The sequence below is a fragment of the Schistocerca serialis genome, chromosome 7 (genome assembly GCF_023864345.2).
Source record: "Schistocerca serialis cubense isolate TAMUIC-IGC-003099 chromosome 7, iqSchSeri2.2, whole genome shotgun sequence".
Taxonomy (NCBI): Eukaryota; Metazoa; Arthropoda; class Insecta; order Orthoptera; family Acrididae; genus Schistocerca; species Schistocerca serialis.
Genome location: NC_064644.1, coordinates 93,547,251 through 93,799,574, shown reverse-complemented (window position 1 = coordinate 93,799,574; position 252,324 = coordinate 93,547,251). Strand labels below are relative to the sequence as shown.

The 252,324-nt window shown below is 40.6% G+C and overlaps 1 protein-coding gene across 1 annotated transcript; it reads left to right on the top strand.

Moving 5' to 3' along the window:
- Window positions 1–38,577: 38,577 nt before the first annotated feature.
- Window positions 38,578–232,036, top strand: LOC126412907 (uncharacterized). Its single transcript, XM_050082797.1, has 4 exons — window positions 38,578–38,625; window positions 104,930–105,106; window positions 105,182–105,286; window positions 231,883–232,036. Exons 1-4 carry the CDS (start codon window positions 38,578–38,580, stop codon window positions 231,928–231,930), a joined length of 378 nt encoding a protein of 125 aa, XP_049938754.1. The 3' UTR covers window positions 231,931–232,036.
- Window positions 232,037–252,324: the final 20,288 nt, after the last annotated feature.

Sequence of the window (252,324 nt, the reverse complement as noted above, 5' to 3'; positions counted from 1 at the left end):
TAAACTGCCTGTAACATTTTTTAGTTTTGCAGCTAAACTGTGTCTTACATTTTTCTGAACTTCTTTAAAGTGTGCATTTCGTTCATGAACAGAGCGATGTAAACCTTGCATCTGTTCTCTGAAAAATGTGAACAGCTCAGCAAAATTAGGAGGTACTGATCCACTCTGGGTGGGTTCGTCAGTATGTTCGGTCGTAGGTGCATTTTCACCCACCGATAATTCATAATTTTTAGTTTCCTGACTCACCAATCTTACTCGTCACTGTCTGTGTCTGACTCTACTACTACTGGCGTAGCCATTTTAATGTTTCTACCAACTTCGCCCATGAATTAAAAAAAATTGAATTAAATAAAATTGACCATTAATTCTACTCAACTTACATGCGGCAAATTTTATTTAATAATAGTTATTGTTGATGGATAGCAATGTCCTTACCGTCTTTCTTACTGCACTTCAGCAATGTCTCGTCGAGTCGTGATTCTTGCTTTTAAGGACTGTACTTCACATCTCGTAATACCCAGCTAGTTGTAATTGTTTCGTATCTCTTTACAGTGGTTTTTCATGTAACAGAAATAAACAAATTTTTTAGATATCGAAATTACAATGATACATATACATACATATGTACATACATAAATAGGTCCTGTACTAAGGGAGCCATTTTAATGGGGGCTTTTTTATTATTATTGTTTATTATTATTGGGTTTTGATATTAGTATTTAATTTTATATTATTCTGACTTTTAAAATATTTGAACTCAAATGCAAAACTGAGCCAAATTAAAATTATCTTTGGCTAAATGAGTCGTCAGTTAAAGCAAGAAAATTACATACTTGAAAAATCATGGAAAAATATTTTTAAATATTGAAATCTGAACGCAATTACCACCACAATAATTAATGATTGATATATTTTTATCTACACTCCTCTACCGAGATTGTCTGTTGGCGAGTATAATTTTGGGACGTGATTGACGCCTAAAAGTTATCGGACTTCGTTTTGTGAAAAGTGCAATTTTAGATGCAGGCTCTATTCTGAAAGCAAATCAAACGTATTACATTGATTGGTGCCGTTTTTATCTATTTACTCGTGTCCAGAACATAACATACATCAAATGTAGTGTTCTGGCGGTGGAAAGATTTGCCGCTGGAATATCTTCCAACATTGCACAGGGTACGCCCGATCGTTTGGTTTTTCATGACATTAACTGAACGATCTGCGCGGAGGCTCTTTCTGTGTACCCCTTTGGTGCCGTTAATATGCGATCACTCACTAACAGACATCCGCACACAAAGTAAGCCACATTTAATTATCAAATTCATAAAAATGCTAAGGGAAAAAGGTATGATTAGTCGTAATAACAAACACAATGGAATTAAATAGTTATTATTATGCAAATTGAGCACAAATAACAAAATCTCTACATAACATAGACCGAGCAATATATCTTATGACCATACCACACAATGGCTGAAAAGAAAGAGAAAGAAAAAAAAGGTTGCACTTCCTTTTTTGCTTAAATTACATAGATAATCCAATTACAGAGATATTAATTTCATTGTAGTCGCAGTGTCTATTGTCAGCGATAAATAGTCTCAGTGCTACTGCGCGAAAAAACAGTCACGAAATTCGCTAACACTTGGGGAAACATTGCAACTTGCTCTCAGTGTGTATGACTAGGGGCCTCATTCAGCCTGTTGAAGAGACTATGCCGGCAGACGTGAGGGAATTGGATGCATCCAGCTGCAGATTGTGGCGTATGTAGGAACAAATGATGCCTGTCATCTGGGATCTGAGGCCATTCTTGGGTCATTCCAGCGACTAGCAGAGAAGGTTGAGAACATCCGCCTTGTGCTTGGAGGTTCAACGAAGCACACAATTTGCAGCAATGTCCCGAGGACTGATAGTCTCCCTTTGGTTCAGTGGCAAGTGGTAGGACTGCACTAGAGATTTCGAAGATTCTGTGACAAGCTAGGCTGCGACTTTCTGGACTTGCGCCATAGGGTTGAGAACTGTAGGATCTCCCTGAATAGGTGAGGTGTGCACTACACATTAGAGGCTGCTTCTCAGGCAGCTGGCTGTGTTTGGCGTGCACACAAGGGTTTTTGGGTTAGGCAACTCCCCATCCAATCCAGATAACAATAGCTGTAGGAAATCCAGAAGTATCAGTGTATCAGATCGAAAGAAATGCCTCCCACACGTGAGAGTAATAAGATCCTAATGGTAAACTGCTGAAGCATTTGCAAAATAGTAGTAGACTATGAAGCGCTCATGAAAATCAGTGAAGCTCACATAATAGAAAACTGACTGAAGCCTTAAACTGATTGCAAAAAAATTGATGGCAGTGAGAGTTTTGGGGAAAATTTTAATGTATATCGAAAGCATAGTTAAATGGGAAATGAAGTCGGGAAACATTACAACTTGCTCTCAGTGTGTATGGCTATGGGCCTCATTCAGCCTGTTGAAGAGACTATGCCAGCAGACGTGAGGGAATTGGATGCATCCAGCTGCAGATTGTGGCGTATGTAGGAACAAATTTTAATGTATGTAGGAACAAATTTTAATGTATTTCGAAAGGATAGTTAAATGGGAAATGAAGTGGTGTATTTGTCGCAGTAGGCAAGAAACTCAAATCAACCGAGATAGAACTTAAAGCTGCATGTGAGATTGTTTGGGCAAGACCCAGTATCAGTTGTGGACATAAAATGGTAATTGGATCCTTCTATTGCCCACCGATTCATCCGCTAATGTAACCAAAAACTTGAGAGAAAACCTCAGTTTACTTGTACATAAGTTCTCCAATCATACTGTAACCATCTGTGGAGACTTTAAGCATCAAACAATTAAATGGAAAAATTAAAGTTTTGTTAGTGGTGGGCATAATAAGGCATCCTGTGGAACTTTATTAAATGCCTCCTCTGAAAACTACCTAGAACAGATAGTTAGGAACCCCATTGTAAGAGGGGATTGGTCACGCGCTGTCTGCGATATGTAAGCTACAATAGAATTGCAGACCAGAGAGCAGTGTCAGCAGCAGCAGTAGTAGTAGCTCACAGTCAGGCAAGGCCAGTCGTGGAGAAATATGGTGATGCCTGAGCGAAGTAGTAGAAGGTAAAAGCAAATTATTATTGTTTAGCTATGGTCGCAGGTTCGAATCCTGCCTTGGGCATGGATGTATATGATGTCCTTAGGTTAGTTAGATTTAAGTAGTTCTAAGTTCTAGGGGACTGATGACCACAGATGTTAAGTCCCATAGTGCTCAGAGCCATTTGAACCATTATTGTTTAGTGCCACGTGCATATGTTAATTGTTACGATTGATTTTGTCACATGCAAATATTTTTTAATAATTTTTCAATAATAATCTTTCTTATAAAGATAACTTTTGACAGTCATTCATCTGAATTTAAAGTTTTTACTAATTTATCCTATCCATAGTCATGCCAATTATCTTAAAAAAAATATTTGATTTCATACATAACCAAATCTAGTAGGCAGCATTGCACTGCGCTGTGCCAGAAATGTTTTTTATAGGAGCAGATATATACGCGTTATCCGGCGATATCATTGAGGTAAGAATTTTCAGTTTATTCAGAGTGATTTTCAGGGCCATGTCGCAGCACTGCTGACATCCAGATTTACCAATTTAGATTCATAGTCAGTTAATTATTGAAAGGTTACATTACGAGATTTTTGTTGAAACGTTATATATGAGTCACATTTTTGTTGACAGATTAGTCACATTTTTATTGGGAGGTTACGGACCATATTTATCTGTTGGGAGGTTACAGTTGGCGACAGCCAGCCAGGATCGAATTTTTTTTTGTGAATTTCTGAGAAGTAGTCAGTTATATATCTGCTCTTATTTACCTAATGTTAAATGTAGTTTGCATCTGGCGCAATGCATTTACTAATTTGTCACTCCTTCTTTCACAAATCATTGTAAATTTATTGCACCTTGTTATCATTGTATTTGTTCCATTTTTGCTTTCTCTTTGTTTGATTTTGTGCCTTCCTCTGACTTGTGAAAATGCCGCGAAAAACTGCTCACAGTACTTCGCGATACATAATGAGTGAAAAAGCCGACTTGAATAATTTGACTGATAATACTAACGACACTCAGTGTCATAATGATAATCCGCCAATTACAGATGATCAGTGTGTGCCGACACCCAGTAATGATTCTAATCTAAATGATGAGCAAACAAATTCAATTATGCCCACAATAACTTTAACAATTGATGACGTGGCACGTTCCGCTACAATGAACGCTGCCCAGTTTGACACACCTGATTTGCAAAATTTACACAGTGAACAGATAAATGTTTCTAACGAAGATGAACATTGTACTCAAAATACGTCTGACTTATTTGATTCTGATGTAGTGACCAACAGTGCATATCCAATTAGTGAACCTTTTCATGAATCAATGACCAAATGGTTACAAAAAACGTGACAAGTGTAGATACACCATCACACAGCACAGAGAATAGAGTATCTAATTTTGGCATGCATCAAGTTGTGGCATTATTGTTAAAACTTAATGACAAACGCGACAACCTTAATTAATCGAACAAAGAAGTTAATGAAAATCTCAAACAGTCGAATGAAAAACAATACAACAATTAAAAGCAAGACAACAATCACAGGACAAGACAACAATTACAAGCAACTTAATGAATCGAACAAACAACTTAATGAAAATTTCAAACATTTGAATGTAAAACACGACAACAATTACAAACAACTTAGTGAACAGATTACAGCCGTTGCTGTGCAATGTGATGATACCAAAGAACAGTTACGAGAGGAAATTAAGGCTTGTACTAGGAATAGTAGTGAAGAAATTAGATCTGTTGCTCAAGAAATAAGTAATAAACATGCAGCCACAACAAAATTACTTGGAGATGAAATGAGTGCAGTTGCTAAACAATGTTCAGAAACCGCAACACAGTTACACGACGAATTTAATGTCAGCAGAACTTTCACGCACGCTGGATGCGGAAGTTGGCAAGAAATTTTAACAACGGAACAGCCAAACTGATGAACGTTTTAATCACCACCTACAAAACAGCGAAACGCGTTACCTTAAATACACTCCTGGAAATTGAAATAAGAACACCGTGAATTCATTGTCCCAGGAAGGGAAAACTTTATTGACACATTCCTGGGGTCAGATACATCACATGATCACACTGACAGAACCACAGGCACATAGACACAGGTAACAGAGCATGCACAATGTCGGCACTAGTACAGTGTATATCCACCTTTCGCAGCAATGCAGGCTTCTATTCTCCCATGGAGACGATCGTAGAGATGCTGGATGTAGTCCTGTGGAACGGCTTGCCATGCCATTTCCACCTGGCACCTCAGTTGGACCAGCGTTCGTGCTGGACATGCAGACCGCGTGAGACGACGCTTCATCCAGTCCCAAACATGCTCAATGGGGGACAGATCCGGAGATCTTGCTGGCCAGGGTAGTTGACTTACACCTTCTAGAGCACGTTGGGTGGCACGGGATACATGCGGACGTGCATTGTCCTGTTGGAACAGCAAGTTCCCTTGCCGGTCTAGGAATGGTAGAACGATGGGTTCGATGACGGTTTGGATGTACCGTGCACTATTCAGTGTCCGCTCGACGATCACCAGTGGTGTACGGCCAGTGTAGGAGATCGCTCCCCACACCATGATGCCGGGTGTTGGCCCTGTGTGCCTCGGTCGTATGCAGTCCTGATTGTGGCGCTCACCTGCACGGCGCCAAACACGCATACGACCATCATTGGCACCAAGGCAGAAGCGACTCTCATCGCTGAAGACGACACGTCTCCATTCGTCCCTCCATTCACGCCTGTCGCGACGCCACTGGAGGCGGGCTGCACGATGTTGGGGCGTGAGCGGAAGACGGCCTAACGGTGTGCGGGACCGTAGCCCAGCTTCATGGAGACGGTTGCGAATGGTCCTCGCCGATACCCCAGGAGCAACAGTGTCCCTAATTTGCTGGGAAGTGGCGGTGCGGTCCCCTACGGCACTGCGTAGGATCCTACGGTCTTGGCGTGCATCCGTGCGTCGCTGCGGTCCGGTCCCAGTTCGACGGGCACGTGCACCTTCCGCCGACCACTGGCGACAACATCGATGTACTGTGGAGACCTCACGCCCCACGTGTTGAGCAATTCGGCGGTACGTCCACCCGGCCTCCCGCATGCCCACTATACGCCCTCGCTCAAAGTCCGTCAACTGCACATACGGTTCACGTCCACGCTGTCGCGGCATGCTACCAGTGTTAAAGACTGCGATGGAGCTCCGTATGCCACGGCAAACTGGCTGACACTGACGGCGGCGGTGCACAAATGCTGCGCAGCTAGCGCCATTCGACGGCCAACACCGCGGTTCCTGGTGTGTCCGCTGTGCCGTGCGTGTGATCATTGCTTGTACAGCCCTCTCGCAGTGTCCGGAGCAAGTATGGTGGGTCTGACACACCGGTGTCAATGTGTTCTTTTTTCCATTTCCAGGAGTGTACATACAGGAACAGGACAAGGTAAAGAAACAAGTCATGGAAACAATTACTACACAGAGACAGGAAGACTAGCGTAAGTTGTTTATGAAAGCAAAAACATATCGTCGATGAAGAAACAATACCTCGTAACTGACAAATTTCAGATTTTTCGTTTTTCAGTCAGATGACGTCGTTGACCGTATGGGCATCTGCTCTTAACGCCATAATGCCGAATTTTTAATTATTTACCATGAAAAAAATTATCTAAAACAATACCGCGTATGTGACAAAGCAGATAAATAGATGGCAATACCGCGGAACTGTAGAGAATTAAATACCATGTATCTACAATCTCAGGATACTGTAAACAATACCGCGTAAATACAGAAGCGCGCGCGGCCACAGCACATTGTTACTGCCTTATTACGAGGGTTATTCCAAAAGTAAGGTCCGATTCGCCGTAACTATTGAAATTTGGCGCCAATGACAAAACACGCATGCGCGCCGACTCCCGGCAAGCCTTGCGCGTCAAACGCCGCCATTCGCTTTGTTACTGTTGCTGAGTGTAGTTCACAGTGTCACTTTACAATGTTTAAGACAATTGATCAGCCCGCCGATTGTGAAGTAAGGGCAGTGATACGGTTTTTGTCTGCAAGAAACAATTCAGCGGCGGAAATCCATCGGCAGATTACTGAAGTGTACGGTCCTAACATAATGAGCGACAGTAAAGTGCGCAAGTGGGTGCGAGCTTTTAATGAAGGACGGGATAATGTGCACGATGAACCACGGTGTGGCCGACCATCAGTGATTTCAGACGATTTGGTCAATGCGGTTGACAAAAAAATTCGTGAACATCGCCGATTCACTATTACAGACGTAGACATGCATTTTCCGAATGTGAGTAGAACAACTTTGTACAGAATTGTGTCTGAACATTTGAAGTTTCACAAATTGTGTGCCCGTTGGGTTCCCAGGCTGCTTACTGAGCCCCAACGAATGAAAAGAATGGCTTTTGCTCTTGATTTTTTGGAGCGATATCATAAGGAAGGTGACAGTCTTTTAGTCAATGTTGTCACAGGGGATGGGACATGGGTTTCTCACATCACTCCAGAGTCTAAACGTCAGTCAATGCAATGGCGTCACACGTCATCGCCAGTCAAGGTCAAGGCAAAGCAGACAATCTCAACACGTAAGGTTATGGCGACTGTGTTCTGGGATAGACGTGGAGTATTGTTAGTCGACTTTATGGAGAGAGGAACAACGATTAATAAAGCCGCCTACTGCGCTACCCTGACTAAACTTCGACGTGCAATCCAGAATAAGCGACGTGGTCTTTTGTCGTCTGGAATCTTGTTGTTGCATGACAATGCCAGACCCCACACTGCAAATGAAACGCAAGCTCTGATCAAGAAATTTGGATGGGAACAGATGGACCATCCTCCTTACAGTCCGGACCTGGCGCCAAGTGATTTCCACCTGTTCCGTTACTTAAAGGAGTTTCTCGGCGGCAAGCGCTTCGACACAGATGATGAAGTGAAAGAAGCAGTTAAGGACTGGTTATCGTCACAGGCGGCCGATTTCTATAACATGGGCAAAAAGCTTGTTGAACGATGTGACAAATGTTTAAATAAGTATGGAAGTTATGTAGAAAAATAGATAAAGATGTAAGGAATGTAAATAAAACAATTGTTTTGAAAAAACATTTTAGTTTTGATTTTTTTTTTTTTTATAACCGGACCTTACTTTTGGAATAACCCTCGTATGTATTTAACAGTGCTCGAAAGTGGTTCCATGTTAGTAGCTTCATTCGTGATAATGGACAGCGATATAGATGTGATCTTTTTACTGAAGAAGAAATTGTTTCTCAGCTGAAATCAGCTTATGAAAGCGGAGAATCGTTCCTAAGAGTGGCTGACAGCGGTACGAAAATTGTTTTATTATTCATCTTTGAGTGTTAGTAGCACCGCAAGTGTCTCATTGTGATATAAATCAGAACGCCCCCACTTCACCCGCTCTGTGCTTTTTTCATTTCTACCAAATATTTCTAGACTGTTCACGTTCTTGTCTGATCTCCCGTAAATGCAGAACAAACAACAGGCGAGAAAAGTCGTAACGCTGAAGTTACATTTCCCGAAGGAGAATTAATTTTGTATATGGGGTTCTCAGTTACTGTTCTTGCAACATCTAATGACGCAGGTAAATTTTCTTGTAATTATTGTTAATAGTATTACTGATGCCGTCGTTCTCATAAATACATGAATTTGAACTTCATCTTTGTCTGCTCAAATTAATTTATAAATATTTTTCCATCTAGAAACTTCAATGGCTGTATCCAACAATGCTCAAAATGAAACCACAGTCACAGTTTCCACTAGTTTCATTACACTTCGATAAATATGTGCCGTAGCGCGCACTGGGCCCTGAGCCGTAGTAGTGCTATTTCTTGTTTAGTTTTCTACGCTGCTTCCTACTCTTTTACTATCCTTTTGTCTATCAAAACAACTCTTCAACTATCGATCTATCTAGGGTTAGGAATGAGTAAAGAAAACTTGACAAGTTTTACATGAAAGTGACAGTTTTCATTAGACGTTCCAGAAATGACAACTACCAGAACTTTAACACCACACAAAATTTAATTATCAGTATCGTCAAAATTATCAGCAACAGCAAACACATATTGGCAACAATAGAGGTCATTTCTACACCGCGTAACATAGACAGTCATTCCATATTGTTCACAGATACGTATGTACACAACTACAATACACCAGACGAAGCCGACTATGACGTTATGCAAATGATTTCTGAGAGGGTAAAACAGAGCAGTGCAAATACAGATGACGAACGTACTCAACTACGCAATATTCTTTTACAGCAAGCTCCAGTTTTTGACAACAGCCCTGGTTCTATGTCCGGTTTTATGTATGAATTTAAAGTTAAACAGCATGACACAGTTAAAGCCAAACATTATCCCATTCCATATATCCACAGAGAACAAGTCAAAAAAGAATTGCAAGCTATGCTTGACCAAGGTATTATTGAACCAGCAATTAGTCTGTTCATAATCCCGCTCCATATTGTTAAGAAAAAGGACGGCTCACTTCGCATCGCATTTGATTCGCGTCATGTCAACGACATTATTATTAATGAAACAGATCGCCCACAGACAATAGAAGAACTACAGAAATTTCATGGCAGGGCTACTGATATTAATTCCATATTACATTTAAAATCGGGATTTTGGCAAATTCAGCTCCATCCGAACTGCAGAAAGTACACAGCATTTCACTGTTTTGGTGATTGTTATCAATTTTCCATATTACCGTTCGGTCTAACAATTTCTTCAGCAGCATTTATTCGAGGTTGAATACTAAACTTCCGACAGAACTTAAAGACAGAATCACAATGTATGTAGACGACATCCTTGTCGCAGAAGCTAACTGGTCTGAACACAATTTGATTCTTGACCAACTGTTGCAGACTTTTAATGCACAAGGACTCACAGTTAATCTTAGCAAATAGTACTTCGGCAAAACTTCCATAAAATTTCTTGGACATGTAATTTCAGCAGAAGGCATTGCACCTGACCCTGAAAAACTTCAAGCTTTACGTGACATTACTGAACCAACGACCAAGAAACAGCTAGGCAGCTTTCTGGGATTAATTAACTTTTTCCGTAAATTTATTCATTACTCTGCTTTAGACATCCCTAGATTATGTCAGTTGACGGGTAAAAACTCGTATTTGGACCTGGGATAGCCAAGCAGTTCGAATTTGTTAATCTGAAACATGCCTTGTTGAACACACCACTTTTATCACACCCAGATCCTACCAGAAATTTTTCCATTGCCACCGACAGTTCTAACACCGCTCTAGGCGTACACATTTTTCAGGAAATTGAAGAAGACGTTACTACAGTAATTAAAAACATCGCCTTTGCAAGTCGCATTCTGTCACCTGCTGAACGCAATTATTCTGTTACAAAGCTTGAAATATTATGTGTTGTATGGGCATTTACCAAATGGTTCAGAGCACTATGGGACTTAACATCTGAGGTCATCAGTCCCCTAGAACTTAGAACTACTTAAACCTAACTAACCTAAGGACATCACACACATCCATGCCTGAGGCAGGATTCGAACCTGAGACCGTAGCGGTCACGTGGTTCCGAACTGAAACGCCTAGAACCGCTCGGCCACACCGGCCGGCGGCATTTACCAGATTTAGGCATTTTCTTTATGGAAGACATACTATGGTTTGTACAGATCATAGAGCTATACAGTTTTTACTTTCCGTTAAATTTACAAATGACAGGTTAAGCAGATGGAAGCTTTATTTACAGGGATTTAATTTTACAATTGTTCACATTCCCGGTACACAAAATATTGTAGCAGACGCACAATCCCGTTCTCTCAGCAACGATCAGCAAGACACCGCCACCGACTTCTGCCAAGCAAATTTTAGCCTCATGTATATTCAACAAGTTGCATTTGAAAATATCATTTCGTCGTCATTATGAGACATAGCACAAGAGCAGAGCAAGGGCAACGCATGGAAAGAAATTAAGCACCTTTGGCAAGATAGGAATAACGTTACCATTAAAAACAATTATACTGTACGCAACAACGACGTTCTATTTCGCCGCTTTCACCCTGACAGCAACAACTGCTTGTTATGCATTCCTGACGAGCTTGTTAACAGATTAATTTGGTATACTCATTTAAGTTACGCACATTATGGAGCCAGAAAATGTTTTCTTATACTGAGACAGAACTGTTATTTTGCCAATATGGAGAAACGTATTCAACGATTTTTAGTGTCATGTAAGATCTGCCAGAAAGTTAAATCAGACACGACTTCACATATTCCACCGTTGTATCCAATTCTACCCATTAAATTGAGACATATGGCCGCTGTAGACATTTTTGGACCGATTCCCAGATCTAATAGAGGTTTTTGTTACATCTTTGTCGCTGTTGAACTCACTTCGAAATTTGTTACCTTCGCTCCGTTACGCAAAGCTACTACTAAATCTATTTCGAATGCATTTGTAAAACATTTTCTACTTCATGTCGGGCATGTATTGAAAGTAATTTTGGACCACAATTTCGATCTGCGATATGGACACGCACGTTACGAGCTAGAAACATTTCTCCAATCTATATATCCAGATATCACGCTTCTTCGAACCCTTCTAACGATTGATAAAAGAAATTGGTAAACTATGTAGAATATACAGCCATAAAAGACATATTGATTGGGACACGCACATACTCTCATTCCAGGATATAATTAACTCCATACCAAATGAATCTACATCTACATGTACATGATTACTCTGCAATTCACATTTAAGTGCTTGGCAAAAGGTTCATCAAATACCTAATTGGTATACAATCTGGGCCTGAAGACGTGCCCGTATCAAGTGATTTGAGTTGCTTCGCAACCCCTAAGGTCTCTACTTCTAAGAAACTCATGCTAGCAGCTCTTCGTGTTTCAAATTCTGGAATATTCCATTCGTCTTCCCTGGTGAAGGAATTTCGGAAAACTGCGTTCAATAACTCCGCTTTAGCGGCACAGTCGTCGGTAACAGTACCATCGGCACTGCGCAGCGAGGATCTTGACTGTGTCTTGCCGCTTGTGTACTTTACATATGACCAGAATTTCTTCGGATTTTCTACCAAATTTCGAGACAATGTTTCGTTGTGGAACCTATTAAAGGCATCTCACATTAAAGTCCTTGCCAAATTTCGCGCGTCTGTTAATTTTAGACAATCTTCGGGATTTCGCGTTCTTCTGAACTTCGCATGCTTTTTCCGTTACCTCTGCAACAGCGTTCGGATCTGTTTTGTGTACCATGGGGATCAGTTCCATCTCTTACCAATTTATGAGGTATGAATCTCTCAATTGCTGTTGCTACTATATCTTTGAATTTGAGCCACATCTCGTCTACATTTGCATAGTCGGTTCGGAAGGAATGGAGATTGTCTCTTAGGAAGGTTTCTAGTGACACTTTATCTGCTTTTGTAAATAAAATTATTTTGCGTTTGTTTCTGGTGGATTTGGAAGAAACAGTATTGAGCCTAGTTACAACGACCTTGTGATCACTAATCCCTGTATCAGTCATGATGCTCTCTATTAGCTCTGGATTGTTTGTGGCTAAGAGGTCAAGTGCGTTTTCGCAACCATTTACAATTCGCGTGGGTTCGTGGACTAACTGCTCGAAATAATTTTCGGAGAAAGCATTTAGGACAATCTCGGAAGATGTTTTCTGCCTAGCACCGGTTATGAACAAGTATTTTTGCCAACATATCGAGGGAAGGTGGAAGTTTCCTCCAGCTATAACCGTATGAGTGGGGTATTTATTTGTTACATAACTCAAATTTTCTCTGAACTGTTCAGCAACTATATAATCTGAGTCTGGGGGTCGGTCTACTATGCTATCTCCGACTGTTTTATTGAAAAATGTTGAACCACCCAACAAAGTGAAAGAATTAGTATCATTTCCTACATCTTGTCGACTATGCCACCATGAAATAATTGACATTGTGCTCAACAACATCAAAAGTGCCGCAGAAAACAACCATAACAGGTTTGTACACGCCGTGAATTTCACATAGGACAGAAGATATTAGTACCCACACACTATTTATCCAACAGAGGAAAGAGTAGATGCAATAAAATTGAGCTTCTATAAGCTGGTCCATATAGAATTCGCAGCATTCCTCGCCCCAATGTAGTACTTGTCGAAACTTTGAGAACCAGAAAAACCAAGGGCAATCACCATATTTCCAATATTAAACCGTTTATGGAATGAACATACTTTATGATTTATCACATCGTAATGCCATCTCCAGATATTTATAGGACCACTTATTGATGATGATCACATTTTTTCTTGGCAAGTGCCCGGCAAGGTAAGGTTCGCAGGTCGCTTTTCTTGTCGTTACATATCAGACTGTGCACATTTTCCATTTTTTAAAAAATGTGTATATGATGGTTCCCCCCCATGAACCATTGACCTTGCCATTGGTGGGGAGGCTTGCGTGCCTCAGCGATACAGATAGCCGTACCGTAGGTGCAACCACAACGGAGGGGTATATGTTGAGAGGCCAGACAAACGTGTGGTTCCTGAAGAGGGGCAGCAGCCTTTTCAGTAGTTGCAAGTGCAACAGTCAGGATGATTGACTGATCTGGCCTTGTAACACTAACTAAAACTGACTTGCTGTGCTGGTACTGCGAACGGCTTAAGGCAAGGGGAAACTACGGCCGTAATTTTTCCCGAGGGCTAGCAGCTTTACTGTATGGTTAAATGACGATGGTGTCCTCTTGGGTAAAATATTCCAGAGGTAAAATAGTCCCCCATTCGGATCTACGGGCGGGGACTACTCAAAAGGATGTCGTTATCAGGAGAAAGAAAACTGACGTTCTACGGATCAGAACATGGAAAGTCAGATCCCTTAATCGGGCAGGTATGTTAGAAAATTTAAAAAGGGAAATGGATAGGTTAAAGTTAGATATAGTGGGAATTACTGAAGTTCGGTGGCAGGAGGAACAAGACTTCTGGTCAGGTGACTACAGGGCAATAAACACAAAATCAAATAGGGGTAATGCAGGAGTAGGTTTAGTAATGAATAGGGAAATAGGAGTACGGGTAAGCTACTACAAACAGCATAGTGAACGCATTATTGTGGCCAAGGTAGATACAAAGCCCACGCCTACTACAGTAGTACAAGTTTATATGCCAACTAGCTCTGCAGATGACGAAGAAATTGAAGAAATGTATGATGAAATAAAAGAAATTATTCAGATACTGAAAGGTGATGAAAATTTAATAGTCATGGGTGACTGGAATTCAAGAGTAGGAAAAGGGAGAGAAGGAAACGTAGTAGGTGAATATGGATTGGGGCTAAGAAATGAAAGAGGAAGCCGCCTGATAGAATTTTGCACAGAGCACAACTTAATCATGGCTAATACTTGGTTCAAGAATCATAAAAGAAGGCTGTATACATGGAAGAAGCCTGGAGATACTGACATGTTACAGATAGATTATCTAATGGTAAGACAGAGATTTAGGAACCAGGTTTTAAATTGTAAGACATTTCCAGGGGCAGATGTGGACTCTGACCACAATCTATTGGTTGTGACCTGTAAATTAAAACTGAAGAAACTGCAAAAAGGTGGGAATTTAAGGAGATGGGACCTGGATGAACTGAAAGAATCAGAGGTTGTACAGAGTTTCAGGGAGAGCATAAGGGAACAATTGACAGGAATGGGGGAAAGAAATACAGTAGAAGAAGAATGGGTAGCTTTGAGGGATGAAGTAGTGAAGGCAGCAGAGGATCAAGTAGGTAAAAAGGCGAGGGTTCGTAGAAATCCTTGGGTAACAGAAGATATATTGAATTTAATTGATGAAAGGAGAAAATATAAAAATGCACTAAATGAAGCAGGCAAAAAGGAATACAAACGTCTCAAAAATGAGATCGACAGGAAGTGCAAAATGGCTAAGCAGGGATGGCTGGAGGACAAATGTAAGGATTTAGAGGCTTATCTCACTAGGGGTAAAATAGATATGCCTGCAGGAAAATTAAAGAGACCTTTGGAGATAAGAGAACCACTTGCATGAACATCAAGAGCTCAGATTGAAACCCAGTGCTAAGCAAAGAAGGGAAAGCAGTAAGGTGGAAGGAGTATATAGAAGGTCTATACAAGGGCGATGTACTTGAGGACAATATTATGGAAATGGAAGAGGATGTAGATGAAGATGAAATGGGAGATACGATACTGCGTGAAGAGTTTGACAGAACACTGAAAGACCTGAGTCGAAACAAGGCCCCAGAGTAGACAATATTCCATTGGAAGTACTGACGGCCTTGGGAGAGCCAGTCCTGACAAAACTCTACCATCTGGTGAGCAATATGTATGAAACAGGCGAAATACCCTCAGACTTCAAGAAGAATATAATAATTCCAATCCCAAAGAAAGCAGGTGTTGACAGATGTGAAAATTACCGAACTATCAGTTTAATAAATCACAGCTGCAAAAAACTAACGCGAATTCTATACAGAAGAATGGAAAAACTAGTAGAAGCCGACCTCGGGGAAGATCAGTTTGGATTCCGTGGAAATACTGGAACACGTGAGGCAATACTTACCCTACGACTCATCTTAGAAGCTAGATTACGGAAGGGCAAACCTACGTTTTAGCATTTGTAGACTTAGAGAAAGCTTTTGACAATGAAGCTGGAATACTCTCTTTCAAATTCTGAAGGTGGCAGGGGTAAAATACAGGGAGCGAAGGGCTATTTACAATTTGTACAGAAACCAGATGCCAGTTATAAGAATCGAGGGGCGTGATAGGGAAGCAGTGGTTGGGAAAGGAGTGAGACAGGGTTGTAGCCTCTCCCCGATGTTATTCAATCTGTATATTGAGCAAGCAGTGAAGGAAACAAAAAAAAAATTCGGAGTAGGTATTAAAATCCATGGAGAAGAAATAAAAACTTAGAGGTTCGCCGATGACATTGTAATTCTGTCAGAGACAGTAAAGGACTTGGAAGAGCAGTTGAACGGAATGGACAGTGTCTTGAAAGGAGGATATAAGATGAACATCAACAAAAGCAAAACGAGGATAGTGGAATGTAGTCGAATTAAGTCGGGTGATGCTGAGGGAATTAGATTAGGAAATGAGACACTTAAAGTAGTATAGGAGTTTTGCTATTTGGGGAACAAAATAACTGATGATGGTCGAAGTAGAGAGGACATAAAAAGTAGACTGGCAATGGCAAGAAAACGTTTCTGAAGAAGAGAAATTTGTTAACATCGAGTATAGATTTAAGTGTCAGGAAGTCGTTTCTGAAAGTATTTGTATGGAGTGTAGCCATGTATGGAAGTGAAACATGGGCGATAAATAGTTTGGACAAGAAGAGAATAGAAGCTTTTGAAATGTGGTGCTACAGAAGAATGCTGAAGATTAGATGGGTAGATCACATAACTAATGAGGAAGTGTTGAATAGGATTGAGGAGGAGTTTTTGGCACAACTTGACTAGAAGAAGGGATCGGTTGGTAGGACATGTGCTGAGGCATCAAGGGATCACCAATTTAGTACTGGAGGGCAGCTTGGAGGGTAAAAATCGTAGAGGGAGACCAAGAGATGAATACACTAAGCAGATTCAGAAGGATGTAGGTTGCAGTAGGTACTGGGAAATGAAGAGGCTTGTACAGGGTAGAGTAGCATGGAGAGCTGCATCAAACCAGTCTCAGGACTAAAGACCACAACAACAACAACAACATATGATGGTTTTCCTTTCGAAAGTAGAATTTTCTCTGTATGCACTATGAAATATTTAGGATATAACAAACCCCAGTTGACTTTGACAATTTGCTTATGTATCCCAATATCTTGACTATTGTACATTTATTTTGCTACTACATTATGATATTGTGTGAACATTTTTGCACTTGAAAATTGTCTGAGGTTTTAACCTAATACGTTTTCTGTCATGCTATGCTGTATGCTTAGTCATATCACTAGAAAAATTTTTCATTTAATAGGTATATGATTTAAATGCAAGATATTAATCCATATTCATCATTTTCAGAATGTAATAACGTATAAAGGAAATAAATTAAACAACCACAGTGGTTCACTATGAAATGGAAATTACACCATCGGAATGAACGAAAGAAAATGCAATACCTAGTGTAGTTCTAAATGATGACTTGCATAAGACTTAATGTATCGTTCACCTTCTGACCTAATTACCACCAGTTACAGCGATATCCATATGTCCTGTCCATACTCATGGTCATGGAGCGCTCCATTTGGTTTTTGCAGTAATGCTTCGATGATATAAGATTATGGATTCTACAAGTGTGTGGTGTGGACATATCAAGCTGTCCACCACTCTGACCGACGGAGATGCCATTATGGTCCTACTGTTTGGTGTACCTACTGTACTACCAAAAGGACAACATGCAGTCTTAATACTACATTTCAGTGTCTTGGCTACACTGATAAATATTTCAGGGAAAAGAACTTCAGCTTATCACACTTGATGTTGTGCTTCTGTGAAAAGATTTGGGCTTTTGTGCAGCGATGTGCAACCCACTGTGCTAAAACTATGATGCTATCCTTCCCATTCCTTTCCTAAGTCTTGTAAAATTTCATTTCTTAATATGTTCTGTACTTAGTGCGTGTGCACTTTATGTCTTTTCTTAAAATGATCTGTACTTATATTATTTATCAATAATGTTATATATATATATATATACTCTGTGACTGTACGCTCAGTAAACTAAATAGGTTATAGAAAAATTTGTTGCTCATGGCAAGTCCAATTGACTCACCATCGCTGCCAAATTTTTACTCCCCTCCCCCCCCCCCCCCCCCCCAACCCCCCAGTGGAGGGTTATGTAAGAGGTCCATGAATAAGGAATCTATTGCTAGCGCACTCGAACAGATGTAACTTCGATGGATTGCTCACTCGCTGCGATATGTAAGCTACAATCGAATCGCAGACTAGAGAGCAGTGTCAGCAGCAGCAGTAGTAGTAGTAGTAGCAGCTCGTAGTCAGGTGGTTGGGCAAGGCTGGTCGTGGAGAACGATGGCGGTGCCTGAGCGATGTAGTATAAGGTAAAAACAAAATGTTATTGTTTAGTGCTGCACACATATGTTAATTGCTACGACTGATTTTGTACTATTGTTATATCAAAGTCACATGTAAATATTTTTCAATAATTTTTCAAAAATAATCTTTCTTATAAAGATAACTTTTAATCGTCATTCATCTGAATTTAAAGTTTTTACTAATTTCTCCTGTCCATAGTCATGCCAATTATCATAAAAAATTATTTGTTTTCATTCGTAGCAAAATCTAATGGCCAGCATTGCACTGGGCTGTGCCAGAAAAATTTCTTATAGGAGCAGATACATCCGCGTTATCCGGTGATATTATTGAGGTAAGAATTTTCAGTTTATTCAGAATAATTTTTCAGGGCCATGACGCAGCACTGCTGACGTCCAGATTTACCAGTTTAGATTCATAGTCAGTTAATTATTGAAAGGTTACATTACGAGATTTCTGTTGAAAGGTTATATATGAGTCACATTTTTATTGAGAGGTTAGTCACATTTTTATTGGAAGATTATGGACCATATTTATCTGTTGGGAGGTTACACCATTCATGATGGAAATATATTAGACCTAATCGCAACAAACATATGTGGCCTCTTTGAGGATGTCCACAGTGAAACTGGTATGAGTGACCATGACACGGCCGGTCGAAGTGGCCGAGCCATTCTAGGCGCTACAGTCTGGAACCGCGCGACCGCGACGGTCGCAGGTTCGAATCCTGCCTTGGGCATGGATGTGTGTGATGTCCTTAGGTTAGGTTTAAGTAGTTCTGAGTTCTAGGGGACTGATGACCTCAGAAGTTAAGTCCCATAGTGCTCAGAGCCATTTGACCATGACACTGTTATGTCAATAATGATTATCAAAGTTAAAAAAACAACTAAATAGAGCAGAAATATATATATGTTCACTAAACTAGATAAATATTCAGTAGCGTCATATCTCAATAAGGAATTTGTAACTTTCAGCACATGGCAGGAGCATGTAACGAATCATTGTTCAGATTTAAAACAATAGTTGACCAGTTGCTGCATCGATATGTATCCAAAACAGTTTATAATGGGAGGGAACCTTCATGGTATACAGTCGCTGTAACGAAACTTCTAAAGAAGCAGTGATTACTGCGTAATGGGTGTTAAACAAATCTTAGGGCTAAGGATAGACAGATGCTGAATGAAACACAGTTGGCAGTCAAGACAGCAATGCGTGATGCCTTCAGTGACTATTGTAGCAAAATATTGTCAAGTTCTCTTTCATAGAACCCAAAGAAATTCTAGTGATATGTAAAGACTGTTAGTCCAATCCATATTGATTGAGGCACGAACTGAAACTCGGAGTAGCAAAGTAAAAGCTGAAATGCTTAACTCCGCTTCCAGGCCGGCCGTTGTGGCCGAGCGGTCCGAGGCGCTTCAGTTCGGAACCGCGCTACTGCTACGGTCGCAGGTTCGAATCCTGCCTCGGGCATGGATGTGTGTGATGTCCTTAGGTTTAAGTAGTTCTACGCTAGGGGACTGATGACCTCAGATTTCAAGTCCCATAGTGCTTAGAGCCAACTTCGTTTTCAAATGTCCCTTCACGAAGAAAAACCCAGGAAAACTGGCCCGATTTAATCCTTGTACCACTCGAAAGGTCAACGAAATAAGTATTAGTATCAGTGGTGTTGAGAAACAGCTGAAATAGTTAAAACTGAACAAAGCTTCAGGCCCCAATGGAATCCCTGTCAGACTCTATACTTAATTTGCGACTGAGTTAGCCTCTCTTCTAAATATAATCTGTCATAAATTCCTAGAAAAAAAGTGCCCAGTTCTTGGAAAAAGGCACAGATCACACCTGTCTGCAAGAAGGGTAGTAGTGATGATCCACAAAACTAACTTTCAGTATCCTTGAGATCGATTTGCTGTAGAATCTTATAAGATATTCTGAGCTCAAATATAACGAGGTATCTTGAACACAGTGACCTCCTGAATGCCAACCATCACGGATTTCCAAAACATCGATCATGTTACACCCAACTCGCACTTTTCTCACGCGACATACTGCAAGCTTTGGACCAGGTAGATTCTGTATTTCTTGATTTCCAAAAATCATTTGCCTCAGTACCACAGGCGCACTTATTGTAAAAAGTACGATCATATAGGATATCAAGTGAAATTTGTGACTGTGTTGGGGACATTTTGATAGGCAGGACACAGTAAGTTATCTTGGATGGAGAGTCTTCATCAGATGTAGAAATAGTTTCAGGTGTGTCCCAGGTAAGTGTGTTGGGATCCTTGCTGTTCATGTTGTACGTTAATGATCTTGCAGACAATATTATTAGTAAAATCAGGCTTTTTGCAGCTGATGGAGTTATTTATAATGAAGTACTATCTGAGAGAAGCTGCATAAATATTCAGTCAAATCTTGATAAAATTTCATGGTTCAGAGATTGGCAACTTGCTCTAAATGTTCAGAAATGTAGAATTTTGAACTTCACAAAAAGAAAAACCGTCCTACCCTATGACTATTAATATGAATGAGTCACTGTTGGAATTGGCCAACTCATACAAATGCCTGGGTGTAACACTACGCAGAGATACGAAACGAACACAAAGTTTCAGCCTTGGGTAAAGCAGGTGGTAGGCTTACAATCATTCTACAAAGTAGATTGCTTACAAATCACTTGTGCGACTAGTACTAGAGTATTGCTCAAGTGTGTGAGACCTTTACCAAATAGGGCTAACAGAGCATACTGAACATATACAGAGAAGGGTAGCATGAATGGTCACAGGTTTGTTTAATCCGTGGGAGAGTGTCACAGAGGTACCAAAGGAAATGAACTGTAAGACTCTTAGACTAAACAATCCCAGGAAAGTCTATTAACAAAATTTCAAGAGCTGGCTCTAAATGATTCATCCAGGAATGTACTACGGCCCTCTACGTATCGCTCGCACAGCAATAATTAGGATACAATTAGAATAATTACTGCACGCACAGAGTCATTCAGACAATCATTCTTCCCGCCCTCAATATGTGAATGGAACAGGAAGAAATCCTGATAACTGGTACAATGGGATATACCCTCTACCATGCACCTCACTGTGGTTTGTGGAGTACGGATATAGATGTAGATAATGAAATAATACAAGTTAAAGCACTGATTCGATTCTGAGGAATGACACTGGACAGCAAGCTTACATGTATGGCACATTTCAATGCCTTAATGGAAACTATATCCCAAGTCACATAGGACGGCGCTTCCGCGCATAGGGGCGGAGCGTAAATGAAGCGGTGGGAGGGGGGGGGGATGAGAACTGAGAACTGCGCATGCATGGTAGCAGAGAGCAGGCAAACAACAGTCCATGTTATCGAACACTGTTGCTGCGGACAACAGTCAGGCTCATTTGCTCACAGTACATCGTATTCTACTTTCAGATCTATGAGGGAAATAGTAAATATTAAAACCAGTTCCGATCAATAGTCGTGAGAGACATCTTAATTCATGTCTTGACGAAGTTGCGTCCACTGCTCCACAGGTTTACTCTGCATGACGTGGGGAGGCGAGAACAGCTGACACAGCTTTGAGAAGATGTGAAGTACAATTTTTCTCAAAATGACAATTGTCTAACGACAAGATCATTGAAACTGCTTGCAATAATTGTCATTTATTGCGATATGAACTGTGTTATAAGCAAAACTTTAATACACAACAAAATTAACTTCAGGTGCAAACCTAAATCATTATATTTGCTTGTCAACTGCTGCTACTCAATAGAAGTTTTAAAAATGTGTAAGGTGAGTTTGTGGATGTGTTTGACTATAATTGAGTGTAGTCACTGCGCATAAAAAAGAATTAGTGGTAGAAAAGACTAACCTAAAAAGACTATCGTAAAGATGGTCAGTAAGTTTGCATATTTTCCGCTATTAACAGACATTAGAGATGTAAACTAACTCGTTTGATATTACAGTGAGAGACCGAATTGATAATCCATTGACCATGCAAACACTTAACCCTCATCTGCGAAGAACTCCAGGGAATGCTGACCGATTACATCGAAAACCACCGATATCTCGACAAGTAACAGTTACTGTCATTTTAGAGCCTAATCCAGTTTGTGACTTGAAAATGGCAAAGGTTTACATGTGTAAATATCGCACTTCTGACGAATTTATCCAGCTGCATTCTTGTGCGTTATTAGAGCATACCTCATGGTGAGAGGGGCTTAACTTCTCGTTGAGCAAGATTTTGAGCATTATAGTGTGCATAATTCAAAGGATACAAAGTCCGAATCATAAAGGCTAAGAAGTTCTCATTACTATGTACGCAACTGATATGTTGACAAACACATTGTTTAAGCCACGAGTCCTTAAAACTAAGAAATAGTATTAGTTTGTTCCAAAGTCTACATCATAATACCATCGTCGCTTCTGTTTGAGTCCGTTTCCAAACAATGTGATGTAAATTTACAATGATAGGTCTAAGGCTTATATCCATCATGATTTCAAGGTTAAATTCTTCTTTCTGAAGCGTTTCAGTATGCTGCACAAACTGTGCCAACCCTACTGGAGGGATGTTGTCTATTGCCTTATGCACAAGTGATTCAATGTATGTTATCTTGAATGTTTTTTTTTTTCCCTCTCACATAGCTTTAACCTTTTGCCCAAATTAATTCCATGGGGCTACATTGACAGTGATACGTGTGTAAATGCAAAACTGTGTGGCCCCTTTCACGTGCAAAGAAGTCAAGTTTGTAAGTTCTGTCACATTACGTGCATAAATTAACGAGCTGCAGGAGATCAGCACGAGTCTGGTTTATACTATGCTTGATATTTTTATTTGCAAGCCAGGGAGAAATATCCGCTTTTCTTGTGTTTGTACTTGGTGTTTTCTCTGTAACAGTTGAATTATAACTGGCAATGACCGACTTCGAAGCAAGGTATGACAAGAATTGTGAATCACGTCACGAAAGTGCATTCGTTTCCGAATGGTAGTCACTGCAGTTTTTCTTACACGTAAATACAAGTTTACTCTCAGAAACAAAACCAGAGGAAGATTCAGCATACAGAATAATTATCCGAGAACCTATTCCTATGAGAACTTTAAAACCACCAGTACCATCACTCACTTTCCAGCAGATCTTCCTGGAGTGATTCTAATTGACCCATGTTTCATCAAGATAATACACTGTTGAACTATACCACCTCCTCTTGTATCGTGAATCTTTATATGGGATGTAGTTCGTGCTGCACCTGTGTCACTTCTTTGAACTAAAAACGCTTTTCTTAACATATGTGGAACCAACGCCTTTTAAAATTCTTTACATTGACTAAATGCTTACCATCGAAGCCAGTTTTCTCCTGCATGACTGTAACACGTTTTTGTGGTGTCGGGCATTCATCATTCACATGGAGCAGTTTCAAATACCGTTGTTAAAACCATCAATTTGTGTTACAGGTTCCTTGCGATTTCGATGCTTTCCAGGTGACACAAAACAATTTTTATATATGGTTCCTACAGCTCTGACACTTTCGTTTACAATTCTCTTTACAGTTCTCTTGCCGACACCACATGGTTCTGGAGTCAGTTCTTGTGTCTTCAGATGTCAACTGTAGGAGGTCTGCTTTAAAATGCATATTTTAAAAAGTTGTAAATGCGGCAAATAATTCCCTTCGTCTGCTCGTGAAGCACTTCACATTCATTCCCATCATCTGACATTTTTTAATCACACTTAAATATTTACAGATACACATTCACAGCGGTACTGCTGCAAGGAAAAAAAAAGACCTGAATTAATAATTCAGTTGTTGCCACGTATGGAGGGAGATTCTTGCTCTCTAGCTGTAACTTGCTGCTAGTCTCTCGGAAAGAGAATGAATATTATTGGCTGTCAGTGGCTAGTGGAAGGGGATGTGCAGAACTGCTGAAACCTGGACCACCTTCCTACATGATGTGAACTTTAGTGAGCAAATGCTTAATATTATTGAATCACTCACTACAACGTGGTGGGGCGCATCCTTTAGGCTGCTGCACCTATATTGCTCTCTCTTATAAAATCCAGATTGGATTACAGATGTATGTACTACAAATAAACGACTTACAAAATGTTAGAAAAGCTGAACAGATCACGGTACTGCTTTATACACACATACTTAGAAGTAATGAAATCCACACCAACATATGCACTCCTGGTGGAAGTGCGAGAGATGCCCCGCCATATAAGGAAGAAACGGATCAAGGAACCATGCATAGAAGAGAAATTATCATGCTCACAGAATCAGATTCATCATATTCTATGACTGTACCGTCCTTCTTCTAGAAATTGGGGCAGAAAGTCTTTTCTACATCTACATCTACATCTATACTCCGCGAGCCACCTTACGGTGTGTGGCGGAGGGTACTTATTGTACCACTATCTGATCCCCCCTTCCCTGTTCCATTCACGAATTGTGCGTGGAAAGAACGACTGCTTGTAAGTCTCCGTATTTGCTCTAATTTCTCGGATCTTTTCGTTGTGATCATTACGCGAGATATATGTGGGCGGTAGTAATATGTTGCCCATCTCTTCCCGGAATGTGCTCTCTCGTAATTTCGATAATAAACCTCTCCGTATTGCGTAACGCCTTTCTTGAAGTGTCCGCCACTGGAGCTTGTTCAGCATCTCCGTAACGCTCTCGCGCTGACTAAATGTCCCCATGACGAATCGCGCTGCTTTTCGCTGGATCATGTCTATCTCTTCTATTAATCCAACCTGGTAAGGGTCCCATACTGATGAGCAATACTCAAGAATCGGACGAACAAGCGTTTTGTAAGCTACTTCTTTCGTCGATGAGTCACATTTTCTTAGAATTCTTCCTATGAATCTCAACCTGGCGCCTGCTTTTCCCACTATTTGTTTTATGTGATCATTCCACTTCAGATCGCTCCGGATAGTAACTCCTAAGTATTTTACGGTCGTTACCGCTTCCAATGATTTACCACCTATGGCATAATCGTACTGGAATGGATTTCTGCCCCTATGTATGCGCATTATATTACATTTATCTACGTTTAGGGAAAGCTGCCAGCTGTCGCACCATGCATTAATCCTCTGCAGGTCCTCCTGGAGTACGTACGAGTCTTCTGATGTTGCTACTTTCTTGTAGACAACCGTGTCATCTGCAAATAGCCTCACGGAGCTACCGATGTTGTCAACTAAGTCATTTATGTATATTGTAAACAATAAAGGTCCTATCACGCTTCCCTGCGGTACTCCCGAAATTACCTCTACATCTGCAGATTTTGAACCGTTAAGAATGACATGTTGTGTTCTTTCTTCTAGGAAATCCTGAATCCAGTCACAAACCTGGTCCGATATTCCGTAAGCTCGTATTTTTTTCACTAAACGTAAGTGCGGAACCGTATCAAATGCCTTCCTGAAGTCCAGGAATACGGCATCAATCTGCTCTTTTGTCTTCATTTCGGCATATAATGATTTGACAGATGAGTGCAAAGATATTGCCACAAGTATACAGTGCCAATATGACTATTTCATCATCAGGGATTGCATCTCATTCCAAACAATAGAGGGAATGTTTCATTTCTTGGAGACAGCTACGGTACAGCACTGCAAAGAGAAATGGCGAAAACAAGACACTGGGTAATCCACATACATAGACAGATGGATCCAAGGTAGCAGGAGAGGACAACACATTATCTGTTGAATTTAGACCACAACTGAAGATAGCCCAGAAATATAAATTGTCGGCAACTACTTCTAACTATAACAATCACAGCATTAAAGATGATACAATGGTGTACGGATGAGAAATACATATCCCAATGCAATATCATCAGACTCAAAAAGATTAGTTCAAGCAATATCAGATATAAAAGTCTCAAAAATCACCAATGAGTACTTACTCCAAGTTCGTTATTGGTATTATGAATGTCTAAGAAGGCAGAAAAAAAAAATTGCCTTTACGTGGATTTAAGCCCATTGTGGAACCCGAGTCAGCAAAAAGGCAGATCAATTGGCAAAGCAGGCAACAAGCAATGGAACGCCAAAAGGGCATTCGAATCCTAGCAGGTAGAATGGATGCAGAGCTCACAACACAAAGTAGGCGACTGTACGCAAATACAATCAGTTGTTTCTGGGTGTGCATTGAAAATTTGCACATGCATACCTCTGGTACCTTCATTCTCGATTTGGGCCATTCAGAAAAGATAAAAGACCTCTAGCATTTCTTCCCACTAAATATCTTCTCTCACTATCCCCCATCAAGTTCCAATCGAAAAGGAAGAGCTACAGGGAAATTGTGGGAAAAAGACTTGCTGTGCAGAATAATAAAAGGTGTAGCATAAACTAAACTTAAAATTTATTTAATATGTTGCAGACAAATTATTATATAATCTTTATGATAGTAGTAGGTAAAATAGTGTCAGTCGATGTAGTAGTTTGTGATTCAGCTCCCAAAAACAACAGGTTCATCCATGATACTAAATGTGTAAAATGTAATAGAAACATAAGAAATGGTGTTTTGTGTGATTCATGCGATCGTTGAAATGATTTTGTGTGTGCAAACATTACCGAAAATGACCTACCTGAAGAAAGTGTCGAATGTGTCTGTCCAAAGTGTGCTGATGGCCACTCCAGTAAGATATGTAACATTGTAAAACCTAACACGGTATCTGATGATCATAAAAACTCTTTATTGTTAATTATTGCTGAGCTACAAGAGGACTTGAAAATTCTGATCAATGAAAACAGAAGACTCAAGCTTTACTTGGAAGAGAGTAATCAGCAGGTATGTGTTAATGTGTCTAAACCCATGTATGGACTGCCAGAAGGTGAGGTTAGGACTATAGTGGCTCATAATAACAGGTCACACAGTAGGCGGGTAACTGTAAAAACGAATGGGATTTCTTGCAAACCTGTTAATGATAAATATGGGCAGGACTTTGTTCTACCAATGAGTAACAAATATGAATCACTTCAAAACACAGATGATACAGAAATTGTATCAGCATGCTCATCATATAAGGTGGTACAAGAGACTTGGAACCTAGTAAATCTGTAAGAAAGAACGTAAAATCAAGATTTACGCAGACAGTTATGGACGAGAATTGTCAGGTATGATAATGGAAAGTAGGCCTTCCGTGAGTAACGAGTTTGTACTTGAAGCAATCGTTAAACAATGGGTTGGTTTATGAGAGGTTTCAACATCAATCAAGAAAGACAGCACAGCCCTCACGGGCTAAGACTTTGTAGTGTTAATGGACGGAGCAAACGACGTCATCAGAAACGAGAGGAAGATAGCGACATCGACACTGAAGAAGACTCTGGAAGTGTAAACCCACACCAATGTGATTATCATTAATGTGTCTCATCGACATGATTTGTTTCAGTGGTCATGTGCGAATAATGAAATGGAACAACCGAGGAAGGAGTATAAAGCTGTCTGCAAGCAGTTTAAAAATGTTACCATAATTAATACCAGAGTTGTAGCAGAGACTGGCATAACCAGGCATGGCCAGCACTTCAACAAACTAGGTAAACGTTTTTAAGTGATACTGTTCTCAGAGTAATATCGGATAAGCTTGGGAAGGAAGAGAGACCAGCACTCTGTTTGGATTATATCTCAACTGAAATGACAAAAAACTTATAGGAGCAAATCAGGGTGGATGTTCCAGTAGTGCAGGGAGACTACCTGGTCAAATTGGTCAAGTTTCATATGGTAACATTAGGTTGCATCAACTAAGTAAAGATGCAAATAAAGCAAAGCCACAAGTAGAGTTTAAATTAGGCTTCCGGCAGTTTAAAATATTACCATAATTAACACCAGTAGTTGTGGCAGGGATTGGCGTACCAAGCATGGCCAGCACTTCAACAAACTAGGTAAACGTTTTTAAGTGATACAGTTCTCAGAGTAATATTGGATAGGCTTGGGAAGGAAGAAAGACCAGCATTCTGTTTAGATTATGTCTCAACTGAAATGACAAAAAAACTTATAGGCACAAACCAGGGTGGATGTTCCAGTAGTAAAGGGACACTATCTGGTCAACTCTGGTATGGTAAAATTAGGTTGCATCAACTAAGTAAAGATGCAAATAAAGCAATGCCACAAGTATAATTTAAAGTAGGCTTCCTCAACATTCAGGGTATTGCAGCCAAAAATTTAATAGTTAATGAATTTTCCAGTGAAAACATGATGGATATTTTGTATTTAAGTGAACGTTGGTATAAAGTATTGGATGATTATTACTTAGGTGCTACAGTAGAGAACATCACTTACATGGAGGTGTAGCAATATATGCAAAAACATCTCTTGTACCAAACTGTGGTAGGATAGATCTCAACACCCTTTGTGCTGAACTACATTTTGAAGTATCAGGACTAGTAATTGAGAGTATTTAGCTAGTAGTAGTAGTAGTAGTAGCAGTGTACAGGCCACCTTGTGGTGACCCACATGTCTTCCTTGATAAATTTGAGGACCTCCTAATGTACTTCGATATACCAAAATGGGAGAAATATAATATTGTCATTGGAGGGGATGTAAATTCAAGCTTTAATGTTCTGCAGGGCAAAGAAACTGTGACAGAGCTCATAAATTTGCTTCAACAATGTAATCTATACTATGTCAACTGTAAACCTACAAGGGGCTCTGCCTGTCTAGACAATGTATTTACAAATATTAAGAGAACTTGTATGTATATTGATGTAATTAGTATTTCAAAAATCATGAAACTTTATGTATTAGTATTAGTAATGTAACTTACTACTAGACCAATGAATAGGGAGAGGATGGATAGGTTAGACATGAAACTTCCTGGCAGATTAAAACTGTGTGCTGAACTGAGACTCAAACTCGGGACCTTTGCCTTTCGCGGGTTAGTGCTTGCCCGCGAAAGCCAAATGTCTCCAGTTCGAGTCTCGGTCTGGCACACAGTTTTAATCTGCCAGGAAGTTTCATATCAGTGCACACTCCGCTGCAAAGTGAAAATCTCTTTCTGAAAACATCCGCAGGCTGTGGCTAAGCCATGTCTTCACAATATCCAGGAGTGCTAGTACTGCAAGGTTCACAGAAGAGCTTATTTGGAGTTTGGAACGTAGGAGATGAGGTACTGGCAGAATTGAAGCTGTGAGGAGTGGCTGTGTGTCGTCCTTGATAGCTCAGTTGGTAGAGGGCTTGCCCGTGATAGGCACAGGTCCTGAGCTCGAGGCTCAGTCCAGCAAACAGTTTTAATCTGCCAGGAAGTTTCATATCAGGGTACACTCGACTGTAGAGTGAAAATCTCTTTCAGGTTTAGACATGCCCTCAGTTGTTTCAGTTGGGACTCCCTTTTTAGTAGGCTTCAACAATGTTCCTCTGATATTGTTTTTACTGAGTTTTTCTCTGTATTTTTAAATATATTCGGAAATAACGTCCCTCTGAAAAATATTAGGAGTAATTACAAAAAAGGAAAAACAAATAATGGTATACTCCACAGTTAGGGCAACTGGAAAATACTGTTATGCTACATTCTGACCTGTACAAAAATGGTAAATGAGAAGTGTATAAAGAACTGTATACTAGAATTTAGCATAAGTATAGGCAGGCAATCAGTGAAGGAAAGAAACAACATAATGTAATAAACATTGAAAAGTCCCAAAGCAAATGCAAAAAAGCCTGAAGTGTAATTAATTCTGTTGCCCACAATAAGCAAAAAGATGATATTGCCGTAACCTCAGAACAACTTAAAAACATTTTTATCCACTCCGTTGAAGAAATTAGTAGTTCAATAAAGAAAACCTCCTGGAACTGCACTTAGTATCATGGGCAAATGCTTAGAAATGCCTTTCCTGAGCACTTTCACTTTCACAGAAGTTTATCCAAATACTATCCTGAATATAGTGAAAAATTTCAAACCTTCAGCTAATGTTGATTACTATGATTTGTCATGTAATTTCCTGAAAGATGTTATTGACTGTATAATTTATCCTTTAACTTACTGTGTTCAAAAAAATGGTTCAAATGGCTCTGAACAGTATGGGACTCAACTTCTGAGGTCATTAGTCCCCTAGAACTTAGAACTAGTTAAACCTAACTAACCTAAGGACATCACACACATCCATGCCTGAGGCAGTAACTTACTGTATAAATAAATGTCTTGTTGAAAGTAAGTTTCCTGATAAACAAAAACTTCTAGAGTTGTACCTACATATACAAAAAAAGGTGAAAAGAATTGTCCCACTAGCTATAGGCCCATATCCATCACTCCCATTTTTTCCAAAATGTTTGAAATGACAATTTCCAATCAAGTTAGTATTTACATGAGAAAATCAGATGTAATCAGTGATAAGCAATTTAGGAAATGTAAATCCAGAACTGACACAATGGATTCCTTAGTAAAATTTGTCCTAGATGTGTTTGAGGCCAGGGGCTACACCCAGGGTACATTTTGTGACCTGAGCAGAGCTTTTTATTGTGTGGAGCATAATACTTTTTTTGAATAAGCTACTCTGCTATGGTTTTGATAACAACAGTGTACATATGTTTAAATCTTTCCTGGAGAACCACCAACAAGTTGTGTGCATTGGTAGAGAGAAATCAAATTTGGTTTATGTTAGGTCTGGAGTGCCACAAGGGTCGGTGTTCGGACCTTTATTGTTTCTGTTAATGATTAATGGTCTGCCTTTATTCATAAATTCCCACACAATATTGTAAGCTGATGACACAACTTTCATAGATAGAAACTCAAATCTAGCCCCACTGATAACATTGACCGAAAATACCCTTGCTGAATCTTCATTATGGTTCAGAGCGAATGGTTTCTTGCTAAATGAAATAAAACACAGGAACTTTACTTTAGGTTGAAGAAGATATCTAACCACCATGAATTAGAAACCAATAAATTTTTAGGTGTTACTATTGAGAACGAATTGACCTGGGAATCACACATCAAAAATATATTGGGTAGACTTTCAAGAGTCATTTATCTAATCAGAAATTTAAAAATATATGTTCCAGATAATTATGTAAGATCAGCATATTTTGCTTTCTTCCGAAGCGTTTTATCACATGGAGTTTTATTGTGGGGTACTAGTTGTCACATAAATGCCATTCTGATTTTGCAGAAGAAAGTATTAAGAATAATTACTGATTCTGGTAAATCAGAGCACTGTAAACTTCTGTTCTTTAAACTGCAATGTCTGACAGTAGTAAACATTTTCATTTACGAGGGCCATTCAGAAAGTAACCTCCGGTTGATTTAAAAAAATACACCAAGTTAAATAAAAATATTTTAATATATACATCTTACAACTACATCTTTGCACTATTTTTCTACATAGTCTCCATAGCGACTGAGACACTTATCGTATCTCTTCACAAGCTTTGAAATTCCTTCTGCATAAAAATCACCCACTTGTGCCTGGAGCCAGCCTGTGACCGCATCTTTGAGCTCTTCGTCGTCATCAAACCGCTGTGACCCGAGCCATTTCTTCAAATGCATGAAGAGGTGATAATCACTTGGCGCCAGGTCTGGGCTGTAAGGTGGATGGTTGATAACGTCCCACTTGAAGGACTCAAGAAGGGCCGTTGTTCTGGGAGCAGAGTGAGGACGGGCGTTATCGTGCAAAAAAACTATACCGGAAGTCAGCATACCACGGCGTTTGTTCTGTATAGCCTGTCGTAACTTTTTTATTGTTTCACAGTACACGTCTTGATTAATGGTCGTACCACGTTCCATGAATTCAACCAACAACACCCCTTTGGCATCCCAAAACACCGTTGCCATCAGTTTTCTGGCAGAAATATCTTGCAGGGCTTTTCTTGGTTTGGTAGGCGAATTTGAATGTGCCCACATCTTTGATTGTTCTTTTGTCTCAGGGTTCACGTACTTAATCCAGGTTTCGTCACCGGTCACGATTCTGTTTAACAATGGTTCTACTTCGTCCTCATAACGTGACAGAAAGTCTAATGCAGAGGCCATTCTTTGAGTTTTGTGGTGGTCGGTAAGAATTTTGGGCACCCATCGTGCACAGAACTTACGGTAACCCAATCTTGCTGTCACTATCTCGTACAAGAGAGTCTTAGAAATCTGTGGAAAACCAGTAGACAACTCTGACATTGAGAAATGTCGATTTTCACGAACTTTTGCATCAACTGTCTGAACGAGTTCGTCAGTTACCAATGATGGTCTACCACTCCTCTCTTCATCATGAACGTTTTCTCGTCCACTTTTAAATAAACGTACCCATTCACGGACAACTCCTTCACTCATAACTCTTGGTCCGTACACGGCAGAAAGCTCACGATGAATAGCTGCTGCAGAATATCCTTTGGCTGTAAAAAACCTTATGACAGCACGCACTTCACATTTGGTGGGGTTTTCTATTGCAGCACACATTTCAAACTGCCACAAAAACTAAACTAGCGCAGGTACGACGTTCACTCGACCACGGCTTGATGCCGACTGACCTGTTGAGTGCGTGAACGCACAGATGGCGTCGCTACTCCCCCGACAACCCGCACTGTGACCAATCGGAGGTTACTTTCTGAACTGCCCTCGTATAATGTGCTGTTGTACATTAGAAATAATGTTTCCAAATTTGTATTCAGAATTGATATTCATAGCTATAATACTAGGAACAGAACATGTGTAGACATGCCACATCATAGACTATGTAAAACACAGATCTCCTACCTAGTTGTTGGACTAAGATTGTTTAACGGACTAAGCAAAAATTTTTAAAGAACTGCCTGTAAAAATTTTTAAAGCCAAATTGTATAAGCTACTAGTAAACAATCCATTTTACGCTGTTGACGAATTTTATGAAGATGAAACTACTGCTTTGTAACTTGTGATTTCTACTTTTACCCATTTCAAGCAAACTAAAGTACATTGAGAAATGTATGCTCTTGACTTTGTCTATTGCTGTAATGAGCTGAATGAAAATAAAATTTTATTATTATTATAATTATTATTTCTTTCCTTTCTCAGGCGTTATGTCTGGTTAATAATGGAAAATGGTGCGGACCTTGATCAAGCATGACTTCCTTTTAAATGTACGCTATATGTTACATTGCATTTAGGAACTTTCGGGTAATTGAGCATGTATCAATAATTACAGATTTGTGTAGTTGTACATATACATTTGGATGCAGCTGTATTGCGTTGATGGACTGGTGGATATTGTGTGGTATGACTCCTGTAGTTGATAGTATAATTGGTATAATGTCAACTTTATCCTGATGCCACATGTCCTTGACTTCCTCAGCCAGTTGGATGTATTTTTCAATTTTTTCTCCTCTTTTCTTCCGTAAATTTGTTGTATTGGGTATGGATATTTCGATTAGTTGTGTTAATTTCTTCTTTTTATTGGTGAATACGATGTCAGGTTTGTTATGTGGTGTTGTTTTATCTGTTATAATGGTTCTGTTCCAGTATAATTTGTATTCATCATTCTCGAGTACATTTTGTGGTGCATACTTGTGTGTGGGAACATGCTGTTTTGTTAGTTTATGTTGTATGGCAAGTTGTTTATGTATTATTTTTGCTACATTGTCATGTCTTCTGGTGTATTTGCTAGTATTGTACATCTGCTTGTGATGTGATCTACTGTTTCTATTTGTTGTTTGCAAAGTCTGCATTTATCTGTTGTGGTAGTGGGATCTTTAATAATATGCTTGCTGTAATCTATGGTGTTTATTGTTTGATTCTGTATTGCAATCATGAATCCTTCCATCTCACTGTATATATTGCCTTTTCTTAGCCATGTGTTGGATGTGTCTTGATCGATGTGTGGCTGTGTTAGATGATACGGGTGCTTGCCATGTAGTGTTTTCTTTTTCCAATTTATTTTCTTTGTATCTGTTGATGTTATGTGATCTAAAGGGTTTTAGAAGTGGTTATGAAATTGCAATGGTGTAGCCAATGTATTTATATGAGTGATTGCTTTGTGTATTTTGCTAGTTTCTGCTTGTTCTATGAAGAATTTTCTTAAATTGTCTACCTGTCCATAATGTAGGTTTTTTATGTCAATAAATCCCCTTCCTCCTTCCTTTCTGATAATTGTGAATCTTTCTGTTACTGAAAGTATGTGATGTATTCTATATTTGTGGCATTGTGATCGTGCTAGTGTATTGAGTGCTTCTTGTTCTGTGTTACTCCATTTCACTACTCCAAATGAATAGGTCAATATTGGTATAGCATAAGTATTTATAGCTTTCGTCTTGTTTCTTGCTGTCAATTCTGTTTTCAGTATTTTTTTTTAGTCTTTGTCTATGTTTTTCTTTTAGTTCTTCTTTAATATTTGTATTATCTATTCCTATTTGTTGCCTGTGTCCTAGATATATATAGGCATCTGTTTTTTCCATCGCTTCTATGCAGTCGCTGTGGTTATCCAATAAGTTATCTTCTTGTTTAGTGTGTTTCCCCTTGACTATGCTATTTTTCTTACATTTGTCTGTTGTGAAAACCATATTTATATCATTGCTAAATACTTCTGTTATCTTTAGTTATTGGTTGAGTTGTTGATTTGTTGCTGCCAGTAGTTTTACATCATCCATGTATAGAAAATGTGTGATTTTGTGTGGGTATGTTCCAGTAATATTATATCCATAATTTGTATTATTTAGCTTGTTGGATACTGTGTTCAGAGCAAGGAAAAATCAGAAAGGACGTAATAAGTCTCCTTGGTATATTCCACACTTAATCTGTATTGGCTGTGATGTGATGTTATTTGAATTTGTTTGGATATTAAGTGTGGTTTTCCAATTTTTCATTACTATGTTTAGGAACTGTATCAATTTAGGATCTACTTTGTATATTTCCAATATCTGTAGTAATCATGGGTGGGGTACACTATCATAAGCATTGGTAACCAATGCATGCGTAGTGTAGCGACCTTTGTTTAGTTTTAGCTTGATGTGTCACCTCGGCATCAGTTGCTCTTTACATCCTCGTGCTCCTTTGCAGCATCCTTTTTGTTCTTCATTTATAATTTTGTTCTGTGTTGTATGTCTCATTAATTTCTGTGTAATGACTGAAGTTAATATTTTGTATATTGTTGGTTAGACTTAGAGAAAGCTTTTGACAACGTTAACTGGAATACTCTCTTTCAAATTCTGAAGGTGGCAGGGGTAAAATACGGGGAGCGAAAAGCTATTTACAATTTGTACAGAAACCAGATGGCAGTTATAAGAGTCGAGGGGCATGAAAGGGAAGCAGTGGTTGGGAAAGGAGTGAGACAGGGTTGTAGCCTCTCCCCGATGTTATTCAATCTGTATATTGAGCAAGCAGTAAAGGAAGCAAAAGAAAAATTCGGAGTTGGTATTAAAATTCATGGAGAAGAAAAAAAAACTTTGAGGTTTGCCGATGATATTGTAATTCTGTCAGAGACAGCAAAGGACTTGGAAGAGCAGTTGAACGGAATGGACGGTGTCTTGAAAGGAGGATATAAGATGAACATCAACAAAAGCAAAACGAGGATAATGGAATGTAGTCGAATTAAGTCGGGTGATGCTGAGGGAATTAGATTAGGAAATGAGACGCTTAAAGTAGTAAAAGAGTTTTGCTATTTAGGGAGTAAAATAACTGATGATGGTCGAAGTAGAGAGGATATAAAATGTAGACTGGCAATGGCAAGGAAATCGTTTCTGAAGAAGAGAAATTTGTTAACATCGAGTATAGATTTAAGTGTCAGGAAGTCGTTTCTGAAAGTATTTGTATGGAGTGTAGCCATGTATGGAAGTGAAACATGGACGATAACCAGTTTGGACAAGAAGAGAATAGAAGCTTTCGAAATGTGGTGCTACAGAAGAATGCTGAAGATAAGGTGGGTAGATCACGTAACTAATGAGGAGGTATTGAATAGTATTGGGGAGAAGAGAAGTTTGTGGCACAACTCGACTAGAAGAAGGGATCGGTTGGTAGGACATGTTTTGAAGCATCAAGGGATCACAAATTTAGCATTGGAGGGCAGCGTGGAGGGTAAAAATCGTAGCGGGAGACCAAGAGATGAATACACTAAGCAGATTCAGAAGGAGCTAGGTTGCAGTAGGTACTGGGAAATGAAGAAGCTTGCACAGGATAGAGTAGCATGGAGAGCTGCATCAAACCAGTCTCAGGACTGAAGACCACAACAACAACAACATATTGTTGGTAGGCATGTTATGGGGCGATATTTTGCTGGGTTTGCTGTGTCTGCTGGATCTTTAGGTTTCAGATAAGTTATTCCACGTGTAAGTGTATCAGGGACTGTGTATGTGTCTGTAATGTAACAGTTAAGTAATTTAGTTAGGTGTGAATGTGTTGAGATGAACTTTTTTAGCCAGAAATTTGCTATTTTATCTTTTCCAGGGGCTTTCCAATTGTGCGTAGAATTAATTGCTCAGGTGACTTCACGTTGCAAAATTATCACTTCAGGCATTTGTGGTATCATCTTGTATGTGTCTGTTTCTGCTTGTATCCACCGTGCATGTCTGTTATGTTATACCGGGTTTGCTGCAGAAGTGTTCCATTTCTGTTATGTTTGGTGGATTGTCTATTTTAATGTGTGTGTTATCTATTGTCTGATAAAATTTCTTTTGGTTTGTGTTGAATGTTTGGTTTTGTTTCCTTCTATTTTCACTTTTTTTGTATCTTCTAAGTCGTTTGGCCAATGTTTGTAAATTCTGCTTCTTTTCATCTAATTGCTCTATTGCTTCTTGGTGTGAGATTTTACCTAACCTTTTTCGTGTTTTGTCTGATATTTCATTTCTTATAAGTTGTGCTAGCTGTCCGATATATTTTCTCAGTTTTTCTATTCTGATCTGTAGCCTGTGTTGCCATGCTGGTTTTGTGGGTCTCTTCTGTGTGTTGGTTGGTTCTGACTCTGCCTAGTGTGTATACTTAGTGTAGTGAGTGCTCCTATATAAACCAGTAGTTATAACTCTTCCATAGTTGTATTTTCATTTATTTTGTTGTGTATGATTGTGTTGATAGTTGTTATTGTTGTTTCGACTTTTGGGTTATATGGGGGTCTGTGCAAGAATGGTCTAATGTCTGTGTTTGTGTTTTTGTATTCTATATATGTTAGCTGAAATTTTTCTTCTATGTCTAACATGTGTGTCACTTCGTGTTCTATTTGTGCTTATTCTGGTGGCTGTCTTAAGATTTCGTTTCCCTCTGATTGTTTAATTGATGTGTGTTGTTCTTTGATTGTTTGCTCTGGAATGTTTGAGTCTATTACTGTATTTTCTCCTTCTTCTGATTGCACATTATTTTGTTCCAGTATTTGTTGTACTTTTTGTTTGATGTTTTCTAATTCTGACTGGGGTATCCTGTTATTTTTTATTATTACATGGATCTGATCAGCTAGTCGCTGTTCTGTTAAAAATTTTAATTCTGGGTATCTGGTAATAAATGTTGTGTATACTTGTGATCTGTATCCAGTTGTGTTGGTTCCTAGGTTTGTTGCTTGGTAATAACAGAACATGAGGTGTCGATTAACTTCATCTGACCATCTCATCCTCTGTCTTTGTTTTCCTTCTAGGGTGGTTGCAGGAAGCATATCCTGCAAAACACCTCTATTTGGATTTAAATCATTTTCCGTGTGGCTAGCAGTGTCGTTACCATTGTGGACATGCATAGGGTTCAAACGTCGTCCCCGACCATGACAGCGCTTGTCCAAGGCTTCATTAGTTCTCTCCTGAACCAACTAATCACACTAAAAGGGGGGTTAGCCCTATTAGTGGTTTGTTCTTTTCGTCACCTTTTACGACTGGCAGAACATACTGGAGGCCTATTCTTTTCCCAGTCCTCCGCGGGGTTTATTATTATTATCACGATTTCCGAAACGGCCTTGGTTTCAGTAATTTTGTGGACCTCGACAAGCAACATCCACATTAAGTGGAATCACGGGATATTTCCAGAGCACTTACTCCGGCTGCATATAAACCAAACACCAGCTTGTTCTTGTGACGATACTACTCAGGGAGGTACGGAAGTATATAATGTCAATACAGAAAATATAGTGAGACGAGGAACAAGTTTTTAGCATTTGCTATCGAGAATAAAATCCCACAACCAATGTCAGTGAAGTCCTTGCTATCTGAACCCAACATTAAAACCTACAACAATGTACTCTAATATTTATATGCAATGGACAGATAAAAATATAAAATTTAATAATAAACAGGAAAAGCGAAGCTACACTAAAAGAAGCGTATATTGAGTGCACAAAGATATTATTATTACGCAGCAGTGACTAAATGGTATCTAATGGAAGTCGAAGAAATCAATACAAACGAACAAACAATTCATGCATTCTGTCCTACCCTTCCACTTTTTTCCGTATCTGTATTGTTGCGTAGCAAACAAAAAATTTGTTGTCAAGATACTTTCACTGTGATCTGTCACTGCACTGAAGTGGTTTCATATGCAAAAAGTCTCTCTAAAACCTGAATAATCGTCATCATCTCTTTAAGAATCATAGTAGAAATAAAAAAAGGAGGTAAAATCCAAGTATTTATAATGTCGTCAAGAACCACCACAAGTGCGGCATCAGTAGAAGAGGTCACGGTAAGGCTTCGAAATACATTACTGGCGGATACGTAGGCGATTTTAAGACAAGTGGTTCTGTGCGTGCTCGTACACTACTTCGTAGTTTATGGTTGCTATGAAATTATGTATGTGCAGCTGTTTACTGACTTAATAATCATTTGTATAACCATCTGACGATGCCTATACAACACAACGGCTGTCTACAGGCAAATAAATATGAAATATATGTGAAATACATTGTTAGCCGCTCCAAGCGGAAGATTCGCTCTGTCGAGGCTCATCGTTCAGTTGACAATGTGTATACGATTAATCCTAGTGCGGGCGCACCTAGTATGTGTAGCACGCTAGCTACAAACAACATTGCCTTGTACCGTTGCATTGATGTTTTACAATTGCTATCCCATACCTCCTCATTCATTACTGCTTAAGCTGTCAGTGTGATAAGTTATGTTGTCTTTCATCCAAGTGAGCATCAGTAATATAAACTGGGAGCTACGTGATAACAAATTTACAGTTCGTTCAAGGAAATGACCCACGTTACGAGCAAGTGGCAGAATCCCACAATGAGGCAGTTGTCTACGGGATGATTAGTATTTGAATAAGTGGTTGGAGACCTGACGCAGTTGCGCTGTTTAATGTTTCGAGGGGTCACTACTGTGGGGTTAACACTTGCACACGGCAATAGAGTAATATAATGAAACTTTGTTTTATCATTGTTTTAATTGAAGAGTGTTTCAGCTCATGAATGTAGGGTTATGTTATCGTTGTTTGAGTAAAGTGTGCAATATAAAGACAGCTCTTATTTACATGTGTACAACTACGCCGCGCCCTCGCGCATGTAATGAAAAACGGCGTACCCGTCGAGGGTTAAAGGTGTATTTTTCATATTTGTCTGGAACCTAACGAACGTTCTGCGTAACATATTTCAGTATAAGTCAGTGACCATGAGCTACAGTTGTGTTCGGTATTCTGCAAATTTTGACAGCGATACCATGTTTGGTAAATAATGAGAAAAGTAAACGCAGACTTCCCATATTACAGGGTTACATACCGAATGGGATTATTGTGATACTTGAATTTTTTTTACCACTTTTGACCTGTTTGTTCTAAGTTAATTCTCACTGCGATGTAAACGTGGGTCATAAGAAGTCAGTTGCTGAGGTGTCAGATTGTGCTGTGTGCATATTATGTTCCACGTACTCTCTTGCGTAAGAGCTGATTTGTGTGTGTGTGATAATGGAGGAAGCACAATAGTTTCTCATTTCAAGAAGATGTAACAGAGGCAGACAAACACACATGCAAATATCAACAGACATATTAATGTAAATAAATAAACTTGTAAATGAGAACAAATTCTCGACACGTGTTGTGCTTATTGCAGAAACACAATGAAAGGTGGAGGATCATGTATTTATCTTAAGAACGGCATTGAATTTAAAGTCAGAAATGATATTATCATGCTAAGTGTAGACAAAGACTTTGAAGTGTCAGCAATAGAGATAGTTGCTATAAATATGCCCAAGAAATTAACTATATTATGTGTGTATCGTTCTCCCAGTGGTAATTTTGAGATATTCTTTTCAAAACTTATACAAAGCCTAGAACTAGCTCTGACTCTGAAACATAATATCCTTTTGTGTGGGGACATTAACATAAATGCAACTAAAACAGATGACACCAGTAACATATTTGTGAATATCCTACATAGTTTTGGTCTATCATCACTAGTCAACTGTGCAACAAGAATAACCACACATTCATCATTTACCATTGACCATGTAGCTACAGATGTAGGCAGAGAAAACTGTGATGTACTTGTGAAAACTCTGGGACTGTCTGACCATCTATGTCAGATTATAAAAGTAAAAGCTTGTGTAAAAAAGAATATAAAACTGCATGTATATAAAAGAGTCTACTCTCCATCAGCTTTGCAAGAGTTTTCCTTAAAGTTAGCACATGAAAGTTGGGAAGGAGTATACATAGAAACTAAAGTGAATAGCAAGTTCTCCAATTTTATGTCTGAGTTTAAATTAAAATTTGGAGAAACATTCCCCAAAGCATTAATTCCCATTGGAACACCCACCAACAATAAATGGATTACTAAAGGAATTAGAAAAAGCTCTCAAACTTGTAAATACCTAAACTCCATTAAAAAGGACAATAGTGATCCAGTTTTTTTGCACTACTACAAAAACTACAAAAGGATCTACAGGAAGCTACTCAACATTGCAAAAAAATCAGCCAACGATAAGTTCATAAATTTAGCCAATAATAAAAGTAAAGCTACATGGGCAGTAGTGAAACAAGAAACAGGAACTGTGAAGCAGAGAGTTACAAACACACAAATCAGGAACTAGGAAAATTTAGAAAGTGACCCGAAAGAATTAGCAAATTATGTGAATACCTACTTTAGCAGCATTGCAACTAACTTACAGGAAATTTTTCCAAAAGGTGCTAATCAACCAATACAGAAGCATATAGCAAACTCAATGGTATTGCTTCGAACTACTGAGGAGAAAGTATGCAATGTTGTAAGGCAATTAAAGAACAAAAACTCGGCAGGTTTAGATGAAATCCCAATGTATGTGCTGAAAAAATGCATAAATGGTATCAAAGCTCCACTAACAGAAATCATAAATGAATCCTTCAAAACTGGTTGCTTCCTTGACTATCTAAAGCATGCCAAAATTTTACCAGTTCACAAGAAAGGTGACGTAGAAAACATTGAAAACTACAGACCAATAGCCCTATTGTCTTGCTTTTCCCAAGTGAAAGAAACAATAATGAGAAACAGGCTTTTGAGCTATCTAAGTAAATTAAACCTCCTCTGCAATGACCAGCATGGTTTCAGGCCTGGTAGAGGTACAGAATCTGCAATAGCACAATTTGCAAAAACAGTTTTAGAAGCACTAGATGAGAACAGCTATGTAACTGACCTTTTCCTAGACCTGTCTAAAGCATTTGCTACAGTTGACCACCAGAAGCTGTCGCTGCAGCTAAAGAAGCAAACACCAAATGGAACCAGTTTTTTTCTTTATTCAATTGTTATTATGATGTTACATGTTCTGTTAGCAAAGGGCTTGTCAAAAAGCAACAAAAAAAGAAAAGATGGGTGACTGGAGAAGTAATCCATGCCAGAAATAATCTGAGAGTGTATTATGACCTCTCCAAACAAAAAAATACTGAGGCCTACAACACACTGTATAAAATAAAAAAGTAAGAGTACTGTAGTTTTATCAGAGAAACTAAAGCATCATTCATCAGGATGTCTATAGATAAGCAAAAGAACTACTCAAAAGGTTTATGATCTTTCATTAATGCAGAGAGAGGAAAAGTAACAAATCGGGCAGAGGACATCTGCCCACTGATGAGTGGGAAAAGCAATGCAAACCCTCTAGAAATACTTTTAACAGATATTATATTACTGTAGCAGGCGAATTAATAAGACAAAATAAAACAAATGCAGTAAGTAAATTGTTAACCCCCCCCACATACAAATCATAATATGGTTTTCGTACCTACAACAGATACAGAAGTGTCAAACCTAATACAACAACTTAAAATTAAACATTCATCTGGCTTGGATGGTGTCACACCACATCTCATAAAGGAATGAAGAGAATGTATATTAAAACCACTGACACACATGCTGAATGCTCTTATAGAAGAGGGTATATTTCCAGATTCACTGAAAGTAAGTAAAGTGAAGTCAGTATTTAAGAAAGGGAACAGGGATGAATTAGGAAATTACAGGCCAATATCATTGATCTCAACATTTGCTAAAATCTATGAAATGATAATAAACAGTAGAATTGTAAGTTTTATAACAAAGTACAGTATACTGCATTCACCACAACGTGGGTTCAGAGAAGGAAAGTCAACAAAAACAGCATCAACAGATGTAATTGAGCACATTCTTAATTTACTTGAGAGGGAACAAAAGACTTGTGGGATTTTTATGGACCTATCTAAGGCCTTTGATTGTGTTAACCACTTAAAATTAATGATGAAATTATATCAGTATGGAATTAGAGGAAAATGCTAGGACATACTTAAATCATACATTACAGATAGGAAACAATGCACAGAAATCAGACATACTAGTGGGGGAAGTATAACAAACTACAGATCAGAATTGCAAACAGTTAAACACGGTGTGCCACAAGGGTCGGTGCTTGGGCCAATACTATTTATACTCTACCTAAACGACTTCCTTTGCTATATAAATCAGAAACTTATAATGTATGATGATGACACAACAATCATTTTCACATCTGACACAAAGGTGGAGCATGAGAAGGAAGCACTCCTGAATATCGAAAATGCAAATAAATATTTAACACAAAACAACCTGTTTATGAATCAGTCTAAAACGATGAATGTAGTATTTCAGACCAAGCATAGTGAAAATTATAATATAAATGGAAAGACTATTAAAGAAGTAACCAGCACAAACTTTCTAGGAACTATAATAGACAAACATTTGGCACAGGGGGAGCACATAGATGCACTGTGTAAAAAGATAAACAAACAGATCTACAGCATGCATAAAACAGCTAAGACTGTGGATGATAAAGTCTTCAGATCAATGTATTATGGACTTGTCTTCCCACTTTTGTCTTAAGTGCACAAGCTGGGAAGTGCACAAGCTGGCTACTTAAAAAGAATATTCACAATTCAGAAAACGGCAGTGTGATGCATTGCAGAAATACCACCAAGACAGTCCTGTAGGCAAGCTTTTGTACACTATGACAGTATATTCACTGTACATATACCAAGGCATAATGGCAGTAAGGTCAAGCGATAAACACTTCCTAATTAAAGATGTACACAAACAAGGTAAAAGAGGAAATGAAAATTACTACATGATAAACATAAATCTAAAACTGTCTATGACTGCCCCTGAAGAAGCAGGCAAAAGGCTTTTTAATAAACTCCTCAAAATCATTAAAACAGAAACAGACCTAAAATGTTTTAAAAATCATTTGAAACTATATCTCACAGAGAAATGTATATACAGTTTGAGTGAATACTAAGATGGTTTTTAAATATGTTATATCATTCCTGAAATGCACCTTTAAAAATTATCATTTCTGTTTGTTTGGATTTGTATGTAATGTGAAACATGTAGTACCCTTGTATGCTTATAGACTATTTCTGTTTAATTATTTGTTTCATTTATATATAATGAAATCAAGTTTGATGTTAATAGCCTATTGTATGACACACCCAATACTCTCAGCTAGATTTCCAGCTGGAGTTCATGGGCAAAAAATTAATAAATAAATTAGAGGTACCAGGAGTAAGGGGAGTGGTTCTCAAATGGTTTCATTCATATCTAGAAAACAGAGTACAGTCATTAGAGATCACACATGTCTCCAGTGGATCAAAGTACATTGAGAAACATATATCTGATCCACAATATATCAATATTGGGGTCCCTCAAGGAAGTGTACTAGGCCCTGTATTATTTCTGGTATATATAAATGATTTCCCGCAACATATCAGCCATGGAGAGAAGATATTGTTTGCGGATGACAGCAACATAGTAATCATCAGTAAGACACCACCACAAATGTTGGAAAATTGTACTTAAGTGCTGAGGGATGTTCACAAATTGTCTCAGGAAAACAAAGTAACTTTCAACGTAAAGAAAACAAATACAGTACGCTTTAGAATGAACAGAAAACAGAGTCCCTTAAATTTAAAACTAGATAACATCTCCATAGATGATGTACCTACAACAAAATTCTAAGGGTTGCACATTGACAGCCAAATGAAGTGGAATGAACATGCAATGAAACTCTCGAAAAAGATATCCACAACATGTTATGCACTTAGAGTTCTTGTATCTGCATGCAGTAGTGAATGTTTGAGAACTGTATACTTTAGTTATGTTCATTCAGTAATCAGTTATGGTATTATTTTCTGGGGAAACAGCGCTCAGAATTTACAAACAGTATTTAAAATGCAAAAGAGAGCAGTAAGAATTATAAAAAAAGCTGTTAGTGGGCCCACTGCAGAGCACTTTTCAAAATGTTACAAATTCTAACTGTTCCTTGTGAATTTTTATTCCAAACCATAGTGTACATCAAGAAAAATATAGAAAATCATAGCACAAATAGCAGTTTTCATAACTATAGTACGAGAACAAGTCACTGTCTTCACCTAGACAGAAAGAATAAACGTAAGACTCAAAATAGCTTCTTGTATGAAGGTGTAAAACTGTATAATAAACTGCCCCAGAAAATAAAAGAAGCAGATAACGTACCACTTTAGGAGAAATCTTAAATTTAGGAGAAATCTTAAATTGTTTTTGCAGGAACACTGCTTTTACACCATAAGTGAATTGCTTAGTACAAAATGATTGTAAATAGTTTTTATTTCACAATATTTTGATAAGGAGCAAAAATGATTGTAAATAACTTACATGTCACAATGTTTAACTACATGTAACAACAAACTGTATAAATATATGAATGTATGCAACTGACAACATCCATACATTTTTAAAATGTTCACGGATGGCTAAATAAATAAAATAAAAAAAAAATTTTAAAAAAATGAGTAGGTTAACTGGTCCAGTGTTCATTATTTAAATCATGCTTATTTAAATCAGGCTTTCCCGAAACGTGTGGTATGATGAACAAAATTAAGTTCTACCGGGTTTTCCTTTGTAAAGGAACATTTGAAAATAGTTACGTATTTCAGCTTTTGCTTTGCAACCTTCAATTTCAGTTCCTGTCTCATTTCCTAAGTACTGGACACTAACTTTGGTGCCACTAACAGCCTTTACATATGGGTAGAATTTCTTTGGGTTTTGTGAAAGATCATTTGACAATATTCTGCTGTGGTAATTATTGAAGACTTAATGTATTGCCCTCTTGGCAGCCGAACATATTTCATTCAGCATCTCTCTGTCCATAGGTGTAGCTCTTTTTGACACCGATGAAGCAGTAGTCTTTGTTTCTTTAGAAGTTTCTTTGCAGTGACTACATATGGAGATTCCCTCCTCATTATGAACTGTTCCACTGGGTATATATCTATCCAATGCATGGTCATTTATTGTTTTAAACTTAAGCCAAAGTTCCCATACATGTTCTTGCCCTTTTCAGCCACCTTTATGTACCTATTATTATGTGTGCTTCACTATTTTTCAGGAGTGCTTCGAATTCTGACACTATGTTGCAAATGCTTTGGCAGTTAACCACTAGGTTTCTCATACTCTCACCTGTGGGAGGAATTTCTTTTGATCTTCTAGGCTTCCTACAAGCATTGTTATCTGGACTGGATGGATAATTGCCTATCTAAAAGACCCTCTGATGTGTAGTGCACACTTGAGCCACTTTTCACAGAACTTTTGATGTCTCTGGTTCAGTCCTTCCACTCGACTCAGAACCAAGGGCCACGATTAGTTCTGGGGACAGTGCTGCATACTATGAACTTCGTTGAAACTCCGTTACAAGGCTGGTCCTCTCACCCTTCTCTGCCAGTCACTGGAATAATCCAGTATGACCTCGGAGCTCAGACCACAGGCATCATTTGTTCCATTGTGCACCACAATCTGCAGTAGCTTGCAACCTGTTCCCTCAGTGGCTGCCAGAATAGCATCTTTAACATGTTGATTGAAGTCCCCAAACATACACACTGAGTGCACCTGGTGCCCTTTCCTGTCCCTTCATGATGATACTTGAAATGGATGATACGGAAATAAATTTTATTTTAGTGCTATTCACTTCAGTAGAGATGATTTGTTGAAATAAAATTAGTGAAGTTCTGGTGAGCAGAAGAGAACCAAGTTGCTGTATGTAACTCATTATGCACATGTGCTCAGGGGATACAATGGCGAAGAGTCAGTGTCATGATTTAAAATGCTTAAATCTCCTAGTAAAATGTTGAAATGCGCATTTTGGAATACAAATATCAAGCACAGCCTGTGAAGTGTAATATTGTACTTGTCATATTGCAACATGTGCAGTTCAATGCTTTATTGGGAAATTGAGCATTTAAATGGTGCCACAGACACATTTGTACCACATGTCATGTGAGGATGTTCATATGGAATGAAACCAACGGCGTAATAAATGCCCATAAAATAAAGATTGAGATGGTTTTCATAACATTCATATTAAGCACTTGTGGAAGCACATGATCAAATATTAACCTCCCTTCCATTTGTTTGAGTTGGGTGAAGCATATATGCCATTAGCCACTTTTTCTATGTAGCAAATAATGAGCTTGCAGCATAAAACAGGGGCTTGGCTAAAAGATTTTATAAAACCAGTTCAGTCACACGGACTCAGAAGTATCATGAATGTATTTCATTGAGCAAAGCTATAGCAAAATATAGTTCTGGTTTTAAGGAATTTGATGTTCATAAAATTCAGGTGAGTCCAGATGCTGCGGCATTCGAACAGACTACAGGACTTGTTGCTTGTGGCTGTGCCAACAAATGGTGGATGGCCTCTGTGCTATCAAGAGATTAAAGAGGAGAAATAATCCTGGTCATTAAGGAATAGAGAAACTGTAAATGTGAAAAAGACAAACTATAACCTTTTGACTAAATAAAAAACCCAGTGATACCATAATATAAGTAAATAATGATGTACTAGATTGTGTAACAGTTACCAGATTCTTGGAGATGAATGTAGATTGTCAGTTGAAATGGACAGAACATGTGAGAATTTTGGCAAAGAAGGTATCCTCAGCATGTTATGTCCTGCAGATCTTTGCACTGTGTGGAGCATTTCATGCCTCAAAGTAGCCTACTTTGGATACATGCATTCAATCCTCAGTTGTGGGATAATGTTTTGATGAATAAGTGCTGGGAAAATACAGACTATTTTCAAGATACAGAAAGTAACTGAATGAATAGTAACAAATAGCAGTAACAGGGCACTTGTAAAGATTTATTCAAAGAGGTAGATATTCTGACAGTTTGGCGTGTGAATACATCTATCAATACATGACCATGAACCGAATCCAGACAGTATTTACATCTAAACAGAAGAAACAAGTCAAAAGCTCAAAATAGTGTGTCATACTCTGGAACAGAATTGTACAACACTCTGCCACAAAGATGCAAATGGTCCCTACACCTTTCAACAAAGCCATAAAAGTCATTTACTAAATAATAGCTACTACACTGTGAATGGGTATTTAAAATAATTATAGATTGTAACTTAATGTTCGTAAACATTGCACTATGTAAAAGTTTTGTGATATGATTAGAAAAGTAGAACTAGGTAAAATACTGAGAGGAATGTTTATATTATTGAGAAATATATGTACAAACCCCCACCCCCCCCCCCCCACCCCACCCCAAGAACCATGGACCTTGCCGTTGGTGGGGAGGCTTGCGTGCCTCAACGATACAGATAGCCGTACCGTAGGTGCAACCACAACGGAGCGGTATCTGTTGAGAGGACAGACAGTCGTGGTTCCTGAAGAGGGGTAGCAGCCTTTTCAGTAGTTGCAGGGGCAACAATCAGGATGATTGACTGATTTGGCCTTGTAACACTAACCAAAACAGCCTTGCTGTGCTGGTACTGCAAACGGCTGAAAGCAGGGGGAAACTACGGCCGTAATTTTTCCCCGAGGACATGCAGCTTTACTGTATGGTTAAATGATGATGGCGTCCTCTTGGGTAAAATATTCCGGAGGTAAAATAGTCCCCCATTCGGATCTCCAGGCGGGGACTACTCAGGAGGACGTCATTATCAGGAGAAAGAAAACTGGCGTTCTACGGATCGGAGCGTGGAATGTCAGATCCCTTAATCGAGCATGTAGGTTAGAAAATTTAAAAAGGGAAATGGATAGGTTAGAGTTAGATATAGTAGGAATTAGTGAAGCCAGGAGGAACAAGACTTTCGGTCAGGCGAATACAGGGTTATAAATACAAAACCAAATAGGGGTAATGCAGGAGTCGGTTTAATAATGAATAAAAAAATAGGAGTGTGGGTAAGCTACTACAAACAGCATAGTGAACGCATTATTGAGGCCAAGATAGACACGAAGGCCACACCTACTACAGTAGTACAAGTTTATATGCCTACTGGCTCTGCAGATGAAGAAGAAATTGAAGAAATATGTGATGAAATAATAGAAATTATTCAGATAGTGAAGGGAGATGAAAATTTAATAGTCATGGGTGACTGGAATTCGGTAGAAGGAAAAGGGAGAGAAGGAAACGTAGTAGGTGAATATGGATTGGGGCTAAGAAATGAAAGAGGAAGCTGCCTGATAGAATTTTGCACAGAGCACAACTTAATCATAGCTAACACTTGGTTCAAGAATCATAAAAGAAGGTTGTGTACATGGAAGAAGCCTGGAGATACTGACATGTTACAGATAGATTACATAATGGTAAGACAGAGATTTAGGAACCAGGTTTTAATTTGTAAGACATTTCCGGTGGCAGAGGTGGACTCTGATCACAGTCTATTGGTTATGAACTGTAGATTAAAACTGAAGAAACTGCAAAAAGGTGGGAATTTAAAGAGATGGGACCTGGATAAACTGACTAAACCAGAGGTTGTACAGAGTTTCAGGGAGAGCATAAGGGAACAATTGACAGGAATGGGGGAAAGAAATACAGTAGAAGAAGAATGGGTAGCTCTGAGGCATGAAGTAGTGAAGGCAGCAGATGATCAAGTAGGTAAAAAGACGAGGGCTCGTAGAAATCCTTGGGTAACAGAAGAAATATTGAATTTAATTGATGAAAGGAGAAAATATAAAAATGCAGTAAATGAAGCAGGCAAAAAGGAATACAAACGTCTAAAAAATGAGATCGACAGGAAGTGCAAAATGGCTAAGCAGGGATGGCTAGAGAACAAATGTAAGGATGTAGAGGCTTATCTCACTAGGGGTAAGATAGATACTGCCTACAGGAAAATTAAAGAGACCCTTGGGGAAAAGAGAGCCACTTGTATGAATATCAAGAGCTCAGATGGAAGTTCTAAGCAAAGAAGGGAAAGCAGAAAGGTGGAAGGAGTATATAGAGGGTCTATACAAGGGCGATGTACTTGAGGACAATATTATGGAAATGGAAGAGGATGTAGATGAAGATGAAATGGGAGATACGATACTGCGTGAAGAGTTCGACAGAGCACTGAAAGACCTGAGCCGAAACAAGGCCCCGGGAGTAGACAACATTCCATTAGAACTACTGACGTCCTTGGGAGAGCCAGTCCTGACAAAACTCTACCATCTGGTGAGCAAGATCTATAAGACAGGGGAAATACCCTCAGACGTCAAGAAGAATATAATAATTCCAATCCCAAAAAAGGCAGGTGCTGACAGATGTGAAAATTACCAAACAATCAGTTTAATAAGTCACAGATGCAAAATACTAATGCGTATTCTCTACAGGCGAATGGAAAAACTGGTAGTAGCTGACCTCGGGGAAGATCAGTTTGGATTCCGTAGAAATATTGGAACACGTGAGGCAATACTGACCCTACGACTTATCTTAGAAGCTAGATTAAGGAAAGGCAAACCTACATTAGAAGCTACATTAAGGAAAGGCAAACCTACATTTCTAGCATTTGTAGACTTAGAGAAAGCTTTTGACAATGTTGACTGGAATACTCTCTTTCAAATTCTGAAGGTGGCAGGGGTAAAATAGAGGGAGGGAAAGACTATTTACAATTTGTACAGAAACCAGATGGCAGTTATAAGAGTCAAGGGGCATGAAAGAGAAGCAGTGGTTGAGAAGGGAGTGAGACAGGGTTGTAGCCTATCCCCGATGTTATTCAATCTGTATATTGAGCAAGCAGTGAAGGAAACAAAAGAAAAATTCGGAGTAGGTATTAAAATCCATGGAGAAGAAATAAAAACTTTGAGGTTCGCCGATGACATTGTAATTCTGTCAGAGACAGCAAAGGACTTGGAAGAGCAGTTGAACAGAATGGACAGTGTCATGAAAGGAGGGTATAAGATGAACATCAACAAAAGCAAAACGAGGATAATGGAATGTAGTCGAATTAAGTCGGGTAATGCTGAGGGAATTACATTAGGAAATGAGACACTTAAGGTAGTAAAGGAGTTTTGCTATTTGGGGAGCAAAATAACTGATTATGGTCAAAGTGGAGAGGATATGAAATGTAGACTGGCAATGGTAAGGAAAGCATTTCTGAAGAAGAGAAATTTGTTAACATCGAGTATAGATTTAAGTGTCAGGAAGTCGTTTCTGAAAGTAATTGTATGGAGCGTATACCATGTATGGAAGTGAAGCTTGTACGATAACTAGTTTGGACAAGCTTTCGAAATGTGGTGCTACAGAAGAATGCTGAAGATTAGATGGGTAGATCATATAACTGATGAGGAGGTATTGAATAGAATTGGGGAGAAGAGAAGTTTGTGGCACAACTTGACTAGAAGAAGGGATCGATTGGAAGGACATGTTCTGAGGCATCAAGTGATCACCAATTTAGTATTGGAGGGCAGGGTGGAGGGTAAAAATCGTAGAGGGAGACCAAGAGATGGATACACTATACAGATTCAGAAGGATGTGGATTGCAGTAGGTACTGGGAGATGAAGGAGCTTGCACAGGATAGAGTAGCATGGAGAGCTGCATAAAATCAGTCTCAGGACTGAAGACCACAACAACAACATATGTACAAACATTTGAAGTCATCCATACAATGTATATTATTTTATAGATTAATGATTAAATGAATAAACCAATTTATACATCCTTGTGGACCAACTTTTTCTTTTTCATAAGCAAGGAAACCAGATAAATTGAATGCAATAAAAAAGCACTGGAAGATCGTATACACTATCAGGTGAGGAGCTGCAAAAAGCCTCTCGTTATATTGGAAAAGAATGTTGTTACATCAACCATCAGTCATTATTGCCTGGGAGAACTCCATTATTGCTTGAAAAAAAACCTGCAATACATAATTTTAGACTCAAATACAATTCATAGTTGATAGCCATACAGTCTTTCTTGTTGAAGATGAGTAAAAAAAAATTATCTTTGCAAGACACTCAAATTTAGCACATTGTCAATTAATAACAGCTTCATCACTGTTTAATAATTTGTGAGTCTGTGTTGTTATGGCCTACCTAGACAGGTTGGTGCTTCTCCTAGGTCTTTAACTTCGAAATACTTAAATAACACTGCTACAGGTTTTCTTTCATCGCATTGTTATTACATAAGACATAAAAATCATCTACATACAGAGCAACAACTGTTCTTAATGAACACACAATGCTACTGAACCATCTGGTTGCTTCATGAGAATGGTTTCCTCCCAAATACACATTAGACAAGCAGTTTTAATATTAAAGTCATTAATCTTAAGATCAAGATTTACTGCAAAACTAATGACAATTGTAAGAATATTAAATCTCATAAGTGGTGAAACTTTTGAGTAAATCCATTAACAACGAGTCTAGCATTATAGTGTGCTGTATGATCTTCATTTGTTTTCAACTTAAATAATCACTCGAAACTCATTCTGTAAATAATCACTCGTTAGTCACAATACTTTTACTCTTGGTTGGTTAGTCACATTGCTTTTACTCTTGGGTTGGTCCACAAGTTCCCAAACACTATTGTTATGGAAACACTTTACTTCCTCTTTCATGGCCTTTATCCAGTCGTTTAACTCATTGACATGGCATCCTCCAGATTCACAGGATCTTCTCCCAAGCTGGAAAACTCACTCATCAGGTATGTGACATAATTTGGATACCCTTTGGGTCTGGGTACATGTCCTGCTCTTCTGACTGGCTGTTCAACTTCTGGAGGATCAGGGTCCATTGGCAGCATTTCAGTCTCCTCTATGTCTACCACTAACTGAGCATCCAGGATGTAGCCTGGGTCTTGATTAGCATCTGCTTTGTTGCTCTCAGCACTGCTGACTTCCACTATTTCTTCTGCCTCACAACATTCAACGCATACTGGTCACTTGGCCAGAACATCCAGTAATCTTCATTTTCTGATGGTGCCCTGGTACTGTCAGTCATGCACTCATTCTTCAGAAAAACAACACTCCTGTCTTGCATAATTTTCGTGGGATTCTGTCAATCAATTAGTCTGTGATCTGTAGTCATTTGACAATACTCAACAAAACCAAATTCCTTAGCTTTGGCATCCTACTTTCTTCTTTTTTGATGTGCTGTTTGAGAAGAGCTCAACAACCAAATAATTTCAAATGGTTCAAAGAAGACAACTTTTCCTTTCCATGATTCCTGTGGAGTCTTACCATTAAGTGTTATATGAGGAACACGGTTCTTTAAGAAAACGGCTGTGTTGCATGCCTCTGCCAGTACTGGTTAGGCGCACTATGCAATCTCACAAATTGATCTATTCACTACACCAATCTGTTCTGGACTATAGCACACACTAATCTGATGCTCTCTGAGAAATGAATAAAAATTAAGAGTTCACAAATTCACTGCTATTATCCAATCTAACAGCATTGATTTTTGGACCAACCACGTTTTCTATCCAAGTTTTGAGCACACAGAAAAAATAAAATATTTGGTCTTTACTCTTGAGAAAAAAACAATGTCTTTCTGGAATAATCACCCACTAGTACATAATGATGATGAAGTCCCATACTCATTGACAGAGTGTAGGGGAATGATGCGGGATACCCGCACCGCCGTACTAGGCAAGGTCCTAGTGGAGGTGGTTTGCCATTGCCTTCCTCTGACTGTAATGGGGATGAATGATGATGATGAAGACGACACAACAACACCCAGTCATCTCGAGGTAGGTGAAAATCCCTGATCCCACCAGGAATCGAACCTGGGACCCCGCGCTCAGGAAGCGAGAACGCTACTGCGAGACCACGAGCTGCGGCCTCTAGTACATAGATGTACTTGTTACATTAACTCATTTTAGCTTGAAAGATTTTACTAGTGCACCAAACATTTAGTTTATGTCACAATCTACAAAAACACACTTTGCTAAACAAAACAGTTACATTACTTGTTCCTCCAAAAACTCCATAGCAGAAGTGCTGCCAACCTCATTTGATAATTAAATACAGATATATATAACTGCAACACTACCCTTATTTAATGAAGAGAAAAAGGGGTAAAGAAGAAACAAATTGACAGAAAAGATCCTTTTTTTTGACATAAAACTAACAGTCTTGGTTTTTCCAGGGATTTAATCGGTATATCTGCTGGCTGATTCTCAGTTGAAATATGCTGAATGCCTAACTCTCAGATGAAAAAATTCTTAATGTGTTTTGTGCTATGGTGGATCTCAGGATTCTGTGCATTTTTCACTGTTGCCTGATTGTCAGTATTAAGGACTGGAACTTCCATCAACTTTCTCATTCCTCTAAAATGTCTGCATAGATAAATTACGTGCTTTCTGCATGGATAAATTATGTGCTTAACAGCTTCTGTTGCACTACTGGCTCTGCTTCTATTGTAGATGTGGCAATCATTGCCTATCTTTGACTGGGCCAGATGATAACTCCACTTGCATGTGTAATAACTACACCAGATGTTGACCACCCGGTTTTGTGGCACTGTCCAAAGTCCTCATCACTGTAGCAATGTAATATGCCACTGAATAAATTTGAACAATAGATTGTGCTTAGGTCACATATACCTGCTACATACTGGAGTACTCGCTTTAGTCTTACTACAGCTGTTGTTGATGAGTTTGAGACAGGAAGATCATACTGTAAACTAACTAGGGTGTCTTTCCAAGGATCACGTACATCAGTGCTCCCAACTGCTTGTCAAAGGGGAAAGTTGCACTCCTCTGCATTCTTTCTTTCTGCTTGTAGGTATCCACATTGTTTACCATTTGTGTTGGTACAGGTTTGCACTCTTGAAAATTGAAATGTTCCAGAGTCTCTTTGCATAGGCTTGCTGACTTGAGGCACCATCATCAAAGTGTTTTATCTTGAATCTGAGGGAATACGATGCTGGCTTCACAGCAATCTTGAACTGAACCTTCAACTCATCAACAAACTTTGTGGAAACCTACTGATAACTCACCATAACTAACTTGTTGTCTACATAAAGAATGACTAACAGTTTCTTGCCACCTTCTTCTCTGATATGTAAGCAAATATCTGCATCGCTTGCCTTGGAACCTGCTGTCGAAAGAAGTGCTCCGAAATTATGCCAACATCTCAATGTGCATATGAACTTTGCCTTAATGTGCAAACTCTCCCTGCACCATCATTGTAGTCTTCAGGCTGTTGCATAATACATTACTTTGTCTAGTTATCTGTACAATAATGCTGTGGACACATCAAACTGTGTGAGATGCATCTTCTCACCTGCAGCAACACTTAACATTGAACGAATTGCGCTTAGCTTAGCTACTGAACTGAAGATTTCACTGTAGCTTATGCCATAGCATTGATTAAACCTCTCGACAACAAGCCTTGCTTTACATTTCTCAGTACTTCATTGTGATTAGTCTTTACACGTAAAACCCACTTACAACATAACTCTTGCTCCTTTTTGTAGAGTAGTCAATTGCCATGTCTGAATCTCTAGTAGTGACTTCATTTCATTTTTCATAGCTTGCTTCCAGTGATTTCTTGTGTACCACTTACAGCTTCTTCATATGATTCTGGTCCTTTTTTTTTTTTTTTTTTTTTTTTTTCAGTGGGCATTCCAAAGTTATTTAGCCATGAATGTTTCATTAATGTTGATTGATTTTGGAGCTGTTTATGAGACTGGTTAAAGAGTTCCTCTTCTCTGGTATCAGCACCTCTTCTCTGGTGTCAGTACTGTCCTCTTCAGTCTCTTGATTCTTCAGACTCTTCTTTGTTGGAGTTTACCTTATCTTCTTCCTGAGCTGCTCACTTTCCCTGCTTATTTTGCTCAACATCCTGCAATGGTAATTTGACTTGTGCTTCACAACTTGCAACTCTTTCATGGAAGATTACATCTCTGCTAACAGTTTTCTTTTCTTCTTTCAACCAAATTCTGTAATGCTCACATCCATCTAACTTCACAAGATAGCTCTTGAGAGCTTTCTTCTCAATTTTCTATTTCGTTGAACTGGGATGTAGGCTTAGCATGTAGTGCCTATTATATGTAAACGTTTTATTCTCAGATTCTTACCTAACCTTAACTCAAAGGGACTAATACCTTCCACAGATAATTTTCCAGTTCGATTTAGAAAGGTACACTGATGCTCCAAACAATTCTGCCCACGTGGCTGCTGGGAAATTAACTTCTTTTTTTGCGTACTTGAAGGCTCTTGCCATTTCAATTACAGTTCATATCTTACTCTCACTTCCACCATTTGGCTGTGGTGTGTAGGGTACTGTCAGCCTATGAGTAACACCATGTGCATACAGTAAATTCTGAATTCCTTACTGTCAAATTCTTGACCATTGTCACTTAGTAGACCTTTGACTGTGTGACCCAGCATCTTCGAATGTTGAAGAACATATTTCAGAGCATCCTTAACTTCAGATTCTTGCCTGATGATGTAGCAATATTGAAATTTTGTGTAACTGTCTTTGAACACAACCATATATATCTTCTTCAAAGATTCATTAAAAGGTACACAGACATCAGCTTTTGTCAGTTCCTCTTTCTTGGTTGTCTTCTCTCTCAGTCCAAGCGGCAAGCAGTTTCCTTTGCCATAAATGCATGGCTCACAGAATGCCTTTTCCAAGGGAAAACTTATGCCTAATTCTCTTCCTAACATTCCTTTGACATGGTGTTTGTCCTGATGTCCTCATTTCTCATGGTACAGTGCAATAATGGAGTCTCTTTAATTTCTTTTACTGCAGCAATTTCTTTGAGCAAAGTTGGTTGAATTTCTGCATGTATGAGGGTTGGAACTTAAATAGTGGCAACTATTTATTCACAACTGATACAAAAAAGTTACATGTTTGCACCTGTTACTGTCCTTCAAAGTAGTCACCAGCATTGTGTAGAACCCGTTGTGAGCAGTCCGGAAGGCATAGTATACCGTTAGCAGAGCCTGTTCTGCTGATGGTGTGAATGGAGCGGTCTACTGCCTGTTGAATCTCTGGAACAGTTCTGAAGCGAATGCCACGAAGTCGTACCTTCATCTTCGGAATCAAATCAAAGTCACGAGGACTTATGTACAGGGAGTATGGTGAATGGTACAGCATGTCTCAGTCACATTAACGGAACAGAGCAGCCACAGCTTGCACTGTATGCGCCCGTACATTGTTGTGCAAAATGATGGGTGGGTTGCGCAGAAAGTATTGCCTCTTCTTTCACAAAGCTGGTCGTAGGTGATGCTCCAAAAGCGAACAGTAATACTGTGCATTGACGGTCTGTATGGAGGAATGTAATGCGTTAGGATAACACCATCACAGCTGTACTCGAGAATCACCATAACTTTAGACCACTCCATTTGCACCATTAACAGAACAGGCTATGCTAACGGTATACTATGCCTTCCACATCGCTGACAACAGTTTCTATACAATGCTGGTGACTACTTTGAAGGACAGAAACAGGTGCAAACATGTAACTCTTTTGTATCGGTTGTGAATAAATAGTTGCCACTATTTAAGTTCAAACCCTCGTACATGGCTCCAGAGGGCTTCCGGGTTCCATGCAGCCCTGCTTTGTCATCAATTTTAAGCCAACCCTCCCTTGTTGATGACTTAAATTCACTGATCCGCTCTTGAGTGGCTGACACTGAACAAGTTTCTAGATAGATGTGGAACATACCACGCATACAACAGCATCATATTGTGACCATCAGTTACAGATGATAACCAAATATTACCTTTATCCACTGCCATAAGGGTTTCTTTTCCAGCTGCCTTTACACAGCATGGACTGTCAAATTTTAGAAGGTCTGTAAAATACTCTGACCAGCTGGTCACATGCCTTGTAGATCAGCTTGTTACTTAATCTACTTCAACTGAATAGGCTTCTTCAGAGCAGACATCAGCACAGCCCTAACAGCTGCACAACTTTCCTGGCTGCTATTTTTGTTTTGTTTTCCATCAGAAATCCACTTTCTGCTGTTCTTTTTAGCCCTTTCATTTAGAATAATTGCAAATGTAATCTTGTCTTGATTCATTCTCAACACAGGTGTCTTTACCATCTGGTTTTTGTTTTCTTACATATACTGTTAATGCTTCCTTTTGCATTTTGTCACTTTTTGGATTCTTCATGAAATTCTTTTCTAACATACATAACTGTTCTATTAATTTACTTGTTCTCTTTTCATCCTGTGTTAGCAACATCCAGCTTTATTGAAAGGTTTCAAGTTCACTTGGTCAAATACGCAAGGTTTTGTAAACTAGCATAAGATCTGGTTAGCTTCAGGTCCATTGTTAAACTCATTTCACAAACTCCTCAGTTTTGCTGTACACACAAAAACATCTTCGTCTGGTATCCAGCTAAAGGAGAAAAAGTCTGTGCAGAGTCTGAATAACTGATTCGTGGATGAGGCTTCAAACTGCTGCTTTAATGCCTTCTGTGTGTCATTAGCTATTTCCTGTTCCATTACCTTTTGATTCATTCATCACTAATTGCACTAGTCATGGTACATTTTGGGTAACAGTTTGACTGTCGGTACAAGTCAAAACTGTTCTTTGTGCTTTTCGGCTCTTTTGTCTGTTGCGCTGTCTTACAGCGCTTTGAGCTTCACTAATCTCTTAACAGTGACATCCACTGCAACTTTATGGTAATCCAACAAGTCTCTCATTTTCCTTTTCCAAATTGGCCTATCCATGTCTCCAGTTAGTAGCTTAATATTCTTTTAACATACACATTTTTGCAGAACTCTGTCTCAGAATACAGTGTGTGGCCCAAAAGATACTTACTGAATACTAATCTTTTAACCTAAAACTTAGTTGTCAATGTTTCTGCCCTCAAAACGGTGATATATCCCATAAAGAGATCAGAATAAAGATGAAATGCTAGATTGCATTTTACGTCAGAATGCTAACTGTTTGGAGGTGGAATAACTCACAAAGGATATAGTGGGAGTAAAAATGATTATGTTAATTTCCAGTCAGGATTGGATTCAAATAAAACTCTACACTGAACTTGAAACTGCACTTTGTTGACCTGTTACGATGAAACCAGGCGCAGATATCGCTGTAGGAGAGAATAAGTTGTGTGATGGTGGACCTTGTTAATATGCTGTACAATGTCACAAAATATGTCACAGTGCACAGCAAAAATAATCTGACTTTGTATATAAAATTATAACAGCAGGTTCTAATAGAAAGAATGCAAATATGCATGTGATACCATGCTGATAGCGTGTAATTGTCGCATTACTAAACTGCTCAAACATAAAATAAATCTGTACAAATAATTATTGATGGGTAAGATACATGTCCAAATTTTAACAGAACAGTAATATTATTATACACAATTAACTTAGAGGTGAAAATGGTGTTCTTAATTTATAGAGAAAGAAGAAGAAGCAGATCAGAGAAATCCTCCTTTGTTTTTATGCAAAAGAATAATGTTGTGGGAACTGTGCTGTGGTTCCAAAGAACTACTCTGATCTCTCTAAATATGGCATGGGAATGGACATAGCGGAATGGCCTGGAACATAAGCTATGCACAACAACTGCATACGCATCACAAATAACATTTTTATTCAGTGAAAGAAGAGAAAACAATAAGCAGATTACAATTACGAAACAGTTGTGAGGATCTACAATCTGTGCTAAACAATAAAGAAAGAAAAAAGATGGTGGTGCATGGGAAGCAAACACCAGTGCACTGATATGCAATTTTAAATCTTATAAGTTCTGATTTCACAGCTAGTGCAATTAAACTAAGTCTAAAAAACACATAAATCGTTAATAATAATCTGGACCATGTATGTGGGACAAAAGTTCCTAACAACGTCTGGTAATAACGGATGATTATTGATCACGGTACTAATTTAACCTTAAATTTAAAATACTGGGCAGAACTCACCCATTCTGGTCATGCTATTTGCTCTACATATGTTCACATGTTGTAGCACTGTTCAGTGGGTGGTGTTCACAAAAAGACTCAATGATTACACTATGTCTGTATATACAGAAATTCAAGTTGAGTTTAGCAGGGGATAAGACTTAGTTCAGTCAGTCCGCATGTGTGGTGCTGTTTTATCTATTCCATGTATACAAATCATCTAGTTCCTAGCAGGCCTAACCAACCGTTTGCAATTACTCCTTGCCTTTTCTTTGTCTACCACCAGCTCTTCAAAGGCAATGCAGTGTGCTGCAGTGCTTCTGTACATTTAAAACAGACTCCTGCATCATCTTTTTGCTTGAATATAACTAATCATTTGGGAAGCTGTTAAATATTGATGGCGTTTCCTAACGAACTTCAGTTATGGTCAGTAGCAAAACACATGTGGACACATCCATTGAGTACCCTGCTCGGTGTCTCCATAGGAAGTGCAGTCTAGAAGAATGTTTCCAGCTGCATGGCTTTTCTGGGAAAACCCAGGCTTGGCAAAGAGATGTGTGTGAGGTATAACTACTCTTCATTGCTACACACGGTCTGTGTGACTGTGTGCACCGGCTGATGCATCATCTGCTTTGGTACTAGCCCGTCTGTTACAGCAGACAGGTGGTGCATGGTACTAGCCATAATTACTCTTCATTGCTACACACGGTCTGTGAGACTGTGTGCACCGTCTGATGCATCATTTTATTTTAAAAAGCGGATAAAGTGTCACTAGAAGCCTTCCTAAGAGACAATCTCCATTCCTTCCGAACTGACTATGCAAATGTAGATGAGATGTGGCTCAAACTCAAAGATATAGTAGCAACAGCAATTGAGAGATTCATACCTCATAAATTGGTAAGAGATGGAACTGATCCCCGTGGTACACAAAACAGGTCCGAACGCAGTTGCAGAGGCAACGGAAAAAGCATGCGAAGTTCAGAAGAACGCGAAATCCCGAAGATTGGCTAAAATTTACAGACGCGCAAAATTTGGCACGGACTTCAATGCGAGATGCCTTTAATAGGTTCCACAACGAAACATTGTCTTGAAATTTGGTAGAAAATCCGAAGAAATTCTGGTCATATGTAAAGTACACAAGCGGCAAGACACAGTCAATACCTTCGCTGTGCAGTGCCGATGATACTGTTACCGACGACTGTGCCGCTAAAGCGGAGTTATTGAACGCAGTTTTCCAAAATTCCTTCACCAGGGAAGATGAATGGAATATTCCAGAATTTGAAACACAAACAGCTGCTAGCATGAGTTTCTTAGAAGTAGATACCTTAGGGGTTGCGAAGCAACTCAAATCGCTTGATACGGGAAAGTCTTCAGGTCCAGATTGTATACCGATTAGGTTCCTTTCAGATTACACTGATACAATAGCTCCCTACTTAGCAATCATATACAACCGCTCGCTCACTGATAGATCTGTACCTACAGATTGGAAAATTGTGCAGGTCGCACCAGTGTTTAAGAAGGGTAGTAGAAGTAATCCATCTAACTACAGACCTATATCATTGACGTCGGTTTGCAGTAGGGTTTTGGAGCATATACTGTATTCAAACATTAGGAATCACCTTGAAAGGAACGATCTATTGATACATAATCAGCATGGTTTCAGAAAACATCGCACTTGTGCAACACAGCTAGCTCTTTATTCGCACGAAGTAATGGCCGCTATCGACAGGGGATCTTAAGTTGATTCTGTATTTCTAGATTTCTGGAAAGCTTTTGACACCGTTCCTCACAAGTGACTTCTAATCAAGCTGCGGGCCTATGGGGTATCGTCTCAGTTGTGCAACTGGATTCGTGATTTCCTGTCAGGAAGGTCACAGTTCGTAGTAATAGATGGCAAATCATCGAGTAAAACTGAAGTGATATCAGGTGTTTCCCAGGGAAGCGTCCTGGGACCTCTGCTGTTCCTGATCTATATAAATGACCTGGGTGACAATCTGAGCAGTTCTCTTAGGTTGTTCGCAGATAATGCTGTAATTTACTGTCTAGTAAGGTCATCTGAAGACCAGTATCAGTTGCAAAGCGATTTAGAAAAGATTGCTGTATGGTGTGGCAGGTGGCAGTTGACGCTAAATAACGAAAAGTGTGAGGTGATCCACATGAGTTCCAAAAGAAGTCCGATGGAATTCGATTACTCGATAAATAGTACAATTCTCAAGGCTGTCAATTCAACTAAGTACCTGGATGTTAAAATTACGAACAACTTCAGTTGGAAAGACCACATAGATAATATTGTGGGGAAGGTGAGCCAAAGGTTGTGTTTCATTGGCAGGACAATTAGAAGATGCAACAAGTCCACTAAAGAGACAGCTTACACTACACTCGTTCGTCCTCTGTTAGAATATTGCTGCGCAGTGTGGGATCTTTACCAGGTGGGATTGACGGAGGACATTGAAAGGGTGCAAAAAAGGGCAGCTTGTTTTTTATTATCACGTAATAGGGGAGAGAGTGTGGCAGATATGATACGCGAATTGGGATGGAAGTCATTACAGCAAAGACGTTTTTCGTCACGGCGAGATCTATTTACGAAATTTCAGTCACCAACTTTCACTTCCGAATGCGAAAATATTTTGTTGAGCCCAACCTACATAGGTAGGAATGATCATCAAAATAAAATAAGAGAAATCAGAGCTCGAACAGAAAGGTTTAGGTGTTCGTTTTTCCCGAGCGCTGTTCGGGAGTGGAGTGGTAGAGAGATAGTATGATTGTGGTTCGATGAACCCTTTGCCAAACACTTAAATGTGAATTGCAGAGTAGTCATGTAGATGTAGATGTAGGTGTAGATGCTTTGGTACTAGCCCGTCTGTTACAGCAGACAGGTGGTGCATGGTACTAGCCCATCTGTTACAGCAGACAGGTGGTCCACTGTGTAAGGAATTTGTGCATCACCACACAGTCCACCCCCCCCCCCCCTTCCTCCCCTTTTGTGAGAAGGGGATGGTCGGCTGATAGACACAGTAGCCCCATGTAGTGCGGCTCTCTGTGGTGGGTGACAGCTTGGTGGCAGCGGAGAGAGGCTGTTAGTGAAGGCGGGAGATCACTGCCAATCGTGGAGGGGGGCGTCGAAGTGTCACACACAGCCAGTGGGGTGTGGAGTTCGTGGTATCATCCCGGAGGCTGGGCAGGTTGTACAAGGCAGGTGAAGCTCTGTGCATCCTACGGTGGTGATATAGTGTGTACCATCAGGTACCAGTGCTCCAGGTCTTCACTTTTCTAACCTCTAGCCGTAAGTGCAGGTCACCCTTTGCTGCATGGGAGTGGGCTGGCATCACGGTGTCAGTGGGCCACTTTTCAGTGTCACGTGACTTGGGCAGGTAAAATGCAACACAGGTAGGATGGTGGTGTGCAGGTCTGGTGTTAGGAGCAAGGTGGCGGCAAGGGCCATGGACAGCTCTGCTGAGGTACATGGTGTTGGAAGGGACAGCACATCTGGCGGTTTCTGGCGACTGTAGGAAGTCGTGTGGTGCTGGTGTGCAAGACTCACACGTTCCCTTCATCATTGGACTTACTTGGAGGTGCTTTGCCGATCTTCTTTTCAGGATAGCCAGCTGCGTTGATCTCCCCAACTTCTTCTCTGAAGATATAATGCTGTTTGGAGGAATTTTCTCTACTCTCAAAATGATTCTGTACAATCAATCCCTTTATATTTTCACTTCCACAAACAGAACACCACATAATAATTTTCACATAAATAAACAATATTTTGTAAGCCCAATGACTCGCGGAATAGTTTTCACATAAATAAACAATATTTTGTAAGCCCAATGACTCGCAGAATGTCAGAAGTATTAAGTACTTTTACAATAAATTCAGTTCTAGACATCTTTCAAAGTTCTTGCAAGCCCACCATTAGACTCTCAAGAGAGTAAGTAAGTAAGTGTCTTTTTCTTTTCTTATAACATAATTTAACTGTTCACAATAAAGACTGACATAGCACCGTCATGGAGTACGGCACACATGTTCCTTGTGCTGGGCATGTAGCTTCTGTGGCGAGTGTGGCAACCACTTGCCTGCATCGATCAGCCATCCACATTGTAGCATTCTCTTGATACACGTCCACCCTGCACACACAGAAAACCGGCGCGAGGTAGACACTCTCCCGTCTCTCACTCTTGTACGTAAAATATCGGGTGTTCGAAATGGTGGCAAGCCGAGGGTCTCTAGAACTGGCACTGAAATTCTTGAGGCACTACACACAGTGCCTTTGACAGGCATCGTGGGTAGCTCTGCTGAGGTAAGTGGAGATGGGAGCGGCAGCATGGCCCCTGCGGCAGCTGTTAACAGGTGCCTGGGTGGCTCTGCCAAGGTAGGCAGTGGTGGGAGCAGCAGCATGGCCCTCAACCTGTGGTCCCACACCCTGAGTTGGTGGCAGTGGCTGGGGTTTTGCTTGCAGCACCTGATGGCAGCTCAGTCTCAGTGTTAGGTATTGTGCACAGGTTGAGCGTGTATGCCGGCTTTAGAGAGTTGATTGAGACTATAGTGAGGTTACTGTGGAGGAACACATAAAAAGTCTTCTTTCCTCTCTTGAGCACCAGGTGTGGACAGAAGAACTGTGGGTGAAGCAGTAGCTTGTTGGCGTCAATTTGAAGTATAATATGTGTACACGTACGCCCACGTGTGGGTGTCCTTGTGTACACAGGACTCACCCCTACTGTGGAGCCACAGTGGTGCCAGACGAAGGTGTGCCATACCGTTGTGGAGGTGTTGCACAAAGGCTGCGATGTGAGTGATGATTGGCAGGGGCTCGTGCTCGATGAATTCACCCACAATGACAAGTGGTTGCCCGTGGATGACTTTGGCAGCAAAAGCACCTGAGTTGACTTTGTGGGTGCGTTCAAACTTACGAGAACTAGCGGCAGGGCATTAGATGAAGCTGTGGTGTGGAGTGTGAGGGCAGCTTTTAATGTCCTGCGAAATCTTTCCACTGTCCCCTTAGTGGCAGGATGGTAACTGATCATGAAATGTATGAGCATGCCACATGTTGCTCCTAGTGTTTTAAATAGGCCTGATGTGAACTGCTATCCGCAGTCTGCCATTATCTGGAAGGGCTACCCAGACTGCAAGACCAAGTGTCCACAAGGGCCACGGCCAACATATCCGCTGTGATGTTGGGCTGTGGTACTTTCTTTGGCTGCTGGGTGAACCTGTCAATGACAGAGAGTATATATCTGTGGCTATTTGATGACGAGAGGGTTCCAACAAAGCCAGTACTTACATGGGAAAAATGGTGGATGGCAGGAGGGAAAGAAGTGATGGGAATTCAGATGTCATTACCTATTGTGGCACACTGGCAAGGGAGGCAAGAGCATGTCAAGATGGTGCAGTCGTGTTGTACACGGGGCCGTACAAAGAGTTTTTGTATGAGGACCGAGGATGCCTAAACACAGGGTGAGACAGGCTTTGGAGGTGTCCAAAAGCCTACTGGAAGAAGTCAGGAGGTAGATAGGGGCATATTAATACTGTGGGGCTGTCTGGGCGGTCAGAACTCCCCTGAAAGTTGCACCGAAGATACGATGCTGCACAAGGATCTGTATGTGATTGAAGGTAAATTTGGGGTCACAGCACAGCTTTTGAAGTTCAGGATTTGCTTCCGGGGCACCTGTTGTTATGATGTAGTCGAGGGGGGCGGTAATGGTGCTGTAGCAACTAAACAGTGACAATGTTGACAACACCTGTCACATGTCATATGTCGGTCATAAATTGTGCGATGTATTCCTGCTAGCAGAACTGTTGAGGGGAAATTTGGCTGCTGTCTTTTTGGCTGAAACCTATGGTGACAGGCAGTGGTTAGTGAAGCTGTAAAGGGGCATCCTTCAAAGGAGAAGCATAAATATCTTATTGCCTTATACATGCCAAGGAGCTTGCAGTCGTATGTGGCCCAGCTCTGCTGCTGCTCAACCAGCTTCGCAGAGAAAAACCTTTGACATGTTGCAGAACGTTAGCATCTGTGGTGGACTGGTTGGCATCCATGATGATTGCAAGAGCGGATAGATGGATGCAGGTGGGACAGAAGGACAACATTGGAAAGGTCTTATTTTGTTAACTCAGAGCTGTCTGTAATTTGCACTGTCCAGGGTATGGGTCTGTTGCCTCTAATGTGGTCGCTCTGGAGGGCAGTAGTGATCGATGCCGCACTCTTCAGGTGATGTTGGTGAAAGTTTTCCCCCTCTTTTGAATCTTTGGAGTTCTTTAAATGTTTTGGGGTGTGGGAATTTGACTATGGCACAGAATCTCTTGCGCAGTGGGCAGTAGCTGATAGGAAATATTCTAATCCCCTGGAAGTCCATCTCAGAAACACCGAAAATGCACTTTTCCAGGTTGATAATCAATCCTGCACAAGTGGATCAGGACATTGTCCAAGCATGCAAAGCAGCCCAAGGGGTTGTACAGAAAGGCATGATTATCGATGTCTTTTCCACGTCCTCTGAAGTGGCCTGAATTTGTGTGAATGCTTTAGTGCAGTCTAACTTGCTGAACAGGGTTGTGCCCGACAGGCTGTTACTTTAGCTGTGTAGTAGTGGAACGGGATAGCGGGCGGGAACTAGCCAGGCATTGAGGCCACAAAAGTCACCACATGAGCACCAAGCCCTAATGTTTTTGGGAATGAGGTGCAAGGTTGGGCCTGGTGGGTTCTTTGAGGAGCAAAACACCCTGGTAGTGATGGCTATCTCGTTTTTGGCTTGCGCGGACCATCGCTTGACCGGTGGGATGGGGTAGGGTCAGCAAAAAACAGCATGTGGTTTCCAGACTTGTAATGTGGTGCAGCATATTATGGCATGCAACTCTGGGGTCACTAGAAGGGCGGGTGAGGAGGGGAAATTCAGCAAGGAGGTAGGCAAAGAGGTTGCAATAGGAGAACTGCTTAATGGCGAAATTGGGGTGCAGGAAACACAAGGAACAAAGCAGTGGGAAGTAGCATTGACGATGCTGTGGTTTGGCTGGTCAAGGAGGAGGCCATAGTGGGCGATGAAGTCAGTGCCAAAGATAAGAGTCCATAATATTGGCCATAGCAAAGTCCATTGTGAAACCTCTGCTGAGGTCAACAACCGGTTGTAGGAATGATAGGTGGTGTGGTGGAAAAATTTGCCATGGTGAGGAGGGGGGAAGGGTAGAGGAAGATAGTAGCCAGAGGGGGTATACGGTGAGATAGGAGCCAGTGTCAAGCAGGTAAGCTGATGGGGGCAGGAGGAGAGTTGCCACAGTAGTGCACGTACAGGCACTGAGACACAGCAGAGCCATCGGGCATGCCTACTGGTGGCTGCCATCAGAGTTCGGGCACCATGTCCAGCTGTTAACAGTATCATTGCCGAAACACTCAAGGTACCGTCACAAGCTGTTTGTGCCCAGTCTTATTTGGTCGCTACCTGTTGGTAAGGTGTGTGTGTGTGTATGTGTGTGTGTGTGTGTGTGTGTGTGTGTGTGTGTGTGTGTGTGTGTGGGGCGGGGGGGGGGGGGGGGGGGGAACGGGTGCGCAGGTGGGCGTGCTGATGGCTGGGTGTGTGTTTCACATCCTGTAACGCCAGAAATGCATATCCTCCTATTTCCATCTATTTTACTATGAATTTTTTCCTTGTTTTGTTACCTGAAGATACGACATTTCTGTGTCTTTATATATTGTAATTGTTTTAGTATTTATGCATTTATGTCGATGTATAATTGGTTTGTTTTTTAAATATTATTTGTATTTTTACGCTGGGTCTGGCCTAGGGAAAACTATGCTATCGAACGACTACATCGATAGGTCTTGTGGAGAACCAAAGTGTTTAGGATCTTTGGTAGTGTTAACTCTGCCGCGTGGAGCGCGGGCAGAGCAGAGGGAGCCTGGCTGGAGTAGTGCAGTGGAGCAGGTGTGTTGTGTGATGCTCCCACGAGTTGCCGCACTTTCGGGGTTTGGCAGCATGTAATTGCTCTCGAATTGCTATGATAGTTTCTGACACGGTGTCACGGACGGGAAGCATTAACTGGCGCACATCAAGAGCCCATATCGCCTGGTGACCGTGTTGAGAAGAAGGCACGCCAACATCCAGCTTCTGTCGCCACCTCCTCGATCGACGACTTCAAACCTTTAATCAACCAACAAGGAAGACTGGAAGCACGTAAAGTTTTAGAACTGTATGGCAGACCTCAGCTCATTGTCCCAATTGCATTACCAAGCAGGGTCCCTTCCTTTTCCGGAATGAACCCGAGTGTCGTTGAAATTCATACACCAGCATTAAAGTAATATCATTCCATTTCACTGCTTTAATGTCACAGTTCAGTTAAAGTATTCATAGCTGGTTACAATATTTAGATTACACAAGCACAAATTAAGTGCGAGTTTTGTTACCATATTTTAGCTTACCTGTGACTGCAGCTCAGCTTGGTACGTACTAAATTTTACTATTGTTAATTCTTCAGAATCATTTAATTCAAGTTCAAAGTTAAATCTCCTATTTCTAAATTGCGTAGATTCAAGTAGTTTTTGAAATGATTGTTGAGGTAGCCCAAGACTAACCTTATTTTACTGAATTTCGTAGTGCTTCAGAAAAAAACTCACTATTAATTTCAGTCACTAAATTAACTTTCAATTTTCCGGTTTTATTAATTCTTTTGCTAAATTAAGTCAGAGTGTAGCGAAATTTATTACTTCTGACAAACATTCAGTTTTCACACAACACGTGTCAACCTTCAGTTGCCACGTTTTTAGTGCTCATTATATGTGCAATAACCTTTCTTTTTCAGTTACTATAGTAATTGTCCATAGGACTGGCAACCGTAATTTTCCCAAAATCTCAAATATCTAATTACTGCTAGTTAATTGTTAATGTAACGACCACACATTTACTTTCTTTATTAACTGTACCCTTTTTCAAAATTAATTTCCACCAGTTTCATTTGCATTTTCCTTTCATTAGGATGTAACCCTTTCCTCCCTCTTTACCAACAGATTAACTTCGGTGACGATTGCTTTTCCCAAATTTCCATTAGGTACACGCGGTTTAATTTTTCACTGTCATTAAGGTCGATAAGTGATGGGGAGGTTACACGTGGCGACCTGATGACAGGACAATCTTCAGATTTGAGGTTGTTCTGGATACAAATTTTGTATGGTGCAAATCTCGTAACAAAGTATTGGTTACGAACAGGTCGTTACGTCAGCGAGATTAAGTAGTGGGAGGAATCCTAATTATATTTGAGATTTGGCATTTATATTGAAAATTATTAAAATGAGTGAAGGCAACAGTTACCAAAATTTGGTAGACTTGGATACGGAACAATCGGTCGAGCAGTGGGAAACGCGCACCGGTGTACCCATTGTTCAGGGGCAGGCAGCTAGCATGAAAGACGAGACCGCCGAAATGCAACAAAGAGCAGAAATGGAATTCCAAACTTTAGAAAATGTTTCGGAATCGGAAGTGAAAATCAAATCTGAACCCCTTGATGACGAATATGGGGGGACAATTAAAGAGGAAGCCACTATGGAAGTAAAACTGGTAGTTTCCGGGAATTTAACTGATTTATTGAATGTTTTGATTAACAAAATCAAGAGTCAATCGGCAGAAATTAAAGCTCAGGCTGCCAAGCAAGAAGCTCAGTCTGCCAAGCAAGAAGCTCAGTCTGAAAAAATTGAACGGAAGCTAGACAATCAGATCAAAGCTATTAATGTTGTTAACACAAAAGTTGATAAAATCAAAGAAGATATTGTGATTAATACCGAAATCGGTAATCTTAAACAGGAAATGATAGGCGTTCGGGCAGAAATTGCGAGCATAAATACTCGTTTTTATTCCGAAATTAACAGAATTGAGAAAAATGTAGGAGAAGCAGTTGCTCCGATCATCGAGAATAAGGTGACGGAACAAATTCAATTAGTGAAAAAAGAGGATCAAAAGAAGGTGGAAACTTTAAAGGCTTTAGTATCCGAAGTAGATACCAAAGTGAGGAAGCAGGCTAATACCTGCGAAGAGAAAAAGAGGGAAGTGGAAACGCTTGCGACAACCACTTGTCAAGTAATTATGAGAGTTTTGGAATTAGAAAAGAAACTTGACGAAAAACAGAGCTATGTGCCAATCTGTGCACACAGTTTGGAATTGTTGACGAAAGAGGAGCGGTTCGACCCCTTGAAAAAAGGCGGTATACACGCGACGGATTTCATTAAAAATTGTGAAAGAGTTTTACCCAGATCATGGACTAATGAGAGAAAAATTAATGCAGTTATTGACGTGTTGGCTGGTGATGCCAAGTGTTGGGGCTTAAACCTCAACATTACGAACCTGACTTTTGACGAGTTTAAAAATTTGTTTCTGGCTGAATACTGGTCAGAGCAAAAACAACAAAGTGTCTGGCGCGAATTAGTCGTATCAAGGCCTTTCGCTGCGAATTTGCGCGGCTCGATGAAGGAGTTTTGTGAGGGCTGGATCCGCAAGTTGGAATATTTGCGTGATCGCCGCACGGAATCCGAAATAGTCTGGGAACTCTGTCAGAAGCTTCCAGATGATACAAAACGCTACGTAGGAAGCAATTACAGGACAATCAATGATTTCCTGGAAAGAGTTGAGGATGAGGACAATTGGCGCAATAATCGCGACAGTGGTAGAGGCTGTGGTAACAACAACGGGTACCACAGCAACCACAACAATGATAACTATGGGAATAATGCATACTACAATCTTGGCAGCAATAACAATAGTGGTTCAGGCCGTAATGACAATCGGTACAATGCAAATAATAACAGGAATGACGGAAGCCAGTATCATACTAGCGTGATACAGGCTTCGCAGAATAGTAACAACGCCAGAGGGTGTGATCAGCCGCCTCAGCAGCATCCGGGGAGCGTATCTGCTGGAACGATACAGGGAAACCATTAGCCGCGCCGGTGAGGGGCTGACCGGGCGTGGAGAAATTTTGGAGGCCCAATAACAGTAGAAAACCGAGGTGTCGGCGTTATGAAAATTCCGTATGGAATAATCAACGGCGGAAGAGTGTGCCAGTGTTAGGAGAAAGGAGTGCGCCCACAAGTAGTAGATCAGCTGTAGACACGGCAGCAGAAAATACATTCACTGTCAGTGAGAACAATTTAAGCAGTGTTCCGGAAATCGATTATAAAGTGGCAGCTGTAACACCCACAGCGGAACTGGAGATTGAGTTTAAGAATGATTGGCAATTGTTGAGAGAAGATCAGATGTCGGATAACACGTCTGTCATCGAACGAGGGGGTGCAGAGAGGGATGAGGTCTGGTTAAGGCAGTTCGGTCACTTATACGACGAACTAAGAGATTATAGGGGCCTGTACAGGAGAAGTGTTTATGGGGAGTGCGGGCAGGATTTGCCGCGTCTCGTCCCACAGGAAGATAGTGTTTGTGAAATGATAGAAAGTTCTGGCCCTAACCGGCAGACTTTACCAGAAATAGTTGATGTTAATGGGGAGCACGAGCAAGATTCGTCGTGTTTCATACCGCAAGAGTTGGATGTTGAAGTAGTAATGGAAAGTTCTGGCCCTGACCGGCAGACTTTACTGAAAGTTATAGTGTTAGAAGTGGCCGACCCATCCGACGCAAAACTCCAGTTTAAACATTGCGAAAGTATTGAGGAGAAAGATTACGAGAATTTTAGTGATAGCCGGACACGATTGGTAGAAAAGCACATAGATTACAGTGTGTATGAGGTTAGAGCTGACGTTATACGGTCAGACAGTAGCAGTGTGTGTTGCGCAGATCCAGAGGAAGTAATTGCAGATACTACTGGGCACATTCCTCCAGGTAGATTAGCAGATGAGATCAATCTGACCATAGAGGAATCAACGAGGTGACAATTAGTGAATTGATAGCAAAGCAACACTCACTAGTTGACAAGTTACAGGAAAAGGTTTCAGTGTTGGAGGCGAAGCTACAGACTAAGCCTCAGGACAAACGTGTTGAAATTAAAACTGTATGTGAACAGAGGCTGAAAAAGCCGCCAGATAAGCCGAATTTATGATCAAAGCCGGATGGTTTTTTCTGGAATGACCTGGATACAGAAGAGGATTTACTGTGGGAAAATAAAGAAACAGTCGAGGACAAGTGTAGATAGATAGTAGTGTCTGTTAATATGCACGACCTACAACTAAACGTGTTGATTGACACCGGTGCAGAATTGAGTGCTGTATCTGGGAAAATATTTGAGTTACTGAAAGACAGACCTGGAATCGTAGTTATGCCAGGAACAGGAGTGAAAATCATCGGTGCTACTGGGAAGGCCAGTAAACCAGTCACAAAACAGATTTTTGTCCGCTTCGAGATATGTGGGGCACGATTTGAACAAGAGTTTGTCGTCCTGCCCGACTTAACTACGGAAGTAATTATCGAGTTAGATTGGCTATTAAAGTACCGTGCAGTGATTAATTGCGAAAGCAAAACTTTGACATGTACGTCACAAGATAAAACAATAATAGTTAGTTTTGACAAGGCAGAAGATGGTGTGCATAGGCAATACCAGCCTATACACATTGTTAACTGGCCGGATGCCATTGATGTAGGTATGAATTTGAAATACTGTAACGTGAGGAATCCACTGATTGACATTAGTGTTGGTGTGAAAAAAGATCGTTTGCGAGAAATAATGAAGTTAAAACCGATGCTCGTATACGTCGTCATGACGCTAAAGCGCGTTTTGCTAAGTTTGCAATTGGAGACTTAGTACTTGTAAAAGCTCATGAGAAATCGAGCGAGATAGACAATGAAATCTCTAAATTTAAGTTTGTTTATAATGGACCATATAAAGTCATTGGTATACCTGACACAAATGCTTATAGCTTAGAGTATCCAAGCTCTGGAAAACTATTAGGTATACGGAACATTGTAGACTTGAAATTGTACCAACCAAGGATGGATTAATACCACAGAATGGGTAATTTGTACAGTATGTAAATATAGAGTGTAAGATTTAAGGTTTGCTAGATTGCCATGCTTTTGCCTGACCAAGAGGACATTAAAGAAGTTGTAATTAATAAGTAATTAATTTTGACTAAATGATTTAAGAGGAATTGATTAGTAATCAATTGAAAAATCCAAGCTGCTAGTTTAAGTTCTCAGCTGAGTCACAGTAGATTAAGGAGTGTAAATATGATTTTGAACTAGATGTAAGACTTCATAAAAATGTGATTTACTAGTCATTGCCGATGTACTTAGATGCTGTTTTAAGTTTCAGGCTAGTACATGCGTGTGATGATGGACAGTGTTGAGTTATCCACTGTGATAGTGTTAATGGACTCCTTGAGATTACTCGGGAGTGTGTTTTTCCGAAAGAATTCAGTGAAACGGATGTTCTGGAAATGCCGTTACACAGGCGAGTGAGATCAAGCGTGCCGCACAGGCAGGCGCAACAATACTGGCGAGGCAGAGCCCTGTCGGCTCTTGTGCCGGTCGGCATTCTTTGTACTTGCGGGTACGGAAGGAGGAATTGTTTTTCTCCCCGGACAGCTGATGTGAAAGAATTCATATGTATGTTTTTTTTCAATCTGCTGCATATTATTTTCTTGTTTAGCGTTAAGTGGACTCTCATGGCGAGAGTATTAATTATGAAAAGGTTATATAAAATGTGTATTCTATGTAATTAATTATTAATTTGCATATTTTGATATACCTGTTTTTTATGACCATGTACTCTGATTAATTTTGTAAATAGTATTCCATTTTTTGATACTGTTAGGAATTTTGATTTTTTGGATAGCTAAACCATTTTCTATGTTTTCTATGAATTTTAATATGTTGTCAACCTGTTTTCTTTTGTGTAAGATGACAGAGTGGAATAGGATTAGGAGTGTCTCCACTCAGTTATTATGGTCTAAAAATTGGTTTATGGTTAATTAGCCTAATACTAAATTTTCTTGATGTTTTGAGCATATGCATTTCTGCTGTTTTTTTTTCCTTTTTGGGACATTTTCTGAGTCTGTTAACGTTACACAAACGTCCTCGGACAATGTGGGGCCCGTGTAACGCCGGAAATGCATATCCTCCTATTTCGATCTACTTTACTATGAGTTTTTTCCTTATTTTGTTACCTGAAGATATGACATTTCTGTGTCTTTATATATTGTAATTGTTTTACTATTTATGCATTTATGTCGATGTATAATTGGTTTGTTTTGTAAATATTATTTGTATTTTTACGCTGGGTCTGGCCTAGGGAAAACTATGCTATCGAACGACTACATCGATAGGTCTTGTGGAGAACCAAAGTGTTTAGGATCTTTGGTAGTGTTAACTCTGCCGCGTGGAGCGCGGGCAGAGCAGAGGGAGTCTGGCTGGAGTAGTGCAGTGGAGCAGGTGTGTTGTGTGATGCTCCCGCGAGTTGCCGCACTTTCGGGGTTTGGCAGCATGTAATTGCTCTCGAATTGCTATGATAGTTTCTGACACGGTGTCACGGACGGGAAGCATTAACTGGCGCACATCAAGAGCCCATATCGCCTGGTGACCGTGTTGAGAAGAAGGCACGCCAACATCCAGCTTCTGTCGCCACCTCCTCGATCGACGACTTCAAACCTTTAATCAACCAACAAGGAAGACTGGAAGCACGTAAAGTTTTAGAACTGTATGGCAGACCTCAGCTCATTGTCCCAATTGCATTACCAAGCAGGGTCCCTTCCTTTTCCGGAATGAACCCGAGTGTCATTGAAATTCATACGCCAGCATTAAAGTAATATTCCATTTCACTGCTTTAATTTCACAGTTCAGTTAAAGTATTTATAGCTGGCTACAATATTTAGATTACACAAGCACAAATTAGGAGTGCGAGTTTTGTTACCATATTTTAGCTTACCTGTGACTGCAGCTCAGCTTGGTACGTACTAAATTTTACTATTGTTAATTCTTCAGAATCATTTAATTCAAGTTCAAAGTTAAATCTTCTATTTCTAAATTGTGTAGCTTCAAGTAGTTTTTGAAATGATTGTTGAGGTAGCCCAAGACTAACCTTATTTTACTGAATTTCGTAGTGCTTCAGAAAAAAAACTCGCTATTAATTTCAGTCACTAAATTAACTTTCAATTTTCCGGTTTTATTAATTCTTTTGCTAAATTAAGTCAGAGTGTAGCGAAATTTATTACTTCTGACAAACATTCAGTTTTCACACAACACGTGTCAACCTTCAGTTGTCACGTTTTTAGTGCTAATTATATGTGCAATAACCTTTCTTTTTCAGTTACTGTAGTAATTGTCCATAGGACTGGCAACCGTAATTTTCCCAAAATCTCAAATATCTAATTACTGCTAGTTAATTGTTAATGTAACGACCACATATTTACTTTCTTTATTAACTGTACCCTTTTTCAAAATTAATTTCCACCAGTTTCATTTGCATTTTCCTTTCATTAGGATGTAACCCTTTCCTCCTTCTTTACCAACAGATTAACTTCGGTGACGATTGCTTTTCCCAAATTTCCATTAGGTACACGCGGTTTAATTTTTCACTGTCATTAAGGTTGATAAGTGAGGGGGAGGTTACAATCCGACAGGCCTGTGTTGGTCATGAGTGTACCAAGCGGTGTTAAGAAAGGTGTGGGTTGGGTGGATGCAAGATCACCAGAATAGTGGTAAAGTTTACTTGTTTCCATGATCATGCGCTTCATGAGTTGTGTCATGTCTGTGATGGCCATCGAGTAGCATGGAGGGTGGGGACCTGACACAGTTCATGAGTTGTGCCATGTCCGTGGTGACCATCGAGGTGCATGGAGGTTGGGGACTTGACACAGTTGTGAGGAGGGATAGCTTTGTATAGGAGGGTTGTTGTGGCTATCATGTGAGTATTGAGTGACTCAAACATCCTTTCAGCAATGACAGCTGCCAAATTGATATTCATGTAGTCATGTGCGGCCAATGCCATATGGACTATGGCGGGTAGAGATGCGACCCAATTTGTGAGTAATAGATTATTCGGAATTACTGTGGGTTCAGCCAGAGCTCGAAGGTGTTGGAGGCACTGTGATGGTTGCATATCGGTGCATTCCTGTGATGAAAATAGCACACATGTGCGCTGCATTTCGATGAGGCCAGCTGTCCTACCTGTTGATCTTGGAGTGCATTGAATTTGCAGAACTTGGGTAGAACAGTGATGACATAAAATTTCCTAGCTGCTTAAAACTGTGTGCCAGACTGAGACTTGATCTCAGGATCTTTGCCTGTCATGGGCAAGTGCTCTACAATGTCCTTTCTCTCAGGAGTGCTAGTTCTGCAAGTTTCGCAGGAGTGCTTCTGTGAAGTTTGGAAAATAGGAGCCAAGTTACTGGTGGAAGTAAAGCTGTGAGGACTGGTCGTGAGTTGTGTTTGGGTAGTTCAACCAGTAGAGCACTTGTCTGCAAAAGGTGAAGATCCCGAGTTAAAGAGCCTAGGTCCGGCACACAGTTTTAATCTGCCAGGAAGTTCCATATCAGCACACATGCTGCTGTAAAGTGAAAATTTAGTATGGTGATGATGTTGCTTGCGTCCATAGCAACCGAAGGCTCAAATTGTGCGACTGTCAGAGCGAACTGTGTGGCATTGCTAGCTACCAAAGTCCCTGCAAATATTGCTTCCATGGAAATAAACTGCAGACGGAGTTGCGAGAGTTGAATGGTTGTACATGGACCTTGGGACAGTCTGGCTGGGGGTGAAAGGGGGAAGAGGGTGTGTTGAGGCATTTTGCGCAAACTGCACTACTGATATAGGAGCAGGTGCAAGCCAGCCATTGGCTCTGTTATCTTAGGAGGGTTGATGGGGGTACTGGGCATTGGCTGGGGGCCAAGCTCAAAGGAAGGGGTTGACCGAGGTGGAATCATTTCTGGTTTAGGTCACAATGGTATGCTTGCAGGGTGCTGGCCACCTGGAGCATAGAATTACATGGTGTGAATGGTGGAGAGGGCTGGGGGTAGCAAGGTGGGGAAGAGGTGATGTCAGTAGTCAGTCTCTGGAATTCATATGGGGTCACCAGTGTGAGAATGGTATTGTTGTCCCAAAGAACTGCTCTGATCTGTCTAAATGTGTCATGGGAATGAATGGTTTGGAATGGCCCAGGACTTACGCAATGCACAACTACTGAATGTGCAGCACAAATAACATTTTTATTCAATGAAAGAAGAGAAAATAATAAGCAGATTACAGTTATCAAACAGGTGTGGGCATCTACACTCTGTGCTAAATAAAGGAACAAAAAAGAAGGCACTGTGTAGGAAGTGAACACTGGTGCACTGATACACAGTTTTAAATTTTCCAAGTGGTGATCCCACAGCTAGTGCAGTTAAACTAACTCTGATACTAAAAGTAACATAATAATCTGGATCACTTGTGTGGGACAACAGTTCCTAACAATGTCTGGTAATAAAAGATCACACTACTGATGTAGCTAATTTAATCTTAAATTTGAGATAGTCTTGTGCAGAGCCCTCCCATTGTGCTTGCCCCAACTACTCTACAAATGCTTACATGAAGTAGCACTGTTTATTGGATGGTGTTCACAATAACAGCTCAACAATTACACTATGTCTGCTTATTGGCAAATTCATAACATTGACACAAGCAAGTTGAGTTTAACTAGAGGCAAGACTTAGTCCAGTCAGTCCATGTGTTTGGTACTGTGTCACCTCTTTACCAACTGATTAAAGAATTATGACTTATTTGATGCCATCACAGCAGTCTCCATGTACACACATCCTCTTGTTCCCAGTGGGCCTCATGACATGTTTGCAATTGCTCTGTGCTTTTTCTTGGTGTACCGCCAGCTCACCAAAGACATCCCAGTGCGCCACAGTGCTGCTATGCATTTCAAATCTAACTCAGCCACTATGTTGTCCTCTTGCTTGAACTAAACTGAACACTCAGCAAGCCGTTAACTCTTAACTGCGTGAATTTTTCAAAATTGGATATTTAAATTTATTTTCAATTTTTTGACTTCTTGTGCATCTAAGTAGTGCATATAAGCTATTATTTGACTCTTCTCTGTCTTAGTTTGTCTGTAACATAATGTGTCCATATGGACACGCTGGGCCCTCAGATGCATATCTGAAATATTTTCTGTGATATTGAAATACATTTGAAGATATGTTTTATTAATCAGATTTTTAATACAAGTAAGGCAAATTTGAACAAAATAATTCACAATCATTTGTTTTACTGACTTTCATGGTACACTTCAAAGCATTCTAAACACAGTCCTATATCACATTTTGAGTGAACAGCTGATGATTTCTGTTTGCAGTACAAACCTACACATCTTCTCTTTGTTGTGACTCACCGATCATTCAAAGTGCCGCCGCGCAATTACGTGCATCCTCTACATGCGGTGCTGTCTGCCAGCCATGCAGCAGCCACGCCACCTAAGCGGCCAGCCAGGCAGCGGCCGCTAGACTTGGACTCAGTGTTCATTCGAATGTTACCTTGTTCACATGTCTTGCTTTGTCAACTTGCTCAGTGACTTATATGTGTTGTGTCGTTTTGAAATATATGTGTTCAACTTGACGTTATAACAATTGGCGATGAGGTAGTGGATTTTTCCTTTTCATTGTTGACCCACAGGTTTCCATGGCTACTGTCGAGCAACTATTGCAGGGTCTCATTGAACAGCAAACGCTTCTAACAGTGACAATTCGTGATTTCGTCGTGGCATCAAATGCGGGGCGTTTCTTGTCGTTGTCTATACCTCCTTTTCCTCCTTACGATGAGACGGCGGAAGACTGGTCTGATTACGAAAAACGTCTTCGACAGCACTTCTTGGCTCCCAGGGTGGTGGCTGAGTTAAGGGAATATTTTAGACTGTTGCGGAGGGAGAAGATGTGAGAGAGGAAACACTGACATAATTCATGATCGGCATTGCCAACACAACTTGCAGCATATAGCTTCACCATTTGATTATGATACAACTACTGCTAGGTTGCAGGGGGAATGGAAAAACAAGACAGTGGATGCAAAGTTCTCCAGACCAAGACAATACATGACAAAGGGGCCCAGTCACCACCTTTTCTTGTGCCACATGTAACTCAGACTCATCTTTTTGCATGTAATTCTGATGTACTGTATTCAGCAGCAACATCACTCTTCAACCTTTTAAATCCAGACATTGAGTCTCAAAGAATATGCTCAGTCATAAGCAAGGAAACATTGCCCATTTTGGGCTGGTAAACTCTTATTGGCTTGTGACTTGTTAAGTCACCCAATAGCCAGCACAGCTAGCACCCCATAATCACATATGTGTAAAATGAGCTCACCTATGGGATGTGTGGAGAGGGGGAGTGACTCTTCAATGATGGGAGGGCAAGTAGGGGTGAAAGCATTTTGTGAAATACTGTAAATATACTTTTCATGCGGGTGATGTGCCATGTCAGAGATGTCACATGGAAATAGAACAAGGGTTCTACGATAGCACATTTTAAAAACTTTTGTGTTCAAATATGATATGATACAGTTGCAACAACTACATACACTACTCACATACATATATACTTTGCGCCATACTCACCACACACTGTAAATCATAAAAATTGGCAAGAGTGACAGAGGGCATAAAATGAAACTGTAGCACCTGAGCTTTCTTTCAAACTTACATTTTACACAGAGTACAGAAATTCACTGAGCCAACTTCTAATAAGGTTGTAATGTCAGCTGGTGAAGTAAACTCATTTTCTCACATATCTGTTTCTCTCATCAAACCTAAAATAACACTTTAACAGTTATGAGCATGTGAAATGTGGCCTGTAAGACAAGCACTAAACAGTAACAGCAATGGTGACATAGTTCGCCATTAAGCAGACATTCGCATTTTTGCTTACTGTTTAAACGCTTTGCAGCTGTGGTGTTTTTGGTTTAATTCAACATGCTCATCAATTTTTGCTTGTTTTTGGTTGAGGACAAAGGATGATATTTCAAAAACAAGTGTTTTGTACGTATAATTCATGATCATAGCATGTCAGAAAACAGCTTGATACAGATACCAATTTCAATCTTGTGATGGGTTTTTACTTGCTGTTACATGTGTGTGAGTTTTTAAGAACTGATGAAATTCATTACCACAATTACTGTATAAACATTGTATTGTACATTTAATTTCCTTCATGTAGACAGGTTTTATACAAACTGCTGCAGAGAATTGGGATTTTTAATCATATTTGTCAATTACGTGTGTTTTTACTCATATTTTGAGGGGTTTTAATATTTTCCTCGATTCAGCATTTTCCTCAAGTTTTCGTTTTTTAAGTGTAGACTGCATGAAACAATAAAATATGGGTTTCACTATATACACCTCAGAAGGACATCCAAAACTGTTATCAATCAGTGGCAAGCCAAATAACTGCATGCATAATGGCCAGAAGTGGACCAACACATTATTGACTCGCTCAATTTGTGAAGCTCTTTCTTATGAGTAAATCACCCAATTTTTCTGAAATTGTACTCATTTGTTTGTCTGTACATGTATGTCATATATAGGGATTTCCGTCCTATTCAGACAATTCCTTGGTGATGCTTCATTTTGTTGTCCAATCATTTTCATTGTGGTTATCTGTGACTCAACACCTCCCCTATGTGGTGAGTTACAATGAAAGTTAAAAAGACACCTTTCGATGTTTCTGAACCCCATTATATATTTCTCTATTTTTTGTATATGTAGAGTCAAGTATATTAGTAGTGGTAAGTACGAGGGCATACTGAAAAGTACTGCCTTTGAATTTTTTATGTGAAAACTTTTACTGCTTTTTAAACAAAACAGACGTTACTAACATTCTACATCTTTATCGTTCATATCTACATATTTATTTCTCAACGTAGCCACCCTGGTGATGAACACCTTCCTCCCAAGTAGAGCAGTTTCTCGATACCGTCACTGTCGAATGGTTGACTTTGTTGACAGAGCCACAACCTCACCTCTGCTTGCACCACTTCATCACTATTGAGGTCAAGTACTCGGAACTATTCTTTAAGGTTTGGAAACAGATGAAAATCAGATGGGGCCCAAGACGGGACTGTATGGAGAATGATTGATGACAGTGAACCCGAGGTGTCAGAATGTTGTATATGATGCAGCGCTTCTGGTGGCCTGGCATTGTAATGCTGAAGGAGAGGGTTCTCCATGTGTGGATGAACTCTTCAAATTCAAAACTCAACTACAGCATGCTGTTTCTCATGCACCGATGCACTTACAGTATACATGGTGTGGACAAGAGGAATGAGAATGAAACTTCCTGGCAGATTAAAACTGTGTGCTGGACTGAGACTCAAACTTGGGACCTTTGCCTTTTGCGGCCTGCAAGAGCAGCTTCTGTGAGGTTTGGAAGGTAGGAGATGAGGTATCAGTGCACACTCTACTGCAAAGTGAAAATTTCATTGTGAGTGAGAATAGTTTACAGCTACATGAATTTTGTGCCAAATACCAACCGTGCATCGCTGACATGTACTTTGAAGGCAAGATGATGCACCTTCACTCCAAACATTGCTATCAACAAGATCTTATCTTAACTAAGGGAAAATCCCTTCCCCATTTTTTCCACAAGTGCTCATTCCATAGTGGTGATTGTGACACTGATCAAATACTAGTAGTGACAAAAGTTAGCTTTGTGTTTAAAAATATTCACTCTGCTATGACACATAGCAAAACCAAAATGAATGTCTGCAAAATTAAGAACCTTGCAACAGTATAAATATTCAGTGATAGAGTTTGGAAAGAAGATAAGATAATTGTATTGCCATTAGGCCTTTACAGCAAGAGACAATTTATTATGTATATAACAAAATCATTACATTAGCAAATAGAAATGTTTGGCCATGTCAGTTGTTAACTTACTATTCCATGTTGCAGTCAAAAAATTCTTTTAATTTATGGGGTTGTCAAGAAGCCATTTATTTAATGTTTTCCTAAATTCACAATCTGGAAGGTCTTGTACCATCTGAGGAAGCTTATTAAATAGTTTTTGGCCTACTAGCTCATAGCTATTGACTGACTCTTATAATCTATGGTATGACGTGTATGTGGATTTATTATTTCTAGTATTGTGATAGGTTAACACTTGGTATACATACAGATTTATAACGGTCATTATTTTACATTCAGAGAACAAGGGCTTACAATGTGCTTTATGATGAGAACATGTAATGGGTCTGATTACTTTCCTCTGCAATAGTAATATGTTTTGAACATGGCTTAAGTTTCCCCAGGGAATAAGTCCATAGTAGACATAGTACTTTGAAAAAGTGCAAAATAAGGTGTCTTAACATATACATTTCTTCTGTTACACATTTCATAAAACATCTTAATAAGTAAATTACTCTGGATAATGTAACACTAATGTATTTTATTTGTTGCTCCCCGGACAATTTGTCATCTCAGTATACCCCCAAGAACTTTATATAACAGGGATCATTAAAAGGACTTTTGTCCTTTAGGCTAGGCTAAATACCATTTTTTGTGTTTTGTTCTTGATCAGGACAAACCCATTTGACCTGAACTAATATGATGCTTGGGCAAGTGTATTGTCAGCAGAATCATTTAACATATTTAGATCACTGTTGTAGTTTAGGATGATAGTCTCACCTGCAAAAAGCACTTTATGCAACTTATAAAGGAGGGTAGGCCATTGATTATTACCAAAAACAAAAATGGTCCCAACACAGATCCCTGCGGAACTACCACCTTAGTTTGTTTCTCAGTAGGCTTTTCTGTGCTAATATACACAACTTACATACGGTTTTGAAGACAAGATTTTAGTAGTTTTAGGCTGTTATCCCTGATGCCATAAAAATGGAGTTACTGTAGTAGTGTGTCATGTCCTACACAGTCAAATGCTATCCCCAGGTCACAAAAAGTGGCATGAGCAACTCTTTTCGCCTCAAACACTTTAAGAACATATTTAATTACGGAGTTTATTGCATCTACTGTTGACGATTTTTTTCTAAATCAGTATTGTGCTACATTAAATATTTCAAGTTTTTCAATATGAGCAGACAACTGATGGTAAATGATGTATTCTACTATTTTGACTGTGACTGGAACTATTGATATTGGTCTGAAACTTGCAGGGTTGTCTTTGTCACTCTTTTTATACACAGGAACCACTCTAGATAATTTCAGCTCCTATAGAAAGTATCCCTCTTATAAACATTTGTTTATGAAGTGGATTAACAGTGGTATGATTGACTTTCTTCAGTAAATTGCAAGTCATGTCAGAAATATCAGCACTAACTGATAACTTAAAGTTCCTTACGGTTTTTAATACACTACTAGGCATAACCTCCAGTCTTCCTTTTTGTATTCAATACCAAACTGATTCATCAGACCAGGAATGTCTGAGCAGTACACTAAATCACCTTCTTGTTGAAAAACCTTGGAAAATTGCTGCTCTCTCTTTCTATATGTGTATATGCTGGTTCCAACTGTCAATAAGTTCTTTTCTTTTAATGTAGAGCCAAGCAATTCAGCTTTTTCTTTCGTTAAGCCCAGATCCCTAACCAAATTTCATGCTCCGTCTGAGTAAACAATTTGGGTTCTAGACTTCCTGTATTACAATGGAATCCATCATCATTTGGTTCATGCAAATCAGATTGTACATCAGACAACACTTCTGTTGGAATAGAATTTAAATCATCTGATGGTTCAGGAACCGGCAAATCTACACCATTACCTACTGGTTGGATGGCGGATAGAAGGTTAGGGTAGCTTATTACCTTCTTGTTTTTCGAATTATGACCAGTAATATCGACACTGCAAAAGTAACAATGATTTCTTGGCTCCCTCCATATCATAGGAACAGCAAATCTAAAGGCTTTTTTCTCCTTTTTGGGCCATTTTCTCAGATCTTCAACACACACATAACATACCTTATGCGGCGCCCAAGATTTATCATCATCACCAAATTTAGATCCAAAGTATGATAGATAAATCTCTTTCACAAAGTCTGTAATGTTACTTTGGTTTTTTTTAGTCACAAATTCACCACAAATATAACAAAAACTGTCACCAGAGTTTTTACAACAACCACCATTAGACATTGTAATGAGCACATGTACAGGAAATGGGAAAGTGAGGTTAGGTTGACAGTAAACAAAAACAATCTGTTGACACAAAAACAGAATCGACCATTTTTTGGCATCAAATGTTTTTCAGCAGTGCTACCAACATCATCTACATTCATTACATTTCCTTTTTAAATTATTTTAACTATATAAACAGTTAAATTCTTAAAAAAATCGCTTTATTTAATAAATTTAAATGTAAAATGTTAAGAAATGGTGGGAGATACAGTTTTTTAAGTACCATATTTGGACTGCCCACCTTAAAAAACATAAGAATAAGGTATTTTCAGCAAAAAAGTTTTTCCACCGTTGGCCTGTGTTATCGAGCGATCTCATTGTTATCAATGTTTTCCAAAATAGCTGCATGCAACCAGATAGTTAACTACAATAATCTGCATAATATTATCCAGAACAATCAACATGGTTTCCAAAGAGGCCACTGCACTGTGCAAACCATTAATGAACTTATTACAAAAATTAGTAGTAGTCTAGATAAAAATATGAATGTATCGGGCATCTTTTATGACCTAAGTAAAGCCTTTGACACAGTAGATTACAAACTACTACTTCGCAAGCTACAAGCATGTGCTTTTAGTGAAAATTCACTGAGATGGACATCATCTTACCTATAAAACAGGAAACAAAGAACATTTAATAGAAAAAACTGATAAGAGAGGCTTCTCAAGTTGGGGAAAGGCAGAACAAAGTGTGCCACAAGGATCTATCCTTGGACAAATATTGTTCTTGTATTATATAAATGCACTGCCGACTTACATAAATTCAGACACTATTCTTTATGCAGATGACTCTGCAGCAATAGACTTGTGGGTTTTTATGGCTATAGTGATGGTCCACGCGCCAAAAATTCCAACTTATTACAATAAGGCACTTTTATTATGGTTCGTATATTTACAGAAACACAAGAAAAACAATGCACAATTTCACGACACGTGTATCACTAGTCAAGACGCAGACGGGACTGCCAAAGAAGCTCGAGTCCCCAAAGACCTTTTACTCTGCGCTTCGCTGGTGAAGTTACTGGCAGTCGACTGTCACCTCAGAGGCCGCCCCCCCCCCCCCCAGGAGTGCGGAGCACTGGGGGACGGATATGGGTGTCTTCCTGTGTAGTGGCATTGTGGGATGCTCACTGGTTGATAGCAGTGTGTGCTAAGTGTCCATACTGTCTGTGCAGGGTGGACTAGTGCTCGTATAGTCTGACATCGAGTGGGGGGGCGGACTGGTCGACCTACGCACGTGAACTGGATGGGCATAGGAGATGTTGTTGCAGTACCGGCGGAGAGGGGGATGCGAATCTTGAGCATCGCATCGGTGCTGAACGTTGCGGTTATGGCAGCCGTATCCACCCCATTTGGGATAGGGATTGTGCGCAGGATGGTGATGTGTGACGTGGGTGTGGACCCACGTGAAGTGTCCCCTATGCGGAGGACGAAGATCGATCCCTCGTGGAGCTGCAAGGAAAGCTCGTCGCGTTGGCACTCAGAGGCGTTGATTGCGATGCAAATTTCATCGACAGTGGATGTAGGGTGCACTAGGGGTGGTGGTTCAAATGGCTCTGAGCACTATGGGACTCAACTGCTGAGGTCATTAGTCCCCTAGAACTTAGAACTAGTTAAACCTAACTAACCTAAGGACATCACAAACATCCAAGCCCGAGGCAGGATTCGAACCTGCGACCTTAGCGGTCTTGCGGTTCCAGACTGCAGCGCCTTTAACCGCACGGCCACTTCGGCCGGCTACTAGGGGGGGTGGGGGCGAAAAGTAACGTAGTTCAGGAGAAACATTGGAACACTCTGTGGAGGTATTGGGTACCAACACTTGGGACGGTGTAATGTCACACGCAACATGAGGTTGAGCCTGAGGTTGTGGATTGTCACACGCAGTGCCTGTTTGGAACGAGGGTAGCATATCATCGTACGCAACCGCTGAGTTGCCCTCGGGTGTAGGCTTGGTGCACATACGATCATGGTGGGACGCAGGAGGGTGGGTGGTCTGTGTGGGATCGGGGTCGTCACCCTCTGATGGAAGAACACTCGACTCGGGGGGGGGTGTGTTACAGATTCTTCGATCGTCCAGGCTGGTTTCATGCATTGGAGGGAAACTGCCTGCCGGCGACCACTGACGAGAATGTCCATAGTATTGTCCCTGCAAGACACTACTCGATGTGGGCCAGAGTAGGGTGGTTGTAATGCCGGTTTGACCGTGTCATCCCGTAACATAACGAACTCACAAGAGTCCAGTGCCACATGCCTGAACACGCAAGGGCGGATATGTGGCCGTGGAGGGGGCGTGCGGATCGCGGTTGTGTGTGTCCGGACCCGTTCAACTAGCATGGGGAGGTCGGACAGGTCGGCGATTGCTTCGTCATTGGCAAACTCTGCGAGGAGGACTAGGGTTTCGCCATACAGGAGCTCTGCGAGTGAAGCCTGGAGGTCTGTCTTGTAAGCCGTGCGTATTCCTAGCATAACCCAGGGAAGGGCATCGCACCACTCACCACCGTGGCACATGAGTGCCGCTTTCAGCGTTCTGTGCCACCGCTCGACCAGTCCATTGCTCTGGGGGTGGTAAGCCGTAGTGCGGAATCTATCCACCCCACAGAGGACGCAGAGTTTGTTAAACAGCAGGGATTCAAACTGTCTTCCCTGGTCGGTGGTGATGGATGTAGGACAGCCAAATCGAGCTATCCAGGAGGATACAAATGCACGTGCTACGGAATCTGCTGTGATGTCCTGCAGGGGGATTGCCTCCACCCAACGTGTAATGCGATCAATGCCGGACAGGATATACCTGAAACCATCCGACACGGGTAATGGTCCTACGAGATCCACATGTACATGATGGAAGCGGCCTTTCGGGATGTCGAATTTACCTAGACTGGGTTGTGTGTGCCTGCCAACTTTGCTGCGCTGGCACTGTAAACAAGCACGAGCCCAAGTACGACAATCCCTCTTCAACACCTGGCCACACAAAGTGTTCTGTAACCAGGCGCGTAGTAGCCTTAGCACCAGGATGTGCCAGGTTATGTAAAGTGCTGAACACTTGGCGACGCAGCGCAGGGGGAACAATAGGCCGAGCGGTGCCTGTGGATGTATCACACCACAGTGGCTTGGCCGAGCCTGGTAGGTTGCACGAAATGATCTGAAGGGAAGTATCTGGGTCCTGTCAGAGGTTGTGCAATTTGGTGTCACTGTCCTGTAAGTGGGCCAATTCATCGAAATTAATGGGGGATGAAATTGCAGTGATATGTGATAGGTAGTCAGCCACCACATTTTCTGACCCTCGAATGTAACGGATGTCTGTTGTGTATTGGCAAATTAAGTCCATTTGCCAGAACCTACGTGGGGGAAGGTCAGTAGCGGGGTTACACGTAGCCTCCGCGAGGGGGCAGTGGTCCATGAAGATTGTTATATTCCTTCCTTTAATGTCTGTGCAGAAATATTTTACAGCTTCATAAACTGCAAGCAATTCTCTGTCGAATGCAGACCATTTACGTTGAGCTGTAGATAATTTTTTGGAAAAAAAACGGAGTGGTTGAGTCGTGTCATTGACATGCTGTTGTAGGACTGCACCGATTGCGAAATCACTTGCATCTGCTGTAATCGAGATGCAGGCATCTGGCAAAGGATGGGCGAGAGTGACACCACGTGCTAACCCTGATTTAAGGTCTTCAAAAGCTCTCACCATGCTGTCAGACCACGATACTCAGCGACTGCCTGAGGTTTGTTTTCCGGCCAATGCATCAGTCAAAGGGGCTTGAATTGCTGCCGCCATTGGCAGGTTACGACGGTAGAAATTGACAGTTCCTAAAAACCGGCGTAATTCGCGAAACGACACTGGGAGGGGTAGCTCACGAATGCAGTCAACCTGCTCCTGCGGGGGGCATATACCATCCGAGGAGACTGTGTACCCCAGAAAAGTGACAGCGGTGCAGCAGAGTTGTGACTTGTCATTATTGATCTCGACTCCGTTACGTGTCGAATAAGTCCTGTATCGTGGCCAGGTGGAGTTCATGTTCCCTGTCAGAGGGGGAGAAAATTAGTATGTCATCGAGGTATGCGTAGCAATATGTTACTAAAATGTAAACATTCACGGCCGGAAATATCATGTCCATTATAATTATCCGGGCCGTTATGCCGTGGTCGGTTGATGAATTCTGAGGTGATTCCCAACGTTTCGTCTCCGACTGCGGGAGACATCTTCAAGGGGGCCCGTAGCTTGATGGAAGGTCCAACACACACACTGGCTCCCTACTGACTGCCACTAAATTGCGTGTCCACGCGCCCCCGCGCCGCGATGTGACGTCACGTGTTTTGAAAACGTCAGTGCAATTGGCCGCTGTCCGTCGCCGTCGATCGCCGTTGCCATCACCCAGTAGTGGACGAGTGGTACACATCTTCTTTAACACGGGCATCCATATACTGTTTAATTTGACGCCCTCCTCCTTTCGGTTGAAGTTATTTGGGTGTTTAATGATTTCGATTGCCTCCCTGTAGAGCCTTTCGTAGTATCCGCTCGTGGCCGCAAGTACTTGCGTCTCCTCGAAACGAATATTGTGGTTCCCTGGCTGGAAAGCGTGCTCCGCAACAGCTGATCGTTCCGTTTCTCCTCTTCTACAATTTCCCTTGTGCTCTTCCAAACGTTTAGAAACAGTTCTTTTGGTGGTACCCACATAAACATCACCACAGCTGCATGGGATCCTATACACTCCAGATTTTTCCAATGGTTTGCGAGCGTCCTTGGCAGGCCTAAGGTATTCCTGTATCTTCCTGGTGGGCTTGTAAATTACGGTAATATTCCGCTTTGTCAAGATCCTCCCTATTCTTTCCGTTACATTTTTAACAAACGGCAGAAAAACCTTAGATTTTGCAGTAGCCTGTACATCAGTATGATTTCTGCGTGGCTGCCTGAACGCACGTTTTATTTCGGCGGACGAATATCTGTTCTTCGTTAGTGCATTGTGGAGATGTTCCATCTCAGTGTCGAGCAACTCAGGTTCACAAATATTTCTAGCTCTGTCCGCTAACGTCTTGATAACACCCCGCTTCTGTTGTGGGCGGTGGTTCGAATCCCGGTGCAAATAACGGTCCGTGTGCGTGGGTTTGCGGTACACTGAGTGGCCCAAACTACCATTTTCGTTTATAAACACAAGCACATCGAGGAAATGTAGTTTGCCGTCTACCACCTCCTCCATAGTAAACTGAATTCTTGAGTTCATACTGTTCAGAAGTTTGTGGAACCGGCTTAGTTCCTCCCTACGATGTCTCCACAACACAAACGTGTCCTCCACGTATCGGAACCATACATTTGGTTTCTTGCTGGCAGTACCTAAGGCCTGTTCTTCGAATTTCTCCATAAAGAAGTTTGCAATTACGGGACTTAGGTTGCTTCCCATAGCCACGCCATCCGTTTGCTCATAAAAATGTTCATTCCACTTGAAGTATGTGGTCGTCAAACAACACTTAATCAGCTCTAAAATATCGGCAGGAAAAATTTGATCCAGCTGTTCCAATACATCATTAAGTGGAACCATGGTAAACAGCGATACCACATCGAAGCTGACCAATATGTCCTCCGGCTGGACCACTATGCCATTCAATCTGCTGATGAAATGTATCGAATTCTTTATATACGAGTCCGAACGGCCCACATGTGGTTTTAACAGCGTAGTCAAAAACTTGGCTAACGAGTAGGTGGGCAAACCAATGGCACTTACTATCGGTCTTAACAGAACATTTTCTTTATGAATTTTGGGCAATCCATAAAGCCTCGGTGGTAGCGCAACCGAACTGCAGAGACCTTTCTGTACACTCTCTTCAATGGAGGACTTTTTTATTAACCGCGACACAGTTCTGAGAACGTTGTTAGTGGGGTCCTTATTCAGCTTCCTATATGCTTGCGGATCCAGTAGATCCGTAATTTTTCTCTGATAGTCGGCCACATCCATAACCACCGTTGCGCTTCCTTTGTCAGCTGGGAGAACCAAAATACTGTCGTCGTCATTCAGGAGTTTTAAAGCTCTTCTCTCACCCACAGTTATATTACTTTTCGGCGGTTTTGCATTGGCTAATATTCTCACTGTTTCTATACGGATTTCTTCAGCTGTTACAGAATCTACACTGTGAATTCCTGCTTCTACATTGGCTATAATTTCTTCCGTGGGTACAAAACGCGGACTAACAGCAAAATTTCCTCCCTTGGCAAGCACAGATGTCTCATCCTCAGATAACGAACGTTTGGACAAATTGATAACGGTCCGGGAAACGTCTAAATGCCGAACAGTCTGATTAGGAAGCAAATCATCAAACTTCTTCTTCTGTCTACTAGACGTCATCAACATACGCTTCCCCATGGTATCATGCAGTAGTCTTATCAATTTTATCCCAGTCACCGCTGCACAGTTTATTACTGATCGTAATATGAAGAGACATTAACTTGACAGTTTGTGCTTGCCAAGTCCCATCGGGTCTGCTGAATGCGCTCTCGTAGTAAGGCCTTCTCAATCCGTTTGAAAATGCGTTGTGCCTTTCCCGAATAGAACAGTCGCTTTATCTTCAGAAACTTCGGTATAACGCTGACGGCTCTGCAACGAGACAGGAATGTGAGGGAACACAAAAGCTGCACTCTCTTCTTCTGGAGTCCTTCCAGGCGTCGCACTTCTCTTGACATCTCCTCCCCGTAGAGGCATCTGATACTAAAATGTAAACTTTCACGGCCGGAAATATCATGTCCATTATAATTATCCGGGCTGTTATGCCGTGGTCGGTTGATGAATTCTGAGGTGATTCCCAACGTTTCTTCTCCGACTGCGGGAGACATCTTCAAGGGGGCCCGTAGCTTGATGGAAGGTCCAACACACACACTGGCTCGCTACTGACTGCCGCTAAATTCCGTGTCCATGCGCCCCTGCGCCGCGGCGTGACGTCACGTGTTTTGAAAACGTCAGTGCAATTGGCCGCTGTCCGTCGCCGTCAATCGCCGTTGCCATCACCCAGTAGTGGACGAGTGGTACACATCTTCTTTAACACCGGCACCCATATACCGTTTAATTTGACGCCCTCCTCCTTTCGGTTGAAATTATTTGGGTGTTTAGCGATTTCGATTGCCTCCCTGTAGAGCCTTTCGTAGTATCCACTCGTGACCGCTAGTACTTGCGTCTCCTCGAAACGAATATTGTGGTTCCCTGGCTGGAAAGCATGCTCCTCAACAGCTGATCGTTCTGTTTCTCCTCTTCTACAATTTCCCTTGTGCTCTTCCAAACGTTTAGAAACAGTTCTTTTGGTGGTACCCACATAAACATCACCACAGCTGCATGGGATCCTATACATTATAATGGACATGATATTTCTGGCCGTGAAAGTTTACATTTTAGTATCAGACGCCTCTATGGGGAGGAGATGTCAAGAGAAGTGCGACGCCTGGAAGGACTCCAGAAGAAGAGAGTGCAGCTTTTGTGTTCCCTCACATTCCTGTCTCGTTGCAGAGCCGTCGGCGTTATACCGAAGTTTCTGAAGATAAAGGACTGTTCTATTTGGGAAAGGCACAATGCATTTTCAAATGGACTGAGGAGGCCTTACTACGAGAGCGCATTCAGCAGACCCGACGGGACTTGGCAAGCACAAACTGTAAGTTAATGTCTCTTCATATTACGATCAGTAATAAACTGTGCAGCGGTGACTGGGATAAAATTGATAGACTACTGCATGATACCATGGGGAAGCGTATGTTGATGACGTCTAGTAGACAGAATTAGAAGTTTGATAATTTGCTACCTAATCAGACTGTTCGGCATTTAGACGTTTCCCGGACCGTTATCAATTTGTCCAAATGTTCGTTATCTGAGGATGAGACATCTGTGCTTGCCAAGGGAGGAAATTTTGCTGTTAGTCCGCGTTTTGTACCCACGGAAGAAATTATAGCCAATGTAGAAGCAGGAATTCGCAGTGTAGATCTGTAACAGCTGAAGAAATCCGTATAGAAACAGTGAGAATATTAGCCAATGCAAAACCGCCGAAAAGTAATATAACTGTGGGTGAGAGAAGAGCTTTAAAACTCCTGAATGACGACGACAGTATTTTGGTTCTCCCAGCTGACAAAGGAAGCGCAACGGTGGTTATGGATGTGGCCGACTATCAGAGAAAAATTACGGATCTACTGGATCCGCAAGCATATAGGAAGCTGAATAAGGACCCCACTAACAACGTTCTCAGAACTGTGTCGCGGTTAATAAAAAAGTCCTCCATTGAAGAGAGTGTACAGAAAGGTCTCTGCAGTTCGGTTGCGCTACCACCGAGGCTTTATGGATTGCCCAAAATTCATAAAGAAAATGTTCCGTTAAGACCGATACTAAGTGCCATTGGTTTGCCCACCTACTCGTTAGCCAAGTTTTTGACTACGCTGTTAAAACCACATGTGGGCCGTTCGGACTCGTATATAAAGAATTCGACACATTTCATCAGCAGATTGAATGGCATAGTGGTCCAGCCGGAGGACATATTGGTCAGCTTCGATGTGGTATCGCTGTTTACCATGGTTTCACTTAATGATGTATTGGAACAGCTGGATCGAATTTTTCCTGCCGATATTTTAGAGCTGTTTAAGTGTTGTTTGACGACCACATACTTCAAGTGGAATGAACATTTTTATGAGCAAACGGATGGCGTGGCTATGGGAAGCCCCCTAAGTCCCTTAATTGCAAACTTCTTTATGGAGAAATTCGAAGAACAGGCCTTAGGTACTGCCAGCAAGAAACCAAATGTATGGTTCCGATACGTGGATGACACGTTTGTGTTGTGGAGACATCGTAGGGAGGAACTAAGCCAGTTCCACGAACTTCTGAACAGTATGAACTCAAGAATTCAGTTTACTATGGAGGAGGAGGTAGACGGCAAACTACATTTCCTCGATGTGCTTGTGTTTATAAACGAAAATGGTAGTTTGGGCCACTCAGTGTACCGCAAACCCACGCACACGGACCGTTATTTGCACCAGGATTCAAACCACCACCCACAACAGAAGCGGGGTGTTATCAAGACATTAGCGGACAGAGCTAGAAATATTTGTGAACCTGAGTTGCTTGACGCTGAGATGGAACATCTCCACAATGCACTAACGAAGAACGGATATTCGTCCGCCGAAATAAAACGTGCGTTGAGGCAGCCATGCAGAAATCATACTGACGTACAGGCTACTGCAAAATCTAAGGTTTTCCTGCCGTTTGTTAAAAATGTAACGGAAAGAATAGGGAGGATCTTGATGAAGCGGAATATTACCGTAATTTACAAGCCCACCAGGAAGATACAGGAATACCTTAGGCCTGCCAAGGATGCTCGCAAACCATTGGAAAAATCTGGAGTGTATAGGATCCCATTCAGCTGTGGTGATGTTTATGTGGGTACCACCAAAAGAACTGTTTCTAAACGTTTGGAAGAGCACAAGGGAAATTGTAGAAGAGGAGAAACGGAACGATCAGCTGTTGCGGAGCATGCTTTCCAGCCAGGGAACCACAATATTCGTTTCGAGGAGACGCAAGTACTAGCGGCCACGAGCGGATACTACGAAAGGCTCTACAGGGAGGCAATCGAAATCGCTAAACACCCAAATAATTTCAACCGAAAGGAGGAGGGCGTCAAATTAAACGGTATATGGATGCCGGTGTTAAAGAAGATGTGTACCACTCGTCCACTACTGGGTGATGGCAACGGCGATCGGCGGCGACGGACAGCGGCCAATTGCACTGACGTTTTCAAAACACGTGACGTCACGCCGCGGCGCGGGGGCGCGTGGAAACGGAATTTAGCGGCAGTCAGTAGCGAGCCAGTGTGTGTGTTGGACCTTCCATCAAGCTACGGGCCCCCTTGAAGATGTCTCCTGCAGCCGGAGAAGAAACGTTGGGAATCACCTCAGAATTCATCAACCGAACACGGCATAACAGCCCGGATATTTATAATCGTAGCAATATGTGCAGTTAAAAAGAAGTGAGTCTATAAAACGCTGCCAAGTTTGGGCCGCGTTTTTGAGACCATAAGGCATGTAACAAAATTCGTACAGGCCAAAAGGTGTGATTACTGCTGTCTTTGGGATGTCACTCTGTTCCATTGGTATCTGTAAATATGCCTTGCGGCAGTCCAAGACACTGAAGATGCGTGCTCCGCTAAGTACTTGCGCAAAGTCTTGTATGTGAGGTATCGGGTAATTGTCTAATACCTTCCACGCGTTGAGGCGACGATAGTTGCCGCACAGGCGCACAGTGCCGTCCTTTTTGGGAACTAAATGTATGGGGGAGGACTAGTTACTGTCTGATGGGCGAACAATGCCTGTCCTTAGAAGATCCTCCACTGCGGCTTTAGCAGGGCGTAGTTTATGTGGTGGCAGTTGGCGCACTTTATGGCGCACTGGAGTCCCCTTCTGTCGTGACAATTTTGTGTGTCGTGCCATTCGTAATAGCGTTCAGCTTGGCTGGCGAACTCATTTGGGGCCCGTTGTGAACGGGGATCGGTAGCACACGAGAGTCACTAACCTGATGTGCCAGGGAAGCAGTCTGCTTCGGTGTCGACAAAGTTCCACGAGGTGCATCTCCGGTGTCAGGTGGTGGCGGCGTTGGCAGGCGTTGTACGAGGCGTCGTGCCTCGGTGAGGGCTTGCGTAGCCGATGATCTGGCATTGTTCCGTTCGACGTTGTGAGGACGGAAATCGTTGACTGCAGGGCGTTCAGGCTGGAGAAGGGCGGTGGAAATCGTGAGGCTGTCTGCCGATGAAGAGCACTTGATGGGAGCTGTGCCCAGGTCGCCGGGCAGCCGAGGGGGAGGGGGGACCGAAGAGGCGACTGAACATACAATGTGCGTGGATGAGGCGTGGTGCAATAATGCGGCTGACTGAAGATCTGGAGACAGTCTGAAGTGGAAAAGGAAGTCGATGCCTAATACTGGATCTTCGACCTCAGCCATGTAGAAGGACCAAGTGAACTGTTTACCAGGTATGAGTTCAATAGGTAACTTGGCCAAACCCTTGACACGAAGTGTCGACTTATTTGCTGCTTGAAGGGACAGTTTGGTTGATGTCATGTCCTTTACAGAAAATGTGGGAGGTATGACACTAACGTCTGCTCCAGTATCGACAAGAAAATACCGGCGTGAACCTACATCCAAGGCGTAGAGACGTCCTCGTGAGGTGGGGGATCTGACAGAATGCAATGTCTGTGGGCGCCCCTGCCTGTATCCGCGGGCCGTGGCGCCTACTGCGGCCCGCGTGCGGCGTTTGGGAACGCGCAGGGTGGACGGCAGTTGCGAGCGGCATCCCTGAAAGTGGTGTGAAACCAGCATATGTGTGAGTCGGCTGTACTCGTCCCGTTAGCCGAAGCATCAGGCGGGGGGAAGGCGGGGCGGGCAGGCGCTAACCCGGTTGGGGTGGGGAGCGGCTGTTGCCGACCCGCTGGCGGTTCCCGGTCTTGGCCGCTAGGTGGCTGCTGTTCCATGTGCTGTCTGCGATACGCACACACCCGGCCTCTACCGCCCGATGGTGGAAGTATACACACAGGGTTACCAACCTCGGCGGTGTTAGACACTGTGCTGTGTCGAATAATGGCGTATGCCTGATCCGCCAGCCGTAGTTTATCCTCGAGTGACGTTGCGGTATGTGGAAGCAAATGTAACTGTAGTTCTTGTGGTCGCTTCACCAACCACAATGCCGAGAGTGCTAAGTTTGGCAGGATCTCGGTACCGAACTGTGCACCCAAGCGTCGCCACAGCTGTGAGGGTGTTCTGTCGCCTAAAGTCTCGTCGTAAATTATGTTGTGAATAGTATCGGCCGGCGGACGAGAGAGGCGTTCGATAAGTAATGCGCGAGCAGAGGCATATTTGTTGCTCTTAGGAGGGTTCAGCAATAAGTCACTGATGAGATCAGGGTGGTCATGCAGGTGGTTCACTAAACACATGAAATGGGTGCTGTCGTCCACAATACCGTGTATGTCCAACATGTTGTTCACCAAAGTAAACCACGTCACTGGGTTGTCCGGTTGTAACGGCGGCAGCTTCGGAAAACGGCCGGGGGCCAGTGTTCGCGGGGCTGTAGGAGGGGCACGAAACACATGGGGATTCTGCACGGTGTTCACTGGTGTGAAATGTGCCTCAGTGGCAGGCGATGTGTTGCGTTGAACATCCGTTAGCTGTGTAGGCGAGACGTGGTATCCAGTCCATGTAGGCACGGAATCTGTGCGGCCACACGACAAGCACGGCGCGGCAGGCGCGGGCGGGGCAACTGCTGGTGCAGCCGGAATCTCGAGCAGAGGCGCGAGATCGCAATTGAGCACCGAGTGATGGGGCGGAACCATGGCAGGTGCGTCGCCCGAGGTGTGCGCGGGGCGGCAGGACGGGTAGGCATATAAATTGTCCGGCGCGGTTGGCGCGAGTGTCCCTTCGACTGGCGCGAAGGGGAGCACGTTAAACGGCAGCCATGCATGTGGACCCAGAAACCGGCCAGCCGCGTGGTCCATGCTGTGCGGTAGAAACTCAGGATTTCCGGGGTCCTGTGCTGAAGAGGCATTCTGTTGAGCGTAGAATGCCGTAGAAGGTGTCTGCGATGATGTGTACAGCACCCAGTGTGGTATGCCAGCAGAGGTTAGAGTCGTCCGGCCAGGCGAGGCAAACACGGGAGATACGAACATTCCCGATGTATTAGTGGCACACGGGGTGAAGCATTGCGCTTCACAGTCGAATGTCCATTCTGCGGTCGAGGTCTCGTGCACTGCCGCAAAAACTGGAGGCTGCGACATTGTCTATTGGCGCGAAACCGGTGATACACAGCGAGCGACTGCAACGTATTTTCGCGACTCGGGGTCACCAATGTGGGTTTTTATGGCTATAGTGACGGTCCACGCACCAAAAATTCCAACTTATTACGATAAGGCACTTTTATTACGGTTCATATATTTACAGAAACACAAGAAAAACAATGCACAATTTCACGACACGTGTATCACTAGTCAAGACGCAGATGGGACTGCCAAAGAAGCTCGACTCCCCAAAGACCTTTTACTCTGCGCTTCGCCGGTGAAGTTACTGGCAGTCGACTGTCGCCACAGACTGTTACAAGAAAAATGAAAATTTAATTAGTCTTCTTCAGCAGTCTCTGGCTGAAATTGAGGCCTGGGTGAGAAATAATGGTCTGAAATTAAATCTAATAAAGACACAAATCATTCGCTTTACCACAAAACAAGCTGTACAGGATATACTAGAAATAACATATGAGGACAATCACTTTGCCACCACGAACAGTACCAAAATTCTAGGTGTAATGCTGAACAAGAATTTATCATGGACAGACCACATAGATGACATGTGTCACCATCTAAATAGTCTAATATTTGCAATGAATGTTATAAGCAGTATAATAGAAACGCCAGTCATAAAAGTTGTACATCATGCATATTTTGTATCTGTGATTAGATATGGTATAATTTTTTGGGGATCTGAGAAAACAAACTTACAGAGAGTCTTTAGGCTACAGAAAAAACTCATTAGAGCCACGGCAGATGCAGAAAAAAGACAATCGTGCAGACCCCTGTTCAAGGCCCTTGATCTTATGACTGTTCCTGGCCTCTATATCTGTGCGACAATTAAGTTTTCTAAACAAAACCCACAACTTTTTGAGGATAACCTGTTTAAGCATGATTATGAAACAAGAAACAAATATCAATATAAGTTACCAATTCATAGGCTAAAACTGCTGCATAAGACACCTTACTGTATGGGTATGAGGCTGGAAAATAAGGTCTATGAAAAATTTAAAAATTATGGACAAGAAGAAGTTGGACATCATTTTAAAATATACCTAGGAAGTAAATATTATTACAGTGTAGAAGAATTTATGACACTGTCACAAATAACTGTGCCTGATGTTACATTTTATTCTGTCATGCTAAAAAAGTACTTTAAGTAAATGTTTATTCCTAATTTTACTTTATTTTCAACATGATAATTTTAAATCATTTTATGGTACTTAAAATTGCAAATTACCTGTAACTATTCTGTATACTTACAATTAGAAGTGGCTTTAAAATGACAAGTCACCTATGTCCCAATCAACTGATTGTATATGGCATGTTATGTGCGAATAAAGTTTCTGTTCTATTCTATTCTACCATCAATCTCCTTACGTGAGGCAGTCTTCTTAGAAGCGGGCCCAATAGCCCTTTTGATACCCAAATACACTACACCAATGTCTCCAACACCTAAATACTCCTGTATACTTGTACAAAGTTTCTCCCAGTATGTATGAATGCGGTTGCAAACTGTGCACTTAACAACTGCCTTTGCTTTGTTTAGATCATTGTGGGTAGTGTTGCAGTGGTTTCAGTTCTAGTTGATAGTTGCCTGACACTTAGAAACAGGGAGGGGTTTCAACACATCAATATTCTCAAGGACCCAATCCCAATGCAGGGATTTTGTACCAAATGTAGTTTATTGATTCATCCAAAACTAGTTTAAAGACTGCTTTATTACACGATGGTAACATGTATGCATCTATACCTGTTGGATATTCTGTACATATGAAGGAAAGCTATGAAAACCTAGAAATAGTGCTAAGTAAAATGGGCTATTCTGCTCATGGTTGGATGATGTATGGTGGTCTAAAAATAACATTCATGCTCCTTGATCAGCAAGGTGGCTTTGCCAAATTTCCATGATTCTTGTGTGAATGGGACAGTAGGGCTAGGGATCAACACTGGCGCAGAAAGAACTGGCCTGTGAGTGGGTCTTTAAAACCTGGTGAGAAAAACATTCTACGCAAAAACCTTGTAGATCCAAAACACATACTCCTTCCACCTCCGCATACAAAGTTAGGCCTAATGAAACAGTTTGTAAGGGCTTTGCCTAAAGATGGACCTTGTTTAAGTATCTCTGCCAAAAGTTTCCACACCTTTCAGAAGCTAAACTAAAAGAAGGTGTCTTTGTTGGACCTGACATTAGAAAATTGATGTTTGATGTTAACTTTGAATCCACAATGACCTTAAATGAGAAAGAAGCATGGGTATCATTCAGGCAAGTCATTACAAAGTTCTTAGCACATGAAAAAGACCCAGAATATGTTTCTGTTATAGCTACAATATTGTTGTTGTTGTTGTTGTTGTGGTCTTCAGTCCTGAGACTGGTTTGATGCAGCTCTCCATGCTACTCTATCCTGTGCAAGCTTCTTCATCTCCCAGTACCTAGTGCATCCTACATCCTTCTGAATCTGTTCAAGAATATGCCCTACCAACCGATCCCTTCTTCTAGTCAAGTTGTGCCACAAATTTCTCTTCTCTCTAATTCTATTCAATACCTCCTCATTAGTTATGTGATCTACCCATCTAATCTTCAGCATTCTTCTGTAGCACCAGATTTCAAAAGCTTCTATTCTCTTCTTGTCCAAACAATTTATCGTCCATGTTTCACTTCCATACATGGCTACACTCGATACAAATACTTTCAGAAACAACTTCGTGACACTTAAATCTGTACTCGATGTTAACAAATTTCTCTTCTTCAGAAACTTTCCTTGCCATTACCAGTCTACATTTTATATCCTCTCTACTTCGACCATCATCAGTTATTTTGCTCCCCAAATAGCAAAACTCCTTTACTACTTTAAGTGTCTCATTTCCTAATCTAATTCCCTCAGCATCACCCGACTTAATTCGACTACATTCTATTACCCTAGTTTTGCTTTTGTTGATGTTCATCTTATATCCTCCTTTCAAGACACTGTCCATTCCATTCAACTGCTCTTCCAAGCCCTTTGCTGTCTCTGACATAATTACAATGTCATCGGCGAACCTCAAAGTTTTTATTTCTTCTCCATGGATTTTAATACCTACTCCGAATTTTTCTTTTGTTTCCTTTACTGCTTGCTCAATATACAGATTGAATAGCATCAGGGAGAGGCTACAACCCTGTCTCACTCCCTTCCCAACCACTGCTTCCCTTTCATGTCTCTCGACTCTTATAACTGCCATCTGGTTTCTGTACAAATTGTAAATAGCCTTTCGCTCCCTGTATTTTACCCGTGCCGCCTTCAGAATTTGAAAGAGAGTATTCCAGTCAACATTGTCAAAAGCTTTCTCTAAGTCTACAAATGCTAGAAACATGGGTTTGCCTTTTGTTAATCTATCTTCTAACATAAGTGGTAGGGTTTATTACAATATTAAGAAGTTTGAAACTTTAAGATGTTTAATGAGCCTGAAAGTTCACTTTTTGAACAGTCACCTTCATTACTTCCTGGACAATATGGGACATGTTAGTGAGCAGCGAGGAGACCGTTTTCACCAGGACATTAATGTGATGGAAAAACACTACCAAGGCCACTGGAACACCAACATGATGGTGGACTACGGTTGGTCACTTCACCGAGAAGTTCAGCAAGCAACTCATTTTAGAAAACGTTACACAAGAAGCTTCAAAGAAAAAAGAGAAAAAAATACAAACCAATACTAGCTGACAAGTGAAACCTCTATTAACACATACCATTTTTAAGTAACTTATTGTAAATACAAACCATGCTTATGTTGTAACAAATCGTTTGATTAATTTCCCCATTTACTGTATAGCATAGGATTTTTATGCTATATAATAAAAAGCATATTGCTCGAAAACTATGGGTGATACAAAAAACTAAGGGTAGATTTGGATTCAGCTCATAAAAATCTGTAAAAATCAGCTATCAAAGTAAAAAAAGTTTTTTTAAAAAAATTTTTCGTTGTCCTGTGTAATTACTCACTTCATCGTGTCTGCCTTTTTTGTAAATGGGTCGTATTTCAGCATACTTCAGTCTATCAGGAAAACATCCTTCCTCCAAAGATTGATTCATTATAAGGGACAGAGGATGCGCAATACTATGGGTGGCTGCCTTTATAGTCATCACAGATTGTAGTCAATAAATGCAACAAAGGGTGGAACACTATTCCAGCCTCTACACACACACATCCGGTCAACACCAGCTCAAAAGAAATGGAAAAATTTCTCAGCTGTCAACTTGCCATGAGCTGGATGCTGTGCCTGAGGAGGATCTTCAGAAAACTGTAGTGTGGCTTAAATGCAGGAAACACCGTGGTAAAGACAGTATCCACACACAACTTATTAAACTGATTAAACTCCTCCCAGTGCTCTACTGCCTTTGTTTGAAGTGTTGGCCTGAGGATACTGTACTGCAGAAGATGTGTGTTGCCAACATTGTCACTCTATACGAAGGTAAAAGCAGTCATGGTGGTTGCAACTGCTACTGTAGAATTTCAGTTCTTAGTACCATCGGAAAAGCGTTTGCCCATGCGGTGCTGTGTAGACTGGAGAAGCTTGCCGTGCATGTATATCGTGACGTGGGTTTTGAGCTCAGTGATCTACTACCAAATGATCTTCACACTCTGACAAATTCAGGAAAAATGCTATGAGAAGAAGACCCCATTGTTGATTGCTTTAATTGACCTAAATAAGGCGTTTGACACAGTAAGCAGGGATGGACTCTATACTTTATTAGTGAAGATAAGGTTCCCTCAAAAAACTTTTGAAGATGATCAGGGCTCTTCATGATGATACGAAGGGTGCTGTGATATTTGGAGGAAGCACAGCAGGCCTTTTTCTTGCAAAAAAAAGGAGTTTGTCAAGGCTGTGTACTGGTCCCTACCTTGTTTGATATTCATCTTTTGGGTTTACAGCTCTTGTCTTTCTTCTGTGTTTGCAGTTAAATTATGGAATATAGGTTCCACCTTGTTACATCCTAAAATTATGTTCATTTTTATAGTAGTCCAATAAACAAAACCCAGTGATGATGGCACAGAGATGCTGAAACATGTTTGGGTAATGTGAAAAATCAGTGTTGAAAAAAAAAAAAGGCAGAACCTATATCCCTTGTATGCCATATTCTTCTCGTTAATTCTCAAAGTTACTTTTGGTGAAACATAACTTTGCATCCATCTGCATACCAGACCTGACAGGAAACTTTACAAAATCTTGTTACTCAGATCCAAGAACTACGAGCATTACTGTGAGAACTTATTTGTAAGTAACCTTTATTTGCTGACAATGCAGCATCATAATACGTACTCAAGACGACCTTCAAAGTCTTATGGTTCTGTTTGCTGCTACATGCAAGCTCTTCTCCATGTCTGTGATTGTAAAGAACACTGCAATTATAGTGAAAGAATACACAGATATGCCTGACGTAAGATTAGATGGCTCCTTGTTGAATGTAATCTACAAATTCTGCAACATCAGTTTGCTGATGTCAGAAGATCTTTCTCTACACAACGAAATTAATGCAAGAATTGGCAAAGTGGTGAATGCTTTTGGAGAGTTCTGCAGTAGAATGGGGATCAACAAACGCTTTATGGTGACTGCAAAAATGATTATCTATCAAACGCATCCTGAGCTCACCCTTGTATGGTGTTCAGACCTGGACATCAAATGCCAAACAAGAACATAAGCTCAGCACCTTTCATTTGCAGTGCTTATGAAATATTCTTGGCATAATGTGGAGGGTCTGTGTGACAAATGAAATGGTCCTGAATGCTGCAAGTCTACCAAGTGTCCCTGCCATCCTCAAGGGATATTGCCTGCCGTGGGACACTTAATCTTATGGACCGCTCCCGTCTTCCTTACCACAGTTTCGTTATTGAGATAGCACATGCCAAGAGACCCCCTGGAAGACCTGCTTTGCACTTTGCTGTGAGCATGATAGGAATGCATTTAATATTGACTGTGACAAACGGAAGGAGTTTTCTGAAAACTGTAGCAGATGGAGGAAATTCGTCAAGGATGGTAGCAAGTTCCATGGTGATGCCTCGCTCAACCATTTATCTGCAAAATGAGTATGTAGACAAGCATCTCTGATGAACCCTTCTTTTCTTTTGGTGTGGGATACACTCGACCCAACTGTGGGTACCTGGTGATATATTGCATTGGACCACTGAGTCACCAAAGAAAGTGCCTGTGTGATGCTACATAAATCTTTCATTAGGATATATATGTCATTGATGTGCTCATAAATCTTCCATTAGGATATATATGTCATTGATGTGCTCATAAATCTTCCATTAGGATATATATGTCATTGATATGCTCTTCAGGCCAAAGACTTGTTTGATGCAGCTCTCCATGCTAGTATATCTCATTTATATCTTTTCATACCTACAGCACACTGCATGTACTTGAACCTGCTTACTGTAGCGAAGCCTTGTTATTGCTCTACTATTTTTACCCCCCACACTTCCCTCCATTACCAAACTTATGATTCCATTATGACTCAGCATGTTTCCTTTCAACTGGCCCCTATTTTTACTGAAGTTGTTTTGTAAATTTGTTTTTTGTCAGTTTGATTCAGGACCTCTTAATTAGTTACTCAGTCTCCTCATTTACTCTCCAGCCATCTTCTGTGATACTTGATTTCAAAAGCTTCTATTCCCTTCTTGTCTGAACTATTGTTCATGTTTCAGTTTCATACAAGGCCGAACTCCAGACAAATAACTTCACAAATGGCTTCCTAACACTTATTTTCTTTTTCAGAAAAGATTTTCTTGCTATTTGCTAGTCTGCATTTTCTATCCCCTTTCGTTCTGCCATCACTGTTTGCTGCCAAGATGGAAAAACTTGTCTACTACTTGTAGTGCCCCATACCCTCAGTGTGATTAGATTTAATCAGACTAAATTCCATTACCACTGTTGATGTTTATCTTTGAAAGACATTATCAGTTCCATGTTCATCTGATCTTCCAAGTTCTTTACTGTCTTTGAAAGCATTATAATGTCATCAGCAAACTTAGCTTTAATGACAATACTGAAGACTGTAATACTGTTAGTCCAAATAAAGATTACTGTTACTGCTATGGCAACTACTACAATTACTAATAGTTCACCCCTCATGATCTCATTGTTAACAATATGGTTGTCTCTAAATTTCCTTACTGTCTTTATTCTTTTATAGTGGAATTGGCATCATGAAGCTACATAACTTGACGGTGTTATTGCATAGTAATGCTTACTGACGTCTAAAAATGTCTGACTCAGTTGTGATTCATTTTTAGATATTTATAGTCTTTGATATGAAATGTCCTGTGGGCTATATTATGTTGCAACTAGTTGACTGTGCGATTACTGCCATTTAAAGATGTGCTTTTGCATTGTTGCACTTGTGCTTCAGTCCTGTCATATTGTTGCAGTTTATGGAAGCAGTTCAGTTTAAGTCTAGATTGTAAATGCAATTATTACTGTACTGCATCTCTGTAGATGGATATTTTTTGATGCTCCTTTAATCTGCATACAATATACAGAAATCAACACAAACGGCTCTTGAACAAACTGGCCTCCTAAGAAGAGGGAAACATTACGTTATAAACTACTCCACTGTATCAAACTATAAAGAATATACAGTTATTTAAAGTAGTTCTCAAGACTACCTGTTATATAAATTGTACTATAGTATAAGCGAATACCTTATATCACAGATGAAAAAAAGTCTACCTAAATTTACTATCTACTAACATTTTCTTTTATATATAAAAACAAAGATGAGGTGACTTACCGAACGAAAGCGCTGGCAGGTCGATAGACACACAAACAAACACAAACATACACGCAAAATTCAAGCTTTCGCAACAAACTGTTGCCTCATCAGGAAAGAGGAAGGAGAGGGGAAGACGAAAGGAAGTGGGTTTTAAGGGAGAGGGTAAGGAGTCATTCCAATCCCGGGAGCGGAAAGACTAACCTTAGGGGGAAAAAAGGACAGGTATACACTCGCACACACGCACATATCCATCCACACATACAGACACAAGCAGACATATATTCTGAAAATATGTCTGCTCGTGTGTATGTGTGGATGAATATGTGCGTGTGTGCGAGTGTATACCTGTCCTTTTTTCCCCCTAAGGTTAGTCTTTCCGCTCCCGGGATTGGAATGACTCCTTACCCTCTCCCTTAAAACCCACTTCCTTTCGTCTTCCCCTCTCCTTCCCTCTTTCCTGATGAGGCAACAGTTTGTTGCGAAAGCTTGAATTTGGCATGTATGTTTGTGTTTGTTTGTGTGTCTATCGACCTGCCAGTGCTTTCGTTCGGTAAGTCACCTCATCTTTGTTTTTATATATAATTTTTCCCACGTGGAATGTTTCCTTCTATTATATTGATAACATTTTCTTTTATATTGAAATGCATATGTGATCACATTTGTCTACTGAAATATTCCTATTTTATTAAATATATCATGCTGTAATGTTATCATCACATTACATATCTTCCAGTTAATACATACTGTTCTCATTCTCATGGCATAATCTTCACTATATTTATATTAACATGTCCAACATCATACTGTGCATATTGTACAACAAATAATCAAAAGAATCAATAAGAATGAGAGGTATCTCTTACAAAGTTCATCTGTTTCAGGTGACAGGTGAACCAAAGCTAAGAGGTAAGCTACGATTCCGTGCACTTGTGAGGAAAGTGTTTGCCAACCTCTATTGGCTGACTGAAACTGAAGAAGAGGAAATAGATGAAACTGACCAACAGAAAATCTTGGCTCTGAAGCGGAAAAGGGGCAAAAAGGGCACACTTTCCCTGCAGGTAAACTTAATCTCAATTTGTTTCTCAAAGAAAATGCTTAATCTGCTCATAGTGATGTGATTATTTGTGTTCTAGGACAAAGCATCATTTATGAAACCAGCAGAATATCGCTCTGAGAAGGAAAGAGAAATCCTTAGTAGCATTATTTGTGGACTTCAGTGCTTCAAACGTTATCCTGAGGTGTATGTTCATAACTTCACATTATAAAATTTGTGTATTTGTATGTGTGTGTGTGCGTGTGTGTGTATGTGTGTGTGTGTGTGTGTGTGTGTGTGTGTGTGTGTGTGTGTTTTGTTGTTGTTGTTGTTGTACTGAATAATGAATTTGTTTTAAAGCTTAGCATGTTATGATCATTTTATATGTACTTGCTTATTGCTAAGTACTTCCTGATTCCTAATAATCTCTGCGGAGATGTAATACCACTCAGGTACACACACACACACACACACACACACACACACACAACACACACATACACACACGCATGCATGCACATGCACATTCACACACACAAAAGCTTGCTGTCACTTGTACTTCAACCATTGCTTATTAATGTGTAGGAGCTGAAATCTTCAGAATATAAATTACTGTGTCTGATACTTGACAGAGAGGGGGGTGGGGGTGGGGGTGGGGGGATGCCATCTGCTATTTGGGTGTGTTGCCTTTTCTTCATTGTAATTGGTTTCTACTCATTCCCTGCACCATAACTATCTGTTTGTCGTTGTTTGGTTTTTTCATTTCAGGACATACTTTTTTACCTGCATGTCAGTTTGTGATGAAGGAAGCTGGGTTATTTTTACTTCACCTCTTGTTTTGCCATCTGACTCCTTAAAAATAATTTTTTCACTTGTAACTAATTACCATTAACATACCCGAGTATAATCTGCCTTTCCATAAAAGAGAAAAATTGGCCCTCAGTTTTAAAGACTATAACAGCAGATCTAATTTTATGTTTATTTTTATGAATGTGATTGATTTTCTAATTTATTTTGACTATTACTAGTTAGTATATTTTCTGTTCATTGTAGTGATGGATGATATAATGAGCACAGTAGCACAAGTAATTGGTGAAAGGAAGATGAAAGCTATGGTGTTTGTAGATGATCTGATAATTTGGGGGAATAAGGAGGAGGAAGTACAAGAGCAGTTGGATGTTTGGGAATGAACAGTACAGGAATATGGGATGAAATGTAGTATAAGTAAGAGTGAGGTAATTATCACAGCAAGAAAGAAGGAGAGAGGAACAATGGGAATAACAATTGGTGGGGAACGATTGAGGAGAGTGGATAGTTTCAAGTACCTAGGAAGCCTGATGCAGGAAGACTGAAATAAACGAGCGGGGGAGAAAAGCAGAAGCATTTTGGAAGTGTGTCAGAAGCCTGATGTGGAGCAAAGATGCACCCCAAATCAGTAAAAAGGTTATATACCAGTCATATTATGTCCTAATCCTGACATATGCATCATAAACCTGGGTTATGAAACGAAGAGAGAAAAGTAAAGTACAAGCTAGTTAGATGAAATTCTAGAGAAACAGTATTGGAGTGACAACAATAGACAGGTTAAGAAATGAGAGGATCAGAGAGTTAATGAAGGTGGAACCATTAGAGGAGGAGATAGAGTAATCAAGGCTGAGATGGTATGGACATGTGAAGAGAATGGAGGAGAAGAGGATACCCAGGAGGATACACGAGATGAAACTCGAAGGAAAGAGACCAAGAGGGAGACTGAGAGACAGATGGCTGAAAAGAGTGGAGGACTGTGTCCAGAAGAAAGGAGACGACTGGACCAAGGTGAAGACGGAGGGATGGTGGCAAACCAGAAGATGATGTAGAGGCCTGTGTTCCATACAGACCTGGCCAGAGGCTGGAAACTGTCCAAGATGATGATGATGATCTTTGTTATAAGGTGAAATCAGTAATTGTTTCATAACATAAACTCTATTGTTGACTTGTAAACAAATATAAATTCTGTACTAATTATAAATATTTGGAGGAACAACTAATAGTATTTGTAAAGGATTTATTTGGCTCTATTCGAAAACATGTTAGCAAAGCCAGCCCTTAATTAATTCCAAAGTAATTAACAGTTTTGTCAACAGTATTGTTTGCGTAACTATGTATGTTAATTTCATGATTTAAACAAATAATTCATGTTAACCCTTGTAGTAGAAGAAACTGTTAAAAAGAACCAATTTTTCAATGTATTCAGTTAATTTAATGAGAAGTTTTAATTGTAATTTCTGTAAATTTAACTTTGAACAATGAGTAGTTTCAGTACCTATTATTGTGAGTATATATAAGGGCCAGATTTTTGGTCTCAAGACGGTCAGTCTGTGGCCGAGTTTCAGACAAGAAACCTGTGTTGGTTAGAACAACAACAATGCATCAACTTAACTGTTAAATAAGTGAAACCATTTAGGTGTGTGTTAAAACAGTGACAGAGTCTCTTTCCATATGTACCTTTTTATTCTTCAAGAAATGCGAACTATGCGGTTAGGCTTTTACTGCTCGTAGATGTTCAACAGTAAACTATTGTAGCAGTATGTGGATGTTCGCCTGCAACCTATTAATGAGGCTTATCGAAAGTTAAACAATAGTGAACTGGCCATATAACTGAGTATATTGGAGGGTTGTGAATGGTGAAAGTAAACAACTGTGAAACGCAGATGTGCACCTGTTGGCTACATCGTTTGAAGTAGTCTGTGTTAGACTTCCACCCTCCATTTTTAAGCTAGTATAGCAATGCAGTATGTCGACATCGAGGACAACAAATGAAGAAATAAAGCGGGCGAACTGTCACATGTTCATGTATGCTTTATCACTGTATTTTCCTTTCTTATTTTTGTTGTATGTATAAAGAGCCATACTTATTCCAGAAGTGAATCTTTCCTGGACTGTTTAGATATAAACCAATAATTGTTTATTCATTTCATTCAAGTTGTTCAATGCCAGGATTCACAGATAGTCTCTTCTTACACACCTTTGTAAAAGTACTGATTTTTTTCTCTCACAAAATGATTCACAGACCTGATTTTGCCATTTAGCTCTTGGGCACCATGCCTAAGAGATATTAGATGATTTGTTACATACATTTTGTGTGTTACTTTCAGTGTACATCCCAGAGAACCCTTCATGATCATTTTAAATTCTTCTAAAGGCTTCTCAGTGTCGTTTTAGCTACCAATATCTGTTAACAGTATATGGGAGCCTTTATATTTTATGAGGTAACAGCTTTTTCATGAGATGAGAAAACATTTTATTTTCTAAGCACAGATCAAAAACTAACAAGAATTAACAACTCGTAACCAAGCCGACTATGGCAAAGATAAAGATCTATCAGCTGCAGCTTTCACCCGCTGTTTTTGGCGCAGTGGATAAATGACGTCGCCACAAGTATATGGTTCACTGATTAGTTTGTAGTTTATTTGTTCATGTTTTATTATCAACTACAACTGACATGGACACATGAAAAGTAGCATATACAAGTTACTTTGAATCCATTGTTATGTATGGTATTGTTTTTGGGGTAATTCGACAAACATAGTGCAGATACTAAAAATACAGAAAAAAAATCTTTCTAAATATGTGCACTGCAAATCACAAAGATGTCAACCATTATTCAGAAAACTTAAAATATTAACTCTGCCATCCTTATACATATATGAGATCATTATATTTTTGTACACCACGCATGAATTATTTTAGGGAAACCATTTTGTCCATCCACATGATACTAGAAACAATGAAAATTTTATGCTCCCCACCCACTGCCCCGGCTGTATGCCAAAGGACCTCAATACATGGGAATGAAAATTTGTAATAAATTAAAAGGCAACAAGTTGATGCAGATGAATTTAGGTTCACTTAAAAGAAAGCTATGTGAGGTACGGACACTGAAGTGTTATTTCTCAGTGGATGAATTCATGAAGGGCAAACTGGAAATTTGAGCTGGATACAATGTGTTACATATTCCAAGAAATATCGTTATAGTGTTATTATTTATTGTAGTGCTATTATTTGTTAATATAAAAATCATTGTAACTGTATTATAAATTTTTGACATGTCTCCTGTACACAAACCAAATGGATTGCAAATGTACGTCATGAAATGAATAAAACACAATTCACTACATAATTGTGGATGGATGCAGTGGGTTTTATAATGCCTTGCACAGTGAAGTGATTACCCATCATGTCCTGGCAGTAATTTGCCAAAGTTTCTTCCTTGACTGTCATGTATGATAGGAACTTTGTCTTGCTCATTATTCACTGCCAATGCACTGCACTTTTGTTTTTTACCAATCTGTGAATAATTTAGTTCAGAATCATCACAAAATTATTCATCTCTGGAAGTTTATCGTGTATTACAACTTGTTTGTTAGTTTCTTTACTCGGAACTATTGTAGGCCTAACAGTTCACATATTTTCTCACTTGAATTTTCCATTACAGCTTATTAAAAGTGACTTGCTAGCGTTTGTGAGATCATAATTTTTTGTGACTCACATTTTGTTGCTTTAAACTTATATATATCCTTGTATAGTTCATTCATAATAAAATGCAGACTGAATACACATTCAGTTAGTTTCAGAGTTTCATCCTTATAATTTATACAAACTTTTTTTACCACCAATATTTACTTTCTTGAGGAAATCACAAAATACGTTTACCCTGTCTGCCATCTTACCAAATAACATGTAGATGGAAGACTCAGACTGTCAGCTGGTACTTTCTGTCAAATATTCACTGTGGTTTGTCAAGGTGGTAGTAGAGCCTTTGTCAGTAGAGACAGACTTACAGGTGTGTCTGTATGTGTGGATGGATATGTGTGTGTGTGCGAGTGTATACCTGTCCTTTTTTCTCCCTAAGGTAAGTCTTTCCGCTCCCGGGATTGGAATGACTCCTTACCCTCTCCCTTAAAACCCACTTCCTTTCGTCTTTCCCTCTCCTTCCCTCTTTCCTGATGAGGCAACAGTTTGTTGCGAAAGCTTGAATTTTGTGTGTATGTTTGTGTTTGTTTGCGTGTCTATCGACCTGCCAGCGCTTTCGTTCGGTAAGTCACCTCATCTTTGTTTTTATATATAATTTTTCCCACTTGGAATGTTTCCCTCTATTATATCAATTACATTCATTGTTAGACTCACACAACCCAGTGGCTGCACTGTAGGACTCACAATTTATTTTCTAGTGAGTTTCTTTGCATATTCTGTAAATGGTTAGGGTGGTGTAACGTGTGTGAGTTGATGGGTCTGAATGCTGCAACAAATAAATAAAACCAACTCCAGACTTGCATTTTTGTAATGAAACAATTCATTATATGCCTACAAATTGTGTAATCACAGCATAGTAACAGCCAGTAAGTTATCAAGCTTCCAGTTTGAAATAATATTGTAAATTGTACAACATCTTGGTGCTCTGTATGAAAATTCACTTTCAATCTCATGGAATAATAATTGCCACTTTTTAACAAAGTTAAGGCCACTCTGTTCATATGTATGTGTGAGATTGTAGAATCTCAGACTGTTGTAACTCTCTCATTGCCTTCCACATGTACCCTAAAACAATAACTGAAACAAAAAAGACACAGTTCTCTTTCCCAGTCCAAAAACAAAGCTACAGTCTCATTTCTTTATAAAACATAGTAATACTGGTAGTTAATTTTTGTGTTCTGCTACCTTCCTCTTCTCATTGTCAGTTTTTGCAGGTGCTTCTGATAACACAAATGCTGACACAAACATTCAGCTGTCACAGTCTCCTAACACTTCATTCTCATAAAACAAAACAGTGCATGAAACACAAAGTAAATTCTTATATCTAAAACCAAAGAAGATGAGACTTACCAAACAAAAGCTCTAGCAGGTCGATAGACACACAAACAAACACAAACAAACACAAACATACACACAAAATTCAAGCTTTCGCAACAAACGGTTGCTTCATCAGGAAAGAGGGAAGGAGAGGGAAAGACAAAAGGATGTGGGTTTTAAGGGAGAGGGTAAGGAGTCATTCCAATCCCGGGAGTGGAAAGACTTACCTTAGGGGGAAAAACGGACAGGTATACACCCGCACACACACACATATCCATCCGCACATACACAGACACAAGCAGACATTTGTAAAGGCAAAGAGTTTGGGCAGAGATGTCAGTCGAGGCGTAAGTAAAAAGGCAAAGATGTTGTTGAAAGACAGGTGAGGTATGAGTGGCGGCAACTTGAAATTAGCGGAGGTTGAGGCCTGGCGGATAATGAGAAGAGAGGATATACTGAAGGGCAAGTTCCCATCTCCGGAGTTCTGACAGGTTGGTGTTAGTGGGAAGTATCCAGATAACCTGGACGGTGTAACACTGTGCCAAGATGTGCTGGCCGTGCACCAAGGCATGTTTAGCCACAGGGTGATCCTCATTATCAACAAACACTGTCTGCCTGTGTCCATTCATGCGAATGGACAGTTTGTTGCTGGTCATTCCCACATAGAAAGCTTCACAGTGTAGGCAGGTCAGTTGGTAAATCACGTGGGTGCTTTCACACGTGGCTCTGCCTTTGATCGTGTACACCTTCCGGGTTACAGGACTGGAGTAGGTGGTGGTGGGAGGGTGCATGGGACAGGTTTTACACCGGGGACGGTTACAAGGGTGGGAGCCAGAGGGTAGGGAAGGTGGTTTGGGGATTTCATAGGGATGAACTAAGAGGTTACGAAGGTTAGGTGGACGGCGGAAGGACACTCTTGGTGGAGTGGGGAGGATTTCATGAAGGATGGATCTCATTTCAGGGCAGGATTTGAGCAAGTCGTATCCCTGCTGGAGAGCCACATTCAGAGTCTGATCCAGTCCCGGAAAGTATCCTGTCACAAGTGGGGCACGTTTGGGGTTCTTCTGTGGGAGGTTCCGGGTTTGAAGGGATGAGGAAGTGGCTCTGGTTATTTGCTTCTGTACCAGGTCGGGAGGGTAGTTGCGGGATGCGAAAGCTGTTTTCAGGTTGTTGGTGTAATGGTTCAGGGATTCCGGACTGGAGCAGATTCGTTTGCCATGAAGACCTAGGCTGTAGGGAAGGGACCGTTTGATGTGGAATGGGTGGCAGCTGTCATAATGGAGGTACTGTTGCTTGTTGGTGGGTTTGATGTGGACGGATGTGTGAAGCTGGCCATTGGACAGATGGAGGTCAACGTCAAGGAAAGTGGCATGGGATTTAGAGTAGGACCAGGTGAATCTGATGGAACCAAAGGAGTTGAGGTTGGAGAGGAAATTCTGGAGTTCTTCTTTACTGTGAGTACAGATCATGAAGATGTCATCAATAAATCTGTACCAAACTTCGGGTTTGCAGGCCTGGGTAACCAAGAAGGCTTCCTCTAAGTGCCCCATGAGTAGGTTCGCGTACGAGGGGGCCATCCTGGTACCCATGGCTGTTCCCTTTAGTTGTTGGTATGTCTGGCCTTCAAAAGTGAAGAAGTTGTGGGCCGGGATGAAGCTGGCTAAGGTAATGAGGAAAGAGGTTTTAGGTAGGGTGGCAGGTGATCGGCGTGAAAGGAAGTGCTCCATCGCAGCGAGGCCCTGAACGTGTGGAATATTTGTGTATAAGGAAGTGGCATCAATGGTTACAAGGATGGTTTCCGGGGGTAACAGACTGGGTAAGGATTCCAGGCGTTCGAGAAAGTGGTTGGTGTCTTTGATGAAGGATGGGAGACTGCATGTAATGGGTTGAAGGTGTTGATCTACGTAGGCAGAGATATGTTCTGTGGAGGCTTGGTAACCATCTACAATGGAGCGGCCGATATGATTGGGTTTGTGAATTTTAGGAAGGAGGTAGAAGGTAGGGGTGCAGGGTGTCGGTGGGGTCAGGAGGTTGATGGAGTCAGGTGAAAGGTTTTGTAGGGGGCCTAAGGTTCTGAGGATTCCTTGAAGCTCTGCCTGGACATCAGGAATGGGATTACCTTGGTAAACTTTGTATGTGGTGTTGTCTGAAAGCTGATGCAGTCCCTGAGCCACATACTCCCGACGATCAAGTACCACTGTCATGGAACCCTTGTCCGCCGGAAGAATGTCGATGGAACAGTCAGCCTTCAGATCACGGATAGCTTGGGCTTCAGCAGTGGTGATGGGAGTAGGATTAAGGTTTTTTATGAAGGATTGAGAGGCAAGGCTGGAAGTCAGAAAATCCTGGAAGGTTTGGAGGGGGTGATTTTGAGGAAGAGGAGGTGGGTCCCGCTGTGACGGAGGACAAAACTGTTCCAGGCAGGGTTCAATTTGGATAGTGTCTTGGGGAGTTGGATCATTAGGAGTAGGATTAGGATCATTTTTCTTCGTGGCAAAGTGATATTTCCAGCAGAGAGTACGAGTGTAGGACAGTAAATTTTTGACGAGGGCTGTTTGGTTGAATCTGGGAGTGGGGCTGAAGGTGAGGCCTTTGGATAGGACAGAGGTTTCGGATTGGGAGAGAGGTTTGGAGGAAAGGTTAACTACTGAATTACGGTGTTGTGGTTCCAGATTGTGTTGATTGGAATTTTGAGGTTTTGGAGGGAGTGGAGCTGGAAGTGGGAGATTGAGTAGATGGGAGAGACTGGGTTTGTGTGCAATGAGAGGAGGTTGAGGTTTGCTGGAAAGGTTGTGAAGGGTGAGTGAGTTGCCTTTCCGGAGGTGGGAAACCAGGAGATTGGATAGTTTTTTAAGGTGGAGGGTGGCATGCTGTTCTAATTTGCAGTTGGCCTGTAGGAGGATGCTCTGAACAGCCGGTGTGGATGTGGGAGAGGAAAGATTGAGGACTTTTACTAAGGATAGGAGTTGACGGGTGTGTTCATTGGCTGAGTTGATGTGTAGGTGAAGGATTAGGTGGGTGAGGGCAATGGATTGTTCAGTTTGGAATTGGTATAGGGACTGATGGAAAGAAGGGTTGCAGCGAGAGATGGGAACTTTAAGTGTGAGGCCTTTGGGGGTAATGCCAAATGTCAGACAAGCCTGAGAAAATAAAATATGGGAGTGTAATCTGGCTAGGGCGAAGGCATGTTTGCGGAGGGAATGTAAATAAAACTTAATGGGGTCGTTGTGGGGGTGTTGTGAGGGTGACATGGTATTAGAAGGTGAAAGTGTAACATGAGGCTGAAATGAAACTGAAAATAAAAATAAAAATATATGGGGAGAGATAAAGGTGAAAAAAAGCAACTGGAGATCTGGTGTGAAAAAAGGCGAAAAAGTGTTGGTTAGAGCTGGGCTATGTTGATCCTGTGGTGAACTTGTGTAGGTAGACAACGAAGTGCACAAAGGTTAGGTGGTTGTGTTGCCGCCAAAACACTTTAAAGGGTGGAGAATTTCGGGAAAATTTCGAAAAAACTTCGTGTAAATGTATTAAAAGGAGTGGTTTTGAGGTGGCAGATAATGAAAATGAGGCTAACAATTGTCTGACGAAGAAATAATGATGTTAAAACCTGTGGGAAGCAGCTAAAAATGATCAGTGATGTGAGAAAAACAGAAATGGAAATAAAGCAAAAGTTATTAGAACTAGCCGAAATGGTTGTTTAATAGGTGAAAGGAACTGTTTGTGAACTAGAAACGGTGGATTTTATAGCAGTGGTAGTGTTAAAGGGGAAAAAAGAAAAAAAAAATTTTTTTGTTATGGTTTGGAAGTTGGTTATGTATTACGTATTATTGAGTATATATCGGCGGGATAAAATTGTATAGTAGATTACGGTAGAAAGGAGAAGGTGAATACAAAGTGAAACTACTGGCAAAAACAGAAAGAGAAAATAAGACGACAGAAAAGATTTCGAAATGCAACAGTGACAATAACAAACGTAATTGTTGTGTTCAAATTAATGATATGAATATAATAGAGGGAAACATTACACGTGGGAAAAATATATCTAAAAACAAAGAAGATGAGACTTACCAAACAAAAGCTCTGGCAGGTCGATAGACACACAAACACAAACATACACACAAAATTCAAGCTTTCGCAACAAATGGATGCTTCATCAGGAAAGAGGGAAAGACGAAAGGATGTGGGTTTTAAGGGAGAGGGTAAGGAGTCATTCCAATCCAGGGAGTCGAAAGACTTACCTTAGGGGGAAAAAAGGACAGGTATACACCCGCACACACACACACACATATCCATCCACACATACACAGACACAAGCAGACATTTGTAAAGGCAAAGAGTTTGGGCAGAGATGTCAGTCGAGACGGAAGTAAAAAGGCAAAGATGTCGTTGAAAGACAGGTGAGGTATGAGTGGCGGCAACTTGAAATTAGCGGAGGTTGAGGCCTGGCGGATAATGAGAAGAGAGGATATACTGAAGGGCAAGTTCCCAACTCCGGAGTTCTGACAGGTTGGTGTTAGTGGGAAGTATCCAGATAACCCGGACGGTGTAACACTGTGCCAAGATGTGCTGGCCATGCACCAAGGCATGTTTAGCCACAGGGTGATCCTCATTATCAACAAACACTGTCTGCCTGTGTCCATTCATGCGAATGGACAGTTTGTTGCTGGTCATTCCCACGTAGAAAGCTTCACAGTGTAGGCATGTCAGTTGGTAAATCACGTGGGTGCTTTCACACGTGGCTCTGCCTTTGATCGTGTACACCTTCCGGGTTACAGGACTGGAGTAGGTGGTGGTGGGAGGGTGCATGGGACAGGTTTTACACCGGTGGCGGTAATACGTAACCCACTTCCAAACCATAACCAAAAAAAATTTTTTTTTTTTTCCGCTTTAACACTACCGCTGCTATAAAATCCACCGTTTCTAGTTCTCAAACATTTCCTTTCACCTATTAAACAACCATTTCAGCTAGTTCTAATAACTTTTGCTTTATATCCATTTCCGTTTTTCTCACATCACTGATCATTTTTAGCTGCTTCCCACAGGTTTTAACGTCATTATTTCTTCGTCAGACACTTGTTAGCCCCATTTTCATAATCTGCCACCACAAAACCACTCCTTTTAATACATTTACACGTAGTTTTTTCGAAATTTTCCCAAAATTCTCCACCCTTTAACGTGTTTTGGCGGCAACACAACCACCTAACCTTTGTGCACATTGTTGTCTACCTACACAAGTTCACCACAGGATCAACATAGTCCAGCTCTAACCAACACTTTTTCGCCTTTTTTCACACCAGATCTCCAGTTGCTTTCTAGTTCACCTTTATCTCTCCCCATTTATTTTTGTTTTTATTTTCAGTTTCATTTCAGCCTCATGTTACACTTTCCACCTTCTAATACCATGTCACCCTCACAACACCCCCACAACGACCCCATTAAGTTTTATTTACATTCCCTCCGCAAACATGCCTTCGCCCTAGCCAGATTACACTCCCATATTTTATTTTCTCAGGCTTGTCTGACATTTGGCATTACCCCCAAAGGCCTCACACTTAAAGTTCCCATCTCTCGCTGCAACCCTTCTTTCCATCAGTCCCTATACCAATTCCAAACTGAACAATCCATTGCCCTCACCCACCTAATCCTTCACCTACACATCAACTCAGCCAATGAACACACCCGTCAACTCCTATCCTTAGTAAAAGTCCTCAATCTTTCCTCTCCCACATCCACACCGGCTGTTCAGAGCATCCTCCTACAGGCCAACTGCAAATTAGAACAGCATGCCACCCTCCACCTTAAAAAACTATCCAATCTCCTGGTTTCCCACCTCCGGAAAGGCAACTCACTCACCCTTCACAACCTTTCCAGCAAACCTCAACCTCCTCTCATTGCACACAAACCTAGTCTCTCCCATCTACTCAATCTCCCACTTCCAGCTCCACTCCCTCCAAAACCCCAAAAATCCAATCAACACAATATGGAACCACAACACCGTAATTCAGTAGTTAACCTTTCCTCCAAACCTCTCTCCCAATCCGAAACCTCTGTCCTATCCAAAGGCCTCACCTTCAGCCCCACTCCCAGATTCAACCAAACAGCCCTCGTCAAAAATTTACTGTCCTACACTCGTACTCTCTGCTGGAAATATCACTTTGCCACGAAGAAAAATGATCCTAATCCTACTCCTAATGATCCAACTCCCCAAGACACTATCCAAATTGAACCCTGCCTGGAACAGTTTTGTCCTCCGTCACAGCGGGACCCACCTCCTCTTCCTCAAAATCACCCCCTCCAAACCTTCCAGGATTTTCTGACTTCCAGCCTTGCCTCTCAATCCTTCATAAAAAACCTTAATCCTACTCCCATCACCACTGCTGAAGCCCAAGCTATCCGTGATCTGAAGGCTGACTGTTCCATCGACATTCTTCCGGCGGACAAGGGTTCCATGACAGTGGTACTTGATCGTCGGGAGTATGTGGCTCAGGGACTGCATCAGCTTTCAGACAACACCACATACAAAGTTTACCAAGGTAATCCCATTCCTGATGTCCAGGCAGAGCTTCAAGGAATCCTCAGAACCTTAGGCCCCCTACAAAACCTTTCACCTGACTCCATCAACCTCCTGACCCCACCGACACCCTGCACCCCTGCCTTCTACCTCCTTCCTAAAATTCACAAACCCAATCATATCGGCCGCCCCATTGTAGATGGTTACCAAGCCTCCACAGAACATATCTCTGCCTACGTAGATCAACACCTTCAACCCATTACATGCAGTCTCCCATCCTTCATCAAAGACACCAACCACTTTCTCGAACGCCTGGAATCCTTACCCAGTCTGTTACCCCCGGAAACCATCCTTGTAACCATTGATGCCACTTCCTTATACACAAATATTCTGTCGTCCAGGGCCTTGCTGCGATGGAGCACTTCCTTTCACGCCGATCACCTGCCACCGTACCTAAAACCTCTTTCCTCATTACCTTAGCCAGCTTCATCCCGGCCCACAACTTCTTCACTTTTGAAGGCCAGACAAACCAACAATTAAAGGGAACAGCCATGGGTACCAGGATGGCCCCCTCGTACGCGAACCTATTCATGGGGCACTTAGAGGAAACCTTCTTGGTTACTCAGGCCTGCAAACCCAAAGTTTGGTACAGATTTATTGATCACATCTTCATGATCTGGACCCACAGTGAAGAAGAACTCCAGAATTTCCTCTCCAACCTCAACTCCTTTGGTTCCATCAGATTCACCTGGTCCTACTCTAAATCCCATGCCACATTCCTTGACGTTGACCTCCATCTGTCCAATGGCCAGCTTCACACGTCCGTCCACATCAAACCCACCAACAAGCAACAGTACCTCCATTATGACAGCTGCCACCCATTCCACATCAAACGGTCCCTTCCCTACAGCCTAGGTCTTCATGGCAAACGAATCTGCTCCAGTCCGGAATCCCTGAACCATTACACCAACAACCTGAAAACAGCTTTCGCATCCCGCAACTACCCTCCCGACCTGGTACAGAAGCAAATAACCAGAGCCACTTCCTCATCCCTTCAAACCCGGAACCTCCCACAGACGAACCCCAAACGTGCCCCACTTGTGACAGGATACTTTCCGGGACTGGATCAGACTCTGAATGTGGCTCTCCAGCAGGGATACGACTTGCTCAAATCCTGCCCTGAAATGAGATCCATCCTTCATGAAATCCTCCCCACTCCACCAAGAGTGTCCTTCCGCCGTCCACCTAACCTTCGTAACCTCTTAGTTCATCCCTATGAAATCCCCAAACCACCTTCCCTACCCTCTGGCTCCCACCCTTGTAACCGTCCCCGGTGTAAAACCTGTCCCATGCACCCTCCCACCACCACCTACTCCAGTCCTGTAACCCGGAAGGTGTACACGATCAAAGGCAGAGCCACGTGTGAAAGCACCCACGTGATTTACCAACTGACCTGCCTACACTGTGAAGCTTTCTATGTGGGAATGACCAGCAACAAACTGTCCATTCGCATGAATGGACACAGGCAGACAGTGTTTGTTGATAATGAGGATCACCCTGTGGCTAAACATGCCTTGGTGCACGGCCAGCACATCTTGGCACAGTGTTACACCGTCCAGGTTATCTGGATACTTCCCACTAACACCAACCTGTCAGAACTCCGGAGATGGGAACTTGCCCTTCAGTATATCCTCTCTTCTCATTATCCGCCAGGCCTCTACCTCTGCTAATTTCAAGTTGCCGCCACTCATACCTCACCTGTCTTTCAACAACATCTTTGCCTTTTTACTTACGCCTCGACTGACATCTCTGCCCAAACTCTTTGCCTTTACAAATGTCTGCTTGTGTCTGTGTATGTGCGGATGGATATGTGTGTGTGTGCGAGTGTATACCTGTCCGTTTTTCCCCCTAAGGTAAGTCTTTCCACTCCCTGGATTGGAATGACTCCTTACCCTCTCCCTTAAAACCCACATCCTTTCATCTTTCCCTCTTTCCTGATGAAGCATCCATTTGTTTTGAAAGCTTGAATTTTGTGTGTATGTTTGTGTTTGTTTGTGTGTCTATCGACCTGCCAGAGCTTTTGTTTGGTAAGTCTCATCTTCTTTGTTTTTAGATATATTTTTCCCATGTGGAATGTTTCCCTCTATTATATTCGTAAAGTAAATTCTTATTTAGATTAAATTTCTTCCTGGATGATACAATGTTTCTCATGCTCACATCACAGAGGAAATGCACAACTTCAATTTGTGTTGCTAACTTTTGTTTTCAGTAGAATGGTGCATTCATGGATGTGAAACCTTTTTGAGCCTTTATAATTTTTCAAGTTCATATTTTTAATTGGATGTTTCATTCTGCTGGCGTTCCTTCTAAGTTTGGAATGTGTAGTGACCTTTTTCATTTTTGATGACAGGATGTGCAGAAGAAACTAGCAGAAGTTACTTATCTCCATTGCTATGGGCCAGGCAGAGTTGTTGTCAAACAGGAAGGTCTTCCAACGGGCATTTATTTTATGTTGTCGGGTAAAGCTGGTATAACACAATCAGCTATAGACCCGGTGTCAAATGAACCTGTCATCATTCCAGCGGGTGATTTGGAGCCAGGAGATGTATTTGGAGAAATTTCTTTAATACATGATATTCCTAGAACGGCTACTGTAACAACTTACAGTAAGTTCACATATTATTTAGTGCCCAAATAAGTGGCTCTGATAATACGGCACTAGAGCATTTATTGAAGAGTACTCAAAATTATTTTCTTTTGTACCTCTTTTCTTTACCTGTTGAAGGCTTCTTTTAGAGACTACTTAATAAGCAACAAATGGTTCAGTATTGGAACAATTTCTGTTTATTGTAATAAATTAATTATCCACTGTTTTGTGCTCAAGAAGTTGGAAGTAAGTACTATAGGGAAATTAGTGAAAAAATTTCAGCTCTGAGAGAAGAAAATGAAATGTTTGTCAAAATTGATAGATAATTCTCTAAAGTTGAGGTGTTGGTAAATAAATAGTACATTTAGTTTCGTACTACACATGACATGACCTCTGCCTCAACAGCAGTTTGTGAGGAAGAAGTTGAAGAAATAGTCCGTGTAGGTATACAGAGATACACCATGTTGTCATAGTGTCACAACAGGACAAGTCATACATGTTGCTGAAAGCTCTGTCAAAATATTGTGGTACATCAAAACACTGGTAAGTCTGCCAATACTGGCACTTGTCTGAGATGTGCAATTGCCGCTTTCAAATTTCCACACATAGTACAAACAAAATGGTGTGTAGAAATCTTTGTGTATTTACACAAATCTGAAACTGTCACAAAGTATCCAGAATGAGATTTTTCACTCTGTAGTGGAGTGTGCACTGATATGAAAGTTCCTGGCAGATTAAAACTGTGTGCTGGACTGAGTCTTGGTCCAGCACACAGTTTTAATCTGCTAGGAAGTTTCATATCAGCACACACTCCACTGCAGAGTGAAAGTCTCATTCTGGAAACATCCCCCAGGCTGTGGCAAAGCCATGTCTCTTCAATATCCTTTCTTCCAGGAGTGCTAATTCTGCAAGTTTTGCAGGAGAGCTTCTGTGAAGTTTGGAAAGTAGAAGACAAGGTACTGGCGGGAGTGAAGCTGTGAGGGTAGGTTGTGAGTCATGCTTGGGTAGCTCAGTTGGTAGAGCACTTGCCCGCGGGAGGCAAAGGTCCCTAGTTCGAGTCTCGGTCTGGCATACAATTTTAATCTGCCAGGAAGTTTCAGTCACAAAGTAATATGTAGGGTTTGTCATCTTTGCACCCATCATCATTCCATCCAGTGTGATGAAGTTGACTTACTGTCTATATGCTGCTGTTTGAATATTTAATGCTATTATTTGTGCTGGAGTCTTTCCTATTATACATGGCAGTGACGAAGTTGGGAACACTGTGAAGGTAGAGGAGCTGCATATTTTAGTAATCACGAACCAGCAATGAATCTGAACATGTTTGTTTAGGAACACCGGAACTACACTGCCTGAAAAAAAAAGTGCTGCTGCACTCTGAAGGGTAGGAGGAAACAAAATTAAACTACACATGTTGAGAGGGTTTATGATGTTATTTCAGTGATTATAAAGTTGAGTCAGATTTATAAAGAACTTGTGCCATGTGTGGATGAGCACTGTCTTGTTGAAAAATGGCACCATGATACTGTCACATGATTGGTCGCACATGAGGACAGGATACCCATGACAAGCCATTGTACCACCAAAGTTCCCTCAATTGTTACCAACTGTGGTCTGAACTTGTGCCTGATGACACCCCACACCATGACACCGACAGTAACACTGATGAGCCTCTCCAAAACATTAGAAAAATGAGACCTGTCCCCAGGTCACAATCATACTCACCAATGATGGTCATTCGAGGTAGCACAGAACCATGATTCATTGCAACACCATTAATCAGCAGTCTGTGCTTCCTGGTCATGACATCACTACAAAAGTACCCATTTGTTTTGTGGCATTAATGGCAGCCTATGCACTGGATGGTAATTCTTATTCCAGCTTCTGCTAGCCTCTGATCAGTAGTGTGGGATGACACAGGGGTCCATTATTTTTTCTTGAACGGATAGTCACAGATGTGAAGGAGTTACAAATTGCTTAGTACACAGTACAGTGATCCTCCATTGCGGTGGTCAGAAGTGGTCAACTGTAACCTTGAGGATGGTTATGCCTGCCTTCATGTTCCCTTATAGTTCAGCATGGCCCACTGTCATATCTGAATGACCCACAAATTTGGATATTGCATGATTCAATCAGCTGGCATTCTGGCCCGAGATGCTGGAGTTGGGGGTCATGGGTGCTTGAGGTGTGCTTCCTTGTGTTTATAAATGGTGTGTTTCTCAGTGCTGATGAGGGCTGTGGCCGAAAGCTTTATGTAAATGTCTTTTAATTGTTCTTGTTTCCAACTTAATGTGTCGTCTTTACAGTAAGTAGCAATCTGTCTTTTTTCTACATTGTTGATATATCTATCTGGAGTATCCATTGTATGATTTTGTTAAAGTTGCATGCTATTTCTAGAGAATCTAGAACACTTTTGCCATATTTGAGTCGACAGATGTCCTCTGTCCGTTTTATTAGTTTTCCTCTTTCATCATTTATGAAAGACAATAAGTCTTTTGAGTGATTATGTCCTCTATCTTCAGCTATCTTAATGAATAATGCCTTTGTTTCTCTGTTGGAGCAGCAGTACTCATTCTTTTTTGTTTTGAACACTCCACTCTGCTTGTCCGTACTAAGACTGTGTGCTTGTCCCCCCCCCCCATAACCGCTAACTACACCTTGTAACCTCCCTGCCCAAAGACCTGTCAGAACTGAAAATCTATTTGTATGCTGTACAGTAATAAATTTGGAAAACTACAATATAGCATTGAGAACAGTTTATAGTGCCCAAGAGGAAATATTTTAAACTTTGTTAAGTAATTTGAAGGGGTACTGATAAGACTAAGCAGAAATAACTAGAAATTGATTATATGTGAGATTTTCAGTATAGAGTATGTTGTGTGGGCTCTGTGGCAATCAGCACTGTCACAAAAAAGGGAGGAGAGGAGTTGTGATGACCAGTAGGAGGAATCCAAAATAATCTGTACAAATCACATGAAGATTAAATGAACATTTTACTTCTAAAAAAAATAAATATAACTTAACTTCTCTTCATGAAGTGGCTGCCTGTGCCTCCTACTTGCAAGTACTCAAATAATCTATTACTACTGACAGAATGCAAGTTAAGTAACATCTTCCTATTAGTCTGTACTGATGCTCTTGAGGGCTGTGACTGAACTGGGGCTACCACTGATGGGATGCTAGTTAAATTAATGTTGACACTGGGTGCTGAACTCTGTCTTCTTGGAGGTGTGGTGTTGCCCGTTCTTTCCATTGGCATATGGGTCAGCATCTTCTTGATGCCATTTCGTGGCACTGTGCTGGTCAGTGTGCAGTCGATGCTTTAGGACTGCACAGATTTCATTTCAGATAATTTTGATCAAGGGATTGTAGAGTTATTGGTGTCCATTTTGATGGATTATTTTTTGTGTCTGTGTTTTCAGTTACTGTTACGATGAATTTATTAAATTTTAGTAGCTAGTGATTTAAATTTCATATCTTCTGTCTCACTGCCTTTGTCATCTGAGAATTCAATATCATTTGCCTTACTAAGTTTATTTGTTTCATACCTTAGTAATCCTGCAAATTGTCCTTGCCTTGTTTTTGAAATTTGATTATTTTTTATTTATTTACATTTTTAAATTGCATTAATCATTTTGCATGGATCCCATGGCGAGTTGATTGTGGCTTGTAAAAAGAAGTCAGTGATGTACATGTAATTTAAGTGCAACACAGTGAAATGATATTAGATTGCTGGTTCTAATTATGAACTAACTGGAAGCATTCAATTTGAGAGTATAAAAACACGCTTCAATGGAGCAGATGGTGATTACCAGCAGAAAGTTCTATAATTCAGTCTTAAACTCCACCATGTTATCTACGTTACATTTAAAGTGCTCTGGTTGGTTGTTGAATGCAACACCAACAACAATTCTGTACCAGTTTTGTACCCTTTGGAGTCTTTATAGAGGTTATTATTTTAGCCTGATGTTATGTTCATGGTTTTCACTCTTTTTTTGAGAAAAGAGTAATATTGGTAATAACATAGATAATTATGCATTTGTATGTTGTGAATTAGTTGTTAAAACACCTTGTTTTTTGAACAAGTCTTTACAGGATGCTCTAAAATTAACAACAGATACAATTCTTAAAAACTTTTTATGTTTTCAGGAAACATTGTCCCTGTACATTGAGTTCCCCACAAAATGATTCCATTACTCGGTAGTAAGTGTAAATATGCAGAAGAAACTAGTTCCTTAGTTTTTAAATTGCCTGTATCAGTAATTATGTGTATTGCAAACATGGGTGAACTAAGACACTTTATTAATGCTACACACATAAAAAAAAGTTTTGCATCATCCCAGTTCTCAGAACTCCTGAAGATAGATGTTCACTTTGGATATTGTATCACAGACACAGTCAGTTTGACTGTTCAGAGGTGTCACTAAACCCACCCAAAGATGTAAACAACCATGCATGAAGAGCACCTATTAGATGGAGGGTGTGCGGCAGCCAATCAGCTCCAGTCATTTCACCAGGAAGGAGGTACACGGCTTGTTTTGTCTGTAGTTCAACCATGCCTAGATGGTCAGTATCATGGTTCAATTGTGTCTGCATTTTTACTTTGTGCCAGGAAGGGCTCTCAACAAGGGAAGTGTCCGGGCATCTCGGAGTGAACCAAAACGATGTTATTCAGACATGGAGGAGATACAGAGAGACAGGAACTCAAGGGATATTACTGCAGTGGATGACTGCTATCTACAGATTATGGCTCAGAGGAGCTCGGACAGCAATGCCACCATGTTGAATAATGCTTTTCGTGCAGCCACAGGACATCGTGTTAAGACTCAAACCATGCGCAATTGGCCTAATGATGCGCAACTTCACTCCTGACTTCCATGGCGAGGTCCATCTATGCAACCATGACACCATGCAGCACGGTTACAGATGTGCCCACCAACATGCCAAATGGACTGCTCAGGGTTGGCATTACATTCTCTTCACTGATGAGTGTTGCATATTCCTTCAACCAGACAATCATCGGAGAAGTGTTTGGAGGCAACCCGATCAGGCTGAACGCCTTAGGCACACTGTCCAGCAAGTGCAACATGGTGGAGGTTCCCTGATGCAGCGCGGTACAGATGTGCCCAACATGCCGAATGGACCGCTCAGGATTGGCATCACATTCTCTCCACGGATAAGTGTTGTATATTCCTTCAACCAGACAATCATCAGAGAAGTGTTTGGAGGCAACTCGATCAGGCTGAATGCCTTAGACACACTCTCCAGCAAGTGCAACAAGGTGGAAGTTCCCTGATGTTTTTGGGTGGCATTATCTGGGGCCAACGTACACTGCGGGTGGTCATGGAAGGTGCTGTAGTGGGTGTTCGATGTGTGAATGCCATCCTCCGACTGATAGTGCAACCATAGTGGCAGCATATTGGCATGGACAACAATTTGCGGCCCCATCATGCACATCTTGTGATTGACTTCCTTCAGGATAACGACATCACTCAACTAGAGAGGCCAGCATGTTCTACAGACATGAACCCTATCAAACATGTCTGGGATAGATTGAAAAGGACTGTTTATGAACGACATGACCTACCAAACACTCTGAGGGATCTACACTGAATCGCCATTGAGGAGTGGGACAGTCTGGACCAACAGTGCCTTGATGAACTATGCCACGACGAATACAGGTATGCATCAGTGCAAGAGGACCAGCTACTGGGTATTAGAGGTACCGGTATGAACAGCAACTGGACCATAACATCTGAAGGTCTCGCTGTGTGGTGGCACAACATGCAATGTGTGGTTTTCATGAGCAATAAAAAGGGCAGAAATGATGTTTATGTTGATCTCTATTCCAATTTTCTGTACAGGTTCCGGAATTCTCAGAACCGAGCTGATGTAGAACTTTATTTCATGTGTGTGTATTTCATCAGCTACCTTTTCAGTAAGAGGCTGATACTATTTTTTATTTCTGTACTCATGTGTCCTGCAAAAAAGACAAAATTTGCATCTTCTGAAACAGTAAATGGAAGAATCATAAAACAGCAGAGGGTCCAAGAATGAACCTTGTGGTAAACAATGCATGATGCTCATGATGCTTCAAATTCTGAGTGCCTTTTGTTAAGTAATGAACATATAACTACCTCAGATTAGTTTCTGTCATTCAGGTAAGATAAAAAATATGAGCCTGCTGTGTCTTATTACTCCATAATATTGAAGAACGTAAAATCCAGGATGGAAAAGTGAGTCTGGTCTTGCAAGACAGAGCATGTGGTCATCTGTGTGTGTGTTTGTGGGGAGAGGGCGGGAGGGGGGGGGGGGGGGGTGGGGTGGGAAGGCGGCATGTGTTCGTGTGTGGGTGCATGTGGTCTATCGGATGAAGGCCTTTCCAGCTGAAAACTTAACTTGCTTGACTGTTTTTGTTCTGCCTACGTGTGACTCAACATCTCCACTATATGGTGAGTAGCAATCCTCCATAGTATTCTGAATTTTGCATTAGAATATCATGAGTCATGTAGACCAAAGCTTTAACCATGTCACAAAATATTCCCAGTGGTAGTAATTTCTGGTTTATTGAATCTATTTTCTCATCTGTCAAGATAAATGCAGCCTACTCAGTTGACAAACAATGGAAAATCCAGGATGGAATGTAATAATATTATGGAAGGAAAGTTGCTACTCACCATATAGCGGAGATGCTGAGTCACAGATAGGCACAACAAAAACGCTATCACATATAAGTTTTCGGCCAGCAAGGCTTTCATCAAAAATAGACTACACACACACACACACACACACACACACACACACACATGACTGCAGTCTCTGGATACTGAAGGCACATTGTGAGCAGCAGCACAAGTGTATGATGGGAGTGGCAACTGGGTGGGGTAAGGAGGAGGCTGGGGTGGGGAGGGGGAAGGATGTAGGGTAGGGGTGGAAGACAGTGAAGTGCTGCTGGGGAGCACACAGGGATGAGGTGGAGAGAGGGTACGGCAGCCATGTGCAATTTGGAGGTTAGACAGAAGACAGGGAGAGGTGGTGGGTGGGGGAGGTGTAGCAGAAAAGGAGGGCAGTAAAAAGCCCAGGTGTGATGGTGGAATGAGGGCTGTGTAATGCTGGAATGGGAACAGGCAAGGGGCTGGATGGGTGAGGACAATGACTAACAAAGGTTGAGGCCAGAAGGCAGGAACATAGGATGTATTGCAAGGAAAGTTCCCATCTGCACAGTTCAGAAAAGCTGGTGTTGGTGGGAAGGATCCATATGATACAGGCTGTGAAGCAGTCATTGAAATGAAGGATAGTGTGTTGGACAGCATGCTTTTCAACAGGGTGGTCCATTTGTTTCTTGGCCACAGTTTGTTGGTGGCCATTCATGTGGACAGTCAGCTTGTTGGTCATCATGCCCACATAGAATGCAGCACAGTGGTTGCTGCTTAGCTTGTAGATCACATGACTGGTTTTACAGATAGCCCTGCCTTTGATGGGATAGTTGATGTTTGTGATCAGACTGGAGTAAGTGGTGGTGAGAGGATGTATGGACAGGTCTTCCATCTAGGTCCATTACAGGGGTATGAGCCATGAGGTGAGGGGTTGGGAGCAGTGGTTGTGTAGGGATGGCCGAGTGTATTGTTCAGGTTTGTGGATGGCGGAACACCACTGTGGGTGGGGTGGGAAGGATAGTGGGCAGGACATTCTCATTTCAGGGCATGATGAGAGGTAGTAAAAACCCTGGCAGAGAATGTAATTCAGTTACTCCAGTCCTGAGTTACGAGGGGAATGCTCCTCTGTGGCTGGACAGTGAGACTTTGGGAGGTGGTGGGAGACTGGAAAGATACAGCATGGGAGATTTGTTTTTGTACATGTTTGGAGGATAATTACAGTCTGTTAAGGCTATAGTGAAATCCTTGATATATTTCGAGAGGGACCACTTGTCACTGCAGATGCGAAGACCACAGGTGGCTAGGCTGTATGGAAGGGACTTCTTGGTATGGAACGTTGGCAGCTGTTGACGTGGAGGTATTGCTGGTGGTTAGTTGGTTTGATATGGACAGAGGTACTGATGTAGCCATCTTTGAGGTGAAGGTCAACATCTAGGAAGATGGCTTATTAGGTTGAGTTGGACCAGGTGATGCAAATGGGGGAGAAGCTGTTGAGGTTCTGGAGGAATATGGATAGGGTGCCCTCACACTCTATCCAGATCGTAAAAACGTCATCAGTAAATCTGATCCAGGTGAGGGATTTAGGATTCTGGGTGCTTGAGAAGGATTACTCCAAATGGCCCATGAATAGGTTGGCATAGGATGGCACCATGTGGGTGCTGATAGCCGTACCTTGAATTTGTTTGTAGGTAATGCATTCGAAGGAGAAGTATTGTGGGTGTGGATTTAATTACCCAATAGAACAGTATAGGCCTGCTTTACAGGCAGACTACACATCAGAGACAAGGTAAGACATTTCAGCCCCTGCCATATAGGCTGCTCCATATGATAGGCATGTTTTGCGGGGATATAATGGGCCTATCTTACTGACCTGCGTTTTAGGGCAGCATATATTTCAGAGTCAAGGAAAGGTTTTCCAGCCCATGATATCCTTCCATACCGGGTGTGTTGTGTTTAAGTAGTTTTGGCTTGTTTTATTGACCTGCTTTGCATGTCAGCATATTAGTCAGTGGCAGAAAATTGATTTCTACTCCCTGACAGGGGAGTGGTATTGCTCTGCTTCACCAGCAGGCTGTGCAGGGGCTATACCTGCAGATCGTCATGGCTGAGGGGAGGATGAGAAGGATGGTGGAGGGAATGGACAGAGATAGGGTGTCAGGACAGGATGGATTGGGTAGAGGGGGCAGGAGAAAATGGACAGAGAGAGGGTTGCATCAGGGGATGGACAGAGAGAGGAGGAGGAATATGGATAGATTGGGGAGGAAGAGATGAGTTGCAAGAGGATGCAGAAACAGATGGATAGGGAGAGGAGGGCTGGAGAGGTGATGAACAGAGAGATTGGGGCACGAGGAGGAGTGAGGATGTGGTGGACAAATAGAGGGGGAGGATGAGATGGATAATGAGGGATGGTTCAGGTGGAGTAGATGGACAGAGAAGGGAGGGAAGAGGAGGTGGACAGAGAGGACTGGAGAAGAGAAGATGTTCAGAGAGGGGAGGGAAGAGGAGATGAACAGACAGAGAGGGACAGGAGGAGATGGACAGAGTGAAAGTGCAGGAGGGATAGGCACAGAGGATGACAGGAGGAGATGGGCAGAGTTGGGAGAAGCATATGGACAGAGAGATGGGGAATGGATGAGATGGTCATAGGCTGAGGAAGGAAGAGATGAATCTAGAGATGTGGGGAGGAGGAGATGTGTGTCACAATGTTTCAAACATGTGCATGGGCAAAGCTGCTGGAAAATGGCTAGTGCACATATAGAGCACTCTTGTCAGTAAGTTATATACTAGTGCTACACACTAATATCACATAGCAATGCTTAAAATCAAACACAGTTCACAAAGTACTACACATTTTCAAAAAATTACTGTAAAAATAGGAAGTGCTGTCACAAATATGAAGTTTTGACTGTTTTTTGAATTTTTCCAGATCCCTAATGACTGATTTGATGTGACTTGAAAGTTTGTTATATACTTTTATGCTTTAATAATGTACTCATTTCTGTATCATGCTGAGATATTTTTTGTCTTTGTGAAGATGATGTTAGTTCGTGTATCATGATCATGGCAGCCACTGTTTATTTTGTAAAATGTACAGTTATTATTGGCAAAGGACATAACCGACAAAATATTCAGGCATGGCATGGTGAGGATTCCCACTGTTTGAATAAATGTCCGCAAGGGCATCTGGGGTGAACTCTGCTCATAATTCTGACGAACCTATTCTGTCCAATAAAGATTTTATTTACAGGTGACTGATTTTCACAGAATATGGTCCCATGTGTCATAAATAAATGGAAATGTCTAAGCTATGGAACTTTGATGGTTTCCAAGTCACAAAGAGATGCAATCAAGCGAATGACAAATGCTGCCAAATTGAGGAGGTCAGAGATGTAAAGTAGCGGAATTAGGTTGTTATTAGTATGTAATCCCAGGAATTTGGAAGACTTGATTCTCACTACATCTCTGTCACCATATTTTATTTCAACATCATCTTGTTTTTTGTGAGGTGCGTGAAACTGAATGAACTGAGCTTGTCAACACTGAGAGACAGGCAATTTGAAGTGAATGAATCTAGAGCTTCTTTGAATGCAGTGGATGCAGTGTTCTCTAGATTCCAATTGGCTATTTTGCCAGTCATAATGGTTCTCTCGTCTGCAGACAGAGTGAAGTGTACTTTTTGGCTCATACACCATGGGAGGTCGTTTGATAAAGGTCAAGAACAGTAAGGGGCTAAGTGTTAAGCCTGCGATATATACATTTCTTAGTGCCACAGACAGAGCAGGCTGGTGCCATTGCAGAATTGTTCGACACTATGTTCTGCTTTCTGTCATCTAGATAAGACTCAGTGCACATCCCTACGTTAGCATTTAAGAATGGCACTCAGTCTTCCCAAGTGGAAGTTTTTTATGAACACTCTCAAATGCTTAGGCAAATCACAAAAGATTCCAACTGGTGACATTTTATTGTTCATGAATTTGAGAAGTTGGTTGGCTAGTGAGAAAAAGGACTGTTCAGTTGAAATACCCCTTTGGAATCGCAGCTGATTGTTATCAAGAATATTGTGTTTATTAAGATGGCTGATTGTTATCAAGAAAGCTGTGTTTATTAAGATGATTGGTAATCATCTTGTGAACGAGCTCTAGGATTTTAGGAAGACATCTTAGCAGTGAATTCGAGGAGGAAGTTCGGGTTGGTTACACCAAACAACACTCCCATTTTGCAGTAGTTCGTTTATTCACCTAAACACATCAAAGGCTTACAAAGAAATGACATGGTGGAACTGCACAAAGATAATCTTAGCGTAGTTCAAAGACAATACTCAGATCGATGCTGGTGTCGACCTCATCGGCGCCACATAGCACATAGTCCCCCCCCCCCCCCCCCCCCCCCAAACTCCTGCAGTACAGAGTACTCTTGAGAGGCTGGGAGGGGGGGGGGGGGGGCTGACTATGGCGTCGCAGGAGCCGGACCACCAACAGCTCGACAGTGTCGTTGGGGAGCTGTGTGGGTAGATGTCGTGAAGGAAGGTTCGGCCACCGAACCTGGAAGTCGTTGAACTGAGCCGGACATCATACTGGGCGTGCTGGTTGTGCGGCGACAGGTAGGCTGGGTGGAAAGGAGCGACGACGCCGATGTCTCTGATGGGTGTGATGAACACACGAACCATGTCCAGGTCGACGTCGGGTGAGAGGGGAACACATTTCACCAGGTGGCATGGAATGGCAGAGGTTGTGTCATGGATGAAGGGAAACACATGATGAACTGTGTATCATTGCGTGGATTATGTCAGGGGGGACAGGCAAAAACACCTCGCGCGAGGGCAAGTTCAAGATGGGGGGCAGCGTGAGAAACCTCGACAGGGTGAGGCAGGCGATAGTGGGGAGGTCGAACGGACCGGCAAAGGGCCCAGCGGCGAGGGCGTGATTGTAGGTAAGCTCGACGTGGGGATCATGTGGTCACTCAACGGAGTGCGTGAGACCGGAGTAGGGGGCGAGGTCAGAGGAGAGCTCGACAATTGGAGCTGGAAGTCACTCGATTGAGTGTGTAATTCTGATGTGGAGGGAGTGGTCGGAGTGTCGTGAGCCACGACAATGAGTGGCGTGGTCGTGGCCTGAAGGGGGGTAGAGGAAGGCTCAACATGAGCAGGCTTAAGTCTGTTGAGAGAGACTGTGACAGCTGAATCTTTCATCTGGATGTCATAGGTGTTGCCTGAGTGCCGGAGAACTCGGTACGGGCCAGTATGTGGAGGTTGGTGGGGAACACGGACAGTGTCATCTCGGAGCATGATGTACTCGCAATTGTCCAGAGATTTCGGGATGTGAACCTTAGGGCAGGAATGGATGGTGGGCGGACGGATGTGGAGGTTGATGAAGTGGTGTCTGACGTGGTCCATGAAGGAAGGTAAGTCAGACTGAGGGAGAGAAACAGAAGGGCTCACGAGTTCACCAGGGAGCACAATGTTCTGGCCGCATACGAACTCGGCTATTGTGCCTTTGAGGTCTTCCCTATAGATCGCACGAATGCCGAGTAGCACAAGGGGAAGGGCCTCCATCCATAGAGAGTCGTGGCATCAAAGAGCTGGGGTGGGCTAAATTATGCAATGCGTTGAAGACAGCTCGATGGAGCATAGTTCGGATGAGGGGGCGTAACGTGCCCGTACTGTCATCGCACCAGATCTCACCAGAAATGCCAGGGAAGGTGATACAGATAAAGTGTAGTGAAGAGGTAGAGTCTGAAATAAGGTTTTGTGTCTCCTCATTGGCAGGTTGGAGGTTAGCCAGTTCAGAGAGGTCTAACAGCGAATGGACAGCGTCGACTCGTGAAAGGAAATCAGCAACTATATTGTCAGCATCCTTTATGTGTCTGACATTGGTGGCGAACTGAGATATGAAGTCCATGTATCTGAAGCGGCGAGGAGGCGGGTCAGCTGGCGGGTTTGTAATGGCCACAGCCAGGGGTTTGTGGTCCGTTAAAACATAGAAATGGTGTCCCTCAATGTCAGTCTTGCTTCATAGACTGCGAGCAACTCCCTGTCAAACGTGGAATATTTCCGTTGTGCATTGGTGAGCTTGCGTGAGAAGAACTCCAGAGGCGAAGTTTGGCAGTCGATTGTCTGGCTAAGGACAGCGCCGATGGCAGTATCGCTCGTGTCTGTGGTGATGAAAAGCTGTATATTGGGATGAGGATGCACGATGGTGCAGGCCTCGGCAAGAAGATTTTTGAGGGCAGTGAAGGAGTCAGTCATAGCAGGGGTCCATGGAACAGGCTGAGATCCAGAAGTGTTGGTGCCTGCCAAGGCATCCGTCAGTGGAGCCTGAATCTCCGCAGCCCAAGGTAGATGTCGGCGATAATAATTAACTGTCCACAGAATGCGCCGGAGCTCTTTGAATGACGAAGGTCCGGGTAGGTTTAGTATTGTTTGTACTTTCTCAGGGGGCGGTGAAATGCCGTTGGCAGAGACCCGAAAACCAAGAAAAGTGACAGCGGGTTGATGTAGCTGCAATTTGTCCTGGTTGGCCTCGATGCCTGCTGCCACGAGAGTGTTCATAACAGTTTGCACATGCCGAATGTTGTCCTCGACGGAGGAGCTGAACACAGGAATGTCATCAAGATAAGCAATGCAGAATTTTAGGTCAAATAGCACTTCGTTGATGAAGTGTTGCCAGGTCTGGATTGCGTTTTTCAGACCGAAGGGCATGAATCTAAACTGAAATAGCCCAATTGGGGTGGTGATTGCTGTCTTCTCGATGTCTTCAGGTGCCATGGGGATCTGGTGATAGGCCCGTTTGCAATCCTTGACAGAGAACGTGGTCACACCTGTGAGGGAACTGGTAAAGTCGGCAATGTTAGTTATGGGGTAGGTGTCCATAATTGTTCGTGGGTTTAGTCGACGGTAGTCTCCGCGCATGCGCCACGACCCGTCTTTCTTGGGTGTCATATCTATGGGCATAGACCAGCTACTGGCAGAGTGTTCAATGATGCCGGATCTTAGTAGTTCAGAAATCCGCTTTTTTAAGGTCGGAGAGGCACTCGGGACAAAGTCGACGGGAGATGGGGGGACCTGGTGTCAGGCGAAGCTTGTGAACCGTGCTGTAGGTGACAACGGAAATGTTGCCGGCGGCACGGGAGGTGGTTTGTTTACAATGTGTGGTGGGCGGGGCAGGCGAGGTGTGGTTGTGGTGTTCGGAGCCACTCGGCAGATCCGACGGGAGCCGAGGCAGCGTAAGGTCCCAGGAGTCAATGCAACAAGATGGCCACCGGCCCGAAGCAGTGGCACTGTGGTCGGGTGAGCTCGGTAGAACTCGGGAGCCGTTAGTGAGCCCATTGTCCAAGGGTGCGACCTGTGGCAGCACGGTCGCGGTTGAGGCACTTGGCACGAGTGCACTGTTTGTGTTGTCAGTGGCGGTCGCACAGCAGCGCGCAGGAGCCGAAGTTGCATAGTTTGAGGTGCTGTCCGCGAGGTCGGGGTGGGATCCGTCAGTTTGGAAGCACTTGACACTTGTCGCGCATGCGCACTTGTGTCCAGCCAAGTGTCAAGGCAGGGTGTGGCCCTGTGGAGCTGTTTAGTAAGCTATCTAGAGTAATTTATTTATTAAGACAACTCAGAAATTGTGTACATGAAACATGCATCAGATCATCTTATTTTGCATTTTTCTGAAGTATAATATCCTATGGCATTATCTTGTGGGGTAACTGTAGTCATATACATGACATCCTATTATTGCAGAAGAAAGCCTTTAGGATAATTACAAATTCTTCACATAAGGCTCACTGCAAACCCATATTTACCAAAAAAATTATGGCAGTAATAAACCTCTACATATACAACGTCTTAATCTTTACAAAGAAGAAACTATAAGATGTGAAACATAGAGAAAATGTACATTGTTACAACACAAGAAGCATCAAACACATATACACGCCTTACCACAGATTATCAAAATCAATAAGTAGCTATGAAGTCACAGGGCACAAACTATTTAATAAGCTGCCACGTACTATACAGGATCTTCCTGAGCATACATTCAAAGAAAGACTGCATGAATGGTTTATTGCCCACCCGTTCTATGATATCAATGAATTCTTCAACTGTAAAATGCAGTAATCCAACAGATGACCCACTGTACATTTATTGTAATATAAGCTAAAATATTTGTAGTCAATACCTTATCACACTGTATTATAAATTGTATCTTCATTTGACATTGTCAATTGCTGTAATGGCCTAAAGACAATAAAATCTTTATTATTATAGTACATGTTATGGCAGTCTTGATAGCACAGTTGCGAGGGGTAGCAGGAGGTGAACACATGGAGGCTTGATTGCTGGGATTGCAAGCAGATTCGGCGCACTTACTGACCTTGCTTTGTGCTTGCTGTAGTGTCTGTAATTACTTTGCTGCATCGGAGAGCTGGAGCTGTGTTTCGTGGAGTCGGAGGGAGAGCTTGAAGTTTTCCTTGCGTAGGCGAGCGATGTGTTTAAGCTCGACAAGGGACTTGTGCGTGGTTTCTTGTAACGTTGTCGACAGAGATAAGCATGTACAGATGAGATGAGCCCGGACCGATGTGTCATGGGGGGGGGGGGGGGGGGAAGGTTTAGGTCCGGTGCAAGTTTGTGGTGTCGCAAGAAGTCAATGCCTAGTATAGGTTCGTCAATTTCGCACACTAAAAAAGTCTACTTGAGTTTGCAGTTTGCGGAGAGTGAGACGACATGTGAAGTTGAACACGAGCATTGTAGTTTAGTTGAATTCACGGCTTGCAGTGAAGTATGATGAGGGCGCGCAGTGAAACATCGGCACCTGTGTCCTCTAGGAAAAGGTATCCCGACGAAATGTCTTCAATTGTCAAGTCGTCCACAATTATCCGGTCATTCCTGGACAGAATGGAACACTGGGGGTTGCCTATCATGTTGTGCTCAGGAGGTGGCACCCGAACCTACCTGCGATTGGCATTTGGGAAGTAGCTGGGTGATCTGCAGTTCTGTGCCGCCTCACCAAACTGTGTGTGGAAGTAACTGTACAGGTAGTGCAGTTGCATTTCCTGCAGAAAGTTCATTTCCAGTGGCGGTGGCCGAGGTTTGGTGGCCGCAGCAGGTTCGGTTGAAGAGGGGGCATGACCGCAGGAACAGCCGGTGATGTCCCAGTTGCTTATTTACTGCTTGCCAGAGCAAGCAGAATGGTCAGCACAGTACAGCCCCGGGTGCAGGGCGATGAGCCTGAACCTGAGATTTGTCAGGTAGGCAGGGGTTGGCGTAGTGGAGCAGTCATGCATCGTGTAGCTTGTCAGCAATCGTCGTTCTTTGCTCGACGGGTTCAGGAGGCCTTTGAGCCAGAGCAAAGCGGATGTGAGGAGATAGTTTATCTGACCAGATGGCGAGGAGACCTATGTCAGAGAATAGATCTGTGCTGACCAGAGCACTTAGCCGTCTACAGAGCTCGGAAGGTTTGTCATTGCCTAGTTGCTCGATGTGGAGCACTTGCCATATTGCTGTCTCTTTGGCTAGAGTGTACCGGGTAGATGAGTCCGGGGTGTCGACCAGGTCAGCCATCAAGTCCTCCTGGTCGTGCAGGTTGGTGATGAGGCACAGAAACCTGGTTGACTCATCGAGTTTGTAATGGTTGAACACTTCGTCCACAATTTTGAGCCAGGTTGTAGCTCTGTCGGGATTAAATAGCGGCAGTGTCGGTAAGTGTTGTAGAATGTTCGGAAGAACAGGTTGAATTCAGTTGTTGGGGCACTGCCTGAAATGAGCTGTTGTTGCTGTAGTATTCCAGGAGAGTGTGCCTCCAGGGCATGTGGCAACGACAGCTGTTTGGGAAGCAGAATGAAGGTGACACGTTGTGATTGAGTGCGATCCGTCGCGACGCAGAAGGCCGACGAGGGGGAGACACCATAATGTGTCGATTGCGGTTGCAGAAGCTCAACAAGTTGCGGTGTGTTCTGATTGACGTGTTGCGGAAGACCGACGTGGATGAGGCACCGAGATGTGCCGAGAACGGTAGCAGAAGCTCGACTGGAGCCGGCGTGTGGGCGACAGGTGAGAAAAAGTTCAATGTTTGAGAACGCGTGTTAGTCCACGGAAAGCTCGATATATGATCAGAGCCAGGGCCACCTGTGTTGCACCAAGGCTGTGGAGGTACAGACTGTCCAGAAGCACAGTGTGGGAAATGATGTCGAACGTGGGTCGGAATGTGTGAAAGTTCACTGTTCATAGTCACTCCACTCAAAACGGTGTGCGGATAAGGTGAATGTCGTGGCACAAAACACTGAGGCGTAGCAGTGGGACAGAGGTGGAGGTCAGGCACAGATAACATGTTGTTGTTCCTGTTGCAGGCCGAGGTATTGAAGTAGGAAGGCAAGTGCTGATGCTGAACCAAGGCAGGCGTGGGCGTGGTCGGATGCTGAGTAGGTTGACCTGTGAACGAAGCAGTTCCGGCCACGTGGCAGGTATCTGCGTGGTACTACACAGATTGCGGCATGGCAAATCATTGTCCTGGCGGTGGTACGTTGTCCAATGAAGCATTTGCAGAAATCAGCATTGGTTCCGCCCTGCACGGAGATCCGTAAGAGGTAACTGCACAGTCGATGAGGGAGGGCACATGTGGTGGGAAGGAAGGCGTTTGATAGTCAGAGTCATGCACACTCCTAACCTTACAGGCTTGAAAACGTCCGGCGAAATCGGCGTAATCGTTGAGTGAGAGGCATTGTGTTGCAGTCCTGGCGGGTGTACATCGCCCGCAACACGATGCATGTCAATCACAAAATCCGGCATTAGGCGTTGGTGCTGAAGTCATTGTTCGAATGCTGTGTCGATGTAATACACGCGAAAATAACTGATGCGGAGGTCGCGGCCACAGTAAAACAGCGAGGTTGCAGACACAGTAAAACTATGAAAACGGAAGACGTTACAACTCAGGGTCACCAGTGAGGAGGAAGTTTGGGTCGATTACACCAAACAACCCTCCCATTTTGCAGTAGTTCGTTTATTCATCTAAACACATCAAAGGCTTACAAAGAACTGACATGGCGGAACTGCACAAAGATAATCTTAGCTTAGTTCAAAGACAATACTCAGATCGATGCTGGTGTTGACCTCATCGGCGCCACAAATTGATTGGTAGTTGGAAATGTCAGTTTTATCACCCTTTTTGAATAGTGGTTTGACAATTGCATTCTTGAGTATGTTAGGGACAGTATCTTGACTTAGAGACTTACTGAATATGTGATGGAGTTCTTTAAGAATAAATTTACAGCAGTGCTTCAGTACTTTGATATATTCTCCACATCAATGGCATTTTTGTTTTTTGTTTGGTTTTTCACGTTCTTAGTCCCATCAGTTGTGATATAGGTAACATACGTCTGGCTGATTTAGTTCCGCACTGATCTATTTATCAGGTTCATGACTTCAGCCATGGACCTTTTTAGAACCAATTTGATTGACTACTGTCAAAAAATGGTTGTTGGAGTTGTTGGCAATTATTTCACCTTCATCTACCATGGTGCCATTATGACACACTTCAATATTGTCTGTTCCTCTGCCTCTTTTCTATCAACTTCCAAATTGTCTTTACTTTGTTATTTAAACTGTCCATTTAAGATTTAACAAACATACTCTAGGGTTTTTTTAATCATATTCTTTAGGATGCTACAGTATTTTGTATTGATCATGAGGTTTATTAGACTTGCTGAGTGAAGTATAAAGTTTGTTTCACAGAATTTTTTGATGCCATTAGTGAGTCACTGTTAGCCTCATCACTCAGGTTGGCACAATTTAAAGACAGCTTCAATCAGGATACTTTAGTATTCAAGAATAGTTTAAATTTGTCATTGACATTTTTGTCTGATATGCTGTGTATTCCATTTGTGATATAATCAGAGATAAGACCTATTCTGTATACTTTGATACTGGTAGGAAGTGGTAATATCATTTTATAAATCAAAATATTCATATAATATTATACCTCCTGAAGATCGTTATTTCACACACAACCATTTATATTTGATATGTCAAAATAAAGTATGAGCTGTAAAATAAAAGATTCATCAATTAAAATCTACCAAGTTTTGTTAATGTCTTTGACTATGGCCGGCCGAAGTGGCCGTGCGGTTAAAGGCGCTGCAGTCTGGAACCGCAAGACCGCTACGGTCGCAGGTTCGAATCCTGCCTCGGGCATGGATGTTTGTGATGTCCTTAGGTTAGTTAGGTTTAACTAGTTCTAAGTTCTAGGGGACTAATGACCTCAGCAGTTGAGTCCCATAGTGCTCAGAGCCATTTGAACCATTTTGACTATGATGTAAACCTCTTTGCTTTAAAGAGTATCTTTTTTCATCTTGGTTGTGAGGATTTGGCAGGATGCAGCAGAGCTATAGTGACATGTTGGGTTTGTGTTTTGGCAGGAAGTGGACAGTATGATTGAAATTCCTTACTCATGGAAGCAAATAATTCTTACCTTTTGTGGTTCCAATATTTGAAGAGTTCAACTACAGATGTTCAAAGTGCAGATAGTTTTTATTTCATAGTTACTGCATAACCAGACTGCTTAACCAGGCTGTCAGAATCCTAGTATTAGTGCTTTTTCTTTGTACATAGCAACCTATGACATTATCATACCTCTTTATGAGTACAACAAATCCAACTTAAATAGAATCAGCTAAGCAAAAACTATATTTTAGCAAACTGAATATTCCTTTCAATGCAACACCATCCAGAATAATGACAAACATCCATTGCCAGGAAAGTTATTGTATATCAAGAAATGAAGAGGTATGTTATACTTTGCTGCAAATGCCTGCTGAAGGTTTGTAGATCTTCATTGTTGATTAATGTAAAGGATCTGTTGATAAAATTAATCTTGTTAGCAGAGCTTACATCCACCATTTTCAACAGCTTATTATCACTATTAGTTGCTGTAATGACATCATCTTTCCTCATTACCAAAGGTTTGCTCTTAACTTTCCTGTCAATTTCTTCAGGTTTGTTCTCCTGCCTTGTATAACTTCTTGCAAATGGTTGATATCTTGCTTAATTTGTTGATTGCCTTCCTCCCTCTGTGTTACTGTTTCATCCCTCAAACTCATAGCTAGTTCAGTTTCGTGAAGTTTTATTTTTGTCAGGGGTCTGCCCATCTCTTCTTCATTTTCTTCAATTGGCTTCTCTTTACCTGTATCTGTGGACAAAAATTTATCTTGTTCCAGATCCTGCATTTCCTTCATAACATTGTTCTCTGCTCTTCTGTTACCTTGACCCTCATGTCATACATATTGTCTCCAAGTTTACCTCAATTTTCATGCAGTCTGACATGTCTTTCTTCGCGGTCTTTGTTCCTTCCTTCTTCCTCCCAGCATTCATTATTTTCTTATATATTTTCTCTATGTTCTCTTTATTCTCTTGGGACAACTTTTGCAAGCATTTGCTGAATTCTTTATTTTCTTTAGCTAATTTTGAGTAGTGGTGTTTGAGCATAAAGTTTTAAATTATGGGAGGGAAGTTTGAAACTGTGTCTGTGACAAGTACTGTAATTGTGGTTGAAATGAAAATTGTCAAGTGAATTTTGATTTTTATAGATGAAAATAAAAATTTCGTAGGTGTACAGAGAAAGAATGGTTAGTATTTTTAATTTTTTAAATAATGGGTGACATGATGTTCTTTTTTGGACTAAACACATGTTTCTTATCATTCTCTTTTGAAGTGTAAGTAATCTTGAGCTGTTTGCAGAGTTTCCCCAGAAAATTATTCTGTATCGAATTATAGTCTCAAAGTAGCTGTGGTAGACTGTCTTCCTGGTGTCCATAAGGGTGGAGCCAGGTAAGACATTCATTGCATAAGCTAGGCTGTTTAGTTTGCTTGCTAAGAAGTCTACATGTGTCTTCCAATTTAAATTTTTGTCCAGATTTAGACCTAGAAATTGTACATAACTTGCTTCAGTCATTTCCTGATCGCCATGCACTATTTTTGTGGGAAATGCTGATGATGATTTAGCACTAACTGCACTATTTGTGTTTTTGTGGCATTCAGTTTTAATCCATTTTGCGGAAACCATAATTCTAGGTTTCCCATTATATTTTCCACAGTATCATGAACAGAAGAATGCTGAAGATAAGATGGGTAGATCATGTAACTAATGAGGAGATATTGAATAGAACTGGGGAGAAGAGAAGGTTGTGGCACAACTTGACTAGAAGAAGGGATTGGTTGGTAGGACATGTTCTGAGGCATCAAGGGATCACCAATTTAGTATTGGAGAGCAGCGTGGAGGGTAAAAATCATAGAGGGAGACCAAGAGATGAATACACTAAACAGATACAGAAGGATGTAGGGTGTATGGAAGCGAAACATGGACAATAAATAGTTTGGACAAGAAGAGAATAGAAGCTTTTGAAATGTGATGCTACAGAAGAATGCTGAAGATTAGATGGGTAGATCACATAACTAATGAGGAGGTATTGAATAGAATTGGGGAGAAGAGGAGTTTGTGGCACAACTTGACAAGAAGAAGGGACCGGTTGGTAGGACATGTTCTGAGGCATCAAGGGATCACAAATTTAGCATTGGAGGGCAGCGTGGAGGGTAAAAATCGTAGAGGGAGACCAAGAGATGAATACACTAAGCAGATTCAGAAAGATGTAGGTTGCAGTAAGTACTGGGAGATGAAGAAGCTTGCATAGAATAGAGTAGCATGGAGAGCTGCATCAAACCAGTCTCAGGACTGACGACAACAACAACAACAACAACAACAACACCAAGTTTATCACACTGGTAGCTAATATCATTGTTTATTTTGTCTATGTAAGAGTCACTCACTGATCTCTTGTGCAAAATACCACTTATTACCAGTCTTGATTTACTATACAAAGATTTAGCAGTACAAATCAAGTTTCGAGATTCACTAATAATTTCGGCCTCACTGCTGTGTCGAACAGAGTTTTTCCCAACATGCATGAATATGCCCTTGAAATTTGATTTCACTTTGACACCATTTTGGCTAGTAGCAATGTTTTAAATGGTTGTTTAGTTGATCCAGCCTAATGCCTGGATGCAAGTCAATTTTTGAATTTGGCACTACAATATTCTTAAGTAAGAGTCTCCTATGAAGAGAAATTCTTCTTTCCCATTTACAGTAACCTTACTTTGAGGCTTAATTTTCTTTTTCTTGTAAGTAACACTGCACGACTGGTATTTATTTTCCGAGTTTGTGCTGTTTAACTGCAGACCTGCATCATTACAAACTGATTTAGTCCCATTTGTGGAAGCTTGTTAAATGTTACTAAGTTTGCCAAAATTTCTGTTTTCACTTTGGACTTGCTCTAAAGCCACTATAGATGCATTTTTTACTTCAACTCTTTGTGAACTGGACTGATTTGGATTGTTTATAGACCTATCACTACACGTGGTCTTGAGGTTATGTTGTCCACTTTCACGATTCACACAGCTGCATATTTTGAGATTCATCAGTATTTTATTTCTTGAGTAATAATAGTTCTGATTTTAGAGTGTTAATTTTATTTTGCAGTCCTTTAATGATGAAATCTTTTGTTTGCACTTCCGAAGCTAGCGATGGTATTTTCGTCATGTAAACATTCCAGACATGACCATTGAACATTGTCATCGATGAATTTTAACGATATTTTCGCGCACTTTTTGTGCAACAAAAAGTTGCACTTCAAGCACAGAATACCTTTTACCTCACATTTTAAACTTTTTTACACAATGAGCCGCTAATCTTGGCATTTTTCACAAGACTTGTAACACTGCTTTGCTCTAAGGTGCCATGTTTCCTATCAAAAATTGTGTACTACTGCAGGATGCAACACTTAAATTAAATTGCAGTTTGAATTTCCCGCCATACCATAGTTCTGCCAGAGGTTGCGAGTGGCGTTCTTGAAAGCCGTAGGCAACTAGTAAACAGTCAGAACCTCAAAATGGCTGAGATGTTACGGACAAGTGCAGAGTACAACCGTAGAGCCGGATCATCAAAAGTCTTCGTGCTGGTCATTTGCCCACTGAAATAGTTAGATTTTTTGGGTATCTGAGATCAATTATTTATGATACTGTGGCCAAGTATAATGTTTTGGAGAAGTCTGGGGAAGGTTACACTAACCTGGTGAGGGAATCTCATTTGAGGAAATGTGTGTCAAGAACTGCAGACGTCATCAAAAAATCTCAGGCATTGATTTAGGAGGATCTGGGGTAATTGCTGGGTAATCGCAGAGGAAATTGGGATCAGTAATGAATGTCAGTGAGGGAACAATGTGTCAGATGGCAGAGGAGGACCTCATACGAGCCGTTTAGTTCAAAATTGGCTCTCGGATATTGTTGACATGTTCTGGTCAAAGGAGTTCTGGCCCCCAAATAGCCCAGATTTGAACCTCCTCGATTACAATGTTTTGAGCCTAGTCAAAAGAGTTACCAATAAGATGAAGCACCCTAATGTCGCATCTCTACCCACTGCTATCGAAGCAGCATTCGCAAATGTGGACAGCATTGTTTTAAAGAGTGCATATGATTGGTTCAGGACAACACTGGATGCGGCCATTGCAGCTGAAGGGGATTACATCGAGTAATGTTACTCTTGAAAGATATCACTAGTTATATGTAAAAGGATTTTCATTTTCATTTGTATTTTGTTTTAATAAATTTGCTTCTAAAAAAAGTTTCATTTGTCTGGATTTAAGCACTGCACCCTGTATATGTAACCAAACAAACTCTGTTGGTGATTTCCATTACACTCTTCACTGGGAAGTACTATTAAAGAATCTTTGATAGCCCCAATCTCTTCCTAATTAACCAATAATTAAGTAAGCTTTCACAGTTTCACTTCAGTTCGCCAAAATGACAAAATAACTATCACCATTGAGTACAGTAATAAAGAGGAGGAGGGGAGGAGATCAGTGTTTGACGTCTTGTCGACGATAAGGTCATTAGAGACAGAGTACAAACTCATATTAGTGAAGGATGGGGAAGGAAATGGGCCGAATCCTTTCAAAGGAACCGTCCCATCATTTACCTGAAGTGATTTAGGGAAATCACAGGAAACATAAATCAGGATGACCAGACACAGGTCTGAACCATTGTCTTCCTAAATGTGAGACAATAATAAACACAAGCCTACCAAAACCAAACACTAACATCAAGATTCACAATTCTGCATAAAGCATTGCAATAATTACACACCATAAATTAATAAATATATGAACATGTATTTACAGTTATTGTTATAGTGCATTGGAACTGCAGGTGCTATCTATTGCCCTATGGGTTTAAATGTGCACTCATAAGTGTACCATACTTCAGAGCAAATTTCGAAAAAATCTCAAGTGCTGTTTACTGTTGTTATTTATTTATTTATTTCATGTTCTGGTGATCCATGTTGTGACAATATCACAGGCTATGGAACGAGTCAGAAGTCTTTGGTAGCAGATAAAAACAAAACAAAATGATTTCATATTACAGCAAACAGTAACTTAGGTTCTACTACAGAAAATCAGTTTCGAGAGATAAATAAATATTTAAAAAAATAAGTGTTACAGAAAATAATATTGCAAAATATGTAGTTGGGTTGGGTTTTTTGTGGGGGAGGAGACCAAACAGTGAGGTCATCAGTCTCATCGGATTAGGGAAGGACGGGGAAGGAAGTCGGCTGTGCCCTTTCAAAGGAACCGCCCGGCATTAGCCTGGAATGATTTAGGGAAAATATGTGTTTACAATAAAGAATAGTCAGGATTACAATTGTAGATTTGGGCATATATTTGCATTTAACAATACAAGAAATGCTGAACACTGTAATTCAGGAACTCTTCTGTCGTATAAAATGATCCTTGTAAGAGGAACTGCCTTAAAGTCTTTTTTAAACAAGAGCTCATCTTCTACCAAATTCTTGAAAGGAGGGCATTAAAAATCTTACAGCCAGTGAAATAGACTCCGGAATTTTCTTTCCTTATGAAGCACATCAAAGAGAATATAATTGCACAGTGGATGTAAGGATTCCAAGTTTCTTCAAAAGATCTGCATGTGGCTCTAGGATGGACTCCACACGTGATCCTTATGGCTTTTTTTTGTGCTCACAGTTCTTTTTTAGGTAGTGTCTGATTACCCCAAAATATAATTCCATGTGCCATAATGGCACGAAAATAACCATAATAGGCTTTGTGGTTTCCATACGTGTATAAGAAGAAACAATGTGTAATGCATAAGTTGCTGAACTCAATCTTTTGCAGAGTTCCAGGATGTGGTTTGACTACTCAGTTTGCTGTTAATATGCAAGCTTAGGTATTTTGAGGTATCCAGCCTGGTTATCATTTGCTCATCTAATTTTACTACTATTTCTTCATCTTTGGATGTTGTGTGGAACTGAATGTAGTTTGTTTTAGTGTAATAGAAAGAAAGGCCATTAATATTAAACCAGTTCACTGTTTCACTTAAAACCTTATTCGCTGTTTCCTCAAGTTTGTGTACTGAATTATCAATAAGTAGTGTAGTGTCATCAGCAAAAATGGTGAGTCTACTATATTCCGTACAGAGAGGAAGATCATTTATAAAGATAATAAAAAGTAGGGGGTGCATTCCATATTTGATGGTACCCCATTCTAAAGATAATGGGACTCCATTTTGACTAACCACTACAACTTTCTCTTTCCTGTTTGATGGTTATCTGTAATAATGCAAAATACTGTAAAACTTGCTCAAAACAGAATTGCCTGGGACTAAAATAATTTTCCAAATTGGACAAGTTTCCGGATTACACAAAAGTCACTGGCTACATCAAATTTCTCAGGCATCATGCACCAAAGTACTTTAAAAATTTTTAACTATCCATATACTGTATTTAAGTACTTTCACTCCAACACAGCAGATGTTCATTTACTGTATATTGAACAATAGAACACTGGACTATTACACTAATTGATAAATAACATGGCATTTCTAAATTTTTACTCAAATTTTAAATTCATTTATAATTGTAATTGTTATTGTAATTTTATTTATCCTGTGGATCATACATTGTGCGCAGAGAAGCACATGATGATACAGGACAAGTCAAAAATGGAGATGAGGTGATTCATGGTTAAAATGATTATGATAGTGATCTTATAATGATACAAGTGTTCATATAATTCATGTGTAATGACAAGAAACAGAAAAGTGTATAGGTGGATATTTTGTGAAAAATTCAGAATTGCACACTATTTCTAAATAATTTAACATTATTAAGGGAAAGAAACAAAAAAGCAAATAACATGGAAATTCAAAAGTACAACATATATTTAAAAATCTATTACTAATATAAAACGGTAAAGGTGACACACTTCTGTATTAAGGTGTTCAGATTTACGTATAAAGTACAGAACATGGTCAGAACAAATTTTTATATTTCAAGTTATTCATCTATACTGTAACAACACTTATGCAATAAATATTTATGGACAGCAGTTTTAAATTTTGAAGTGTCTTTTATTGTTTTAATGTTATTAGGTAGCTTATTGTATAGTCTGTTTCTGTTTGAAGTGGTCTATTCTGTTTTAGTGTTGTGTATGTATATTAAACTTGTTTATCCTGCTTTCTCCTTGGGTTATACAGATGGATACTCAGTCGTTACAAGACTTGCTATTTTCTAAGATTTTGCTAACAAATATTATTACTTGTAAGATATGTAGACATGTTAGTGGTAGGATGTGAAGTTTCTTAAATAAGGGCTTGCTTGAGCTTCTTGTGGCAGCATTTTCTATGGCTCTTACAATTCTCTTTTGGCAAATAAAACAGCTTGTGCTGGCAGGTGCATTTCCCCAAAAGATTATGCCATATTGCAATAAAGATTCTGCTGGGCGAAGTATACATTTTTTAGTGTCTCTTTCACTGTGCTACCAGAAAGAATTTTGATAGTGTAACAAATTGTATTCAGTTTATTTGTAATGTATTGTGCATGTTGGATCCTTTTTAGATCTTCTTGGATCCATATTCCAAGAAATTTTGTAGAGCTTACATTTCCAAGGGTTCTGGTAAACAACTCTCTGTCTCGTGTTAGTGGGCATTTATTCTGCACTGTGTGTAAGCACATTGTAACTGTTTTTTGTGTGTTTATTACTAAATTGTTTCCAGAAAACCAATCTGTAATGTGGGTGGTACAATTTTTAAACTCATGCAGTAATTCTTCTCTGGTCCTTCCTGTTATTATCATATTTGTGTCATCTGTGAATCTTATGTAGTTATGTGGTGGGCTGGTCGGTTCCAAGTCATTTGCAAAGAGTAGAAACAGAATTGGTCCTAGAATGGAACCTTGTGGTACACCATACTTAATGCTCTGCTTTTCTGAGCAGAAGGAGTTCATCTTGTTCCATTCTTGGATAGCAAGCTCAACAACCTGCTCTCTGTTTTGGAGATATGATTTGTTTCATTCATAGGCTGGACCCCTAAAACCTTCAGATTCAAGTTTCTTAAGCAAGATGTTGTGATTGATGACATCAAATGCTTAGAGCGGTCTAGAAATATAGCTGCGATATGCTCTTTGCTGTCTATTGTATTTAAGTCTTCATTTAGGAATACAAAAATAGCAGTCTCAGTAGATTCTGATTTTTGGAATCTGTGTTGTATATTTGATAACTAAATATTTCTTTCTATGAAATTGATTATTCTTTTATAAGAGAGTTTTTCAATTATTTTGGAAAAACCAGATAGTAGCAAAATAGGCCTTTAGCTTGACACTTCTATTTTTATACCTTTCTTCTACAGACATTTTACTTTTGCTCTCTTCAATTATCCTGGGAACACCCCTTCTGATAGAAAACAACTACAGATATCAACAAGTGGCATGGCTATGAGGGGAGTACATTTCTTCAAGATGTAGTCAGGGATATTGTCAGTACCAGCAGAGAATTTGGGCCTCAGTTCTTTGATTATAGTAGCAAGTATAGAAAAATAGATTTATTATTTATAGCACATCTGGATTGATTTCTTGGAGTACACTGTAAATTTTGATTTATAAGATGTTCAGCTATTTGTGTAAAGTAGGAATTAAGTTTATTTGCAATTTTTGTAGGTACACTTATCACAGTGGACTTTTCCATTAGGTAGTTAATATTATGGAAATCTGTCTGTTCTCTTGCAGTTTCCTTCCTTACAATATTCAATGTGGCTTTCATCTTATTGGTGGAATTTGTTTATCTGTGTGTCATTTGCCATTATTTTTGCTTGTATGACAACATTTTTGAAGATCTTTTTGTAGATTTTGTAGATTCGGATTCTTTATTTGCCATTGACCACATGCAGTGAAACAGGCTTTATAATGATGATGTCAAGATATGTAAGAAGTTACTATATTAGTTAGTATTTACATTACAAGTACAAATTATTTGTGCTACATTAATCAACTGTACTCTATTGCAATCATAAACTTAAAACTCGATTTCTATCTTACAAGTATCCAAGAATTCTGTAAGACTGTAGTAAGGATTGACTATTTACCATTTGTGCAGTTTAACCATCAAGTTTCAGCTTTGAATAGTGAGATCCACAATTATCAAACAAGAACAGGGATGACTATCATAGGGATGTGCACAGAAAATCAATATATCAGGACAGTGCTGTTTACAAACCAAAAAGTCTGAGGAGTGCATTGCTAGATAGCATATAATACTGGGAATTTTGCTCAAATCTGTAGGTCTGCTTCATAACTCACTAAACAAAAATTCATAATTATCAACCATTCCTAGATAAAACGAAACTTATTTTGTCCCTGTATGTATCTAAATATGCACCTAGCTTTTGTGCCATATGTTACTATGCCTAGTTAACTAAAGTACTGCTATTTAAAAGTTTTAGTAAAATCAACCAAGGGGTTTCGCTAGCTTTTATTCTATCTGTATGTACGTATATAATTTTATAATCAAATTAAGCAGAATAATGCTTTTGTTACAAAGTTGCCTTGATAGCAATGATAAGATTTTGTACATGATGTAAATATGTAATATTTTATACTCAAAATATCCACGGGTGTGCTGCCAGTCTACAGTGTCCAACGGGCACAATATTTCGGCGATCATACATGTCGCCATCATCAGGTGAACTGACGGACTGAGCTCCTGTGAACGTGCCGGCACGGAGATCCGTACGCTATGGCTGCTCAGAGGGAACTGGGTTCGGTTGCGGCGGCGGCCGATTTAAATACCCTCCGCCCGCGGGGCGCTCCCTCCGCCGTCCGCGCCCCGCGCCACGGTCGCGCGGTGGAACAGATTGCGACGGCGTCTGAGATGACATCGGAGTGATGGCTCTGTCCGCCGTGGTCGTCACAACAATACGTTTGCTCGATTTACTCTTGATTAACCCGATCGCTGGTTCCCAAGCCTTGCTAAGATTATAGCCACAGTCACGGTTTATGAGGTCGTCATTGGTGCGAATTTCGATGGCCTCTCTAACAACGCTGTCCCAATATCTCGACGTCTGTACCAGAATCCTCGTGCGGTCATATTCCATGGCGTGATTTTCCGACAAACAATGTTCAGCGACCGCCGACTTGCTCGGATACATCAGACGAGTGTGCCTCTGGTGTTCACGGCATCGATCCTCGACGGTACGCATCGTCTGACCAATATACGACTTGCCACATTGACACGGAATCTGGTACACGCCGGCCTTCCTCAAACCGAGGTCATCTTTGGCACTCCCCACCAGTGCACGAGTTTTATTTGGAGGACAAAACACAGTTCCGACCCGGTGTTTCTTCAGAATGCGAGCGATTTTCCCCGAGAGTGCGCCTGTGTAAGGAATAAATGCAGTGCCTACCTCCTCCCTCGTGACTTCATCCATCTCAAGAGGTTGTGCTGCAGTGGTTGGGCGGAGAGCACGTTGAATCTGCCACTCTGAGTACCCATTTTTTCGAAATACAGTTCTCAGATGTTCCAGTTCCTGGGGTAGACTCTCTGCGTCAGAGATAGTGCGCGCCCTATGTACTAGAGTTTTAAGTACCCCAATGACGACCTCATAAACCGTGACTGTGGCTATAATCTTAGCAAGGCTTGGGAACCAGCGATCGGGTTAATCAAGAGTAAATCGAGCAAACGTATTGTTGTGACGACCACGGCGGACAGAGCCATCACTCCGACGTCATCTCAGACGCCGTCGCAATCTGTTCCACCGCGCGACCGTGGCGCGGGGCGCGGACGGCGGAGGGAGCGTGCCGCGGGCGGAGGGTATTTAAATCGGCCGCCGCCGCGACCGAACCCAGTTCCCTCTGAGCAGCCATAGCGTACGGATCTCCGTGCCGGCACGTTCACAGGAGCTCAGTCCGTCAGTTCACCTGATGATGGCGACATGTATGATCGCCGAAATATTGTGCCCGTTGGACACTGTAGACCGGCAGCACACCCGTGGATATTTTGACCATCAAATACGCCGGGAGAAACTCAAGAATCACAATATTTGATACTGTTCTGTACCTTGACAAGTCCAATATCATGAATGTGATAATACGGATGATAAATAAATAAATAAACATTTATCTAAAAACAAAGATGATGTGACTTACCAAATGAAAGTGCTGGCAGGTCGACAAATTTATTGAAGGTGTATTGAGTGCAGTTGTGGTAATTTGTTAAATAATTTCAAACAGTTCACTTTGTGAGAGTTGCCTGTTTTTGTCAGCCTATGCCTAGGAATGTCAATACTCTCTTTGTTTGTATGTTCTCTCTGGTGTTAAATTTTGTTCTGTTCTTTTTAGCATATATCAGTGATGCATAAAAATAAAGATTTATCACTGTCATTATATCCATTTTTATGAATAAGGGACGGCAGTGTTCTCTTGGACCAACCTTGCACATTATTCATAGCACCTATTTTCTGCATCAGTAGTATACCACTCTCATGACATGAGTTGCCCCATAGTAACATCCCATAATATATATGAGACTGAAAAAGTCCAACGTAAGCTGTTCTGAGATATAAGTTTATCACTAGATCAGAGAGTTATCAGATGAGAGAGGACACCCTTGATAACTTTTTGCTGACCTGGTTGATATAGGGTTGCCAGTTAAGTTTGGAATCAATGTGTATCCCAAGCAGTTTGATGGATTTTGGTTCTACCTTGTCAGCCAGTCCCAACTGCAGATTCTGAGTTTTCTCTGGATTACACAGAAGTTTGTTAGCGGAGAGCCAGTTTAGTGTTAAGGTGAGAGTATCCTGTGATTTCTGGTGTAGCTGTGATAAATCTTGATCTGTGCTGATTGAAGTTGCATCATCTGCATAGCAGGTAACTGACTCTGGCCCAACATAAGATGGAAAATCATTAATTGCAACAATGAAAAAGAAAGGACCAAGGACAGAGCCCTGAGGTACACCAGATGTCACATTATTCACAGAAGAGTGTCTGTTTTGAATTGACACAAATAGTCTTCTATTATGTAGATAAGAGTTGATTATTTTTAACTCTGTATTATTTATACCATAATACTATAGTTTGGCTAGTAGGATGTCAAAGGGAATGCAATCAAATGCCTTGCTCAGATCACACAGTTCAAGTGAGATTGTTTGTTTATTTTCAAATGTTGTTAATGTCTGATTAACTAATTCAAGGACTGCAGAAGTGGTATTTTTCCCTTGTCAAAAAAAGTGCTGTGTATTACAGAGAAGGTCATACTTTTCAAAATAGTTGCTTAGCTTTTTATGGAAAATTGCTTCAAATATTTTGGAAAAGATTGGTGCAGTAGACACTGGTCTCTAGTTTTCAGGGAGGTGTTTTTCCCCATTTTGGTATATAGGTATAACTTTGGAAATTTTGAGCTGATCAGGGAAAACTCCATAGGCATTTATTCATAATAAAACTAAGTGGATTGCAAATGAAGTGTATTGTCCTTTTTGTTGTGTTGTTAGATAGCCAGTAATAGTCCTTGCTTTTCAAGTTTGAAAATTTTATAACAATATTTATTACATCTGTGGGTGTGACAGGGTCCCAGTGAAATTCATGTCCTTTAGCTGATCTGTAAGTATATCAATTGCTAGTATGTCTGACTGCTTAATTTTTTATTTAATTCATTTATAATTGTAAAATATTTACTGAAATCTTCTGGCTCAAGTAGAACATCTTGTGTGTGGGTAGAGGTATGTCCTTGTTTAATAATAGACCAAGCAGCCTTGCATTTGTTTGGGGCTCCTTCTATGTAATTTTCATAGACAGCTTGTTTGGCAAGTTTAAGGTTTTCTTTGTAATGTTTTTTATATTTCACTTAGTTTTTATAATAAGTATCATTTTGTCATGTTCCAGATTTGCCATTGTTTTATATATTTTGTACAGTGAAAGCATCTTTTCCCAGATACTAGCAAGGTCATCAGTGTACCATTTAAGCTTTTTGCCTTTTCTATTCGGTTTAGTACTGATTCTTTTCATTGGTGAACAACAGTACCATAAGTCAGTATATGTCTTAAGGAAATTATTAAATAGAGTTTCAACAGTTGATTGATCTGTATCATATTCATAAACAAAGTCCCAGTTTACCTTTCTGACCTTTAACCCATATCATGCTTGGCTTCTTATTTGCAGCCTTATAATTCTTATCTGACTGGTATGTTAGGTACATACATATTATTCCCATGTTTATTTGCTTTACATTTCACTTTTTTCGCCACATACCAAGGAGGGAAACTTGTTTTAATATCCTGTTCAAAATTGTTTTTCTTTTCTATGCATTTTTTTTTTTTTAAATAGTTCCGAAAGTTGGGAGAATTCTCTATGTTGTGGGTTTCTATTAAATCTGTTTGCTGCTGAAGTGAAAGTGGAGTGATTTGACAGAAAGTCAACACTTCGAATGTAATCATCTGCACTACATGAAATGTTTTGCATTTTCATTAATTCAGCAATTGCTGCTGCATTTTCTTGAACTTCATTGGTCATGGTCACAGAAGCGTCTTTTTCTTGACCCTGAATCCTCACTTTGTTTAAGCACTTGGTGACAGTTTCAGCTTTTATTTCCTTTAATGCCAAGCCAATCCAATTTACTGCATCCAGGACAGAAACTGACCATGCAAGAACAAATGCACTTTCGACATCTTCAGCACTAAGAATAAGAGAGTGCATCAGTATTTGCCTATAATGACACTTGAATGTGTAAATAATCCTCTGGTCCATGGGTTGTGTGAGGCTTGTTGAACCTTGAGGGAACCAAGCCAATTTCATGTTCGATAAAATTACTTACAGCTGGCAGGTTGCATAGTCTAGGAAAAGGAGAACTTGGGGATTTCATTTTTTCATTTTGGTGTTGAAAGAGCCCAGCCATTCTTCCATAAGATCACCCACCATCCATGCCTTTTAATTGCTTTGCCATGTGATTGGAGGCTTACTGATGTCTTATGTTTTTGAAACAATGCAGTTTTACCACCTTTTCAAGTCATCAGTGGCTTCTCCATTTCACCTAACATGTTTCCACACAGCAGTACAGTGAGCCTCTCCTTGGACGTTTTTCCGCTGGTGCAGTTTTCACCTCAAATTGCTAGTGATTTTGAAGGCAGCATGAAATAAAACAGTCCCGTTTCATCAGCACTGAACACATCTTTTGGGTCATAATTCACAATTAAGTTGGACAGTATTGTCTTTCCTTCTGTTGCTACACTTTCCTTCACATCCTTAGCTTCCCCAAACACTTCATTCCACACAAGTTGTGCCTAGCTTTTAAACTGTCCAGCCATTCTGTGAATGCCTTAAACATTCTGTAATTCCAAGCTCTTTAGCGTCTTTCAGAGCCTCACTCTGCAACAAGGGTCCAGATAAAGGTAAGTTTTTTGTCTGCGCACTTATGAACCATACCCATACTATTTTGTTAATTTTTTAATTTCCGGTCTTCTTCACCTTTCTTTTCATCTGCCTGTTCCCTTTCATCCATTCATCCCACATATTATTCTAGTTTCTTAAAGTCTCATAAATTTGTGTTTTACCACATTTGAAACTCAACATAATTTTGCACATAGAGAGTTTGTCTTTCTCACTTGCCTCAGTTACATTAATCTTTTTGTTAAGTGTTAATGACACATACTGTTTGTTCAACATCATGTTGCTGTATCTTTTAAAGTGCTACTAGTCAGCTGACACTGGTGAAAATAATGAGCTTGCCTGGTAAAACCACTGTTTGACAGAACAATACCCACCTCTTTCATTGTGCACATTGCAGCTGAGAGTTTGTAGATGTGCAACAATATTCCTATGTGTGATGGTGTGCATCAATATTGAGGAAAATGAGAAAGCCAACAAACAGAACATTGATGAACAAACCATTTCCTTTGATGTACTGTACCGACGCTGAGCACAACTTACTTGTTGTTGCACAGAGCAGGTTTTAGGTCCACACCAGCAATGCCGCGCTATGCTGGACCTCTTTCTGTGGTTTTGCACCACTTAACAGAGATGTTAAGAGTAATGTTCTTGTAGAATCATGAATAACTAATGAACTGTTATAGAGTAGTACTGTTTAGGCTCTTTTCTGCATAATACAATGAATTATTAAGTATGTTCTAACATTTGCTTTTCGTTTCTGCATTAGGCACATTCTGCTTTATACAACAAATCAGCATATAAAAGTGCACTGAATGTGATGGGACTGAAATGCTTGTTCGGTTTGGGCAGATTTCCGAATTATACGTGTGCCAATTTGAGCAAGTTTGACTGTAGTATTTGAAGTCACTTATATGCTCTGAAGATAGTGTAATGTAGTTTGCTATTGTGCCAGCAGGCCATCTTCACTCATCCTTTGACTGTAGCTCAAGTTGTGATGTTTGGTGTCTGGTGTAATAACAGTAGTAGTTGTAGTAGTAGCAGTAGCTTTATTCATCCGTAGATCTCTTTTTACAAGGGTATAGGACATGTCAAAGTATTTACAAATTTATATCAATTTTAAATAAACTAATTCATACACACATATATTTACAGAGGTCTATAGTTAGAAACAATCATTAGATTTACTCCTGGTATACAATACTTTTTTTGCAAATAACTTATTAAATAATGTAATGTCACAGTGTTCACTCAAATCTCACTATCAGTCATTGCACACTCTATACACACATTGTTTCATAGCACTTCACTCACTACACACACACACACACACACACACACACACACACACACACACACACACACACTGGTGATCTCTGGGCCGTTTTCTGTACTGCAACTTCCCATTTGCTATCCTGAAAAACTGAGTCAGCATCCCTCCATAATAAGTGCGATGTTGAGCTCAGAAAGAGGAAGAGGTGTAGAGGTGTTAGTATTGTGCTATGCATAGATTGGGGGAAAGTATTTCTAGAAAGGAAAAAAGAAGGAAAAAAACATAAAGTGAAGGTGTTATATGGAATGTTGGATGTTTTATAGTCATTATTGTTATTTATTTGTATAAAATTTTTTTCATCAAACCCCTACTTTATTTTATCTCAGTAATCCTTCAATGTATAAAATGTATTGCACTACAGGTATTTTTAGCTGCCTTTTTAAATAAGTGTATTTTTGCAATTTCTTTAATCTCTTTTGATAATTTATTGTACAGTTTTATTTCTTGGTAGAAAATGCTGTTTTGAGTTTTATGTTTATTTTTTCTTGGTAAATGTAACTTGAGTCTATCTCTTGTTGCATGGTGCAGTAATTACCAATGTTATTTTTGATGTGTACAACTGACTGGTAAATGTATTCTCATGGAGCAGTTAAGATCCCCAGTGTTCTGAACAGTTCTTTACAATGAGCTTGACTAGTATTTTTGGTTATTATTCTTATGGCTCTTTTCTGGAGTTTGAAAATTGTATTCATATTTTGTGCATTTGTTCCCCCCAAAAAAATGCCATAGCTAAGAATTGAGTGTACATATGAATAATATGTAGCTAAAAGACACTGCATGTTACACACTGATGATAGGATTCTAAGGGCATAACATGCTGATGACATTCTGTTTGCAAGTACCTTTGTGTGTTCACGCCACTTCAACTGAGAATCAATATTCATTCCTAGAAATTTTGCATTTGTTACACAGTCTATAGAGGTGCCAGCTACATTTAATTTAACATTTTCATTTTTCCTCTTCAAACTGAAATTGGTGGCATTAGTTTTGTTTATGTTCAATGTCACTTTATTACTTATTGACCAATCATAAACTTCCTTGAGAGTTTCATTTGCTTCCTCGGCAATGAGTTCTCTTATTTTCTCAGTGCCTATAATATTTTTGTCATCACCGAAGAGGATTTTTTCACCATGAGTAACACTACTGGGAAAGTCATTGATGTATATCGGGAACGGTATTGGTCCTAATGTGCTACCTTGCAGAGCCTCTATATTAATGCATTTTGGTTCTGATAAGTTTTTTACTAAATGTTTAGATCTATTTGAAGTATGTGTTATCTCTACTCTTTGTACCCTATCTGTTAGGTATGATCGAAACCAGTCATTAGCTACCCCTCTTATTCCGATTGCTTCTAATTTATTTAATAGAATCTTGTGGTCGACTGTATCAAATACCTTAGAAAGATCCAAAAATATGCCTGTGACACACTTATCTTTATCAAGAGCATCAAGTACAACTTTTGTGAATTCCACTATGGCTGACTCCATATTTTTGCCACTCCAGAAACCAAACTTTGATTTCCTTAAAAGATCGTATTTATTCAGGTACCAGTACTTCATTAATTTGTCTTTCATAATTGCTTCTATTATTTTTGAGAATGCTGACAGCAAGGAAATGGGCTGGTAATTTTCTATGTCTTCTGCATTACCTTTCTTAAGCAAAGGTACAACTCTTGCCTGTTTTAACTGCTCTGGAAATGTCCCTGATGTGAAGGATTCATTTATTATATTTGTTAAGGGGCCTTGTATAATCCCTATGCATTGTTTTAATACACACATTGGCACTTCATCTAAGCCTACTGACTTTTTATTTTTTAGTTTTTGAATTGTTTTACTGATTTCACTCTCTGTGGTTGTAAGTAACATCATTGTATTTAGTGCAACATTATTTACAGGTGCTGTATTTGTCTGGGGAAATTTTTGCTGTATCTTCTTGAAAACTTGAAAAATGTTCATTTACATTGTTTGCTAAATGCTGTGGATCATTTATTACTTTATCCCCCTCCCTTAGCAGTATGTTATTCTGTGTTCGTTTGCCTCTGCCCATTTCCTTTTTTATAACATCCCAGACTGCTTTGCTTTTATTCCCTGCATTATATATTATTTTGTCATTAAATGACTTTTTTGCAGCAGTCAGCATCTTCCTATAGATTTTTCTGTATCTGTGATAGAAATTTAAGAATTGTGGATCATTGTGAATCTTTTTCATGGAACTGAGGTGTTTTAAGTGTTTGGGTGGATTTCTTAATACCTGCTCTTACCCATCTGTTTTTGTGAGATGTTGATACAGACATGCATACTTTTGGAAATGCCTTTTCAAAGTTCAGTTTAAACCACATGGAGAATTTAGAGAGTTTCATATTCACATTGGTTTCCTTTTACACTTCATCCTTTCTAGTTCTTTTGAAAAATCTTTTATTTTGATTTTTGATAGATGTCATTTGTAGGCTTGTAGTTTAAGGAATGATTTGATGTCTGGCTTTACTGTTGTTATTTGACAGAGATGGTCTGATAGTCAAAAATCTTTTACAGCTGCATCACATTTTTCCCTGTTGATATTTGTGACCACATGGTCAATTACTGATGAAGTCGTTGTGGTAACCCTTGTAGTACACACACATATAGGGTGAACAATACTATACAAAATACACATGTGCATAGTAGACTACGTAACATGAGACCACATTGAAATAGCATGTACAACTTTGATTATTTACATTGATGTATGAGAAAGACTTTTTACATGGAATACACAGTTGATATTTAGATATAACACATACAATTCTAGCACTGTTGTACATATTATTTATTTAGATCATAGCAACAGTCAGATAAAAATTACTATTGGCACAGAGTACATAAATATAATTGTTTAGTATGGAGCTATTCCAGGTATTCTTTTACACTATAATAGCAGTTGGTCATTAAAAATTTGAATACTGCTTCTTTAAATGAAGACAATTTTTTTATTTCTTTTATCTTTACTGGTAGTTTGGTTGCACTATTAACCAGTAGGGTCATGCCAAAACTCTGAAGGATGTTTATGAAGGTGCTGCTGGATTCATTTATGATGTTAGTGTTGATGTTAATGTCGTCACACAAAATTATGTTGACCTTTGCACTTGAGACTTTATCTAGAACTTCTGTTAACTTATTGAAAAAGGTGTCCACTGGGAGATCTATACAAATGCAAAATGATTAACTTGAGACTTTATCTAGAACTTCTGTTAACTTATTGAAGAAGGTGCCCACTGGGAGATCTATACACACACAAAATGATTAATTTCTTGGTGATATCAAGCCCTGTTAATTAAATAACTGATATTTCAAAGTGTTTCTCTTCACTTACGGTACTGAGGTTATGTCTTGATTTGAACTGTGTTCCTTTTCTGATATAAATGCATGATCCTCCCCCCCCCCCCCCTCCCCCCTTGAATTAGTTCTGCAGTAAGAGTTTGGCTTTTCATACAATAACACTAAATGTTGGATTTGTGTGTCTCTGCACCAGTGCTCAGTAATACAAACTACTGTACAGTTCAAAGATTGGAGCTCAACTTCTAATAGTTGTATTTTATTTTTTATTGATTGCATGTTTTGATGGAAGGTTGTTAAGTCTGTGAAATGCCCCATGTCACTCTTTCCAATGGTTTGTTTTTGTTTGTTAAAATCTGTCTTGTGAGTGATTGTTTCAGTATTTTTTAAAGTGCTGGAGATACACTTTAGGCAGGAGAACGTGTTGTCTGGAGTTATCCTAAAAAAGACCTACTTTTCCTACCTATGACAACAGATATTTGACCATGTGTGGCCTGAATGAATCATTAATCAGCTGTACCAATCTTCCCTTCCCAGTCCTGTTTATGTGTAGGCCATGCCTGGTGAAACCCCATCTGTTGATAGTCCTGGCAGGCACCAGAGAAACATGAGCAAAGTTGGCTGTCCTCAGAGCCATCCCTAACCCCACATTGATTCGCCTCACAGCTCCATCAAGGTGTGGTCGATCATGCCGCCGGAACAGCTCAGCAAAGTGTACGTTGGTGCCTTGAGTCAGGGAAGCTATCTTATCCAGGTCACCACCTATGTCATATGCCCCATTCCTGTCCAAACTATTTCCCGCCCCACCCACTATCACTACACGGTCCTCTTTTGTAAAGTCCTTACATAAAGACCCTAGGTCCTCTATCACATGACTTAGCCATGCATTTGGCTTGAAGATACTGGTGGCCTGGTACGCTGCCCCTAAACTTCCCTGTAACTGAGGGCCTACACCTCGCCCATGGCTACTACCTAGCAGCAGCACTTTCTTCTTCCTAACACTTTGTACATTCCTAGGCTACTTGCCCTCGGTTGAAGTGTGCTGCACATTTCCTGCTCCTCATTCTACCTGAGGCTCTTCTCCACTTAACTCTGGCAATGGTAGATACCTGTTTTTGGTGCTGATGATAAAACTGTCAGATCATTCTCTTTCTTCCAATCCTCTTACCAGCTGCCAGTTCCCAACTACCCTCCTCCCTCCTATCTCCCTTGATCCTTATGAGTTCCTTCCTTGCTTCCTCCAACTGTGCCTGAAGGGCGCAGATTTTCCTTTCCTGTTCTCCAATCAAAATGTTCCTACTGCACACTCTGCAGTTCCAGGAGAGAGCCTCTTTTGTTCTCCCAACATTCTCCCCACTGCATCCCCCCCCCCCCCCCCCCCCCAACCAGTGATGGTCAGTTTTGAAAGAATAATTAAGTTTAAAGATTGTTTTAAATTTGTCAGGGATGGGAGATTGGCTATGTGTAAACAAAACACGACACAAAAGTCTTATGTGTGTTGGCTGCTTTTTTTCTGATTTAGAGATACAATGACAGAAGGCTGATTTGAAATTAATTTGCTTTTAGAGAATTTACGTTATCAGGCGTATTTGGTCTGGTTTTTGAACATTTATAACTCGGAAAGTTTAGGCCTAAATCGTGTCTATCTAACTAGTAAACAATATGAAATGTGTTAATTAAATACAATTTAAAAACGTTTAATTGCACTTCAATTGTGACAATAGACACTGATGAAACTAGTAGCAGTCATTTTCAAACGAATTTTGCACTATCAAGAAAACTCGAATAGAATTTTTTGTGTTTATGTCACGCAAAATTTCGGGATTATCGGGACTTCAGCTAAAGAGCAAGTTTTTTCAAGAACAAGTGCTGCTGGGATGTTAATATTCAGTTGGGTGACAAGAACGGACACTACAGAAAGTATACAAAACAAATAAAATTTCCTCTTAAATAAGTTCTTTTAGCAGACGAAGAAAATATCTGTGATCTCACTCGGCGGCCATCTTGCAATGGATCCACCTCTTTACTTACAATTTGCTGTCCGCACAGCAGCTAGTTGCACTGTGGGGTTATGTGCACCATCCGATGCTGCGACTATTGACAGCACATTGCTCGCAGTTCACTGGTCTGCGGCCAGGTGGCATTGTTGTATGTAGTTCAATGCTTCACTACTAGATGTTGAGCTCAGTGTCCCTGTTGTTTGCAGCTTGCCACTTGATGTCATTGCAGTCACGATCTATTGTGGTCCTTCTGCATTGCCCTGATTCCTTATATGTTTTACTGTAGGGGCTTTCGGAATCACCTTGCTGCCCACTACTCTTTTACTTGATTTCTCCACACACCTGTGTCATGACACTCAATAATTGTGCCACCATTGTTGGAGCCAAAGTATACATTTCAGTTCATGATTCCACGTAAAGTCAACCAATTTTAACCGTTCAAAAAACAATTTTGGCCCTAAAATCACCAAAGTTCACTTCCCTGATATGTTTGTGATGAAAATTTGAACATGTTTACCACATGTGTCTTTCTTTTGCACTGGACTTTCACATTTTCTCTTGTGGATTTTAATGTTCACACTTTGAGGCACTGTTCATTGAACTTGCTCCCACTATTTGATATTGTAAAAACAAGTTTACTCACAGTATGTCAAGTACTACTGCATTGTACAGTCCAAATGATATTGTTCATTCCTTTGATTTTTGACTTTCAAAATTATATTGTATCACAGTCTCTTGAGTTTAATATTCATTATTATTTGACCCAAAGATCAGGTCCTAGGCACAGTAGCCAAGGTGAAACACTCCTGATTAAATTCTGTCAATTATTAATAACTGAATAACTGCTTGAGTTCTAATTTTTATGTGAATGTGACCTTATATATAAGCGCTAATCAGGTTTAGCTGTTTTTGGAGTCATTTCAAATCAGAATGCTGCTGCTCAGTAGTCTTGAACACAACAGAGAGTGGTGTATGCAATAATTAGTGTTGAGATTAAAACACTATTTGAGCAATATATTCTAGTTAGACACGATGTGTGGCAAACACAACTTTCATCTTCTAATTACAGTTAATCTCAACACAGATCAATACTTTGGTATATTGTCACTTGCTGTAACAATAGATAACACAAACACAGTCCTCCATGCAATCCAGATTGTTGTCTGTGCACTTGATGCAGAACATGAATTTTCGACATGCCCTGCAATTTTTTACTTTCAAAATTACGTTGTATCACAGCTTAATCATAACATTAATATGTCAGCACAAAAATTGAAGTACCAATTTTTAACATTAATTACACAAGGAGGCCAACAAAACCAATATAACTTGACAGGCACTTTGCCGTAGATATGAACAAAGAAAAAAATTGTATTTGTAAGTAGCCATTAAGAGTGGCAAAAATAAAAATATGCTTTATGGACCTTGGGGAGGCTTGCGTACCTTGGCGATACGGATAGCTGCACCAACCACAATGGACAGGTATCTGTTGAGAGGCCAGACAAACATGTGGTTCCTGAAGAGGGGCATCAGACTTTTCAGTAGTTTCATGGGAAACAATCTGGATGATTGACTGATCTGATTTCGTAACATTAACCAAAATGGCCTTGCTGTACTGGTACTGCGAACGGCTGAAAGCAAGGGCAAACTACAGCCATCCCGAGGGCATGTAGCTTTACTGTATGGTTAAATGATGATGGCGTCCTCTTGGGTAAAATATTCCAGATGTAAAATAGTCCCCCATTTGGATCTCTGGGTGGGGACTACTCAGGAGGACCACATTATCAAGGGAAAGAAACTGGTGTTCTATGGATCAGAGCCTGGAATATCAGATCCCTTAATTGAGCAGGTTGTTGTTGTTGTTGTTGTTGTTGTGGTCTTCAGTCCTGAGACTGGTTTAATGCAGCTCTCCATGCTACTCTATCCTGTGCAATTTCTTCCTCTCCCAGTACCAACTGCAGCCTACATCCTTCTGAATCTGCTTAGTGTATTCATCTCTTGGTCTCCCTCTATGATTAGTCAAGTTGTGCCACAAACTCCTCTTCTCTACAATTCTGTTCAATACCTCCTCATTAGTTATGTGATCTACCCATCTAATCTTCAGCATTCTTCTCTAGCACCACATTTCGAAAGCTTTTATTTTCTTCTTGTCTAAACTATTTATCATCCATGTTTCACTTCCATAAATGGCTACACTCCATACAAATACTTTCAGAAACGACTTCCTGACACTTAAATCTATACTCGATGTTAACAAATTTCTCTTCTTCAGAAACGCATTCCTTGCCATTGCCAGTCTACATTTTATATCCTCTCTACTTCGACCATCATCAGTTATTTTGCTCCCCAAATAGCAAAACTCCTTTACTACTTTAAGTGTCTCATTTCCTAATCTAATTCCCTCAGCATCACCCGACTTAATTCGACTACATTCCATTATCCTCGTTTTGCTTTTGTTGATGTTCATCTTATACCCTCCTTTCAAGACACTGTCCATTGTGTTCAACTGCTCTTCCAAGTCCTTTGCTGTCTCTGACAGAATTACGATGTCATCGGCGAACCTCAAAGTTTTTATTTTCTCTCCATGGATTTTAATACCTACTCCGAACTTTTCTTTTGTTTCCTTTACTGCTTGCTCAATATACAGATTGAATAGCATCAGTGAGAGGCTACAGCCCTGTCTCACTCCCTTCCCAACCACTGCTTCCCTTTCATGTCCCTCGACTCTTATAACTGCCATCTGATTTCTGTACAAATTGTAAATAGCCTTTCGCTCCCTGTATTTTACCCCTGCCACCTTCAGAATTTGAAAGAGAGTATTCCAGTCAACATTGTCAAAAGCTTTCTCTAAGTCTACAAATGCTAGAAATGTAGGTTTTGCCTTTCCTTAATCTTTCTGCTAAGATAAGCCGTAGCGTCAGTATTGCCTCACGTGTTCCTATATTTCTACGGAATACAAACTGATCTTCCCCGAGGTCGGCTTCTACCAGTTTTTCCATTCGTCTGTAAAGAATTCGCGTTAGTATTTTGCAGCTGTGACTTATTAAACTGATAGTTCGGTAATTTTCACATCTGTCGACACCTGCTTTCTTTGGGATTGGAATTATTATATTCTTCTTGAAGTCTGAGGGAATTTCGCCTGTCTCATACATCTTGCTCACCAGATGGTAGAGTTTGGTCAGGACTGGCTCTCCCAAGGCTGTCAGTAGTTCTAATGGACTGTTGTCTACTCCCGGAGCCTTGTTTCGACTTAGGTCTTTCAGTGCTTTGTCAAACTCTTCACTCAGTGTCATATCTCCCATTTCATCTTCATCTACCTCCTCTTCCATTTCCATAATATTGTCCTCAAGAACATCACCATTGTATAGGCCCTCTATATACTCCTTCCACCATTCTGCTTTCCCTTCTTTGCTTAGAACTGGGTTTCCATCAAAGCTCTTGATATTGATACAAGTGGTTCTCTTTTCTCCAAAGGTCTCTTTTATTTTCCTGTAGGCAGTATCTATCTTACCCCTCGTGAGATGACCCTCTACATCCATACACTTGTCCTCTAGCCATCCCTGCTTAGTCATTTTGCACTTCCTGTTGATCTCATTTTTGAGACGTTTTTATTCCTTTTTGAGAGATGAAATAGTGGAGGCAGCAGAGGATCAAGTAGGTACAAAGACGAGGTCTAGTAGAAATCCTTGAGTAACACAAGGGATATTGAATTTAATTGATGAAAGGAGAAAATATAAAAATGCAGTAACTAAGGCAGGTGAAAAGGAATACAAACATCCCAAAAATGATATCAACTATAAGTGCAAAATGGTTAAGCAGGGATGACTAGAGAACAAAAGCAAGGATGTAGAGGCATGTATCACTAGGGGTAAGATAGATATTGCTTACAGGAAAATTAAAGAGACCTTTGGAGAAAAAGGAACCACCTGTATGAAAATCAAGAGCTCAGATGGAAAACCAGTCCTAAGCAAAAAAGCGAAAGCAGAAGGGTGGAAGGAGTATATAGAGGCCTATACAATTGGGATGTACTTGAAGGCAATATTATGGGCTCGGAAGAGGAGATAGGTGAAATTGGAGATATGATACTGCATAAAAAATTTGACAGAGCATTTAAAGACCTGAGTCGAAACAAGGCCCCAGGAGTGAACAACATTCCATTAGAACAAATGATGGCCTTGGGAGAGTCAGTCATGACTAAACTCTTCCATTTGGTGACCAAGACATATGAGACTGGTGAAATACCCTCAGACATCAGTTCGAATTCCAAAGAAAGCAGTTTCTGACAGGTGTGAAAATCACCGAACTATCAGTTTAATAAGTCATGCTTGCAAAATACTAACATGGATTCTTTACAGATGAATGGAAAAACTGGTAGTAGTCAACCTCACGGAAGATCAATTTGGATTCTGCAGAAATGTTGGCACACGCAAGGCAGTACTGACCCTACAACTTATCTTAGAAGATAGATTAAGGAAAGACAAACCTACGCTTCTAGAATTTGTAGACTTAGAGAAAAATTTTGACAATGTTGACTGGAATACTATCTTTCAAATTCTGGTAGAAATGACACACGAAATTAACAACTTTTCGTGAAATCGCATTACAGGGACATCCATGTTTACATGGCTCATTTGCAGTAACACACACATACCGAATAGCTACAATGCTGCAACTGCTGGGTTGATAATGTTGTCAGCTGTGGAAATCAAAATATCGCAGTAACAAAATATATAATTTTTGATTTACTCATTTTGAATAGCACTAACTTCTGTCTTCCCTCATTATGTAGAAACTAAATTTGTCTTAGGCTATGCCTAGAAGGGAATGCTGATGGGTCACAGTGAAAGATACAAAGCTAGCCATACAAAATTTTTGTGAGCAAATGATATTGCAAATGTTGTATTTAATGGTACATATAAACGTCTACTTAAGGTAATTCTACAAATTTTAACAGTTACAATTGCGGTTTGATGGATTTATAGTGCAGATTTTGTAATGCAAAACATTTTGCATCAGAGTTTACCATACATGATAGATCAGCATTCACATTGTGAATTCATAAGGGAAAAGAGAACTTGCCAGTGTTAACACAAAATTTATTTTTTGATGCACTTTTTCAAGGTCGCAGTTCAAATGATCCAAGAATTCAAGAGAAATCAAAGAATTATCTCAATAGTATTTATAGCTACAATCAGCCTTTACTATGGTCAGTTTTGATGCCAAAATTTCACACCCAGTTTTATGTGGAGTGTATTACATACCACATTTTTCTATCATAGATTAGGTCCAATGACTTCTACATGTGGTTGTTCCCTATGTTATATGGAATTCTATTTTTATGAAATTGATGCTGCTGTTTGCTACAAACTGAATGATCGAACAGATCAGTCATGCAGTAATAATAAGAATGTAAAGTATGAAATTGCTGTGGAATTAGAATGTGATAATTATTTTGTGCATTCTTTCATTGCGATGAAAGTTACTGTGCAAGAGTTCAAAATGAAAATAGAGAAATTTGTATGGTTACACGGTTAATAAAAATCTAGACTTGTGGCATTACAATGATGCAGCTCAAACTGATGCAGCCTCTATTTTTGCCATAATTGACGATGAGCCACCATTAGAAAGAAATACTTTGCCTTCTTTAACAACAAAAGCAATCAATTACTGACAAAATTATCTAATTGCATAGATAAAAAATCTACTCACCAAGCGGCGGCAGAACACATACATAAAAGACAGTTGTAATTGGCAAGCTTTCAGAGCCAATGGCTCCTTCTTCAGGCAGAAGGGTTGATGGGGAAGTAAGTAGGGTAAAGAAAAAGGACTGGATTTGTCTAGGAAGAGGGGTAGATTTCGGGAAAGTCACCCAGAACCGATGGTCAGTGGAGACTTACTGTATAAGATGAGAGGGAAAGACTGATTGTTGGGAACTGCATTGGACACATTTAAAAACCTGAGAGCTTAAAGGTGGTTGCTTGGAGGGGGATTTACTAGGATCTGTAAGTGTTTAGCTCCTCATTTGGTTTAGATATTTTGATGACATCTTTGCCATATGGACTCATAGTGAGGCTGACCTGCTAAAATTCCTGAGAACTCTGATACCGTCTCCCAATTAAATTTCACATGGCCCTATTCCGAAAACCATGCCAGTTTCCTTGATGTTGATTTCACCGTCACCAAAGACCAGCTACACACTTCTGTCCACATTAAACCTACCAATAAACAACAGTACTTACATTTTGACATTTCCATGTCAAATGTTCTCTCCCATACAGCCTTGTCATCCATGACAAACATGTTTATTCGGATGCAGACTTTTTACAGAAATACACCACAATTTTCACCTCAGCCTTCACTGTACGTAATTACCCCATCAGCCTAGTCAAAAAGCCGATTTCTCAGGCCATCACACCCAATCCTGGTACTGCTGATCCCTCCACAAAACAGCTTTGGAACACACCACTGGTGACTCAGTATTTTCCTGGTCTAGAATATGTTAATCAGCTACTTCAACAGGGCCATGACTTCTTAAAATCATGCCCTGAAATGAGATCCATTCTGTCTGAAATTTAGCCCACCACACCTAGAATGGATTTCTGGCACCTTCTCAATCTCTGAAATGTTGTTCTTCAGACCCTACTACACTCCTTCTGCACCCACCTCCCTACCCTACAGCTCCTATCCCTGTGACCGTCTCCGCTGCAAGACTTGCCCTATGCACCCTCCTGCTGCTACCTATAATAGCACTGTAACTGGAAAAGCATATACTATCAAAGGGAAAGCCACCTGCATAACGACATGTCATATACCAGCTATTATGTAAACACTGTTGGGCCTTCTACATCGGCAGGACTGCCACCAAATTATCAATGGATGAATGGGTATAAGCAGAGGGTGTATACTAGCAACTTGCAATATCCTGTTGGAGAGCATACTCTACAACATGACATTCGTGACTTCGGCACCTGTTTCACCACATGCGCCTTCTGGATTTTTCCCACAGAAACCAGTTCCTCAAAAATCCACAGGTGGGAACTAGCCCTATAGCATGTTCTTAGTTTTTACCACCTACCTGTCCTTAATTTATGTTAATTTCTCCCATCTCAGCATTTCTTCACTGTAACTACTCTTTGCTTCATTCTGATTTAGTTTTCTACATCTTTCATTGTCTTTCCCGCCTCTGTTACACACAATGCACTTAGCTTTCCACTCTTATCAACTCAGGCATGATGTTTAAGTAGTAATGTCTGTCTGCATATTACCCTGTCTTCCACCTTTAAGCTCTCAGGTTTTCAAATCTGGCTGGTGCAGTTCCCAACAATCAGTCTTTCCTTCTCATCCCATACAGTAAGTCTCCCCTGACCCGTGGTTCTGTGTGGCTTTCCCGAAATCTACCCCTTTTCGTAGACATCTCCAGTCATTTTTCTTCCTTCCCCTTCAACCCTTCTGCCTGAAGAAGGAACAATTGGCTCTGAATGCTTGCCAATTACAACCATCTTTTATGTGTGTGTTCTGCTGCTGCCTGGTGAGTAGATTTTTTTTATCTTTGTGTCTTTTCAAAACCTCTGCTATGGTCAAAAACATCTTGGTTATAGATTTATCATTGGATTCATTAGAACATCTATTAGTATTTCCTTATGGAGATACTGAGTGGCATGTTAATTTGTTCACTAATGCACCAAATGCATTCGCTGTGAGACAGCCTAGAAAGGAAGTTACTCTCTCACAATATGCATGCTGTTGCTTTGCAACTAGAGCATAATGTTAGGTAACACTAAGAACCTGCATATGAATAAATCCCAGTTGATTACATGGAAAAGTTTGACTAGCTTTACTTTATAAACGCAACTGGTCGAATTTTGATCACAGGCAATACTAATATCGTTATTATTTGATCCAAAGAACAGGTCCTAGGCAAGGTGGCCAAAATGAAACTCTCCCAATTAAGTTCTGTGAATTTTTAATAACTGAACAGCAACCTGAGTTCTAATTTTTATGTGACCATGACCTAACAGATTAGTGATATTGGGTTTAGCTATTTTGTGAGACATTTCTAATCAGAATGCTGCTACTCAACCATATTAAACACAATGGTTAGGGTTTTTTGCAATAACCAGTGTTAAGATATTTTACTCTGTTTGAGTAGTATATTGTGATTTACTTTCATCTTCTAATAAGGGTTAATCCCAACACAGGTCAATACTTTGGTCTGTATTAGACGCTGTAACAATACTTAGCACATGCAGTTGCCACTGCAGTCCAATGTGTGGCCAGCGCACTTATGTGAAACACAGATTTTCAGCACTCTATAAATTTTTTGAACATTCATTAGTAACATTATTTGTCACAATTTGGTGCAATGTATTACTGAGGATCAACCTGCAGTGATAGGACCACTCTCAGCTGATATGACATCACGGGATACTTCCCCCCATCATTCCAACCACAATATGCTCACTGACCGATGGTTACATCCAGACTGCTATCACATTCATTCACTTAGCACTGACAGTGCTTGACAATCAATTCTGCCTACCATCAACCTGTGTGAGGCAAAATGTGTTACTCTCTTAAATAAGTGACCAGAGCCCTCTTGCAACCTGTCATCGTCACAGTGCAAATCAAATTTTAATTCACAATTTTAAAATCACAACTGATGCTTGACCAGAGCCCTCTTGCAACCTCTTGTCATCGTCACAGTGCAAATCAAACTTTAATTCACAATTTTAAAATCACAACTGATGCACATACTTTGGCTCTGTTTGAGCAAAACACAACGCATATATATAAGATTAGGGCTAATAACACTGATGGCCATATGTCCTGTTCACTGCCAGAACACCACACAACACAGAGCAGTTCGCATCATGCCCAGTATCAAACTGCATTCTGATTTGCCCTTTTAATTAAAATCACCATAACTTCTGTTTCGTTGCTCAAAAGCAGCATAAACACTGTGGCAGTCCAGAATGAGAAACAGTTTAAGATAGTGAGTTGTAAATAGTGCAGCACTTGACACCAACCGCTGCTAGCAAGGAGGGAAGGAGCAGAATATGTAAAGAAACACCAATAACCATGGAAGATGCTTTATAAATAAAAGCGAACTGGGGTAGGTCTAATTCTTTTTAATTAGACTGCTGTGAGCTCAAGGCAGATAACCTATAGTAACAAATGTTAACAGCAGCTGCAGAAGATGGCCATGCAATGAAACATATTAGTGTGTGGGCATTTGTGGTCATCACATAGCCGCACTTCAACTTCCTTGGTTCTTACTTTAATTGTGAACTGTGATGAAAGATCTTCTCTGGCACCTGCCTTGAGTTTAACATTAGATCAAAGTAGTATGTACTTTCATTTATATTTATTTAATGTAAGGTAGTCTACACACTAGGAAAAATTCCTTTCCTGTAATAATGTGTTTGATTTTATTTGACTGATTTGATTTTATTATATTTCATGTTCTGTAGGTCCAACTGTGTTGAGTTCACAAGGATGTGGAACAAATCAGTTTTTTACAAATACAATAATATAATCTTATAGCATATACAGACATGTACATATTTATATAAGAATTTATACAGTAATTTGAGTGGCAATACAGAAAAAAGAAGATACATATTTTCTTAGGATCATTGAAGCACTACAGAAAAACAGATACAGAGCACAGACGGTTACACAGCTCAAGTTAAATTATATTCTTAGTGACATTATGTCATCTTGTATTTTATAAGATTACAATCTAACAATTTATTTATTTAAAAAATTCATCTAGACTGTAAAAAGCTTTTTTTAGCAGAAATATTTTAATGCTGTCAGAAACTTTCTCTTGTTATGAGTCTCTGTCTTAATTTCAGGAGTAAGAGCATTGAAAAGTTTTGTTCTAGTGTAGTGGACCCCCTTTCATACCAAGCTCACATCTATGCACACTGTGTATGTCATTCTTCCTCTGTGTGTTATACTCATGATAATTACTGTTTGGTTGAAACATCTCTATATTTTTACAGACCAAACACATGAGAGAAAAAATATATTGGCATGTAGTTATGTATATTTTAAGTTTTTGAAAGCTGTTTATACATAAGTCTCTTAGGCGCAATCCACATATAACTCTTAAAAGTTTGCGTCTGAGCAATGAACACTTTCCCCAAAAAAATAAAACCATATCCAATGAATGAGTGAAAATAGCCATAGTATGCCACTTTTGCAGTTTTAGGTTCAACACATGTAGTGACAACCTAAGCTTCTCACAGAGATATTTTATATGTGAAGAACAGTTCATTTTCTTGAAAATGTGCATTCCAAGAAATGTTGTTTCCATTATTTCTATTGGCTGATTACCACATATCAGACTTAATTCTCTCTCTTTTTCTGTTTTTGTACAGAACTTAATAAAACTGGTCTTACTGGAATTTGATGGGAGACGATTCACCTTGAACCAATTAAGCACATCTGAAAGTATGTGATAATGGATCTCTCAAGATTACTGTCTGTTCTACTGCTCATAAAAGTTGTGGAATCATCAGCAAATAAAGTAAATTTACATGGCAGGCTTGTTCATGATGGTAGATCATTTATAAAAATTAAGAATAATAGTGGTCCAAGAATTGAGCCCTGAGACACTCCACACTAATGTAACTCTATTGAGAATGTGCAGAAACATCACATACTCTACCTGAGCAATTCAAGACAACTTTTTGTTTCCTGTCTTGGAGATACAACTGTAACCAGTTACCTGTAACACCACTTATTTCTTCTAATTTTGCTTTTTGCAAGAGAATCTGGCGATCATCACAGTCAAATGCTTTAGACAGATCACAGAAGACACCAATTGCTAGCATTTTCTCATTAAGGGTTACTAGGACTTCATTTGCAAGTGCATAGATTGCATCTTCTGGTGAACGACACTTTTGAAAGCCAAATTGACGTTTTGCTGAGAACTCCATTTTTCACGAGAATTTGAGAGGAAACTGTCAGCAGAGGGATAGGTCAATAGTTAGTTAATTCAGTTTTATCACGCTTTTTGTATAGAGGCTTCTCAATGGCATACTTAAGCCTACTGGGAACAACACCTTTTTGAAGGGAAGCATTGAAAATATGCCAGAGAATGTCCATTATCCACATGCAAGAATATTTCAGTAAATTATTAGAAGTATTATCAACTCCTGCAGAGTCATCATCTTTGGGCTCGCAACCAGTTTCTTGAGTTACTGATAGGAAGTGTTTATTAAAATCCTCAGCCACATTTTTTGGGTTATCTATTAGGGTTCCTTCATATCTGATTTTATTTACATCTTCCCTGCTTGTTGTTTCTCTTCCTGTTTCTTTTTTTACACTGCTCCAAATTGTTTTTATTTTATTATTAGAATTATCTATTTTCTTCTCATAATAAAGGGCTTTTGATTTCTATATTAGTTTCTAGTTTTACAGTATAATCTATAGTGTTCCCATTTTTCTACATTTTTAGATAATATTGTTCCAGCATAACTTTCCCTTTTGGTTTTACGTGACTGTTTTATGCCTTTTGTAATCCAAGGCTTACTTACAGAATTAGAAGCACTGTTTCTGATCCATTTCTTTGGAAACATTTCTTCAAAAAGAGCACAGGATTCTTTATAAAATAGTTAAATTTAGTATCAATATTATCAATGCTACATACTGAAGACCATCTTTGTTCATTACTCGTATGAACTTCCATTGAGCAAATTTTTTGTTAAACAGATTAACATTATAAAGAGTGAGAATTTGTCCATCATGATCTTAAAACCCCCTTATAACCTGCCAGACAGTATAATTCTGATGTCTGCTTACATCTAAAAACATGTTATCTATTATAGTTTGGGACTTTGATATAATTATTGTTGAAAATTTTATTACCGATATCAGATTATATAATATCATTACAATCTCAATGTCAATTTCATTCTTATTTTCTGTCAAAAAGTTTATATTAAAATCGCCTAAAACTACAATATACTTTGGATTTGCATGTAACCCTGACAGCAGGAGTTCCAATATATGTAGAAAAGTTTTTATGTCACCTGAAGGTACCGTAGACAGCCAGCACTGTTATTATCTAGAAATTAGTTATTGTTTCAGTTGCATATGCCTCAAATTATTGTTCCATACAGTATCTCTTAATATCTATAGCTTTGTATGCTACACTATCCTACTCCGCCTTTGTCTTTACTTTCCCTACAGTAGTTTGTTACTTAACTATAACTTTTAGATGGCAAGGTGCATTTATCAGTAACATGGTGCTCAGTTAAGCACAAAATCTGAGCATTATTTATAAATCCTTTTGATTAATGTTAATAAAAAGTTCATCTGTTTTGCTTAGGAGGCCTCTTATATTTTGATGAAAGAACAAGATGCATTCCTCTTGCTTTTTTATTCTACAGTGGTCAAAACAATTAGGGCACCAATTGAGATATCTAGGCTGTGATGTATTGTCATCAGCAGAATGAACTAAAATGGTTCGACATCTTTCTGTCAGTTCTACGGAGTGCAGTCAACAACATTACAGTCACTGAGAAAGTGTTAATAATGGAAAGAGAGGGGATTCGTGTTTACTCTACCAAACGAATTACACAAGCATTTGGGTTCAGATAGTGTAGTGAGCATTTAGTACAGTGCAACAACAACGTATCTTACCCAGAGCTATGGCATGGAGAGCAAGAGGACAGTTGGAAGCGGGACAAACACAGAAGGTGGTGCCTGCAGCTATGGGAGTGTCCCAAAGTGTAATTTCCAGGACCTGGACATGATTTCAGATAACAGGAACCATTAAAAGAAGGCAAGGCCAAGGTTGTATGGGTAACATCAGCAAGAGATGACCATTATCTCTGGTTAACAGCCCGTTGAGACAGGAGGCCCCCATCAAGACAGGAGGCCAAATGCAACTCAGCTGCAACACGCCCTCCAGGCAGCAACAGGACGTGCAATATCAACACAAGGAGTCTGAAATTGCCTTTGGGAATGTGACCCCTATGCACGGAGGCCTATGGTGTGGTCCCATTAAATTCACAACACTGTTTAGCCTGCAGAAACTGGGCGAAGAAACATCAGGATTGGAGTCGTAATGAGTGGTGCTGGGTGCTGTTCACAGCTGAGTCAAGATTTTGTGTTCAGCCAGACAATTGTTGTTCCCTCATCTGGAGAGAATATGGAACTCGGAACAGTCCTACTTATGTGCAGGAAACATCACCATATCATGATGGTGGACGAATGGTGTGGGCAGGAGTCAGTATTGGTGCACATACGGACCTCTACGCCGTTCAGAATGGTGCTTTGACTGTTTAGAGGTATAGTGATGGGATCCATTGACTTTTCGTTTTGCCTTACGCTGGTGCCATGGGAGATGGGTTCCTTCTGGTGGATGATAACAGTCGTCCCCACAGAGCTGCAGTGGTGGACAATGTGCTTGAAGCTGAGGAAATTGAATGGATGGCGTGGCCAGCTTGTTCACCCGACTTAAACCCAATTGAGCATGTCCGGGATGCACTTGGCAGATGCATTGCAGACAGACCAGCACCTCCCACAGTGGTTGCAGAGCTGAATATTGCACTCATGGAAGAATGGCCAAATATCTCTCAAGAGGTGATTGATAATACCATACTGTCCATTCCACGCAGATGTGCGGCTGTACTGACTGTCCGAGGTGATCACACACCATATTAGAGGGCAACAAGAATGACTGTTTTGCTGTTATGATAGCCCCATGGGGCCTCCCTCTACATAAATGCCATATAAACCTCAAGTAAAGATCTATGACAGCAAAATATTGTACTGTATCACACACAAATTATAATTATAACTGATATTTGAGTAAAATACATTACCATATGATGTGTATAATATCTCACATGATCCCTTAATTGTTTTGAACATTGTATTAGCGACGGTTGCCTTCTTTTATTTCTTTGTTTGTTGTCACCAGTGTTGACGTACTGTGTTGTGATATTGTCCGAAAAATGGGCTGTGGAAGTACAACACTGACTACTGTAAATAATGTAGCTGACAGGCGCATAGTTGCATTTCACAGTTGTTTACTTTCACTGTTCGCAACCCCCCAATAACAAACAGTGCCAGTGCACTTTTGTTTTAACATTCCATAAGCCTCATTAATAGTTTGCAGGCAAACCTCCACATACTGATACAATAGTTTACTATTTAACATCTACGAGCAGTAAAAACCTAACCACAAAGTTCACAGTCCTTGAAGAATAGAAAGGTACATAAGGAGCAGACACTGTCATTGTTTTAACACACAACCTAATTGTGTAACACTTATTTCATGGATGCATTGTTATCGTTATAACCAACACAGGTTCCTTGTCTGAAACTCGACCGTGGACTGCCTGACTCATGACCAAAACTTGGGCCCTTATATATCCTCACAATAATAGGTACTGAGACTACACATTGTTCAAAGTTAAATTTACAGAAATTACAATTAAAATTTAACTCATTAAATTAACTGGGTCATTGAAAAACTGGTTCTTTTTAACAGTTTCTTCTACTACAAGGGTTAAGACAAATTATTTGTTTAAATCATGAAGTTAACCTATATAGTTACACAAACAATACTTTTGACAAAACTGTTAATTACTTTTGAATTAATTAAGGGCTGGCTTTGCTAACATGGTTTCGAAATAAATACTTAAAGATTACTATTAGTTGTTCCCCCAAATGTTTATAATTAGTACAGAATTTATATTTGTTTATAGTCAACAATAGAACTTAAATTCTGAAAAATTACTGATTTCACTCTGTAACAAAAGATACTAACTAGGAATAGTCAAAATAAATTATAAAATCAATTACATACATAACACTAAGCACAAAATTAGATCTGGTGTTATATTTTTCGAAACTGAGGGTCAACCTTTCTCTTTTATGAAAATGCAGATTATATTCACGTACGCTAATGGTAATTGGTTAAAAGTGAAAAAATGAATTTAAGGAGGCAGGTAGCAAAACAAGAGGGGATGTAAAAATATCCCAGCTTGCTTTGTCACATCACCCCTTTATTGGATAGACCAGATAGATATTGCAAATAGCTAACAGGCAATTCAATGACCACAAGTGACCCCAGGCAGTGGGTTAAAAACCTACACACAGAAAGATATTACATACGAAATCTTATCAAAACTACAGTACATTATTTTTCAAATTCATACTTATGTGAACTGGCCATATGAAAATTCCCATACAACATATTTACATACAGTACATACAGTACATATTGTACATTTGCACAAAATATCCACAATTAGGCATCTTCATCATAAGTGATGTCCTTTTTGGGTAAACAAAGATTACATTTTAAAATGCACATCACTTTATACGAGTCCTATCTTGCTTAACAAAAAATTAATCCCCATGAGTAGCAAAAAAGTTACATTACACTGCACATTGCTGTTCACTTTTTAGATAGAAAATTTCACTTCCTCAATGTTTAGTATTTTTCACAAGCACTTTCACACTTTTAATGAACTCTTACACATTCCCTCACCAAGTTGTCCATGCCTCCAACAGATCCAAGTGGCAGTTAGTAAGGAAATGCACTGCTATCAGTTCCCTTGGTGGTGGTTCTCCTCCGACACAGTACATGAAAAAGTAAGATAAAATACGCTACTTTTGTGCACTTACTTTTACTTCTAATTTAAGTATTAGAAAAAATGTTTCACACTAAAAATGATAGTCATAACTTCATAAATGGATACATTAAAAAGTTCTCATAACATTAGAATAATTAGCACTAAAACTGACTATAGTACGAAAGGTAGTGACTAGAAAAAATTTTAAAATTAAGTACACATTACACTAAAAAACATAACCGGGGACCTAGAAAAGACAGAGAGGCTACGTCCCTGCCACAGCCGAAGTGGTTCACAACCCCACAACGACTACCGCAGTCCACTTCACCCCTCCGCCGCCCCACACCGAACCCAGGGTTACTGTGTGGTTCGGCCCACTGTGGAACCCCCCCCCCCCCCCCCCCCAGGGAACATCTCACACCAGACGAGTGTAACCCCTATGTTTGCGTGGTAGAGTGATGGTGGTGTACATGTACGTGGAGAACTTGTTTGCGTAGCAATCGCCGACATAGTGTAACTGAGGCGGAATAAGGGGAACCAGCCCGCATTCACCGAAGCAGATGGAAAACCACCTAAAAACCATCCACAGACTGGCCGGTTCACCAGACCTCGACACAAATCCGCCAGGCAGATTCATGCCGGGGATCAGGCGCTCCGTCCCGCCCGGAAAGCCATGCGTTAGACAGCACGGCCAACCGGTCGGGCCTCACCACCACATACTAAATTACTATTCAAATCAAAATTAAGGGGATGGAAGTTGTACCAAATCATTGCCCCACTTCTCTACTCAACTCTGAGCACTGCTCTCATTCAAACAGAAAATTAAATCATCACAAAATGTTACGAAATAGTTGACTTGTCAGAATCAGTTAATCAGCAATACATCCCAGTATTACCACTTTAAGCTCATAATTCCTCAGAAAACAAATAGAAGTTTTCAGATAACATATAGATCCAATGATGCAGCATTATATGACTTGTACCTCACTAAAATTTTGCTCTTTCTGTTAAACTCTCATTCCCAGCTGCAGTGTCATGAATTACACAATATACACAGTACTCAATGTTGCCTAGTTCAAAATTAGATCATCAGTACAGCTACGCCACATTCCTTGGTATACAGTTATCTTTTTCATTCCTCAATCTTGTCTGTCAGCTCCATTATTTTACTTACATTTTTTACCTTGTTAGCTTGTGGAGTGCATTCTCAAAAAATATCCATACCGCAGAGACAGGCTCCCTAACCATTAAGACCCTAACATTATTAATTTTTTTTATTATTTCATTATTTTCTTCATTATCTAACAAATTAACACCTGCTCTGTTTATCCCTTGCAACATTGACTCTACTGAAAAACACACCACTGTAACAGATCTTTATGCTAAGGCAAACTTAACACTCATTACCAATCAGACAAAATTATCGCTTAGAAAAACTATTATTTGCTTGACATTCTAGCCTGAAGGGTGATATACACACAACTCTTGCTTATTCTTTCCGCATATTACTCCAGGCAACTATGTCTAAAGTTGGAATTCCTTAATGTTAGAAAACGCTGTGCCAATACGCAGATAGATATCTCCATATACTGAATCCACACAACACAAACACTTCTATTATACCACAGTTAGTATTAAGTTCTCATATTCAAGATGGTTCATACTGCATATTGCCATTGCTGCTACACCCATGAGCTGATTACTTCAGATGTTAATTATCCTCGACATATGCTGACACCTTTCATTTTCTGTTTACCTTACCTCTTTGCCTTCCATCCTCTTATGATTCTATTACTTATAACTAGCACAATGTTTTGAATTCCATGATGTCAGGGTGGCTGTGCCAGCAACTGACTCAGCGGCCACCATGCTCGTGTCACGGCGCTGCTCCGCAGCTGTAGGCTGGCCCCACAATGCTTCTTCCTCACTGGCATAGCTGAGATCGCAGTGGCAACAAGCGCCTGCTATCCAGCAGCCGAATATGCGGCCCTCGCCTTGGTAAGTTTCCTGCGTGTGTCGGGAGCCGAGACGACTGCCCGCGGTAGCGAGCCGAAGAGTGGCCTGCCGCTGGCTGGCTGCAGACCCCGCTTTGGCCTCAGAGGGTTGAGCCAATGACCCACCATGGACTGGAACGCTGGCGCCCCGTCTATTGCTGTGTGTAGCCCGGTGGTGTGACACATGCTGCCGTCCAGGAGAGCTGCTACACTTGAATGAATCTCATTAGAAAATGGCCCCTATTTATACTCGGCTGTGCACCTCTGTTTTGTCAAGCGTGCCGCTTTGTGTCATGTATGCATAACACTTAGGTTGGCCAGTGGCCCCCTTCTGCCTGTGACCTGTGCAATGAAAACTGTTGTGTGTGCCCTCTCTGGCAGTACTACACACCTGTGGCCTCTATTTGCCTTTGTAACTGCATAGCCCACTGCAATCTGGCCCGCACCTGGCTGCAACTTGTGCTTAGAATATCACACAAAACTAACTTTCCCTATCCTAAACAGCAGTGCCGCTACATTATCCCCCTCTTTGGAAAGACCCAGTCCCCAGGTCGACCCTTAACTAGCTCTTAACTTGTTTGTGTCGGCACCTGTGGCATATTTCCTTACTACTAGAAAACTTAAATGTGGTCTAGTGCCCTCTTAAAACCATGACATGAAACAGAACGTAAAAATTCCTTACTGGACGACCACTGCTCAATCAACCCCTTAACTACTTGTCTCACGCCCTTGATATCCAATCCACTGGGTCTTGGACTACCCTTGGTTCTATCTTGGAATTAGCTCTCCACCTGATCAGAAAGAAAACAACACATAACAAAGTTAACTGCGATGACACTCGGCACAGAGGTGCTCAAAATGATCGTTCTTTGCCGTTGCCTTTCCCTATACTGAAGGACATGTTGCACAAGGTGTTTGTCTGATATGCACCCCTCTTGCTCTAAAATGAACTGGTTTATGGATCTCACCAGACCTGGCTCCAGAGTTTGATTTAACAAGGTCAGATTCTGCCTTGGCAAAAACCCTAAAGTGGCTTCTGGTCAGTACAGCTGTTGCTGCATAACATTTGATTGCGTGACTCTTGAAATTGATGCTGGCAGGTGGAAGGTTGGTCCTATTATGTTACACTTAGTTCCACTAAGTAAAATTCTGCTCCCTTCGAGCTCTATACGTTTCGCTTCCCTGCTCAAATCAACTTGCTACTACTATCAAATTCTCGTAGGTGGAGAAGATCCAATGCATCCCGACCCATTGCAAGCTCAATTTTGGCTCCAGAATGTCCCTTGGACAGTCTTCCTTTTCCCTTGGCTAAAAATAACTGCACCGTGCATGTCTCCCATATTTGTAGCTTCACAGATTTTCCTCCAACATTCACTATTTTTGATCCAAACCCCACACCGATTGTGTGACCACTTTCATCCTTAAATTTACATTATATGAACTGGTTCAATAAACACGACTTTCCTGACCCAGCACTGTAGATAACAAAAAATTTAAACAGGAAATCATATGACTCTGACATCGTTCAACACATATTTATTACGGCTTCACCTCAAAATTTACTCCTACACATTTATTTCTCCAGAACTGCGTTTGATTTCTCCTCCAACAACACTCCACATACGGCAGATGCTACACTTCCCTTTTCAGTGACCTGAGGACAGGGATCATCATCACCCTTCCTCCCTCTTCAAAAGACTCCTGCCCCTAGCAGGCTCACAATACTCAAAAACACAGATAAAATACAATGCCTAATTAATCTATGCAAACCCAATGATACATAATAAGAAAACAAAAAGAACTACAAATACTCTACTATTTTCTAGATCGCAAAGCATACGGTACTCTGTGCTGTACTCTATTTTCCTGGTTTTCTCTGTGCTTAGCACCTCTCCTCACTCTCTCTTACTTCCTCTTTCCTTCCTATGACATGCCTGGAATCACATCCGGGCTACCCTGAAATGGCCGTAACCACCCAATGTGTACTATCTTTGTTCTAGTTGGCAGCCGATGCTTAACATTAACGGGGGATGAGGTTTCAGCAACTTGGTATGGCCCTTGATACCTCGTGAGGAACTTCTTCGTTTTCCCTTTTTGCATGTAGGGGGTGGACAGCATTACCCATTGCCCCACCGTATACTGCAGTAAACGTCCTTTCCACTTTACTGCGTTTTCCTGCCTTTCCAAAGCCTTTGTATTCACCTTTTGTACTCATTTCCTAACATCCCGAATTGTTCTCACAAATTGATGTACAGATTCACCAGTCCTTCCTTTCTGTAGCTTCACTAAATGAAACAGCGACGGCATTTTTCACCCATACACTACCTCATATGGAGACAAACCGGTATTTGTATGGACTTTGGCATTGTATCCGTATACAATATGCTTCAAATACTCGTTGCACTGATGGTGATGAGAATCCACATAAAAACTCAGCATCTTCCCGATTGTTCTGTGTACCCATTCTGTCCTTCCATTGGCCTGTGGATGCAACGTGCTTGTCCTCAACTTCTTTATGTTCAGCAATTTACACAGTTCCTTTATTAAATCCGACATGAAGTTGGTCCCTTGGTCAGTAATTATTGTCTCTGGTACACCAAACTTCAAAATCCAGTTGTTTACTAATGCTTGCGTGATCATTGCCACCTGTTGATTTGGCATAGCCACCATCTCCACATACCTCAAAAAATTATCTATTATTGTCAGAACGAATCTGTTCCCCAATGGAGTTTGTCTTAAAGGTCCTAAGACATCAGTCCCCAGCAAAGAGAATGGACATGTTGCTTCTGGTAATCGTTGTAGCTGTCTCTGTTTCCGACTCAAATCTGCTCTCTGCACACATGGTATACAATTCTTGACATACTGATCCACATTGCCCTTCCTACCTCTCTACCAATACCTTTCCGCCACTCTCCTATTTGTCGCTCTACATCCTGTATGACTGGATAACATGTGATCATGTGCTTCCTTTAAAAGCTTGTCCCTCAGTTTCACTGGCACTACTACCCTTGGCCCTAACTTTGTTTCCCTGCACAGAAGATTGTCATACATATTAAATTGTGGCTATGTCTGGTACAATTTACAATCGTTGTCAGCGTCCTGTAATTCTTGCCATACTGCTAAGTCATAACCTGTGACTTCTACTTTTGTCACCTTAAGTCCAGCACTATTTCTAATTTATATTAATGATTTCCCACAAAGTATAAAGCATGGGCATACAATATTGTTTGCAGATGACTCTAATGTGCTAATCAATGACACATCACATGTAGATCTAAGAGAAAAAGTAGAAGAAGAAACACTCAAAAGTGTATATGAGTGGGCAGCTAACAACAAAGTCACTATTAATATTAAGAGAACAAGTGCTATGAACTTTTCCATAAACAAAAAACCATATTATAACATCCTGAAGTTATGTAATGAAACCATACAATGGGTGGAAAGTACAAAATTTCTTGACATGCAAGTGGATAGTCAGCTGAAGTGGGAAGATCATGTAAAAGCACTTCGTAACAGAATCTCTAAGGCATGCTATGCCCTCAGAGTTCTTACTTCAGCATGCAATATTTCATGTATTAGATCAGTATACTTTGGGTATCTCCATTCTGTTATTAGTTATGGGATAATATTCTGGGGAGTGAACAGGAAAAATATCGAAGATATATTCAAATTGCAGAAAAGAGCAGTACATATAATGACCAAGAGTGGCATCATGGCTCACTGCGTTGAATTTTTTAAAATGCTGGAAATCTTAACTGTCCCATGTGAATATATTTTTCAGAATGTTATGTACATTTAAAAAAAAATATCTGACACTATGTTAAAATTGGTTCTGTACATGGTTACGAAACTAGGAACTGCAATAATCGGCATATGGATAGAAAAAATGAATTTGAAATGCAATAGAGTCTACTGTACAATGCCATCAAATTATATAATAAATTACCACAAAACATAAAAGACATAAAGACAATCTCCTCCTTCAAAGAAAAACTAAAAAAAATTTTACAAAATAAAAGTTACTATACAGTAATTGAGTACTTGAATTAAAAAAGGATACTTAAAATCTGAAAGTTCTGTGTTAAACTATATGGAGAAATAATAATTATATAAGACCGAAAAATGAAATTAGATTATAAGAAAATTTCACTGTCAACTATTGTTTAAGAAACAAATTTAAACTGTTAAATTGTCTATTATTCAATGTCAAAATCCATACAATGTAAATTGTTTCATGGATTAATAAAGAAATCAAATCAAATATAGTTACACAAACAATACTTGTGATAAAACTGTTAATTACTTTGGAATTGATTAAGGGCTGGCTTTACTAACTTTTTTCAAATAGAGCCAAATAATTACTTTAAGATTATTAGAACTTCATCTTCCAAACGTTAATAATTATTACAGAATTTATATTTATTTATATGTCAACAATAGAATTTAAGTTATTAAACAATTACTGATTTCACTCTATAACAAAAGATACTAACTAGGAATAGTCAAAATATATTATAAAATCAATTATATACATAAAACTAAGCACAAAATTCGATCTGGTGTTATATTCTTTAAAACTGAGGGCCAACCTTTCTCTTTTATGAAAATACAGATTATATGCATGTATGTTAGTAGTAATTAGTTAAAAGTGAAAAAATGTATTTAAGGAGGCAGATGGCAAAACAAGGGGAAGTAAACATATCCCTGCTTGCTTCTTCACATCACCCCCTCATTGGATTGACCAGATAGATATTGCAGATAGGTAACTGAGCAATTCAGTGACCGCAAGTGACCCCAGACAGTGGGTTAAAAATGTACACAAAAAATATTACATAAGAAATCTTATCAAAACTACAGTACATATATTTTTCAAATTCATACTTATATGAACTGGCCATATGAAAATCCCCATACAACATATTTACATACAGTGTATTATATATTTCCACAGAATATCCACAAGTTATACTTTTAACAGAAATTTATGCATCTTCATCATAAATGATGACCTTTTTGGGTAAACGAAGATTACATTTAAAGATACATTTTATACAAGTCCTGTCTTGTTTCAAATAATAAATCCTCATGGGTTGCAATAGACAGAAAATTTCACTTGCTCAATTTTAGTACTTTTTACAAGCACTTTCACACTTTTAATGATCTTTAACACACTTTCTCACAAAGCTGTCCATGCCGTCAACAGGTCCAAGTGGTAGTAAGCAAGGAAATGCACTGCGATCAGTTCCCTTGGAGGTGGTTCTCCTCCGCCACAGTACAAGAAAAAATGAGACTAAATACCCTACTTTAGTACCCTTACTTTTACTTCTAACTTAAGTATAAGGAAAAAAAAAATGTTAACGCTAATGGCAAATGATAGCCATTACATCACAAATAAATACAGAGTTCTCATAACATTACAGTAATTAGCACTAAATTTGACTATAGTACGAAAGGTGTGGACTAGAAAAAATTTTAAATCAAGTACACATTACACTACAGTACATTAAAAACAAAGATTCCATGACTTACCAAACGGGAAAGCGTTGGTGATTTCCCATTTGGTAAGTCATGGAATCTTTGTTTTTAATATATTTTTCCCATGTGGAATGTTTCTTTCTATTTCATTTACACTACAGTACGTTACTCTAAGTCATAACTCTGTCTCAAACTGGCTAAACTTGAAAGATTTGTGTTTCTTTTCCGTTTACAAAATAGGAAAAACTCAAGATATGCAGTAGCATAGATTTACTAACCATTACATTATGAAAAAAAAATAGAGTCACCACCACATAACTTAATTATTACTCAAATCAAAATTAAGGGGATGGAAGTTGTACCAAATCATAGCCCTACTTCTTTACTCAACTCTCAGCCTGCTCTCATTCAAACAGAAAATTACGTCCTCACAAAATGCTACCAAATAGTTGACCTGTCAGAATATTCACATCAGTTTAGCATCACAGTTAATAAGCAAACTTAGTGTTCTTCATTCCACATTAAGTTCATAATTCCTCAGAATACAAATAGATGTTTTCAGATAACCTATAGATCCAATGATGCAGCATTATATGACTTGTAAATATTGCTCTTTCTGTTAATCTCTCATTTCAGCTGCAGTTTTATGAACTGCACAATATAAACAGTACCCAATGTTGCCTAGTTTACAATTAGATCATCAATATAGTTATACCACATTTGTTTGTGTACAGTTATTTTTTTCAATTCTCAATCATGTCTGTCAACACCATTATTTCAGTTACATTTCATACCTCATTAACTAGCGGAGTGCATTCTCAAAATATATCCCTACTGCAGAGACAGGCTCCCTAACCATTAAGACCCTAACATTATTCATTAGTTTATTGTTTCCTTATTGCTTCATTATCTAATAAATAAACACCTGCTCTGCTTATCTAATGTAAAATTGACTCTACAAAAAAACACTCCACAGTAACAGAACCTTATGCTAAGACTGACTAACTCTCATTACTGATCAGACAAAATTATCACTTAGAAAAACTATTATTTCACTGTATTCCATCACATTGCTTAAGATTCTAGCCTGAAGGGTGATATACATACAAACCTTGCTTTTTCTTTCCACGTACATTACTCCAGGCAACTATGTTTAAAGCTGTGATTCCTTAATGTTAGAAAAGGCTGTACCATGGCACACTTCTATGGGTAGATAGTTATCTACATATACTGATTGCACGGATCACACACACTTCTATTATTCCACAATTAATATTAATATCCCAGCATTCAAGATGGTTTTTACTGCATATTGCATCTACTGCTGCACCAATGAGCTCATTACTTCAAATGTAAATTATCCTCCACATATGCTGACACCTTTTATGTTCTGTTTACCTTACCTCTTTGTTTGACAGAAATTCTTTAATTACTTATCACTAACACAACATAATATATACATAGATAACACTGGAAAAACTTTTTCTAAACTATTTCTATACTAAAGAATCCTACTGCTCAAAATTACATGAAAGTAGAAGATAGAATGGTTCTGATTTACTTATGAGCTACAGATAGGACAGGAGAAGAGTTTGACTGCCTCAGGAAACATGAAAAATGAGACAGACAGCTGGGGTAAGCATTATCGCCACATAATGAATGCAACACAGAATGTTGAATCCCCTACTTGCTATTTGCACAAGACATTAGACCCAAATATTACACCATGCTGATATTTTGAATCATCAACAAATTGCGCTCCAACAGCTGTCCTGCTAATTCTACAGTTAATAGTATCGCTTGTTTCACACTCTTTAATAGCTTACCAGTAGCACGAACAATTTTTATTCCAGAAACATGCACCACTACTATACCTTCTATGTTCTGGATGGATTCAAAAAATGCCTGTGAATGTCATTCAACCCTGTATTAACAGCAAGTGTACAAAGTATATCGGTGTTAAGTGTTTACTGGACATTGGCAACATGGACCTCCACTCACGCCAACACCAGCAGAAGTGCCGATGGTGTGATGCGCGGGAGGGCGTTTACCACATCTTGGTTCATTTTCGCCTCCCCTTGCACAGTGATTCGCTGTTGACAGGTGTTCCACCCCTTCCCGCAGTCACGGCTCTTGAGATAACTGCAGCCAAGATGGTTGGCAGCATGTGCACCACCGCAGTTGGAACATGTAGCGGAGGTGGCCCTAGGCTTCATCCACTCGCGTGTGAGGTGTGGCTTTGCACACTTTAAACATGCAAGTACACCAGTGCAGTACATGGCGAAGTGCCCCAGCTTCTGATAGCGGAAGTACTGTACAGGCTTCTTCCTTTTCTGCTTGCTATCCAGCCCCAGCGCTTGGCCCAGGAGGCTGACGATCGGGGCAACTTGTTCTCCTCGTCTTCCCTTTGGGCGTCCAGGCATGTTGGGGCAGCGAGTGAGAGCAGCAGTCAGCAGCAGTGATGTGACCTGCAGTGAGTCAGCAGCAGAAGTCCCGAGATGTAATTCTATCAGTGATGCGTCTTGTTTATATCCGGTCAGCTGTGTTCACTTGATTGCTGATTGGCTGCTCCTGTACTCAATGGCTGCTTCCATAGAACCCGGTTGCTGATTGGCTGTTGTCATACTGTGGCCATGAAACCCATGCATTGATTGGCTGTTGTACCACTGCACTGTAAACTGCTGTCGAATGCACCGCTCAAAATTCATGAATCCTTCTTTATTATGGTTACATTCAATATTCCTCATGTTGGGGCACCATATGTAGTGGTTTTGCCTACTTTGTTTCTTCGTTTGTTGTCCTCAGTGTCGACATACTGGCTGGAAAAAAAAAGGGGGGTGGACGTGCAGTACTGTCTACTGTAAATGACTGTAGCTGGAAGATGCACAGTTGCATTTCACAGTCCTTTACTTCCACTTTACACAACCCCCCCAATAATACACAGCTATATGGCCAGTGCACTATCGTTTAACTTTCCATAAGCCTCATTAATAGTTAGCAGGCAAACATCCACATACTGCTACAATAGTTTACTATTGAGCAACTATGAGCAGTAAAAACTTAACCACAAAGTTCACAGTTCTTGAAGAATAGAAAGGTACGCATGGAACAGATACTGTTATTGCTTTAACACATGACCTATTGGTGTAACACTTATTTCACAGTTAAGTTGATACATTGTTGCCATTCTAACCAACACAGGTTCCTCGTCTGAAACTCAGCCGTGGACTGACTGACTTGCAACCAAAAATCTGGCCCTTATATATCCCCACAATAATAGGCACTGAAACTACACATTGTTCGAAGCTAAATTTACAGAATTTACAATTAAAACTTAACTCATTAAATTAACTGAATACACTGAAAAATTGGTTCTTTTTATCAGTTTCTTCTACTACAAGGGTTAAGACGAATTATTTGTTTAAATCATGAATTTAACTTTTGACAAAACTTAATTACTTTGGAATTAATTAAGGGCTGGCTTTGCTAAAATATTTTTAAAAAAAGCCAAATAAATACTTTAAGATTACTAGCATTTCGTCTTCCAAACATTAATAATTATTACAGAATTTATATGTCAACAATAGAATTCAAGTTACAAAACAATTACTGATTTGGCACTATAATGAAAGATACTAACAAAGAATAGTCAAAATAAATTAAAAAATCAATTACATATATGAAACTAAGCTCAAAATTAGACCTGGTGTTATATTCTTTAAAACTGAGGGCCAACCTTTCTCTTTTATGAAAATACAGATTATATTCACGTATGTTAATGGTAATTAGTTTAAAGTGAAAAAATGAATTTAAGGAGGCAGATGGCAAAACGAGGGGAAGCAAACATATTCCTGCTTGCTTCGTCGCAAATACTAGTGTCATTTGCGAAAAGAACTAACTCTGCTTGTTGTATATTAGACAGAAGATTGTTTACATATATGGGGAACAATACATGATTTCTTCCCAGCCAAAATTATGTGCCGTACCTATATTGTTTGAATTATTAACTACAACTTTCTGCATTCTTTTGGTTAGATATGACTTTATCCATTGGTTGGCTATTTCATCAGCCCCATGTAACTTCAATCTGGAAGAATACTGTGATTCACTCGGTCAGCTACCTTAGATAGGTTGCAGAAAATACCATTTATCACTATTTTATTATTTAATGCTTGTTAAATTTTGGTAAGTGAACATATACATGGCAGTCTTAGTGGAGCAACCCTTCTGAAAGTCAAACTGTGATATGCTGAGGATCTTTTTGTTGCTTAGGTGATCGACTATTCTAGAGTACAGCATCTTCTCAGATATTTTGGAAAATGATGTCAGTAGTGAAACGGGTTGGTAGTTAGTGACTTCTCTCTTATCACCTTCTTAAAGAGGGGCTTAACAGTGCCATATTTCAGTCTGTGTGGAAAAATGCCTTAAATTAATTATGCATTACATGTTTCTGATGAGACTGAGTTTATTATATAGGAACAAATCTTTATCATTCTACTGGAAATAACTTAAAAACAAGATGAGCTCTGATTTTTGAGAGAGTGTATAATTCTCTTAATTTCAGAATGATGAGAGTTGTTTTAGCAACTTGGTGCTGTGATTTTTCTCTTGAACTGTTTGTTTGTATGCATTCTACTATATTTAAGGAACGGTTATTAAAAACATTTGCTACTGGTACATATGACTCATCATAGATGGCCCATTCATTATGGGGGAATGCTGACTGAGTTTTTCAGTGGCAAGGGGGGGGGGGGTGCAATGAATGTTGCATAACAGCATGTTCATGATCCAGATCCAGGAGTCACCTGTGGGTCTCCTTAAGCTTTGCTGTGTTTGTATAGTTTGCAGTGTTTGTATTGTAGGGACCAAAAGGAGTATGCAGTGCAGTTTTCAGGACACTGACTTCATATTTAAGAGGATAAAGTATGCTCTATGTAGCCATTCTGGTTTATGTTTTGCTACATCATATTAATGAAATGCTGGGATGTTTCCTTCATCAAGGCACAGTTAACTACCTGTCCTATCCCCATAAAAACGTACTTATATATTCTGTATGCATGTATGCTGTAAGCTGTTTATTTTCACTATATTATGATGATAAATCCTATATCATTAAAAGATGATCCATGGATGAATAAATAAATCAAATCAAATCAAGTTGACAGATTGGGCAACAATGACCTGATGCTCAAGACAATATGTAGCAAGATTGTCTGCAGCAGTCAGAGGTTTAAACACAAGTTGAGTTTCATGATTCAACAGTGACAGAGTGTCAACTATACAATTTACAATGTCACTTTACAGTCCAGATGTGTCTATAGAAATGTTAGCAGTAGCAGTGCTGCTAGTTTCTGTAATTCCTGCAGCAAATTTATGATAAGAATTTAATCGTATAAACTGGCAAGGAACTCCAGTGTAGCTGTAGGATAAATATACTCTAAAAAATTAAATTAGATATAGTAGCTGGAACTATGCATATTGTGACAATTAATGTTAACTTTCCATGAATTTCTGCATCTGTAGAAAAATGCTTTTCACTATAGAAACTAAGGATGTCAATGTTTTCATATTTGTATTCCTCCTTAATGTAAATACCAACTCTTTTTCTCCATACCTGCAGTAACTTCATGGTAAAACTATACCCATCCGTAATCAGCATTCCTGTTTCAGTGGTCAGGTGATATTCAGAAACAAAAATCACATAAATATGATTTGATGGCTGTAGTTCTTCTAAACAAGTCAGAAGTCCCTTGAATTTATTTTTTAATCATTTACCATGTTGGTATCTTTGCTGTTAACCTCTCTTGTATCTTAATGCAGTGCACACTCAGGAATCTCATTCATATTAACTTGTTTTGACAATGAGACTGTGAACTTTGTATCCTCCCGGCATGCATGTGTGATATTAATTAATGAGGTCTTAACATGGACCAGGGAAGTATTGATCAAACATTTATTCAGGTACTGCCTGGAGATGTCTACAGACAGCCCAACAGAAGGTCTGAAAATGTACACTTTTCCAAAAGTATTTTCTGTGTAGTGTTCTTTTACTAATGTTGAGAAAAATTTTTATGGTATCTGCCTGAAGAAAAAAAATCATCATTTATTCATTGATTTGTAGATTTGTTACTTTTCAGGTGGTGTGATACACAGCAGTTTGTATGACTATCCTTTGCCAACTGCAATAAATTATTGAAGCAAATAATAGTCCTACCAGCTTTTTTAGAAAAAATATATTATCAAGATTGATGAATTTTCAACAAATTCATTTGTCTTTAATTTCAGCTTTATTACCAATACAGTTTATGTGAACATCTTTACTATTGAAATTTCTTGTTCAGTAGTTAAACATCCAAAAAAATTATTAACATATGTGGAACTGACATTTTCAGTAATCCACCATGGTATAAGCATTTCTCCAGTTACTTCTCTAGTTATTTCACTACTTCACACATGCATAATGTTTAATACAGCACAATAATTTTCAACAATGTGGAGAACTCGAGGAATAAATTAGCAGATAGAAGCAGTTATTATAAGTAGAGTCTGTACACAGTATTAACTACTCATGTTTGTCAGAAATAATCTACTCAAGCAATGTTAATCAACAACATTTTATTTACTCTCGATGTATTTAAAATTTATGTACAAGGGCTTGTCATAGAGTACACAGACAGATTACAGCAATCTCAGAATTAAGAGAATTTATGAGAATGACCAAGTACTAAGATCATTACTTAGAAAATTTATGCAGAATCATAATGTAATCCCATTTTAATTTTAAAACAAGTACAATGTTTATGTGTTTCCATTGTGTATGTTTCAATTTATTCCAAACTGATTTTTATCATTAAAGAACAATGTCCCTCCATGCAGATATTTTAAAAGCAGGAAGATGCAAACATAAGATTAGACTAAATAAACTGCTCAGAGAAGCACTTTAGCGGTCATTCTTCCCATACTCCATATATGAATGAAAAGGAAAGAAGCCCTAATATCAGCTACACTGGAAACTACTTTCTACCATGTACTTTGGTTTGCAGAGTTTGGATGTAGAACAGGAGATAACAGTCCAAACTATGTAGAAGTGACCTATAAGAGTTTAATTTTTATTTAATCAAACCATCAGAGAGAAATAATAGGATTATGTATACTTACCTACACAATGATTATTAGTGGAGTTTTTGAAGTAAGAGATAGTATTGATTGAGGACAACTAAAGTTGCTGATTTTCATCTTTAACTTCCTTCCAAGAATAAATTTGTCAACAAGGGCAGAAGGGTGCCGCATAATTTCTTTTAGCAAATTAGATGTAAACGTAACAATAAACTTTTTTTCTAAACTCTTTGATCAGTTGTTAGCAACAAAACTGCTATCAGAAGTAGACATTGATTGACACTCATTGAATTAAACCTAAGAAATTTCTTGTGTTTATATCAACAATAGCCAAAAATGAAATGGTGTATTAATACACTGATCAAACACTCAGTTTGGTATTCTTTGCATATTTATTTTATGTAATTTCATTGTCTGTTCTTTTCTTGTAGTATGATAATAAGTATTTATTCTGCAAAAATAGTGCGATAAAAATACTGCATGGAGCAGACATCAGAATATGTTACAGGGTTGTCCTCGATAACACTGGAACTCTTACTGAAAGTACATATAATATTTTTATTATTTGGCAACAATGAAAATCATTTTCAGATTAACAGTGACACACATAAGCAACTGAATTAGACTCCTGCCTATCAACAAATAACATCCCCCGTTAGCCCACTGACCATAGTGATGTGTTACAGCATAGACACTGTTAAATGCTAAAAGTGTTAAAATGTTAGCATCCTTATTTGTGACTGTTCATTTTCTGCCCATAACTCTCAGAGTTTTCATTTACAGACAGCATAGTTCATATCTTTGGGGAAATTTTGATGGCTGTTTGATTAGATGTTAGGATGTGCTGGTGCTTATGATGGTAAAGGTAGATACCAATCGGATTATCTTGAAAAACGATTACATGATTTTGATACTTACTATTTAACAATTCTCCTGTCAGCCATCTCAAATATGCTGCATCTTCGGTTGAAGAATTTCAAGCCCTATGGGAAAGGTGACTGAGTTTATATTCTTGTAACTACTAGTTATATCAGTTATGCCGTATGTCAGGTGATGCTCAGGGAATTAGATTAGGAAATGAGACACTTAAAGTTGTAGAAGAGTTTTGCTGTTTTGGAAGCAAAACAACTGATGATGGCCGAAGTAGAGAGGATATAAAATGTAGACTGGCTATGGCAAGGAAAATGTTCCTGAAGAAGAGAAATTTGTTAAAATTGAGTATACATTTAAATGTCAGGAAGTTCTTTCTGAAAGTATTTGTATGTAGTGTAGCCATGTATGGGAGTGAGCCATGGACAATAAACAGTTTAGACAAGAAGAGAATAGAAGCTTTTGAAATGTGGTACTACAGAAGAATGCTCAAGATTAGATGGATAGATCACATAACTAATGAGAAGGTACTGAATAGAATTGGGGAGAAGAGAACTTTGTGGTACAACCTGACTAGAGGAAGGGACAGTTGATAGGACATTTTGAGGCATCAAGGGATCACAAATTTAGTTCTGGAGGGAAGCATGAGGGTAAAAATCATAGAGGGAGGCCAAGAGATGAATACATAAGCAGATTGAGAAGGATGTAGGTTGCAGTAGTTATTGAGAGATACAGAGCATGGAGAGCTACACCAAACCAGTCTTTGGATTGAAGACCACAACAATAACAACTACTACTAGTGCCATCTGTGAATGAATGCATGAATTAAATAGTGTGTATGTTGACTACCTTGCATTTTAAATTTAACAGTGCTGGCATTACAAACTGGAGAGAGTAGCAATGTGCAAACATTAAGTTTTGGTTTAAATATGGGAAAAATGTCACAGAACTTTTGAAATGATAAAATCTGTTTTGATAGTGAAGAAATAAAATGTAAAACATTTTAAGTGCATGCACGGCTTTGTGATGGCAGAGACAGCATCGAAGATAATCCATGTTCAGGAGCATCATCAAGAATTTGAGTCTAAGAAAATTTTTTTTGAAATGATTGTTGTGCATCTACCAGGTTAATTGAGGATATAACTGGAACTCCTTAAAAAAAAAAAAAAAAAAAAAAAAAAAAAAAAAAAAAAAAAAGATCAAAAAGAATGTGGAGTGGAGCACCGTAGAGATTTGAAAAGATCTGTTGCTAGGGAACCAGACCTCATATCTTGCATCATCACAGTTGATGAAATGTGTTGTTTTCAGTACAAGCCATGTTCAAAGTGGAATTGGAAGGTCCAGAATCGCTATGACCAAAAAAGTTGATATGCAAAAAACTGTGTCAGGCCACTGCTCACTTTTCTTTGATTCAAAGGGAATTATCCATAAAGAATTCCCTCCAGAATGCCAAATAGTGAATGCTGGCTACTACTCAGGTGTTTTCAATTGCTTATTGCTGAGGAATATTTGGTATGACCTGAAGGTGAATGGTCAACTTTTTGTTAGTGGAACGGTTTTAGGAAAGTGTGATTCATCTGTAAAGAATACCACATATAGGACACTAGTACAACCCATTCTTGAGCACTGCTCAGGTGTTTTGGATCCACACCAGATTGGAGTAAAGGAAGGCATCAAAGCAGTTCAGAGGCAGGCTGCTAGATTTTTTACTGCGATGTTTGAACAACATGCTAGTATTACAGAAATGCTTCAGGATGGAAGGTGATGATCTTTTTGAGAGATGCCATTGAGAAAATTCAGAGAACTGTCATCTGAAGCAGACTGCAGAATGATTCTACTGCCACCAGTGTAGATTTCATATTAAGAGACACAAAAATAAGTAACAAAAATTGGGGCTCATATGGAGGCATATAGACAGTCATTTTTCCTTTGCTTTATTTGCAAGTGGAACAGGAAAGGAAGTTGTACAAGGTACTCTTCGCCACATACTGTTTGGAGGCTTGTGGAGTATGTGTGTAGTTGTAGATGTAGAATACTGAAATCAAGGAACATCGTGTTTGTTGCACAGCAGTGCACTGGCACATAAAAGCAAGATTGTACATGATTACATGATTTCTTGCCTTAAAAATGTACTGTAGTGTTTGAAAGCCCCCTTTATTAACCTGATTTGTCTCCATGCTTCTTCAGGTCCTGAACTGAAAATGGCAATGTAAGGAAAGAGTTTGGATCCAATTTCAGATATCCAGAAGGCTACAACCAAGGTACCGCAGGATATTTCAAGGACTGAATATTAGAATTGTTTCAAACTGTGGAAAATTCAGGGTTGTTTCAAACAGTTTTTCCAATGCTTCTGTTCTGCATTGATTCAGGAGGAGCCTATTTTGAATTGAAACTAAAAATAAACAATGTCTGTTATTTTATTTCACAACAGTCACCTTTCCTTTGGGATGGATTGTGCATTCAGCTTCAGTAGTTGAGGTGGCAGCTTTGTTCAGTTTCCTGTTCTTCCAGGAAAATATATTTTTTCACAACAGAAAAGCACTCCCATATTGTGACAACCTAGAAGCTAAATCATCTACAAAATTTGAGTCACCAAAACCAGTTACATGCAGATATTTAAAATCCCCTTTGTTAAACAGAATTCCATGGTTCATAGTACCCTTGAAGTAATGAAGGACTCTTTTTGCTGCCTTCTAGTGCATACTAGTAAACATACAATTATGTTTGTTTAAATACTAGCTTCTTGAGATATGCCAGATCTTGTATTAGTATTGATATGCAGCAAACATACCACAAGTTAGTGATGTGGCCCTTAAACTTTATCATTTTGCACATGCCAAAACTTTAATTCAGTCTTCATTGGTGTTTACCAGAGTACAGTCAAACATAATAAAGTGTTTCAGAAAATCTACACTATAACCCTTCTGGTCAAGCCTTTAATTACCTTCCACCCAATTTCTAGCTATACACATGCCTAGACAGAACTTTGCTTCTCCTGATTCTTTAATTTCAGAATGCTCAGATAACCTCTGATATAAATAATCTTCCATCACACTGTTATGACAAAAATCATCTATATACAAAGCAACAATTGCATGATTTTTACCTGATTTTTTTTAAAGAATGCACAATCTTCATCAGTATTTACAGCACAATCTAAGTCTAAAAGTACACTTTTGCTTTTTCAGTCCCATGTCTAGCTGATTGTTTTAAACTATAAATGGCCTTGGATAGTTTGTAGACTTTACCTTCAGTATGTTTTGATACACAACCATCTGGCTACTTTATGACAATGGTTTTCTACAAGTCCAAATATAGAAAAGCAGTTTTAATATCAAAATCAAGATTTACAGATAAATTAATGCCAACTCTAAGAGGAATATATCTCACAAGTGGTGAAAATATTTCACCTTAATATGTGCCAAACTTTTGAATGACTTCCATAGCAACAAGTCTAGCACAATAGAGTGCTGTACCATCTGCATTCTGTTTGAACCTTTATACCCACTCATTACCTAAAATACTTTTACTCTTGGTCAGTCCACAAGTTCCAAAATGCCATTGTTCTGGAAATATTTTGTTTCCTCTTTCATGGCCTTTATCCATTCATCCCTGTCACTTTTCAATGTGGCATCCTCCAGGTTCATGGGGTCTCCTCCCAAACTGGAAGAATCATTTACCAGATGGGTGATATAATCTGGGTACACCTTGAGTTTGGGTACACTGGGTGACCTGACTGCCTCTTCATCTTACGGAGCATCAGGGTCTATCAGAATTTGGGATGTAGTCTGAGTCTTTATCTTTGTCTGCATGGTCACTCCCTGCACTACTCTTTTCCACTACTTCCTCTTCCTTGTCCTGTTCAACAAGGTGTTCCATTGGCCAGAACATACTGTAATCTTCACTTGTGGCTAATGTACTGGTACTGTCAATCCCGCACTCATTCTCCAGTGAAACAACACTCCTGCCTTTCACAATTTTCTTGGAATTCTGTGGATCAGTTAGTCTGTAACTTTTAGTGAACTCATCTTAACCTGTGAAAAATGTTTCCTAGCCTTGGAATCCCATTTTGTTCTATTTTGATCTGGTATAAGGGTAAGGTCTGTACAATCTGTACAACCAAACACTTTTAAATGGTTCAAAGAAGCAACTTCACTATTTTATAACTCCTGTTGAGCCATTAAATACTCTGTGAGAAAAGTTGTTCTTTAGGTAAACAGCTGTTTTGCAAGCCTCTACCCAATATTTCTCAAGTAGATCAGAGACAAATAACATAAATCAAACCATCTCACTAACTGATCTGTTAGTCCTTTCCAGTGCACCATTCTAATCTGGACTAGAGAACACACTAATCTGATGCTCAGTCCCATTCTCTATGAAAAATAAATCAAAGAGATCTGAAATTCACTGCCTTTGTCTGATGTAACATCTTAGAGTTTTGAACCAACCCTATTTTCTATCCAATTTTTAAACTCACAAAAAAATCAAATCTTTGATCTTTATTCTTAAGAAAATAACAGAATGTCTTTCTGGAATAATCATCCATTAGTACATACATGTACTTAGCCATACGGTATGACATTTGTTCCATAAGGCCACATGCAACAAACCAAGCATTTCAGATACTTGTTGTCCTCCAGCCTTAGGCAATGGAAATTTATAGGTACTTCTTACCAGACACACAGGGGCATATTCTCTGTGAAGGCAATGCAAGCATTGCAAGCTCTGTTTAATGTATGAATCGTTAAATCACAAATTTTCATTATAAGTCGATTTGTAATAATCAATTCATAACATAATACCTGTTTCACAGTCTATATTTTTTTCTTTGAACCAGCAACTAGTTCTTGTACTGCACAAGATATTGTGCACCTCCATGGGCACTTCCTCGTAATAGTTCTCAAAATGTATAAGCAAGAGGCTATTGTAGTCTTGACTCCCATTTGGCCATTTGTAACATCACACAAAACTCGCATGTAATGTGGGTAGATGCATGCAATAGGCAGATTGCATTCAGCACATGTCTTATCTGCCATCCTGAATTCACTGTGCATTAGTAAGTTTAGGGAAGGATGAATGCATTGTGTCTAATTTGTGTGAATGACATTTTAGCCAGCAGTTTCGCAAAATGAGTGATAGTAACAGTGATTGTGTAGTAAGTGTTTTTGATGGCTTTCTGCTCATGGCCATTCAGTGAAAAGTTAGAACTTGTTAGGAATGTTTGATCAATTCCCTGTCTCACAAATTAGAGATGGAGAACAAATACAGAAATTTTTTTATGAACACTTAATCCTGATAATTACAACAAAACACTTTGGTTATGCAGCAGTGAACTACTGTGTGAACTATTCTGTTGGCAATGTTTGTTTCTTGGAAAAGACAAGAATGATAAATATTGTGGTTATTTGGACCGTGGTAATCTGCACACTGCAATTTCACTGTATGATAAATCAGAATCTCATATCCACGCATGGATAGCACTGGGCATATTTGGTAAAAGTTGAATTGATTTGCAATTACATGAAAAGAAATGTCTAAGCATTTTAAAAGCACTATGAACCAGTGAAACAGAACCAGGAAAGCAGCCACATCCTTTGTAGGACATCTACAGTTATCATTTAGAGGATACAGGGAAACCTGTGACTCCAACAATCAAGGTAATTACTTTAGAAAATCTACAACATTGGGCACAACTGCTTTTAATTAAGCATGTTGATTTCTCAATATGTTATTTGAAGAACTGATTTCACTGTCAGACATTACATTTAATGTTGTGCAGTCAAAATCCTTAGAACTGCATTTTGCAGCAAAGAAGAGGAGGACTTGAAAGCTGTGCATTAAGAGATACAAAAGCTTTGAAAAAATTTGGTGCAAGGCTGAAACCATTTATGATACTCCAATGGATAGAAGAAAGGAAACCTGCAAATAAACATATCAAAAGATGACTACAGAAGGATGTACCTTGAGATATTAGATACTATAATCATGCTGTTGAATGACAGACCTGATTCACTGCCTGACTTAAAGTTTATTGAAATGTTTGACTAAAAGAAGTTCTCAAGTTTTGTTTCCAGTGCAGACATTTGAAATGCTGGCCGCTGTGGCTGAGCGGTTCTAGGTGCTTCAGTCTGGAACCATGCTGCTGCCAGCATCGCAGGTTCGAATCCTGCCTTGGGCATGGATGTGTGTGATGTCCTTAGGTTAGTTAGGTTTAAGTAGTTCTAAGTCTAGGGGACTGATGATCTCAGATGTCAAGTCCCATAGTGCTTAGAGCCATTTGAACCATTTGAAAACTTAAGGACAAAATGGGACGTTTTTCCATATTTGTAGATTAAAGTGTGATGTGCAGGCTATGTTTACATCTCAACATCTTTCTGCTATGTCTGAGAAGTAATTTCAAGGTTTCCTGTATCAAAATTAACCTCACACTGGACTTCCAGAACCCTATAAACTCTTTCAACTTATTTTAACCATGCCAGCTACATCATCACCAGCCAAACAATCATTGCCCACACTGAAAAGAATAAAGGCCAACATTGGGAATGCACAAGAACAAACACATCTGTCTGCACTCTCCATCACACTCATTGAAAAGGATTTGTTGGTGCAGATGAAAGTTCAGAACTCATATTTTGACGACGTTATTGAGGAATTTTGCAAGAAGAGCCACAGAGGGGTGTTCAAAAGACAGATAAAACCATGCTGAATGGACAATCACAAATACACGTACAACAGATAAGTTTCAGGTTGCATGCCTTACCATCATTTTCAGGATAAGCCACTGTAAGCAAACATGACTCACGCTTAACATCAGAGTCATAAACACGGCACTCCAACTTTATTCCTCAAAACACCATATATTTCTCTCCTGACAGCCAAACGAGTGCAGTAATCTCTGTTTCCTTAGAAGTTTCTTCATAGTGACTATACCATAGAGGGTCCCTTTGATTATGAACTGTTCTGCTGGGTATATATCTATCCAATGTGTGCTCAACTATTCTTTTAAACTTGGGAAATAGAGTCTATACATGGCTCCTACCATGAAAGGTTCAAGTTCCTCATTGAGATACGACACTACTGATTTTTTATCTAGTTTACTGAACATAAATGTATTTTTGCTTGTTTTAGTCACCCTTTGTACTTTGGAAATAATTGTTCCTACAACTGTGTCATGATCACTGATACCAGTTTCAATGTGAACATTTTCAAAGAGGTCAGGGCTATTTGTTGCCATTAAATCCAACATATTTCCATCATGAATAGGTTTCCTAACTTTCTGTTCTAGGTTCTTAACCAAAACAGAAACTGACAACTAATTAGTAGCTAAGCCAGGCAGAAAAACAACATTTCTGATTGAATATATATCTGGTAAATTAACAATAACATTTCCTTTCTCTTCATTTACAAACTCAACATTATCAGCACACTTCAGAATTTTTTGTTTACAATTTTTCTGATACAAAATCTTGAAGACATTGCTTTGTTGAAATCATGTCCATTGATGCTCCGGAAATGATACACTCATTCTGGTTGAAATCTGACATACCAAATGTGCAAAACAATTACTTGTATGCTCCCTTGGAGTGATTCTTGCCTCTGGAGACAGTTTCGAAGTGACTTCCAGCAAGTGAAAATTTTATTTTCTTCTTTTCTTGTTTTGTCTGTGATTTCTTACAATATTTTGTGGATAAAGCCATGTGACCACCAACTTTGTCCAACATGTGCTATTATTCTACATTTAGTAACTTCTCTTTGTTGTTTTTCAATGATAAATTTTGATCCATTGTACTGGTTTCTATACACATCTTGTAAGGCAGACAAAATCTTACTAAACATCTCAGCATAATAAATGCAATTAGCATTGCATTATCAACTAGTTTGCCCATGCTCTGCACTTTGTTGGCTACACACAGAATATGAGTTAGATAATTCTGAACTTTTCCTTCATATTTGGATAATGTGGTGCACAACAGAGTATCTCAGATCCTTCCACTTAGTTGTATTCACCCAGTAAGCAGGTTTCCCAGAGTATCCCAAGCTTCCTTTTCCTGCATTGTGTTTTCTACATGTTTTTACAGAGATTTGTCTACAAGCAAAAGAATAAGTGTTCATGCACCTGTATCTTTTGTAACGGCCCTTTCATCCATGGCATAATCCCATAATTTTTCACACATTAGAAGTAATTTCATCTCGATCTTCTATGTATTGTAATCATCCATGCCTTTTAGTTTATCTACCACTGGAGTAGTGATTTTCATCACATTTACATTTGAAGACACTTTGGAAACCTGAATTCACAGGCACTGAATCATGTAACCGGTTTCTTCCAAAAACAAGGTTTCACATGCTGATGTGTTTGATGAAACAAAAACCATAGCAAGTATCACATAACCTAATATGCCTGTTTGGTTATTTATACTCCTACCATCATGACATATGTAGTTCCCTCTAAAGACTTCCTGTGAGGAGACCATATCTCTTGGAATGTGCTGGTAGTTATGATTCTCTTTTCTTCTCTTCTCCTCTCAGCGATTACATGCCCTGTAGTCCATGCGCTGCATCAACAATCTGCTTCCACCGCCTTCTGTCTCTTGCAGCCTCTCTCCACCCTGCGGAAATTCCTAATGTTGCGATGTCCTGCTCTATGTTATCTTTCCACCTTGTACGAGGTCGGCCTAATGGTCTTGTTGCCTGGAGAGTTCCTTCAAATGCTTTCTTGGTGATTCTGTTGTTTTCCATTCCAGCCACATGTCCAGCCCATTGCAGTCTCCTTACTTTTTAATTTCTTGATGGTAGTGGGTTGCTTCACTAACTGATAAATTTCATTGTTCTTTTGAATACTCTGTACACCATTCTCCAACACAGGTCCCCAGATTTTTCTCATTATTTTTCTTTTGAAAACATTCAGTTTTTCTCTTTCATCCTTTGTAAGCGTCCAGCTTTCTGAACCGTACAGTACTATGGGGCAGATGATAGTGTTGTATATCTTCATCTTTTTGGTGATTGACAAAGCTTTACTTTTGAGTGGGTTGCTTACATCTTGACCCTGAGGCTATTCTTTCATTTATATCCATTGTTATGATATTTTTACTGTTGAAATGTGATCCAAGGTATTTAAACCAGAGAGCTTTTCTGAATTTAGAATGCTGGTCAATTTCAAAGTAAAGATTTGGGTTTATGACTCGACCTATTTCCGTATATTTGGTTTTCTCTTGGTTAATCAAAAGCCCCATTTTGCTGGCACTGTGCCTGAGAGATCTCTACATGTCTTTCAATTCTTCAGTTTCACTCAGCAACACTATATCATCTGCATAAGACAGGAGTTTTACTTCACTGTGTTTGAATCTGAGACCATTGTATAGATGTAAATTACTCTCCCGAACCACTTTCTCTAATGCAAGGTTGAAGAGGACACATGAAAGAGCATCTCCCTGTCTTAAGCCTGTTTTAATTGTAAAGGTGGGGAATATGGACCCTCTGAACTTCACTCCTGCCTGGAAGCCATCCATGCACAGTTGTATCATCCTAATGATTTTACTGGGTATACTAAATTCTCGTAATGTGTTGTAGAGGCTACTTCTGTGGATGCTGTCGTTGGCTTGTTAGAAGTCAATGAAGATACAGTGGATGTTTTTGTTAAATTCCCAGTATTTCTCAAAGATCTGTCGTATAGTAAACAAATTATCTGTTGTGCAACGGTTTGTTCGAAATCCAGCCTGGTAATCTTGATTAATGTTTTCTGTGTAAGGTTTAAGTTTTTCCAGAATGATCGTTCAGAGGATTTTGTATGCTATGTTCAGCAAACTGATTCCTCTGAAATTTCCACATTCCATTCTGTTTCCTTTCTTGTGTATTGGACAAATTATTACAGTTTTCCAATCTTCCAGCAGAGTTTCAGTTTTCCAGATCATTGTGATAAGGTTATAAATTTCTTTGTGTTGTTTGCTTCAGCCCTCTTTTAACATCTCTGCTGATATCTGGTCCTCGCCTGCTGCCTTGTGGCTTTTGAGCTTTTGAATGGTGTGGATCACTTCCTGTTCTGTGATTCTACATTCGTCATTATTAATGCTGTCACTCTCAGACATTGCATAATTGAAGGTTATGTGCGGATCAGTGCAATTTAACATTTCTGAGAAATACTCTTTCCATCTTTCTAGGATATCTTTTAGCTGCATTAGCATATTTTGATTTTTATCTTTTATGAATAGGTTTGCACTTTGATAACCTCTCTTACTTTTATTTGTATACAGAAACAACTTCTTTGAGTTTCCATTCCTGCTTTCCACTTCTATAGATTCTAGTACTCCAGTTAGATATTTCCTTTTCTCTGTTCGTAGAACTCTTACTGTTTCTCTTCTAACTGCCTTGAAGGTCTCTCTCCTATCCTCACTCTCCTTATTATGCAGCCACCTCCTTTCTACTGCTCTCTGACACTTTTCGTTGAACCATTTCTGTTTCTTTGTTTTCTTTTTCTTGCCCAGTGTTTTTTCTGCTGCATCTGTTACTACAGTCTTTATTCTTTCCCAAGCCTTTTTGATGCTATTTTCCTCCTCAGCTTCTCGCAATGCTGTAAATTGGCACCGAGCGAGGTGGCGCAGTGGTTAGCACACTGGACTCGCATTCGGGAGGACGACGGTTCAATCCCGTCTCCGGCCATCCTGATTTAGGTTTTCCGTGATTTCCCTAAATCGCTTCAGGCAAATGCCGGGATGGTTCCTTTGAAAGGGCACGGCCGATTTCCTTCCCCATCCTTCCCTCACCCGAGGTTGCGCTCCGTCTCTAATGACCTCGTTGTCGACGGGACGTTAGTCTCCTCCTCCTCCTCCTGTAAATTGGCTATTTATTTCAAATGCATAGGCTTCTTTAACAGACAGTTCCTTCAGTCGTTCGATGTCCAAATTAGGTTTTGGTGTGGATTTTGGTTGTTGGTTCCAAATCATCTTGATTTTCATCTTTCCCACCACTAGGAAATGATCTGAGCCAATTTCAGCTCCTCTGTACGTTCTGACATCTCTTATAAATAAAATGAAATGTTGATCTGTCATAACATGGTCAATCTGATTTACTGTTTTGCCATCTGGAGGGTACTGTGTACTTTTGTGTATATCTTTGTGAGGGAATATCATCGAGTAAACTCTCATATTCTTTGACAGTGCAAAGTTGATCATTTTTAATCCATTTTCATTTGTGGTCGAGTGCTTGCTATGTTTTCCTATTGTGGGGATGAACATATCCTCTTTACCTATTTTTCCATTAAAGTCCCGTAAGATAATTATCATATTTCTTGTTGGAATACTTTTGACTACTCTCTCTGATTCTTCATAATACTCATCTTTCTCATCCTCAGTTGAATCTTCAGTCAGTGGATGGACATTTACGAATGTTATATCGTACCACTGTTGTTTGATTGTTATGTAAGACATTCTTTGGTTAATGGGATGGAATTCCTTAACCAGATTAACAACCCTGTTCTTAACAGCAAAACCAGTACCAAATTCATAATGTTTTTCACCTCCCCAATAAAAAAAGTTACACAATTATCCTTCGTGTGTAACCCTTCTCCAAGCCACCTAACTTCCTGTAGAGCTACAATGTCTGTCTTGTATGTTTTTAGTTCAGATATCAAAGTTGCTGCTGAAGCTGGTTTATTAAGACTATGAACATTCCATGTCCCAAATGTGAAGCAGTGTTTCTTGTTTCCATCTTGCGAATTCCTGTTCCATAGCCTGTGTCCATTTTCTTTGAATCCATTATTCGAGGCAAATTGGTGATGTGAGCCAGTAGGTATAGAATCCCCTAGCCGCATTACGAGCATTGTGCAGTTTAAGCTTGGTGATGGGGCTGCCACATCACAGCTTCCACGCTCGCTGAGTAATATTTTGGATTACCATTTCCTAGGCCGATTGCCTTTCCCAGGCTCTGAGCTCTGCCTGCCCCGTAGAGATGCCTTCCGCCTCTTCTACTGTTGGAATGCTATAAAAACATTCTCTTCTGGCAATGATGGTAAAGATAAATGACAAGTATATTGTTCAGAATATATATACTCAGTGGTGGAGCCAGGATGGACTCCAGTGGAAAGGAGGGTATTTTCCAATGATCTGAAACTGTTGAATGAATGTTACCACTTTATTAAACTACACTCCTGGAAATTGAAATAACAACACCGTGAATTCATTGTCCCAGGAACGGGGAACTTTATTGACACATTCCTGAGGTCAGATACATCACATGATCACACTGACAGAACCACAGGCACATAGACACAGGCAACAGAGCATGCACAATGTCGGCACTAGTACAGTGTATATCCACCTTTTGCAGCAATGCAGGCTGCTATTCTCCCATGGAGACGATCGTAGAGATGCTGGATGTAGTCCTGTGGGACGGCTTGCCATGCCATTTCCACCTGGCGCCTCAGTTGGACCAGCGTTCGTGCTGGACGTGCAGACCGTGTGAGACGACGCTTCTTCCAGTCCCAAACATGCTCAATGGGGGACAGATCCGGAGATCTTACTGGCCAGGGTAGTTGACTTACACCTTCTAGAGCACGTTGGGTGGCACGGGATACATGCGGACGTGCATTGTCCTGTTGGAACAGCAAGTTCCCTTGCCGGTCTAGGAATGGTAGAACGATGGGTTCGATGACGGTTTGGATGTACCGTGCACTATTCAGTGTGCCCTCGACGATCACCAGTGGTTTACGGCCAGTGTAGGAGATCGCTCCCAACACCATGATGCCGGGTGTTGGCCCTGTGTGCCTCGGTCGTATGCAGTCCTGATTGTGGCACTCACCTGCACGGCGCCAAACACGCATACGACCATCATTGGCACCAAGGCAGAAGCGACTCTCATCGCTGAAGACGACACGTCTCCATTCATCCCTCCATTCATGCCTGTCGCGACACCACTGGAGGCGGGCTGCACGATGTTGGGGTGTGAGCGGAAGACGGCCTAACGGTGTGCGGGACCGTAGCCCAGCTTCATGGAGACGGTTGCGAATGGTCCTTGCCGATACCCCAGGAGCAACAGTGTCCCTAATTTGCTGGGAAGTGGTGGTGCGGTCCCCTATGGCACTGTGTAGGATCCTACGGTCTTGGCGTGCATCCGTGCGTCGCTGCGGTCCGGTCCCAGGTCGACGGGCACGTGCACCTTCCGCCGACCACTGGCGACAACATCGATGTACTGTGGAGACCTCACGCCCCACGTGTTGAGCTATTCGGCGGTACGTCCACCCGGCCTCCTGCATGCCCACTATACGCCCTCGCTCAAAGTCCGTTAACTGCACATACGGTTCACGTCCACGCTGTCGCGGCATGCTACCAGTGTTAGAGACTGCGATGGAGCTCCGTATGCCATGGCAAACTGGCTGACACTGACGGCGGCGGTGCACAAATGCTGCACAGCTAGCGCCATTCGACGGCCAACACCGCGGTTCCTGGTGTGTCCGCTGTGCCGTGCGTGTGATCATTGCTTGTACAGCCCTCTCGCAGTGTCCGGAGCAAGTATGGTGGGTCTGACACACCGGTGTCAATGTGTTCTTTTTTCCATTTCCAGGAGTGTATTTTCCAATGAACTGAAACTGTTGAATGTTACCACTTCATTAAACAATTTATTTATGGTGCTTTTCACTACCAGTAACCAGATCTAGGACATTCAGGGCTGTTGAAAAAATAAAAATAAATGGTACATCATTTTAGTTTGAGTTATGAGGACCCGGAATTTTTCGGTGTGGGGGGGACTCTTAAGCACTGCTCTCCCCTCAACCTATCAGTGCTTGTATTTACACATCAGCATTACATCATATACACAAACATGATTCCCAACTTATCAAGAGATATTCATCTTTTTTTTGTTTTTCTCTTCACCAATTTAATGCAATTTTGGAGGCTAATATGTTATTAAAGTGCTACATTCTTTGTGTCTGTATACAGGCTATAAATTAACACAATAAAATTAACAGAACTGCCACTTCATTGGTAGACAGACATTACCTATTCAGCTATCCTAAGTAGCTCTTCATGTACTAATGTTTCTCTTTTTTAAATTGATGTAAATACACTGATAATTATCATGTAACAACAATCTGCCACAAGCTGTAATGATAGAGGCATGTTTAAACTGAGCCTTTCTACTTGACATGCTAATAATAGAAGATTTCGATCACTGAATGTAGATAATCAAATAATTATTGAAAGTGTTAATTTTTCAAAAAATAAAAATTATCCAACTCCTTGCTGTATATTTGCTGGCAGCTTGTGAAAGATCTTTACAGATTAAGATAAAAAACTTCACTCTGAGTTCATGCAAGGGAACAGAGTCACCAAGAACATTTTTAAATATTGTGTTTATGAATATGACATTTCATGTAAGAATTATTTTTATTATTAGCTACAAGTACCATTAATGTCGTGGTGCCGATGAGGTCAACACCAGCATCGATATGCATTTGTCTTTTGACTCTGACTATCGTCTTTGGACTCTGAGCATTGTCTTTGGGCTGTTCCGCCATGTTCAGTTCTTTGTGAGCCTTGCATGTGTTTGGGTGAATAAATGAACTACTGCTAAATGGGTGTTGTTTGGCGTAACCAACCTGAACTTCTCCCTCACTGGTGACCCCGAGTTGTAACGTCTTCCATTTTCGTCGTTTTACTGTGTCTGCGACCTCGCTGTTTTACTGTGTCCGCGACCTCCGTGTCGGTTAATTTCGCGTGTATTTCATCGACACAGCATTCGAACAATGACTTCGGACCAGCGCCTAACGCCGGATTTTGTGATCAACATGCATCGTGTTGCGGGTGATGTACACCCGCCAGGACTGCAGCACGATGCCTCTCACTCAATGATTCCGCCGATTTCGCCAGACGTTTTCGAGCCTGCAACAGTAAGTGAGGTTAGGAGTGCACATGACTCCGGCTATTAAACGCCTTTGTTCCCGCCACATGTGCCCTCCCTCATTGAGTGTGCAGTTACCTCTTACAGATCTCCGTGCAGTGCAGGACCAATGCCGATTTCTGCAAATGCTTTGTCGGACAACCTACTACAGCCAGGACAACGATTTGCCATGCTGCAATCCGTGCAGTACCACGCGGATACCTACCACATGGCTGGAACTGCTTCGTTCACAGGTCCACCTCCTCAGCATCTGACCACACCCACACCTGCCTCGGTCCAGCATCAGCACATGCCTTCCTACTTCGATACCTCGGCCTGCAACAGGACTGGTTATCTGTGCCTGACCTCCACCTCCGTCCCACTGCTACACCTCAGTGTTTTGTGCCACACCATTCACCTTATCCGCACACTGTTTTGAGTGGAGTGACTATGAACAGTGAACATTTACACATTCCATCCCACGTTCGACATCATTTCCCACACTGTGCTTCTGGACAGCCCGCACCTCCGCAGCCTCCCTGCAATACAGGTGGCCCTGGCTGTGATCAGACATTGAGCTTTCCGCGGACTAACATGCGTTCTCAAACTTTGAACTTTTTCTCACCTGTCGCCCCTGCGCCGGCTCCAGTCGTGCTTCCGGTACCGTTCTCGGCACATCTTGATGCCTCATCTGTGTCGGTCATTCGTGACGCGTCAATCCAAACACACCCACAACGTGTCGAGCTTCCACAATCGCTATTGACACATTACAGTGTCTCACCCGCGTCAGCCTTCCACGTTGTGATGGATCATGCTCAACCACAATGTGTCACCTTCACATTGCCACCCAAACAGCCATCATTGCCACAACCCCTGGAGGCACACTCTCCTGGAATACTACAGCAACAACAGCTCGATTGAGGCAATGCCCTGACGAACTCAACTCAACCTGTTCTTCCGACCATCCTGCAACGCTTGCGATGCTGACGCTGTTTAATCCCGACAGAACAACAACCTGGTTCAAAATTGTGGACGAAGTGTTTGACCATTACAAACTCGACAAGTCAACCAGGTTTCTGTGCCTCATCACCCACCTGCACGACCAGGAGGACTTGATTGCTGACCTGGTCGATGCCCCGGACTCATCTACCCGGTACACTCTTTCCAAAAAGACAGTTCTACACCAGCTTGCACGCTCAACTGAGGCAGCAATCGGCAAGTGCTCCATGTCGAGCAACTAGGCAACGACAAACCTTCCCAGCTCTGGAGACGGCTACGTGCCCTGGTCAGTGCTGTTCTATTCTCTGACACAGCTCTCCTCGCCATCTGATCAGATAAACTATCTCCTCACATCCGCTTTGCTCTGGCTCAAAGGTCTGCTGAACCTGTCGAGCAAAGAATGACAATTGCTGACAAGCTACACGATGCAACACTGCTCTATTTCGCCAGCCACAGCCTACCTGACAAGTCTCAGGTTCAGGCTCATCGCCCTGCAGCTGGACACTGCCGGGGCCGTACTGTGCCGACCGTTCCGCTTGCTTCGGGAAGCAGTAAAGAAACAACTGGGACATCACTGGCTCCACCCACGGCCACGCCCTCTCCTGCAACCGAACCTGATGCGGCCACCAAAGCTTGGCCACCGCCACTGGCAATGAACTTTCCGCAGGCAATGCAACTGCACTACCCATACTGTTACTTCCACACAGTTTGGTGAGGTGGCACAGAACTGCAGACCACCCTGCTACTTCCCAAACGCCAATCGCAGGTAGGTCCAGGTTCCGTCTCCTGTGCACAACACAACGGGCACCCCCCAGTGTTCCATTCTGTCCGGGAATGACCGGATAATTGTGGACAACTTTACATTAAAGACATTTTGTCAGGATACCTTTTCCTAGTGGACACAGGCGCCAATATTTCGCTGCTGCCTACGTCCTTAGGGTCATCGAACATCCGCCCTCATCATACTTCACTGCAAGCCGTGAATTCAACTAAACTACAATGCTCGTGTTCAACTTCCCACGTCGTCTCACTCTCTGCAACCTGCAAACTCGAGTGGACTTTTTTAGTGTGCGAAATTGACAAACCTATACTAGGCATTGACTTCTTGTGACACCACAAACTTTTACCGGACCTTGTGCAAAACACCGTGTTTCATCATCCGTCCAAGACTCACTTCCCCTGTGCTCTGTCGAGACACCCCCCCCCCCTGCCCCCCCCCCCCCTCCCTGCTGTGACACATCGGTCCGGGCTCATCTCATCCGTACACGGTTGTCTCTGTCGACGACGTTACAAGAAACCATGCACAAGTGCCCTGTAGAGGTTGAACATGTCACAAGGAAAACTTCGAGCTCTCCCTCCAGCTCCACGAAACACAGCTCCAGCTCTCCATGCAGCAAAGGAATTACAGACACTACAGCAAGGACAAAGCAAGGTCAGTAAGTGCGCTGAATCTGCTTGCAATCCCAGCAATCGAGCCTCAGTGTGTTTACCTCCTGCTACCCCTCGCAACTGTGCTATCGAGACTGCCATAACGTGTACTGACAGTTCCGCAGGGCCACACCCCCCTAACACGGCAGTGTTTGACACTCGGCCGGACACTAGTGGGCATGCGCGACGAGTGTCACTTGTTCCCGTACTGACGGCTCCTACCCCGTCCCTCAACCGAGCGTGGTGGCGCAGTGGTTAGCACACTGGACTCGCATTCAGGAGGACGACGGTTCAATCCCGTCTCCGGCCATCCTGATTTAGCTTTTCCGTGATTTCCCTAAATCGTTTCAGGCAAATGCCGGGATGGTTCCTTTGAGAGGGCACGGCCGATTTCCTTCCCAATCCTTCCCTAACCCGAGCTTGTGCTTCGTCTCTAATGACCTCGTTGTCGACGAGACGTTTAACACTACCCACCACCACCCCGTCCCTCACGGACAGCACCTCAAACTATGCAACTTCGGCTCCTGTGCGTCGCCGTGCTACCACCACTGACAACACAAACAGTGCACTCGCACCAAGCGTTTCGCCCACGACCATGCTGCCACAGGCTGCGCGCTTGGACAATAGACTCACTAACGGCTCACGAGCTCTACGGAGCTCACCCGACCACGGTGCCACTGCTTCGGGCCGGCGGACACCTTGTCACATAGACTCCTGGGACACTTCACCACCTCGGTTCCCGTCAGTTGGCTCCGAAACCCATGACTATGCCTCGCCTACCCTGCCCGCCACACATTGTAAACAAACCGCCTTCTGTGCCGCCGGCAACATTTCTGTCATCACCAATGGCACGGTTCACAAGCTTCGCCTCACGTCAAGTCCCCCAATATGCAGTAAACCACATTGACGTTGTCCTGAGCGCCTCTCCAACCTTAAAAATCAGATTTCTGAACTCCTAAGCTCCAGCGTCATTGAACCCTCTGCCAGTAGCTGGTCTACGCCCATACATATGACACCCAAGAAAGACAGGTCCTGGCGCATGTGTGGAGACTACTGTCGACTAAACGCAAGAACAATTATGGACACCTACCCCATACACAAGATTGCCGACTTTACCAGTTCCCTCACAGGTGCGAACACGTTCTCTGTCATTGATTGCATACGGGCCTACCACCAGATCCCCATGGCACCTGAAAACATTGAGAAGACAGCAATCACCACCCCGATCGAGTTATTTCAGTTTCGATTCATGCCCTTCTGTCTGAAAAATGCAACCCAGACCTGGCAATGCTTCATCCACGAAGTGCTATTCGACCTAAAATTCTGCTTTGCATATCTTGATGACATTCTTGTGTTCAGCTCCTCTGTCGAGGACATTCAACATGTGCAAACTGTTATGAACACTCTTGCGGCAGCAGGCATCGAGACCAACCAGAAAAAATTGCAGCTACATCAACCCGCTGTCACTTTTCTTGGTTTTCGGGTCTCTGCCGACGGCATTTCATTGCCCCCTGAGAAAATACAAACAATACTAAACCTACCCAGACCTTCGTCATTCAAAGAGCTCCGGCGCTTTCTGGGGACAGTTAATTATTATCACCGACATCTAGCTCAGGCTGCAGAGATTCAGGCTCCACTGACGGACACCTTGGCAGGCACCAACACTTCTGGATCTCGGCTCGTTCCATGGACCCCTGCTATGACTGACTCTTTCACTGCCCTCAAAAATCTTCTTGCCAAGGCCTGCACCATCACGCATCCTCATCCCAATGCACAGCTTTTCATCACCACAGACGTGAGCGATACTGCCATCGGCGCTGTCCTTCGTCAGACAATCGACGACCAAACTTCGCCTCTGCAGTTCTTCTCATGCAAGCTCACCAATGCACAACGGAAATATTCCGTATTTGACAGGGAGGTGCTCACAGCTTACGAAGCGATTAAGCATTTTAAGACTGACGTTTAGGGATGCCCTTTCTATGTTTTAACAGACCACAAACCCCTGGCTGTAGCCATTACAAACCTGCCAGCTGACCCGCCTCCTCACCGGTTCAGATACATGGACTTCATATCTCAGTTCACCACCAATGTCAGACACATAAAAGGGTGCTGACAATATAGTTGCTGATTTCCTTTCACGAGTCGACACCGTCCATTCGCTGTTAGACCTCTCTGAACTGACTAACCTCCAACCCACCAATAAGGAATCACAAAACTTGATTTCAGACTCTACTCCTTCACTACACTTTATCTGCATCACCTTCCCTGGCATTTCTGGTGAGATCTGGTGCGATGACAGTACGGGCACGTTACGCCCCCTCATCCGAACCATGCTCCATCGAGCTGTCTTCAACGCATTGCATAATTTAGCCCATCCCGGGGTTCGTGCATCCGCCCGCCTCGTAATGGGGTTCTTTGTGTGGAGAAATGTCAACAAGGACTGCCAGCAATGAGCACGCTCCTGCGTCGCATGCCTACGCTGCAAGGTACACACTCACACTTCACCCCCACTCGGCTCATTTTCGATCCCTCCTGGGCGTTTCCAGCATATTTGTATTGACATTGTCAGCCCTCTCTCCCCCTCTAATGGCTTTCGTTATGTTCTCTTGTCTGTCGACCGAACAACTCGCTGGGTCGAGACTCTCCCCCTCCCCAATATTACAGCAGAAACTGTTGCTCAAGCTTTCGTTGAGTCATGTGTATCGCGTTTCGGATGTCCCGCTATCATCATGACTAACCAGGGCAGACAGTTTGAGTCGGCACTGTTCAACGGGATTTGTAACACTTGCGGCATCCGGCACATCCATACCACAGCATATCATCTGCAAAGTAACGGGCTAGTCGAGTGCTGGCACCGCACTCTCAAGGCGGCTCTTCGATGCCACAACTCTCTGTGGATGGAGGCCCTTCCCCTTGTGCTACTTGGCATTCGTATGATCCATAAGGAAGACCTCAAAGGCACAATAGCCGAGTTTGTATACAGCCAGAACATTGTTCTCCGTGGCGAACTTGTGAGCCCTTCTGCTTCTCTCCCTCAGTCTGACTTACCTTCCTTCATTGACCGCATCAGACGCCACTACATCAACCTCCGTATCCCTCCGCCTGCCAGCCATTCCCGCTCTAAGATTCACATCCCGAAATCTCTGGACAATTGCGAGTACGTCATGCTCTGAGATGACACTGTCTGTGCTTCCCTCCAACCTCCATATACCGGCCTGTACTGAGTTCTCCGGCGCTCAGCCAATACCTATGACATCCAGATGAAAGATTCAGCTGTTACAGTCTCTCTAAACAGACTTAAGCCTGCTCAGGTCGAGCCTTCCTCTACCCCCCTTCAGGCCATGACCACGCCACTCACTGTCGTGGCTCACGACGCTCTGACCACTCCCTCCACGTCGGACTTACACACTCGATTGAGTGACTTCCAGCTCCAATTTTCAAGCTCTCCTCCGACCACGCCCTTTACGCTAGTCTCACACACTCCGTCGAGTGACTTCCAGTTCCAATCGTTGAGCTCTCCTCTGACCGCACCCTCTACTCCGGTCTCACGCACTCCGTCAAGTGACCATATGCTCCCCTCGCTGCCGGGCCCTTTGCCGGTCCCTTCGACCTCTCCACCGTCGCCTGCCTCGCCCTGTCGAGGTTTCTCACGCCTCCCCATCTTGAACGTGCCCTCGCTCGAGGTGTTTGTGCCTGTCCCCCTGGACATAATCCACGACATCTCAATAATATTGTGCGATTATACACAGTTCATCATGTTTTTCTCTTCATCCAGTGTTCATGACACCAACTCCACCATTCCCTGCCACCTGGTGAAATGTGTTCCCCTCCCACCTGACGTCGACCTGGACACGCTTTGTGTGGTCGCCACGCCCACCGGAGACATCGGCGTCGTCGCTCCATTCCACCTGCAAACCGCCGGCCTACCTGTCGCTGCACGCCCAGTACGACGCCCGGTGCGCTTCAACGACTTCCAGGTTCGAGTCCAAACCTTCCTTCATGACATCTACCCACACAGCTCCCCAACGACGCAGTCGAGTCGACCGTGATCCGGCTCCTGCGGACCACCTCTGCCGACGCCTTACCCCCCCCCCCCCCTCCGGCCTCTCAAGTGAGGGGGGGGGGGGGGTGCTGGGTGCTATGTGTCTATGTGTCGCCGATGAGATCGCCACCAGCATCAATATGCATTCGTCTTTGGACTCTGAGCATCGTCTTTGGACTGTGAGCATTGTCTTTGGGCTGTTCCCCGATGTTCAGTTTTTTGTGAGCCTTGCATGTGTTTGGGTGAATAAATCAACTACTGCTAAATGGGTGTTGTTTGGTGTAATCAACCCGAACTTCTCCCTCAATGTGAATATGAGTGAGATTGGAGTCTAGAATTCTGAGATCTTTCAAGGTGTCTGTTGAGATGACTCAATATTGGTTTTGCTCTTATTTGCCAGCTAAATATTTTATTGACTTATGAAACAATATCTAAGAAGACAATTCTGCAAGGCAGCAGGAAGTGACTGTAGTTCAAAATAAGATATATACTCTTGTCTGTATGTCAACACAATATGACAAACTTTTGAGAGAGAAAAAAATCCGAATGAAATTTACTGAGTAATTTGGTTATCTGTTAACACTGTTGTAGTTTGCTATGCAGCTGGGCACCAAAGCATTATAACTAAAGTATTTGATTTAGTGCATGGCTATAAAGACTGTTTTTGTATTGAACAGACAATGTTATTCATTTGAAATTTGATAACCTGGGTCCATATGTGATTAGAATCTAAACAGATTGTCTTAGTGGTCATCACTCCAACTGTGTTTTGTTTGATTAAGTTTGAACCTTTGATTAACATGATTTTGTTATCATTACACATTACCATTTTTGAACAGTCCTTAGAAAATCTTTCAAAATTTATTTATGTAGTTTAGAGGTAAACTGTAAATCCTGTGATGTGGCTTGTCAGTATGGCTCTCTGCTTTCTGTTTTGAAGCTTTGAGACTGCATGTGCCAGACAGATGTAAATAACGCCACAGCATTTTAATCTTTCAATTAAAATTCAATAGTTCACACTATAAAAGACTTAACAAAAACAAGGAATAATAACAAAATAATTTTGCTTATATAGCTTGATGAAGGCCTCATTTGTGAAAACTTGTATGGCTTTGCCTACAGTTTGTCTACAGAAACAAAACTAAGAAAAATTAAAGTTCTCGTTGAAAAGTATTTCACTGGTCTACTATAGCAAGAGCCCAGCTGTAGCAGGTACAAGCAAAGTCTGAACAGCAAAACTAACACAGCTCAAGGAAACACACAGCTTGTCTTATAGGATCCACAGAGACCACTGTACGGCGCAGGCAAAGGCATACACTGATGTAGGTTACAGCAGGCTGCAGCCAGCCTTTTATTGACCCAGGCATTCGGCTCACAAAGTCTCCACTGGACATTGTAGCAATTACGCAAATTGATGATTTTCAAATCAACATTCAGTTGGACTACTGAATACCTTACCCCTCGAACTGATCAAAGAGCTGAATGCCTTGGTCAATGCTAGGAGTATGTATGGTATGTGATGTTCAGCGCCATAGCCACAGTGTAGGATGCTGGAAGTAGCTGCTGATGGCAGCATAGTGTCAGTGTCAGAGCCAGCATAAGTTCATCAGATTATGGATGTCTGTTGAACTGAGAGCTTGGAGGTGATTGCAGCCATAGTGATCCTTGAAATGGGCTGAATGCCACAAATGCAGCTGATTTTAGTGTTTTCACAGCTGGCCCTCATATGTCACAACCACATCCAACTAACAGCTGTAACAAGCCACAGTGGATCCCTGAATCCACCTTTGTGTGGCCCAAAATGAACTTACCCACACTGGAATTCCAATGTGGAATACTGTTGTGTTATCCTCATATTACACTGGCAGCAAATTGAGGATAATCTGATGATGGTGGCTGTGAAGCAGCTCATCCAGACAGTGACCTTGCTTGAAATGACTTTAAAAACTGTTTTGAAACTGTTCACATTTAATTACGCAAGAGTTTGAATTTTAGAACTATGCTCAAATTTCCCAACAAATCAACTGTATGCAGGTTGAAATTTGGAGCACATTTTCATGTTGGATGCTGTTGCAAGTACAGAAGTGAGTGACTGTGGCTGCCTTGAACTGTGGAAAACTGTTAGTTACAAGTGTGGGTGCCATGCTTCAGTGGAGAAGATCTGCAATAAAGCATACTGGTGGCCACCATGGCAGTAAGCTGTAGCTTGACCACATGTGGGAAATGAGTGATTGCAAGAGATGTTCCCATGGCTGTATTGGCTCTAGCCACGAGGCAAAGTGTTTGAGAAGGTGCTGGTTGATGCATTATACAGGGTGATTCAAAAAGAATACCACAACTTTAGGAATTTAAAACTCTGCAACGACTAAAGGCAGAGCTAAGCACTATCTGTCGGCAAATTAAGGGAGCTATAAAGTTTCATTTAGTTGTACATTTGTTCGCCATTTCAGCCAATAAAGTTTTTGGTCCCTTTTTCTTCGAAGGTGCTACTGTAACTGGACTACAGTATCTGGAGATGTTAGAGAATTGGCTGTTCCCTCAGCTCGAACAAGAAGCACAACAATTCATATTTCAGCAGGATGGAGCGCCACCACATTGGCACTTATCTGTCCGTAACTACCTGAACGTCAACTACCCGAGGCGATGGATCGGCCGCCAGGCAGCCCGTGACAGAGCACTTCATCACTGGCCTCCAAGAAGCGCTGATCTCCCCCCTGCGATTTTTTCTTATGGGGGTATGTTAAGGATATGGTGTTTCGGCCACCTCTCCCAGCCACCATTGATGATTTGAAACGAGAAATAACAGCAGCTATCCAAACTGTTACGCCTGATATGCTACAGAGAGTGAGGAACGAGTTGGAGTATCGGGTTGATATTGCTCGGGTGTCTGGAGGGGGCCATATTGAACATCTCTGAACTTGTTTTTGAGTGAAAAAAAACCTTTTTAAATACTCTTTGTAATGATGTATAACAGAAGGTTATATTATGTTTCTTTCATTAAATACATATTTTTAAAGTTGTGGTATTCTTTTTGAATCACCCTGTATAATTTTTCACAGCGTGTGTAATGTCTTCATCCATTTTTGGCCAAGAAAAATACTTTTAGTAAAGATTTATCATCCTTGTAATTCCACAGTGTGACGGGTGAAATACGATGTGCATTCAAGTTCTAAGGCCTCCGATTTTTTTTCTAATTAACTACTCAACCGAAATTGATGAAACTGGGATTACCTCTCGACGTAATTTCCCTGCAGACGTACACATTTTTCACAACGCTGACGCCATGATTCCATGGCAGCAGTGAAGGCTTCTTTAGGAGTCTGTTTTGACCACTGGAAAATCGCTGAGGCAATAGCAGCATGGCTGGTGAATGTGCAGCCACGGAGAGTGTCTTTCACTGTTGGAAAAAGCCAAAAGTCACTAGGAGCCAGGTCAGGTGAGTAGGGAGCATGAGGAATCACTTCAAAGTTGTTATCACGAAGAAACTGTTGCGTAACATTAGCTCGATGTGCGGGTGCGTTGTCTTGGTGAAACAGCACACGCGCAGCCCTTCCCAGACATTTTTGTTGCAGTGCAGGAAGGAATTTGTTCTTCAAAACATTTTCGTAGGATGCACCTGTTACCGTAGTGCCCTTTGGAATGCAGTGGGTAAGGATTACGCCCTCACTGTCCCAGAACATGGACACCATCATTTTTGCAGCACTGGCAGTTACCTGAAATTTTTTTGGTGGTGGTGAATCTGTGTGCTTCCATTGAGCTGACTGGCACTTTGTTTCTGGATTGAAAAATGGCATCCACGTCTCATCCATTGTCACAACCAACGAAATGAAAGTCCCATTCATGCTGTCGTTGCGCGTCAACATTGCTTGGCAATATGCCACATGGGCAGCCATGTGGTCGTCCGTCAGCATTCATGGCACCCACCTGGATGACACTTTTCGCATTTTCAGGTCGTCATGCAGGATTGTGTGCACAGAACCCACAGAAATGCCAACTCTGGAGGCGATCTGTTCAACAGTCATTCGGCGATCCCCCAAAACAATTCTCTCCACTTTCTCGATCATGTCATCAGACCGGCTTGTGCGAGCCCGAGGTTTGTTGTCACACGATGTTCTGCCTTCATTAAACTGTCGCACCCACGAACGCACTTTCGACACATCCAAAACTCCATCACCACATGTCTCCTTCAACTGTCGATGAATTTCGATTGGTTTCACACCATGCAAATTCAGAAAACGAATGATTGCACGCTGTTCAAGTAAGGAAAACATCGCCATTTTAAGTATTTAAAACAGTTCTCATTCTCGCCGCTGGAGGTAAAATTCCATCTGCTGTACGGTGCTGCCATCTCTGGGATGTATTGACAATGAACGTGGCCTCATTTTAAAACAATGCGCATGTTTCTATCTCTTTCCAGTCCGGAGAAAAAAAATCGGAGGCCTTAGAACTTGAATGCACCTCGTAAGTTCAAGGTGTGTTGTTGCAACAGAGATGGTGTAATAATCCTGCATACTTCATTTTAAAATACTAAGAGAAACATTTCTTCAAAAGCTTGCTATAAATATTGCTTTGAAAAATATTACTGAAGTCAGGCATTTTCTGTTGTTGATAGTACTGTTGACCACTCTTGTTGCATGTAATGTATTGCTATACCAAGGTTAGGATGTTTCATCGTAGCTGTTTCTATGTTCCAAAATGTGATGGGAAATTCTTCCAGATGGTTTGGTGGTGTTCTGTCTGAAAGCAAACAGCTTCTGGGCTGTTGAATTACCAGGTCACATATGCAACATAAATAATGCATTTGCATTTGAATATTATTTCAAAGGCCATTAATAAATGGAATATAGAATATTTGACAAGTATTGAGCCCAGTGCTTGAGCAAGTGAGTAGTATGATTGGACAGTGTGTGTTGTAGTCAAAGAATGGACAATAAGGTTTCGTGGCCAGTAATTATATGTAATTTGTTTCTTTATTTAAAAAATTAAATTTCATTATATAAAAAATGATGGCCAGGAGCTCCTCTTCAATTTGAGACTGGAATGGCCAAAGGAATCTTAGAACCACTGAGAAATTTATGTGTTAAAGACTACCAATTTCATGTGCTTCGGTGTCAGTTGCTAGAACCAGGGGCAGACTTGGTTGATACATTGCTAGCCAGCTTGTTGACTTTAGTTTGCTTCTGAATCACTGAAACACTTGTTGACATGCCTGTTATCACTTAATTTTTTTTGCATTTCCAGTATATGAGGGCCAAAATGCGGAGACATTTTGGATGCAGTGTAACAATTGATTTTGTGTAGGAACAGTCTCTAAGGTTAATGGTAGCAGGCAATTTCCCTCTGTCTAGGAATACTTTAAGATCTCTAAGGTTAATGTTAGCAGGCAGTTTGCCACTTCCTTCAACATGTTCTTGAGAATGTTTTGGGACTTCTTTATATGTGGCAGTAGGTGAAAAAAAAAGAATAATTGGAATTGTCTCATTTAAGGTCATGCTATGGCAATGTATCAGACATGCAAATTATGCAGATATGTAGCATGTATTTCACCTGTGACAATAATATCATATAGATTATTTATAAACTGTGGAATACCCATTATAAGTTGTTCTAGATATCTTTAGAAAATTGGAGGATTACTGTTGTCCATGAATGGTCAGCTTTTGTGCATTCACTGTTGCTTTAAAATTGCCACAAAGACTCAACATTTGTTCTGGTTTGCAACCATTCACCAGTGGTATTGTCCACTGGCAGTTGAGTGTTGGTATCAAAACATTTTTGTGCTCTACCCAGTGTACAGGGAGTGGGCAAGAACATGGAAACACCATAAACACACTATATTATCATGCCAGTACGATGAAGGAAAATTGCTGGCATTCGAAACAGCTTCCAGTCAGCTCAGAATGGATAAATACAGGTCTTGTGTGGTGGTTTTAATGGGAATCTTGTACCATTCTTCCTGCAAGATAGAGGCAAATCAGGTAATGATGATGGAGGTGGATAATGATCACACACACTTCTCTCCAAAATAGATATGAAGGCTGAAGGCTCAATAATTTTGAGGGCTGGTAAATGTGATAGCCAATGGATATGTGACTGTTCATCCTTAGGCTCACAAAACTAGTCCTGGATGATGTGTGCTGTGTGAGCAGGGGCCCTTTCTTCTTGGAATACAGCAACACCAGTGATGGAAAAAACATTGTACTGTGGGATGGACATGATCATCCAAAATGGTCACACAATCCTCGGTAGTAATGTGACTGTGCAGAGTAACCATAGAGCCTGGGAAATTCCATGACATCATCATCGAACTGCCATCATGTTTCACTCTTTGAATGTAAATTCAGGCTGAAGTTGGAAACAGTGTGAAACAAGACTCAGCTGACCAAATGACATTCTCCCATAGTCCAAGTTTTGTTTCTTTGACATGACATTGCTGATGAAATTTTCTGGAATTCTAGCTCATCATTCAGTTCCTTGCTTCTGCAGCTCCCTTCATGTTGGTTTGGTGCTGACGCTGTTAGTGAGTGAGCCAGTCAGTTCTACAGTGACTTTTGCAACTGTCGTCCTCTTCCTCTTTGATGCAGTCTTCACTGTTACTCACCACAGACCTTTGTCTGCACTGTAACTTAGTGGACGATGTTTTTCCTCTTTCCTGTATGTGACATAAATCTTAAATCTTCAGTATGGCGCCTTTTGAAACTAGTCAGCTGCCTTGGTTTATGTAAGCAACCACCATATGAGCACCAACAGTTTGCTAATGTCTGAATTCACTCAGCTGTGACATATTGCATTTGCAACTACCTAGCCCTTTCTGAACATGACTAACATTTGCAACGTGTTGAGGACATTCCACAGTTGCCATTTGGGGTCATATACAACAGTGCAACCCACAGGCTTGACTAGCATCTGCATTTATATTCAATCATGCTTTTCTTGCAGTTTTTCCATTGATTTGTCCAACCACTGTAGTTCTTTGTTGACATCAGCATGAAGGGCCAATGGTATTGATTGCAACTGAACTGCGAAACTTTTTAGCTTAATGTGATAGTCAAAATCTGTTATACTTTCCAAGTCTGATTCATGGAGAGAGTGAAACATTATAAAAAGTGTGCCTATTTGAGTCCAAGGATAGGATACTGGATGGCAAGAACAGATTCTTGAACAGAAAATCTGAAGACAGTATGAGCCGTGGTGCCGAAAATGTTAACTGTATGATCTGCCACCACGAAGTACGTTGGACATGGGTCACATGCTTATATTTCAAGTATAGTTAATTGTGAAATGGGCAGAACTTAATGATTGCCACATGGAAGCTTATGACTGTATGAGTTTTAATTGTAGTGTACTGATGCTCAAGTATTTGGATTGCTGTAAAAGGAAAACTGATGCACTGATATCATAAACAAAAATAATTGGCATTTCTTGAATAGGAACTGAAAGTATTAATTTGTTTGGAAAGGAGGCATTGCTGTGGCTAAGCAGTTTGATACTATTTGTATATTGGGCCTGGGCAGTGATGCTGTGAGGATGATTGTAGCTTCAATTTGTGTGTTGTCTTGAAGAAGTTGTAGCAGATTCAAGCTTTGTAATGCAAGCATTCTAGATGTGGATGCTTCACAAAACACTTAGGACAATTTTGTAAATGGCAATAGCTGTGAACATGCAGTTTTGAAACATGCTTGTTGAAGCAAACACCATTGTGTCTTGCTGTTCTAGCGACTGGCCTGATGAACAGCGGTTTGAATTCTGGAAGATGTATTGAAAAGTGCAGAAATTTCACATTTTTCTGTTGGGAAAACTTTCCTGTGCTGCTTGTGAAATCTCAAAGACTTTGGCAAATCAGAGCAATTTTACCGGGGAGGGAACTGACTTACTTAATGCCTGTGAATGAGCATCTTGGTTTAATGCTAAATGTTCCATGGGTTTCAGCATAGTATTTGTCACATGCATACTAGAAAGTACACGTACAGCCAAGTTCTTGTAGATATGCCACCCAGTCTTCTACAAAGTATTGCATTTTTGTTTTCCTATGCCAGAGGAAATTCAATCTAGCTGCTACAACGTGCACTTTTTGTGGAATATGGCTGTGTGTGTGCACACATGTGCACCATGGTCAAGAACTTGTAAGCACATTCTATTGTTGCTCAGTGTCATCAAGATTTCATTGTAATGCAATGTATTGATGCCTACTCCATCTTGGGAAGTGTTGGCCACCAATATCTACGACCTGTGGTATTTAGTATGTTAAGCAGAGTTTCAAGTTTAGCTGCTGCTTTAATTTTACATATGCCCTATTGAAAGCCAGTGTCCATTTAAACAGAATGCCTTTTTCCATATTTGATTCAGGAGGTGAGTAATCATTGTAGCATGACAAAGGAAAATGGCATAATAATTTAGATTCCCTAAAAATGGTGTGGAGCAGTGGGTTCAAAGTTATGTCACTTGCATCTAGTTTGTTTTTTGTGCATTTAGTATGTATTTGTGCACTCTTTAAATACTGCTGTTGTTTACAAGAGCCTAAAAATTATTTGTGTAAACAGCCAGAAAGTAATCGAGGAATCTGCTCCCCAAAACCTCCAGTCCACAGTCTAGCTTATCATACTGAATAAAATATTCTAATTCTCAGTTTATGATGAAAAGGAGTTGGGAACTACAGCAATAAATGAAAGTTTACTGTTTTAACAAATCAGTGTATTCAAGAAAAGTGCACATGCACAGAAATATTTTTGAGGTCCATTAAAGTTTTCTCAATAAATGAAAGTTTACCATTCCAACAGATCAATGTAATCACGAAAAGTTTACATACACAAAAATATATTTGAAATTCATTGAAATTTTCTTATCATAATCAGCACTTGATACAGTTCAGAGATGGCCTCTGCTTGAAGTTCCAAGTATTTCTGATTATCACTTCATCTGCTAGTTGAGTATAGTTAATTGCTCGCCTTAAAAGTTGTGAACAAGGGAGGCCACTTGCCATATCATTTTCTGTACAACACTACAGGTGGCACACAGAACAAAAACATTGTAACTAAAACTCTGGATTTCCAGTAAATTATCAAACCATGAAAATACGTGTCTACAAATTTTGCAAAAAAATAGTTGAAGACTAACAATTTTCCCAAGTTTTCTATGAGCAGTACTGTACTCTGCATTTTGGTACAGGTCCATCACTATTTCTAGTGAACAAAATTGCTGTAATTTTGTCATTGTAACTTACATCTAAAGGCTACTTAATTTATCATGATTTTAAAAATTTTAGTACAAAAACCAGTTTTTATTTAATAACTTGAAAAGTAAAAGAGGTAACTTCATAAAAACCCCTACCATGTGTTTCTTACATAAAATGGAACCTACAACAAAAATTCCAACTTTCTATCTTTAATGTTTCATGCTTTTGAAATTACATAAAAAGTTGAATTTTGTAGAAATTAATCAGCGGATCTCATTGAAACTCAAAGTACATAACACTATGGTTTTACATCATCTGGCAAAGTACTGTGACATTACATAAATTTTTGATTTTATTTTAGATTGTTGCACAATGCTTTGTCCGAATGCTCATGCACACAAGCAAGCACAGTCAGCTTGGCCTTGGCTGATTGCTCGGGAGTTACTGATATCATTCACTCATCATTATTGATATGTAGCCACACTGCATCATTATTGATATGTAGCCATACTGCTGGCTTCCCACATCACCTTATATTTCATTGGATGATAAAAACTTTAACATAAAATTAAATAATGTATACAAGTGAAGTATAATTGCACATACTTGTAGGAAATACCTATTATTATAATAATGAATATAATCAGTTTTTGACTATGTAATGTAATCAGGTAGACAAAAAATCTACTCACCAAGTGGCGGCAGAAAATACACATAAAAGAAGGTTGTAATTGCGTAAGCTTTCAGAGCCAGTGGTTTCTTCTTTCAGCAAAAGGGTTGAAGGGGAAGGAAGAGGGGGGAAGAGGAAGGACCGGAGAAATCTAGGAAAAGGGGTAGACTTCAGAAAAGCCACCCAGAACTGCAGGTCAGGGGAGATTTACCAGATGGGATGAGATGGAAAGATTAATTCCTTTATGTGTGTGTAGATTTTTTAAATTCCTTTTATTAGCACTTCTCCTACTTACCACAGTAGACATAAAGAACACTTACACACACAAAGAAACACAAATCAACATATTAATACATTTGTATAGATAAATATGCAAAAAATTTATTTCATATCAAAGAATAATTTGATTTCAATTTAATCATATGTTTATATTCAGTGGAACAGCTTTTTATTTGTAATGCCTGTTTTTATTTGGTGTATTTCAGTCAATAATCTTGAAAAGACTTCACACTTACAAATTTTGCTACTCACTCATTTATTTGCAGAAGATAATGAATTTGGAGAGCGTGCTAATGACCATTCATTCATTGCTCACTTGGAGTAGATGGGGGAAGTCACTTCGGTGCATGTCCTTTCACAGTTCCAATATATTACGAGGAAAAGGGGAAGAGCCACTTTGGCTGGTGCCGTTGCCACTTTTCTAAACACAGCTCGCAGGCTACTATGGATACACAATGCCCACATGTCCATGGCAAGCAGATAACACCATACCATGCTAAAGGAGGACAAACAATTTAAAAACCTACTTTCTCTCTTTTCTTATTCACATCATTACAACAGATGTTAAAATAAAGAATGTTTCTGTTTCACTATTAAAATCTCTCTTTTTTTTCAGTATTTCTACTGACAGTACATCATTTCACAAAATGTACAATGCTATTTCTTGTCATCTTAATTCTTATTTTGGTACAGGTCCTGAGTCACAAACTCCACTCTCTGTAAAAAGTTGTGCTTATATTTTAATATGTCCTTATCAGAGTTTTCCTCTGTCACGTATTGGCTAGTTTGCATTATAATTATTACACTAGTTGTTCACCTGTCTCATAAGGTTGGGAGACCACTGTGGGTTTTCATCTTTGTATGGCTCAATTATAATACAGATTACTTTACTACAAAAGTCATTTTCTTGTCAGCAGCTATCTTGCATTGTTGTTACCTCTGTCAAAACCTGTTATTATTATACTTATTATTATACACGCATTCTCAAAAATCTGCATTTCTGAAACCATTTTAGGTGTCTGTATTACTGTCCATGTTTGTCAGTATCTACATCTTACATTACCTGTTGCCTCACAAGTAGTATAAGTGTTCTTAAAACTCTTTCTTGAGACTTGAGAAAAATAAACATACACCTCCTTAAATAATCTCCTTTTTATTTCCAATTACTCCATATAATTGTTCCTTCTTCCTCCATTCTTTTTTCATCAGACTACTAACCTCATTACACATATTCCTGGCATGTGCATCACCCACTTCCCACCCTCCTTCAGTTAATGACAAATTGCTTTTGCATTCCTCTATGTGGTGTAATCTTACCACTCTTAATTACAGACAAATTAATTACCAACTTAAAAATACAATTTTTTACAGACTTCATTACCAGAGATGTCAGGAAACTTCAGCTTTTACAATTTTTTTATGGAAAGTACTTATATATTTTCCTACTAATCCAGATTTAAGATTTGACGACCCATGTTTACTATTATCTTTTCTACTGTTGTCTAGAAGTTACATGATTTCAATGAAAATTTTAAATCCACTGATACAAAGTCTCATCTTGTGGTTGCTATTTCACAAATCAGGTACTTCAAAATTGGTAAATAATTCTTACACTACCAAGTCCTTACACAGTACTAGCTTATATATACACATGAAGACATCTAATTCTTATTAGCTTTGGATAGAAAAGAAGAAGGAATGAGATCTGAAAGTGAAAATAGTTTCATTTACCTGGGACTAGTCAGTACGCCATATCGTGTATCCACCAAAGAGTGGCAGATTCCCCACAGACTCTACTCTGTTGATAGGAAACAGATGAAGGAGGAATGAAATCTGAAAGTGGAAACAACATTCACTCAGCTGGGACTGCACAGTATGCCAAACTGTGTATCGGTCAAAGAGTGGCATATTCCCTACCGACTCTTAATTACTGTTATCCATAAATTTCTTCCAATCCACAATGCTTCAGAGTCCCAACTTCTTGTTAATCTCTGGGTACTCAAGTCTGTAAGCATTTTTTTGTGGATTACCTATTATTCTAAATGATGCTTGGTGCACATACATAAATTTCTGTGTTTCTGCTGAAATTTTCTTCGATTTTCTTTTTTCCTGAACTAACGCTAGGTCACCTGTTTGCTTTTGCGTCATGATACCCTTTTCAGTCCAGTGCTCTTGTATGTATGTTAGCTCTTAAATGTACTTTCTTTCCATCTAGTGAGATCCTAGACAGAAAGGGAAAATCAACCATATTCGAAACGATGTTATGAGGGTCATGATTAAACATCAGTTCACAATGAGTCAATCCTGTTGCATCAATGTTTCAGGTTGCTGATGATTTCTTCAAAGTTTCTGGTATGATCAGTCCATGTCATATGCTTTCTTGCACAGTAGATTTGACATAATCGATTCAACTCACTCACAATCCCCTCACTAATATTTCCTCATGGGAAATATGCCACAATTCTTTTAAGTCAAATTCCTGAATTCTCTAAACATATTTTAAATTTATACAATACAAATTTTTCACCATTATCCAATAAGGGTCTCTTAAGCTTGTCAGTTTTTACAAAATAGTCCTTTCGCGTCTTGTCTATCTGAGTTTTGACATTAGCTCCCTTTACTGGATAATCTTTGATCTGTTTTCTGAAACCATTAACCAACATAAAAACATAAGTACATATTCCTTCAGATATGGACAGGGGGCAAAACAGATCTGTTGTCAGTTATTATAGGGGCTCACTTGGCTCTGCAATGTACATTTCCTCTAGCACTATGCTGTTTATTGCGAGCACCTTTCGACATACAACACAGGATATCAGTCTCTCTGCTGCTCTATGATACATATTCTTGAAAATCACTTCTTCTCTCTGTTTGGAGATTCATTTCTTATTTCCATAATTTCCATGACATAAATGCAGATAATCTACCAGTCCATATATTGGGGTGGAAAACAACTTCCATTTCACTGAATCTAGTTTTCTTCTTTGGAACAAAATTCGATTATGCAGACAGTAGTACTGCACTACTTTTGAAGAATTAGGGTGGCCTAAAAGACTTTTTAGTAATTTCAACTGATCATCATCTTTTTGCCCTCTCCTTAAGTTCTTACAGACTTTCTTTAAGGAACTTTCCTCCTTGACTTCATTCATTGTAAATACATGTACACTGACAATGTTGAGTGTTTATGGAAAAAGTTCAAGGCAATCGTAAAATGCGTTTTAGACAGGTATGTGCCGAGTAAAACTGTGAGGGACAGGAAAAACCCACCGTGGTTCAACAACAAAGTTAGGAAACTACTGCGAAAGCAAAGAGAGCTTCACTCCAAGTTTAAACGCAGCCAAAACCTCTCAGACAAACAGAAGCTAAACAATGTCAAAGTTAGCGTAAGAAGGGCTATGTGTGAAGCGTTCAGTGAATTAGAAAGTAAAATTCTATGTACCAACTTGACAGAAAATCCTAGGAAGTTCTGGTCTTATGTTAAATCAGTAAGTGGCTCGAAACAGCATATCCAGACACTCCGGGATGATGATGGCATTGACACAGAGGATGACACGCGTAAAGTTGAAATACTAAACACCTTTTTCCAAAGCTGTTTCACAGAGGAAGACTGCACTGCAGTTCCTTCTCTAAATCCTCGCACAAACAAAAAAATGGCTGACATCGAAATAAGTGTCCAAGGAATAGAAAAGCAACTGGAATCACTCAACAGAAGAAAGTCCACTGGACCTGACGGGATACCAATTCGATTCTACACAGAGTACGTGAAAGAACTTGCCCCCCTTCTAACAGCCATGTACCGCAAGTCTCTAGAGTAACGGAAGGTTCCAAATGATTGGAAAAGAGCACAGGTAGTCCCAGTCTTCAAAAAGGGTTGTCGAGCAGATGCGCAAAATTATAGACCTATATCTCTGACGTCGATCTGTTGTAGAACTTTAGAACATGTTTTTTGCTCGGGTATCGTGTCATTTTTGGAAACCCAGAATCTACTCTGTAGGAATCAACATGGATTCCGGAAACAGCGATCGTGTGAGACCCAACTCGCTTTATTTGTTCATTAGACGCAGAAAATATTAGATTCAGGCTCCCAGGTAGATGCTATTTTCCTTGACTTCCGGAAGGGGTTCGATACAGTTGCGCACTGTCGCCTGATAAACAAAGTAAGAGCCTACGGAATATCAGACCAGCTGTGTGGCTGGATTGAAGAGTTTTTAGCAACCAGAACACAGCATGTTGTTATCAATGGAGAGACGTTTACAGACGTTAAAGTAACCTCTGGCGTGCCACAGGGGAGTGTTATGGGACCATTGCTTTTCACAATATATATAAATGACCTAGTAGATAGTGTAGGAAGTTCCATGCAGTTTTTCGCAGATGATGCTGTAGTATACAGAGAAGTTGCAGCTTTAGAAAATTGCAGCGAAATGAAGGAAGATCTGCAGCAGATAGGTACTTGGTGCAGGGAGTGGCAACTGACCCTTAACATAGACAAATGTAATGTATTGCGAATACATAGAAAGAAGGATCCTTTATTGTATGATTATATGATAGCGGAACAAACACTGGTAGCAGTTACTTCTGTAAAATATCTGGGAGTATGCGTGCGTACGATTTGAAGTGGAATGATCATATAAAATTAATTGTTGGTAAGGCGGGTACCAGGTTGAGATTCATTGGGAGAGTCCTTAGAAAATGTAGTCCATCAACAAAGGAGGTGGCTTACAAAACACTCGTGCGACCTATACTTGAGTATTGCTCATCAGTGTGGGATCCGTACCAGATCGGGTTGATGGAGGAGATAGAGAAGATCCAAAGAAGAGCAGCGCATTTCATCACAGGGTTATTTGGTAACTGTGAAAGCGTTACGGAGATGTTTAGCGAACTCAAGTGGCAGACTCTGCAAGAGAGGCGCTCTGCATCATGGTGTAGCTTGCTTGCCAGGTTTCGAGAGGGTGCGTTTCTGGATGAGGTATCGAATATATTGCTTCCCCCTACTTATACCTCCCAAGGAGATCACGAATATAAAATTAGAGAGATTCGAGCGCGGCACAGAGGCTTTCAGACAGTCGTTCTTTCCGCGAACCATACGCGACTGGAACAGAAAAGGGAGGTAATGACAGTGGCACGTAAAGTGCCCTCCGCCACACACCGTTGGGTGGCTTGCGGAGTATAAATGTAGATGTAGATTGTTCTCTATGAAGTGAATTTCGGATTCATTTGTACAGCTCAGTGGTTCTCAATAGCCCATTTGCTATCAGTTTGTCATTTCAATGTATATGTTTAATTTCAAGGACAAACTGCTGAAGAAGGTACATGGCCTGTCGTATTAGTCATGCATTTCTCAACTTGCAAGTTTTAAAAAAATGTAAAAGCCATGTGCACCCTACATATTAAAATTTTGTGGCCTAATAAGTAATGTTCAAACTTCTGCATACAAAACATGATAGCCTCTGGTCAGAGGTTCCATAATTATGCTCTGCATGTTGCAATGAATGACTTGTAGAGGTGATCGTTTCAGGTATATCTTTATCGCCTTCTGTTTCCAGCTGAAGCACCTCTACTGCAGTTCCCTACCCAGTTGCATCAATTGACATACAAAAGTGCCTTCCAAAAACTTGAGGATGCAGTAGCAGACTATATACCAAACAATTTTTCAAAAGTAGACAGGCACTCTTTTGTCCAAACCCAAGGGGTATCCATTACTGATAACTGGTGTATGCAAGGTGCATTAAATGACTGGTCTCCCACAAAATGTCAGTAGAACCCAAATAATCCAAACATGGATATGAGTTTCCTTCTATTCTTTGAAACCTTAAAGCTCTCAAAAACTAACAGCTTGGAAGGATAAGGTAATGTAACATTCCTGCTGATTTTATGGCCCAAGAAATTTAAGTTGTTTTTAATGCATTTGGTTTTTTCTCACTTTAACTTCATGCCTTCTCCTTTTATTGCTTCTAGCACCCTGTCTAGTAGACTAATATGTTCCCCACATGATGAACTTGCCAACAGAATATCGTCTACATGAACTGTCACCTGCTCTAACAGTTTTCCCAATTATGTAAGCCATCACTTTTACAGTAGCACACACAGAAATATTTGATCCAAAAGGGACTACTCTGTACTAGCTGCAAACACTCTCATATAAAAAGGCCATCCATCTATTTACGAGATTCTTTTGTCAAACACAAATTCCAATGTCCTCAGTCTACCTGTTTAGCTGAGTGGCAACATGTTTGCCCGCCATGCAGGGGGCCCGGGTTTGATTCCCAGCCAGATTGGAGGTTTTCTCCGCTCATGTACTGGGTGTTGTGCTGTCCTCACCATCATTTCATCATCACTGACGTTCAAGTCACCCAATGTGGGGTCAACCGAAATAAGACTTGCACCCAGCGGCCGAACTCCCCCAGATGGGGCCTCTTGGCCATCAATGCCGTAAGATTCTTTTATTTTCCAGTGGCCACACATTATATCCATTGAAGTAAAGTATTTAGCCCCTCAGAATTTTTGTAGTAACTTGTGCATATTTTTGGGTGAAGTCTCTCTCCACCATTACAATTTCATTTAACCAGCATGCATCCAACACCAATCTGATGCATCTGTCATATTTAGTTACTACCACCAAAGGATTATTAAATTCTCTAATTGCTTGTTCAATTACCTTCCAATCCAATGTAAATTGAATTTCTTTCTTGATGGCTTCCTACCGATTAACATATATTGTGTAGCATTTTTTGGAAAAAATATTGCTCAGGCTTTACATTTAAATGACAGTCACAACTTTTTCCACGCCTGGCCTATTTGAAAATTCACTATGATGACAAGTTATTATTTTTCTCAGTTCTGCCCTTTGTTCACTGGAATTCTGTTCAGTTGACTGTATTTTAGCCTCTAGTTCCTCCAGGATATATTTCTCTTCCTCATCAGCAACCTTCATATTTCTAGTTAATTCAGTATCTTCCCCCGATAATGATAAAGTCCCATACTCCGTGACAGAGTGTAGGGGATACCCACACCGCTGTACTAGGCAAGGTCCTAGCGAGGTGGTTTGCCATTGCCTTCCTCCGACCGTAATGGACCCACAAGTACCACTATTTTTTGTCATGCTTATAGGTATCTCTCATGTTTCATTATTATTAACAACATGCTTTCCAATTAAAGGCACAGTAATTACAGCAGAATTTAACAGCATTCACATTACTTGGCACTGATCAAAGTTGATCTTTCCTTGGTGCTTTGACACAAAATCAGTGCCAATTAACATATCCAGATTTAAACCTAACACACTTAAACAAGATACTGAGTCGCAGATAGGCACAACAAAAAGACTGTCACAAATAATAGCTTTCGGCCAGCAAGGCCTTCATCAGAATTAGATGGCAAACACAAGCATACGTACTCATGCCAATCGCAACTCATACGCATGACCACAGTCTCAGACAACTGAGGCCACACTGGCAGTGTGGCCTCGGTTGCCTGAGACTGCAGTCACACTGGCAGTGTGGCCTCAGTTGCCTGAGACTGCAGTCGTGTATGTGTGAATTGCATTTGTGTGAGTATGTATGTTTGTGTTTGCCGTCTAATTCTGATGAAGACCCTGCTGGCCGAAAGCTATTATTTGTGACAGTGTTTTAGCTGTGCCTATCGACAACCCAGCATTTCCGCTATATGGTGAGTGGCAACTTTCCTTTTCACAATATTGTTACGTTCCATTCTGGATTTTCCATTGTTTGACACTTAAACAAGAATGATCTATAATTGTGTCTTGTATACCATTGGTATCAAAGCTTCTTGCTTTACCAGTCTAGATATTTTTCTATCAGCAACTATTATTCGTAAACCAGTTACTCACACTACAGCCAACTTATTGCTGTTAGGAGTATAATCTGAATGCTTGGATCAATGCACTTGCTTCACTGCCACTATCAAGAAGACAGTGTACTATTCTGCCTGAAATATTTGGCTCTGTATAATTGAGTGGCTTACTTTACTTTGTACAGGTATCTCATTAAATTCATCAAGCTAATCTTTCTCAGTCTACCTTCAGCTAAAATGAATTCTTTCCATTGCAGTTACACTTATACTTAGGTTCACAGGGATATCGTACTGACATTCACAGATACCTATTCTAACCTGTCCGGCAATTTTATTTGACAGCTTCTCCATTTGTTTGCTGCACATCAGCTTAACTTCTATTTACATTCAAGCAACAGTGTTCCTTCACTACATTGGTGCAGAAATGATCATTTGCCACTACTTATTTTGCCAACATAGCAAAGCTCATAGGATCCTCAGCCTTATTATACTTGGAGGATGTCAAATACCTTTCAGCCGTCAATTTTCAACCTCATTTTATTTGGCAACTAGTTTCAGTGTTTTACGACACCTTCTTCAGGCCCCTAACCGATGTGCAGGGAGAATCTACCTCGATTGTGATCAAAACAGAGGCCAGCAATACTGGTATTAGTGGATATTTGCTACAGTGATCACTTCACCCATCACCTGCTGACTGGTAGCTGTTTTACTAGCAATATTTCTTCCCAGATATCACTCCCAAATGGAAACGTGGTTTTGGAGTGGGAGAGGGGAGGGGGTAGTAGTATTCTGCCACACAAGGTACCATCTTTCACACAATGTATGGTGGTGGCTTGGAAAGTACAAAATATGTCCACTTGAACTCCATTGGTCACAGGGAAATGGTCCAGCCGTTCCTTCCTTTGGGACTGGCCACAACACGGCTGGTCATGCAAGCTTGCCTCCCAACACTGGCCAACCACTACATCATATAAAAATGTTGTATTCTTCATAACTGTAGTATCACTGGACAGTTTAATCCTAAAAAACATATATAAATGTAACAGGAAGAGGATTAAAAAGAAAACTGCTTTATATTTCAAAATGTTTCTGTTGCTTGGATTTCTCACATATTAGCAGCTTTCTATATGTCAGTAGTTTAATGAATATATTGATATGTTATCCACGTTGCTGAGTGTATATTATTAGTACACACTATATATTATTAGTATACACTATTTTGTCCTGTTAAAATTTATTTTATATCGACTTGGATTTCTTATTTACCATGGCAGTTGTCAGAGAGATGCTACAGCATATGTTAAAAAGACTTGTCAATCATCACTGCTGTAATTATTATAAGTTACTTTTATTGATTTTTGGACTAACTTACTTTAGTTAAACTTCTTACTGTATTTAGAAGGCAAGTTAGTAGTATTACTAATCCTCAACAACTTGGATTAATAGCAACATGCGAACTGCTTCATATTGAGAAAAAAGATTTTGATAAGGTGATAGAGGAAACAATAAAGCCAGACTGGGATATGTGCAAATATGCTATGGCAAGATTTCCATATTTTGATGAATGGAGTTCAGTTGCTCTTCACGAGTGCTGTATGCTTTCAAGAATTAAAACATATGAGCCAAATGAAACAATATTAGGTAATAATGTGTTAATCATCAAATTACTGTAAATAATATAAATAATATATGGCCTTCAATCTTAGGCAATAAGAAGTTCTATTTTGAAGTCAATCATGTATCACTGTGTTTGTAATTCATATCTTTTCAAATTCTACAGCCTGTGGTGCACGAACCAATTATGTGTTCTTTGTATTAAAAGGATTGTGCCAGATAATTCAACATTTAAATATAATTGTAAAAGAAACAAAGAAAGGTCATCAAAGGTGTAGATTACAGACATTTGGGACAGGAATTCAACCTGGCGAAATTGGACAAACACACTTTATGCAAATATGTATTCTTAGTGAGCTTGCTACTTTTGGTCTTGGTAAGTATGTTGAATTTTTATTTTTATGCTAATTGGAAATTCTGGATGCAATACAAGTTATGTGAAGGAGTAAAGGTAATGCTATTCCTGTCCTTTGTACTCAAATCAGATCAAAAACCTCAATCTGTTGGAATAAATCAAAATAGAAAGTAAAATGATTTTTTTCATTCACGTGCTATCATAATCAGGCAGAAATAATTCACACTAGTCCACCTGTCAGGTATGCTGGACCTTACAAAAGGTCAAAGTTTTATGAACTTGTGGTATGTAGCTATAGAAAAACACATTTTTTGGTCTGTTCAATGTATATTCTTTAAAAATTTCCATTACATTTAATACAGACTCATCTCTTAAGAGTTAAAGGTTCATTTAAAAAATGAAAATCACTGCTAATTATGATACGTGTGGTGACTATCAATGGTGAACTCAACAAATTCGATAATTGTATTGGAGATCTTTGACTTCATTCTCTGGGTTTTGCTTCGTCGTGTTGATGCACTATGCTTATTTGCAGCATTTTTGTGACACAAATAAATAATTGTGTTACTTTTAAATTCTTTGTTTATCAGTTCATATGGTATTCGGTGTTCGTTAATGGAAACGATGGATTGCCTACTGTGGGGTGCATCAGACTCTGTGTTTCTTATGTACATAACTGACTGTGATTGCGAAGCACAGATGCTGTCAACAAAGCAAGAGATGGTTGCAAGTGAACATATATATTCACACTCTAACAGGTCAGCACTAAGTATTTGTGCTACCCAAACACTTCACCACATTGTACTCTATGGCCTATCCCATGTATAAGTTTTGTTGTTTATTTCTTTAGCAGTAATATTCTTTTTAATTAGACATCAGCTGCAGAGCATTGTAATTCCATCCTATAGTTAATAAAGTGGTAAATCATTTTTCAGGATACTATTTTTGATGTTTTGCCAGCAACTATTTATGGGAGGTGATGAAGGAGGTACAAGCCACTACTGACTATGCCTCAAATGAAATCAATGTGGTTTGTCCATTGCAAATTTTCATCAACGTACAGACCCAGAAATTTACAGCTGTTTGTTACTATTGCCAAGATGTTACATACATTTCCTGCATTGGTGGGGTGAGAATTGCCTGTTTTAAATGTCAATAATTGAGATAGATTGACATTCTTAACTATTCAAGTATTTTGTTAATTCTGTTGCCCTAATAGTAAGAAAATATTATAGTTCCTCATGTTCTCTAACACAAAATAAGATTGTCAGTTTTTGAAAATATAATGTAATTGGTCAGATAAAAAAGTCTGAGCTGGGGAACAAACATTTGAAGGTATTTAAATTTGCTAGTTTTTGGAGCCAATGACTCATTCTGGCAGAAGGGGTGAAGGAAAAGGAAGATTGGTGATGGAAAAAGACTGATGAGGTTTAGGAAATGGGGAGAGTTTGGAAAAGTTGCCCAGAATCTTGTCTCAGGGGAGACCTACTGGATGGGATGAGAAGGAAAGACTGATTGTTGGGGACTGCACCGGACGAGATTTGAAAGCCTGAGAGCTTAAAATTGGGAGATAGTGCACTATGCAAGGCAGAGATTACTATCAAAACATTATGCACAAGTCAATAAGAGTGGAAATCAAAGTGTGTGGTAGAGATGGAGGGGGGGAGGGGGCGGCGGCAGGCAAAAATAGACAGATCAGGACATGAAGGCCATAGAAAACTAAAAGGGAGTGAAGAAAGGAACAGTTACTGTGCAGAAATGTGGAGACCAAAGACACTGACGTAAATTAAGGTCAGGTGGGTGGCAACAACCAAGGACATGTTGTAGTGCTAGTTCCCACCTCCAGTGTTCTGAGAAACCGGTGTCTGGGGGAATAATCCAGGTGGCACTTGTGGTGGAACAGGCACTGAGGTCATGACTGTCGTGTTGTAGAGATTGCTCTGTTACAGGATATTGTTTGTTGTCAGTATACACCCTCTGCTTATGCCCATTCATCCAGATTGATAACTTGTTGTGTTGTTTCACACGTGGCTTGCCCTTTGACATTGTATGTTTCGCCAGTTACAGGGCTGATATAGGTGGTTGTAGGAGGATGCATAGGGCAAATATTACAGTGGGGACAGTCACATGAGTAGGATGATGATGATATTTGATTTGTGGGGCACTCAACTGTGCGCTTATCTGCACCCTTACGAATTCCCAATCTTTACACAGTCCAGTCTTGTCACTTTCACGAATGATGATGAAATGATGCGGATAACGCAAACACCCAGTTCCTCAGTGGAGAAAATCCCCAACCCAGCCAGGAATCGAACCCAGGATCCTGTGATCCAGAGGCAGCAACGGTAGCCACAAGCTGCAGACACACATGGGTAGGGGCCATAAGGTAGGGAGATAGGTGCAGAAGGAGAATTGGTCTCTACAAGGATATTGCGGCATTTGGGAGGACAACAAAAAACTATTCTAGGTGTGGTGGACAGAATGGATCTCTTCCCTCTTCCTTCCCCTTCATCCCTTCTGCCAGAAGAAGAAGCCACTAGCTCCAAAAGTTTGCAAATAAAATAGCTTTATAAATTGGTCCTCCTGCCACCACTTGGTGAGTAGATTTTTTTATCTTTCTAATTACAGTGTAGAACAAGATAGAGATGACATCTGTATAGCTTATAATAAGGAAGTTAATGGGCTGTGCAGTGTTGTTAATGCAATAACACAAAAAAAAAACAGTCAAATGAAAATAAGACAAATGGAAAATCCAAGTAAACTGTTTACTATTTCAAAAGTAATCACCATATTCTTTGATACATTAATCCATTGTGTGACAAGACAGTCAGTACCTTCAAGGAAAAATGTTTGTGGTTGTCTATGGAGCTGCGATTGTAGACAGGTGTGCACCTTTTCATATGAAGCAAATCGGCAACCATGAATGTTTTTCTTCAGGGCTCCAAAAAAGTGTAAGTCTCACGTGGTGAGATCAGGACTGTATGGAGGATGTGTAAGGGCTTTCCAGCAAATTTTCTGCAGCATTCTCAAAATGTGGGCACACCCATATCTTGTCAAAGTTGTTTTGACTGTGCTGTACACGTATCACTCCATTAAGTGCTAATCTCACCCCATCCATTTTCCATATTTTTGGAACCCTGAAGAAAAACATTTGTGGCCGTTTATTTGCTTCAGATGAAGAGGTGCAAGCAGCAAACATGTTTTCTAGAAGGCACTGACCATCTTGGTCTCTCAGCAGGATAAATGTATCAACAGATATGGCAATTTCTTATGAAAGATTTAAACAGTTTACTTCCATTTTTCCATGTGTTTTGTTTTCATCTGACTGCTCCTTATATAAGGGAGAGAAAGGGACCAAGGATTGAGTCCCTCTGCACACCTTCTATTACTGTTTCACCTGTGAATTGAAAGTTTAAATTTTATCACCTGATTTGTAGGTCAGTTAGCATTGCTCATGATTCATTATGTGTATCACTAGAAGATGCATGAATGGGTGCACAGTGTGAAACACAGCAAGATGGAATTACTCTACTTGCTACCACACTATTTTTTTCTTGTCTTACTTTTCCATAAAATGTTTCTTTTAAGATACAGTGATAGTTGAAATTGTTTCCATTCCATGTGATCATAAAATTAGCATGACATAATAACTTTGTATTCGCAAAAATATCTAGCTCATTATAAAGTTCTTATTTAGCTTTGTGCAATAACCTTTTACTTTCTCTGAAAACTGATTAACTTAGAAAGTATTTGTAATTACAGTTTGGACATATCCAAAAATACTTTCATTATTTGAACTTTTAGTTTCTTCATTTCACAGATTTTACTCTCACTTTTGTTATCCTAATTTTTGTGTATTGGATAGTGCTTTCGGCTATCCAAATAAGCAACTAATTAAGAAACTACATAAATTAATGAAATGCGAACCAAAGGATTTTACACAAAACTTAATAATTCTCATAGGTATGCAGTGTTCATTTAGTAAGCCAGTCAGTCGGGCTCCAGCTCTCAGCTGATATACATCTACAGTAAAGCACATTAAGTGTTTATCATTTTCTGTTTTTTCCTCATACTAGAGTTTATTAAATTTCATGTTTGTTTTTCTGTTTACAACTTTTAATCTCACATTTTTGTAAGTTATGAATATAATAGAGGGAAACATTCCACGTGGGAAATATATATCTAAAAACAAAGATGATGTAACTTACCAAACGAAAGTGCTGGCATGTTCAAAGACACACAAACAAACACAAACATACACACAAAATTCAAGCTTTCACAACCAACGGTTGCTTCATCAGGAAAGAGGGAAGGAGAGGGAAAGACGAAAGGATGTGGGTTTTAAGGGAGAGGGTAAGGAGTAAAAAGGAGAAGGTGAATACAAAGTGAAACTACTTGCAAAAACAGAAAGAGAAAGTAAGATGATAGAAAGGATTTGGAAATGCAACAGTGACAATAACAAATGTAATTGTTGGGTTCAAATTAATGATATCAATATAATAGAGGGAAACATTCCACGTGGGAAAAATATATCTAAAAACAAAGATGATGTAACTTACCAAACGAAAGTGCTGGCATGTTGATAGACGCACAAACAAATACAAACATACACGCAAAATTCAAGCTTTCGCAACCAACGGTTGCTTCATCAGAAAAGAGGGAAGGAGAGGGAAAGACGAAAGGATACGGGTTTTAAGGGAGAGGGTAAGGAGTCATTCCAGTTTTGGGAGCGCTCCCGGGACTGGAATGACTCCTTACCCTCTCCCTTAAAAGCTTGAAAGCTGCTGGCCTTGCGTGTGTGGTGCAAGCAGAGCTGGCAATTTGCTGCGTTGTTCCCAGAGCTGATTGGAGTCCCTTGGTTTAGAGCCGAATGGAGTGTCTCATCCAAAGGCTTCATTGACTCTGTGACAGTCTTGGCAGCAGATTTCTAGACCTGCCTTATGTTTGGGGATTTTAGAACTCCCCTTGATAGATCAGGGTGCACTACACAAAGAAGGCAGCCACTCAGGTAGCAGAATGCTTGTGCAGTGCACAAGAGGGTTTTTCAGGCTAGGTGGTAGTTTGAGGTGCTCTGATGAACACTTGCCAGTTGATACGGAGCAAGGGAAGTCAGATGGCATTTAGAATAAAGGCACTCTGACTGTCAAAATTTTGTCAGTAAACTGTTGAAGCATTCATAATAAAGTTGCTTAATTTATCGCACTCCAGGAAAGTTCTCGCACTCAAATTATTTTTGGGACTGAGTGCTGGCCAAGACCCAAGGTGGAAAGCTCTGAGTTTTATTTAGTAAGTTGATGATAATGATGAAGTCCCATACTCCATAACAGAGCATAGTGGACCCGCACTGCCATACTAGGCAAGGTGTTAGTGGAGGTGGTTTGCCATTACCTTCCTCCGACCATAAAGGGGATGAATGATGATGATGATGATCATCATCATCATTTAGTAAGTCATGGAACATATGTTGGAAAGACAGATTAGGCCATAGGAGGGGGAGTGTTCATTGACAAAAAAAAAACGGGTCTCCATTACAGACAAAGTTGAGTATGACAGTGAAGTTATCTGGTTGCATATAACAGGTGTAGGTAAAAAACCAAGTTAATGGCTGGGTGTTCTTACTGGCCACACGATTCTGCTGTGACAGTTCTAGAGGCATTCAAAAAGTCTACAGTCAGTAACATGTAAATAGCCAGATCATACAATACTAGTTTGAGGCAACTGGAACCTACTGCGTATAGATTGGGATGTCTAAGGGTTTGTGCGTGGTGCAGACACACAGTCATGCAAAATACTTTTGAACACGTTTTCTGCAAATTGTGTTGAACTGCTAGCTCAGCGGCCCACACATGATGGAAATATCATGGATCTTGTAGCTACAAATAGGCCGGACCTTATCGACAGTGTCAGTATAGAAACAGGAAGTAGCGATCATGATGTCATTGTAGGTTATGGAAGTTCATAAATCAATCAAGAAGGCTGCAAGAGTGTTTCTGCAACATGGAGCAGATAAGCAGTTGTTAGAATTTCACTTAGACAGTGAACTGATGTCACTTAGTTTCAGAAATATGGCCATAGAGGAATAATGGGCAAAGTTTAAGCAGATTGCAAATCATGGTCTGGAGAGTTACGTGCCTTGTAAGTGAATAAAGGGTGGAAAAGATCCACCATGGTTTAATAATGAAACTTAGAACATGCTGAGGAAGCATAGGCTGTTGCACTCCCTGTTCAAAAGAGAATGCACAATTGACGACAAGCGAAGGTTGGTAGAGATTTGTGCGTCTGAAAAAAGATCTATGCGTGAAGCATACAGCTACCACTTGTAACACTTATATTGATTAGAAGTAGGTTTATATTATGTAACTGTGTATCCACCAGTTATGGAGTTTGTATTCTTTGTTGTTTAAAGTCACTGATTTGTGACAGGAAATTTAGAGTTTTGTAATATATATATGAAAAAAGAAAAATGATTTGTTAAAATAATGAATTTTATAATATGTGTATGTTTATAAGAAAGACAATGTTAATTGGAAGCTAGTTCATGTTTAGGGCAATTGTATTGTAAAATGTTAAAGCTGTAATGAAGTCCCTCTGCAACGGAAGTTGCATGGCATGATGTGAAAGGTGGTTTTGGTGGTCAAACTAAGCAGCTCCTTGGTGTGAACAGTATGCAATAAGTGGCCAGCCATAGCACGGCACACTTCTATGGTGCCAAGAGAGGCAATTGGAAGCTGCTTTGCAAGGCATTTTGCCTCAGATGTGGGTCTGGCTATTGTTTGGTATTCTCAGCAAAAAGGAATGGCTCTAATATGTTGAAAATCGAATGCCAAGAAGAGATAGAGCATTCGAACATCAAGAGCCATGAATACAGCTAGCCGCCATGTCACTTGCTGCACAAACTTCACCACCGCTTCACTAACTTCATACATCCAGATATGTATATAGGCATGGACCAGTTAATTTGTGTGAGTGATTTTAATAATAATCCAAATACTATAAATCTCTGTTCAGAATGATATCTTCTATCCCGATCACGAACCTATGCAGGGTCCTCTCCTAAGTGTTTCTAAAACCAAGTATCCTGTTTTAAATGAACTATTCTTGCTTTCAAGTGTTTTCAGAGTGGTTTCTTTTTGTTTGTCAAATGTGAAAGGAGTATCAAAAGTTAAAGCTAAGACCACAAAAGTGAAGTCAGATAGGATTTTGCTAAAGTACTCTCAGTTTATTGCAAAGTATAATTTTGCAAGAATACAGTGCCAGATTGTGTAAATATTATTGTCTAAAATGCCTGCTTCACAGGTGGTAAAAAAGAGACAAATAAGTTAAGCTTGTTTTAAAATTAGTGGTGTCTCCATTCCAATCATGAATGATTCCTTTTTTAAAAAAGTTAATTGAGATCAGTGTTGAATATTTTGCCTTGCAAAGTAGAATATAAACTATTCCAAGTGATGTTAAGGAGTAGCTTTGTTTGATTAGTCTTTTCTACTGAAATAGTCATAGAGCCTGACTAGTGACATTATACTAGTTTATGGGTCCCCATCATATTCTTCACATATTAGAAAGACAATTGAACTATTACTGCTGTAATAATGATATTAACTATCTTTATTTGTCGTTTTACATGTCAGTTAAGATAGAAGTCCCCCATGTCCAAATTTAGTTCAGCACTTCATGCACTAACATTTCAGTATTGGTTTAAGTAAATGTCTTGAATGTAGCTGTTATTAGTATGAGTTTGGTGCAAATTTGCTTTCCATAATTACTGGAGTGTGCGTTATTGATAACTGCCACTACACATAGCTCAGAGTACCCTATGTCAGTTTGTATCCTGTGCGCTATTCAAAGGGAAATATTAATGAAAGTAACTTTAGTAACCATTATCCAATTTTCATAAACATATCTTTCCAAATTAATGTGCCCTATTGGGTTGACAACCATTCATTTTTTTCATTCAAATATGAATTTTATCACTCCCCCCCCCCATGAACCATGGACCTTGCCGTTGGTGGGGAGGCTTGCGTGACTCTGCGATACAGATAGCCATACCGTAGGTGCAACCACAACGGAGGGGTATCTGTTGAGAGGGCAGACAAACGTGTGGTTCCTGAAGAGGGGCAGCAGCCTTTTCAGTAGTTGCAGGGGCAACAGTCTGGATGATTGACTGATCTGGCCTTGTAACACTAAGCAAAACAGCCTTGCTGTGCTGGTACTGCGAACGGTTGAAAGCAAGGGGAAACTACAGCTGTAATTTTTCCCGAGGGCATGCAGCTTTACTGAATGGTTAATGATGATGGCATCCTCTTGGGTAAAATATTCCGGAGGTAAAATAGTCCCCCATTCGGATCTCCGGGCGGGGACTACTCAGGAGAACATCGTTATCAGGAGAAAGAAAACTGGCATTCTACAGATCGGAGCGTGGAATGTCAGATCCCTTAATCGGGCAAGTAGGTTAGAAAATTGAAAAAGGGAAATGGATAGGTTAAAATTAGATATAGTGGGAGTTAGTGAAGTTCAGTGGCAGGAGGAACAAGACTTTTGGTCAGGTGAATACAAGGTTATAAATACAAAGTCAAATAGAGGTAATGCAGGAGTAGGTTTAATAATGAAAAAATATATATATATGAGTGCGGGTAAGCTACTACAAACAGCATAGTGAACGGATTATTGTGGCCAAGATAGACACGAAGCCCATGCCTACTACAGTAGTACAAGTTTATATGCCAACTAGCTCTGCAGATGACGAAGAAATTGAAGAAATGTATGACGAAATAATGAAATTATTCACACAGTGAAGGGAGACGAAAATTTAATAGTCATGGGTGACTGGAATTCGGTAGTAGGAAAAGGGAGAGAAGGAAACGCAGTAGGTGAATATGGATTGGGGCTAAGAAATGAAAGAAGAAGCCACCTGGTAGAATTTTGCACAGAGCACAAATTAATCATAGCTAACACTTGGTTCAAGAATCATAAAAGAAGGTTGTATACATGGAAGAAGCCTGGAGATACTGACAGATTTCAGATAGATTATATAATGGTAAGACAGAGATTTAGGAACCAGGTTTTAAATTGTAAGACATTTCTGGGGGCAGATGTGGACTCTGACCACAATATATTGGTTATGAACTGTAGATTAAAACTGAAGATACTGCAAAAAGGTGGGAATTTAAGGAGATGGGACATGGATAAACTGACTAAACCAGAGGTTGTACAGAGTTTCAGGGAGAGCATAAGGGAACAATTGACAGGAATGGGGGAAAGAAATACAGTAGAAGAAGAATGGGTAGCTTTGAGGGATGAAGTAGTGAAGGCAGCAGAGGATCAAGTAGGTAAAAAGACGAGGGCTAATAGAAATCCTTGGGTAACAAAGAAAAATTGAATTTAATTGATGAAAGGAGGAAATATGAAAATGCAGTAAATGAAGCAGGCAAAAAGGAATACAAACGTCTCAAAAACAAGATCGACAGGAAGTGCAAAATGGCTAAGCAGGGATGGCTAGAGGACAAATGTAGGGATGTAGAGGCTTATCTCACTAGGGGTAAGATAGATACTGCCTACAGGAAAATAAAAGAGACCTTTGGAGAAAAGAGAACCACTTGTATGAATATTAAGAGCTCAGATGGAAACCCAGTTCTATGCAAAGAAGGGAAAGCAGTAAGGTGGAAGGAGTATATGAGGGTCTATACAAGGGCGATGTACTTGAGGACAATATTATGGAAATGGAGGAGATTGTAGATGAAGATGAAATGGGAGATATGATACTGCATGAAGAGTTTGACAGAGCACTGAAAGACCTGAGTCGAAACAAGGCTCCGGGCATAGACAACATTCCATTAGAACTACTGACAGCCTTGGGAGAGCCAGTCCTGACAAAACTCTTCCATCTGGTGAGCAAGATGTATGAGACAGGTGAAATACCCTCAGACTTCAAGAAGAATATAATAATTCCAATCCCAAAGAAAGCAGGTGTTGACAGGTGTGAAAATTACCGAACTATCAGTTTAATAAGTCACGGCTGTAAAATACTAACACGAATTCTTTAGAGATGAATGGAAAAACTAGTAGAAGCTGACCTAGGCGAAGATCAGTTTGGATTCCGTAGAAATATTGGAACACGTGAGGCAATACTGACCCTACGACTTATCTTAGAAGCTAGATTAAGGAAAGGCAAACCTACATTTCTAGTATTTGTAGACTTAGAGAAAGCTTTTGACAATGTTGACTGGAATATGCTCTTTCAAATTCTGAAGGTGGCAGGGGTAAAATACAGGGAGCGAAACGCTATTTACAATTGTTATAGAAACCAAATGGCAGTTATAAGAGTTGAGGGGCATGAAAGGGAAGCAGTGGTTGGGAAGGGAGTGAGACAGGGTTGTAGCCTCATCCTGATGTTATTCAATCTGTATATTGAGCATGCAGTGAAGGAAACAAAAGAAAAATTCGGAGTAGGTATTAAAATCCATGGAGAAGAAATAAAAACTTTGAGGTTCGCCGACGACATTGTAATTCTGTCAGAGACAGCAAAGGACTTGGAAGAGCAGTTGAATGGAATGGATAGTATCTTGAAAGGAGGGTATAAGATGAACATCAACAAAAGCAAAACAAGGATAATGGAATGTAGTCGAATTAAGTCGGGTGATGCTGAGGGAATTAGATTAGGAAATGAGACACTTAAAGTAGTAAAGGAGTTTTGCTATTTGGGGAGCAAAATAACTGATGATGGTTGAAGTAGAGAGGATATAAAATGTAGACTGGCAATGGGAAGGAAAGAGTTTCTGAAGAAGAGAAATTTGTTAACATCGGGTATAGATTTAAGTGTCAGGAAGTCGTTTCTGAAAGTATTTGTATGGAGTGTAGCCATGTATGGAAGTGAAACATGGATGATAAATAGTTTAGATAAGAAGAGAATAGAAGCTTTCGAAATGTGGTGCTACAGAAGAATGCTGAAAATTAGATGGGTAGATCACGTAACTAATGAGGAGGTGTTGAATAGGATTGGGTAGAAGTTTGTGCCACAACTTGACTAGAAGAAGGGATCGGTTGGTAGGACATGTTCTGAGGCATCAAGGGATCACCAATTTAGTATTGGAGGGCAGTGTAGAGTGTAAAAATCGTAGAGGGAGACCAAGAGATGACTACACCAAGCAGATTCAGAAGGATGTAGGTTGCAGTAGGTACTGGGAGATGAAGAAGCTTGCACAGGATAGAGTAGCATGGAGAGCTGCATCAAACCAATCTCAGAACTGAAGGCCACAATGACAACAACAACAACAACACTTTCATTAACTCCCAAGGTTAAAATGTGTTTAGTTTTCTGTTAAGTTCACCATATTCAAAATTATAGTCCGATACTTTTATCCATTAGACACACGCGCAGTCAAAATTTAAAATCCTCACAGAGGGTAACATTAGTTTGTTCCATAGCAAGTTAGCATTATACATGGCTTTTCCCAGGTCAAGAATAGCAGGTTAGGTTGTTAGGAGAGAGAAACTTATGGCAGGCTAGTGTTGTACACTGTCACACTAGCAAAAGACCTGACAGAGAACCGAGAAAATTGTGGTCCTGTGTAAAATCACTAAGCAGTTCTAAGGCTTCCATTCAGTCCCTTGTTGACCAGTCTGGTGTGCCAGTTGAACATAGCAAAAGGAAGTCAGTCTGACCATCATACAGACTCCTGAATGGATGACATAGTAATAAATATTCCAGGCATAGTGAAACAACTGAAAAGATTTGAAAGCCTGTATGGATGACATAGTAATAAGTATTCCTGCCATAGAGAAACAGCTGAAAGATTTGGAACCAAATAAATCACCAGGTCTGGATGGAATCCCAATTTGGTTTTACAAAGAGTAGTATACGACGTTGGTCCTTTATCTAGCCTGCGTTATTCATGAATCTCTTGCACAGCACAAAGTGTCAAATGACTGGAAAAAAGCACAGGTGGCTCCTGTATATAAGAAGGGTAAGATAATGGACACACAACATTACAGAACAATATTCCTAACTCTGGTTTGATGTAGAATCATTGTGAACATATTCTCAGTTTGAATATATTAATCTTTCTTGAGACTGAGAAGCTTATGTCCATAAAACAGCATGGTTTCAGGAAGCATCACTCATGCGAAACTCAACTTGCCCTTTTCTCATATGGTATACTGAGAACTATGGATGAAGGGCAACAGACATATTCCATATTTCTACATTTCTGGAAAGCATTGGTCATGGTGCTCCACTGCAGGCTGTTAATGGAGGTACAAATATATGAAATAAGTTCATAGATATGTGAGCAGCTCAAAACTTCTTAAGTAATAGAACCTAGTATGTTGTCTTCAGTGGTAAGAATTCATCAGAGACAAGGGTATCATCAGGAGTGCCCCAGGGAAGTGTGATAGGAGATCTTTTGTTCTCTACATACATTAATGATTTGGAAGATAGGGTGGGCAGCAATCTGTGGTTGTTTGCTGATGATGCTGTAGTGTACAGTAAGGTGCAAAGTTGAATGACTGTAGGAAAATAGAAGACAACTTAGACAAAATTTCTAGTTGTGCTGAATTGCAGCTAGCTCTAACCATGGAAAAATGTAAGTTAATGCTGCAGATTAGGAAGAACAGACCTGTAACGTTTGGATACAGTATTGCTAGTGTCCTACATGACAGTCAAGTAGTTTAAATATCTGGGCGTAACATTGCAAAGCGTATGAAATGGAATGAGTATGTGAAAACTGTAGTAGGGAAAGTGATTGGTTGACTTTGGTTTATTGGGAGAATTTTTAGAAAGAGTGGTTCACCTGTGAAGGAGATCGCATATAAGACTATGGTGCAACCTATTCGTGAGTGCTGCTCGAGTGCTTGGGATCCATGCCAGGTTGGATTGAAGGAGACGTTGAAGCAATTCAGCGACGGGCTGGTAGATTTGTTACCAGTAGGTTCGAACAACATGTAAGTGTAATGGTGAGGCCTTGGGAACTCAAATGAGAATCCCAGGAGGGAAGGTAATGTTCCTTTTGAGAAACACTATTGAGGAAACTTAGAGAACCACCATTTGAAGCTGACTGCCAAATGAGTCTACTGCTGCCAACATACATTGCACATTTAGACCATGAAGATGAGATTCAAGTAATTAGGGCATATAGACAGTCGTTTTCCCCTTGCTCTACTTGCGAGTGGAACAGGAAAGGAAATGACTGGTAGTGGTACAGGGTACCCTCTGCCACACATCATACAGTGGCTTGCGGAGTATCTTGATGGGTGTAGATACTTTTTAAATCATCTAACATACAGTTAAAGATGATTATTGTGGGGCTAAATAGCTTGACACTACTGCTAAATCTGTCCGTTACATTATTATAAACTAAAATATAATCATTAGTTCACAAAATATCCATATGTCCATCTTTATATACTCCCTCCAGACGAGGAATCCTCACTCCATGCTTGGGAACAATCCCTATAACATCTGTGTGTAAAGGGACCACGCCTAGCTAGCTACCAGCTGATTAACTCTTAAATGTCGAAGTAGACTTCTTTTGAGCAACATCTCCATATTACTCAACTTAAAAGGCTGTGATTAGTAATGAACATGCAGAAATCTATGTGTAATGATATTCCACTGTGTTGTGTCTTTCTTGTGAACTCCTTTTGAGAAAATGGTCATTTGTGTAGCCAGTAGCTCACAAACACCTGTGAGTGACTATAGGTATATAATTTTGTGTGTGAACTCAGTTGGCCAATCAGTAAGTGCTGTGTGAAAGTATGGTGAAGAAAGACATTTAACAATGAACTGGTTAAAAGAATACTGATGAATTATTCTGACACTGTCTGATATCCATATATAGGATAAGTAATGTGATTCGTAGTATCATTGTGTTGTAGGGGAGTGGACTTGAAGGAATGATTTAGGTTCCCTTCTATTCTTCAAGGGGCTTACATACCTAAGCGATGAGCTAGTTCTGAAATATTATTGCTAAAAGCCAACAACTACAGGAAGATTTAATGAGTTACTGCCTCTTAATCAAGGAGGGCCCTCACTATGTGTGGAGTCTCTGGACCATTAATGGCTTACAGCCTTTGTAAGATGTCGTTTGCAGGGCAGAAAAACCCACTACAGTGGCATGCTTAGCAGCAAAGGAGTGCCAAAACAGCCACAGATGGAATGGTAATAAACCCGACTGGTACTCTTGGTGCACACTGCACTTCACTTCACTATTTACACCACACTTCACACAATATTCTAGGTGCTGGTACCAGGAGGACAAACCAGGCCTCCAGCATTGGGCTTCGTACACCCATAGTCAATGGAAGCACCTTGAGGGAATGCAGCTCGGGATAGCAGCTTAGAAAAATGTGGTAGCACTCCTCTTGTTAAATGAACCGCGACACAACACTGACACTGAATGTGGATAACAGTTCTGCTCTTCATGCATACCCTGGCAAAATGCAGCAGACATTGATGTAAGCCATGTGGCATTGCATGGGTGAGTTGCCAACAGCATGGCCAGTTGGTGTTGCTTCATCAGAACAAAGCAAGAGACTGCTCAAGCGACAGTTCGGCATGCATGACATGTGGAAAGCATGGCCGTCTAAACTCTCCCTCTGGCGGAAGTGGCCAGTGAGAGTGTTTGGGGGGTGGGGGGTGGGGGTGGGGGTGGGGGGTGGGGGTGGGGGTGGGGGGTGGGGGGGTTGGTTGGTTTCCAGTCTGTGTAGCCTGTCATCTGCTACTCTGCTACTGCAGGTGGGAGGCAATGGAAGGAGTCATCCAGTCATCTGCAGTTTCCCCCTTTTGAGAGGAAAACAGATGTGCCAGCTGTCCAGAGGAGTGTTTGAGGCTGACAGTTTATGCTTGCTGGGAGGCAGGCGCAGGTTATCACTGCTGTGCTCATGCTCCTGCTGTGATTTCTGGTGAGAGGAGGAGCATAGGCAAATCCTGTGCGTGGGTTGGGAGCGTGTGAAATAGTGTCACTGCTACAGTGGTACAGGTGCTAGTGTAGTGGTGCTGACATCTTGTTGGGAGAGGCGACCGCCAATGGGGTTGAGGCACTGTCTGCATTGGCTGGAGGCTGTGAAAAAGGTAGTGTACATGGTAACAGGTAAAAATGGTAAAATTATTATTATATTCTACTTCCATCATTTTAACTTAGCCTCAGGCAGTGGTGTGAGCTGTTACATAAACTACTTTGCAGTACTTGTGGCTGGCTCCCATGTCATTACACTGAGCTAAGGACGTCACCACAGTATTGCTGACTGAGAGATGCCAACTTTCTACCTCAAACTTGCCAATGAGAGGACCAGGTGCCATCGCATGAGGTATGTGAGAGGGTTGGTGAGGTAGTGGCCGCAACAGCATGTCGCTCTCTTTCCTGCCGGCTTCCTTACCCTCTGACATGTCAGCCACTCCTTCCTATTAAGGGCAAAATGCTCTTTCTGTACCATGTGTGGTTCACTCCACGGCTGTAGCCAGTTTTTATGAACGTTGTATCCCAGTTCTCGGGAATAAATCCCGTCTTTTCCACAAATCCTGGCATTTATCATTTTACATCTAGGAAAAACACCTCAGATGCCCACCAGCTGCCATCCTGATGTGCACAGTAGTGTGGTGGTGACATTAGGGTCTCAGGCAGTGGGGGTTTGTCAGTCATATAGTCGGTTGGCAGTGGACCATAGGCGGTGTCGGCTGATGGTGTGTCAGACACGGCGTCTGCTAGTGATATGTTGGGAACAGTATATGAGAAATTGTTGGCCTGCACTGTATCAGGCACTGTGTTAATGGTGCTGTGACTGGGACTGGCACTAGGCGAGGCAACTCCACCTTGATGGTGCTGTGCTCATTGGCTGGAGGGGCTCTAGGCTGTAGGCTGGCTTGAGCCTAACACCAAGTGTGGGCCCGAATACTGAGGGCAGAGTGGTGGCTGGTATGCATCCACCGGAAGCATGACATGTGCATGCTTTGAGGTCACGGTGGATGAAGGTACAGTGCTCACCATGATGTTGCGGAGGTGTTGGTTGCAGCTGAGCCATGAAGCTCTGGAACTGGTGCACAAAACCTGGGATGGTACTGTCAGAAGGGGGCAGGATCACTTCCAAAAAATAACAAGGAATGACGAGTGGCTGTCCACATACCAAATCAGTGGTAGAAGTTCCCATGTCAGTTTTGTGAGTGATCTGCAGGCCTAGAAGTACCAGGGGTAGGGCAGCGGACCATTCGGAAGAATAACATGTGAAGGCGGCTTTAAGAGTGCAGTGGAACTGCTCCACCGTGCCATTAGCTGCAGGGTGATAGCTGGTGGTATTGTGGAAATTGGAGCCCTAGGTGGATGTCTGTGATCAGAAGAGGGCTGAAGTGAACTGGAATCTGGGATCTGTAGTGATGTCACGTGGGCATCCAGAGCTGGACACTCAGGTCTGAACAAAGACTGCAGCCACAGTTTCAGCAGAAATTTCAGAGGTAAGGTGTGGCCTCTGGCCAGCTAGTAAATGTCAGTAATTGTCAGCAGATATTGATATCTATTTGAGGAGGGTAGTAGGCCAACAATAATGTTGAGTTGAACGTGTGCATGAACCGTTGTTGTGCGGTAGGTGGGGGGAGGGAAAGGCATCTGCAGGGGAGTGAACATGCCGTTCGACCTTGGCGCAATGGCATGGAATATAGTACTGGGCCCAGTGCTGCACTCATATTGGAAGCCTGGCCGACGAAGCATTATTTCATTATGGTGGCAGATGTGTGGATGCCTGGGTGTACAAGGCTGTGGACATGGTCAAATGCCAGTTTTTGGAAGGTGGCAGGGAGGAAAGGGTGGGGCCAACTGTTGGAACTTTCAGACTGTGAAGGACCCATGAAAACATCATACCACATCTTAAGGTCGGAGCCGGGTATGGATCGTAGCTGAGGTTGAGGCCAGAGTCCACATTCTGAAGCATGTCCTCCTCTTGAGCACCTGCCAGGGCATTGTAGTCAAAGGTTTGGGTGATGACACAGGAAGGGATAAGAAAATCTTCCACAATGTTATCGATGCCAGCAACACATTGTACATCAGTAGTGAATTGTGTGATATACTCCTGTAGCCTATACTGTTGAAATGAGATCTGACCTATGTCTTTCCTGCAAAAACCAGAGGCGAGGGGGTGGTGGTCTGTGAAGATCATAAAGAAGTGTCCCTCAAATGAAAATAGGAAAAAGTGGATGACTTTGTGGACTGTGAGCAGCTTGCGGTGATACCATGCTCCAGCGGTGTTGTGCATCAGAGAGCTTGGATGAAAAGAAGACAAGCAGTTGCCAGACATTGTTCACCAATTGTTGCAGGATGGCCCTGATAACCATCTCGCTCACGACCGCCGCTATTGTGTGGGGACACTAGGGTGAGGGTGGGCCAAAATGGCCACGTTTTCAAGGTCCTGTTTTGTTTTTTCAAAGCTCTCGATTATGGCCTGTGTCCAAGGACCAGCTTTTTGCCTTTGTTTTATCATCACAGAGAGCTGTAGTAATGAGCTCTTGAGTGGCAGTGGCATCCTTAAAATGGCGATGGGAAAAGTTGACCCTGCCGATAAAATGCTGGATGCCTTTGACAGTGATAGGGTGTGGAAAATCCAATACTGCCTCTACTGTCTCTTGGAGTGGCGGGAGCCAGCAGCAGAGACTAGGTTTCCGAGGAATTCAACCTTGCTTGCCCCAAAAAAGCATTTTTCCATGTTGGGGATCACTCCAGCATTCTGTAGGTAGGAAAAATTTTCATGTGGGTGCTGGTGGTGTTTGGTAGGGTCCCTGGAGTATATGAGTGTATCATCTAGGTAGGCAAAACATCCTGGTGCACCCTGGAGGATGTTGTCTAAAAATCACTGATTATGGCTGTTTTCTCAATCTCCTCTTTGGTGACTGGGATATGTGTGTAGTCTTTAGTTCAATCTGTCTTACTGAAGATAGTAGCTCCTGAGATGACATCACTGTAGGTGAGAAGAGTGGGTTAGGATGGTGGTCAGTGATGGTGTGGGCATTGAGTTTATGGTATTTGCCACAAGGGCATCAGGAACCATCCTTCTCAGAGGCGAGATGAAGAGCTGAAGCCCAGGGGATTTTGGAAGGACAAAGTATGCTGGTAACGAACAGCTCTTCAAGCTCTTTTTGTACGATTTTGCACTTTTGAGGGAGGAGGGGACAGAGATAGTAGAAAACTGGGTGGGTGGGTGGGGGTGGGGGGGGGGGGGGGGGGACAGGTGTAGTGGCGATGTAATGAATAGTGTCATGCTGAACATTCCAGGGGATGCTGTGTGGCTGGATGAGGAGTGGGAATTCTGCAAGAAACTGAGCATATGGGCCTGAAACTGCCAGCTGTTTCATGGCAAAACATGTGGCAGGGTGGGACGTGCAGTGGACAGAGATGTCTTCAACTGAATCATGCTTCATTATATAGGCCTGCAGGCTGTAATAGTGAGGAAGTCCGCACCCACAGGTGGGTTGGTAATGTCCACAACCATGAAGATCCATGGAAGTTCATGCTGGAAGCCTAGATTGAGCGAGCAGGTATACACCCCAGAAATAAGTATGGCTGAGTTGTTGTTGGTGGTGGTGAGGGAGGGAGAGGGGGGGGCTGGGATTTAGCAGTAGTTTGTGGGAGTATATGAGTAAGTCAGAGCCAGTGTCAATGAGGTAGTGGACAGGAGGACTAGCATAATTCAAGTACCGTATGAATACGTACTACGAAATGGTACAGCGATTGGTCGTGCCTACAGCTGGTGGGTGCCGGGTTTCGGGACCAGGACCAATGGAGGTCTGCAATTGGTCACATTTTTGCCAAACATTTGGTGCGACCATCAAGCTGTGCCTGCTTTATAGTGGTTTTGGGTATCAGGAGGATGGTTAGAACCATGCTGGTGGGGGTAGTTCCACGTCTACAACTGCCTCTACATAGATGATCCACAAGCTACCGAACGGTGCATGGCGGAGAGTATCCTGTATGACTACTTGTCATTTCCTTCCCTGTTCCATTCTCAAATAGGGCAAGGGAAAACAACTGTCTGTATGTCTCTGTATGTGTCCTGATTTATCATGTATTATCTTTGTGGTCCTCATGCACAATGTATGTTGGCAACAGTACAATTGTTCAGCAGTCAGCTTAAATGCAGGTTTTCTAAATTTTCTCAGTAGTGTTTCTCAAAAAGAATGTCACCTTCCCTCCAGGGATTCCCATTTGAGTCCCCGAATCATTTCCGTTAACACTTTTGTGTTGTTTGATCCTACCGCCTCTGAACTGCTTCAATGTCTTCCTTCAATCCGACCTGGTATGGATCCCAAACATTCAAACAGTACTCAAGAATAGGTAGTAACAGTGTCCTATATGTTGTCTCCTTTACAGGTGAACCACTCTTTTCTAAAATTCTCCCAATGAACTGAAGTTGACCATTCACCTTCCCTACTACAGTTCTCACATGCTCATTCCACCTCATATCCCGTAGGGGGAGACCAAGAGATGAATACACTAAGCAGATTCAGAAGGATGTAGGTTGCAGTAGGTACTGGGAGATGAAGAAGCTTGCACAGGATAGAGTAGCATGGAGAGCTGCATCAAACCAGTCTCAGGACTGAAGACCGCAACAACAAACAACAATCCCTTTGCAACGCTATGCCCAGGTATTTAAATTACTTGACTGTGTCAAGCAGGACACTAGTAAGGTTGTATCTGAACATTGCAGGTTTGATCTTCTTACTCATCTGCAGTAACATACATTTTTACACATTTGGGGCAAGCTGCCATTAATCACACCAACTGGAAATTTTGTCTTGAGCTCTCTTGTATCTTCCTACAGTCACTCAACTTCAACACTTTACTGTACATCACAGCATCATCGGCAAACACCCGCAAATTGATACCCACCCTGTCAGCCAAATCATTTATGTATATAGAAGCACACTTCCCTGGGTCACTCCTGACAAATAC

Excerpts from the sequence above, each read along its gene's own strand:
- LOC126412907 (XM_050082797.1), top strand. The coding sequence starts at position 38,578 with ATGTCGTCAAGAACCACCACAAGTGCGGCATCAGTAGAAGAGGTCACG. Across the intron at positions 105,107-105,181 it reads AGGGCACACTTTCCCTGCAG|GACAAAGCATCATTTATGAA; the intron begins GTAAACTTAATC and ends TTTGTGTTCTAG. Across the intron at positions 105,287-231,882 it reads GCTTCAAACGTTATCCTGAG|CAACATGCGAACTGCTTCAT; the intron begins GTGTATGTTCAT and ends TTGGATTAATAG.